Below are 287,410 nucleotides of genomic sequence, written 5' to 3'. Positions count from 1 at the left end.
GAGAGAAAATTCAACTTTAAAGCTTTTGGTGCATAAACCTTTCAAAGGGCGGTCATTCATTTATGCACTTTATATTCATACATTTAAAGATTATTGTCGCTCCTCTTAGGTTGCGATCGCCCTGTCTTGCTAATGTCGATTTCCTACCTATTATAATAAACAGCAAGATTATGAGCCATTGGCTTTATATTGCAGGACCTCCTTTTTTTATTTCTTCCCGGTCTATGGCTAATAAGGACTTGTTAGTGTCAAAGGATCGAGTTCCTCAATCTATCTCCTTCTGAACCTTACCGACCTGACCGAGGTATCTTTTTGCTTTTAGGTTTGTACAGAAAGGGTAAAAATGGAACCCTTTCCCACCCAAGCACCACTTTCTGTCGGTTTATCATCAGACTGTATGCCATGACCCGCGATAGAGTCTTGGAAATAATTCAGAAAATGCTTATAACGTTAAAAAAGTAACATTAGTACTCTGCCTGCATCGCATTCGAACCTGCATCTGAAGCATAGAAATCCATGCATAGAACCACAAGGCTACCAAGATTATATTGCCCCCAGCTGAAATATTAGCTCCCTTTGCTTACAAGGTGTAGTAGACATCATAAATCACACCGTTATTAACACCAATGATTGATTATGGAGCCAAACCCTCGATTCACTTCCGACTCAGTCGATAACAACTCCACTCAGGTGATTTAGTTAAGTGGAAGGTATTTGATTAGTTTTTGCATCGAATTAATAATATACTCAAACTAATTGCGTAATAGAATTGCTTAAATATACTTTTTGCAGAAAGGAAAGTTGCTTCGAATAGTTTTTGAAGTAACTGCTCAAATATTAAAAAAAAGTAGTAAATTTTTCTTTTTTTTTTCTATGTTTAGGACTAAAGCAAAGAAAACCATTTGTAGAAATTTATTGATCATCTTTTACAAAAATCAACAATTTTTAATTTTGCGATCACAGCATTTTTTTTTTAAGTAGTTGGGCAATTGCATTGAATGTGATGGCGCTGGGGTCACGAGTCGAACTGTTTGGTTTAACTCGCGACTCCGGTGCTCGTCACCCCGTCAATACATGATTAAGGTCCGAAACTAGTCAAACAATCCTGATTAATGAGCGTAAGTCAACCGGTATCAAATAATTAGGAATTCGAATAATGAATGTTGAATATCAATTGTTATTGTTAGCTATTCATACAACAATTCCAACTATACTTATTATTGGTGCAGAATTACATTAACAATATTTTCCAGAATTTTCTGTTTGACATGCAGACTGTCAGATATGTGTATTAATTCAGATACATATTCGAATTGAATAAAACGGTTCAGTGGGTGTAGTCATGGAATTTACGGTATAGGTATTAATTAACATTTTAATTTTTGTGATTTCATGACAACAGATCAACAGTATGTTTTATAAACAGTTTCAAGCTAAATATTGTGCATGTAAAAGTATTTTATGTAACCATTAATTTTAATTTAAAAGTCGTGTTTTTAGGGAAAATGTTTTCAGGAACAAATAAAAGTTGGGCAAGAAGTTTAGTTTGTAAGTATTTTTGCGAGATCGCCCGACTAGTTTCGTATTCAACCGGATACCTTAATCATGAGCTGATATTGCGCCTCGAAAAATACAATAAAAAGTACTATCGTCAATAAAAAAACTACACATCGTTGTCAACATGGAAACAGTTAGTAACTTGCTCGTATCGTAAAGAGAAACTTTTTATAGGATGATAGAGTTTAAAGAGGTGATTATCAGGCTCTGGCGCTGTGGCGGCAGACTGCCGATGGACCGACAAACAAGCGACAAACACGTGAGGAAGTGCTCAGACATAGCATATTCATATGGTCTGTATATTGTGTATGACCTTGTTGACTAAAGTAAGTATGTTCGTAAAGTGAGACTTTTTGTTTTAGCATTTATCACACTAGTTGTTAAACTAGCGTGACGTAATTCATGCTTATAAGATAAAATAGTTTATCACGCGTATCTATGTATAGCTATTTCCCGATTAGTTCCGGCCGTCGTTTTGAAACTAGTCAGGCAAACCCTGATAAATAAGCTTAAGTTAACCTTTTTATTTGTAAGTAATTTACTACAACGACCATCCAATTTGTTCAGTACCGTTAATTCGTTAACGAATTCAAACAACTCCCAATATCAGTCTCCCCCCTTGAATACCCACACGTTATTCGGTTTCCCAATTCCTCTTTTTCTAATATCCTGTTAATTAAGTTTTTAGAAGCTGATGGAATGGAAACATCTTCGTATTACATGCGGCAAGTGCTGTTTTCTTAACATACTTCGTTTAATTCAGTTGTGATATTCTCAGTATTTCTAATGAAGACTGAAAGAAAATGTGGTAATATTTTGTTAAGGTTGTGATGTTGTGAAGAACTAAATGTACTAGTATACTCTGGCCGCGACTTTGCTTGTGGGGTTGTGTATTATAGGAAATAGTATGTCTGTTTAAATCCTCCTTTGAAATTCAACGTAGGTACTCTCCGGATAACTTCTTAAGTTGTTTTGCGATTTTTTTTCAAGTATAAAGTACACGAGGAGCTATTTTTTTTGAATTAAATTTCAGTAAATCATTGTCGGTTTCCGTTCAATATATCCAAACTCCATGGTTCGAAATTAATTTTACAGATTTCGGTAAATCCCTTTTTGTTTTTCTTAAATATCCGGCAATAAACACAAAAACATATCTATATTGAGAACAGTATTTTTAAGCGATTTCATTTGTATTTATGACCGAACGAAAACACCGACTGGAATTTTCACTTATACCTTTGGCGATTAATGTTAAATTGTATTGCGATTAACCTTACAAACGATATTATATTATGAAAGTTAAAAAAAAAATCGTATGCAATGTACTACAAGCATTGATATATGGTCAATGGGGATAAGGGAAATATGTTTATTTTGCGTCTTCTAGTTTAATGCAAAGTAATTATTTTATTTATTTTTATTTGTTAAATATAAAATTACAATATGTAGTGCTCCACAAAACCACTTTATCGGTTTGTTTGTGGACGAGTCGCAATTTAGTTAAGTTTACACATATATACATAGGTATGTATTTACATACTATTTAATTTTTATTTAATGGATACGTATTTTTTATTTTGCCCTGTTTACATATTAAACGTCAAATGAATGAATGAAAATAACGCGTAACGTCACGTTTGTGTATTATTATTACGAAATCGTTACGTCACAAGCCCCCTCTCCTTTACTAGTTTATCTTCGTCAATTTGTGTTGTCCATGTAAAAATAGTTTCTAATATGTTTTCAATTATTTTTCTATGGGATTAAAGTGACTTTAACACAGTTACATCCCTGTTACAAAGGTGTATGTTTTGGTGTAATATTAGTGTTTGTGTATTAACTATCTAATAATCCCACTGTAATACTAACAACAGTCCCAAAGGTTATTACAAAAAAAAACCCTTTTATCCTGTTCTTTTTGGAAGGATTCCTGGCAAAGTTGTGTCACAATTTAGCCGCCCGTATGCTTCAGACGTGGCTTAAAATATCCTTGAATGATTCGCCACTGTGCCGGTTTTCTTACGATGTTTTCCATCGCCGTTTTCCGGTGAGTGACATTTACCTACTTTTGATACGCAATAAGTTCAAAGAAATTCTTGAATACCGGGACAATCTCGACAATCCGATGGTTGTTATTACTGTAAATGCTTAAGAAAACGACTATCACACAAAGCAATTAAATCGTTTCAAAAACATTCAAATCACATACACAAAGACACAAAACTCTGGATGAGCATTCCTGCCATCAAACTCCATCTTCATTTGTTTTTTTCGTTGTCATCTCGTGGCATCTTCAAAACTTTCTTACACCAGAATGTTCCAGATTGTTTTTGATACTCGATAGGAACGTACGTTTGTCAACACCGACTGTGATCCCACTGACCTACATCGAGATAAACCCGAAAGCTGATCAGTCATGTTTCCTGTTGATTCTGTAATTTCGTATTTTTCTTTCCTATCTCTCACTGTTATTCAATATCATCTGTATTTTTTATTCTGCCAACAAGTTATAGTATTGACTCATCTACAGAAAAATGTTGATCCTTTATCAGAAAATATGACGATGTTTTTGGTCTCAACATATCCCAAACTCCCAGTGTTACCGGTACAACTCCATGTTGCAAATTAACTTTACATTAGATGTTGAAGTAGTTTTGGGGCAAGGTTTTATATTATTCATATCCTTGCCAATTAACTTTAGTACCAAAAAGCCAGTAGTTGACCTTAACTCTCAAACTAAAATCTATATAGTAATCCACAAAATGCTAATCAAATCCTGCGGCCCGTTGTCAAGTATTAGCAAAAGCCACCTTAACTAGTATCCCTAGAACCCAACGGATTTAGGGACCCTTATGTAAAACCCAACCAGTGTATATATCATGAGCTCTTGAAACAAGTGTGTTGTCGTTGTGCAAGCGAAATGCCGCTATGTGTTTTGTAGAGCGCTCTCTCGCTTCCACACTGATGTCAATCCATATTATCGCGCTTAGTAACAGCGCAGACCCTTAAAAGTCTCGTAAGCTCTTATTGTAAGTTGGTCTCGTCAATATTATAATTATAACTAGAGGGTTTAATTCGTTTTTTATTGGCAATTTGGCTCATATATGTAAGGTATATCATTGGCCTAGCCTTTTCCCAACTATGTTGGGGTCGGCTACCAGTCCAACCGGTTTCAGCTAAGTACCAGTGTTTTACAAGGAGCGACTGCCTATCTGACCTCCTTAACCCAGTTACCTGGGCAACACGATACCCCTTGGTTAGACTGGCTGTCAGACTTTTTCAAGCTTCTGACTACCTGTAACGACTGTCAAAGATGTAGGAATAACAGCCGGGACCCACAATTTAACGTGCCTTCCGAAACACGAAGGAACTCGTTATGACAAAGATGGTCACCCATCTACAGACCAACCGCGTCAAGCATAGCTTAACCTGTGATCGTATCTTGCGGTTATGGCTTAGCCACGAGCTCCTCCTATATATGTAAGGTATATAATATGTAATATTTATAACAAATGGCTTATTAATTAGAACTAGTGGCAACTAAAACGTTGTCTAAATGGTGACTTCAAATAGCAGTATTAAAATAATAATACCGACATGACTAGCCAGTTGGTCTAGTCGTTACTGACCCTGACTGCTATACCTGAGGTTCGAATCCCACCTAGGACTTGTGTGATGAGCACAAGTTTATTCTGTATCTGGGTGTAATCTATTCATATTATGTATGTATTTAGAAATATATAAGTGTTTTAATCAGTTGTCTAGTACTCATAATACAAGCTATGCCTAGCTTGAAACTAGATGGCATCGTGTGAAAGTTGTGGAATATTATAATACCAGCTTATTAATGTCCCACAGTTGGCAACCAACCTCTTTTCATAACACAGAAGGTTTATTCATTAGAACCTCAAACATAAATACCAACAAAAAGTCATCATATCAAAAGCAATTTTAGTTGGAAAATGGTTCTGTTATGTCTAACCTGTTTATGAATAAAAGCGGTACTCAAACTTTAGGCCATCAACATCTAACTTTCATGAAGTTCGCCATGCACTGCCGCCGCTGTCAAATCAACTCACAATACAATATTAACGATGAAAAATGGACTTTATGTGTACCAACATTAGTTTGATATTATGATATATTAAACAATTTTGAAATTGCAGTCAGTAATTATAAAAGCTTAAAAATAATGATGGCTTAAAATATTTGCATGTTTATGTTATGGTGAAATGTGCCGAACCATTTATTAATATTACCGCAAATATTGTAAACCATGTTTCACGCAAATAAAGATTCTTATTCTTATTGGGAGTTTGACTGCGAAGTCAAATGTCGCAGATTCGAGTCCTAGCACGCACGAATGTCTTTTCTGGGTTGAAAACATTTTGGAAATTGAACAGTATTGTCCCACCTTTGTTAGTCCTTCGAATTTCTCCTTGAATCAACAACAAATAACTCCTGCCCAACCATGAATCCGTTAAACGTTTATTAATTACACAAACTGTTCAAGTTCTAAAGCTGCACTTCTAATCCTTCTCAATCGCTAGCTAGCGTAACTTGACTTAAACAAGTCAAGTTGCGCTAGCTAGCGAATTACGCAATACCATTGCTTTAAGTTGTACCAAGGAGGTTTAAGGACGGGTCCCTTGTTAATGCAGGTGCAGACTACAGCATCGCGAATATGGCATCTTAAAACTAAGAAATATAATTTGATTCGATGACTTTTCAATTTCAACGACCTTAAAAAAAGAGGAGGTTCTTTATTCGTTTGTTACCTCAGAAATTTGAAATGGATGAATGAGTTTTGTTGATTTCTATAATTATCTTAGCTATAATTTTCCCCCAAAAAATGCATACCCTGCAATAAGCAGTTTATGCCTTGTGCCGCGGGGGCTTCAGAAACATTCAAGTCAAATACACCCAGATTCAGAACAAGCGTTTGTAAATTACACAAGTAGTAGTCCTACGCGTTGTAGCGCCACACGATGGGCACAGTGAGTTTGACGAGGCCACTTTACCACTGGGTTATCCGAGCAATCATCAATTTCATTAAGACTGACATTTTGGCGTAGTTTTTAGTTTCCCAGATAAGACTGACTTTTGGGAGTAGTGTTTACTTTTTCCCAACTGCTAAACTAGAGGTCTTGCGTTTGACAGTTTCACTTTTTAGAAATTGTATTTATTAGTGGTCTGATCACCGTACTAAAGCCTGAAACGTATATATGAGTGTTAAAACCGGTAAAGTGCGATTCGGCGACAGTGAGGGTTACGTCAAATAGACTGAGATAAAACAAATCGTTTGGCTGATATATGAATGCGAGGTTGGTAAATTTATATGCCACCTATCAAATTATGATTATAACAATTGTAGTTTAACTTCGACCCTTTTCTATTATTTCCTGCTATTGAAATGCTTGTTATTAGAAATACATAATCAGTGGAACTTCATCTGTCTAGCTAACATGGTTCAGGATACCTCCTAGACCGTGTCAGCTCGGTGATGGACGGGTGGACGGACAGAAGAGTAGAGAGTAAGGTCTCACTTTTTATTAGTCTCGTTTTTACTCTTCCAGTGGTGCTTCTTGGAAGTTAGCTTATTGTGGTTTGCCTAATTAGTAGCTCGGCAATCCTAAATTAAAGGAGATTATAATGTATGTGGTCTTTCATAAGCGACGTCGTCGTGTCATATTTATCACGATCTTCGCTTGACGGTATGTTAATTGTTAATAATACAGAGTTCAAACGTGTTTGCGAATGATGGCACAAAATGATCTCGAGAAGGCAATAAACCTAAACAAGATAAATGAAGAACATTATTATTTTGTTTTTAAAACAAAAAAGTATGAAGATTAATGAATGCTGCCTTAACATAACTTTATTAAAGTTTATAGAAGGTTAAACTAATAAAGGCTTGACAGTTAACGTAACTGCAATAAAGAAAACAATATTGCGAATACATTAATTTTAATACTATGCTTTTGTTTAATTTTGAAAAGTTTTTTTTGTAGGTAAGCCATTTTAGAACGTAAAAGTAATGATTTTAGTTTGCAATTTTTTATGAAGCAATATTATTACCAGCAGAGTACTTTATGGACCGACACGCCTCGCCAAGCCATCACAGTCAATAAAAACACTCAAATGTATACGTATAACGGAACGTAACGTTGACGCTGATCTGAAGCAGAAGCTAAAAATCAAATTGGTCCTTAAAAAAGTGGCAAGTTCAACATCTCGTTCATCATCATCTCGTTCATCATTATCTCAGCCTATAGCTGTCCACTGGTGGACATAGGCCTCTCCACACGTTCTCCAGTGCGACCGGTTCATTGCCACCTGCATCCAACGAGACATCTAGTTCAGAAAAACTTTATTCTGTATGTTCAGATTATAACGCCCTTTACAAAAACAATATCACAAAGCCTTAATTGCATAAAAAGTATGTTCTAAACTCTTGTTAAATATTTTCAGTATGTTAATCTGTTTAAACCACTTTAACAGCCTGTAATACCTAACCCCTCTTACTGCCGCACGTCCGGGTCTATGCGGTTGTGGTCAGCTACAGCTGTTTAGGAGGCACAGAGGTTGTATATAAGATTTTAAGCTTATTCATGTTTTTTTTTTAGGTTATTTTATTCTGGAATAAAAAAATGTCTGTGAAAGGTAACTTTAATTGTGTTTATTATTGGTAATCCGATTATACGACTAAAACTAGTTTTTTTTTTCTTAAATACGGAGGATTTGAAATAGTTTTTATTAAGAATTCACTTTCCTCTGACCAGTTTGATGATAAACATCTTTTTGAAATTATCAGGTTTCTGTATCTACAAGCTACTCAATAATTTATTGCATTCCTGATGTTATAATGACGAGTAAAAAAACAAGTTAAAGACCAATTTAGGCACGCAAAAATTTAGAAAAGAAGAAGATTAGCAATTTCATTAAAACAATATTGTAAATCGATTCTCTGACCAAGAGCTTAACTGCATATCTTTTTAGTTTTTCTGTCTAGGCTTTGTGAACAACCCCTTAATAAATTTTCGTTTAGTTAAATACACAGCGTCAGTTACAGAGCTGAAATATTCTCTCTTAATTCTTGCATTACCTACGTTAAAAGCAAGCTTAACTAGATGCACTTTTCATTTTTCATAAACGCGCATTTTTAAAGTGATTAGCTGCGCTTAATCCTTTTTACAAACTTATTTTTCTGCGATATTAAAGCAGTTGGAAATATGCGAGAATATATCAAATTTATTTTAATTTTATACTAAGTAACATTTAGATTAATTATGAGATAAGCGAAGCTAGTCGCATGCAAAGATGAGTGTTTATAATTTTCACATACACATAAATGTTAAAAGATGTATATTTAACATATTCTTGTGAAAGAGGCGACAGAAATACCACATCTTAGAACATTACAACTGTTTAGCTATCATGAGATACAGCCTGGCGACAGACGGACAGACTACACACATCGCACAACAAACTTGAACTTTCATTACCATTCTCGCATAAACAACAATATATCTTTTTTTCCTGGAGTCGGTATCAAACCTCGTCCTTAAGCAAACCGCAGAAATAAACCAAAATTATTTTTAACATTGTAATAATTCTGCGAAATGTTCCTACATAAGGTATAAAGTGTCACTTCGTTTGGTTCCCAATTACGCAATCTCGTAACCTATTTTCCTTATTGACTGTACCCAGTTTACTGTCACCCTTTTCCCTTGAGGATAACTAAACCAAGCCAACCAAGTGTAATATATACTTGAACATAACCGCAGGCAGGAGGAAGCAATTTCATCTTTATCACAACGCATGGATTACTCGAAATTTTGCTTATGTTACGGTAGAAGTTGAAATATGATCAAATGAAAGATGAGCCATCAAAGTCACATCAAAATAACAATTCATTTGTTAAAAAAGTAAAGGTGGTTGAAGGTTAAGCAAATTAGCCGTCGGTATTTTGGTTCGTAAGACCATCACAGTGTTTTATCGCTTTCAAAAATCTAATTTACAAACATAAAACTGCGTGAAGAATTCATGTCGGTTACTTTGCCTAAATGCGGCCGGCTGAATTTAATTCGGTAAAAGTGACAGTGACACTAACCACTTCTTCCCTCGAGGACGTTCATGATTGTTCTTGGGCCAGAACAAAAAACAGTCTCTGTAAAATTTTATTTTTCACTTTATATTTCACATCAATCAATTCAACATATCCCGCTGCCGCTGGTTATAAGCTTTCCTCAAATTGTTTTACAATACTCGATCCGCATTCAGACCTTCCTTTTTTGGGATATCAATCAGTCTGTAAATCGAGCTATAGGTTGTCAGACCTATAGCTCGATATTTTCTCTCAAGAGCTCGTCTGCTCCAAGCAGCAAGCTCCTCGCCTGCTTCGGGTTTTCAACAGACATGATCAGCAAATTGCTACATCGGTTCAGACTGCCGTCTGATCTCCTCAAGCCAGTTCATTATACGTAATACAGCATCCTGTAGACCAACAAACCAACCAACTAAAGTAACGTTTATCATATGCATAAACTGTCAAAATGTAATACACAATTTTCAGCAAAGAAACCCAGCAGAGCAAATGACTTCGTTAATTTTTATGCTTATATTAAAAAGATTAAACAAAATGTTCTCGGATACTCGCGTCCCGTACTCTACAAAATGGCTGTAGATTCAACGTTGAGCTTTTTACGCGCCGAGTAAAAGGCTTTTTATTGCACATAAAATTATTTTCGTATGGAGCACCAGTTCCTGCGGCCCGTATAATGATAGACTTTAAAAAGTACGCGAGAGCGTTTTGCGACGAATTCGCTACACATGCTATCATCTTAAAGTATTTCATCTTGTAATATTAAATGATACAAAACTTGGATATTCAAAAATTAACACAAAAAATTATAAAAATATTCACAAATTTATTTTGGCCACTACGTAAGCACACGTACACTACGTAGTAGGTAATAAGTAAATCTTCTCAATATACTTACAAGAAAAAAATCATTACGCACAAAAACTTTTCCGAACGTTAGTGACAAAATAACGTTCTCTTTTTAACGTATGGAATCAGATCTTCGCATATAAAAAAGAATAAAACAAATAAAATATATTTATCAAGTATCGGTAGAATGCTCTGACAACCGTCATAAAGAAAGTTGAAAGTATATTGTGTTAGGTCCAAAAATGTAATCTTCTAAAGTGAGTTTTCAATTCTAGACTCTGATTACTTTAATCTAAAATCATATCAAAATACTAGCTGACTCGGTTCACTTCGTTGGCTGATATTTTTCGGGTTAATGAATCGATAACCTATGACATTCATAAATAACACAGCTTTCAATTGGTAAAAGAATTTCCAAAATTAGTTGAGTCAGTTGTTTCGATCACTGACAACCAGTCTAACCAAGGGGTATCGTGTTGCCCAGGTAACTGGGTTGAGGAGGTCAGATAGGCAGTCGCTCCTTGTAAAACACTGGTACTTAGCTGAAACCGGTTAGACTGGAAGCCGACCCCAACATAGTTGGAAAAAGGCTAGGCCAATGATGATGAGTTGTTTCGATCACCGCAATATCATAAGAAGCAATAGAACATATTTGCATAGGGAATAGAATAAAAAAATACCCTGAAATTGCAAATCGGTCTCGCGATACTGAAAGTTTTGTATAAATAGACTAAAGACAAACAAATTTACAACAAAAAATTGTTAACCATCAATAATTATGGCCGTTCCAACCGTAACTTGACCTTGATGTCTAATTTAATTTGTTAACAACATAAACATGTATATCATGTGCGATGATGTATACTGTCTAACTATCCCGGTTCATGAGATAAACCTTGGTGACAGATGGATAGACAAAGGAGCCTCGCTAAAAGGATTCCGTTTGCATCCTTTAGCTATAGGACTCTAAAAACACTGCTGGGTACTAACGTCGATGATACCTACCTATGTTTGACAAGAAAACAAATGAAGAATGGTGGTAGTATGTGAAGTTTCCTATAGCTTGTGCCGGTGTCAGTACGTCGCGATATTGAATTCTTTTCGCAAAACGTGCGTGTCGACGTCTGTCTTACTACGTGTACTACGTCGTCAGTAAACACTACCGGGTGAAGGTCATAGTGTAATTATTGATAAATCTTTGTAATAGATACAAAAGCATTTATTTTAATAAGAGTGCAAGGTAGCACTTTTCGAACTTCATTTTAAAATGGACAGTTGCCTGGTTCTAGGCGCCGCAGTAGTTTGTGTGTTAGTTTTTGTGTTGAAACAACAGAAATTATTAATCATGTGGAGCTGTCGACAATTAAACTCGCTGCTGGTAGCTCTTGCGAAAATACGACTGTGAACGCATTACATATATTAAATGAAAATAAATTCATCCCAGAGAAATTTTAAGAAAAATAAGCCAAATGATAATAAACTTCTTGCTGTCAAACGAACGATTATGAAAGTCTACTAATTTCAATTCGTTTCCATAACTCATGCCTTTATTTTAAGCTTTTTAAATTATTTAAACGCATATTCAAACAAGCATTACTACACCAGAAATTCTATTTATAAATAAATTTCAATTAATTTTCCTTTATAAATGTATGCCAAGTTTAGTTAAATAAGATTCAAATATTAAAACATAAGACTGAAGCCTTAAAGTATTAAGTTAGTAATTAGTATTTCCAAGATAATTTATTGTCGCCAGGTAAAATTGAATTCTTGTTTCTGCTTACAAAATGTTTCGTACCTACCTGTACTGAGAACTAAACACTGGGCGGTTGTGACAAAGATTATCGTGGTGCAGGGATTGTGAAGGTGAAACAGTGAACTATATTACGTATAGTGGTATCTCTCTTATACAATGGCCAGTCCAGCAGAGAAAACTTAGGTGTAATAGTTGAGTAGGATTGTTTCATCTCTCATAACAATAGCTGTCATCTGTAAAAATGGTATTTTTAACATTTTTTTTTCAAAATAGGACCTAATCGTTTTGATCAGATGCAATAAGTGATGAATTAAGAGTACCTATAAAATTAAAAAGATATAATTTTTGAAATATTGTTAAATTTAAAACTTTTCATAATCTAGTATTAGGATAGTAGTTTAATATTCAAGCCCTATTATTTGATACCCAATATACGAGGAGTTGTGAAGAAATTGAAATTCTTTTTAATATAAACTATCGCCCTCTGTAGCCACTTTATCGTACACACATAAAAGTCTTTTGTAAATCTGTCAAGCGGTTGAAGCATTTGGATACAAGATTAGTTAGTTCAAACCTTTACCACATTAACTATTAACGATTACCTAAGTACAAACAGAAGCGGTTTTATCGGAACTAAAAGCTTAACTCTAACAACAAACATTTAAATCCTCGACTAATTCAATAGCAAGTACAAATTAACGAACTATTGTACCTATCTCCAACTAAGAATTGACAACTATCGGTGCATTTGTGAAGCGAGACAGCGCTACATTTCGGATATCGGCGTCTCTTTTACACAACGGGGCTATGCCTTAAGCTTGTTGATTAGGTTCCAAGAAACCCAGCGATAGATAAACCACGGAGTATTGGTACAAGGCAATCGTTAACACCACGCTACATCTTGTAATTACCTCTCCGTCGATCGAGACGTGAAACAAAAGAGGGAAGCATTCAAACGTAATTAATTAGAACCAAGTTCGTGATAGCTGTTGATGTTATATCAATATATTGATTAAGATGCTTTTTTGTTTTTTGTGTATTTAGATATGTATATCGCTTTAATGTTGTGAAGGTGAAAGATTGTGTGTTATTTTGTGACTTCTTGAGGCGTAAAAGGCATGACCGATTTTAATGAAATTTGGTAGGGTGTTAGCTGATATTATAAATTTATTTATTGGCTATTTTAACTTGACCTGAAAAAAGCTTATGTATTTGAAGCTATAAGTGAGAAGAATGAGACTGTAGCCGCTGGAAAATGCTAGTATAAAATAAATTATTTAATTTTCATTGAAATGTAAAATAATGATCACAGTCTATATCTATATTTAGAAATTTGCAATCATCAAGTAAAATGAAATAGTTTTTTCTACACTTGATTCAAAGCTAAAATAGGATATAAAAGAAAATTGACAGTAAATTACCTTTAAAATACTCATAATTACATCAAGTTCAAAACTACTTAGACAGGCCAAAGTTAATTTAAAACGTATCCACTAAATCTAAACAATGGTATAACAACAGTGATATTAATTTGTCAGATAAATCTGAATCTCAAACTTTCGTCTAAGTTTTAATATGAATGAATCGCTTGCGTGTCACCAAGTTTAGAACAATAGTTAGTGACTCTACTCTTCGTTTTATAATAAAGGAAAATTCAGAAGTATAAGTTTCCAAACACTTCTTACCCATGTAGGTACTGTGGACTTACCTATGAACTGTCGGTTTTGAAAGAACCAACAAATTTTGTATTTTAATAATTATTCTACAGTGACATTTATTATCTACTTACATAAAAAAGTAATAATTAAGTAATACAACATCTTCAGAAAAGTCGGAAATTCCACTGTTTATGTAGGACGTCCTCAGGCACGGTGGAGTGATGATATGCGCAAGGTGGCTGGCAGAGCTGGATGCAAGCAGCCGAAGATAGATTTCGATGGCGTGCAAGTGGGTGGGCCTTTATCCAGCAATGGACAAATATGGGCTGATGATGATAAGTTCTGTTTTTCTACATTCTCGATCTTGGCCTTCTAGACTAGTTAACACAGTGGCTTCAATAACATTCTAGGGAGACAATTGAATTTCGCAACAGATAAACCTGTTTGGTGCATGTGAACAGCATCATTAAAGTTAGCCACAATAGTGCGACGCACTCGTTTCTCGACTAACTTCTACAATTACATTATCTCAGACTACTATGTTGTCAGTATTTCAGATAAACTGGTGCGTCAGACTGGTGATAGCTTCATTTGTTTTTCTTTTAATCTGGATGATGCCTATAAAAAAAAAAACTTTTTCAGTCTAGTCTGATTGACTGAAAAAGTTATTTTTTTGGATTAGTTTTACTAACGTGATCTTCAGAAGCTAATTAATATTTACCAAGTATCTTTCTATAATAGCTGGTTTTAAAATTGAAGACAATATAAGTCAAATACAAATAAAATTAATATCTATCCAATAAAAACAAAACTCTAATTGATCTTAACCTTGGAAATTCAACAGGGTAAAAAAAATGTAATAATACATCAATACTACAAACTATATTTATGTGTATGGCATCTACTGTGTACTATCACATCACATCAAAGCAGTCAAAATTCAAACAAATTTAGACTTTAATGAATCCTTGAAAACATGCAAAGACAAAGAGAATTAAAAGAAATAAAAATGAAAATGGCTCAGCAATAATGACTCCAGAATACGGCTTCGAAACATTTCCTTCGGCGAGGCAGAGCACGGAGTTTTTGCAATGCATAATGAAATTCTGTTTCAAAAAACAGAAGGCTTCATCTATTATTGTCTTGTACTCACTCAGAACTTTTATTTCAAAGTTCACAATGTGTATTGTTTGAAAAAAACTTCTAATGAAGTTACAGTTACAATTTAGGTTCCCATTTTTTTGACGGTTTGTAGAAGGAGTTTATTCAGTAACTTAACTATTTTTTATGCCTTCCAAGTCATTATCGTCAGATGTGTATACTGAAAAGATATTTTCTGGGTTTCGTTAACCTGAAGAATAACAGTGTTGTGTTGTGTACAAATGATAAAAACAACTGTATCTTAATACTTATGGATTTAACTCATATTAAAAGAGATGTTTAATTCTTTGTATTTTTATCAGATATGTCCAACAACTCTCATGCCTAATTCACCTTTAATACAAAACAAATTGAATAAAGAATCATTTTTTCTGGTTCATCAGTTATGATGCCACAGACAGACAGAGTGACAGACAGGCTGACAGACAAACTGACAGACAGACTGATAGACAGACTGACAGACTGACAGAAAGACACGTCAAACTAATAACACCCTTCCTTTTGCGATTTAATGAGGATGTAATGTAAAATTACTTCTATCAGTATTCAGTATTACCGTAGAATGCCTAACTTTATTTCACGCGCAAACAATTTTAATGCTTCCTTTAATTTCGATATTTTCTTTATACAAAAACATATTGCGCTCATAAATCTACTCGTAACATATGCCAGCGAAGTCGACTGTTTATTATAGTTTAGAATCTACAATATAAGCAGGAAGTTATGTTATTAATGTTATATTTTTATCTTTGATCCCGGCTATAAAACAGCTGTCAATAATGATTAACTGTTGTTACTGAAGGTACTTTAATCGGCGAAAACGTCAAAGAATTGGGTGCGTTTTGATTATCTTCGTAATGTGAAAAATAAGGAACTTGAATCCGACCGAATTTTGGTTTTAATCGTTCTCACTGGTTTGAAATATTACGTCCTTAAAACCGACAACAATATATTATGTTGCTTTATTTTTATTTTTTGAAATTTTTCGTCATCGGAATTCTTGTCATTTGTTAATTTGATTATTAATTTCTGGTTCAGTTATTGATTTCTGTTTCTCTGCCACCACTTCTTAAAATAACATTATTATATTGTAGTTATGAAAGCCAAGCTCTTTATGATGTTGACTGTTTAGCTTCCACAGTAATTGTTTTCGCAAAAGTTTCCATTATGTATCTTGTGACCTTGAAGTCTGTCGTCTCCATCCCGACACCTTTAGCCTTCCAGCTATCGGCTGGCACGTGGAAGCCATATAAAAAGTCAACACAAACAGTGTTATCGTGAAGTTGGGAAAGTTTTTTTGCTGTTAATGAAAAACAATTGAATCTTCGGAATATCTAAAAATATTAATTCCAATTTTCATTTGGGATCTGATTTTTCCAATATACAAACACACACCGCTATGCAAGTTTATTTCTTTTTTCTTCTATTTCTTAAAGCGTTTGCTTGGGATTCTATTAGCGTGGTTGTCAGCAAGAAAAACCCTTTTTCCTATTCAAGCTTATTCCAAATCGACTTTCACAACAGACAGACAGAAAGACTACTCTCGCTTCTTGCTATTATAATAAATGTAACAAATCATTATTTAATCATGCAGCGGTTTACTCACGCGTAATTATCAGAATTGCCCGACTAGTTTCGGACCATACTGGTGCCCTTACTCATGAGCGGTTCGACGGCGACTCAAAATGCGCTGCAGGTGGAATACTAATAATAAATCATTCTGATAATAGTGAAGTCATTGCCATTATGTTTATTTATGATTATTTAATGCTCAACTAAAAAGATTCTACCTGTCTTTCAAGTAGACATACAGCAGCCAAAGTGTGTCAGAGCTAACGCCGTAATAAACTCAATTTTCTTACCTTCAATAATATAATAACTCGGTTTGGTACATTTTTCCACACGCACCCTTCTTGGGCCTTATTGCGTGTTCATTCGATTTGATACTCTTGGCTTTCGCGCCCTCAAGGTCTAGGTAGGAAATAAACGTATCGGTAATTTGTTCCTTAAGTATATCTACTTGTGTGTATATACCTATTTATGTCTTATCTGTAGAATAGAACAGAATAGAATAGAATATTCTTTATTGTACACCGTGGAATTACAGCAGTGATTCTTAATACATACAATGTTAGGGTACAATGGCGGTCTTATCGCTAAAAGCGATATCTTCCAGACAACCTTTGGATGGACAGGAAAAGTATCAGTATGTACAGAGGTAGGTGGTGCACTATTGTACTGTAGGCACTGTATTATCTAACTTCACGGGTAGTCGAATTGTATAGTTCACTATGCCAAACCCACAGTGCGAGTCTTGTCGCGGGTTCGATTTACGAGTAGGACAAGTATTTGCGTGATGTCCTAATGCTTGTTCTAAGTTTAGGTGTATTGTGCTAGTGACTTGAATGTTATTAGAATCCCACGACACAATGATTTAATTTCTTATGGCAGGAGTCGTGATAAAAGTATTAGATTTGTGTTATGTAAATGTCTAACAAATAAAGACACTATTTCTTAAAAAAAATTGTGTGATAACGGGATTTTTTTTTTCGTATCACTCTTGGCAAAGTGATCGTAGCCATGGTGAAATATTCATATACTAAGTGAAGGCGGTAACAGCTCTAAATTTCAAATACTCCGACAATAATTAAGTACACTTTACTCCTAACTAACCTAGAGTTTATTCAAAAGTTCATAATAGAATTTCGTCAACAGTAATTCCAAAATACAACGAAATGACATCATAGTGACGTCAAAAGAGAACATTGAAAGAGATCCATAGCTATGAATATTAATGCCGGTTTGTCCATAAGATATTAGGTCGATAGATTGCCGGGATTATAGAGTTAACTCGACACGGCCCACGATCTAACCACATTAACGATACGCCACTAAAATGACGCTCTTCATTTTTTTTATTTTTACTTAATAATTTATTTTTCATTGTGAAGAATTTAATAAAATATCTTATTGGCAAATTTACGGTTTACTATAAACTATAATTTGACTTTAAACCTAGCTATTAATCTTGATCGACAAAGAAAGATAAAGAAAACGAAAAAATGCTTGCTTCACATCAAACAGCAGACAGTTTTTGTTAAAATGTTAAGTTCACGAAAATGATTAATCCAAGGAATTGCCCTAGAATTATACGAATTAATGGATCATTCATTAAAATATAATTCAATTTATTATGGTAATAAAATCATTCGATTCCCGCGAGTAATATTAATTGATGTCTGTTTGATTAATTAAATTGTTAAACCATGTTTCGACATTGTAAATACGAAGTGATCAAAGTGTCTCTGGGTCGTTGAATATTTGTCTATGGAACTTAAGACTGAGTCATTTGTTACAAGCAATTAATACCTTCGAGTTATACCCTCCAAATATTATATAAAAGCGATTTACGCTTCTGGGTAATGAATTTAGTAACACTTTTTTTTCAATCCATTTTTTTTAGTTAAATAAAGTGTCGCTCTTTGTATTAATTTCTGTAGATCTTAAAAATAGCACGCTTAACTACCTATCATATCATTAGTCTACTTGTTTTTCTCCTAAATACGTACAGGTTTAAAACTCCACATGTAAGCGTCATATTAGCGGCGCCAATTCACTTGACAGGCACGCATGCGTCTAAACAAATGCGATTAGTGAAGAAAACGCCTTTTGATCTCACCACCAAAACATCTCTGTAGCTGGGGACGCTTTTAAGGTCAACACGTACTTATAACATCAATTATGGCTGCCGGGGTACTAGGAAACAAGAACATACAAATCAAGAAAGTTAGCTGTAACTATTGGTTCTTCTTTTTATATGGGAATTGGAAAAAGTGAATATAAAACTGCCTGTTAGCAAGCAACGTGACTTAAAAACATTAAAAAAAAATGCGGTGATATAGAATAGTCTCATAGAATGTAATTAATGAGCTCATTTTTTTTATTGCGTGGTCGCTGCTAACCGCTAAGTTGATTTTAATGAATTTTTTTATGGGGATATTTTGTACACTGAGAACGGATTGTTTTAGACACTTTTTACTTTCTAAATTTTGAAAATCAGTTGAAACTGTCCACAAAATCTGCTTTACTGTATTATTTATCCTTTGAAATAAAGAACCTCTTAAACTGTCAAAGAAATGAAATATTCCTGTCTCTTCTCTCACCCCATACAATAGTTTAGTTTTACACATTTAAGTAAGCATTTAATACGAAGCCAAGAATTGTTAAAAGGAAATGCAACTTCGTATTAAATATGAAATATGTGCAGCTTGCATGCACCGGCGAAAACATTTATTTATTTACAGTCTGGCTTGAAGATAGAAATGCTTTACAAGTTAATTAAGTGCCAAATTATTCACAAGAATACACAAGCTGATAAATAAATAAAAAGCCTTTTTTCTAAAAAACAAATAGGTTTTAGTTTTTCTTTGGGAATCATATTATATTCGTTAGTACTAATGAAAGGAGCCAAATCTTTAGGGCTACTTTGACTAACTGCCAGCTCAAACTTCAGACCAGCTTCAGGACTATCTCTTAAATTAATAATGACACTACTCTGAATCGTATAAGGCTATTTTACACCGCGTCAGCTAGGCGAAAAAGACCAGGCGCATCATGCCCAGCTCTGCCGTAGACGGTGCTACGGTTGCTGTTGCCTCTGAATATAATAAGATCTGCATGTGGTAAAAGGAATAAATCTCGGAATGTTAAGGAAATTGATAACCAAATCACAAATTAATCTACAATTATTTTAAATAAAATAGTAAAAAAGGCAGAAAGTAACGTCTCAAATAATAACACCGATAAAAGCAATGGCAAAATCATGAAAAGGTAAACGGAGTCAATTCATTCAGACTTTTTCGGTAAATTTGGGTCGTAATTGGAGGAAAGAAAAAAATCATTTTAGTGGCAAATCAAACGCGAACCGGGAAACGAACCGGAATGTTTACCGGGTAACCTTTTAACTGAAGCCAAAGGTATGTTTAACGATTTTTACGGTCAATACATACCTGACAGAAATTTTCTTTTTGTTAGAAAGTGTGTCTGTGTATGTGTGTTGGTAGCTCTCAAATAGAGTAACCGATTTGAGAGTTACGTTTCAATACAAGATGACCACCGTCAGAAAAGAACGGTTAACATTTATTTTAACCCACTCATAAAATATGGGAATCAATTGAACGTACTTGACGAGTAGATTACTAAACACTTTGACTAATATCAAATCGAATGTGTTATACATTTTAATATAGACTTGCAATAAGCCTACTGATAATCACATGTGTATAATATACCATGCTTATTACCTGTATCTTGAGTCACAGACTCGCAGTGTGAACGAAGCATAACTGTGCTTAAGGACCGTTTGAATCAACCGGCGCTTAGGCATGGCAATCAGGAGAATAGTCCGCCAGACACCACGAACTAAAGCTAGTAGCTTAGTAACAGCTGAAATTGTGATCAATCAATGAATAAAAGAGTTCCAATTAAGTACTGTCAGTATAGTATTATACGAAAAAGTATTCAATTTCTATGATTTTTAAAAACATTTCTACTACCTACTCCGTCGAGTGTTTTAAAGATCGAATACTGATCACTCCGGATCTTTCTTGCGCTCCATCTGAGTGCAAATTCTGTTTTAGTATGCAGGATCCATCCTTGAGAAATTGGAAAAAATCATCTCCGGATCGCAAAGTTATGTAGATTTCTACTTCGGATACCCTTACTTAATATATTTTATCTACAAAATCCAGCTTCATTTAAGAATCTTTGATGGTACCTATTTGCCACACGTGGAAATGCATGCAAAGTTTGGATATAGGAGATAGTACCTTGTGCCGTTAAATAGTGCTTTGGATTTATACACATCGACACAAGGATTGATTGCCTTATTGTGTTGATCGCTTCTTAAACAAGGAAAAAACTATTCACTATAATGTAATACCGTATAATTGGTTCCACTTACTTCAAATTACATTGTATACTATACTTTTCTGCATTGCGGCAAGTGAAGGCTCTTTATGAATAAGTATGAACACGCGACTGTCTGACATAAAAGGAGTTTCCTTACCTTGCCCTTTTTACTTCAGCGTAATTTATGTCAAAGACAATTGTAGAAAAATGAATGGGGCTTTTTCTCTGATAATTTATTTATCAACTATTTACTTTAAAGGCTCAAATGCAACGAAATGGTTGGTGGTTTTGTTATTGTTTGGAATTAAAAATGTTTTCTTTATAAACGGGTAACGTGGGTAATTAATCAAATCGCGATACTTAATATACGTATCCTAATTTCGTTTGAAATTACGATACTTTTATTATTTAATTCGGAGACAGCAGAGCATAACAACTGCGGTTAAATATAAAAATGCATACCTCAGACAGGACTTGAATCTACAACTCTTGGCTAAACGCACCAGCCTTATCAACTAAGGAGATCACTCACCAAGAGTTTACTAAGCTATTTTTATAAGACAACAAGTAACAAGAAATCAATCAATAAATATCAAAAATATTTCACCTCAGAATAATAAAATTCATAAAATCAAGTTAGCGGAGACAACGAAATCTTAAGATAACCAGACAGCTTCTGAACAAATATTAATTGAGTTTGGAAACTTATTCTGAGGTAAATCCGGATTAATTCCGCCATTTTTGTTACTTGAACAAAGGAATGTTACACTGGAATGACTATGGGTAAATAGTAGGTAGAATGTTTGACGACCTCCGTGGTCGAGTGGCGTACGCGCCGGTTTCAAGGTGTCGCTAGCTCTGAGGTCCCGGGTTCGATCCCCGGTCGGGTCAATGTACAAATTCACATTTCTACATTGTCTCGGGTCTGGGTGTTTGTGGTACCTTCGTTGTATCTGAATCCCATAACACAAGTGCTTTAGCAACTTACTTTGGGTTCAGAACAATGTATGTGATGTTGTCTGCATTTTTTTTTTAATGTGATCTCAAGATCTGGTTACCCTCTTCCTAAGCTTTTTTGGAATTAGCTTCCAGACACTGTTGAGCTTATTTTTTGACTAGTATTTCTCAGTACCTCCCAGGGCCCCCATAACTCATAATTTCTTAGGTGTTACGTAAAATGACAAGTTTTCTGAGTTGTAATGATTGAAGGCTACATAAAGCTTGATTTATTAAAATGGACGTGCAAACCAGAACACAGTTTGTAATGAAAATGCAAGGAATCTGGCAGGAAAGATTGAGATTTTATATCTCTTTGTAACATTTTACATGTTCTTCTGTTATTTCGTGCTTGTTTGTTTTTCCTTGATGCATTATTGTTAACTGTTTCGTATCATAGTTTTGTAGATGATGTTTTTCCGAGCGTCTTTCCTTTAATTGGTCTAAAGTATTGATCTGACTAAGTCATATTCACGTCCCTTTGAGATCATTTTCATTCTGATTGATCTGAAGTGTCCTTTCTGGTCTTTGTCTCTTTTCGTTATTGATATAAAATCCGGATTTATAGTTCTTAAACCACCTTATGCCCTTGATGTGAAAAAATCTCTTCTGTAACCTTTCCCATCATGGGATAATTACTTTGTCATACCGATACCGGGATTCGAACATACGACATTTGATGTAGAAGTCTATTTTCATCCTTCTAGTTACGTAAGTTCTTTGGTTTAGAATGGCATCTGTTGAATTAAGTACAATAAAGAGGTAACAATAGTACTATTAAAGTGTTTGTGAAGTTATTTAGTTTTGCATTGACATTTAAATGAAGATGCGCTCGTTAGTAATCTGGCATTTACCTCAGCATTCGCCCACTTGACTTTTATTTGTAAATTTAATGTTAGCAACTAATGCGTGGGAAAACTATAGTTTAACTATATTCTGCTATTTATAACTACAAGTTTATTTATTTAATAACTGGAAGCTATTTTGAAACAGTATGATTTATAAATACATAATACGATCAAGTGCCCGTCGGACTAGCAAATGAAGGGTCCGTTTAAAGACGAACTAATTTGCAAACAAATATTGGTCATTAAATTTGTGACCGTACTTTCCGTTATTTAACCTCAATCTTTATTTGAATTATTTGCTGTTAAAGCGGTTACAGAAATGTATCATCCGCAAATATTTCAACTGTCTGGATATGAGTCTTGAAATACAGCCTCGTAACAGACGCACAAACAGCGAGGCCTTACTGTTCTGATTTTGCCCTTTGGGTACAAAACCCTAACATCAAATTCTTTATTTTTCCTCGGAAAACCCATGTCCCTAAATTTGTGATCCCTAAATTTGAAATATGTATGGTTGGGTTTTATTAAAATAGGTTGTAATAATCTCGTAAAAGGCCCATTTAACAATACGAACAAAATATATTTGCTCATAAATCTCACATTGATTAAAACTTATAACGAGTACACTTGAAGTGTTCCTTAGAAATGGAAGTTTCTTTGTAACGTGTAATTGGCACTTGACTTTTAAGTTAATTGTGATCGATCGGCTCTTATCGAATACGTTTCTTACTTTTAATTGGTTTTCAAGCGTCTATGTTAGCTTTAAGATTTCTTTGAAATCGGAACCTGTGCATAAATCAAGATAAATTCTCTTGCTCATTATTTTTTTTTTATTTATGAGCCTATTCATAAAATGGGATGGACAGCGGTGACGCAGTCGGCCTATCCAGTGGTGGCGGCTCCATCTTGACGCGGTATGCATTAAGATTGTGCCGCCGTTGACTGGTTCCAAGAAGACACGGATAGACCGTCATAGTAAGATTTGGAGGAGGCTTTTACCTATCAGTGGGATACAGGGCTAGAGAAAAACAAATGAATATTTGTAGCTCAGTAAATATAGTTAATAAAAGGTGCTCAAACAACGCAAGAGCCACTGTGTAAAGGGGATAGAGCTGATAACTGTAGGCACTGAAGTATTTTTTATTCTCTCTTTAACTATTATCGCTTCAACTTCTGATTTCAATGTCCAACACATATCGTTCCATTTGTACACCACCTCCGACAAAACGTGTTGAATTTAATTTTTCTTTAGTGTTTTCCAATTAACTATATATAACTATATGCGGACGACATCACATACATTGTTCTGAACCCAAAGTAAGTTGCTAAAGCACTTGTGTTATGGAATTCAGATACAACGAAGGTACCACAAACACCCAGACCCGAGACAATGTAGAAATGTGAATTTTTACATTGACTCAACCGGGGATCGAACCCGGGACCTCAGAGTTAGCGACACCTTGAAACCGGTGCGTATGCAACTCGACCACGGAGGTGGTCAAATTGATTGCATTAACTAATTATACAAGGTTTTTCGGCAAATTAATTTAGGTTGTCTTTAGGTTTTACTAAGTATGCGCAAGTTATAGCTTGAGGAAGAATCTATTTCAACTAGAATGATGGCCTCTAGTTGATCATACCAGCTTTTTCATTATTTTAACGATTGTAGTATTTTCCTTAAAAGCACTTTGCTACTTGTTCTATACATTCCCACACAATCTAAAAAGTATAACTATTCTGGTTCAAGAATTAAAAATAAGTTTACAGCTATTTGCAGCATATTTTTACTAGTAGGTAAATATGTCGGTACACACAAAATACACAGAAACAGTGTTCGGTTCATTAAATCAGTTTTGATCCGAAAATAATGACGTCAATCTTGCATAAGCCGTTCAAATCGGCTGTCGATAATTTTAGTTGAACCTGGTGTTATATAAACGCAGAGAAACTGGGGATATATACAGGGAACCAGCAGAAGCGTGTGAATGCAAAATTATATTACATCTACACCAAGTATTTATGCCATAGTTTGCGTACGCTCTACTTGCTCCTAAATTTTAGAAAATAAAAATGCCAGTCCAAGAGATGCTCTGCATTTGTTTATAGACTTATATTTTCATATCACAATAGTCTGGAAAAGTCTAGAAAAGTGAAGAAAAGAAAACAGAAAAATATTCGTGCATTTAAAACTTGTGTCTCTCTTTCGCAGTTCATGAGGTTACAGCCTGAAGACAGGCGGTCGGACAGACGGACAGACCTCGGCGCTTTAGTAACAAGTTACTGCGGAACTCGAAAAGCTCTACATAAACCGCTACATAGGTAGTATTATAAATAGGAAGTTAAACCTTTCAGCAGTCAAGACTAGAATTTAACCATAAATCCACTCTACATTGTTGTTTCTAGCTGACCATCGCTCTATCGATCGTAAAACTAAATAAGCAATAACAGCTTAATGGCTGATGACACGCGAACCGCTATTAAATTGCAATACTATAGGTATACTTAATACTGGTAACGTATCATAATTTTTTGATCTTTTGTTCGAAAGCGGATTGGCGGATCTAAATTGGTTTATGTCCATGCTTAATGATAATATTGGCTTATTGTTCAAACGATTATAATCATAGGTGATAATTTGAAAGAGATGTTCCTTTACAAGCAATCGTTGTCACAAAATTTGTTTTATTATAATAACATTTTGTGGCGTAATTATATTTTTTATATAGCCCTCTGCTGAGCAAAGACCTTCGCCCAGCAGTAGGGCACAGTGGCCACAAATCCTTCAACGGTTCTCTATCCTGGAATACTACAAGAATTACCATTGATAAAAATAAAAATTCTGATTCTGGAACTATAAGACCCATAAATATAGTTTTCATTACAAATAATGCCACTATCGTGCCCTTTTAAATGTTAAGGGGACTTGAGCCAGTAGGTACAATAGACGGAAGAACAATGGGGTCTTCGTGGCCGGGTAACAATGTGGAACTCTTGAAAACCACTCCAGCCATCGGGGCAAGTCTTGGCGAAGTTTAATTCACGATAAGTTTACTTGCTTAGTTCCTTTTTGATTCAAAAATGTTGATTACGTATGTGATTTGTGAGATCTGGTGACAGGTTCTGAGTACAGGATGTGTACAGAATAGGAGACTTAAAATAGAATAGAATATTCTTTATTGCACATTACATTATTAGAAGGTAGAAAAAAATATGGTAACACAGCCACAATAGGCGGTTTCGCTAAGCCTTATGTTTTTGCAAACAGTACGTAGATGAATATGACACATCGTTTATTAAATAATACATATAAATAATGTTAATGGAGTTTTGACAGAATAGTTGCAGGACCATAGGAATGCCAAATCAAAGCTCGATATTAAGGCACGCACTGACTTGTTTTGCGCATACGCTTGTGTGTGTTGACAAGTTTTTTGGAGCGGCCTAGTGCCTTGCCATACTAACTGCCGGAAATCGAACATGACTCTGTTATTTATTGAAAATGTCCAATATCTGTCTTTATGTCTACAGTTCCTATTTTAATATTATTCTTCCATATAGAATACCTAACCTAATTAGGGCAACACAAATGCCACGAAAATAATTAACAACTAATAAAAAGATAATTCATTTTCCCGGCTGAATATTTTCAGTACACGAACACCTCTGAAGCCGACATGCCGTTCTGAATAAACTATAAGTTGATAATTGGCTCGAGGGATATTAAAATTCATCGTTATTATAACTAAAACGCGATCAAACGCAATTCTATCGCCATTATAATGCAAGGCGCGTTCTCTCCGCCATCGACCGTCATTTTTAATATTAATTTATTCAATTAAGTAGAAGATACTGAACACGTTATTGGTTATTAAAGTTGGTTAAGTTTAGAAGTTTCTTGTTTACTAATGGGGTTGAGGTGATCACTTAGAGATACAGATTACATGCTTTCGATAACGCTTCACTCGTGTTTTTAGTCTTTTTGAATCAAAATCAAAAACCGTACCTTCAAATTAGGCTACTAAGTAGTACATTTCGGAGATCGATTGCGATATCGGACAAGTCCCAGTATGGAGTCAACCCACCTCGCCGCATCTTAAGCTTAAAAATCTGAAACAATAAATGTCCAAGCATATGTTCATATGTTTTCCATAGAAATTGTTTTTTTAACGAATCACCATTTTAACGCAAAATACAAACATAATTATCCATACATCCAAAATGTTTTCAACTCCTGACTTCTAACCAAACCACTCTTAATCAAGTGAAAGTCAAACCTCTCGTTGACTGGCATCAATCATTCAGAGCTGAAATCAACTAGCTCCAGAAAATATTACTTTTCACTTCTAACATTTGACTAATTACTTGATAAATGAGGTAATTTCACTACTCAGCTTTGTATAGTCAGCGACAAAAGTATAATTTTGGTTCGACTCGCGATCCCGCCGCGTCTGCTCATGATTAAGGACTCCGGTTGGGTCCGAAACTAGTCGGGCTACCCCGATAAATACGCGTGAGTAAACCGTTACATCATTTAATATTATAATATAATTCGATTATAGAACCAATTGCTATGCTGATAGAATTCAATATAACCGGTTTCTAAGTAAAATCCTCCTTATTCAATTGTAAACGCGAAAGTTTGTATATATGAATGTTTGGATGCTTGCTCCTTTTTCACGCAAAAATAACTGAACGAATTTATACAAAAGTTTTGTACACGCATATCCTATAACCTGGATTAACACAGGATATTTTTGACGTGACAACGTCTTAAATTAGGTTGCGGCTGGGAGTCACTTATGAAAAAGTGTAACGCCCGGTAACTTTACGATGAGTCACCGAACGAGAGAGGGGCCCGCCGAATGCCTTGCGTTTCTCTCCCACTCAACTATGATCGGTCTGCCGCGCGCGCAGCACTAGAGAATTAGGCGCATTGAATCGGCGCTTACATGTACAATGTTTTAGTAAACAAAATATATTTCTATAGTTAAAATTTGTGCCATTCTTATTTTCATTCAATTCCTTGTTCCTATTGTGCAATTTAATTATATTCATATCAATAAATATTCTACCGAGAAAAAGACTTTGTCACGTAAAATCTTCGCCCGTAAAACCGACTTTACAGGCAACCATTTTTTTTACCCCGTTTTTATGTTTCCGTGGGACCTTTTTCGATTTGTACCGGGCTGCAGCTAGTTATAACATACTCAGCAGATATTCCAACATGACACTGAACAAAAACTATCCTAACGTACATTTTGTAAATCGGATTGTGTTTACCGACTTCTGTTGCTGACTGTACGATACAACGGTATTTACAATATAAAATATGTGCGGTTTCTAGAGTAAGTACTATGAATGACGTTTTGATGAGAAAATATCGAATTTTACACGCTGATCAAATCGGTCAAAATTAACGGTAGTAACAGGTCTAAGTCACGTGGTTTGTCAAGAAATGTCATTTACAGACCGTTAATGTTGTTGAGCTTGTTACCGCTCGTAGTAATAGTATAAGAACACATGTATATAGAAGCTTGTATTTCATAACTGCTTATAAATATTTCACTGCCGGGCACAGGCCTCTTCCTACACCGGGAAGGTTCGGATTGAGCTTGACATACATATATTATAGGTATCTTCACATCTTTACCTTCACATTTATCAGTGACAAGCTGTTGCCCGCGACTTCGTCCACGTGGTTAGAATTTTCCCCGTTTTTTTTCACATTTTCCATTGTATCTTCGCTCCTATTAGTCGCAGCGTGATGGTTTATAGCCTAAAGCCTTCCTCGATGAATGGTCTATTCAACACAAAAATAATTTTTCAATTTGGACCAGTAGTTCCTGAGATTAGCGCGTTCAAACAAACAAACTCTTCAGCTTTATATATTAGTATAGGTATAGATATATAAGAATAATATATAACCAAGTACATATATAAACTTTAACACGCATATTGTTAGTTGTTCATCACATACGTTTTCAATATTTATATGGCCGATCATTCTAATAGCATTTACGGATAACCACCACAAGCATGCTACATAATTAACTAAATACTAACAGAAAAGCAAACAACATACAATGTACAACAAAACTTGTACAGAGTATGTTAGCCTTAGGGAAAATAAAACAAGCCCTACATATTGTTGGGCAAGCCGATGAAAACCCTTTTAAACCCTTTAAGGAGTTGACAAGTCTCGCATAATCCCAGACTTTCTTGATACAAACTTCGGTGTTCGGTTTGAGAATAGAGTATCGTATTATGTTTACAACGAAATGTTGTAAGAATAATGTTTCTTCGTAAGTCTTTTGAATGTCATAGATTTCTAATATTAGCACATCTGCCACTTGACTAAGCTTTGTGGAATTCTAGCAGTGGGCCTCGACCAAGTCTTAAAGTAATGTTAATGTGGGTATAGAGATGCAACATTGTGGGGGGGGGGGTTTAAAAAAAATCTCGATTTTTTTGGCTAAGGACTCATTATAAATTTTGCACTTCGCATTGTGTCTCGTTAATTTATGATCGATTCAAAAACCTACCATCTGGAAACTTTTTGTCCAAATGTATATAGTTTTACTCGACCCGATACACTACCAAATACCAATGAACACAAAATATCAACGAAGCCAGTTCTTCCTAAATGCTCAATTTATTACACATCAGAATTTCATTTGTGCGTAAGAAATGGGTGTTATCAGTTTCCAGACACAGATAAATCAAGTAAAGTGAATGGATTCGCTCTATTAAGCATAAAGGACGAATTTCCCTTTGCGGAGAATCTGAGAAAGGAATTCCGAATGTCAGTTGTCGAAAATATAACGTAGTTCAGATTGAGTTCGACAGAATTTTTGGAACAGCTTTTAGGATCGAGCGTATGCAAAAATATACTTGTGTACAGATGATCGTTCCATCGTGTTCCATGAAAATTATATCAAAATAAAAACATCATAGAGCTCTGAACATTTTTGTCGCAGAATACTATACTCGGTAGTCATAAAAGTATTCAACAATGGACGAAACATTCAAAAACGATAAAAAAATACACGATAGGAAATGAAAAAGCAAAATGTTTTTATATTTAAAAGGCAGAGCTTTGTACATTCCAAAAATAACAGTATTTTTCGTTGCAAACAGGTAACACGACCTCTTTTCAATCGATTTAATTCCATAACCGTGTTACGTCACACAATCGAGAAATCGAACAATGTATCGATGTTGTTTTGTTTAACAATACTTCATCGATACCTCACACGTAATATGTTGAATATTGTATCGAGAAATGGAAATCTCATTACCCAGTTCGTTACTGTTTTATGGTATGTTTTTTTTCTATTGATCTCTGCAGTAAATATCAATTATATGCCAGAACTCGACGAACTCGTTAAAGGTTTTGTGAAGCACTTTTTAGTATTTTATGTAGATTAAGCATTTACCAGTATTTTTATAGGTACGATCGTTAATGAATTCAGTTTAATAGTATCTAAGTTATGTGAACAACTTTTTTTTTTGAGTTGAGTTAAACCACCCAAACTTACAATATGAAGTAGGTATTTATATATAGGTAGATATACTATAACTCTTTGAATAATAGGGTTATTCTCGCTAATATCAGCAACTTGGCAAAACCGATCAGAATTTATGAATCGGAATTAATGTAACCGAACTGATAGCTACATTGTCATAAGGAAAACTTCCAAACTCACCCAGCCGTGTGCAAAACCCATTAATGTTAGAATGAAGTATCGTGTTTTGCTTTCAATATTTTAAACTTTGGCCCTGGGAAGATAAGAGCTGAAAGCTACATATTAGAGTACATAGGTATACATAATAGGCAAAGAAGTTAAGTCTGTTTATATTTTAAAGTGGTCGTTCGTACGACTTAACAAGTTTTCTTGATAGCCGTAGGCCGATCGTAGACAATTCGTAGCAATTGCTACGCCAAAGCTACGCCGTAGCACAAATCGATTAGTCTTTGCATTCGTTTTGAAATGCAATAATGTTCCGTTTTTGTTCATCGAATGATAATAAAATCAATTCCATTATTAAATATAAATTGGGAATTGCCTAATTTATACTAAACTACATTAAAATTTTGACGTTAAATTATTGTTCAATTTATCGATACAATAAGCAATAACGCAATTTGTTCTAAATGCAACTTTAATGAGCTGTCAGATACAATTGGCGGGTAAACTACACAATGGGTTAGCTGACAACAAAGGCTTACAATAGTTCGCGCGTTGACGACCTAAATGGCAAAGCGACGCAGTACTGGCTTCCTGTTACAATGCAGTTTCGTTTATACACTAGTGTGTGAATTATGTAACCTGTAATAGAGCAGAACAAGTCCTGAAATTAAACAAAGGAGGTTATACTGTCCTTGTTGACTGGATAATCTTTGGTAATGGTAAAGCTACATTTCTGTTAAATCTGTTTCGTAGAGATCTTTACCACTTGATTTTAGGAATATTTTGTAATAACTTCATAAAGGTTCGTTCGATCCAAATATTCACAAATTAATTATGATTGTGTTTGATTCACTTAGAAGAAGAGTATTAAATTAATTTATTTAACGTAGAGTGAATACTGAAAATATACAATTTTATTATTTACTAGCTGCTGCCCGCGACTTCGTCCCCGTGGGTAGAAGTTATGATTTATACCTGCCCTGTTTTTTTTCACATTTTCCATTGTATCTTCGCTCCTATTAGTCGCAGCGTGATGGTTTATAGCCTAAAGCCTTCCTCGATGAATGATCTATTCAACACAAAAATATTTTTTCTATTTGGATCTGTAGTTCTTGAGATTAGCGCGTTCAAACAAACAATCAAACAAACTCTTCAGCTTTATATATTAATATAGATAACTTCATAAATGTTCGTTCGATCCAAATATTCACAAATTAATTATGATTGTGTTTGATTCACTTAGAAATAGAGTTGCAAATTGATATATTAATATAATGTAGAATATTTACTGTAAATATACATTTTATATATTTTTTAATATACCAGGTTTAAACAAAATTACTACAATTCGGACGTCAGCGAACACTGCTTCGTCTGCCATTGGCAATTGACGCGGGGGTCGAACAATAGGTGTTATATGGCAACAATGGGAGCTGTCACGAGCAAGCCGTAGAGGGTGCTCGTACTGTGGCGCTGGAGCGCAGTAGAGCTGGATATATGCTCTAGTTGGTACCCGCGACTTCAGCCGGGGTTATAAATAAATAATAATAAATAAATGCGGACAACATCACATATGTACATTGTTCTGAACCCAAAGTAAGTTGCTAAAGCACTTGTGTTATGGAATTCAGAGAAAATTATTAATCTTCGAGGGCTTCCGTTCAAAAATTCCTAACTTAATCTTCTAACAACGCGGACAAAGTCGCGGGCAACCGCTAGTAACTGGTAATTGGTAATAAAATAACAATAATTTATTCACTTACACAACATATATTATTTGATAGTTTCTAATAAAGGAAGGTCTACTAAGTTTATAAGTATCCAGTTCCATTTGTCAAAACATTTCTACTTTTTTTAAATTCCGTAAGCACCCTTTGCTTACGGAATTTAAAAAAAAGTTAAAAAGTAAGGGTTCTTCTACGAATGATGTATTTCATATTGCTGCTAAACCAACAAATAACCGAGATTCGAGCAACGATTGTTTGAGTCATGAAATTAACAACCGCCTCCTTCGTCTCAGTTTTCTTAAGCGTATTTAAACGAAGAGACCGAAGACGACTGAGTGAAAAGTGGAAGAAGAGCCATAGCCCAGCAATGGGAAATTCCAGTCTTTTTAACAATAACAATGAAAACGAAACTTGATCAGTTTTTTTATATGCAATGCCCAACTTGCCCCATACAAAAATATTTACAGTTTAACGTACCATCAACGGTAACACCTTATAATAAAAAAATGACTAAAACCTTTTTCCGCGTTACTCTTTGCTGTCACTCCGTGTGCAACCCTCACGCTACATGCACTTGTGACTTATTTTTATTTCCCTCGTGGCATCCATGACACCTCACCGCATTCGCACTGCGGTTCTAATGAGATTTTTTTTAATTATGATTTACTTTTGTGTTCCCAAGGGTTGTATGATGCGTGCACCATCGTACACATTCATTTTATGACCGTGTCTATTCAGTAATTACGTAAATGTTGCCTACACGTATTACAACACTCAATCAGTAGGTTTTTTTAAATCCGAGAAAAAAAAATGTACGCACCAAGTATTTTTTCTAATTTATTTTCAGCCTAGTTAGTTCCATATTGAACAATAGGATATCTTTGGAATCTATGCTGCACTTGTAGCCACATTTATGTTTAAAATTAGAGTTTCAATGTAAATAACAACTTTTACATTTTTAACTTAGAAATATTATAACTGACTACCTTATTAAATAAATCCTTAATCTATTGATTAATTTCTGCGCACCATTTTATTACATCGTATCATAATTATACACGATAACACGTATCTGTTACATAGTATATTCTAATTAAGGTTGTAAAACATGTCTGTTTATTTTCAACATATAAATATCAAAGTTACGAACATAAAACGAGGTTTTTTGTTAACAAGAACAAGAATGATTACACTAAAACAACCATTTCGTAGGACAAATTAGTGAGACACAGTCAAATGGCTCGACTCAGCCTTAGTTATGTTTTATTGCTACCCCGCAGATGTATTACGTATTTAATAAATGCAAAACTTCAACACATGACAACGGAGATTGTGAGATAATTGCCGCCAAGTTCCTTTCATGCTTTCTGATAAGATACGTGTAACGTAATATTTGCCATATCCCACTAATTTTTATAGTATATTAAGAGCAAGATTTTGTAAGTAGTGCATAGGTCAAAGTAACAAACATTGAAACATCCACCCATGTTTGTTCACGCAAAAGCACTGAACGATATTTGGTTCTCTGATGGTTTATAGCCTGAATTAACACATAATAGTTTTTATTACAGTCTCAAATTACCGTGGGATCATCTTTTTATTTTTAGCGAGGGGTGCCGCTGACAACAGTTGGCATTAAAAACGTGTATTCTATTTACGGTACGCTATCTCTTTTGGTTTACGACTAAGTTGAAATTTTTGCACGTATATGTATTACGTGACAATATAGTAATATCTAGACAAGAAGCTGATGCTGGAGGTTGAAGACTGTCATAGAAACTCTGCTATAAAATGATACAGCGAGCATCCTACTTCATTGCATTCATTTGATTTATATTGACCAATACATAGTTGAAAAGAAAAACAGCAAGTTTAAAGTAACAACTTACTTTGTTAGCTTGTTGCTAAATACGTAATACCGTCCGCAGACGTTTAATAGGCGCCATAACTTCCTCGTTAAGATTCAAGCTAAAGACGTTAATGTGAAATAATTAACGCAGATTATTTTTTGTGAAAATAATTAGTGTTTTTAAAAAAAGGAAGAAAAAGCCTTTTGAAAGAGGTCAACAATTTGAATTAAAGTTGAAATATTTTTTAGGTTGTAATTATGATTGCCTGACTTGTTAATTAGTTACAATTTGTTAAGCTTACTTTGTGTAATACCGATTAAGGCTTTTGGAAAATTGTTTTTATGTGATTTAATTTTACTAACTGCTGCTCGTGGCTTCGCCCGCCTGATTAGTGTTGTAGGTTATAGCTGAAAACACATTGGTTTCGATAACGAAGTCGGACAAAAGTAGCCTATGCCTGAATTTAAGCTGTCTGCTACTTCCACACTTTTTTTTCTCTATTTCCCACTGCTGGGCAACGGGCTCCCCCAAATCCTTCCACGACTCTCTATTCTTCCACACTAAATTTTACAAAATTGAGTCCATCCTTTTGCGCGTGAAGAGGTAACAAAATTAAATTAACACATACATGTACTGTGATTTTTAAGCACTTGTCTGATTTGTATTGGTGATTTGACTAACGAGTATAGAGTTCATTAACATAATTATAAAAGCTTTTTAAATTTAATAAAAAGGCCATATTTAAAAAATGCTAATGTTTTTAATACATACTTTGCTTACAACAGCGTCAACCGGTCTTTATATTTACTTATTGAAACAATAATATCAAAGTAAAAACATGTCATTCTATGATTTATAATAAACATAACGCCTTTATTTAAAAACAAGATTAATATTAAAACGATTTCTTTGAACGAAGGAAATTAGAAGATATCGAATACGATATTTTTATAAAGGCATGTCCACACTTCTAGAGTAAAATATGCGAGGCTATATGCAAAGTGTATTTTGTAATTTGTTTTGCAAAGATTCGTAGCTTACTTTTTAAGATCCCGGTTTACCAGATAATCTGTAAAAATATCTATCACTCAAGTATCCGAATACTTATATAAGACAATAATTATAATACTCACACTTTATGTCACTAGTTCTGTAATTTAAAATGTCTCACCTGTTTTGGCCAACCAGGAATAAAATATTTTCGTACAAAAATATTCTATTTTGACGCGACAATCCTACTTCGAGAAAATTTGTCTTCTAAAAGCGTTGCCATTCCACTCGCTATGTAAACACACCTTTAGAACAACACTTGCAAATCATATTATTATTAAAAAATCCAGTCCTATTAAAATATTAGTTCTTATAAAAATATTGTTTTGTTATCTTTTTGTTTCTTTCGAGAATTCCGATATTTGTTTCATTTCAAATAATGTAAGACTTGTTTAGATATTTATAGTGTAATGGTTATGGTTATTCCACCGCGATTTAAAAAAAACCGGTCATTGTCCAAAAATGGGAAGCTTTTTTTATTTTTCCTTTAATTTTATGTGTAGCACGTAGAAATATAAAAATAATATGAAATATTAAATTTGTCTTCATCATCATCAGCCCATATTTGTCCACGGCTGGACATAGGCCTCCTCACGCCAACGAGCGCATCCAGCTCCTGCTAACCCTCTTGCGCAGATCATCAATATATCTTATATACTAAAAATAGTAAGAAATCCACAGTTGCTCATCTTGAATTCCCTTATCAAAAAAATGACATAGTTTGCTGCAAACATTGTACTAAAATAAATTAGACTGTATGTATGTAACATTGTAACTCCCAAATAGGCTAGGTCGGTGGAATGTAGAGCATTGCGTTCGGGCCCTAGCGATTACTGGACCAATAACAATCCACGGATAATTCGATTCGAATTCAAATTGCGTTTCCACATAAACAGATGGTATTATATTCCTGAATGTTGAATACCTTGGAGGGTTTACTATGTGTCGTCTAGTTGGGTTCTGATAACTGACTTGGATGTAACTAGTATTGTCACGTTGTGCTGTTGCTGGAATTAATGTAAATACAGTCAAGAGCGAGTCTAAATCGCTATACTGAGGGCTTCGAACACATCGGCTAAAGGAAAACAAATTTAATTATTTTTTGTGTAAATGGGTACAGCAATACATCAATTATAAAAATAATAGCCGTCAAGGTTTATGTGTCTTGGTAGTAGGCGGACAGCCTTAGTAGTAAATCCTAAAAAGGAGCAACACTTTAAAAAATATGTTTAATAAAAGGTAGGAATTCAAAATTCTTGTGAAATAACTAATAACTAATCACCACAATTTTATTTCATTTAAGAATAGATTACAATTACATTCCTACATCTTTGACAGTCGTTACAGGCAGTCAGAAGCTTGAAAAGTCTGACAACCAGTCTAACCAATTAGTATCGTGTTGCTCAGGTCACTGGGTTGAGGAGGTCAGATAGGCAGTCGCTCCTTGTAAAACACTTTTACTTAGCTGAATCTGGTTAGACTGGAAGCCGACCCGAACATAGTTGGAAAAAGGCTAGGCCGATGACGATGATTAAGAGTAAATTACAAAAGAGTATTGAAAAGTATATTAAAAATATCGTCAAGTAAAATGTAAAAAATAATAAAAAATAGTATAAAGAAGAAGATCCCAAAAAGTTGAAATATCAATAAATTGCTGTATTGTAAAAGTTTAAAACAAAATCGCCTCATTTATAAAAGTATTCACATATTTATGTTATCAACACTACTTTCGTAGATTGAATAATAAATAAGCCAGACATGTTGATACTTTCAGCAAAAACATGTAATAAATTAAATGTGAGTAATGAGTGTGATTGAAGACGAGGTTTTTGATAATATTTATATAGTTTTCACTTAGGTTTTACAAAAATATTTTTAAATAAATGAGTTCATTGGACATTTTTATATACAGGCTGGTGTCACACCTGTCATACTAATATCATGTTTTTTATATATATATTTTTTAAACGACTCCCGCACTAAGGAATTTCATCCTTTTTATCGTGACCTCAACCACTCGGCTATCCGTGCAATCTTGTGTGTTTATATTTTTTTACGCTCAAACGGCTGGACTGATTTCGGTGGAATTTGGTATGGAGATAGCTGGCACCTTGGATGAACAGAACGTTACTTACGTTTATACGAAGTGCAATGCGATAAAGTAAATGTTTCTGCAGCCATAACCGGGCATTCTACAAATCTCTTTATTGGTCATCAATCACAAATCTCAAGAACGTTGAACATTTATAAAAGCTTGTAGTAAACAACAATCTCTATGAAATCTAGCCCTGCATTCCATACGGGGATAATATATTATATCTTTGAACCTAGCTTTTCACGGGTGAAAGTATTTAGAGGAAGTGCAGCAAACAAAACATAGTATATATTCGCATTTATATTATTACTCAAAATATAATTTGAGTCGGGATAAGAAAAAATCATTTAAATCACTTATGTATGCATTTTACTGTTATTGCGCAGAAATATATATTTTGTGAAAACAACTGTTTAACCACCAGAATTTATGATAATATATTATCTGCCATAAATTAAAAAGATGGATTTTTAATATCAGACTTGAAATATATTTATGATTTCGATCTTTCGAAAAAGGCTACTAATCTTTTCGTCAGAATCTTATTAAAGGAAACGGAGATTAGACCCTTTTTCCTTTCATTTAGACACAAAATAACAATATCAAAAATGTAATTTATTTATGTATTACGTTACAAGAAAGATTACGATATTCTATTGTTATAGAACAAGGAGTTTCGTCGCGTTCTCGTCCGTTAAACTTAATTCGTTTAGGTGGGATCTGGCTTGGTTAATTCGTAAATTAAAATTTGTAGATAGGCTGGAATCCGTTATAAGAAATGAGATTGAACTACGGGATGTATCACATATTTTTAATGGTGAAGTGGTGCGTCTAGAGATCTATGTAAATGTTGATAACTTTAATTGTAGGTAATGGAACTATGCGGGATGCCTTAATATCAGCAAAAATCAAAGAAGCAAACTTTGTTGAATTTAATATTTTATTGACTGCTATCTCAAACTGGAATGAGCAAACGTAAATTCGTACAATTGAATTTGATTCCTGCCCGCAGTTTATTTCGTGAATACGCCTGAACTGCCACTCACCTGCATGTTAGATGACGTAATGCGTGCCAAGAATGCCGTCCTTGACTTGCCCACTTTTTGGTAGTCTATGATTGAAACAGAAAGAAAGTTTATTTTTACTTGAACTCCATTATTTTAATGGCGTATTTTAATACTAAGCATGTGTATACACAGTTCTTCAACCTACGTCCTCATATTTAGTCCAAACAAATGTTGACTTTCAGCTTTCAGGCAAAAAGCCCGCAGCAGAAGTTTGGTGAACATTCATCACACAACAGTATTAGGTATACACATCAACAAAGTTTGACAGTTCTCAAACATGAGGCAAATAAGCTGGACGGGTTCATTAAGTATCTATGAAAAGCCGCACGGCCGCAATTGACTGCGCACTTTCAAGATCTATTAATATAAACAACTTTTTAATTAGTCTAACAGCATGGCAATGCAAATACGAATTATCAGTGTAGGAGCAATCATTTCACAATTTTTGCTACGGCTTTGGCTTTGCAACGCGAGTATTACTACCATAGGATAAATTTGCACAGCAGACGTTCATACAATTTTTAATAAGGTTGTCACTCGACTGAAAGTTGGAAACGTTTATTTTAATTCTGTTTGAATAACTCGCTCTTAGAGTTCAGCTGATTTTAGTTTCTGGATAGCTATGTATTATATATAATCAATCCTTGCAAGCTGAATTGAAATTTGAGCATCAAATGTAAATTGCGTGACGATGTAATACAATGACATGAAATAATCAAGGTCGCCATAGAAATATGCTAAAAAAATTAAAATCCAATTTGTGCTAATTTTTTTTCAATAATTTGCAACTACGTCAGAATATTTTCGATAAAATAATTATTTTTTTATAAATTTAAGTGCAAATATACACATTAGCCATTTCAAAACAACGTTGCCCAATAAAGTAGGTAATTAGGGTCTAATTAGTAAACAGCGGCACGTTCATAAACAAAAGCTACTCAGACAAAGTAATCCCTGTATTTATTGACTTTTCGGCCTAATTAGGAAAAAGCTGGCTTAGACTAAGACTAGACTATTCTAGTTAGTTCTAGTTTGTATTTTCAGTAACTGGCTAAATACCGTTAAACGGACTTTCATCGGCCTAGCCTAAGGCCTAGCCTTTCCCAACTATGTTGGTGTCGGCTTAGTGCATCATCTACGCAGCTTAGTGCATTTATGAATCAAAGCATAAAATATGTTCAGGAGTTATTATAAATTTGAATATTTTTCAATGTCCGAATAGAATTGACCAAACCCAAAAAAAACTCCGTCTAGTTCAGATTCGTTTTAATCGTCTCTTCACGTACTTTGATTCCAAGAAGAAGCATTCTAAAAGCTTACTTTTTTAGATTGTCTTGTTTAACGTTTAAATCGTTAGTTTAAATAGCACTGAAAGAAGATAAACAACAATATTGTTTGTTTTATTTCTGAAAACAATCAGTTGAAACGAGAATAGCTGGGATTGCAGTTAAGTAAACAGAACATCGGTTTCAAATAGTTTGCCGTCGGATGGAGTTTTTGTAACGATTTAAATAAGCCTTTTCAAATACAAATCTTTTGTTTACGATAAACATTCAGGAATTATAAGAAGAGTTGTATAATTATTGTATAATGTTACATGTCATGCGCAGTTTTGTTATTGTATTCTATAACTAGCTGTTGCCCGCGACTTCGTCCGCGTGGGTATAAGTTATGATTCATACCTGCCCTGTTTTTTCCACATTTTCCATCGTATCTTCGCTCCTATTAGTCGCAGCGTGATGGTTTATAGCCTTTCAACCAAAAACCTTTCTCGATTAATGATCTATTGAACACAAAAACAATTTTTCGATTTGAACTAGTAGTTCCTGAGCTTCAGCTTTTATATTAGTATAGATAGATTCATTTTTATTTCAACCGACTTGAAAACGGAGGTCTTAAGTTATTTAGTATTGTTTTTCGTTCTTACCTCAGAACGTCGGGCTGGATGGACCGATATGGTTCTGTTTTTCATTTCATGTGAAATAGCTGTTAAATAAAGAACTAGCTTCCGATACATCTACATAATGTAGAAGTGTGCAACTGGTGATTTTTTAACTTTCATATTTTTTTAATAGTCTCTAAGTTTTAACGGCTTTCCCGCAAAAGTGGGATTGTTTGCCAAACGAAAACGAATAGCAATCAGTCAATTCCTAGTAGGTAGCATCAGAAGGTTTCACGCAGATAAGCAAATCGGTTTGGTGACAAATACATTTGTGGGAGCTGTCCCTCAAATTTTACCCCCACGAACAAATCGATGACCGTAACAATCGTTGCTTTACCTTGATCTATATTTAAATTCTCTAGCTGTCATGGTTCATAAGATACAGCCTGGTAACTTACGAACGGACAGACAGACAGACCGACCGTTTTTTACGGGTCGGTAAAAATATAAATCAATTTTAGCATTAATAATATTAATTTTGGGAATCATTAGCACAATGTTATCAAGACCATAAATTAATAAATAATCATGAATAAATCACCCAAGTGTTACTAAATATCAAATAATTAATTCAAAATTCAATAGAATTTAGTATCACTTAATATAATTAATCAATTCTAAGAAAGTCACTCTTAATTAATTATCTTTCTTGTGTCATTACAGTTAGTTAGACAAGTTATTAACGCTTTATTATTTAATTGTTAATTATTTAGTTTGAAACTAAGTGATTTAATATGATAAGGACACATATCGTCGAAGCTCTCATATATGAACGTTTGATATCTCCGATGAACAAATATTGATGTATTATGAAACTTTGATCTTAGTTTGATAGTATTAGTTTTGTGAAAACGAAACTAGCACTATGGCAGAAGTTGCCATATTTGTTTCTATAAATAATACTTTATCAATAAAGTTTACGTAGTAAGAATGATAGTCGTTCGATTGCTAGGTCAAAAGTTTGAAACCTTAACACCAGATTGTACGTCAACTGAGGAAAGAAAAAGCTAATAAATTAAAAGAATTTTAAATATCTGGCAACACCTGCTATCCACACCGATAATTTACTCCCTTTTTTTTAAACAGATGCTTTAAAAACTTCAAAATTTTTCTTGTTGCTATGTTATTTTTCACTAAACATGGCTGCCATTAGGTTAGATAAAAAAATACAAGTTTAGTTCTGTAATTTTTGTTTGGAGAAGATATTTTTACATTGCTTAAAGTTTTAAACATGGGGCTCAAGTAAAAGCCCCCATGATTTAAATTTATGTACTTAGTACATATTCCATTCTGTGTTAGTCGAGTGACAGCTACATGACTACTGAAATCACGATGACCCGTACAGGGTGCACAAATCGCTATAATAATCCACACAATATGACCTCATTGGAAAGGCCGTGACCGGCAGCTAGCCATCAGAGGTAAAATCGTGGTCTTTACACAATGACACATACCGATGGTCAACACTGTGTATTTGTTCACACGCCAGCAAACTGACACACTAATGGTCGCTCGCGTTTTGGGGTCACAGTAAACGCGATGAGCGTAAGCGGGAGCGGTTTCTTGCAAAGTGGTAACTGAAAATCGAAATAAAGTTGAGATTGAAAAAAAATACCAATAAGTGAATTAATGCTTTGTGTGTTTTTTGTCCAGTCTATTTACTTACATTTTAATAGTTACGTTGTTAGGTTCCAGTAACCGCGTTTATCATAAGTGCGAGCAATATTATTGCAAATTGCTATCTAGATGAAATAAATAAGTACCAATAATATAGGTAAAAGCTTAAAAAATGTTAACAATTGAAGTTAAAATCATACTAAACAGTTGAACACAAATTCCGCAAAGGCTAAAAAAATTGGCCGGATCACATTAGTTGAGTTAATTTTATTATAATTCATGTTACCTTAAAAAAAAAACGTTTCGGGAACAAAATTCAAAGAAAATTCTCAATAAATTACAATTTACATAATCGCCGGACAATTTTCATTTTCAGTAAACAAAGGAATGAAAAATACAATTTGGATAAAAATGAGTTCTATAGGGAAACGAATGAAACGTCGGGATAATGAGGTGTTTGATTGACGTAAAAAAATAATTTTAGTATAACCTTCAATGACCTTCATATTATTACAAATTTTACAAATTTTTGCGTGCCCTTGATATTCATCTTTGACTTGTTATAACATTTTCTACCATCTTTGTGACATATGGGATGCAATGAAAGTTTTTTTTTAAAACGACTCCCGCAGTAAGAAATTTAATCCTTGTGTCACGGGGGGTTTTACAAACATACATATCACGTGCACAGAGACACCCAGACTCAGAACAAGCGTTAGTGGATCACACAAATGCTTGTCCTACGCGGGGATTGAACCCGCGACACGTCGTGATCAGTCAATATAGACATTTAGACTATAACAACCTAAACGATATAGAACTTGACATATTTACGCGCCCTTTAAGTGAGCTTTCTATAGTTTTGTTGCATATTTTATTTCTTACAATTTTGTATTCATTGTTTTATTTTAAAATTACTTAATTTCGTCTAATATTCATTTAGCACTTATAATTAGATGTACTGATAATTTTACTCATACTCATAATTTTATTTGTATCTGTTTAATTTTCTTTCTTATAAGACCTCGAATACACCGACGTATATACCAGCAATGACACCGATAAGTGATGAATATAAAATATAACAAGTACAATCCCACCATACAACCTCCAAGTTATTTAACTGAACACATTTCTGAAGTACAAAGTAATACGTTCCGAAGCATTCTGAAGTATCTCATAAGTACTTTAAACTTGGAACGAAGTGTTGCAGTTCATAAAGCCGATTTAAACTCACGAAAATGTTACATAAACAGTATTATAATTTAAGATAATAATATTGTTAACAAACTTGTTTTATCTAAGACTAAAGTAATTTAGACGTGAGTAACGTAAGCGGCCAGTATCATTATAGAGTTTTACCATAAAGGGTCGTGTTGGTTTCAGATTTAATCGAATTCCTACAATTTGGTAACATACAGATTATATGAAATGAATTAAAATTATGAAACGAAATTCTGTAAGTAGAATAAAATATGTCGTGGCTAAGCTATAACCGCATAAGTGAATCAATCACAGGTTAAGCTACGCTTGACGCGGTTGGTCCGTAGATGGGTGAAAATCTTTGTCATAAGGAGTTCCTCCGTGTTATGGAAGGCACGTTAAATTGTGGGTCCCGGCTGTTATTCCTACATCTTTGACAGTCTTTACAGGTAGTCAGAAGCTTGAAAAGTCTGACAACCAGTTATAAATCCAATGACCTTCCCAGTTCTTATTGAATAAACGCTATTTTTTTATTGTTGCCTTCCTCTAAACTATAGAATAGCATTTTTTATAAGCTTTAAATTTAAAAAATATTTACAAAATTAACTTTTCTGGATAAAAGAATACTTTATTCTTGATGGCTATAACTTTAACACTATCTTTTTATAGGCAATCAATGATCGATCATTTGGAAGAAGGAATGTCTTTCAGTTTTTAAATTAAATTTCAAATGGCCACTTTTTTTCTTATTAATTGAGAAATAATTATTCAAAATACCCAGTCGAACAATATTACTAATTCAAATTCTAAACTACGATTGAAGTTTCTTTAAACTCAAGTCTTGAAACTATTTCTTCAATTACAAACTAATATAAAAAAAAAAAACAGAAAATAATTTTAATATTTTCGTGTAAAAAGAACACAAATAAAAATTAAACATTTCTCAACATTATTTTGGTGACGAAAAATATTTAATGTTCAAAACATTAAATATTATCATTCTGTCGCCGTCACCACAGTACAGTCGACGACACTCGAATGTTACAACTTTGCTATTCCCAGGACTCTTATTGAAAGGCAATAAGGCCTATTTTGTAATAACTTCGTGACAAAAGCTGCGGGGTTGACTGCACTTATAATTAGAGGTCCTTTTCGTAAAATGTGGTTATTACGCTTACGTCAACATTAATTACACCAAATATTGTAATATTATACATTTTGTTCAAAAACATACGATTTTGGTAATGTATGCGTGTTACAAATTTACAAAAGATAACAGAGTTTTGTTTTAAACTCTGAATATTTAAAAATAGGACTGTTTTTGTTGGTGACCCTTTCAAGGCTAATCATTAATATATTATGTTAATGGGTTAAACACATAGGGTAGGTGCTCCTTTAATTGCGAATTGCATTGGCAAAAGGAAAATATCATTGGTAATAAAAATAACTGTTTAATTATAAAGTATTATGAGATATAGTCTGGTGTCAGGCGGACAGACTGTGGTAACTAAGGAATGGGGTCCCGTACTTTTTTTTTGATGTCCCTTGGGTACGGAACCGTCACTATTAAATACCCTCAATTCCTTACGACGTAGTCATATTCCAAGTCACGTCACACCTCTTTTTAATTAACTCACGGCGTTTGATTACTTTCAGATTGCCTTTTTTCCATGACAAACAGCCAGCCTTGTGAATTTTAAATAATTTAATTTATTGTCCCAAGCCATCGTGAAAATTAATTGGCTTTAATATAGCCAGATGTTTGAGATTACAATGATAATTCAAAATGATTCGTGATTCGACTTTAATTTGTTTGAAAATTTGAAACCATTTGTTATAAAATTATTATTATTTTTCTTTGGTTCTTTGCGTTGTTGTCTTTTAAAATGATGTTTGATATTCACAAATAATTTATTTTGATTTATATAACGAGAGCAAAAATAAATTACATAAAATAATCAAAGCGTAAGATTTTTTTTAACGTTTCTCATTATTTATAATGATTGGAGTAAGTTAGTAAGCTGTGTAATGTCTGTCCCATCTGTCTTTTTCATTTGTAATATTGATATCTATACTCATTATTATAAAGTGGAAGAGTTTGTTTGTGTCTTTGCTCGCTCTATTCTCAGAAATAATAAAACCGATTTGAAAAATATATCAGGGTTATATGGGCCTATATTGAATGACATAGGATATTTATTATTACTTTAGTACATATAAAATAGAGGCACAGCAGTAATGCAATATATGTTAAAAAACCAGGAACAAGTTTCGTGCGCTCAAAATATTCATCCGATTTAAAACCCACTTACATATCTTCATATCTACGGACGAAATTACGCGTAAATGCTTAAAATAATTTAACATATAGACGTGCTGGAACCTGCTATTCCACAAGATATTTAATCCTATAATATTAACTAATAGGTACCTACACCGTGTTCATAGATAATAATTAATATAGGTGCTGAAATAACCAGTACACACATAATAACTAACTACGCCGTATTATTTAGCCGTCATTTAATTAATAATTAAACGTCAGACGGGTTATTTTCTAAACGCAATAGCATATTAATGATTAACATTCTGTTATAAACCGTTCGTTCGATATTGTCATTGTTAAAGGGTATTTGACTAAATATAATAACGAAATCTGTTTAATCCATCAGACAGATTCTCAAAAAATATTAAATACTGTTTTCGGTTTTATCACGTCATTAAAAAGTCATCATTGGCCTAGCCTTTTCCCAACTATGTTGGGGTCGGCTACCAGTCCAACCGGTTTCAGCTAAGTACCAGTGTTTTACAAGGAGCGACTGCCTATCTGACCTCCTTAACCCAGTTACCTGGGCCCCCCTTGGTTAGACTGGCTGTCAGACTTTTTCAAGCTTCTGACTACCTGTAACGACTGTCAAAGATGTAGGAATAACAGCCGGGACCCACAATTTAACGTGCCTTCCGAAACACGGAGGAACTCGTTATGACAAAGATGGTCACCCATCTACGGACTAACCGCGTCAAGCATAGCTTAACCTGTGATCGAATCACTTATGCGGTTATAGCTTATAGCACGTCATTAAAAAGTAAGGAAGATTAAAAGCACTTAAGAAAGTGAAATGTATGGTAGTGTGAGCTAAACACACACTTGCTTATAGAAAACGTACAGTGGACACAAATGCTTGTCCTACTCAATGATCGAACCCTCGACACGTCGCGCACAGTTGGCTTGCTGTGGTTACCTTAACCACTGGACTAAGAATGAGAAAAGAAAATGCCTCAAATGTGATAAAACATGGAATCGCAATTTGGACGAGCTAATGACGCCACTTTCCCTTAAAAAGTGTTATTTGCATGAGATTTCAACTTATTTTCATAATATTCATTTTTTATGTCAAAAGAAAAAGGGGTCCAACATTGTTGAACATTTATCTGAAGAATTAATTATATTTTCCTTCAGTCAAATATCCAATTACATTGAATCACGTGTTTTCCCTGAAGGAAGAAGAAAATGTGTATCTATTTGCTTACACACGTGTTTTTCCTCAAAAGCATATAATTACGTACTTTTAACAAACCCAGCTTTTCATGCATTATTGAATTTGTCGTTATTTCTAATTGACAAACAACACATGAGCATACACAAAAGAAAATTCCTGTTATTCCTTTTTCCGTTCTACCTTCCATGCATTGTTCACTTGACACATATCAAAATAAATTATCAGTATTAATAATGCCTATGTATCAAAAATAAACTTGAATAGACACAACAAATTGGACAGCAAAATAAGCAATAGTATCCACTTTTGTAAACAAAAATACTTCATGCCTCATGACAAGTCTAAGCTGTCTCAAATATAAATAAATCCTAAGATTGGTTTTGATATACGACCCTAAGTTTTACTATCGGGAGCCGAAGTCAAAACATAAAATTGTTTACTCGCAGCTATTCTAATCAAACAGTCTGATTGGTTCGCAGAAAACTATAGAGTTTCACTATCTCTGACTGCAATGTATCTGTATTGGGAACAAGGAATTTATTCACGTATTTCTGTAAGCTGAGATAAATAGGCAAGATGAAAGATCTTGAATTTGATTACAAGATAAATTTTTTAAACTATTTGTTAATATGATCTGAATATGAATTTGTTTTAATTTAACAACGTCCTGACTGATTTTTGGCCAGGACAGCCAGTGTCGTGAGACGTATTATAGTGTACGCGTGTTGACGCCAACAAATAATAAAGCAACAGTCTTACTATTATTTAATAAGTACATTTCTAGTAAGGCATCGGTGTTGCTTAATGCTTTAAATAAGCTACTATTTTTTCCCTGACATGAATAAAAATATCGATCATATACTTCTAGGAAAGGCACAAGTTTATTATGTTATAAACATGACATTACCGTGTGAAATTATACCTGTGACTTTTTATACCCGTCAAGCAGCATCAATTTCATAGAATGTTTTATGGTCATACCTATAGGTATAGTTTTAAAAGTTGTTTTTTTAACGACTCCCGCACTAAGGAATTTAATTCTTGTGTCGCAGGGGGTTTCACAAACATACAATTCACATACACAAAGGCACCCAGTAACACAAACGATAGTCCTACGCGGGTATCGAAACCGCGATACGTCGCGCACTGTGGGTTTGACGTGATGACTTCAACCACTCGGCTATCCGTGCAGTCATTGAATTCGCCTTCCCACCGCCAAACAATAAAAAAAGATAAACAGAAATTGTTTACGGTTTACTTTAAAATTCAAATTTGTACTTGAAGCCATAAAATATAAGTTTGAAGGAACGAGCAGCAAACATATTTAAGTAGTTGTTGCGACTTCCTTTAACTTGGCTACTTTGGACTTATATAATACTTTAAAACGAACTTTCCAGACACAAAGTTATGACGCAAAAAGCCCCACTTACTGCAATTGTTAGATTAAGGAAATTTTAAATGTCTCTTAGTTATAAATACAGTTTGAGTTAATTAAGTCGTAGTTTTATACAACATCGTGATCTTCGATTTTAACGTTGATAAGTTTTTCAACCTGAAAAGAGATCAGGCAAAGGGCATCATCATTAAGAAGGGAAAACATGTACTGGTATTTAGCACATACGTAACATGTGTTTAGCACATACTATTTTTACTTTCTTTTAAGTTTTCAGATCCTCATAACCCTCAGAATCCTCACACGGACAATTAAAAACTGCTGTGCCGTTGATATAAAACTGTCTTTTGTCTTGTTTATGTCCATACACTTATTTATTCTTTTTAATATCAAGAGGATGAATGATGAATTTAGGCATATTGAACATGCAATCAATATAGGACGCAGGTGCGTTCGCCGCGTCGAACTGACAAATATATTGTGGTATTACACTAATGCCCTCCGCCTACTCTCAAGTGGTATGTGTTGCTGTTATTGTTATCCATTTAGTTTAGTTCCTAGTATCTATTTTTATAGGAAAAAATATGTATACTAAAATCTTAGACTTTGATTAACAAAAAGTTTATTAATGACCGGCCAAGCACTGTGATTCGTTGTTAGTTCTTTTTACATTGCATCGTAGTCAAGTTTTGACAATAGGATAAAGTGATCATCCGGTAAGGTTAGGGTATAGTGAGAAAAAAATCAAAAATTCCGTGTTCAAAATGTATACTATCTTACAATACAAATACATAAACAGAAAGTTATTTTGAGTCTACAAATTGGTTCAAAATAATACCAATAATATATTAACTCGAATAGACGCCCACATTGATTCACTATTAAGTGTATTCTCCAGTAATCCATCATAAACAAACATTGTTTTCGCATGTATGAATCGGACATCAATTTACCAAAGTAATGGGAAATTGGCATCTCCGATTCACACCATCAGAGATCGGTTTAGCACTATTAACGGACACACGATGCCTTAGCCCAGCGGAGCGAAAGCGGGCGATCGACCGATTAATTCATTCGAGCATGTTTACCCAAGTTTTTGGGATATAGGTTTCTGGATATGATTTACTGAGAATTGTGGTTTTAGGGTTTTAGTATAAGAGTAGAAATCGTCGGATTTTGATTATTATTTTACTATGTTACATTTAGAGTTAGAATAAGTTTTACTAAATAACGGTTTAGTTAAGTAAATTTATCAGGATTGCCTGAGTAGTATAAAAAGGTTGATGATATGATAAAAAAAACATTATAGCCCGACAGATACATAATTCAAAATTGACAAAAATAAACTGTCCTAAAGATTAGGGGAGACGAAAATAACGCTTGTGCAAAGTTTATGTACAGAAGAGACGTCATACATTATTTCCATTTACTGTTATTTGATCAATTTATATATTAGATTACTCATTACAAAACGACGAACATATTATAACTAGCTGTTGCCCGCGACTTCGTCCGCGTGGTTAGAAGATATAAATTATGATTTATACCTGCCCTGTTTTTTCCACATTTTCCATTGTATCTTCGCTCCTATTAGTCGCAACGTGATAGTATATAGCCTATAACCTGCCACGATGAATGGTCTATTCAACACAAAAAGAATTTGGACTAGTAGTTCCTGAGATTAGCGCGTTCAAACAAACAAACATACAACTCTTCAGCTTTATATATTAGTATATAGATAGTATAGATAAGTAGCTACCTTCAAACAGTAAACAAGGAACTTAGCGTGTTTCCTTTTGCTTGCTATTTAACACTTAAGTAAAATATCTAATTGGAGCCACAACACATACGTTTATTGGAATTTGGAACATTTTCGTTTCTTAATATGTATTTATAAATTACAATTAAGGCCCTATCATAAGTCTATAAACTTTGACATTTCCACCGGGGTGTTCATTGCCTCCTATAATTAGATCCCGAGCGAGGTTTTAATAAGAAAAACGAAGATTTTCAACGCGCTCAAGCAGAAAGCATTTTCTAATGAAATGATTTATGAAAATCACTGATTTCTTTGAACATGATATTTACTTGACTAGCTCGACTTTTAATTTGATCTCTTTATGGTATACCTTATTTACTATTAAAGGCAAATAGTAAAAAATGAACTATTAGTAAGAGGCTCATGTAGAATTTAAAACTTTAATAAAGTTTGAAAGAAAAAAAAATGTATTCTTACCATTACAATACTTCATCAAATTTTGGAAAAACAGTAAAATTGTTGTGGGCGCCGACAATCACGTGGTAAACCAATTAAATTTCGATCAAACGGACAAATGAGGTCCAATATCGACTTACGCCAGAAGTGAATCGTTCATAATTATCTTTGTATTGTTTTGCAATTATTTCGTCAAGTGACCTAATTAATGGTAGAGCCAATAATAGTCTTTTCTCACAGTATTTTATGCTGAAATTCATTTTTTGTAACGTAACCCTAAATGTGTATGTTCTTAAGATGTTTGTATTTCTTATTATATTTTAATAAGGACGCCTCTAAGACTTCAATGACATATTGGTAGGCCGAAGATGAGGTAAGCAGAAGATAGGAAAAAGATTCAAAGGATTCAAAGGTCTCTTGGAGACAGACCAAAACTGTGGGATTGTCAAGGCTGATGATAATGATGTCTACCAATTCCGATATAAAACTATTTTAAACGCATTTTGTCGCGCTGTGAGATAAATTCATATAAAAGACAATAAAATCGCTTACTTAAATATTTCCTTTCAATATGTTCCTATCTTCTTCAGCGTATTACTATCATCTCAAGAACCTACCTCCACTCGTGCAAAAATAATGAAGCACCTTCTCCAACCCTTCTCATCACATACGATTATACGAGGAACCGTCTTCATTATCACTTCACTTTGTTAATTAAACATCTCCAATAAACATTTGATGAAACCCTTAAATAGAACGAAATAAATCAGTTTCTCACTTTTCCGTACCCTTCAGAATTAGCTTTTGTGAATTATTCAGGAGATAATTAAGTGAACGTTATAGCTTTTGAACTTTGATGGCGTTGCATGGAGATGGATCAATTGTTGTACATATCTGTGTAATACAGATGGTATTGTTGAGGCAGTAGCCAATTTAATCCATCAAACGCTGGCTTATGGGCAATGATTCATTGAAATCCCGTATTCCCGAGGGATGGTGATCTCGGGTAATGCTTTTCCCAGGGATGGTGTTTTCCGAAAAGAGTTTCCCAAAAGTAGAGTGTTTATAGGGGAATGGAGATGCTGCTCATAGTATCCAGAGGAAGAGTTGTAAGAATATGCAGGATATAATAAAAAAATGAGGTCTAATGTTAACAATATATTGTACCCAAATGCTACAAAAGAATTAAAGTTTCTAGATTATTCACATTCATGACTGTTGTTTGAATGTTTGATAAACATTGAACTTCATACATTATTCAATTGACCGAATTATGTAAATATTTAATTCAAATAGAACTAATTAGGTCACAACTAATTCGTAGTTTATTCATGATGTTTGTTTTGTGATCGATGTGTTATTTTTTCATGTTTATTTAACTTTAAAATAACGATGAACTTAATGTGCAAATGTAACAGAAACTTAAAACAAATATGTGTGAAAGTAAACGCTGACAAGTGTTGTTTACCTCTACGAGAGAAAAACGACTACGAAGTTGCTACGAAGTACATTTTATTGCTACGTCAGCTGCGACGTTTTAGCAGAAAACTATTTCTTGATTTGTTTCTTTTGAAATATTTCAAGCTTTTAAATAGATTTAAGCTTATAAATTATTTGAATCGTAGACCGTATTTTAATTCATTTGGTCTGGATCTTTTCTTTCTTTTCTTTTATTGAGACACCATCTTAGAAGCCTTATACAAGATATACTAGATTTTTTGGCAACTTGTAAGAAGCAACTTACCATGCATTTTCTTACATTCTTTCTAGTATTTTACCTCTAAATTAAAAAAAACAAATCAATAACAGCCAAGAATAATACAGTAAGAAAAAGCTCTTACCGCATATTTACTTGGAAAAGGTTGCTTCTAACCTCTTTTTATAAAACAAGCTTAAACGGAGAGTGCTATACGGTGCTGTCAATAACAGGAGAAACTAAGTACAGTAAACAAAACACTACGAGGATCATAGTTAGCTAAACTGTAGAAAGTTGCACGGACGGGAAAAAGTTGAACGTACATTGTTCGTTGTCCAGCCAATATTTTGAAACTCGATTCGAAATTGCTACCGTTAAAAACGGTTGGATTTCTCTCAGTTTAAAAGTTTAGAATTGGAAGCTGTTTTTCTCGTTTTTTTTTTAAGTTAGTTAAGTTTTGCTTGTTTCGTGGGTGATATATTTTTGTGTATGACATAGATATTTTGAATATCCTGAATTTCTGCGGTATGGAAACCTGCTACAAATTAATGTTCGGTTTTTGAGATTTTTTTATCTAAGTAGGCTTAAAAACGAGTCAGATTGCTTTTTTTATTTTATTTTTTAATATACAAGTAAATTGTTATTGTAGCTATTGTCGCAAACAAATTGTGAAACAGTTTTACAACAGCTAATGACTTAGACTATAAATTCCATTAAATTGGACATCTGAGATTCATTTGCTGTGTAATTAAAATACAAACAATTACTAAATTATCTTTGAAATGAATTATGTTTTAGCAGAAAAGGCACGTAGGAATTATTTAAGTGTAGATAAGTGCTAATATTTTGTTACATATGACAACACCCGAAGGCAGTACTGCGATGTTCAAATGTTTGCGTCCGGTACCCATTTGTAAATGTACAGTTACATTACATATCTGCTTTACAATGCTTTGCACGCTGTACTGTCAGTACCAAAAGTTATTTCAAACAATTTTTTTTTTTAAACTGATACAGTATAATGGTATAAGTTGTTGGTACTAGGGTGAAAATATTGTTAGTGATATATTAGAAGTGAAGTGAAAACTTGGTATGCGAATGCACTATATTGAGAATTTCTGGCGATGAACACATCGTTTAGAATAGAAGTAGAAGAGTAGAAGTAGAAGGGTGGAAGTAGAAGGGTAGAAGTAGAAGGGTAGAAGTAGAAGAGTAGAAGTAGAAGAGTAGAAGTAGAAGAGTAGAAGTAGAAGAGTAGAAGTAAAAGAGTAGAAGTAGAAGAGTAGAAGTAGAAGAGTAGAAGTAGAAGAGTAGAAGTAGAAGAGTAGAAGTAAAAGAGTAGAAGTAGAAGAGTAGAAGTAGAAGAGTAGAAGAGTAGTAGTAGAAGACAGTTGCAGTTCTAGAAGCGAAACAGAGCATAACATGATGTAGAGCAGCCTCTCTTTTCCTCAATTGCCACAGTGTGCCTTTTAAAGCCAGTAACACTATGTGATCAGTTACCACAGACGTACCTATACGGTAGAAATTTTCAAAGATGTTTTTCTCTTGCCAATATAACAAAAGCCCAAACAATAAAAATCAAGGTTTGCCATGGTCGTTAATTTGTTGATGAGTGACAATTTGAGGGAACACCTACAAAATTCTTTTTTTGTGCCCTCAGTGCGGCGAGTACGACTAGCTCTTGTTTTTTGTGGACTTTAGCTGCTGACTGTACCTTTAATGAATCGCGTTTGTATGTATTCCGAGCGTGTCGAGGATATAAGTCGAGTTCATTATGATTTATAGCTCATATTTGTATGGCGATGAATTTTGGTACGTAACGTTTGATGGCATCGGTAGCAATGTGATGTGAGAGTGGAGTGCTTGCGGAAATAGAATATTCTATTTATATTAGGAGAATTGTAGGAAGTACTGTCGTCTTAATGATTGCAATTATTTGAGGACGGTGCCCTGCACAGTTTGCTTTCGTACTTTTCGTTTTCTTCTCATTTCTCACAAATTCTATGCATTTTTAACATTACTGTAACATTCGGATACAAAATTTAAAATAAAGATCCATCCAGATTAAGAATCTTCTTCTTTTGGAAGTCGGTTAAAAAAGTGTAATGTCAAAAATGTGTCCATACGTGCAATACGTAGAGAAATATTTTACAGAGAAAGACCAAGTGTCGAATTATGCTTTAAATTTTACATTATTAAAATAATTAACTAGTTTATTCAAATTTGTATGCAATCTCTCTTTGAAGCCACACATAAAATCCCTACAACCACCGTTTTTATTTTAAACACGTTTTTTTAATGTTCAAAGTTTACTGACACGTGAATAACAAAAAATCCGGAGCTCGAAGCACAGACAGTTAATACTGTTGGACCATCGTAAATCCGCGTCTGGGGTCCAGTGGAGGCAGTCGTAAAACTGCTATGAGAACTCCTGCTGAACCGAAGCTGGTTCTTTACAACCGCGTAACTTCTGAAGGGACATCATTACTTATTGCTGTTCGATTGAAAATAATGATGGGGTTTGTTTTAACTTCTTTAGCTGGAGATTTACTATTATTTCGTGGTGTCTCGTGACGCCTTAGAAACACATCTGGATAATTTTATATACATAAAACTTAGTGGACATGTATGGATGTCACTTTTTCACTTTTACAACCTGCTGGAGTGATGAAATTTGGCACAGATAATTTAAAGTGCTACCTGTATACTTATATTTTAAACTACGGAAATAATATTATATAATTCCTTCTTTTAACATCGTAATAATCTTAACTAAAGTTAGATTATTTTATTAACACGTTTTTTTTTTATTTTGTCACACCAATAACGCACGATCATTTCTAAAACCAACACACGTCTGAACTAAAACCTCTTTACTCAATTGAAATGAAACTACTTTTACGGATTTTATCGCGGTTTAATTTTAGATTTTAGTTCCCGACGTTTCGAAACCTTTGCAGGTATCATGGTCACGGGCAGACTGAGATGGCGTTCGTCTTGACAGAAGATGTTGCTCGTTCTACCTTCATATTTTAATTAATTATTTGTGGTCCGACCTACGCAGTATGAGCTCACTGTGTCTTGATGTCTTGCAGCGCTGCTCTTGGGTTTGGCCTTGAGTTTATTTATTATTGGATCCCAAGTAGGTGATATCTTCCAGCCATCTTCTCTATTGAAATTAGGGTGTTTTTTAATCTCAATAGCCTCGCGAAACATCCTAGGTAGGAATTTGGATTCTTTAGCGAGGATCTGTGGTTGGTCAAATCTAATATAATGGCTGGAACCTTCAGCATGTTCGGCGACTGCAGACTTCGTTGAGCGGCGGTGTTTGACGTCAGCTATGTGTTCTTTAACGCGGGTCCCTATGCTTCGTTTGGTTTGACCGATGTAAGAGAGGCCGAAACGTCGGGAACTAAAATCTAAAATTAAACCGCGATAAAATCGCGTAAAAGTAGTTTCATTTCAATGTCTAACATTCGCGTAAACCTAAGAAACCACTCTTTACTCAAGTCTATTATTTTCAAATAAAGCTTGTTATACCCTCACGTCCTACAGATGTAATGCCACTAATATACTGGTCTGGGCAACCGCTTCTGGATCCTTACGTTCAAAAACAGTGATTTCGTTGTGAAAAGGAGATGCCACTCTACTTTTTGTAGCGCGCTGTCTTGCTCGCACGCCTGCAGCAGTCTTATATTTTAAAGATAGTAAAGGACTCCTGTTCCGACAAATTTAGCTCAAAATGTAATTTAATTGCGTTCTGCTCGACGAAACCTAACTATGAGTACAGTATGACCAAGGGAAACTGTACCGGTAGAGCTGCCTCAGTAATTGCACTGCGCAGAGTGCATTTACTGAGGGTGCTGTTTTTAATAAACTATACGAGTAATTACAGTGCAAAATTTTCATTATTAAATGATGTAACGGTTTACTCACGTATTTATTGGGATTGGTTGTCTATTAAGACAGCTCGTCTCATGACCTCGTATCAGCTCATTATTAAGGATTCCGAAAGTAACTATAAAACTAAACGATTTATGTAAGACATTCCATAATCATTAACCTCGTTAATTCTTATGTTTGCTTGTATGTATCGTTCAAATTTAGCATCATTGGATTCAATTTCGTACGTAATAGCCTGCCGTGTATTTTTTTGCTATTTATAAATAGCTAACGTAAAATATTTTCTTTGCAGCTCCTAGTCAGGATTTCTTGAAAAAAATCTTACCTAAGCAATCTGGTATAACCGCAAATACTTCAACCTCATTATCGGCAAGCGTTCTCAAAGAAAATGAACTATTGATTTTATACGACAGGATTTTCTAGGAATAAATAAGGTAAACGCTCCTAATACGGCGGTAGTCAAAATCGCTTCCTATTACGGTGGTATTTCTATTTTCGCGTTTTATTCCCGTTTTATCCAGTGTAGGTAGACCAAAACCGGAACTATTTATTCTAAATCTTTTACTTTATGACTTAACTGACATTTGCAATTATAGCACATAGACAACACAACAAAATCAATCAGTCTCTGTAACGTAATCGACGTGAGAGGTGTTTCCATACAAACACGGAACAACAAAAGTAAGTACACAAATATTTAGAAACTAAGTTTTTCGTATTAAGATGCCGTTCGAGTTTGTTCTTTTGTTATTTATAGCATTTTCTTATTATTACACTCATTATTTAAATAGCTTATTTTATATTTGTAAGTCATTTTTTACCAAAAAAATTATAAATAAAATACCGCCGTAATACGATACATATTTTGAAAATTAATCCTAATACGGTGGTATGACTCCGAAATAGGAAAAGTACTGGTCATGTTTAATTGTTTATAACTTTCAATTGATTAGCTTATTCAATTAGTTTCAAGTTTAGTTGAAATACTTATTAATCACATAACTTAGAAACCATATTCTGTGGTATGTGTTCTTAATTGGAAATCTAGTTAAATATGAAAACTGTCGAGCAAAAAATGTTAGTTTCTTAGAAGAGGAAAAATGGGCAGGTGTATTTTGATTTATCACAAAACATTTATTTTGTATAAATTTTGACTTGAGTTTTACAAATCTGAGCCAAAAAACTGTTAATGTTTGATTAGGCATTTTTACTCTTTTGTTTATCGAAATATTTATGGGTCAGAATTAGGATTATCGAAAACATGAGTAGTTTTCCTATTACGGCGGTAATTATTTCCAGGTAACTCCGTGTAGGGTTCTAAGATCTCCTATTACGGTTCTATTCATTTATCTATAAATTTAATAAATCTGTAGAAGGGTCAATTCTGTACACTGAAAATATTGAAAAAATAAACAGCAGCGAGTGACCAAACCCAAATATGTGATTAAAATTTATTTTGTCGGTCTGTATGTTCAGGCATCACGAGAAAAATAACTGTTCGATTTCGATGAAACTTGGTATAATTATACCTTATTTTTCAGTTTTATCCATAGACGTTGTTTTGTAGAACTGCGGGTGCCGGGGAAAGTGATTTAATCCCTCGAATACTATTGATTCTCAACAATTTTCCATTTGAATTTAAGGGAATACAGTTTACTGTAGCTTTATGTTACGCCATGACAATAAGCCGTTAGGCCTAACCGTATTTGGGTCCCATACATATTAGATGTCATTGTCAGAGTTACTCAAAATGGAAAAAAAACATTCACTATTAATTTGATTACGCAATTTAAGAAAATCAATTTTCAATAAAGGAAAAACTTTTACTAACACTATTATTAAATAAATATTATTTGTACGGAACTTTAATGAATATAAGTTCTGACCCTCCGTATTAGGAGCCGTCTACCGCAGTAATAGGATCAGAGCAAAATTTTACCTCCGTATTAGGGAAAATCGACCAGACTATTTAAATATTTTTTTAAAATAAGAAATATCATCAACAGAATCATAGGCTCAACCGCAATACAAAATATAAATTCCACTTTTAACGATAGATTTTTTTTCCACCTTTAGAAATACCTACAAATGCTTATTTTTGTTTCTTACTTTCAAATGTTGCGAAATACCTCCGTAATAGGTGCTTTTACCTTATGTATACGGAGGTGGCATAATCTTGTTAATTTTCAGTTTTCTTAACTTATAGACGATACCTGACCTTAGTATATTGGTGAAGTTCAGATAATTATGTAAAAGGGGCAAGTTCAAATGAGGTGAACATATTATAGAAAAAAAACTGACTTCAATGCATCAATTTAATCATTTTTTATTACTTTAGTTAGACTACCCTGAACTCGCGGTAAGAGTTTAAAATGCTTCTAGAGATATCACAGTTATAAATAGTAAGGTTCTTAAATTTTTTCTGTCTCCATTTTTCGTAACAAAAAGTAATAGAAATAAACTGAAGTCTTGAGACTGAACCACCAAATCCCTAGAAATCTTGTAATACATATTTATACAATCTTACAACTTGATAAAGCAGACCATATCTTTTACTAAAATCCTTTCAATCCAACCCTAAAGCGCCACTCGACTCTCGCTCCGCAGATAATGTAAAGGCAACGTTCACTGGCAACAACACAATGGCAAGGCAGTTTTGTAACTGTCTCGAAACTTTAACGAAATTGTTTTCTCTGCTACGACGTAGAAGTGATCTGCTACGTCGTAGGGATGGAATGCTACGCCGTAGGTGTGATCTGCTACGTTGACACTTTTATTGAACGCCAAGTAGCAGCAATTTCGTTTTAGTTTGCAACTGTTTTGTTGCCAGTGTATGCTCGTTCTAAGCCGTTCAATTGCTCACAATATTTCATGTTGTCAACCCGAGTCAACCGTAATATACTTCTCTAAAATATGGTGACATTTTAACAAATTTATGCGAAACTAAATACTGGGGACCGCATTGCAGTCCCCGACTCCAAAGTTAGTTATAAACTGAATGTTTAACTATTTCTTAAGATAACACTTTTGAATGAAGTTTACTAAGACATTTTTGTATAATACTAAACAGTGTCTATTCAGAAATATTTTAGGTTTCTAATAGGTACTTTTCATTTCCTGCACTAATGTATGGGCTTTATTTATTACTAAACATAATACACAATTACAGTAAATTTTGAGTCACATAACCTCTAATCTACCCGTTCTCTTAAAGTCTATCAATAAATTATGCAGCAATTTGTATTTAAATGTAATGCAACCTCGAGTTAGTTGTGCTGTGGTACTTTAAGTACCGCTAGCACACTCGTACGTATTCCAACTTCTTGCATATGCCGCGTGACATATTGCCTTAAAGCCACGGACTTAGGGCTGTCCATGTTTCTCTTTAGGTATAATTACCATTAAGAAATTATAAATTAAATACTGAACTCCAGACAACAATCTTTAAACTTTATGAAAATAAATTAAACAAACGAGATAAGTAGACATTGAAATGAAACTACTTTTATGGATTTTATCGCGGTTTAATTTTAGATTTTAGTTCCCGACGTTTCGTTACCTTTGCAGGTATCATGGTCACGGGCAAACTGAGATGGCGTTCGTCTTAACAGTATATGTTGCGTTAAAGTAGTTTCATTTCAATGTCTAGCATTCGCGTAAACCTAAGAAACCAATAAGTAGTCATGTTCCAGGTATCGCTTGAACGTAACAACGGAACCCTATTACAAAAGCTCCGCTGTCCGTTTTTCTGTCACCGAGACACCGAGACTTTCTGTATCTCATGAACTGCTATAGCTAATGTAATAGATGTAAGGTTGTCACTGTCACCTATTCATGCACACACGACGGCACCTAAAAGAACCTAAAATTATAAAATATATAAATTGTTATATAATTTTCATAATCAGTGACAACCCTAACTTTATGCAGATCGATTAACCAATTAATGGGAATCCAATAAATGCGGGTAGTTAACTTGGTATACCAGTGAATAGCCAGCTAATGTACCAATATGTTATGCTTTGTTAGACACAAAGTTACCAGAAGTACCACTAATACTCTAAACCTGTGTGTTTTCCTATGTCAATAATAATATGTCGATTTTTTATTGGAATATTGACAATGCTTAATCTTTTATCAGTGATTAAATTCTCTATAAAAAAAACTGAAATGTGGGGTTCCCATTCACAAATTTTCAGAAAATGCTTGGTCTCTCATCGTATTGTTGACTTTGACAACCGCAGCTGAGCCTTTTACTTTATTATCATCAAATATGTTGAAGAAATCTCGCACAAAATTCACCTTTAATACAATAAAAATTACTCAATCTGTTCGGGAGGTATGATGCCTGAGACAACACGACAAACTTAACACCTTTCTCCTTGCGTCGAGGGTGTAAGAATAAGCTGTTATAAAAGTGAGAGAAGAAAAAAACTCTATGATCGAAGTTCTATCCAGATTATAAATTTTATTTTTAAGTTTTTTTTTCTACTTTTCTTATATGTCTGTTTTGTGGTTTTAGTGCCAGCATTACACGCTGCCGTGTCACGCCTCATTCGATTAAGTCAAGTGATTTTAATGTTCCGATTATGTTTAAACGGTGTTAGTGGAAAACCAATAATGGTTTCTATGAACCATATTATTAATACACCAATGTACAGAATATACCAATATTTAGACTGTACTGTTGGTCTCGTGGAGTGTTTACCTGATTGGTATTTGTGTAATGGGTACGATCATTTTTTTTGTGCCTGGGTGCAAATTATCTATAAGATGCATACATCTTTTATCTAAACACATATATTTAGATATACACGGTGATTTTTTAGTCGTCTTACAAAAGCAGCCCAGCCCAAAACCCGCCCGCGCCCCTCACCATTGTAACAAGGCTCGGACCGCGCTCGCAACAGAGCTGTGTTTCTAAAAAACTACGAATTGCATCATAATATTGAAAAAAATTGCATTTTTTTTTTTCAAATCTCATAAATACCTATTTTTTTATCATGAACGTGTTCTAGTCATTGGATACATGAACTGGGCTGCTTTTGTAAAACGACTAAAAAATCACGGTATATAATAGGTATTTTTAATAGTTATCTTGTACTCATAAAAAAAGTTTTGCTTAGTTGTGTAACTCTATAAGTCTTTTTTGCGTTAAATATTAGTCTCATACATTACATTTAAAGTGAAGACCATTAGTATCAAAACAAGAGATTTTATCCCTTCGATATTTTCACGACTGTATTCCTTTTCGTATTTATATTTGACACTGCTAGTTAGTCTACAAGCATATGTCGACATGCATAATTAAAGCAGAGAATACTTTTAGTAGACATGTGACACTAAATGTAGAGCACGAAAGTTTCAAGAATTAATGGGGCTGTTAAATAATTAGCACGTTTGGTAACTTTGCTCTTCGCCCGTCACTTGTTTTTGTTTTAATGCCCCTAAAGGATGATTCCGAAAGGCATTAGAGAGTGTGACAGTAGAGTAACAATATCTGAGTGCCGAGTTGTGGAAATTCCAATAAGTTTGTGATATTAAGAAAGAAATATGAAAAATATGCTTTGCGTAGAATACGGTACTTAGCTGAAACCGGTTGGACTGGTAGCCGACCCCAACATAGTTGGGAAAAGGCTAGGCCAATGATGATACTTTGCATAGAATGATAAAGCCAATAAAAAAAACCTGTTTTAGATCCTACTCCTGGGCAAAGGCTTCCTCCTTTCTCTTCCAAACTTCTTTTCCTTTGTGATTTCCGGCCACCGTGCTCCCCGCGTAATTGACTAGATCATCACACTAAAGATTAATACAGCAATCTCTTTTGACTCGAATTATAATCTTTTGTTTTTGGTCGCTTCTCCGTCAGAGTACATCGCGGTATAAATTTGAGGTTTTTGTTTATTTTAAGCATATTTCAGCCGAAGCTTCTGTATTGCGAGTCCGAATTGCACCTAACCGGGTATTTTTTTTATACTATCCGTTAGAACTTTGACTTGACTGCACGGATAATAATGGCTCAAGCCACCACTCCAAACTCATTAAATCTTTTAAATAAAAATAAAATAAAAAAAATAAAATAAAATAAAAATAAAATAAAAATAAAATAAAAATAAAATAAAAATAAAATAAAAATAAAATAAAAATAAAATAAAAATAAAATAAAAATAAAATAAAATAAAATAAAAATAAAATAAAAATAAAATAAAAATAAAATAAAAATAAAATAAAAATAAAATAAAAATAAAATAAAAATAAAATAAAAATAAAATAAAAATAAAATACATTTATTTCAGGCAATCATAACCCATATTGCTCCATTGTTTTTGTTGCTGTACATATTATTTAAATTGACACAAATACTAATGAAATTTTAACAAAACAAAATTATCAATTGAAATTATCAATAAAAATGTAAAATGCAGGTCATAAAAATTAGGGTAATAAAATAATGCTAAAATCAAATAAAATAAAAAAAATAAAGGAACCAAAAACAATGCATCACAATGCAATTTTTGGAAGTCAATTAAAAGCAAACAGTATACTTGAGCAAGCTACATAATTACGTCGGTGCACTACACTCGTTAAAACTTTAAGTGCAAAAGCTCAGTAACGAAGCGACAGTGACTTTGTTATATTAACGATGCATTTTGTTGCTAACTGTTTAAAAGGAGTTCAGCAGAGTTGGTTACAGGAGCCTTTATGTAAGCAAATTGTAAGTTTCAGTTGTTACTGTCATCATTTTAGGATGTTGTTATCGCTTTCAATATTCGTCCATCCCACTATTAGGTAAAAGTCTCGCCAAGAGCTTGTCATCATCATCATCCCAGCCTATACCCAACTATGTTGAGGTTGGCTTCCCGTCTAACTGGATGCAGCGACTACCTATCTCCTCAACCCAGATTAGTTGTCTGACTTTCTAGCTTCAGTAATTACTGCCGAAACCCACAATTTAAGACTCATTAAGCATAGCTTTACCTGTGCAGCAACTTGTGCAGTTAAGAATGAAATTTAAAGAGAGCCAAAGCCAACGTTACTTTTTCAAATTATACATAATTTACAATGCCTTGCATACGCACATTTACAGAAAAAAGCTTTGTTAGCTAAACTTACAATCATCATATTACCAACAAATAACTTTGTTCAATTAAAAAGCCCCAACTGCATAAAACACATCTCTTCCTGAAAAAGAGGCTCGTGTAACGAGGTATCATTATGTAAACCTAATAAGGGGCCTACAGATCATGAATAACTAATGACGCGGAGGTTTCCGGTAACTCAACGTAGTTTCACTAACTACGCAATCATGTAAGCACGCGTAACTTCATGCCTGTACTATGAGGTTTTAATCTGTACTGTAGCCAATGTGTAAGAGCGACAGCGCTCTACATTACATATCGGCGTCTTGCTCACACAACGCCATTAGTCCCGTTATTGAAGTTCGAGATACAGTGATGCCAAGCTACCCCTTTTAAGAGATTACTTTTAAAAACACACAACTTTTATGAGTTTTAGTTAGTTTTTATGTGCGTGCTTTGAAGATTGATAAGTGCAAAAGTTTTGTGATTTGAAACAACTTTTAGGGTATAAATATTTCAGTGCTGATGGTGGACCTTTCCTTTTAAAAGCTTTTATTTAGATTCACCTGTCCCGTTATCTGTCTGTCTGTATTCAATACTTGCCAGATGAATTTTAACCACTTCCTGGTTTCCGATTGAGCTGAAATTTTGACAGCATATTGTGAGACAAGGAGATCCGCTTATGAACATAATAGAGTTAAGACTTGTTTTTAATACGAAGACAAGTAATAATATAAATTAAAGCTTATTTATACAACTTTATTGATACACAATTTGTGTATTTATAGTTCCATTCGATGTTGTGTGTGTTGCACAGACAATGATTTGCACAATCAATCGGAGACATAAGTCAATAATATTGAATAACATTCACAGATATACATAGTTTAATATTAGAAAATAAGAACAAAAACTCAAAAAAAAACTGGTTTGAAATTCAAGTATTTTCATTCACAGCGTCCCAACATTACAGTTGTCCTTTCCATGCAGATTATATCTCCCCTCCCTCCTCTTCAGGTCATGATATAAGTGAGTGACGAATGAAAATAAATATGCTAACGCTTACTCACTGCATAGTGTGATTGATGAGGGTGGACTGGGGCTGAGTGGCTCAGGTTTGTGAACTGACAACCGAGAGGTGTTATGATGCGTTTGTGACAGTTGGAGATTAGATAGTGGTCAAAATAAATCTGATAGCATATTTGACTCTTTTTTTATTATTATTATTCTAGGTTTTGTGTTGGAATTCCCTGCTAGGATATGTTATGACTCCGCCGCGAAACATAAGCCTTTAAGAAGTACGTACGCCTGTCATTTTGGCATTTGAAAGTGTTCAAACCGTGACAAATTGACAATCAGTTTGGATTGCTCTGTTAATAATTAAGGTTATCTTACTACTATATTAAGCATTGGTTTTAGATTGGCTCAAGATTTAATGAGTACATAGTTTAACAAGAGCGCTTTTTCTGAGTCTAGGTGTATTTGTTCATGTAACTTGCTCGATACTGGCAATAAATGTTAAAACATTTGCAATATTTATAAACATAAAGATATCAACTATCAAAAATCTAGTCCCGACATAATCAAATTCCTTTTCTCGAAAAACAAGATAGTTATATCACTCGATATACTCATTCTTACTGACTTACAAAAAACGTTTTTACGAGTCTTCATTCGATCGGATCGAGAAAAAATCTCATATCGTTTTCTGTAGACGTAATGTGACACTAGAGTATATTTCCAGCCAGTATTTCTTATCAGTGTCACAAATTGTTATTTCTTCTATATTTTTTTATTGTAGCGAATGTATATTGGTGATTACCGCACATTTATTGTAGAAGTTGTGTCGATAACCGTCATCTTAACTTCGAAATATGACATTAATTGCATTTATGGACAATTTAGGAATACGTTTAGTAAATAATGGAGTTACAAAGCAAGTTTTCGCAAAACGATCGTTCTGTATTCGATAATTTTAGTAACAAACGAATAACGACATTTCATCTAACAGAGACTTAATTAATTGAACACTAAAATATTCTGGTCAACAAACAAAGTCTCTATGGCCACATGGAACCAATCCGCGCGGTCCATACATTTATGATAAAATAGCTTTTCGCCCGCGTCGAGGTCGGCTATATGGCGTTTCCAAAAGAACTCTTCAAAAGTCCGGGATAAAAACTATCCTATGTTCTTTCTCAAGGTCAACTCTATCTCCGTACCAAATTTCATTAAAATCGGTTTAGTGGTTTAGACGTAAAAGCGTAACAGACAGAGTTACTTTCGCATTTATAATATTAATATATTATATAGTAGGGATTAAGAACATATTCATACTTAGTACGAGTTGTCAAATGTAAAAGTCTTAATAACAAACACAAATTACATAACATACAAACAATTATCGATATCGCTGTCTTATCATATAAAGTCAAAGTTCAAACCCAATGATCCAAATCAAAACACTTTACATAACATTCATAGACCGTCTTCTGTTTTAGTGTGAACGTAAGCGCGAACCATGAAGGTCGTGGTCACTGGAGCCGCTGGCTTTCTCGGGTCAAGATTAGCAGACGAACTTTTACTAAATGGTTTAGAAAAGACCAAAGTAACGGAACTTATCCTTACTGATGTTCAAACGCCACCAGCGAGACAAGACCCCCGCGTCACTGCCTTAGCCCTCAATCTCACTGAACCAACCGCCGCAGATAAACTTATAGATGAAAAATGTGGTGTTGTGTTTCATCTTGCAGCTGTTGTCAGCGGACAAGCAGAAGCCGACTTCGAATTCGGAATGAAAGCCAACTTGGACGCAACACGATCGCTACTCGAAGCCGTTCGTCATAAAGCACCGACAGCCAAATTCGTTTTCGCCAGCTCAGTGGCTGTATTCGGAGGTGACTTTCCTCCAGTCATTGATGACTTAACCTGCGTTATGCCGCAGACGTCCTACGGAACAGCGAAAGCCATGTGTGAGTTACTGGTGAACGACTACTCGCGTCGTGGGTTTGCAGATGGGCGAGCTGTCAGACTGCCGACTGTGAGTGTTCGAGCGGGTGTCGCTAATGCGGCAGTGACGTCATTTGCTAGTGGAATCATTCGGGAGCCTTTGAACGGAAAGGAATCCATATGTCCAGTGAAGAAAGAACAAGAACTGTGGCTTACGAGTCCAGAGACGGTAGTGAAGAACATTATCCATGCGGCTGTAGTTGATGCGAGTGCATTAGGCAAGTGGCGAGCCATCAACCTGCCAGGGCTATGTGCTTCCGTAGGTGACATGGTATCAGCATTACGTTCAGAAGCCGGTGATGATGTAGTGTCTCTAATCCGCTTCAAATATGATGAATTTATTGCAAAGATAGTCACTTCTTTGCCAATCAGGATTGATAACAGTCGTGCGCTTAAACTAGGCTTTTCGGTAGATCCAAACTTTTCTGCTATCGTACGTTCTTATATGAAGTACGATTTAAAGAAATAAAATGATAATAAAACTAATCTTTGTATAATAATAGTAATAAGGTAACGTCTTTTGTTTTACACACAACACAAGAACACCTATTGACCCAAATGTTTGTCTGGGTCCTTTTTAGCTCAGGGCAAAAGATTGTCTTACAATCTCCCAAGACAATATGCTATTTTCTAAGAACGAAATAAAGACGACTTTCGTTAGACTTTTGTTTGCATTATACTCATTTCCTTTAGGTAGCCATATCTTGAAGAATCGAATGCCTTATCAAATATTTAGGTTAGTGTTACAACTGAAACAAACTTATTCTTGTAAGAAAAGATAACATTGGAGTTCTCTATAAGAAAATCGTTTGTTTTTTTGGACAGCGATATCTTTGCTACAATAACTAATAAAAATAAGTACAACTAGAAGATTGAAAGTGGTTAGGTATAATATAAGTAAGGTAATTGACTTATGTTTCTTCCTAAAGGTCAGGATAGAATCTATGATAAATATCAGTCTGGTTTCACCTGTAATATACGATAGAAAAATATAATTTTGTTGTGGAAATAACCTGGATATTCTGTATTATACTGTGTCCCGCCTATTTTGTTTTCATAAGTTTCCTCATTTATCATCATTTTTAACATCATAAAAATAAAAATAAATTTTCGATTTATCAATGAAGGATAACTTGAGCATTGACAAATTAATAAATACTAAAACCTATACTGATTATATAAGCTGAAGAGTTTGTTTGTTTGACCAAGAGAATCTAGAAACTTACGAGTCCGATTTGAAAAATACTTACCTACTTATGTGCTTGATAGCAGATTTATAATAAATAATAAATAAATAAATGCGGACAACATACATTGTTCTGAACCCAAAGTAAGTTGCTAAGGCACTTGTGTTATGGAATTCAGATACAACGAAGGTACGACAAACACCCAGACCCGAGAAATGTAGAAATGTGAATCTTTACATTGACCCGACCGGGGATCGAACTCGGGACCTCAGAGCTAGCGACACCTTGTAACCGGTGCATACGCCACTCGACCACGGAGGTCGTCGTTTTATTGGGAAATCTGTAGGATACATATCACACTATAATTAATAGGAGCAGAGCGAAGGTGAAATATGAAAAAAATCGTGAACACTAAAACAAATAATTCGGTTTAATCCCAAATTTTAAATAAAAACAATATTTTAATAGCTACGAGGACGAAGTCGCAAACAAGTGGTAGTTTAGAATGAAACAGTACCTACCATTAAATCTAAACAGATGTTTTCCAATAACTTTAACCAACATCCATCCTTCCAACTTTGCGAAACTAAAAAGAAATAGATTTCCCTTTACTGCAACAGGCAAGGCAGGTATAAAACTGATATATCCAGATGAAAAATGGCGGCTGTATAACACGAGTTCTATGATAAATGTAAGATGATGTTCAAGGCACGTAACACGAACTCGAAAAGCTAGACTAAAGTCGTTGTGGAAAAGGGACGGCGCTCTACAAACTGTAGCGCGCTATCTCGCTCGCACCTATCTAGGGTCCTATTTTAGGTGTTCATAGTAGAGACACTGAATACTCTGCTACAATATACACCTCCCGGATTTACTGTTTGTCCCCTATTTGATGAATGATCGGATCAAAGGCTCATGCGTTCGCTACGTAGATGGGCTCTTTGCACGTGGCTCTCGCGATCTTCGTTTGTTTTAAAAGATTTCTGTGCAATGCCATTTTTAATATGGATTTATCAAGAGACTTATTTCTGTTCAGTCTGTTAAAAATATTTTTAGGTTATTCTTCGCTGTTCGTCTTCGTCGTGGACCGCGATTGCTTTACAGATATTGTTGTTGCAGCAATGACAAAAAAAGGAATACTTGAGGTTAAGCATCGTCTGGTACGGTCATAAGTTTGACGGATGAACGATTTGTTATTCATTTGCCTATTTGTTACAGAAAACTTAGTTAGGAGTTCGACTCGCGCTTGACCAGTTTTTTTTTTTTTTAATCTTTATTTTAATTTGGGGTTTTGGTCCCATCAGGACATGTCAACCCAACGAACCAACCAACGAACCAGTTTTTAGTTTTGACTTTTATGAAATACATACTTGTATGCAAGGAAACATAGTAGACCATTGGCCTAAAACATCACAAGGTCCTCTTTTATATCATAATTTATTTACTTCCAAATAGTACCTGAGAGTAAAAAACATTTCTTACTATATTTAAAAGATGCTTCAGTTTTCCTTGTCCTAATAATTTATTTATATTCTTATACAAAGGATGAACATCTTAATCTATTAAGGCTAGTACGACAGTCGGGACAAAGTTCTCTCGTTAAAGAACATAATAGTTTGTGGAGGAAATGTTTTATGGCTTTATGTAATTGCTTTATACTTAGCCTTAGCAAGAAAAAGTATAATTAATGGGCTATAGGAAACTGAATGAAGTGGAAAGTAAACGATTAACTACTTACAATAAGAGGAGTCAGAGAAGAAACAAATAATAAATTGTTATACATATATTTCATTTTTGCCTTTGTAGAACGAAGAGACTTTTAAATAAAATTAGCTTATAGTGTATAACTGCTAATTGAAAATTATCCGGCGGTATCATAACTTGAAATAAAAATCTAGATTTTCTTATGTGTTAATCCAGGTAAACGGTCTGTGTATCAAATTTTGTATAATTTTGTCCAGTAGCAGTTGGGTAAAAGAGTATCAAAAATGTATTCAAACTTTCACGCTTAAAAATCCCCTTATTTTTTTTATATTACAGTAGTTTTCACCCCGTTTTATAGTTACAAAATATATCTACGGCAGTACGGTACCTTTATTATTTTCATCATCGGCCTAGCCTTTTCCTAACTATGTTGGGGTCCTTAATCATGAGCAGACGCGGCTGGATCGATCCCCCGAAACTAGTCGGGCTACCCCAATAAATACGCGTGAGTAAACCGTTACATCATTTAATAATGAATCAGGCTCACGATAGTTATTATAAAAATACGCGGAAAACATTTTTCATAGAAGCAGAACAAATGATTTCTCAGTTATTAGTGAATTCCCCTGAGTCTATGAATACAGTCAGTTTAGACAATCAGAATTATTTGGAAACAGTTTATTAAAATACATAATCTGTAAAATTTTCTGCGGGCTAGCTATAACTGTTAATGAGTTACGGATTGGCAACCAACAAACGGCCAGAATATGCAATATAATATTATGGAATTCAGTTTTTATTGTTTGCGTACGGAATCCTAAAAATGACATGGTAAGCAATTTGGAAACCAGATTCGTAGTCACATGCAGAGTGCAGGCTCGAATCTAGAGAGAGCCTATATTTTAGTCATTTGCGAATTCTCTGTTTCAAATACTACTGCGTCAAAGGATAGTCCATCGCAAAAAAGTATCTGATTTTTCTGTCGCTTCTGATTAGACATTTTTATCAATGCCAATCAATTCCTTCACTGTATGTCTTTTTGAGGAGAGCCTTAATCACGCTCTACAAAAAAAACAACGTATGAATTACAACCGGGTACAAAAAGTAGAAACCTTTTCAATGTAGGAAGGAATGCATTGAAAAAAAAATTCGTCATCCCTACGAGTAAGAGTATCCTATCAAATTTATACCTTATTCCATCGCAATAAATGTCAACCGTTACAGAAAACCTCATAAAAACAAACCAACGCATTTTGTTAAGTTGAGAAAATATTGTTAAAGCTTTGCAACATAAGGAAAATCTGTAATCGAGTGACAATGGCGCAGCGATCGCTCGGCTACGACAAAACAAGCCTCTTTCCTGGAAAATAAGGCAAGCTCTCAGAGATACACGCCAGGGACTATAAACACAAGATTGTATGCATATTTTCTATCATAACAGTTTATGTCCTCAGGGAATGTAGTGGAAAACATGAAAGTGTTTTTTTGAAAATTTCTGCCTCGTTTCACTGCCTGGTTTTTGTAAAATGAATTCGTTTTTTTTTTGTAACGTGTGTTTAAACAGTTTTACATACACGTAGCAACAGTTTCTTAAGTATCTAAATTTCTAGTAGGCAGCAGAAATATATCATCTTTGAAAAACCCATCTCTACATCTTCAGTATCTTTGAATTGTCCAGTTACCACGATTCAAGAGATACAGGCTAGTGACGGACGGACAGACAGACAAACGGAAAGACGAGCAAACAGCTTTAGTAATAGAGTTCCATTTCTATCCTTTTGGTTACGGAAACAATTAGAAAGAAGCAATTTTTTTCTACCTAGGCGCTACAAAAGAAGAGAGACTTTAAGATGTCGGTAACGTTTCGAAACGTCTGAAAAATGACTACACGAAATACGAACTTTTTTAAATTAAAAGTATCTGGACTTATACTAATGTTATTACGCCATAAAGTACACTAACAGACAAGTGTTTCGCCTTTTCAGACATACATTTGTCATTTTCAATTCCGACAGCCGTTTAGAAGACTCAAACTTCATCTCGCAATCTTCTATAGAATGTCATAAGAATAAGTGTGAAAGCAATATTGTTACAACAAAGCAACGAATATGATTTCTCTGAAAATTTACGACACAAGAGTTGTAATTATTGTACGTAACGTGGAGTGAAATATTAATCTTGAGCAATTAAGTAAGAACTTAATTGTTTGGCGTATTGCAAGAAATATTCATATTACAATACATTGTGAGTAAGTAGGTTGTGTATTGTAATGACAGAATCAAGTACACTTTGTGAATGAACGAGACACTTGTCTGTTAGTCTACTTTATGGCGTAATAACATTAGTATAAGTCCAGATACTTTTGATTGAAAATAGAAGCGTAATTTATAGTGCCCAATAATAACCCGTCAGGTGTGAGTCAGAATCGCAATGGGTTCCTTAAAAATAGACTTAAAAAAACTATTTTTGAAAATAAAATGGTCACCTATAGATTAAAAAGATGTACTAACCGTGGCTTATGCGTTGCCTCTATTTTGATGTTTTGCTGTTGTAGAGGAAACAGATATATTAAACGTTATCTGTGAAAATTTTAACCGTCTAGGTATATCGGTTTTTGAGATACAGCCTGGTGACAGATGAACGGTGAGAAAGCGGAGCTTTAGTCATATCGTGAAAATTTTCTGTAAAAACAATATTGAAGAATAGAATAAAATATATGAACCCGCCGCGCTGTGATGTCTGATAATATTGCCAAATGAAAATTATGTTAAAATGCAATTACGATTCAATTATATTATTTATTGAAGGATTTAAATAAACATTTTAGTTTTCCCTAATCTAAATAATTATTTAAAGACTTTTTAATGTGTCATCTTTTGTCACACCAAATATTTTATGGAAAAACAGTTGTGACTTCCAAAGGGAGTTGTAGCAGAAGAATTACCGCAACGTCATATAGCCATGTTATTCTTCATTTGAGAGTCTTTGGATAGAAATGAAACTACTTTTACGGATGCCATGACCATGATACCTGCAAAGGTTTCGAAACGTCGGGAACTAAAATCTAAAATTAAACCGCGATAAAATCCGTAAAAGTAGTTTCATTTCAATGTCTAACATTCGCGTAAACCTAAGAAACCACAGTCTTTGGATAGGTAAATAGCCAACAGAAGAAAATTGGCAAAACGGGATAAGGCTTCTGAATTATAACAATTGCAAACAATTTTGCAACGAAAAATAATGAATTGTTTGTTTTACTGGTGTTAACAATATTTTTTGTAAGAATAATTTTTACATACTAATTATACAATAATAATGAATAGCCCAGTGATTATTTATAAAACCCCCGAAAAGAGAATTTGGAATTCTGAACCTTCTCACAGTTTTGGTAGTTTCACATAGTTTTCTCAGAGTGAAATGGGTTTTGGAATTCCGATAGGCAATATGCAGTCGCTCCATGTAAATAATCGTTTTCAGCTGAATCTGGTTAAAATATAATCCTAAAAAGCCAGGCTTGGGAAAAAATAGGAACGCGAAATAAACTCGACACAAAGGGATACTAAATTTATTTTTATGTTACTTGTAGTGTGCGTAAAATAAATTCTTTATTTATTTTTTACAATATAAATTATTAAGTACTGCTATAAATAATTACAGAAAAAAAACTATTTTTGAACAGTGCAATAAAAACTTTTAACAAGCAAGACCAATATATTTTCTCCTTTTCTGTAGTCTGCATATAAAATAATTCATCTTTTTCTAGACAGAAATACTTTTTTAGGTATAATTTTATGTGCCTTATGTAGACATTACAATTACAAATATTCATTTACTGCTTATAATTATAAGGAATGCTTTGATGAAATATTATACATCAGAAATTTGCAATAAATTGTTCTTGCTTGATCAGACTAAAACAACTTAACCTATGGAACAAGAAATACAATTCTTCAACATATCGCCGAATACCCAAACCCAACTTAAGTCACTTTTACACATCATGCTATCTCTGTCATATTAAGGTGTAAAATAAAGACAGAGATATTGAAGAGTCTTGAAGTTGCGTTTGAGTTAATCGTTAAAAGTCGTGCATCAGTATATATTCTATCAGGAATTGTTCGAAGAAGCTTATAATTTAATTCTCTCTCTTTTTATGTATTTACTGAGATTACCACGCCCTCTTAAAGCAGACTTTTGACGAGTAAAACAGAAGACTGCAAAAAGAGGAGACTGACTGCTCGGCATTTGATGTTTTCTTAATGCACTCTCTTTTCCACGACAGCTACTCAAGTCCTACTTCAAGAGTTCGTGGTAACTGGTAGAGGAAAATATCAAGATTGAAGATAATATGTAATTTAGGAACTTTAGGAATGACTGTTTAATTATAAGGCGATTGATATAGTGTTCTCGTTGTAAAAGGTTTTATTTCAGTTTATTTTAGACTTTATTTTAATTTAACAAACAATTCTACGTTTTAATAAGCATTATTTTTTTTAGGTTTTATACTAATTTATTTCCATATCACATTCATTGTATTTCTAAATTGAATTTCGAAAGTACAGTCAATTAATGAACAACTGAATAAAATATATTTTTTAAATAAATATATTTCTGTCGATAATAAATTCTGCTTTCATTTTTTTCTATAATTTAGCAACATTAAACAAATGAACACTGGTTTAACTAAAATTACAATAAAAAAAATATACTTTACAATAAATGCAAAAAAAAATACTGATTATTATTTCAATCTTTTCCTATTTATCTTTACATTGTACAACTTTTAAAATATATTATAAAGTAGATATGCTTAATAATGCAACGTAAGATATTTTTATTTTATACGTGATATTTTTCGATTTCTATAAATATTATCATCTAATAATTTAAAAATATATTTTATAGTAAAGTAATTCAGAGGTAGGATATTTTTAATTGCAATTCCATTAAAATATAGAATTTATTATAGTTTCATATTTTTGTTTATAAATTACCGGTATTTTAATTGTGCTTTGCAAGACATTTAATATTTAGTTTCTAACAATTATTATTCTCTCAATAAAATACTATTACACATTTTTCATAATATTGATGATAATTAGTGGTTATTTCGTCTAATAGTATTTATTAAGTTATCTACCTATTATTAAGTAAGACATATTGCTTAACATTGACTCACATTAATATTTGACACTAAAATCTCTTTGCACATACATTTTTATCAACAAATTACTATAATTGAATTACATTTGAACGAAAACTTTAAGTTATTGGTTATACTGAACTTGGCTCTGCTGTTCTGTAGCAGTTGTGAAAGCGGGTCACTGATATTCGCCGATTTACGTGGCGCGATCTTGTGAGAACAATGACAAGAGTCTTGTTAGACGCTCATAGTACGTGCAAAGTTCGTGGAGGAGCTCGAGGCTGTGCTATAACCGCATAAGTGATTCGATCACCGGCGGGTCCCGGCTGTTATCCCAACATCTTTGACAATCGTTAATCGTTAATCGTTGAAAAGTCTGACAGGAAGTCTAACCAAGGGGTGTCGTGTTGCCCAGGTAACTGGGTTGAGGAGGTCAGATAGGCAGTCGCTCCTTTTAAAACATTGGTACTCAGCTGAAACCGGTTGGACTGGTAGCCGACCCTAACATAGTTGGGAAAAGGCTAGGCCGATGATGAGTACGTGCAAAGTTATTGTGTGTCCGCGCGTCACCAGGCTGTCTGTCATGAATGATAGTGATACCTAAACTGATTTTCTGCTGCCACTATCGCAACAGTTGCTTCGGTCTATCTGAAATTTGTCGATTTGGTGGGCCTTAAACCTATTTGTACGCAAGCCTCAGTTCAAGGGTCCGACTCGCATTTACCGGTTTTGTAGGTTTGTGGTTTACTAAAATTACTTTATTTTACCTTTTTGATGTAACCAATACTTATATTAATTTGTTGATAACTATGTAATTGTCACGTTTACAATACGACACTTCTATAAAAAGTTTTTATTTTGCAATAAATGTCAGATTCAGGCAGTCGTATTGCAACACTGAACTCAGTTCTAAAAAGGCTGATCAAGTCAAATAGAAGTTTGTCTGAGTCAAGCGTTACCAATAGCGCGGTATGTACACAACACTGTGTCGTAGTGTAAACGATATCTAATACCCATTCATATCTTTATACAATCTACATCAATCAAATTCTAGTCTAAAGATAAAACTGTCTTTGATAACATAAATCTGTAGGCAACTGTGCATTTTTACAATAAAATTCAAAAGTATAAATCCTCCTACAAAAATAGGATGGCGGTTCAAGAGGCAATTTTTAAATGCAGTTTGAATTAATTTTCTTATCTTATGTTTTCTCTTACATTTAAAATCTATCAATAAGTTGTGTATTGATATCACGAGGACGTATTATAAGGTTGTTGGAATTGTACGTAGAGGAGACCGAATAAAACCTCTTTATAAAGACTGTTGCTGAGGAAAAGAGATAGCAAACTATACTCCATAGAGCATTATCTCTCTCCCACAATGACGGTATAGTTTTGAGAGGTGGCAATAGATCCTTAGATCATTAATAATATAATATGCTCTAAACCAATCAAAATTGTGTGCATTATTTTACAAAAATGTGACATGTCCCTGCTTTCATCATTGACTTTAATTATTTACATTTTCATATATTTTATTCTTATAATATCTATAAATAAATTTATTAAAAAAAATGCAACAATGAAATTAGAAATCCTTTTTTTATTAGTACATGTTAAAACAAATTTCAATATTTAATTAATATTAAAAAAAATCATCTTTCATTCATAATTCTAATTTGATTTCCATAAAATAAATATAGTTTAATTTCATAGTCTAAATTGCTTTATTTTGCGATCTATTCTAGCCAGCTTTAGCTTTAAGCCAATACTTAATTGTTAAATCTAATCTAAATATAGGTATCTGCTCTTCAGTTCCAAAATTTCACATTTACTCACTAATACCATAGACATTAAGAAAATTCATAAGATCAACATTCAATAACTCACACAGTTTTCACATCGACTTCAATTTACAAGTTATGCCTCATTTAGACGCTGTACTTAAACGAGTAAGTAAACTTTGTTCGAGTGCACTCGTTTCTAGCCGCAAAATTGTACCAAAACGAGTTCCATGCGGCAACTAACATTGGTGCAATAACTATCCTCCGAATAGTTTGGCGGTCTAAACGAGGCATTAGAATTAAATACTGCAGACTCAAGGACTCATTGGGATTCAAAACTTGTGCCGTTAGGAACAACAAATAAAACCTCTTTATACCTAGATCTTAGGACTGGGGCTCGAACTTACTAACAATAAGGCTACGAGTCTAATTATATTACAATTCTTATTCTAAGCAGATTCTAGGGACATTGGGCAGTACAAAGGCCTTTGGGTACAAAACGAAACTGCGAAACCAACAAACTCGATTTCGCAATTCCGTCTACTTTCATGGTCGAATAATTGATTTAACGTAAATACAATGTTTTATTAATCTAAAGGTTTAGTAAATCGATAAGCGTAATTCAGTAGTCGATTGTGCAATAGTAAAGACATTTTATGTAAAAAATAAATTCACTCCAAAAATATCGGGTACTCTTACACCTATATATATTTTCTCACAGTTCATATTTGGGAACGCTTCCATTGGCGTACCTGTGGAAGAGAAAACAATACAATAAGTCAGCTGAATTAACCATAAACTGTTTACAGAAAAATACTTGATCGATGGGAAAAAGAACATTTTTAGTTTTAAGAACAAACAGGAAAATTTTAAAAAGCTGAGACAATATGACAAAATATTTGCGACAATCTCATAAAGTCAGAGGCTCGTGCTAGATTAGCATAAAGTCAAAACATTGTCACATTTAACCTTGCTGCTATTTACTGGAAACGTAAACAACGACAACCGCGTCAGAATAGACAATAAAAAGACAATTTTATAACAAAAAGGTTCGTTCGATTCCAGAGCACGATTTGTTTTTGCTGACACTACTGTTTTTAAATTAAAAAAGCTTACCCGGGACATCAACTGTTAGAATTGACTTTGGGACGGCGTCCCGTCGAACGACTCCTCGTTGATGAGTCGCAGCTTCACAGACTCCCGTCGCAGGTTGTAACTCGTGGATATGTGACAATGTTTCACGTCAACGGTCAGTAAATCCTCGTTAAGTTCCACTCCGCTTTTTTCGACATCCGCAGCAGCACTCGGCTTCCTTTTATGCCGGAATGACGTCCCTCTCTGGGAACTGGAGCCCAGGTAACTATCAGTCGTGGTATTACCATTAAATGTCTTCTCAGATGGACCCACTCCCATCTGATCTAAAGGAATGTTTCCCCTTATGTTCGCTGACGAATCAATACATGGAATCAGCTGCTTAAACTCTTTGCGGAAATTCTCATTCATCCAAGCGTAAATGAACGGATTGTAGCATGTCGAGGACATGGCTATTACGTGTCCTATGAAAAACACTAAATAGTAATATTTCAAGTGTATTGCGTACATGTAGTAGTCGTTGCATAGGTTTATTATATTCAAAGGTAACCACGACAGTCCGAATATAGTAACCATAGCTATCAGCATCTGGTTTGTTCGTCGCTTTCTGTTTTTGTCGAGTTCCTCTTTTCGTGAATTTTTGCTAGCGGCTTTAGCTTTGGCTCTGTCATTCAATTTAAAACTGACACACGTGTAACAGAAGGCAATCACAACAAAGGGCAATACGAATTGTAACACAGATGTCACCGAGCCGAACACTCGCCGCAACCTCTCTGACGGCCACGTCTCCTCACAAAACCTGCCTATATCTAGGTCATAGTACGTCATGAAAATAGCGTAAGGCATCGTCACTGTTATAGCAAAAGTCCAAATCATAACGATGACTATCAAACACGTTTCAATCTTCATTCTCGGTCGGAACGGGTAGATGATTACGAAGAACCTATCGATAGCTATAGACATAAGCGTCAACGTGGATATGTATACACTGCATCCCTGTGCGAAAGGCATAATGTGGCATAAGAGGGAGCCCCAGCTCCAGGCACCGCGGAACGTGTAGAGCGGAGTGAAGGGGACGGCGAATACGCAAAGTAATATGTCAGAGAGGGCGAGGTTGCTAATAAAGAGGTTGGTGACGGTCTGCATGGCCTTGTTCCTGATGACGACGAAGCATACTAGGATGTTGCCGAGTAATCCTAGTACGAATATCACGGTGTAGATGATGCAGAAAATGGATTGGATCCATTTGTTGTCGATGACGTTCTCATAGCCGCTGTGTGCCGGCGGGAGAGTGTCTGGCGTCGTCTGGTTGGACTTCTCCTTTATGTATATTTCTGTGTAATTGAAAGTGGTCTCGTTCATCGTACCGTGTTACCCTCCGTTGTAAAGTGCAGATTCCAATTTGTTTTGGCTTTAAAACTCAAGTTTATGGCAACGACGTCCTGAACTTTATTAGCGTCGAACCTGAAACAATATAAAAAGTTTGTTAAACTCCGTCCCAATAAGCCGGGATTTCTCTTAACAGTTTCAAAATTACGATTACTACAAACTTGCTTACTTCTATTGAATTGAAGTAAATGACATACAATATTATTTTGAGGATCATCATAAAGATTTCAATCAGCAATATCAATCGCCCTCACAAAAAATATCTACGAAATATAATCTACTAAAGAAAAAAAAAATTGAAAGTCTTTCATTACAATAGAAACGTAAAATCCATTACGTACGTTCTATATGAAGTAGAAGTTATTAAATTGCAAACAGTGTTTTAATTACAATATTGAAAAACAAATTAAAATGCATCTCATTTAAAAGCCAAAAGAAGTTACTCGTCTGACCCTTTTTTGTGACACCATTCATCATAACCGTTGCTTCGTCGATCTTTATTCTAAAGGGGCATCAGAAATCTATCAGAATTTTAACTGTCTAGCTATCACCGTACTCGAGATTCAATTGGTGAGATCGCGGGGTCTCAGTAATTAAATCTTTCCGAACCCAAAGAGTAAAAATAACGAAAACGAAACTTCATCTTAAAAAACTACAATTTTAATTTAAAATAAGAGATTGAAAAAGAAGCCCCATTGCTTCACAACGGAACAGAGTTTCATCTAGGTATATATTGTTAAAATTTACAAGTTTACCGCTAAAGCCTTCTAACTTGAGCTACTTTTAAACACGGCAAGTATTTTGTTCTTGATTCTCGAGAAAATTTCGTAATGAGTCTGTGTAGTTAATTAAAATGTTTCTCCGTTGTAAATTGTTTTGTCGAAAACTAAATTTTGTGAAGCATTCGGTAATGCTACTCGCTTTTGTTTTCTCCGTGGTCGCTGGATTAGACTGCTGAACTAATTGTGAGAATTGTTTCATTTACTTTATTTCGTTCTTAGAAACTCCAAGCCGCTCAGCACCTCTTCCGTGATTCCCTGAACTGAGTTTAAGTTTCTAGTTTTAAGTGAAAATCGTGTTTTTACTCTGTATGTTTTTCTTTATTTCTCTTCGCGGATTACTCTGTTGTTTATGAAGTGATTTTGCTTTAGGTCATCTTTACGTGATATCAAAGGCATATCTTAAAGGAGATCTATGTTCAGTGGTGGACAGCTGGTGAATAAGCTGAGGTGATTGATATAAAGGAATAATAAATAAACACTCTACGTACGCTATTGTCGCATTACTACATTGTTGTTCTATTAAAGAACATAAAATCTAACTTTAGCGCCATCTGTTTGCTAATAAAGCAAACTGTTTATGTCAATTCCAAGTCCGAATACATATATAATTACTAGCTGTTGCCCACGACTTTGTCTGCGTGATTCTCAAGATGTGAAAAACTATGAAGTTTAATAATAACGATCATAGTAAAAATCTAATGCAATATTGAAAATGAAACACTTTTTTTTATATTTTAAGCTTGCTTTTTTATTTCTAAATTATAATGAATCTTGAGCGGCCCAAAAACTATCAAATGTTTGAATCAAACACATTTCATCGTTTACGATACTATCCTGGTGTCAAATATTTCACAGCTGTTTTAATGACTTTTTCTTATTACACGCTTTTTATTAGCTTTACCTGTATGTTTGTTTGTAACCAACTTCTTTACGCGCGATTTTGACCCACTTTATTTAATCCTAAAAAGAGGGGCTTATAACTTTGACATATATCTGCCTGTCTGTCTGTCTGTGACATCATAGCTTCTGAACGAACTGAACTATTTTAATTTAAACGTGAATTATGTGCGAGTATTCGTTTAGACATGTTTTACAAATCGAGCCGTTCAAAAATGGGGGGGGGGGTGCAAGTAGGAAAAAATAACAGAAGTGCTAAGACTGAGTTATACACTCAGTCTTAGCACTTCTGCATAAATGTTTTACTTTCGAGGGTTTTCCATTTTCTAATTGGGTGGGTTATGATTTTCGAGCACGTCTGTTCTTGGGCCGGCCTACATCTGAAATTGCTAGACGGATTATGACAGTGATTATGAGATATCATAAAATTATTATTGTACTGTAACCAAAGAGGTAAACCAGAACCATATTACTGAGGCCCCGGTGTCCGTTTGTCTGTCTGTCATCTGGCTGTTTCTCAGGAACAGTGATAGCCAGGCAGTTGTTATTTTCACACACGATGTTTTCTGATCATATAAGGAAGATGTCAAATTATTTTTGTGGACGGAGCTGGTGAAGTGAGATTCGGGCTCGGTAACTGTGGATTTTACATAGTGTTATAAGATATAAGATTTTGCAAAATTGCGCCCTGATAAACGGTTTCCTGAAACACGTTTGATTGTCCTCTTAATATTAAAACTGATCTTCCTTACAAACATTTGGAATATTTCCAAAATAAAAAGTTGGTAAACGTGTTATCTTGGCCCCCTGGTGTTTTGATCATGATTTGCCTTTAAATTGCTGATAAATAAATAGCGTGATAATAAAACTATCAGACACCCCTTTTTTTAAATAAACATAAAAGTGACTTCATGTGCATGAGTTCTATTTACCGTACCAATTTACAAATTTGAAAAATTACGTATTTTATTCGTTAACATACCTGACGATCATTGAAGTAAAATACCTACCGTCATCTCTACTGCATAAATGGAACTTAAATAAAGTCTACATGAGGTTGGTTATGAGGTTACGCTGTCGATACCGACAGCCAAAATGAATTTTCCACACATTGTATGACGGATGTAAGTGCTGATAGCTACACGCTATTATCAGCCTTATTGTGGAAATTTCCAAAAATATGTACCTAATCCTCGTCGGCTTAGGGATCTCAGAGACTTATTCAGTCTCGTTCCTTCCCCTGTTTTTACCAGGCTACGAAATAAGAAAATTTTAAATAAGTAGAGAATACAATAAATTGTAAAAGGAATTTTTGGGAGGACCACGTGTGCGGTGTCTGTAATGGCGGATGTAGACCGATCAAATCGTTAAAATATTGAAAAATCCCAGGTATCAGTAGACATTATTCTATCAATAGATACATAATGTATATTCATTGATAGCTTTGGTCTTATAGATCTTTCACATTGCATACCTATTATGCAGTTTTTATGCAAGTTTTCTGGGCTTTTTTTATCCGAAATACTTTTAGCCTATGTAATGTTGCAAATTTAAGAAAAAAAAATTGTTGCTAGTTGTTACAGATGAACCAAGGTAATAATTAACTGTGTCGTTCAGTAATTTTTTGTTGTGCATAATTATAGATGAGATCAATGTGAACTACATGCAACTTTGGGTTGAGTGTCACTACGAATGTTTTGATCTTGAAGTAGCATCGCCAACATTACCGAGCTAAAAACTTAGGTATATACTCCTATCGTAAATAAATACAAAATCATATTACGGCATTCCACATTTGAACTTGAGTACATCAATAAAAATAAAAATAATTTAATTTCTTTTCTTTTGCATATTGATTCAATTGCATAAAAAAAACGTATTAGTTTATGTTTCTTTTATTTTACTTGTGAAATAGTCGCGGTAGGCCTTCTATATCAGACTTGAAAGAGAATAAAATGACAAATTTTGTGAAAATGATTTATTTTCGAAAAATCCTATTATTGCTCTGCCAAAAGTCTTAAGATAAATAGCGTGATGTTTTTTTTGTGTAAATTGATAACCGTGCTGCCTACTACTCAATGGGGTGAAAATACGCCTCTTAATTGTATTACACGATGTTACGGGTGAGTCCAAAAATTTAAAACTTTACTGGTCATGCCCGCTGCATAGTAGCGTTATGGTTTTTGTATATTTGTTGTATCATGTGTTATATAATATTCATGCTATGCATGCTATCGATAAGGTTCATGCAAAATTTGAACGAAATATATTCAGTAGTTTATGAGATAATTTGATATTTGTTTATAGATATAAAAGGCTCCTGCTCACCCCCTGTAACGAAAAGCGGGATAATAAGTAAAAAGTATGTTGACCGGACCTCTTGTTGATATTCTCTGAAAATTTGAATCAAATCTATCCAGTACTTTCCGAGATCTTTCCGGACATACATACAGACAAACAGACAAACAGACAAAAATTCTAAAAATCATATTTTCGGCATCGGAATCGTTCGTAGACCACGCTGCAATTATTCTTTTTTTTAAATATTCAATGTACAGTTTTCACTTTTCTACAATTTTATTATATGTATAGATTCATTGTACGTCATCTCTTCTGTGCAAATAAGCACGTTGTTTTATTAAAGACCTTATTAAATATACCTACAAAATTGCAAAGGCTCAACTCAATTCAAATAAATATATAGTCTAGATATCAAACCAGCTACCCAAAAACGAATATAGGTACAGGCACAATTAAAAAAAAGAAAAGCTTTTAAACCATAAGATAATTCAATACCCTCTTATCCCATTAAACCTAATAACTTAATGTTTATAACCGAATTGAATGGCTAACGATATAATAATCCACGTTAAGTTATTTACCAATTAACTTCATCAAAGAGGTATTTGAGACGTTCAATTTAAATTAAATTCCTTGTGCCGACCGTCATCCGATATTCCCATTACACTGGACAGAAGGAAGGTTTTGTTAGAATAATGTTATTTTAAGCTTCGTGAGGCGGAGACATAATTATATTAGTACGGTTTACTCATGCGTATTTATAGCGATGGTCCGGATCTAACTCTTCACAATCAATGTTCGAACCTTTAAGGTACTAACGGCATGGTTAAAACTAATTTCAATCAAAAAGCTATGTCCTAAATGAGATTGAGAAAAACCGGTCAAATGCGAACCTGACTCGGAAAATCAAACCGAAATTGATTCGATTTTTAATTTTTTGCTGTTTTAGCGACAACTAAAATACAGTATTTGTAAAAAAATCAATTGTCTAGCTATTCTAAGTTCATGAGATGCAGCTTGTCGATAGACGTAACCAAACACACAGCCAGTACTTAGTCATTACTAAGGCCTTCGGTGAAAACGACGTCATGTTGGGTACGATGAGATCTTTTAAAAATATTATGAAACGAATGATTGATAAACTTCGACAACCCTACGAAGTAATTCGATTAGAACGAATTATGTATATTAGACACACTGTACGGTTAATTTGTCAAACGGTTCTTGAGAAAACACGATTACAATTTGTCAGATCAATCAATCATGAGTAATTTATTGGTTTAACATCGTAACTGTTTTTAAACCGACGTAAATAATAATTGTTTTAGTCTAAGGTGACGAATTTAAATTCATATTAGATGGAAATGAAAATAGTGAAAACATCACGCTAATAGTAAAAGAAAAACGAAAATAAATGTTTATAATCTACTTTGCTCTTAAACGTATAGAATATTTTTATAAAAATTCTCATGGGCCTACCTAGCATATGAATCACTATTTATGCCGAAAAAATGCAGTGTCTTTGTTGAAAGTGCAACACCCAGTATTTACACCCAGTATTTGCAACACCCAGTATTTTTTTTTTGCAACCTACTAAAGCAACAAAAACAAAACCTAATATAATATCAAGAAAACAAAAGCCTGTATATAATATCTCAAAAGAAAAAGAAACAAATAAGAAAGAAAACGTATAGTCTAAAACTCAACCTAACACTAAAACTACACAAGTTAAACATATTGCTGGCTTAAAATAAAATCAACAAAAAGAAAAAAAATAACCTAACAATGACTTAGAATACAATAAAGGGAGCAAGATAATCTCAATAGTTTACGATGGTCTAATCCGGCTGGCACAAATTGGCGGGTTGCCAGTACGCTCTCCTTACTGGCAACCTAATAAACAAGCATTTGTTGGTCTTCGGCCATCTTTGATTAATTCTAGTGCTTATTTGTAAGCATGGCGTATGACGTCTGTCTTCTTAATTTGAAAGTTAGAGTTTTGTTTTTTTTTTTTTCTATCAATAAATAGCGGGAATAATATGGAAGAAGAATAGGGTCGCTTTTGTTAAGCAGTGAAACAGAATATGTTGAGAATAAAAACACGTCCTTGGCTTTCCAGTATTTATGAATAAATAATTAATCGACGTTTTTTTTTTATAAATGAATTCTTTAGTTGGATATCGTTTTAAAAGTATGATAACCTCAATAGTTAACGTTCTTGTAAAATAAAACTTAAAATATTATAACTTAAGTGGGTACACGAATTAATTTAATTTAATTTCCTTAACAATAACTATTTAAAATCAGAATTTTTATAGATACAAAGCACAATATAAATTGTATTGTTCATGATTTTCAAACTATGGATATTAACACAAACTTATAACAAGTTTGGCAAGAATGTAAAAGCAATAGACAATAATTTCTTTATTAATAATATTATTCTGAATATATAAATAACTTTGTTGTTTATCATGGATACATTAATGAAAAAAAGGTCAACTACCTAAACTTTCAGCAAAAATGAACAATATTTAAGTAAAAGCTCGTGGCTAAGCTATAACCGCATAAGTGATTCGATCACAGGTTAAGCTATGCTTGACGCGGTTGGTCCGTAGATGGGTGACCATCTTTGTCATAGCGAGTTCCTCCGTGTTTCGGAAGGCTGTTATTCCTACATCTTTGACAGTCGTTACAGGTAGTCAGAAGCTTGAAAAAGTCTGACAGCCAGTCTAACCAAGGGGTATCGTGTTGCCCAGGTAACTGGGTTGAGGAGGTCAGATAGGCAGTCGCTCCTTGTAAAACACTGGTACTTAGCTGAAACCGGTTGGACTGGTAGCCGACCCCAACATAGTTGGGAAAAGGCTAGGCCAATGATGATTTAAGTAAAATTAAAATAGCATATCTGACTCATTTTATGTTTTTTAATAATAATTATCCACCATTATTTAACGAATACAATTCTAGTAACTTAGGTTTCGGCCGGCACACACTGGTGGTACAGGATTTCTTGATTTTAATACGAATATTACCTAAATACGTAACTTATGCTAATATACACTGTGATTTTTTAGTCGTCTTACAAAAGCAGCCCAGTTCATGTATCCGACGTAAAATACCCCTAGGCGCGATTATTTTTTTTTTATCATCAACTAAGATAATAAGTACGAAGAAAATTAAACTAGAGAAATCTGAAATATGCCCCTCACCAATGTTACAAGGCTCGGACCGCGCTCGCAACAGAGCTGTGTTTCTGAAAAACTACGAATTGCATCATAATATGGAATAAAAATTGCATTTAATTTTTTTTTCAAATCTCATAAATACCTATTTTTTTTATCATGAACGTGTTCTAGTCATTGGATACATGAACTGTGCCGCTTTTGTAAGACGACTAAAAAATCACGGTGTATATAGAGCAAAAAAATAAAATGCAAAATTTACGAACACAATTACTTATACCTCGCCTGGCATCCCTGATTTGTCAAAACAAGCCAATCAGATGATTGAAAAACTTACTTCGAAATTCAGACCTCAAGAATAATTGAGTCATTTCAAAGGAAACTTAGTTAAGTAACCGAAATAACTAGTTAAAGTTATCAATTAGTGCTTGTCTTTGTAAACTACCGCATTATGCTACGCGGAGCTGATATAGCCCCGTTTCAATTAGATTTTACGTTTATTCTCTAAGTACTGAGTACTCTATACAATATTAGGTATATTATCTACCGTCTTATTATATTGTGTTTATTTAAAATTAGAAAGAAGTAAAACATAAAAGTTGGTTAATTTTTCGTTTCTCTAATACCACTTAATTGTATTTTAGGGTTTTATACCGCAAGGGTTAAAGTGGAAAGATATTACTGAGGCAACGCTGTTTGTCTGCCTGATAGTTTTAAACTTTCAACGACGATGTGTTGCCGTTATAACAACAGATGCTTAAAATAAAGATCGAGGTTAAGCAGCGGTCGTTAAGCAATTTGTTTTGCTTTTCTTAAGCCTATTTGACCAGTTATTCTATCTTCCACCTTTGTAGGAATTCATTTCTTCCAAATAAAATTATCATAGGTATAGTCGCTTAACAAAAACGTTACAACATGTTAATAGAAGCGCATATTTCAGAGAAGAAGGTGCCTAAATGCAAAAAGAAAACGCAGCAGATACAAGAGATAATTCAGCTTTGAGCTTCAAACGAACGAATAAACTCAAAAGAAAAGCTTCGGAAAATCTCGCTTCGAATTCAGAACTAAAAATGTTTTTCTCTTTTCGTTATCTTTCAGTCGAACTAGTGTTTTGACCAGTTTTAGCGACAAAACTGATTGCAACTGGATACTAGCTTATACAATCACAGCTGCATCGCAAAGAGCAAGCGTATCCGTAAAAGTAGTATTCAGGAATCTGGAATTCAAATGTCGCGCACAAAGGGATTTAATTTTTATATTACAAAGGTATCAAAAAAAGAGCAGAAAGAGAGAGAGAAAAAGCATTCAAGTCACATGTACAAGACACCTAGATTCTGAACAAGCATTCCCGGATCACACCAATGCTTGTCCTACGCACGAAACAAACTCACGAGGCTTTGTACATACATAGTAGGATTGGCGTTGTGACCTATACCACTGGCTATCCGTGTAATCATAAAACTTAAGCACAACAAAGAAAATTTTAAATATGATATCATAATTTTGCGTTTAAACACAACTTGTATTCTAATTATTTTGCTAAAGCATAGTCAATTAAAGAAACAAACAATTATTGTACATGCTCTTCAAATCACAAGTGTTATATCTAATTAACAAATGACATGACCAGAAACGGCAATGATAGATACGTGGACTATAATTTGTTGTACAAGGCATGATAAATAGTTACACGATGCCACACAAGGCCTTATCTCCGAAGCGATCTTTTACAAACCACGTTTGGACATACTTCATACAGAAGAAGCAACACTACGTGCAACAAATTGTCTTCACCTACTGCCTTTTTTCCTACGATATTTGTTATATTGTTCTGTGTAATCTATATGCACAGTGACGTTCTCCACAATTTATTTTTTATGTCTCGTCACTTTCGTCTCTCTTTCTGATTTTTACCCACGCTATGGAACATCGACTAGTCCAGTATTCCTTTATATATTCAACCTACCTTCATGTATAGGATAGTTCCATGCCTTTTTGTGTGCCCAACTGGCAGTAAATGGGGTGGGCCGATGACCTAAAAAATGGCTAACAAAGTAACGGCTGCAGAGATTACCCTTTCAGATTTTGAAAAGGTTTAGTTTGGTCAGGGTAATGAAAGCGAATGGCGTTGAAGACTTGGACTTGGTAAACAGAGGATAGGCAGATCATACAAAAATATGGATGAGCAAGACATAGAGAAGAAAGGCATAATCAAACAGCTTATGGTTCGTTAATCGTAAAGTCTGATTATGTTCTGATTTCAACACCAAGATATGAACGATACTGAATCTAGTTATAAGTAGGTACGTATAATACCCGACAAAAACTGCTGAAGTATCGGTCAGTAACGCGTAAGAAATGTATTGTAACCCCATTTGGTACCAAATGGTTTTACTATTGATATTATTGCCTCTTTTCGATATTATGTAGATGACATCCATTGGAAATGCATCAGCAGTGATAGTGTTTCAGTAATGGACAATCTATGAAGGACATGAGAAAATATATCGTCAGACTGTGATACGTTTTTAACTATGTATTATAGTGGAATATTTTGTGACTTCCACAGATAGCTAGATGTATAGGTCCTAACTGGCAGACCACCTCAGTGGTGGGGGAAGACGAAGGGGAAGCGATTGTTAAATCTCCGAGCGCTTATTCTACGTCTGGGTGAGGTGCATTTTTGATATTTAATGCGACACAAGGTTTAGAATCCTTAGTGGTGTCGTTCTAAAAGAGGGAATATGATATACTTAGGTGTCATAAAAAAACACTTTTAAGATTTATTTATTTATTAAGTTTTTCCTGAACACTTTGCATCGGAAAGTATCAAACCGAACATTTCCCGAAATAAAAATATTATTTTTAGTTAATTAAACAAAATTTTAACGTAAATAAATCGAATTTAGAACGAATCGTACCTTTTAAAACTTTTGATTCGAGGTTTTAACTAAATAGATGTGAAGTTGATATCCAGATTCACATACATTCATAGCATCATAAACAACAACTCACCCCGATATGAAAAAGGTAATAAGCCATAAAAATGTTTTAATAAACTCCTTCTACGATACCAGATATACATACACACATATAAATAACACATAGATATAGCTAACGATCTGAACCCATTCGAGTGACGTCAAACGAAACAGGTTGTAGAGACGGCGTTGCCGGAAAACTGATCTTTATATTTAGAACTCATATTAAATTAATATAGAAGAACATATTCGCAGTAAATTTACAGTAGCTCAGTTAATCAGAGAAGATCTGCGTTCACGATAACTGTTAGGACGTTTAACTGTTCCCTGCTCCTATTGATTATAGCGTGATGCTATATAGCCTAAAGTAGACCTCGATAAATGGACTGTCGAACGTATAAGTATTTTATCAAATCGGAACTGCCATTTCTTATAGTGACGGGCTTACAAACAAACGAAAACTAGCTTATTTTAATGTTAATTAAAGTTTACATACATATAAGCGATTTTTTTTTTAAAGTGTAACAGTAAAAAATGTTTTACCTAATAGGTGCCAACTTACATATGCTAAGTTAACCCAAAATTATGATACATTGTATGTTGATCGGTAATCCATCCGTTTTTAAATAAATAATTATAAATCTGCCTCACAAAAGTTACTTCAATAAGATCCACGTTATGTTTAATAATAACAAGATTAAGCCTAAATGGTGTGTCCATTATAAAGCCCTAAATTCCCCCAACATTTTACGTAGTTACCATGAAGCTACGTAAAATGTTGGAACCATTTTCAATTCCTAGTATCACTTGCAGTTTATTAGTTGAGGGTGCTAGTAACGCTAAATTGACAGAACTGGTTCAAGGATGTCTTTATTATCTTGCGCTAAAGCTTTCATCATAAAATGGTGCATCAATATTAAATATGTTTAGCCTTAATTGTAAAGTGAGGTTGTAGAAGGCTTACATACTTAAGGTACTAAAATTATTTTCAATGCTGTTTCTACTTTTACTAAAAAGTCGGTTTTCGGTTATTCCGTATACGCCTAAAGAACCCTTTGGACAATGGCCAATCAAAACTTACTTACGCATACAGATTTTGGTATCAGCCAAATATGTAGATAATAGGTAAATTAGCCGCAAACCACCCTTTTTAAAACTCAATAAAAATAAATTCATAAAAACGGTGATCAACAAAAAGTTTGAATTTAAATGACACACATTAAACCTACAATGTTTTACCCTTGGGAATACAATATGAGACAGGTTGTTATACTTAATAAATTAATTGTGTACTAATGACGTCATAAGGGCGATATTAACGATCGTGTTAACATTCCTATATGTATGTAAACAGTTTTAACGAGAGCGTTTTCGATCCGTGTTCATAGCAATTACATCGAAAACACGAAAAACTCTTTTAAATATATCTTAATCTTAAACCACTGTTAAGTTTATTTCACTTCATGGTCTGAAGTAGTAGCGAATATGATTAATTTAAGTATTAGTTGGTCTTCATTTGGAAGGTGTAGTAGAGAACATTTTACACGATATACGACGACTACGCGTAAACAGCTGATGAGACCTCATTATAGCAGGACATTTGTTTTGCAACATCATCCTATAAGTTTTTTAAATGTATCAAAATATTTTGAGATATTTCGGTGCCATCTTTGTATGTAAATAATGTCACTATTTATTTACATTGTAAAGGTCGATTGTTTATTTATGTTACAATATTCTGGGGTTGGTGAGATAAAATAAGCTTAGACTGACCTCTATCTATTTTTAAGACGAATGTCAAGTCTTTGTTCACTTGAATAAATTTAGATTCGCGATGACACGTGCAACACTTTCGTGGTAACAAAAACATACAGTTACATATACAAACTGAAAAGGAATCAACGGAATGTACAAAATATAACTAATAAAAAGCTTTTCACGCTCTATAGGATCAAATTAGTGTAACGAAATCAATTAGGAGTGACAGCAACCAAAAAAATTTTGAGGTTATTCGTGGCACAGAAAGGTCGACTTGGGGTGTTGTTACTTACGAAAATCGAAGCAAACTCCCGCACAAAAGCACAGACAAGCTAGATTTCAATACAAAAGAATAAAAAGAACTTGTATGTTTTAATTTTTGAAAAAAGAACACTAGGAAAGCATTTGTTTTTGGCCGAATTGAGAGCTTACACTTCACATGATGCCATGCGCGGGTCTGGTTCGCGCATGCGCGGTGCAGCCCCACAGATAGTACGACGGGCGAAGCAATTATTTCAGTGAAATTTCCGTTCCACCCCGTATCGGAAATTTTTAAGGCTTGCCGTGTCGGTCTCGACAATGCGAAGTTTTGACAGGTAATCGTCACTGCCATATTTTTGTGGTGGAAAAATGGTTTGTTTTCAATGTTCTTGTTGAGCTGACTTTACATGATGTGTCCAGCCAGTAAATATTATTACGAGAACCTTTTTACTTAAGTCGATCGTTTTTCGCTTCATGATTATAGCTAACTACATCCGTAGGTGGTATAATTTAAGCTGTAGTTCCGAAACTGGCTTATCAAGGATAGTGTTATGTTTAACCGTTTCGAGTATGCTAATGAATTTCCTTTGACGATAAACTACTACGAGGTAATATATCTTCACTCAAGACGGTTCCGAACTCTACAGTAATGCCTTAAGATGCACTTAATAACTATTGAAGGAACTAGTTAGTAGAAAATGAGGTTGTATGTAAAATTAAGACTCGTATTATTGATCGCCATCTAAGTAAACTTTCAAAATTATCTTAGAGTAGGCTTCCATTCAGTTTTTAGCTAAGTAAGTTCTTATTTATTTAAAAACACTGTTACTAAAAAAAAATCAATAGAAAACAACACTGAAAAAAACACAAGCATTCCAAATTCAAATACAGCACCGTTCAATTCAAACTAATAGAACTAAATTCAAATCAAATTCTAAATTCTAATTGACTTTCACCAACAACTTTTGCTATCGAGTTCGACTAGTGTTGCGACACTAGGCACAGGCGTGACGCCGACAGCCTATTGTACAACTTGTCCTGAGTTCCGCTCTAGACGGATATAGCGACAAACTGTTTCCTCGCAGATTGCAAAATGGATTGTGTGAATTCTATTGTAATGTATGTATGTATTTTCTGGAAGTGACATTTCAAGAAATTTTGTTGACAGCTGCTAAGAGGTTATTGAATACGCTGAGTGACAAAGTTTATGTAGAGTTTAGCAGTTCATCGTCAATGTTTTTTTTTTATTAGGTTTAGAACTTTATTTTAAAATCTTTGACGGAATTAAAATAAAACAAATAATTTGAAGTACATATTTTTATTACGAATACTCACGTGCTCTTGAGAGTTACCTATAGAGGTGTTAAAGTGAACTTTTAATCATTATTATAACATAGAAACAACATATAAAGTATAAACAAAATTAGATAAGTATACAGATCAGTCAAAAATTTTTAGAACTGCGTATTAAATGTGTATTCATTGCTCAGACACAAGAAAATTTGATACCACGAATAATACCTATATCCATTGTAAATATAAAATACTTGATACACGTATATTCTTAACGTCAAGTACAATCAATAACACAATATAGAAGCCTCTGTAAGCCAATCTCATAAAATATTATATCTACACAAGATTGCTTCCGCGAAATTTCGTGAGAAGAAAAACATCTGACGGCGTAAGTTTTTTTTTTTGTTATTCGGCTCTATAGGAAAATATGTTTACTTGTGATTTATTCTTTAAGAACTTGAGACACGCAGGATAGATTTAGTTCTAGTAGTATCTCTTAGTTTGTGAGCTGAAAACAAATGAATGTCAAAAGGAGACCGATTTTGGGACAAAAAAATTAAAATTAGTTCAATAACATGATGTAATGACGCCATCAGTTACTCCCAATTCTAAAGCGGATTTCACTTGTTCAGTTCAGCACACATGTGAACTGCCACGTTGTCTAGCACAACTAGCCGTTTTGAAGAGTTGGGTCATCTAAAGACTAAACAGAGTCCTCAAGAAAGAAGATTCATGTACTAATCATTGATAGCGTTAATAACATGACAATAATTCTTCATCCTGAAAATTACCCTGTCACAACAACGCCCATATTATGAAGGCATGATTCTTATCACACTTTTTCAAATTAATGACTAATCTTTGTTTTCAGAACTACTTGCATATTTGAATTTTGTTACATTACTATCCAGAAAATCTTAGCATTTGTGAAAATTAATTTCTAAAAACTAAGTATTTTTTTTTAGAACTTCGGAATTTGGAATAACAAAGAACTTGCATTATATCAACACCGCCACAACAATATTTTTATGTTACAAGATAATTGCAAAAATAATTCGCGTCATAAGACTTGAAGCTAGAACAACAATTTCAAGAAATACAGATGTATTTCTAGATGAGACAAATTGCTGACATTCTTTTCATTTTTCAAATAGAACCCTTTTGTAGAGTTTCCAGTTAACTGCACAACGCTCTACATGTGCAACGGACTATTAAGTGATCAAGGTAGCATTTACTATAGAGTCAGTTATATTATGACTTACCTGAACAATCCTAAGAATGTGAAAGCACGTCTGTCAACCTGTGTGTGTCTTTTGTTCTTTCGGGGACTAAAGCAATTTACCAATTTTGATGGTTTTGGTATTGGATATTTTGAAATCCAAGCTAGGACATAGCCTACTTTGTTAAGATTGATTAATGTGGTGTTTTCAGAAAACCGCAGGCAAAAGGAAGAACCGGATCTCTATTCATGGAATTCTACTGTCTCTACCTCTGTAATCACGCTGTTACTCATGAAATGTTACTGCTAGACAATTTAATTTTTCACAAATAATGTATATGTATTGGTTGCCGATATAGGAATAAATAATAAAACAAAAATAGGTTAAGCAATGGTTAATAAGGTTTTATTTAAAATGGTAGCTTAAACAATAAGCAAAAAATACATTTTCACAACGCAATATTTGATGCTAGAGATGCGTTTGCGTTTGCATATAAAAAGCCTAATAATTTCGTCAGATTATTCATAAACTTTCCAAACCTTGAAGTCATCAGCCGAAGACGCACGAGTTTAGCCGAAAATACACGAAGTACCAACATGTGAACAAACACTAAATAGTTATTGTAGACTTTGCTAAGCAAACAATTAGTTTTTAAACTTATCAATTATTATTTCAGGTCATTAATCTCGATTTTAGTTTAAAGTTAGTTTCGTTTTTGTAACGAACTTAAGATAACAAACATCTACTGAAAGTATTTTCAGGGCAGAGCTTAAAAGTAAAGGTCTTTGAACTTATTGATTGTGGTAAGTTTCAACCTTAAAATATTTTAAATATTGGAGTCATTTCAGTACATTTGTCAATGTACTGAAATGACTCCAATATTTCTGTAACTATATAATATATAATATATTTATTTATTTTCTCTTCACAAAAGGTAGGTTAAACAATATACATTTCAATGTTAGTGGCTTGGACCTAACTTTGTGAGAGACTGGTGCCTGTGGTAGATTTTGTCAAAAATCTGTATTACAGGTCACCAGTGCCCTCCCTCGGCTAGAGTTTTTAGACAGCTAAAACAAGAACTTAGAAACATAGTTATTTAAACGCAGTCTATTTAAGAAGTAACAATAATACACTTTATAAACTATTAAAATGTTAAACTATTTGCGGAAAAAACCAGGTGTGTGTCATTTTGTAAAGTGTGTAGGGTGTAAAGTGGAAGAGTTGGGTATGAGATTAAACAGTTTATGTTAAGTGTATGAAGGTGAGATCAGGTGGAGTGTAGAGTGGAGGTGAGCGAGTTGTATAAGGACTAAGGGACACGATATTGCCTTGGTAACACAGTATTCCGATTATTTATTTTATGACGGTTATGAGATTTTCGGTATCTTGGTAGGTTAGGGTTTTTAGATAATTTGTCACTGTTTTTTTGCATTTAGAATTCAGTGTAGGGTATATATTTAGGGTACTATTTAATTTATTGTAAAGGTATGGTCCGAGGAAACAGAAGGAGTTGTTTGAGGAGGCGGAATTAAAGCGCTGAGTATCACAAACCTTGCCCTTCCGGCGCTTGCCCTTGAGTAAGTTTGGGTCGTAGGGCAGTGCGGAGTGTTGTTTCATAATGGTGCGCAATATGAACAGTTGTCTGACAGTGAGAACGTCCCATTCTTTGTACAGCTCTTCTGTTGGATGACGGAATGACAGTCCTAAAGCCACCTTGAGAATGGCGCGTTGTGCTCTTTCCACCTCAATGAGGTGGGACTTCGCTGCTCCACCCCACGATGTGATGCAATAGTCTATCAGGGACTGGCACAGAGCGAAGTAAATTGTTTTAAGAACAGTTCGGTCAGCTGAGTTTCTCAACGACTTAAATATATATATTAACTTCCGTAGCCGTGGGACCAGAGCTCTTATATGAGATTTGAAGGATAACGATTGGTCGATAATGATTCCAAGGTATTTGGTGTCCTCTGTCCTAAGGAGCGATAGGCATGAGCATGTGGTTTGCTGGTCGCATAAGTGTGCAGTGATGGTGAGGGATACTCCTGGCAGTGAGCTTTTCCTGTAGGCAAAGGTTATACAGCACTATAGCAACAATAATAAAACAATTGAGTACGAATCTTTGTCTTAGAAACTTTCTTTATTTGGTTGTCAAGTGAGTTTACAAAAAAGCATTAAAATGTTTCAGATTTATAAAAAAACCCGGACCAAAATTGAAAAATGTCCAAAGTACAAGTATTTTTTTGATACCTTTACACAATATTAATTGTATGACCCCGAAAACGAACCGAAGGTTACTATCAAACCAAAATTCAAAATATCGAACAGTGAGCTAGTATGTTAATCAATGTTCAAACCTCGTTATACAAGAATAAGATATACACGATACGTGACAGTTATGGAAGAAACCGCGACACCTGAGTTTGTTTTGACATTTCTCTCTTCTTTTTCTCTCTTCAGAGTAGTCTGATAGGAAATCGACTTTTATCTATCGAGTCGACTTTAGCTTTCTCTAAACACAAATACAAAAACTTAACTTCATTTCATTAGGCTGGTATTTTAATCTATACTAATATATAAAGCTGAAGTTTGTTTGTTTACTTGAATGCGCTAATCTCATTAACTACTGGTCCAAATTGAAAAATTGTTTTTGTGTTGAACAGACCATTCACTGAGGAAGGTTTTAGGCTATATACCATCACGCTGCGAAGCGAGCAAAGTTACAATGGAAAATGTAGAACAAACATTGCAGGTATAAATCATAACTTATATCTTCTAACCACGTCTAAGTCGCGGGCAACAGCTAGTATATGTATATACATTATATTTATAACCTAAACAACACAAGAAAGCAGCAAGCTAAGTGAACAAGGAATAGAAATACCGCTGGGAGTCAACCGCCATTGCTAATACGAATAATAAGCACACGAAATACATTTCCATTTTGATTCGAGTATAAAATGAATGTGTATTTTATGATAGCTACGAATGTGTGAATGTTATTTCCTTACCGGATTATTTATTATGTCATCTCAGTGATTTGAATAAAAAATAATCAATAAGCAAAATAGGGATGAGGACAATTTTTTTTTGCAGTGTCCGTCTTGTAGTTTTTTATATAATACGTATTTTTTAATTTGTCCCGCAAACATAAATTTTCCAAATTACAGTGAATGAAACTTACACGTGACGTCACGATGGCGTATAAATTTTACCATATCGTTACGTCACAAGCCCCCTCTACTAAACTTTAAAGCATCTTTGTCAATTCTAGTTTTTCAGAAAAAGGAAAAAATACGTGTCTCATACTTTTCAATTATCTAACTGAGGGACTAATGAGATTTTATCCTTCTATACCCAGTCATCATCCCTATTATTAAAGTAGTATTATTAAAATTGTTATGAGTGGCTACGGAGTCATCGTCCTGAAAGCGTATTTATTATGTCCTAACTATTTGGAACAATTTGAAATGCACTTCTTGCAATATCGGTTTTGAATTTCAAATTCAATATTATACCTATATAACATGATTCGCCCTTAAGGTCGCACTAATAAAATTTGGATGGACGTGTATTAATTAAGGTTTTTTAGGAGGAACTATGCCGTTTGCCGTACAGCAGAAAGTGACCGTTTCAAACTAAAAACTAAAACGTTCTATAAGTGTTTTAATTATTTCGAAAACATCCCCAGGAATTTACTTAACTATAAATTTGTGAGAACGAATATGTGCAAAAGCGTTTGGTACGAAAAATGAGATTACAGTGCAGTAATAGTAACGTCAACAAATAAACAAAAGATAGCGTTATTTACTGACAATAGCTAGAATTTTAAGTTACGTAAAAAAATCCGTTCAAAAAGCAATTCTTATTTCTATTTTGCAACTGAATTTTAATTTACACTATTAGAATTTACAAGACGAAAACCTCATCCATTTCACGAATCCCTTAACCTCTTAAAACGTACATACAACTAAAAAAAGAGCTCTAAAAATCGTTTTAAAAACATAACATTGGGCCGCGTTCCCATTTAAAAGTTAATGAGAAAAATCTGCATACTAAGATCTGAATTTACATAGCTTATGTGAATTTCCTTTATTGTAGTCCAACTTCAAGTCACCTTATGAATCGTACTGGCTGGCTGAATTTTTGGTAATTGTAAACTACATTTAAAATCATCGTTCTAATGTATTGACGTTAATTTGAAAATAGAATATATTAGCACGGTAAAAAAAACTAATTCTATGTGGCGTTTAACTAATTTAAAAACTTGTTTAAATCTCTTGGTTGAGTTGCGATTAGTTTATATTCGAGTAGACAACCACCACAACCAGACAATTTGCTTTCAAGAATCGTGATTTACTTTTCAAAATGACGAATTACAGCCCAAGGCCAATTTTTTTTTAACTTAAACTAGTTTTTCATCTAAATAAATCTGTAACTCGGAAGTTTAGCTAATTGAAATAATAAATCATATGGCCGGAGAAATCACCGTCGTATATTACTACGTCAAAGGCTTCGGGCCAGCGACCCTCGTCTCTCGCGACATCTGATAACCCAATGTCGGGCTGGACAGCGTAATTACAGATGAGCGGCCGCCATCTTGGCAAAGTGTCAACAACAATTAAATTGTCGTGATGTTTGTAACTTTACCTAAAGTTGTCTTGTCTTAAACGTAGTTTTAGCAAAAGGTACCTACCGGTTATGATTTGATATTTTTTCCTCAATTTGTGGACTTTGTATAACTCTATGGAAGTTTTACTCTTAAATAAATTTAAATAAGAGACCTGCATCGTTCTTCTCATTGTATGAAATCTACAAAACAAGGTTTTTGCTTAACTTAACTAAATTTTATACAATACACCTTAACTTTACGTATTTAAAATAACACCCTGCCGCGGTCTTAGACCGCAGGATTTCTTACTCCAACCCATCGCCGTCAGCCATTTTTGAAAGCCTATCTCAATACCAACAAAACGAGAACAATAATTAAATTGCGTCGGTAATACTAATGCTCTACATTTGCGGAAAACATTTAATCCAACGATCAATCATTTAATTCAGCATTATCATCGTCATAAATCTTTGTCATTCGAACCTTCCGAATATTGTTTCCTCGCCTTGTTCGATTCAACTGATAACTATACAAATTGTTGGCAATGTAAGTTAGCTCTGAAAAAAACGAAAAAAAAAACCTCCAACTGTCAGACTGCAAGGCAAAGGTATCTTTACAAACAGATATATAAAAAGTAAGATCATATCTCCAAATAAGATGTATCTTTAGAGCATTTATTATTGGTGAACAATTACTGCCTGTACAAAACAAACAAACACATGAGCATTGAAATATATTACCGAGGCCTAACATTAATGCCTCTCACACGAAGAAAGAGGAAGCAATCTATCAGTGACTGCGTCATTTGTCTCACAGTTTCAGACAAACCACCCTACCATCGTAACTTGAAGCAATATTGTTGTGTGGGAAAGAGATGCCGCTATATATCGTGTAGCGTGCTGTCTCGCTTTCACAATTGCAAACAGTCTTTCTTTAGCTGAATGAATAAGGCGGTTTACCCATGAATATTTTTATATAGAGTCAGAACTTAAAATAGAGTTTCCATAATTCGTCGTAGTCAATTTCAAAAGGGTATAGAGAGTTCATAGTGTCTAAAGCATCTTCGTGTAGATACTATTGTCTTTTTTGAAAATAATGTTCCATCATAGGTCAAAGCGAGCTTTCATTTCATCAAAAAAACAAGCGTTTAGATTGCTTTTTTGCTTTGGCACCAAAGTTCTAGAAAATACTGTTTTTTAGCCACATTCCAGCTTTAGCATTGCCTCTCGAAATATATGTACTGCTCAATATGAATCTGGAAAAAGGATTAGACAGACAGACAGAACTTAAATATTTCCCAGATAAGCAAGAGTACCGAAAAAAAGAGATTTTATTAGATCCTCGATAAAAATAAAATATATGTATTACGTTTCGTGTATCGGAAACCATCCTATGTCCAGATTACTCGAAAAAAATTGAATACGGTACAATAGTAATGTCCATATCACAGATTAGATCAAAAGAAATCTATTACAGAGAATATTTTTCCTTCATATAAAGTCGTATTGGAAAAAAGTAAACAATTTTCAACTCTATCTTGTAGAGACTAAAATTCATTTCAGGTTACAGTTACTGCGGCAAACATTACAGTTGGGACGTGCGTGAGACTTTTATAGATGTTTACGAGTTACGTTTAAGACATGAACATACTAAATTAGTTTAATCACGTCTTTAAGATTAAAATGACTTAATTAATTTGAGAAACGTAGTTCTATTAAAAGTATGCATAAAAAGTTACATTTAATATACGAACAGTATGTTCGCTTCAGGAAAAATGGTCTAAAAATAGTTGTAAGTAAAAATTAGAGAGCCTACAAACGAATCTTAAAATAATATTTCTTGCCGGTTGTTGACACGTGACAGCGTGTATAGAGACGTATATATACATATCTACTACAAGTGCAAAATCGAAATGTAAAACCATTTGTTAAGATTATGCTACTAACGCTCATTTATGATGAAAAACACCCATACTCACCCATCCTCCACCGCTTCCTAAGTACTCTTGCTACAGGAGAAACGCAACAAACTCGCCAGCAGCTTGCTATCTTATTAATAATATATATTTTGATATTTTATATGTTCGAATAATGTTTTAACCCAAAGAAGGTCGATATCTTACAATCGAGCTAAAAGTGTCACATAACCAAACCTCAGCGCTTAATAAACTTTCAAAGGTATATTGACATTGTGGAAAAGAGAACGGCTACGTGAAGTGTATACTGCCAACTCACTTCTACATTGTCGCCAGAACTTTTTAATGAACTTGCAGTACCGGGACTGTTCCCTTTGTAGTTCGTATTAAGTTTCATGCTACTTTCCCCCTTTCAAAATTAAACCATGATAGATCAACAGAATATTCAAACCCCATTATAATATTTGATCTGTGAGTGAAACAAGGGGTGTGTCAAAAGCAATGTAATTGTGGTTTAACATATCACAGCACAGACAAGCCATATTAATTAATGTACATGGCATATGTGTTCTTAAACACCGGAGTGTTACCGCCACTCATTTCATTCTGGCTGACGTGAAGTATCTTAAGACAACACCCTGTATAACTCACTGATTAATTACACCAGTAATATACGAGTGTAATATAATGTAGAGTTCAAATATTTGAAGTTATTTTTACAAGATGTCTTTTTGAAGGCACGTTGAATTGTGACTGTTATATACATATATTTGACAGTCGTTACGGGTAGTCAGAAGTCTGACAAGCAGCAGCAGGGCTATCGTGTTTCCCAGGTAGCTGGATTGAAGTGGTCAGATAGGCAGTATTGTAAAACTGAGCTGTATCCATTTAGACTAGAAGCCAACCCCGATAAAGTTGGGAAAAGACAAAGATGTGCGCTACGAATACTTTTTAAACATTGTGTTTGTTTAAGGTTATTTTATGCCCTAATATTGGCACCTTTCAAAGTATGACGGTTGCAGTTGAAAAGGCTCTGTGAGCGTATTTCTTTATAAAAGGCCGGCCAGGTACTTGTGTCTCCTCAGGTATTGCAGGTGTCCATAGATGGCGGTAATCGGTTAACATCAATCGATTCATTCTTCTCTTTTTTCCCCTATCTCATAAAAAGCTGATGAGGTTAAAATAAAATACCTAAGAGGTTTTGCACACCGAACAGGTATTTAGGTACTAAAATATGAAACAGGTATCTTAAAAAATGTACCAATCTTGAGTGCGGATGTACCAAAGACTGCTTTGGCAGTGATCGATCACCCTTCGATAAAATGAATGTTCTGTAGCTTTCCAGATTTGAATTTAAAAATTCAACGTTCTAAATTTTTAAATTCTGCGAACAGTTTTCTGTCCTAAAGTTAGAGAGTTTTATTTACGGAATCCCGCTTCAAATGGGTCGATTTGGGACTTTAAATCATTAATTGTTTATAACGTCTTTCCAATTTCGTCCGATCCAAAATAAATATTGGGCTTCTATTTTTCTTTTTTCCGGGTTCTTTTGGCAACAGCATAAAAAATACAATATTCTGATGGGCTTCTCTATTTTTGTCTCCTCATACTAAAGACCATAAGTAGGTAAATGTCTAAATACAAAGACCAAATTCAAACTCTTGGTGCACCTCAGTAGCTTAGTATTTAAGCGACTGAGAAAAGCTAGGAGTCGCTTTTTCGAATCTTGTCTGGAGTTTGACTATATTCATTGAACAGCCAGCATAGGTAAATAACTTTTGCATTTATACTGCCATACATTCCTATAGGCAGACAACTGCAAAACAAAACCTACTATACACAGTCATGTCTAGAACAAAAAAACACCACAAAGTCCCTTGCACGAAATCTGCGACAAAAAAGTCGCACAGCCAACGAAAGCCATTTTCTGTCGTTTGTTTACGCCGTTTCTTTGGGTAGAGTCGTGCCGTTGACAAATAACTCTCAAACATTCACCCCTCAGCAACGACAGTCAATATTTCACACGTCGTGAACTAAATGCACAAGAAATTGTTTGGATGAAAAGTGATATAATTTCGACGTCGTCCAACTCCATGACTTGAATATTGTTGATAATAAATCGTCGACATTATTAAGTCAGTTCGTTTAAAGGTAGCTCTAGAAAAATGTATGTCGGAGATGAACATGAGAATCGGTTGGTAAATAAATAGGATGCAATCTCTTTCGTGAAACCTTCATAGTAAATTTTCTTGTGAGTACTGGCGTGTTGTTAATATTGTTATCCGAGATGTTTGATAAGAAGGAAGAAAGTTTGTATGTAATGATTAGGACGTGATGCGAACGCTGAGGAGTTTCTAATTATATAAATAATAATTATATAAGAAATAATTTCCTGTTTACGTTCTAGACTAAAAAAATATTTGTACGCTTAAAACAGGCAAATATTATGGACGTTATTTTATGTAGCACCTATCGCAACAATATTCTTAGAAAAGATTTTTTTTACATATCAGATTATTTCGAAAAATCATTAATTTCATTACGCTTTTTGAGTAACACCTATAATCACTATCAGTACGAAAAAATAGTCAAATCACCGTTCTTTAGACAAGTAACATAATCTCCGAGCGCTAACGGTATTGAATCCATCCAAAACAGATGCCATCCCTCGCTCAAAGTCACGTCACTTGTCGAAAACAAATGTCATTCCTCCATATTTGCAGTTTGATATTCGTTCTCTATTCAAATACGAAGTAATGCTGTCTAGGTTTTCCTTTGCTCGGAATAACTGCAAAAATAACGAACCATAAAGAATGTTCTAAATTTAAAGTCAAATTATAAAAATATTGTTTTTTTTTATTATTACAGAATATAAAGCACAGGTAAATTAAGGAAGAAGCATACTTTGAAAACAGAATGCATAAAAGCCATATATCAGGTAAAGCATGACTAAACTACCAGTTTCAAAAAGCCGCACTCGGGAGCGGAAACTGTGGTTTAATTAAAAGTCCGAAGTTGCTATGCGGCTGATTAATTTTATTATCAGACCTTTATTTATTTTTTGTTTGCACTTTTTGGTTATATAATTAGTTTCCGGCCTTAGTAATAAAGCGAACCTGAATTTTATTTACATTAAATACCTACTTTTGAATAATTAGTTAACTTTCAAATAAAGTTATATATACAAATCGAATTTATAATTATTGTAATGAGGAAAAAACTTGGAATAACTTTTTGTAATATTTCTAAAAGTAAACGGCAAAGTTTCCTCACAAAATAACAACATATTTCTTTAAAACATAACAAAGAAATAGAACAAAGCAACACTAAGTTTGTATTCTTTAAACAGTCGCTCGAGAACAAATCATACAAGATCCATAACACTGTCTTGAACAAACGAAGAAAAATACGTTAAACAACGGACCACCGATAAAACAGGTGTCTTGGAAACCCATCTGTTACCTTCACCACTACAAAAGTCTCATAGATAATAAAACCTAACAAAATACACAGACCACAGACAAAATCTACGAGTTTTCTACAAAAGAGTTTGTGAAACATCTTTAAATCTTTATGGCCAGTAGGTGCATTTGTTACTTTAGAACCTCTTTGGAAGCGATCCAAAGTGCTGTCGATTCTGTGTTTTTAGGAGAAATAAGCTTTGAATCAAAGATAGTTCTGATTGAAGTTGAATTTGCTTTAGAAGTGAGGTTTAAAGAGTCTTATATAATTTACAGACGGACTGTAGACATTAGAAATTGTGGCTGTTTCATTTGTTGTTGTTTGAGTAAGCCATTTGAGGAATTTGTTAACATTGAAACCATACTTTGACTTTTTCGTATTTGACTTCTATACCCATGGAAATATTCTAAGCGTGTAAACAGATATCGGTCGGTATTCTTCGTCTTTTTTCAAAAGACACAAAATGGAATAATAAAATGGCTATCAATTCTTCATGTGCTGTATTACGGCTATAAGATATAAGGGACAGGACGACCAAAAGAATGATGGATGGATTGTGTAAAAGATGAGACCTATGGGAGCACAGTCTTACTTGTGTGATGACGTCAGATATAAAGGTATAAAAGAAGACATACTGAACCGAAACCAAACAAAATCGATGTGATAAGGGCATGATTATGATGAAGACAAGAGTTCATAAATTGATACTCAAACACTTAAAATGTAGCTAATAATCACATGATATCTTTCTCTACTTGCTTATGACGTCATACAGTAAGTAACTCGAAGTTACGTGATATTCATGTAGATATGACACAGCATACAGTTGTCGAGACTTGGCGACAGTTATTGGCGCTCACTCTAAGATATTACACTATTACGTGTAAAATTTATATTATTTATGATGCAGAACAAACAAATGAGTTTCCGGATTTTGTTCTTAATGTAAATAGTTTGCAAATTAATCGACTGTTCTTGATATTTTATGGCAATCATGGACATGTAGGTAGTACCTACATGGTTATGTACCTACAACTAAAGAAGATATAGAAATATTAGTTTAATTCAATAAATACATTACTGTGTATATTTATTTGAAGGATAAAGTATTACATGATTTTTTATTATTTTAAATACAAAATTACATTAATTTTGAAAAAAGTATACTTAAATATTTTTCATGCTCAATTTATAACATATTTATGTATAAGAAAACTATTAAATAAAGAATATCAGTGGTGTCTATATCTAAAAGTATAAGAACTTTTCTCTTTAGTAGACAAAAGTTGTAAAAATTCTATGAAGGGATACGACATAACAAGAATCCCGAAGACAAGAAATCAAAGTTCCTACACTAATACAAAAAAAACCATAAGTCAGCAATTCCTTTAAAAACTCTTTGTGTACACGTAATACGATCACATAGAGTTCGCAATCCGCATCCAGGATATTGGATATTGTTAGAGAACTCCGCGCCAATAAGTATTTATGGTGGACAATGTTACACCGTACAGACAGCAACTGAATTTGTTCAACTAAGGGAGGATTTTTCAGTTGCCAGATAACTTTTATCTGACGAATAAGTTTTACGTTTTGACAGCTTTTGTATAGAGAAAATGTCAAACGGCCATATTTATTCCTCAGATAAAAGTTATCTGGTGATTGAAAAATCGGCCCTTAATCAGACTTGTAAGTCAACTATTCATTATCTAATCCAATGAGTTTCTTTTGTGCTATTAGGTGATAAAACCGGCTTAACTCCTTATTTAGTTGAAACATACTAAACGCACATACCTTTACACTGAAAATACCATCCCTACTAATATTATAAATGAGAAAGTAACTGTCTGTCTGTCTGTTACGCTTTCACGTCTAAACCACTGAACTAATTTTAATGAAATTTGGTACAGAGATAGAGTTGATCTTGAGAAAGAACATATGATAGTTTTTATCTCGGACTTTTGAAGAGTTCTCTTGGAAACGGGATATAACCGACCTCGACGCGGGCGAAAAGCTAGTTTCTTTATACATGGGATAGTGTTATGGACTGTTGCCGTCTGTACTTGTTAGCGGTTTGTTAGCCCAATGTGCTGGCATTGCGCAACTTCTTACATTCGATGTTTGCAAGTTACAATCAAAGTTTAGATATCTTACTGGTAAGGTTGATGAAGACAGTTCTAATTTAGTCTAACAATGCTTTGTGATTCCGTCTCTTAGTTTGGGGTAAGTTTTCGTATCTTTAGTTCATCTGAAACAGGCAAAGAATCTCTCATCAGATAAGGGATCACCATCTTATAACCCTACGTCGCGTATGTGCAGTTTTCTTCTTCACACTCCCACATATAACAATCATTATTTAAGAGCTGAAAATAGGATCTCTTTTTCGCGTTAAAGCGCCTTGCATTCAAGCCTTCCAATTTTAAATGGTTCACGTGTTTAACCGGCGGCGGTATACGTATGTATAACTATCACACTTTGATTTTTTTACAAGACATGTGTTAAAAAATTTACGATTATAGAGAAAAAAATAAATTCATATCGAGTTTTACACAAATAAATAGTGTATTAAACCTTTTTTTCTCAAAATACAATATCCACATTTTTCGAGCGAAATAATCAAGGAGCAGCTGAAGCAATAACACTGGAAACAGAAACAATACCAGCCTTTATTAGCAATTTTCTCTATTATTTTAAAAACAAAAGAAACTCGAAGATACTACTGATTGAAATCCAGGGGGTCTACCACTGCCTCTTGCAAGACTGTTGCAGTTTTGGAAGAGAGACGTCGCTCTATACCGCGTATATTTCTGTCCTGCTTCCACAAAAATTAACACTAAGTGGAAGTAGTCACCAGCTGAATTCGAACAGAATTTTCACAGATTAAGAAAAATATAATGTGGCGTCATCTTTTACGGTTAAGTGATTATTTATTATCTTTCTAAAGAGGTTCGCTCCGTGAGGGACCACAAAGGATTGGAGATTAACGATAATATCATTGTGACTGGCAAGAAATGTATTAGATCTCGGATATTCGAATATAAATACAATTATTGTATTTTTTATAAGAAGTATACTCGAGCCACTTGTCACCGTGACCGCGCATAATAAAGAAAACAATTGAAAAATAACTTTAGCCAACTGTCACAATGTAAGCATTGAATAGGCAGTTTTTCTTATCTGTATCAGAAATGGTGTAAGCATCTATGACAAGCATAGGCACAGTTGGGATTATTTAATTGATCATTTATTACAGAAAATATTATTTAAAGAGTGCTATAAAAAACGTGTTCAATCTAGTATACCTTTATAACGACGAAAAATGAAATATCAATTTAACTGTATTAATATAGTATAACTGACCAAGCAAACGTCGCTTTGCATTATAAAGTATTTCTAGTTGTATGTATTTTCAAATGCCACATTATATATTTTTTTATGCGGACATCATCACATACATTGTTCTAAACCCAAAGTAAGTTGCCAAAGCACTTGAGTTACCACAAACACCCAGACCCAAGACAATGTAGAAATGAAACAAACATTGACCCGAACGGGGATCGAACCCGGGACCTAAGAGTTGGCGACACCTTGAAACCGGTGCGTATGCCACTCGACCACGAAGGACGTCGTTATAAAAAAAAAACAAAAAAAATCGTCAAAAAAATAATTTTATTGTGAGCAACCCTTATCACTTAGGGGTATGAAAAATAGATTTTGTTCTATTCTCAAACCTACCCAATATGTATACAGTATTTCATAAAAATCGCTCGAACCGTTTCGGAGGAGTACGGTAACTAACATCGTGACACGGGAATTTTATATATTAGATTTAAACTAAGTGTCACTATACTTAATTAAAAGTTTAGGTATCTACTATATTCTAAATTGCATAAAAAAGGCATACTTACAACTAGCGACAATACACACTTATACGAAATACTGAATCTACAGGTCATTTAACAGCTTCATATACAAACAAACAAGCAAACATCCAGGTGTTTATTCCAATCTAATAATTAACGCAGAAGTACTAGGCTCGCATAAATCAGTGCTATCTCACGCCACTGCACGCGAGAGACGCGGGAATAGCATTCGCAGTTCGCATTCATGTAAAGCTCTTGTTTATTTTACGCGATTAACTTAACGTTGTATATTAATTACATGTCTTTGTTTTTAATACATGAGCTGGTTATGTTATAAGATAAGGGTTGTGACTTGGAGTTTTTGCTGCTCATGATTAGTACAAATGTGTTTACACATTAGGAGTATTTTGATAAAGTTTAGCAGGAAATTATGTTTTCTGAATAATGCTTTATAGACTACTAGCTGTTGCCCGCGACTTCGCCCCGTGCGTGGGTAGAAGATATAAGTTATGATTCATACCTGCCCTGTTTTTTTTTTACATTTTTCATTGTATCTTCGCTCCTATTAGTCGCAGCGTGATGGTTTATAGCCTAAAGCCTTCCTTGATGAATGGTCTATTCAACACAAAAAGAATTTTTCAATTTGGACCAGTAGTTCCTGAGATTAGCGCGTTCAAACAAACAAACAAACAAACTCTTCAGCTTTATATATTAGTATAGATTAGTATAGATTGTTTAATGAATAGGTTCTAATAACGGTTATTTATAAAGTACACGGTTCTGGTTCTGACGTTAGTTCTTTGTTGCAGTTGCATTAATAGTATAAGTGACTCTATATTTTTGATATGAACCAAATAACTTGGGTTTCTGACAGAATAAAGAACATTTCGAACGTGATAGGGATATTTTTGATATTTGTATTTGAATCAAGATTTAATGATACTATCTTAGCATATTCGTTTAATCCCACCATATAACAAATGTAGAGTTCGGCGACATCGAAAACGTGTTTAAAAACATTATATAAGTAGAAATCTAACAAGTGCCAGTTAGACTTGCGATACTGAAGGTTTCTAACAAAGAGGATAAATTTGTAAAAAAAATGCAGATATCAGAAATAATTCATCTCTAAAAAAGTCAACTTTCCCGATATCACGTATCATTAGAAACAATCTGGTGACATACGAACGGTTTTCGAAATAGGGTTTTGTTTTTACCATATCTATACTTACTAATATTATAAAGCTGAAGAGTTTATTCGCGCTAATCTCAGGAACTACTGGTAAGAATTGAAAAATTCTTTTTGTGTTGAATATACCATCAAGGAAGGCTATAACCTATATAACATCACGCTGCAATTAATAGGAGCGAGATAGAGTGGTACATGTGGGAAAAAAACGGGGATAAATATTCATCTTTGAGGGCTTCCGTTGCGTGCGCTGCGAAAACGGTTCAAGACCTTCTAACCACGTGGACGAAGTCGCGGGCAACAGCTAGTTGGTGTATAACTCTGAAAAAAATACTTCTCATGAAACAGAGACTAAAGTTCTATCTCGTAATATAAGTACCCTACTCTTTCTAATAATGTGGCAGGTGTATACTTACAAACGTTACAATCTAGAAATGAACGAATATTTTATATTCTAGCTTTAAATAAACGGTTGTTGTTAAAATTCAACTCAAAACGTGTGCAATTCTCTAATTCAGTTTGGCTAGACAATATAAAATAATAAATTAGCTGCTATCTAACACCTGGGGCGGTGCACGCGACTTGCTAATGTCACACACCTCTTAGTCTAACTTTATTTTTCGGATTTGTTTTATGCGATCATATGGACTTTAAATCGTGAATTTATTTCATGCTAAAAACTAAAACCAACCTCTTATTTAATATAAAGTAGCTAATCGCTAACTCAGTCTCTAAAATATGTGCATCAAATTTCATTTAAATCTGTTCAGTCTTTTTTGGTGAAAACGTAATAGACCGATAGTAAGAGTGTATTTCAATCTTTAGTAATAATGTATTTATCAAGGTGTGAGCTATTGCTAGCGGTTTTATATATATGGTCGTCGGTTATTCGTATATATACCAGTAATCTCCTAAAATTCCAACATATGTTATTTATATCCAGTATATAAAAATCGTCTCAAAGAATTCGTCCGCGTCACTGTCGGCTAGGAGTCTGCCACATCAGATGGGCATCTTAATCCTCTGCGCAAAATCAATGACGCAGCATTCCGTTGAGTGTTTCGTATGAGAAAGAATAACAGACTTAAAAAAGTCGTCGTACTTGAAGCAACAAAAAAACTTCTTCTCGCTACTTACATTATGCTTTCGGTTATCAATGGATTTTAAAAAGAGGAGTTTTTTATGTTAGTTTATTTTTTCACTGCTTTTTATGTTTGAACTTCGCACTAGTTAGAAGAACCAATTTTGTTTATTACTTTTTCATTTAACGTGAAATAGCTGTTGTTTAGTCCCACCAATTTCATCACGTTTGGCTTATTAATTCTTTTATCTGAAGTTGGTGGTAAATTGTGGAATTGAAAACAATGTCCCATGCCGGATATGACTAAGACATTCTCTTCCAATCAACCATAGAGTGATCTAGAGTTAATACTTTATACGTCTCTATTCTTACAAACTACAAATATAAAAGAAAACGAATTCTTATTCTCGCTGCACTATTCTTTCTCGACTTGAATTTAAAATGGCGGATACGTTCCGAAAGTCGTAAATATAAATTAAGGATGTCATGTATCAAATATATACGGATACTTATGAAATACGGAAAGTTTATGGTCCGTAGTTTATTGATACGTTACGTGCTATAAACTTTAAGAAGTTTGTAGGTATATACAATAAGTAGTGAAGCGTAAATACGAGGTTTGTAGATTGAATTTATCTTGGAACTAGCTGTTACCCGCGACTTCATCCGCGTGGTTAGGAAATACGATATTTTCTCGTAATAAATCGTAGCTTATGTGTTAATCCAGGGTATCAGCCTACTCCATACAAAATTTTATTAAAATCGGTTCAGCCGTTTTGACGTGAAGAAGTAACAAACATACACACTCACAAACTTTCGCCTTTATAATATTAGTAGGATTTTGAATGCTTCCATTTAAAATATTAAAATTATGATTTTGTCTTTTCTGAGTTAAGAAATAGTCCAAGTATAGACAGAAATGCAAGATAGGGCCATAGCTAGCTTATTCAAACTCGGCGCAAAACTCGGCGGTTACATACATAGTTATGGTCAGTGAAGGTCAGGACGAACATATTTTGTTTGTTTGTTTCATCGAAATATCTTCGTAGTTTATCACTATTTTAAATAATAGCATGATAAACTATTCTCATCAGGATGAGTTTCTTGTGACATGTCAAATTGGTTAACAAGCGTCTGCCTCGTGGAACAATAACCTCAATTTAAGATCTCACGCAAAAACTTAATAGTACATAACCTAGTGGTTTCTTAGGTTTACGCGAATGTTAGACATTGTAATGAAATTACTTTTACAGATTTATCGCGGTTTCAGATGGCAGATGTATCCCGTGACCATGATACATGCAAAGGTGTCGAAACGTCGGGAACTAAAATCTAAAATGAAACCGCGACAAAATTCGTAAAAGTAGTTTCAGTACCTTAACCATAACCCATAACCTCCTTAAAAATGATAAAACCTAAAATACTGAACATATAAGAGATACATTCAGTCGACTTCGCTTAAGAGAAGATGATTATGTTAATACGCAGCCTTCGGGAGGATGTTATGTAAATATATAGTACTTGGAAACATTCGAGATTGTTATGTTTGTCTTAACATGCTGTTAGGTCACGCAGAGACTGTTAGTACGTCTGTTATGTAGATTTATAGAAATGGTAATTGTCTGAATTAAATGTAACTTGAGTAAGGTATAATAGAAATTATTACTGGTTATGAATAGTAAAAATCTAGTAGTGAGTCCCTTAATTTGAAAATTAAAAATATTTGTCTCGTATTTTTGCCTTTTCCTGAACAACAAAAAATTGATAAACACACTTTTTTAAATTTTAGGAGAGGTGTTTAGGCAAATTACCTTATGACGTAACGATTTTGTAAAATTTAAGTAATTTGTTCAGTTAATGTAATTCATTGTTATGTATAAACTACATAAAATATGTCGTCATCCTCATTATTAGTGCAATTTTATAACAAGTGTCTATATTTCTAGATATATTTTTTTCGGATAAGATTTGTTTCTAAACAGGTATTAGAACTTCAAATAAATATGCTGTTAAATACAACTTTCGGTATTGTTCAGTTACCCATCATTAATATTATTACCAGAATGAAAATGTATTTTTAATATACGAGCTTACAGAACTAGCAGTGCCTAAGTAATACATGTTTAGAGAAGTGAAAACCGCACTCGAATCGAAACCGTAACTCAGAAGTAAACTAACCGTATTTTCGTGAACCGATTATTATCGTTATTCACGTAGATACGTGATTCCTGACCGCGTCACGTCTCTACATAAATCCGAACCAAATATTTCTTTGGGACCGACTCGTCCGTCCAATATTTTTGTTTTCGACACACGTGTTAAATTCGTTTTCGTATATTTGTAAATGGAAACGAAAAATTTCTTAAAAGAGTTATCGACAAGTTATATTATAACGTATTGTAAGATACATGGGGTGTAATTTATGTTGTAACAGCGAGCTATAATACATAGCTGGTATATCAAGTTATTTAAAAAAAAAAGAAAGTCTCTATTACTTTGTTACAAAATAATAAGAAGATTTAATAGATAAAGACATCTTTTGATAGACAGAATTTGTCGAAAATAATTTAATAGACTGTTTTTTACTTATGTATATATATGTATGTATGATATGATTTCTGATAAATTCTCTCAGAAAACTCTTTATTTTACTACATTATGGTACATTTTCGAGTCGGTGTATCCCCCTGTTTGTCCTGCTTAGCCTCTCACGTCATCTGACGGCTATCGTCCGAGTCGTGTTGTTTTAGGCTTCCATTAAGCTGTTGTTTCAGTCCATGTCTCAAGGCCCATTACCTGATATAATCGCACTTTATTTTTATGACTAGACCATTACAACAGTAACGCGAGAATTATGTCAGAGATGAAGACTTATTTGTTGGTAGAGTCTATAACGTGTTTAAGTAAGACTCATGGCAGGTGAGGAAGCGTGATGGCAATATATACTTTGTAGAGCAGTATCTCCTTTCTACAGCTGAAACAATACCTTCGTTTTTAAGATGTGGTGTGGGTAATATAACACCATAATGTTTTTAAGGGGTCTCTGTTTTTCTGCCGGGAAAATGCTTTTCATCCGTCGCTTTTCTTATAGGAGATTTATTTTAGGATTTAGTTCATGATGACAATTTCTTTGCTCGCTTTCGTCTAGAAAAAAACGATCAACATACATGAAACCCAAAATATCTGAATAAAACTGGATTTAATTATACATATACATTTTCATTGCTAGTTAGGTAGTTTTATTACAAGCCAGGAATATTCCACTAAAGGACAAAGGCTTACTATCCTTGCACTTATCTTTCTCATGGGTACATAATTTAATTTATGATATTGGATTGGATATTGGATAGGTCGTTTTTCTATTGTCCCACAAAACAATATTATTTTTTTGATGAAAAAAGTAAAAAAAAAAACAGAACATGTGGGAAAAATTTAGATAGATAGATTTGTAATCTATTTTTTTGGTTCTTGTTATCAAAGCTACCAATCGCCGTACCTATTTTCAAGATCTCCATCGTTGGATATATATCGTGCCTACAGTCAAAACAAAAAATGAATTTTGTATTCTTGCTTTTTACGTCAATGCCTAACATTTCACACAAAGCTTCACTTACTTTAAAAAAAATACAATCGTCCCACGAGTCCATTAAAAAATTTAAATCCAAAGAACATTTTAAAAGAAAAACCATCTTTCTCAATTTATATCCCCGTAGTCTTTTAAATCCTTTTCAATGTTACAGGATTAGGATTCAACTCTTTCGTTCGCGAGTAATCCTTTGGGCCTTTACCGATATTTTCGTCTTACTTTCAAAATGAGATGTATTAGACTTACATTACGAAGATTTACCTGGATAATGACTAAAGCCTTGCAAATGCTACTCATTTCATTGACATTATCAGGAGGCCTATAAAGATCTTATGAAAACTGGCAAAAGAATATATTCCTAAGTTGTCTAAAAAATTGGTGCTACGATACAAACCCTTTTTCAATAGAGTACGTGCGAAGGAGTCTGAATTCAAGTTGACCACACGTTCGGTTTTGTACTAAAATTCACAGAAAGTTTTTACAAAGAATTTTTCGTTCTACGGTTCGTCGAACCTTCCATTTTCCGATGAATTGAAGCTCGATTACAGCCAGACTCATGAAATTTTCACAAGGGCTAACTTTCTATCACAAACATAACTGCACAGATAGCCGAATGGTTAAATCACCACCACCGCCAGCGACGTGAAACGGGTTCGATCCCCGCGTTGAACAAGCATACGTGTGATCCGTTATGATTGTCCTTAGTCTAGGTGCCTTTGTGCACTGTTGATTTAAAATTTTGTAGAAATCCCGCGTCACAAATTTGGACTGCAATCCTTAAAGTGGGAGTCGTTATAAAATAGCAGAAACGTATGTTTTCCATATGTTTCTTTTCTATAAGTCACATGACAGTGACAGAAACTGTTACTACCTGACAGAAACTATCAGCTGTATCATCACTTTTAGACTGTCTCTAGCGAAAAATGTAAAGAGAACCTTATAATGCAAGCTCACTTCAAAAGCAAAGTACAGATGTTAGACAATTTTCAGCTTTGCCAACAGACATTATTACTCTTAATCGACAAAGGACGACTTACATCCCAACAATACCTATTCACTCGCCATCATAGCGCGTTTTTACTTTTTTGATGTTTTATTAATAGCTTCTTAAAGCTAAGTCCCTAATAAAGCACGCTCTTGAGCCGAGAGAAACGCAATATCATTTTATTTAAGAAGATTAGTGGTTAGGCTCTGTTAAAATTGACGGAATCTTCACTGGAATTATTCACTTATTTTCTTCACAAGGGGATTTTGATTCGGTACTTGGTACCAAGAATTTGGGACGAGGCGTGATATAATTAATTGTTGGTCAATATACATAATACTTAATAAGATTCTTGGATGAATGCGGCCTCGCCTGGTATAATGGTTAGATTTAGCTATAAATACGTTGCCCTCTTTCTATGCAATTGGTTGTAACATACGCTTTTGTGTAAACTACTTCCATACTAACATACAATTTCATCAAAATCTGTCCAGCCCTTTCAGTGTGAAGAGGTAACAAAAATACACACATACAGTTACAGAGTATACACACATTTTCATGATAGTTACTATATTACATAGAACGTTCGTTTCTTAATAAATAACATGTAACAAACCTCCTTGCATGTAGCCTGATATTTGCGATCCACACGTGCTTGGCTAAGAAGCTTTACGCCATGGAAACTTACAGGAGTTAGAGTGTAAGCAATATTATTGATGGACATCTTAAATTACATGAGCACGTGGTGACTGGATGCGTTAGTTATTCTCGGACCTTCTTTGTATCTTGCAGACTATAAATTCTGCTGGAAAATGTGAAAAAAGTCTAAATCTTCACTTACATGTTTTTTTTTAATACCGAAACTGGCAGCCCGCAGCACGTAAATAAAAAAAATACAACAAATACATTTTCTTACGAAAGGATGGAATTCAAAACAAAACAGCGAACTGTACTAACAAGATGTCCGTCTTAAATAGAGAAAAATACTTTATTCAGTGTTGCCATTGCATTTTTTCGTCATAAATTATTCATGTCATTCATATTTAACGGGAAATCTGTATAATCTTGAGCGCGCTCGGAATTGCAAATTATCTGTTACACTACTTTTAATATGCATTTTTTAAATTACGGTATGAAACCATCACTTAGAGATGACAGTATTCAAATTAGTTTATGGAAAATTTTATAATTATTTTGCATTAATTTATTATCTAGTTAGTTATTGTCTCATTTGAATAAGACTTTTTTTAAACTTGCTTATGCAGTATTTTGTATTCTAAATGTATTTATATACCTATGTTTTCACTACACCATAATTGAATCATTTATTTAAATATCACTAATACCAATCAACGTCAGGTAATCTTTTTAATTTTTTATCAATAAAAGCTTATGTCCGTAAGCCGCTCAATAAAAATAGCTTTTTAATCCGAGTAGGCTTAAGCCTACGTGTGGGTAGATAGGTAAGCACTGAAAAGTATTTATTGCGCTACAGAGCTCTTCTTTTAATTAAGTAATCGCTTAATACGTTTTAGGGATTTGTATTTTTGTGGTACATATTTTTCGATCGGGTGTAATCAATATCATTTAGCAGCATAGACCATAGTAAGTGTTTTTTTTTAATAAAGTTAATTCCAATATAACCCTCATTATACTTTAAATTAACTCTGATGCGGAACACTGACTAAATACTAAAAAACAAGAATGTCTAGTTCATGCGTCCATTCCATTAATTCTTAACCTCGTTTTGTTTTGCAAACACCGTCAACACCAAGCTTTAGCAAACATTAAAACGTGTTAAAAGCCTCTACCAAGTTTCTATGCCAGGCATGCTACAAAAGAAAAGCAATTTACAAATGCATGAGAAAAAAAAGCATTTAAAAAAATGGAACGACATTACTATCTTAAAAAAAAACTGATAGGTAAAACCTCTTTGCACCTGTGCAGTAATGGCGTCGCTTCGCTTAAAGGAATCATTCGATGTAATTCTCATTTCACCGGCGCACACGATAGGCTATTGATTACAAATGTCTTATCGGAAAGCTATAAAGATTAATGATTGTTTCCGTTGATGTCATTAATCACCGAATTTCAACGTATAATGAGCAAAATGTTCTAGTTTGTTTGGGAATCAGGTAGATATTAGGTACCTGAACGTAGACAGACATTTGAAACCATTATTTTTAGTTGATAAAGGTTACCTAGACGGTTTATTATGAAAATAAATGTTTTCGGCAAAGGCTGTTTTAAACGTTAATATGATGTGGCACCACAGAAAATGTTGAATACTTAGTATCTCTAGCTAATCTTTAAGTAGGTCAACATTTCAGAATCTTAAACTCGAGCGTCCACCACTAATCAACAGATACAATCCAACGCTTATATTAAAAAAGCACATCTTAAAAAAACTTGAAATTAATGAATCTGCAGTAAAAGTGACCTAAATACTATTGCCAACAAAACCCCTCATTTTTCCAAGAATTCAAACCTAGCCGAGATGAAATGATAAATATTAATTACGCACAAAATAATATACAACAGTTTTTCTCGCATCGTCCAACGAACATTGTATTGCTACACAACGCTAAGAATTTGTAAATAGTTTAAAAATTTAAGGCTTCCTACTCGTTAAATAAAGATGTACCTTATCACAATTGAAATAAAGATGAAATTAGACTGTCGGATGTTAAATATATCATGTTGCTCGTATCTTATCGGGAGCATTGAATGGTAGTCTCGTGTCTTATTCGTCCGTTCAAAGATCGAACACAATGCAATCAAACGGTAGGAACAGCCATTTGTAATCCCGTTCATAGAGATACGGGCGATTAAGATGCTCTATGGTCTAATCTTATTTATTTCTTCCTAGCCTCATTTATGGCATGGAATAATTGGAAGTTTTAGAAATAATTATTAGTGTCCTTAGTTTTTGAACTTATAATGTTTAATACATACCTAGTTAACATTGAGCGATGAAAATACAATTCTTCTTGCAAGGCGTCGTTTTTTAAAAGCGCTGAAGTGTGAATATTAAAAAAAAACATCAATTTTTTCGGCTAACGGCTATTTATTTGGTAAAGCAAAATTGGTTGGGCTGTTGTGGTCTTTTATAAAATTTATTTTACCTACATTCTATCTGCTTCTAATAGTCGAAGGTAAACAGCAAGTTTTATATTATTAGATCCTGTACGTATGCAAATTCCAAGGAATTTAATACCAGACCACGGTTTTCCTAGGTGGTAGGTACAATTTATTTTATAGAACCAAAACTAGTTTTAGTTTGCTATTGCATTTAGAATGGCGTGCACTTCTGTAGCATTCTTGGTAATGTCCTCTTGTAAAATAATAATACAACCTAAACATTACAGTCCCCTGCAATGAAACCAGTATTTTTTGCCGCATAGCGCAAATTGTTTGAGGCAAAGTACAACTTTTCTGTAAGAAATATTTTATAAGCATGACAGTAATTTTGTGGTCTGTGGTAATTTGGTGTCCGTGTATTATTTTTATACGAGACTGGCCTGGTGGTCTAGTGGTTAGTGCCCCTGACTGCTATACCGCAGGTCGTGGGGTCGATTCCCCATCCCACCCAGGACAAAGGTTTGTGTGATGATGAGCCCAATCATTTTTTCTGTGTCTGGGTGTGATTTATCTATATTATGTATGCATTTAAAAAATATACAAGTATGTTTATCAGTTTTCTAGCACTCATAATACAAGCTCTGCTTAGTTTGAGAGTTTTGAAACGAGATGGCGTTGTGTGAAAATTGTGGAATATTTATTTTAATAAATGAAACTTAGAAGACTACTACTATTTGTTAATTTCCGAAAACAGACATATGAAATTAAAATTCATGATAAGTCTTAAATACCTACCCTGTGCATGCTTTTCTTAACTTTTTTACTTACTTACCATTCAGATTACAAGTCAAAATGGCAATAAAATAAAATTGCAATAAAAATTTAAAATTTGTGGGACAGTGGGTCATCTTAGGGGCGGGTGCTAATTTTATCGCAGAAAATATTTTGGGACACTTTGACGTTCCATCTTACACGTCGTTTTTACCCGTACATGACCCCATTTTGACTCTCTATACTTGCGACCGTTGTCGTGCCATTCAAGTACCAAAGCAAACGAGGAGGAAAGCACAATTGTCATCATGAATATTACGTAGCAGCTCAATGTTCAGTCGACCGCCGAGCGTCGTACCAACGTAATTGAATTTTCAAAGGTATACAGATACAGGCACAGGTAATCTCAAAGGAGCCAGCCGAAACAACAAAACGTACAACGGAACGTAAATGATTTGAACCGTCTGTTTTGGAGATACAAATTTATTTATTTAAATAAAACTTGGATACACCTAAGGGTCAACACTGGGTCTCTTTTTAGGGTTCCGTAACCGATATGTAAAACAAAACGATATAACTGTCTGTCCGTCCATTTTTCATCAGGCTGAATGAATAAACGTCAAACTGTCTGAATAAACAACAACAATCTGTTAATGAACTTTATTAATTTGATCGTTAATATTTTGACAGACACGTCCAGAATTTTGCTGTGAGACCAATGTTCATTTACTTATCAACTTTTTTTGTTTTTCGTATTAATTATTTCATTATATATGCCAGTGTACGGAACCTTAACTCGACTTGACCAGTGACCAGACCTTTATTTCATTTATGCACCTCAAATACAAGACGAGAATTCAGATAATAAAGTTATCTTTTAGTTATTAATATTATATATTCTTTTAGTCATTATTTATTTGCTGTTTTATGCCTTTTGTGACGTTTTTCCCCAATCTATGCAGGAGTCTAAAATTATGAATGTACTATTTTGCTTAAACCCGTCATCGGCGCTGTTATTTTTGCTCACTTTCGGTAATTTTCCCTTGATGTATCCGGCATTGTCAATCACCTCGAAAAATACCCTCCCCACAAAATCCAATCACTGCCCTATCCACAAAGGACCAATATCGTTTCCGGTCGAAACCTTCACAAAGCGATAACATTTCCGGCTGATTATGTGAGAAAATTGATGTCAGGAATCACCAGTTTTCTCCATCGTTTATTATTCGACTTATCGTTTAACGCTAGTTTAACACAATTTCTGCGAGATTTAAATTGAAGATATAAAAAATAAGCGTCAGTCATGAACCATACACGCACAATACATTTTAGGCATACATTATAAGACGCGTAATAAAAAATAAAGTTGCTTTAATGTTTTTCATAAACTAAACGCACGTTTAACGGAACGTTTTCTCTACACCTCGTTACACGCACGGTTTATTTCCACTTACGGGCAATGTTTGATTTTTCGGACAGGTTTAAAAACAAAAATTAATATCATACCTTGAATAGTGTAAAACATAAACTGTTGTAGTTAAAAGTCTTAAATTAAAAGTAACAACAGTAAATTAAAAAAGATAAATGTAACCGGCTTACTTATGACTGCGCGGTAACGGAACGTTACTGCTTTCAAAAAGTTCTATGAAACGGTTTTGATGGGAGTTTGTTTTGTTTTCTTGTAACGAAATAAAAGTAATGACAAGTTTTTTTTAATAAATGTGTTGTGTAAACGTAGTTTTAATTAACTCTTAGCTTGAATGTTTTTAATAGGGTAAATTAAGTCGTGGTAAGTGTACGGTTTTGTAATATTCTAATTGATAGAACCTAGTCAGGAGTCACCAAACTTATTCGCAATGTTCTTTAAATCTACCATATTTACACTTCGATGTAGCGAATTTTTAATGTATTATCATATAAATACAAACAAACTAATTAGAATTGAGTTTTTGATTATTTACCATAAAATTGACACTTGCTTCTACAACGACAACTCCGTCAATAACTTGTAACCAAGTCAGTAAAATCTCCTTCTAACTTGTGAATTAGCCATTAAAAGGTAATTAATTCCTGAGATATGAATTTCAGGTGATAAAAAGTTGAAGAAATGCCGAAGTTAAGAGTAACATCACCGGCGCGGTCGCAAGGCGACATAGCTACTCCTAAACGCAAGAAGTCTCGTGGGAGCCGGAGTTTATGTTCCCCAGCCTTATCTACAGCTTCTGGAAGGCTCACGTCACTTGTAGACCAGTTTAGAGACAAGAATATGGAGTCTTTCGCTTTATCGCCATTGAATGGCAGATCAGTGTTGACCGATGATACTGATATACAGGAACCAAGACGTAAGTGACGTTCATTTTGGTACTTGTTCATAATATTATTAAGAATCTTATCATTACTTCTAAAAAGTTATGAATTATTTGGATTAGTATTGCCATTTAAGGTGGCAATGCTGCCAGCCTTTTGGGCACATTCCCAGGTGGCAGCGATGCAGATGAATTTATTGACGCTTTATTTTAATTTTAGATTGTTTTTCTAAGTCTTATTTTAATGGTATATATAATTAGGTTGTAAATAAAATATAATGTGCATTCTTTAGTCAGTCATTTAATTTATCATGAGCAAAGGTCTGCTACTAAGTTTACCAATCGTGCTGTTAACAATTGAAAATATTTGATTTTGTGGTTAGTTAATGTGCACGTTTTTATCCTTTAGACTTAAGCATTGCGAGTGACAGAATAATTACACTAAGAGTTTTACACTAAGTTTAATTTTTTTCAGGTAAAAGTTGGTGGAAAAAGTTAAATGAAAACTCTCAAGATGTTATGGAAGTGTTGGAAGATAATAAAGTGATGGAAGCAAATGATATAATTGAGGAGTTCATTGATATTGAAGTTTTAAGGTATGTTTAACTACCCATCCCAATACTACACTAATTCTTATTGACAGGAATATAGTACGAAAATATGGCTATAAACCACACAGTGTAGAAAAACATTGAAAGGAAGCCTGGGTCTCAAAATATTGGAATCTAAAATTGCAAACTTACAGTTAGCTAGTGTGGTGATCAAGGTTCAAACCATACCTATATGAAAGAAGGTTGTTGCTAAGCTTTGTAACCTGTATAGGTTATTGACTGTTTTATGGCTATACAGCTAGTAGTGACTGTAATTATTAAAAAAAGTCTAGTCTTGTAATATTCTTGTTTCACAGTGGCTTACTAACTTACTAAATTCTTTCATCTTTCAGCCAAGAAAAAAAGAATTACACACTAGATTTACCAGAAAGCAGTGACAATGAGTCAATCAACAGCATTGTACTGCCACAGCGAAAGCTCTTCACTCAAAAAGACTCACAGCCTGAGAAAAAGTTTGGCCAACTCGGTGGCAATAGGGAAACATTGGCCAAGTTACACAAGACCAACACCACCAACATTGACAAAACTGTGAATGTTGGTACTAGAGAGCTTTTTCAAAACAAAAGATCTAAACCAGTATTCCCTGCGGCGCTTCTCAGCATGTCTCCAAATAGAACAGCAGCTGATAAAACAAAAGATAATCTCCTGGCTGAACCCAAACCACAAGTCAGAAGTATTTTTGGTAACCGACCCGCTAACAAACGTAAGAACATGTTTGCGGACTTCATTGTGTCTGAAAGTGAGGATGAAATCCCTGAGATACAGCCAAAAGTGTTTGGCTTTCAAAAGAAGCTTGAACAAAGACGGGTTAGTTCAGTTTCCAAAGGCAGAGAACATTCTCCAACATCTAGCATTACTACTGACATTGAAATGGATGATTGGAACATGTTACCATCTTCCACGATGGTTGACAATCAATTAGAAGAAATGGTGGCAGGTCATACACCAGTTAAACGAGCTAGACTCAGTAAACTGTCTGAAGCTAAGGAATCTGAATTAGGAACAAATACAATACAATCAAACTTAACTGCAGATAAAACTAAACAATCAAACAAATCTATCTCCTCCAAAAATAAGTCAAAAATTTCACCGTCTAAAGAACTTGAAACTTCTAGGACTACAAGAAGTATGACAAAGAATACATCCGTAAACGAAGAAATAAATACTTCAACGAAGTCATCTAAAGCCAATAAGTCTAAAAACAAAACTGCAAACAAGGATAAATTGGATGTTTCTAATGCCGAAAAATCTCAAAGACAAAATAAAAGTAAGACAAGAAACAGTTCAAAAATCGTGGATAATGACGTCATAACAGATGAAATGGATGCTCCAAATGTTATAAATAACGCAACACGGGTAATCAACAAATCAACCTCTAAAAAGCTCTCAAATAGTCAAGTTTCCAACAAAAGTCTAAAACAATTGCGTAAAGAGGATGACTATGAGGAAATTGTCAAAGATGTATCAAATGAGGATGATGATGAAAATAACATCACCTTGGAATATGAAGGTGATGAAATGGAAGAAGTAGTAGTACAAAAACAACAAATGACTAACACAGAAAATGTAGACGAAATAATAAATAAATCAAATAAAAATACTACTAAAACTGACATAAATAAATGTAAGAGCCAGGTAGTTAACGAAAGTAACGAAACTCTTAAACAAAAACAGAAAGCATCTAAAGTAATTGAAGAGTCTGTAGATTCTCAACAATCAATGCAGGATAATGTTGATGGTAATTTAGAACAACAAGACAGTGAACAAAATGGCAATAAAGAAAGCATTGGTGAAGTAAATGAAGACTTAAGTAGCAAAGCAAATGTAAGCGGAAAAGAAAGTGATGTATCTCATGAGAATCAAGAAAATGATCAAGAAGGTGATGGCAGCCATTATGATGACGATCAAGTCGAAAATGACGAACAAAATGATGAGGAAGAAAATGAAAGCCACGAAATTGAAGACGAAAATAATGTAAGCAATGAATCCGACCAAGAGATCGACAATGATGCCAACGAGAGCCATGAAGTTGAGGCTGATGAAAGTCAAGTTGTTGAAGAAGAAAATGATCAAGAGGATGAGGATAAAGCTAATGAGAGCCGAGAACAAGAAGTTGAACAAGATGAAAGTCACGTTGAAGAACATCAGGAAAGTGATGAAGGGGAACAAGAAGCTAATGAAAGCCAAGAAGTTGATCAAAGTCAAGTTGTTGAAGAAGAGAATGAGAGCAATGATGAGGCCAATCAAACAGTGGAAGCTGTAGAAAGTGAAGAGGAAGTCGAAAATGAAGAGGCAGCAGTAAGTGAGGAAGAGGCTGAAGAAAGTGCAGAAGAGGCTGCAGAAATTGAAGAAGAGCCCGTAGAAAGTGAAGAAGAGGCGGCAGAAAGCGAGGAAGAACCAGAAGAAGCCGAAGCAAGTGCAGTTGAAGCAGAAGAAAGTGCTGCCGAAGAAGCAGACGAAAGCATCCAAGCTGACAATAATGATAGTGAAGTTGAAGAAGAGAATCAAAGTCAAGAAGTGAATGAAAGCCAAGAAATGGACGCAGAAGACAATGAAGCGGAGAGTGATACTAATGATCAACAAGTGGATGGCGATGAATCTGATGAAGCTGCCAGTGATCCGGAAATGGCCGAAGATAGTGACCAACGCGAGATGGAAGTTGATGAAAACGACCAAGCTTCCAACGAAGCTGTAGCAGCAAGCGAACAAAACGAAAGCGAACCACTCGAAGAAAATACAGGACAAAGTACAGAAGAAATTGAAGAATCTCCAAATGTTACCCATGATACCACAGGCAGACATAGACATAAACAGGTCAAATCACCCGAAGCAATCCTACACGATAAGACCAACCAAATGGATTCCTTCACTGTCAGGGGCCGAAACACAAGCGTCCGTAAAACGAAAAGCATGATCAAAAACCTTGATATAAGACCTAGTTTAGCACCAAGAGATAGCATTGGCTCTGAGGGTACCAGAAACTCAAGTGCCGAAGGTTCTGGCTGGGACTCCCACCGGACAACTAGAAAAACATTACGACAGACTTTTGGCAAAGATTTTACTCCTAGAAAATCTCTTCGAGCGATGGTTATGGAGAAATCAGCGAAACGACAAACTGAACTTCTGGATACGCATTCTGTGACTGCAAAATTCCCCCAAGCTAATTCTACTGAGTTTGCAGAAGATTCTAACAGGGATGTTGCAGATTTTGAGTTGTCTGACCATGAGATATCTAAGAGAACGAGACAGACTACGCTAGAGCTGTACCTACAGAAGATGAAGCAGCAAAATATTGAAAAGAAACTTAAAATGGTAAGTTTGGCTTATTTATTAAAACTGGTGTCATTCTTGTTTAAAACAACTTGTTTTTGAAACTACTAACACCACCACACTACAATGTACATTGTGTTCGTAATAGAAGCGAGTTTTGTTTTATTATGTTTCGAAAACTTCAGCTAATAAAAAATAATGAGAACGTTTATAACGAAACTAAAAATGTCCACCAATAGTATTGATACATAGTAGATAAAAAACAAACAGTATCAGTAAGTAATACGATGTTGATCACACCATAACCAAGTATCGACATTTTAAATAATCGATTTAGCTAAGATTCAAAATAACTTGAACCCAATCAAGTCTTGATTGCGTAAAAACCATGCGCTTTATCAATAACTGGTACTCATAAAAATGTTTACGATGTTTCAGGAAGAAGCAGTAAGAAATTCCCTTAAAGCTCCAGTTAGAGACACACTCAGTCTTTTTAAAGTCCCATCCAAGCCCGCGCCGCGCCGCCCGAAGCCGACCCAGAGCAAACCAAAGAAACAGATCAAGTCTGTGATAGCATTCGACGAGTTACCCACAGAGGTTATTGAGGATATGAAGTATAAGCCGCCGAAGAGATTCCAGCCGACCAACGCATCTTGGATCACCAAGAGATTGTACAAGTTCTTGGAGAATAAGCTGGAACCAAAGTGAGTATTCGATTTATAGAAAACAAAAGCTCATTTCACGATGCAAAAAGATCATGCGGGTTGTAATAAATTGAAACCGCGAGTCGCGATGAAAAGTATGAAACACATCACAAACGTATGAAAGTGTTTCTTTCTTAAAATTAGTCCTTTTACAATTGGTGATAATCAGCATTATTTTTTTAGAAATTAATAACGCAATCAAACATTACAACATTATTAGTATGACATCACTCTTTTAGCCAACTTCCTAAGCTTTAACACTGAACGTTACCAAAAATATATAAACTTAAACGTTTCTAGCTATGACTACAAAGCCCGGGTTCGAGCCGAGAAACTCGTAGAGACGATATACCACTTCGCGAAGGACCTCCGCCGACATGACGTGGCTCCCTCCGACGCGGTCGACGTGCTGAAGCATGAGTTGGCGCGACTTGAAGTCGTCAATACGCACTTCGAGTTCTACGAGTTCTTCCATGAGTTTATGCCCAGAGAAGTTAGAGTTAAGGTAGGAATTGAATATTTCTATTATTATTAAGAAACAGGAAAAGGCATTGTGCGACGTGACGGGTTTCAGTGATCAACTGTTCTATTTAAAAAAAAAAGAAACAACTGTAGCTTTTGGTAATATCAGCTCATGTGCAATAGATTCTTACCTAGACTTCGAGGTCCAAATCATTGCCTGTTAGGATATAAACAGGAACCAAGTCTGTTATTTTTCTATACTTCTATTTCATTTACATGATTGTGCATTCTGAAAAAAAAATAGTCAATTAAATCGAAATACCTTGACCTTAATTCCTTTTCTTGTTTCCAGGTTGTTCCAGACATTGTCAACAAAATCCCGCTACCTCGTCACGGAGTATTCTCCGCCATCTTACGTGGCAACACTGTGCAAGGATAACAGTATTTTCGTTCACCATTTCTGATTTAAGTTTTATGAATTAGTTTGTTGAATATGAATTGATATTAATAAAATAATTATTAGTTTGATACTTCTTGTTTTCTTTTGGTTGTTGGGCCTCCCTTAAACTCCCTTTGTTCATGGTTTCCTATATACGCAAGTAGACGCATACAGCTTTACGTCGTTCACCTCGTTACGTATAATAAAAATGCATGCTATAGCTCGCCGTGTCAGAAAGGTCACTGCGGTATTCAACACAACATCTTGACTGTAGTATGTTTTCAGCGTGATGATTCTACAAAGCGAATACAAAGCTAAATAATTATTTCCTGGGAAATAAATACACAGGTTAAGAAATAAAAACATTATTCCGGAATCTAGGACTTGTTTATTTCGAAAATATTAGGATACAAATGTAAACCTATGTTACAAATTACAATACATTGGAGCACCATACACATAAAAATTATATTGCAATAATATAGGTACAATAGAGAACATATTTATCAACGTAATACGAAAAATACATCTCACTTACATGACTTACGTTATATTTATGTATAGAAGAAGTAAAGGCGAAGCTTAGTCTTAGATAATCATCTATTTGGGGCACATTGACTTTAACATTCCTTAAAAATACATAGTATGTTGAAGGCTGGATTCAGAGCGAAAACACTAACACAATAGTGCTATACAATAACTAGAAGGCTTACTATTTCACTGCAAATGCCTGTTCAATAGTCACCGGAGATATTGAAAAATAAATACGTTGTGTAATTACATACATTTCTAGGAAGTCCTTGAGACAAACGAAACTGATTAAAATAGGACCATCAACAGGCTTACACAGTAAAATAAAACAAAAATCGTGATAAAGACAAACTTAATATGGAGTGCTAAAAACTATTTGAGACTATAGGGGATAAATGTTCTTTAGATAATGTAGTATTTATATTCATCTTTAAAATATACTATTTGATGATGATTCAGGCCGTATGATGACGTAATCGTATACCTTTAAAAACAAACAAGTATATAGGTTTACAGATCTTATGATACACAGTTCACAAAGTAACTATAATGGGTGGTGCGTGATAAATAACATGCGTTGCATTATCATTATCACACACACCGACGAAACACGGTAGACGTTTCACGGCAGTTCGGGTTTAGTCAGTAAAATTCTCACACTACCTACATCCTTTTCAGGAGGTAGTGTCCGTGGGAATTCCTCTGCCTTACCAAAAAATGACAAGTTTTAAAAGACATACGGCCTGTAAATACACGTAAATTAAAGCACATGCTAACAATAAACATCTGTACATTTAAAACACTGATTCTATATTCCAGTAATATTGCCTAAGGTAAGCTAAGCAAAAGTATGCCTCGTAACAAAACTTAATACTTTAAAAATAGTTTAAATCTGCAACTAATTAACTACAAACACTAAATCTGTATTCCAATATATTTGTGTGTCTCTTTGTGACATAGTACAGTATTTTGTGTGTTAATTTTGGCACTACATAATATTATACATTTAGTTCGAATAGTTGGGAGGTAAAAGGATAATAATGATGTAATTTTATAATTACTTATGACTCATTGCAGAAAAAATATTACTATTTTTACATTTTTGTTCAATTGTTCCTTCCGGTTTTCATTTACATGTCATTGATTCATTTCAAATAGGCTTCCGTTATTTTTTGACTGTTTATACTTCACGTTACTTCCAAATATATACAAAACGACATGTAAACAAACATGTAAACAAACATTAACACCAATATAATTCAATTTTTTTGTCAAATCATGAAAATAGAAATAAAATACATGAATTTTACTAGCAGGCTGATGAGCCTTAACGTAATATAAGTACAGCTAAAGCTTTATATAATCAGTAAATAAAGCACTGTAATTAAATTCAAGCTAGATTACTAGCACATAAAATGGAATAGGTACTCTATTTTACTTCCATTTTCTCTACATCAAAATATTTAATTTTCGCTTTGGCCGAATGTTGGCGACTCCGTAAATTTTGCCAATAAAATTAGTCCCTAAATGCTTTAAAAATAAGAAATGCAGAAGTCTTTAATAATATAAATGCTTAAAATATTATTTTTTTTTTTTCATAAATAAATGGCAGTCTAAATAACTCGTGTCGAGTTTAAATGAACTTCTTAAATGACTAAACTTAAAAAAAATACTAATGTAGTTTATTAAGCTCTTAAAACATTATTAACTTAAAAAAAATCGAGCGATAGCTTCATAATTTTCAAATTAACGATATAAATCGATATTAAAGCAGCAGTATTTTTCAACAAATCACGTTCCCTCTTTTATATAGAGAAGATATCTTGAATTTTCTTTCATTACATTTTGGAATCAAGATGAAGTTTATTATTAATCAAATAAGCGGCTGTTAGGCCTTGTCTTTTATTTCTTATTATTTTTTATATTTATTTAATTTATACTAAACCAAGAGATTGCATTAATAACTGTATTCCAAGTTAAGTATTGCAGCCACTACTGCTATATCAAAATTCATTAGTTGAAGAGTTCAAGTGTATTTCGACATCACTATTTAACTATTTGGGCCAGCACTGCCTAGTCTAAAAGTAGGTATAAAAAAATCTAAATCTATAAAGTTCATTCGATCAAAAATTTGAAAATCCCAAAGTTGACTAAAAATTCTTTCGCATCACAGTCTAAATTGCTTCCAACTCTACTGTAAGTGTTGCCAACATACAGGTATCTTGTATTACTAGTAAGAAAATTGAATATTTACCTAAAACTATGAAGAATCTTGAAAATGTTGAAAATTATTTAGATTTTGAGTAGAAACACTATAAACTTGTATTGTAAACTATTTAGTAGACATGATAAGAATTAAAAAATATTTTTACTTTTGACCTTTGACCTACTCAGACTAGTATATTCGGCCGATGAACATTAACGCTATCAATGTTTTTACCCCGACCCTGGCATCTTATAAATAGAGAAGAAATACTTATTTAAGACTTTTACATGAGACTTTGTCGATAATTTATTAGCATTATGGGTAAATACTATTTAAATATTACCAAAATGCTCGACTGTTTTCGTTTTAATTTTCAATACCATCTTCATCAGCTGTACTCAACCTGTGGCGATGGGCCTTTGTTGGTTGCCCACCTCTAGCGCCCGTTTTAATTAAGACCCCCTAAATAGTGTTGAGTACAGCTGACCTAAGCTCCAAGCAATCAAATTATTTATTGATAAATCACGTGACTAGACTTATCTTCCATACATTTGAGCGTTGTGATCAGCGATAACACTCGCACAAGTCACACAGGGTTACATTTAAGTTTAGTAGCTTCGTGAGTTACACTTTTATTAGAAAAAGCGTGTATAGGGCCGGGTTTCATGCTTCTGTTAACCATATAACATGGGTATTGCATCAGTCCTCATTATCTTTATACTAATAACAATCTCTCGCATTTTATAACGCTTACTAGAATAATCTTATTTATATTTTAATAATGTGGAGCGAATATTGGGTATTTTTTTCGAATGTTCAGGGAATCCTACGAAGTTTCATGCATTGCAAATTACGTAGAACAATGTATGTGCTTGACGTCACATAATTATTATGCTATACATGTTTGTACCGGCATCGATTCGTATAAAACAGCCATTTTCGAAGAACGGTAACTTTATAATTTGATGAAGATAAAAACAAAATATTGAGTTTAAAATCGAAATCGAACGAACTTATTGAAAAAAATTATGTGCGTACAGACTTAAAAGTCAAACAACGTGACAGTCACGTGACAAATAAAATGCGCTATGACAAGTATAGATTGTAACGCATCGTCCAAAAACTGTAAGAAGTAAGACATATGGGCACAGAATATGAAATTAAATTAATTCGGATTCCTAGGGACCTTAATATTAACATAAGCAAGCTAAATATATATCTTTTATATTTTTTTAATGCTGTGCATAGTCGTATGAAGGAAAAACAATATTCGATCCCATCTATTTACACACATAGATTATTCATATTATTACAAGTTCATTAGATTTGTTACTGTCTAAAACTCAAGCAAAGTCAAGATTAAATATTAAGTTCCCCAGTACAAAATTAAACAGTTAACACAATTAAAACATATAAGTCGCAAACGGATTTTTGAGTTATATGACTTACAATACACTAGTCCAAAGCACCCGTAGACAAATAATATTTTTACAAGTGAAAGCGTTGATCGAATCGTTGGATTCAGTTACGGTTATGGTTACGACAAAAAAATGGATTACTCGACCGTTTCGGAATTGCAGAAGAGAAATGATAAACTCAAGAGACGAACCCTGTTGTGTGACATTTCGTTCGACAATAACCTTTTAAAAAGTCTTCACCCGTATCCGAAACTTATGGAACTGAGGTATGGATACGAACAGTTCTTAATTTCGGATATAAGAAATTTTAGGTTTATATAACTCCATAACATCTCTGTTATGTATTCATGATGTTCTACTTTCTATTAGATCAGCGATCACACTCGTAAAAATATAACTTATCTAGGGGCACAGGCATCACTGTTACATCCTTGTTGTTCGGCCTAGGTTGTAGATATTCTAGGTAGTCTAGCGCGGCTGGCAGGGCAGTAGCTCGACGTAGTTGGCGGGGAACAGGCCGAACACGCCGTGAGGGCCGAGCCCCTGCCACCAGCCCGCGTCGATCTGCTCGATGTGAGTTATTATGTCGCCAGGGTCGAATGTGATCTCGGATTCATCCGCTGGAATGTTAAGATATTTATGATTCGATGTTTTTATCATTCTTGATACTTTAAGTGTACGAAGCATTCATCGAATTATTATTTGGTAAATAAGGTAGCTCCCCACTAAGTTTATGTTACTACAACTATGTTGATTATCACAAATGTTAACTTTACAAAATATAAGGGTGTACTTTTGTCCCATCCTCATAAAAAGTTTCCTCAAAACTCAAAATATTTTTAAGTAAACACGAAATCAGCTACCATGTAGAATGTAGATAATCACTTAGAACAAAAACCGTCGTAATGTCATATTATTCATGATTGTTATGTAAAATCACTATTTATATCACAATATGGCTTAATACAGCAACGTAAAATACTAATTTTTTTTTATTGTTTTGTCGATGTTTTTTTTAAATTTATGTTTTTTAAGTGAATAACTCACCGGCCTGATAGTCATATAAAGCTCTCGCGGTGAGACCGGGGTCATCGTCCAAATCTTCATATATCGCGCCTTCATCCTCCATGCCCTCGGGTGACACATCTGTGAAAAATGTTTCATTAGATACATTTTTATACAAATGAAATTATAGATATTAACGATTAACTTATGGGGACAGAAATTGGGCTGCGCCAGTCATTTTTACTTAGTTTATTAATTAGTGAAAAAAAACATAACAGATTAAACGTACAAGGCTGCCTGAGTTCTTACTTACTGTAAAACGGGGTGATAAAATTAGATTAAGCAAATCTAAAATCCAACCTATTTAAGCTTAAAAGCTTATGTATACCAATTGTGTACATTAGCATCTCTTTCTACTATTATCGGCTGACTGATCCAATAGTAACAAAAATATAACTTACCCTCAAGCGTAGTCCCATTCAAATCTTTCTTGAAATTAACATTCTCTATAACAGTATTCTGTCGACTGAGCTCGGAGCGCTCTCGTTCATCCGCGACATTATTCTTACTGTATGGCGACCGCTTAATAGTACTGAACTTATTATCACTGTCATCATCATCATTCTCATTAGAACTAGAGTACGATGCATCAAACATATCATTTTCGAGAATGTTCTGTTTAATCATCGGTTCACTTTGCTTTAGCGGCTCGATATCTCGGTACGAATTCTCTTGGTTGTATTCCGTGTACGCAACAGCGCTGAACGATGTTGGTTCGTTCTCAGTACTCGGACTTAGATCTGCTGGGTCTATGATTGGCTCGTATTGTATCTGGGAGGGAGTTTCGAGACTCATTTTGATCTTATCGATGTTTTTAAGCGGACTCGTTGATGTTTGTTCTTCGGCCTCTGGGAGTGATTTGGCTGGCGGTTCTAGTTTGGTTGGGGATTTGATCGGTGACACCGGCTGCGGTGATTGAGCTTGAGTAAATGTGTTTATACGTTGTGCTATCACTGAACTCCGGACTGGTTTCTCTGGCGTTACTGAGTTTGATCTGTAAACAGAAAAAATATTGTATATTTTGTATTTTTAAGGCTTAAGTAACGATAAACTTGCATGCCAGCTGTCTAATTTAATATATAAGTCAGTTAAAATTAAATGGCGATGGTATTTTTTTATCTCGAAAATTTTCGTGCGGTGGCCATTCATTTTTGAAGTTATCAGATATTACTGAGAGACCAAAGCCAAACAATGCTTAATGTTTCTTAAGAGGTTATTGGTAGACAGACCTTTTGATCGCTCCAATCGGGGGTCTATCTATAACTTGCATTATACACCGTGATTTTTTAGTCGTCTTACAAAAGCAGCCCAGTTCATGTATCCAATGACTAGAACACGTTCATGATAAAAAAATAGGTATTTATGAGATTTGAAAAAAATATATGCAATTTTTATTCAATATTATGATGCAATTCGTAGTTTTTTAGAAACACAGCTCTGTTGCGAGCGCGGTCCGAGCCTTGTAACAATAGTGAGGGGCGGCAATTTTATCATTTTTAAGAGTATATTTCAGATTTCTCTTGTTTAATTTTCTTCGTACTTATTATATTAGTAGATGATAAAAAAAAAATCGCGCCTAGGGGTATTTTACGTCGGATACATGAACTGGGCTGCTTTTGTAAGACAACAAAAAAATCACCGTGTATAAAATAATATGACTTTCTAAATGACTTAATAAGGCTATGCCAAATATCTTTATCAGCAACATGGCAATATTTTAAGAAAGTTTGGTGTTGTACACTCTCCAAACAAGCATAACGAGAATGCTCTAGGTTGCTGACAGCTGGTGAAGAGGACTACATAACTAGGTTAAAAGTGTGTTGTGTGACCTGTGCGTGTGTATCTGTCCCTGCGCCAGGTTCTGCTGGAACATGGCGCGGGCGGCGGCGGTGGAGGCCCCGATGAGCTGGCGCGCCTCGGCGGAGCGCTGCCGCCGCACCGCCTCGGCCGCGCCGCCCGCGCCCGCCCCCGCCGCGCCGCCCGCCGCCCCGCCCGCAGCCCCGCCCGCAGGGGACGGCGGCGACCTACACGGATAGATCGGTTAAACTTAATATTTCACTACCACGGAGGTATCGCCTTGCTACCCACATCTTTTCTTTTTTATCTAACCCACTAGGGACAAAGGCCTCCCCCAATTTCTTTCACCGTTCTCTATATTGTAGAAAAACCGTAAAAAAATTGATGAAAGAAGAGGTCGAGAGGTTTTCAAACAAGTAGGATAAAGAACTTTGACACATACTTCAAAAATCAAGAGAGATATGGGGATAAGGGTCAATCAGTAGGAATCGAACATTTTATTCATACATACACGTAAGTCATGACTTCGACGAAGCGAAAAAAAGCCTTTATGAAAACAGAAATCTTCTCGTTCTCACATCTTTTATCTTATTCATCTCATAATTTAGAGCAACAGAACAGCTTTTACCAATAAAGGCAGAGAATTAACATTACATCCAATTACAAAACCCATCTCCATATAAATAATCACAATGGTCATACCTCCCGCATTCTTCACACAGACATCATTGAACCACGAAATCTGATAGGTATATAAATAGGAAACAAGTCACCGCGCATATATGCATTGTTTGTTGTTCTTGTTTTCGCGACAACCTTTTCATTTTGTTTTCAATGCAGTCGTGTGACGAGCAACAACGCGGCAGTTTATAAAACAATAACATTGCTGTTCCTATAGGTGTTAAGTGTGATTGTGTCACTCAAATACCTAGAAAAACAATGGGTTCGATAGGAATTTTTGTTACGTTTTTTTTTTTAATTGTTGAAGTTTATACTTGTTATGTAAAAAATGCATAACCAATAAACTTATCTTCTACTTGGTGATCTATAACTTTTTATAAAAAATCCGTACTTTGGAATTTAACATTTCTGGCTCGGAGCGTGTCACAAATATTCAAGTCACATGCACAAACACCCATTTGAATAAGCGGCGTGGAGAATCGAGTGATAGGAGTTGCTCGAACTATGATGATGTTTTTTTTGTTATAAATTACGTGACAACGACTTGTTCCTTAGGTAAATTTCAGTGATTAGAAAAATTTTGTCGTTTGTACATAGTGCTTGTCTACAAGGGTGAGTGATTTATTATAATTAGGCGTATTATGGATATGTAATTTCGGATCCGGCTAATTATAACATTGGGTTCGGCTGCGGTAACACAAAATATCAGTTGCTCTGTTTTTTTCGAATAATTTCTAAGGAATCGTAGATGTGACATAATTAATTCAAGGGGCGAAACTTTCTTATGACATTTCGTCCGACAATCACTTATTATAAAGTGTTCTATTTATATTTAGTCTTCGCCTCTAACGGTTCTAACGGTTTCAGTTACGGTTACGGATAGTTTTCAATTTCAGATATCCGATAGTTTCGTTTACGGAACAGAGCTCAATAACATCTCTGTAGCCGGACAACGGATGATGGAGCCGACTCATCATCGCCCTAGCCTTTTCCCAACTATGTTGGGTTCGGCTCCCAGTCTAACCGGTTTCAGCTGAGTACCAGTGTTTTACAAGGATGATGATGATGGAGCCGAATACTGACAATATTACTCTGTTTGTACTCACCTCTCTTGCTCTGCCTTGGCTCTTCTTTCTGCCTCCAGTTCATCTCTTTTTCTGGCAGCCTCTTCTGCTTTTCTTTTTTCCTGTAATAAATTAGCATATTTTATAATTCGTTTTCACTGTATGTAAATATTGAATCTAATGGTAATGGAAACAAAATGGAGAAAATCTTAAAATTGATAAATAATTAATTAAATGCAGTTTTATAATTGCCTTAATTATTCTTTCATAATGGTTCCTTTAGGGTAAATAGCACGGAATATTCCGCTTACTTTGCGCTAACGCTATATATAACATATCATACTATCTATTTAAATCAAGAATGGAAAACTGACCTCATCTCTCCTTTTCCTCTCAGCTTCCACTCTTTTCTTCTCTTCTTGTTCTTCTTTCAGCCAGAACTGGTCCCTTTCTTTAGAATTTATTTCTTGCACTGAAACAAACAATTAATATACTTACTAAAATTTTATTTTTAAAACTTTTGAATCAATATTACATAATATATGGCGTAATGATTCCAAAATGTATAGACTAAAACAATTTTATCTTAATAATTTTCGTATAAATTAACTACAGTTTAACACAACACAAAATAACACTCATAAAAAAAAATTCGATTTGACGTCAGTAACAATTATTTTAGGGAAGCACTAACATACCAGACTTCTACTTCGATTTAACTTTTAATCAGTAACACAGGCACAACAAAGTCACTTAAATTATAAATAAAACAGAAAAAAACAGGCACCTCTCCTCAAACTATTCTTCCGCCTCTTAATTTCATCAGCGACTTTCCGCGTCGTAATAACATCGCAGCAGCGTGCCATAACAGCAGCTGTCATTTTCACAACCCGACCAGTTTCACAATACTATAAAAATTATAACACAGACCCGCACAGGCTTGCAACAGAGTAACAAATGCAAATACCGTTTTGTTTATGTTTACGATTTATAACTGATTCAGAATGGTAAATAGGTCTTTGTCAGGCTGTGTTGTTGTTGAGCTATTGTAAACACGAGTTCCTATATGATGTTAAGTGGACTCATTTAAACTCGAGGTTAACGTTTATTTGTTATACTTGAAGATGTGAAGTAACGGTGGTTCATTCTTGTTAGAGCTTTGATGCAGACGGTTTGCCTGCATATTTGTTATTGGAGGATTTATTAACATGTTCATGGTGATAGTCGAATTGGATGCATACCGAAAAAAATGGATAGCAGAGTGAAACAAGCGAAGGTAGGTTTTTGCCCTGCAGTGAGACAGGAAAGGCTTAACAAGAAAAAAAGCCTGATATGAAATACGGATATCTGTCAGGCAATGCTTTAGGGAAGGGAAAATACTGGGCCCATTTCTAACAGATTAGTCTGGACGAAAACACTTTTGTAAAATAGCGTATCTTACTATAATTGTACTTTTTTTTAAACACGGTTAAATTCTTGTGAACTTTCTTCGCCATGGAAAAGTGGAGATCTATTACCAAACTTTCAGACTTCCTTCGTCCCCGAGACGTGCCGGACTCCTACCGGCTAAAACCACCAGTGATTCACTCTTCATTTGTACTCACCAGAACCCACGGGAACGAGATGCAAACCACCGCGATCCCAGATAGGGACGCTATTAGATAGCCGAAACATTAAAGTTTTATTTGATTTCGCCAATTGAGAGGCACGCGGAAGCACCGCGGGTGCCATCTTTGATCCCTTACTCTCTCTTCACCACTCTCACCACTGTTATACCACCTAAGAATACATGTGGAATGCAATAAAAGTATTGAGTACCTGGGTTAACCTTCTGATAGGCAGTCCCAACAGGTCCACTGGGCGGCATCTCCTCGGGCCGACTGGACTTGAAGTTGAAGGCTGAGCCAGCCTTCGCCACCTTGTCCTGGATGAGCTTCTCGTCGAGGTCGTCCTCCGTGCGGGCATGCATGGTGAGGTGGAAGCCGGTGAAGAAGCTCGCCACTTGCTTCACGTGGTTCGCGCATGTTCCCTTGCGGACTGTCGGCGCGCCCTCACCCTGGAGTTGACATTTTACATTGCAATTAGAACTATAAAAACAAATCAATTTAAAATAGTTGATAAACCTGTAATGATAGTTTAAGTTTACAGTAGACAAATAAATTAAAAGGAACACTATGATTAGACATTTTACATTGTTATAAAGGTATATTGCAGTATTCTTTTTTACCTTTACATTTATATTATTAATATGTGTAAGAGCGTATTCGTAAACTGAACAGCTTCCCAGAAGCAAAAAGTTTACGAAATAGACTAGAATTATAATTACGACTGCTATATCGTTTCAGTTAACACAAATAAAAACGGGTTTTCGTTTCCGGAACATAAAAAGATATATTTAGATACTTATATTCCATTTCATTTCATATTATCACAAATTTTAACAAGATTGGATTTAATTTCGACAATTTTATCCAGAAAATACTTTTAGGCCAACTATTTCAGGGAGGAAAGTTACTGGCATTTACAAATCTATTTTTATCTAAATTATACTGACATAATATGAGTGATATCACACACCATTACGAATATATCGTTTTCACAATAATGTCATTTAATTTATTTATTGATTTGTTATTTATGAATTTATCATATGGAACGGAACTGTCGATACCAGTGCAGGGGCATTGACTTACTATAAGTAGAAAATGATATCTTGCTGTGATTAACTTATCTCGAACGTGTCATAGGATTTTATTTATTCAAAATATTGATTGCAATTTTTAAATAGTAACTCATAATTAAATGATTTACTATTTTACTCAGGTGTATTTAACGGGATTGCCCGAATAATTTTGGATCTGACCGGAATCCTTAATCATGAGGCAACGCGGCTACGTGATCGCGAAACGAATTTGCAGCTGTTCGAATCGCGACCCCGGGACCGAAATTGAAATATTATATCATTGAAATTTACTTGTATGTATAAAAAAGTTTATAAAATATTATACTATGAGCTACACATAGCGATATTAAACGCATTAAATTGCATCAAAAGAGGACGTGCCGTTTGGGCGTTATGAAGTAACAAACATACGCACAATCTCAAGCTTTAATAATATCAGCATCAAATCGATTTGTACAATAACAAAAAATACACTGTTAACAAATCCGCGGGAAATAGCTAGTATCCAAGCTGCTAGAAACGACTGGATTAATATCATTGCAAATATGCGAGGCTATGTTGCATGATTTATTTCATGATAAGTTCGAAACAAAGTAATAACGGCTATTCTGGTTCATTGCATAATACCGATCGCTGTTATTTCTAGGAAATAGCTAGAAACTAGTTGTTAACGCCTATAATAGTTAAGACTAGGAATTAAAGATTTGGTTTTAACAAAAAGCTTTTAAGGAATTGTAATCGATCAATTTTGGACAAATTAAACTGGTTTTGAGCTGAAAGTTGCTTAGTTAAGGAGAGTTCTTATTATTTTTATTTATTTGTTTTGAATGCTAGCTTCAGGCCCGGGGTTTGGCTGCTTTTCAATTATTACATTACCTAAAAAATTACCATTCTGTTGTTATCGAGTAAAAATTATACCCCCTTTTATAGATTTTAAGCTAACTTCAGGCCAAGTTTAATTGAAAATCGGTAAGTCAGTCGTAACTTGTAACAATATCTACGTTAAATATTCATTTTAATTGTTATATTATATATTGCGCTAAACAACACACATCGAAAAACAAAAATGTACGATGTACGATAAATAATTAACTATAGGAAGTCTGCATATAATTATGTCCAACAAAAGTCTTTTCGCAGCAGATAAATCATCGTATTAATAAATGAAAGCCATATTAATAATGTATCAAGTAGTGTGATTAACGAGCTACAAGACCATATTAAATGTTACGCTTGAAAGAGCCCGTCAAGCAACAAATTACGCAGCGTCAGATAAAAAGTCTACATACACTTTGATTTACCTAAGTCTTGGGTTTTATAAATAGGTATCAATATTTCTTTAATACCTTTCTTTTATGCACGCCGCGTCAGCTCAATATTTCAATGCCTAAGGCCCTAATAGTTTGGGTCTCGTGGCATTTCTACACTAAAACATTTTATCATTTCTCCATGAATTTGAGCGCTTTTTATAGACGTTAAGGAGTCTAAAAATGGCACTTGGCTAGAAGTTCTATTGGTTCCAGAACTGGTTGGACGAGTCCGAGAAATACGGATGAATAACCAGGTTTGGTCAAAGCTAAATAGCGTGAAATGAAACTTACTACTTACTTAGCTATTGTCATTTGCAGTTATTCTACTTATTATAATACACATCAATTAAATAATTATTCAGATAATTAATGTATATTGCCCTATCTTGTAAAAATAGTCTACATTACTGATTTACATGCTGAAAGCTATATTTCATATTAGCCCAGCTAACATCAACATTTAAAAACATTAATAACATTGCATAATAACATAAATAACTAATAATTGTCCTTCCTTGAAAACACAATTATGGTAAATAATTATAAACACAATGCAACCACAAAGTTTAGTAAAGAGGTAAACCAAAAAGTTATTACATCAATCACAGGCTGAATATGTCAACACCATAATTATCAATTATGGAAAAGGAAATTAAAACTGAAACCTTGATAAGTACTAATACATTTGAATGTAGATAAACTATTCAGATAAAACATGCGTTACTAGAAACTACATGTTTTATCTTTTTAAGAACAAAACAATATTATCTTTCTTATCTGTACTTACTTGCCAGTTGATAAGTACATATTTAGATATACTTCCATTGGGCTGGTCCACTTTAAGGAAGGCATATTGGATTTTGCCGCTGTTGAACTCATCAATGAGTTCGTCTAGACCTCCATCGCCTTTGCTGATGAACTTCAAGTCATTTGATGGGCCATCATAGCCAAATAAGGCCCTGAAAAAAAAGTATTTGATTAGATTTTTTTTATAAGTACGGAATCTTTAGCAAAGGGAGGAATGGAGGAGGCCTTTGTCATGTAATGGAATGCTAATGATTGATAAAAATAATAAGGAAAACTATTCACTGTCACTTTCAAATACTGTTCATGATTGTATTAAATCATTGTGTGAACTTATGTTGCATAAACTTCACCATATTATATCAAAATACTTCAAAAGGTGTTTAACACATGGTTTTAAAATTAAGCTATAGCATATGGCAACATAATCACCTTTAATTATATAACTTAACAAGTGTTCTTGACTACTAGGGCTGCAGAGTCCTATTGGAGTCTCCAGAATACAACAGCATAAGTTAAATGGCATATTGCAGGTGGATTCAAAGTTTCATAATAATATGATGGATTAGTCGGAGATAATGTTTTACAACAAGACAGCAATCTCAATTGTTCTAAAATTTGTTTTGATTGTGTGTCATAACTGATCTTATTGGTGACTCATAGACTTTATGTCATGATTAGATAATTTTTTATAGGATTACTTAGAAGTTTTGATTTGATTTGAAATATGTATTTTTTTAAAGAAAAATGTTAGTTTTGTACCAAAGTTTGTCTGGTTTGTTAAGAGCTACTTCTATAAATTGATATATTCTTTGGTATAGTCTCAGCTAATAAAGTTAAATAAAATAAATGGGTATGATATCAATAGTGTTTGACTTTTAGAGAGTTAACATTTATATCAGTTTGAATTAAGTTACAATTAATTACTTATTCATACATTATTTCCGAAATAAATTGACCGAAGTCTCAACTTCAGTTAGTTGAATTATCAAACGGTATATCGTTTATAATGATTTAGATCAAACAGTATTACACATTAAGGAGTGGTGCTTACTCATCGTAGGGTAACATGTTAAGTGAAAACAATCAGGGCAAGCACCAAACAAACAAGTTTTTCAACCCGATCGTTTTCACAATTATCGTATTTCCTTACGACCGCTTTTGGTTAATGGAATGTAATTAAAATTACAAGTGAATGCACCGACTATTACTTCAATCCATTGTTACCACTTATAAGGACCACTGTAACCGCCACGCTAATCAATTCAATTCATTATTTTAATCAACGGCGACTGTTTATTTAATTTCCCTAGCAAGTAGGTCGGAGTACGAAGATTTAGACTTACCAGTTGGTTTCACTTTTCTCGTCTAACACATCTTTCCACCCAGCGACTAACGCCTGTTTGTGTTTATCTAAATTTATGGCCATTTTACATTATTTGTACTAACTCCTACGTGAAATAAAGAAGCCGAATTACAGGAAAAAAGCAAAATAAAACGCCGATAAATCGCCTGACTCACAACAATTTTTGCCACAGATAAAAAATCAGTAAAGGTTTTTGAACTTCGTGTGACATTAGACTATAGTGTTACCACTTTAAAAAATATATTTAAACTTTTATCTGCAGACTATATTTAAGCAAAAAAGTCGTTTGAATGTTTAAAACGTCCGTATAAAATACATCAAGGTTCTTAAATATATATGGCAAGCTTTTATCATTTATGTTAAGGTTTTTATGAGTCTTTTTGCTTTACTCGCGTCGAAGCGCCTGAAAAGAATAAATCCACTTTACTATTCGCTTGAAAACAATATATCTTGCTCATCTTATATTCACAGGCGCACTTAAGCTCCCCTCTCGTATGTTACAGAATGATATATTGGACATAATGGTTGACGCCACACCATCACATAATCTTACACTTGGATTTCCCCCTTGCGCGCGCATTCTATAATATAAACAGGCCCTTAGCATAGTAGGTATCGTGGAAACTTTCATTCAAAACACGCGGGACTCGGTAGTCACGACAGAGATCGCTTCGCGGACAAACGCCGCGATTATTAAGGCATGATTTTTTTTCGTGTAACATAAATAAAGTAAATAAAAATGTGGGTAGACGTAACTGCGCGGGAAAAACAAAATTATACTACACAAACTAATGGATCATTTATACCCGGGTAAGTGTAGATTTTCTTAAACTATGTTTTTGTTTGTTAGGGAAAATTGGAGGGAAAGCAAGCGTCGCTGACTCTTAGTCAAAGATCAAAAACATAATCATGCGTAATAAAAAGTATGCAGATGTGAACGAAGAAGAAGTGAATTGTTTCTTTTTACGATCATAATTGATTAATCATATTTTTTTACATAAGGCATTGTAATAATGTGACTTTATGAACTATGTAGTTTATAAACAGTTTTAGTATGTTTTTTTTAACATTGATTAATTTTAAATTAATGCGCATTACGAATATAAGTGTTTTCTATTACATGTTTTTTACAAAAATGTTCAAAACGTAAAATTAAGTGTGCCACAAAAGTGAAAGAATGCGGCAAAAATGTTTCGTATATACAGTTTAATTGCTATCACGTGTCTACCACAACAGTAACGCGATAAATACTCTCGTTAGATGAAATATACGATGTTTTAGAGAACTGTAATAGATACGTGAGGAAATCTCTAATATCGTCATAATGAACATGCCACTTATTCTAAAGTCTAATTTTCGGTAATTATTCATTAAAAAATCACAAAAAACAACCTGGCTGTCTTCCCTTATTTTTTTTAATTTGGTTGTTTTTTTTTCATGTGTAAGAATATAACAATCATAATATCGTAAAGTTTTGTGGTATTTAAACTGAGTTTGTAAAAAGCTTGTGTTTTAACTCAGGTAAGTAATTTTGATACTTTTTGATGATTTGAATTATCATTTTATTTTAAATAGTGAAAGTGCGTTGATAGTGCAGTAGCGCGGGTCACTACGCCAATCAATTCAGTGTAAGAGGTGGTGCGGGTTCAAACCCTGAATGAAACATATAAAATATTTTAGTAATAATCAAATTTATATCAAAAAACTAATTACGTAAACCTAACTGTAACATTTAAATACAGAAGTAATGTTGTCGATGTATGTTTATTTTTTTTTGCTATGAAGATAGCGAACTTCTTGAATGAATTCATTGGCTACGTCCCAAAGTGCGGTGTACCCATGGGATTAGGCACAGTGTGCCTGATAAATGATGGGTACCCAAAAGGGCGGTGCAATGTTTTAAATAAATGATTATATCACATAAGTACGGCGTAGTTACTTGTTCGATAATAACTTTAGAGACGCGGATCCATTCATTTCATATTTAAGGACTCTGTTTAAGGTCAGAAACTAGTCGTACTCTCGAGATAAAGAGCGTCAGCTAACCTTCATTCCTTCAATAACTGACTAAACATTATACTATTCATGGGTTTACTACACTTGTAAACAAAATTCTAGATAATCTCTTGATAAAAATGAACAGTTACGATATTAAACCGTAATTGTTTTTAACATTTATGACATCACAGAATTTAGTGCTAATAAAGCTCAAAGCAAACTGTCGTAATATTAATTCATTTTTCTATTAAATATGTTTAGATTATCTCTCGAGGCATTCAATGCTGCGCTGGCTGCGCAAGCTTTCTTTCGGTGCTTACTTGCGCTGATTTTATCATTCAAGTCTTTTATAACATCGGCATCTTTTGCTTATTTAAAATAATTATCGATCGAACCGTGATTATACCGAGACAGGACCATTTATACCAAATAACATAAAGATAAAAATATGAAAAGAGGATTTTTGTAACACAGTTTTGTCAATGGCAATGGCACTAAATATAGCTTAGTCCCAGGGTCCTGACGCCCCGCCTACTTTCAGGCGCGCAAATGCCAACAATGTTTAATTTATAAGCATTAATAAAACATCCCTTTAGCATACAAACGAAACTGTAATTTTTCTTTGAGCATTATGTAAAGTCTGTTGCGTGCCTAGAATTCCTATTTAAAAAAAACCACAGAATTCTTTAAAGCTTTCCTTTGTTTGTTCGCCACATGTTTCATGGAAAAAAGGATCGATACATTGTTTGCGAACCTTAAATATCTTATAAGTAAATTGTATGCGTATTTTAAGAGTTTATCAGGGAGTTTTTTTTTTCGAAAAGTTGTATTATCTCATCTGCCTTAAATATAGACGAAAATGCAGAGAAAAAATGTTAACCTCCGTCTGAAAAAATTACTTTAAAGCCTGCATTTATGAACCAGTCTTCCTAATGCATCTAAGGCGGTCTCAAACATGCTCTTCATAATTCTTTCTTCTCGGCAAAGAAAGCCAATTAATAGCTACATAACATGAAACCAACACCGTTTATTTTATAACTCTATTGTATTTTAATATTTGTTACTTTCGACATATTTAACCTGTTATAAGTACACATAAACATTATCACATAAGAACTAAGGAAATGGGTATAAATAGCCTTTTAATGCAATGGAAGGAAAGAAAAAGGTCACGATTGCCATTACTATGTTTTGTTACGAAAATATAAATGACATGACAGCCATGACAGGTACGTTCGTCCGCAAATCAATGTTCAACATAAAACGATAAACAACCTTATGCAGTCGCGATAAAGGTGATAATGTTATATAGGTATCATTGGTAGGGTGACTTTCAGTTTGGAGGTTTGTATCAAGGTCCTGGTTATGATCAAACATCACTGTAAGTTATATAACCGTAGAATGATTTATGTTTCGGGTTTAGCTAGTTATTTGTGACTTTTTGGGCACAAACTGTGACTTTATCTATCAGGATTGTACTTGAGACTAGGTACCTATTGATATGACCTAACCGATTTTAGCGGCTAGTCCCCTAAGACACCAGCCAGCTTCGCGGGATGCGTGGCGTCAAGACAGGTGCACTCTCCGTTCTCTTGGAACGGCAAATTAACATCACCGGACAGAAATCTGTCAATCTCTCTCTCTGTCAATTTTCGAAACACGGAAGCTGTGATATTTATTTCTACCGCACGCCACATTTGAATAGTCGCTGCGTGTTTTGGGATCGAATGCGAGCCCTTTAACTTAGCAGTCCAGTGGTCATCAAGGTTATCACAGCTTCATGTTATATGCCGCTGACAGTTAGGTTTCTTTAAGGAATTTGTAGGTACGTAGGTATACATACTTACTAAGTGATACTCATTGGTGTAGGTACCTATAAAGTGTATAATATGTCAGCAACAATGCCATCCTACGTTAATATTTATTTTCCCGCGTACTTGTGAATGGATAGTTATTGATCAAAAGAATTTCCCACCCCATATTGTATCATAACATCGGCTTTATTGATACAAGTTGAACGATATAATCGTAGTAAGTATTTGTTTGATCATAACTTATAACCTGCGTCATTGTAGAACGTGGTTACTGTTTTACACACTTTAATTAGAAGCCTGAACTTATTAAAATGACCTATATTAATTTAACTGAGAACCTCTTTTTAAGGTCTCTGAATATGATGTTTATTTCCATGGAACACATGAAATTGTGTTTATTTTTCAATCGTTATTTTGGTACACCTCTTCTAAATTTGATTGTGAATTCGAGAATGAACGGCATTCATCAATATTAAAACTTGAGAACTCGCAATAATTCAACGACGGGTTCAGAGACCGACTAAAGGACAAAAGTCCTTCTAAAGGAAAGGTTCTTCCTTCTTCATTTTACAAATGAATCCTCAAGTGACTTTTGCCAAAAAGAGAATATTTAGGTACTACTGAAGTGAGTACATCTTTCCCTGCTAAATCAGGCTTTGCGTTGCTTCATGATTTTAATGAAAATCCATGCAATTTAAACTTCATGTTATTGATGAGGAAATGTTTTCTCATTGGAGAAAGTGCATGTATTTGTATATACGTCACGGTGTTTACCAAGGCAATGCCAATGCGACGAGCAGGCCTAATCATGGTAATTCGAATTCTTTGTACACTTGTTGAATATTTAACTTTGAATACTGAATAAATTGAAGGCAATGACGATTTTTTATCAGTTCTTGTTTATCTTGATTTTCCCCTTTTCGAAAGTGGAGAAAGTCCTTGAGATGACGTTTATATTGTATGTTGTGACTAAGGAATTTGTATTTACTTGCTAACACGTATTTCCGGAAAAGGATGAACAAATACATTACATACATAGGTCCATAAGTAGTGGAGTCACGTAAAACATACGTAAATCTACTAAGACTAGTGCTCCCCAAGACTTACTATCCAAATTAAAACTTTTAACCTGTTAACATTTTTTAGGACGAAAAATCAACACTATACAAAACAAACAAAGATAGTTCGGTCTATATTACTTGGCAATTTTTTTAGTAACAATTTGGAACTAATTTTTCATCATCAATTCAGGCGCAATCTGTATGCCTTCCCAGTTGGGTCGAATGGATACAAGCATTAAAAAGACACACAGAAACAAAAATAATGCACCCTGAAACTATCCTATTTAGGTATTCGCGTACCTTATACACAAACACCTAAAACATGTAAGGCCATTTAAATATTTATATACAGCCAACAAATAATGAAGATGTTTAGTAGTTACGTATCTACTGAATAATTCCGGCGCAGCTTTAAACTAAATACAACTGTATTAAGGTTAAATTTACATGAAAATTCATGGCATTCTTGATATACTCGTATCTAAAGGCCTACCAGCACCACTTAAAGTAAGCCTGTTGGAATCGTGGAAAAGAGATGCCGCTTTAAGCGATGTAGCGCGCTGTCCTTCTTCCACTCCAGCAATATTTATTTTCCTGCGTTCTTGGTAGCGCCCCAGCTCTAGGCAAAAGACGTGAATATGGTAACTTATGATGGCTATCTAAACGATTTCGTTCGCGACTTGACAACGCTGATAGCATGGCATTAACATAAGTAGACTTAGCAAGAAGTAAAGGGTACCTTGAAATGTTGTAACAACTAAATTATGTATGTAGTTCCGCATGTCAGTATGGATACTACGTATTCTGTACTTAGCATTTACTTTAATACTTATTAGGCACTTAGATTATTTAGAGCTATTCAATGGTTTTACAATAGCTCAATTACAATATTTTGCGACATTTGGTTATATCTAGTGTTAAAATCTTTTTCGGAACTAACAGTCGAAATAATCTAAGGTGAAACTTATGTCGAGAAGCTTAACGAATAAGACTGACTTTCAATATTTAGCAGATTCAGCTATACCAAGTATATCAAAAAATGTTTGAAATATAACACATACAGTCATTTTGAAGTGTAAAATATCCTCAAAATATAGAGACTATTTAAAGCCTTAACGTGTTAAAACCTGCGTGCCAATCACAATACAACAGTTCCAAATAAAATAATTTCGAACTCGAAACTTAGCATATTTAGTAATAAATTATAAAACCTTACAAACTTAGCCCGTTGGAAAGTCTAGGCAATTACCATAAACAACACTTAAAACAATCTGAAACTATCAAAAGATAATGTTCTTGTCTATGATTGATAGAGTTCGCTAAGTAATTATGGACGAAAACAAGACGTTAAAGTTGAAACACTAGGTTAGAGGGAGATAACGTTCTATACAGTGTAGAGCGCTGTCTCGTTCCCACAACTGAATTTTACTTTAAGTGTTCCGCTTCCGACAATTTCCGGGACCTTGCTTAGTAAGCGGAAAATGGATATGTCCGATACGAAAATATGATAGTGTTATCGATTTCCGCCTTATTTCCACTCGTTTTCATGCCAATCTTACTGAGGAATAAAATTTGCGTTTACTACTCCGTCATGTTCGTTTGAAATGGTTATGGCGAGATATGAGAAAATTTGGGCATAGTAACGGACGGACGCTATAAAAGCGTGAAATATCGCAACGCGAGATGGTATGCACCCGTATATCTGGTGACTCCTTTCGCTTTGGGTTGAGCGGAAAGGAGTGTCAGACTCCAACTTCCTTCCTTTGCCTTTCGTGGACCGAGCCACGGTAACCCATTCGGACAATCCCGCTGCACCGGCAGGATGCACCCGTTCCTGTAGTCTCTAGTAAATGGGTAAGAAGAACCTAAAATGTAAAGAGTCCGTGAAGATCTTCCCGGGAATTTAAAGAAGGAAAAATCACCATGCACTTACGGCTTCAAATTTTCACGGAAATTTGATAGAAATAAGCAAAAAGCCTGGCTATAACAACAAAAATAATAAACTGTGGTAGGTAACCCTGAAAATTCAAGTGCTCAAAAACTCTTGATGGGTGTTTCGACAAAAACGTTGTTTTTTGTACCTAGGTTATTTACAAGAGCCTCTAAGTGGTTAGCATGGATAAAAGTCTTGAAGCCTCTATCTGTGACGCTTTGATTAAACGTCCAACCTTAGCTTGGCTGGAGGCAAAATATTTGGACATTATATTTGTTGTCAACGACATGTAGATTGATATATGTGTTTGTATAGTACCGATATGAGAAAAAAGAGGCAACCTAGTTTAATATATTTTTTTATTCGTTATTCGTACGATTTGGATTTACATACGAGTTGGTAAACAGATATCGCACACAGCGTTGATTTATTTTTTCATGAGAGGATTTCAAAACCGGTAGCTAGTGGCTAAGCTATAACCGCATAAGTGAATCGATCACAGGTTAAGCCAGGCTTGACGCGGTTGGTCCCTAGATGGGTGACCATCTTTGTCATAACGATTTCCTCCGTGTTTCGGAAGGCGCGTTAAATTGTGGGTCCCTGCTGTTATTCCTACATCTTTGACAGTCGTTACAGGTAGTCAGAAACTTGAAAGTCTGACAATCAGTCTAACCAAGGGGTATCGTGTTGCCCAGGTAACTACTGAGTTGAGGAGGTCAGATAGGCAGTCGCTCCTTGTAAAACATTGGTACTCAGTTGAATCTGGTTAGACTGGAAGCCGACCCCAACATAGTTTGAAAAAGGCCGATGATGTGAGGATTTCAAGATAATACCAAGTTGTTTTAGCTTGTAGAATTACCCGTTTCTGAGAAAATAATTACCTCGTAATCGTAGGGGAGAGCGGGGCTGAAAGTGCCGATTTTGACAAATTCTTTTAAGATTCGGATAAAACAAGTACTATGTCTGAAATTAGTGGTTCATCCTAAGCCAAATTTAATCTATTTTTCGAATTTAACTTCAGATTTTGCACATTTTTAATAGTTTTTATGAAAATGCGATTTTTTTATACAGAGGCGGCAAGGCACTACCAACCCCAATCTGGGGCAAGTTGTGCCGTAGCTGAGGTCGGTTGTGCCGTTGATAAATCTGGGGGTTTTATATGAATTAAAATTAATTAGGAAATTAAAACACATCAGTTTTATAATAATATATTTATTCGTTATATTTTTTAATATAAATCAACAGTTTTTAAAGTTTAATTGTATAATACTAAGTATTATAATAAAAAAAAAACAAGGAACCTTCTTATGTAATTATTCAAACATAAAAACGTATTTTTAATCAATAGTTGGTACTTATTTTTATGCAAATGAGATCAATTATTAAAAATATCAGTCTATATGGACTAGTAAACTACCTGCTATAAACAGTAAAGGTTGCTCTTTCATTACTATGTTCCAAAATGATTAACTTTTTAATCAGTCTCGAGTCTTTTTAAGAAATAAAAAATATACCAAAACTAGTTACTCTCCAGGTAATTGATCAGAATAACAATTAGGACATACAAATGCTTGGTTTTCTTCATCTTCAATACATTGCAAATGGGCTAAATTCTTCTCTGCATTCAATCCATTGTTCTCCAGGGGCAGAGTTAGAATGGGCATCACAACAAATGATACAGAACCATTCTTGTTCGTCATCTTGCAATACTCTTCTCTTAGCGGGGTTTTTAGTCGGCTTTTTTGTTTGTTTACCCTTTCCCTAGCATCTTCCCGTCCCTTTTCCCTTAACCTTCTTTTCTTTTGCTAAAGCATTCTTCTCTGGAGTGTCCGTAAGAATAGCTGTCTTTCTTTTACGTGCTTTAGTATGTCCAATTAGTCGGGGAGGTGCTTTAGTCAGTGGTCTTATTAGCTCTGGTGAGAAAACTGCTGCATTTTTATCTCCTGTGTTATTATCAACTGATTGAGGAGGCTGGAAACTGCAGCAAGGGATAGGTTCCGGAGAGCACTGACGAGTCTCTTGCTCTTGATTACCTGATGGTGCTCTAGTACACTCAACGCTGCAGTCGCTTGGCCCAGGACAACAATACTGAAACAATATAGGTTGGTTAGGGGTTGGTTGTCCGCGGCACAAGCAGCCCCACATGAACGGCACATTTTACCCCGTTTATGATAGTGTGATATTTTGTCTCACATATAAAAATCACTGTACACGAAGCATTAAAATTACACTGCATAACAAACTAGGATAAATAACAAACATTTTACAAAAACTCGCATATTAAAAGCTCGAAAAATGCTAGCTTGAGACCAAAAAGTATTGAAACGAAAATATTTACTTACCTGGCGCTGGAGGACCCTCACATGCAGTGCGACTCGGTCTGCGTGGCTGACGAAACTAAAATGGCAGCCGCGTGTGCGCAACTGTTAGGCCTTACGCGACACAATACGATCGTATATCTATCTGTTTCCGTTTTTGAGATATTCGCGTCGGCACAATTTACCCCCGGCACTTTCAGCCCCGCTCTCCCCTATATTCTCTTTTAGAATATACGATTACGAGGTATTTTAACGTAGCTTTGTTCTATCATAACAGATTTATAAGGCTAATCGGATTCTTAGAAATAAACGTACTTCAATTGTCACGGGTTTTGCTATAAGGGTCAACATGAAAAAAAGGCATGTTGCCCTTATCTATTATTTTTATTTAAAACTAGCTTTTCATCCGCGGCTTCGCCCGCGTCGAAGTCGGTTAAATCGCGTTTCCAAGAGAAATCTTCCAAAGTCCGACATAAAAACTATCCTATGTTCTTTCTCAAGGTCAACTCTATCTCTATACCAAATTTCATTAAAATCAGATCAGTGGTTTAGTCGTGAAAGCGTAACAGACAGACAGAGTTACTTTCGCATTTATAATATTAAGGAGGGATAGTAGGGATTTCTACATGTCATTGAGAAATAGTCACATTGTAAATCCGTTCGTGTTACCCGACTTTTATTACTGACTTTACAATACAAACACATTATATTATAGGTACTAACTTATGTTAAATTTGAGAACTTCTAAAATTGAGATTGTTACAAAAATTCTGCCAATACACAAAGGAATGAAATGAATGGAATTGTAAAAGAGAATTTCATTTAGCGTACTAAAGTCAGTGGAACTTGTAAAAAGGTAATATTTTTTTATTATTCAACATTACGTTATTTGTTAAAGCTAATTAAAGGCATTCAAACATAAAAAGTAGTTAATATATTTAAGTCTTTAGAAAGAGGCGAATTTCATTTGTACAATTCGTGCATTTATGTAAGAAAAACATTTGTACAACAAGATAGATATTTATATAATTAGCACTCTCAAACGCAATCTGGAATTGCAATTAATAAAGAAAGTGATGTCGAACGAGCAAATGATGATCAATAGTTTTTATCTCACTCAATACTCACCTTAAAATGTTAATTGATTGGGTCCATGCAGCGGCATTACACGAAAATACACTCTAAAACTAACGCTGAAGAGATGTTAATTATGACAAAATATATTTTCACAGCCCGACACTGTTTTTTAAATGTTATGTAACTTTATAGTTTATACATTGGCTTTAAGGTTTATTTTCGTTTGTCATAAAACTCGTCTTCGCTACACTCGCCGTCTTGTAAGAAAATGCTATCAATCATATCGGACGAAAAATCCGTAGTAGCGTGTCACGGCTACGGTGTAGCACTATTGACTTCGAGCAATTATCAATCTTATTGTTTGGTGTCAAGGTTGATTTGAGGTTGGTAGTTTTAAATAGCAATTATTGAACGCTTAATTACACGGCAGCCAATTTATTATTGGACCTAGGTTACGACAAGAACTACTTCTATGAAAGGTCTTTAATTAGGCTCTGGAACTATTATTTGTTTTTTTATGAATCCTAGTATTTTTTTCTTAGGATATGCATTTTTAATTTGGAGATAGTAAAGCAAAATAATGTAAAGCTTGTAAAACCGTAAATTGACAAGCTTACTCCAACTAGGTACCTATCGTAAGTTGGCGGCATTTCCAAAACTAAAGGTTTAGCTCAACACCCGACCGTACGTGTCTAGACTAAGTTTGGTCAATCCAATGACTTCGTTACTATGATTTCAAGCGAAATCTATTTTAGACGAATAACACGTCAGTTTGCCGAGTACACCTCCGGAATTTATTATTTTCTTAGCTTCTTTTGTAGTTGTCTGCCCTTAGAGTTTGACCTTCAAGAAAGGCCCTCTTTCTAGCTCTCTATTTCCAGAGGAAGATTCTTAGTCTTAAAAGGAGTTTCTGTCTCCAAGAAAAATGTTTTATTAGACGTTCAACAAATTTAATCCTTGTTTCTCACAGTGATTTAAAGTATTCAAGTCAGATGTACAAAGACACCCATCACACAAGCACTAGTACTACACGGGGATCGAACCCGCAACACGTCGCGCGCATTGGGTTTGGTGTGGTGACTTCAACCACTCGGCTATCCGTGCAATCTCTCAAATCTTTCGAGCCTGTGACCACAGAAACGCAATACAAACGTTTGCGATCCCAAGCAGTAAAGCCCCTTTTCAAGGAGACACAATTTTGATAGAAAGATATTCTTGCACCTCCTTCCCTAAAACAGATAGTACTCGTTTGTTTTTTAAACAGCATTACAATATTATTTAAAAAACAAACAATTTGACAAGTGGAAAAAAAAGTTTTGTTTGTGGTAAATATTGTTTTACACGAGGCGCTCACGTAATGTTATGTGCCAAGGTTAAACATGTAAAGTGGTGTCATAATACCGTTTGTTTTCATGCTTTCCTCCGTTTTCCGACGATTAGGATCTAAATCGCATTACCGATGTTGTAACGGATTCGGCGTTGTTTTTATAACGCCTATATACTATACTTAAATGATGTCTAGCCAACTGTAACTTATAATACGGCTAATTTTCAACTAATATAGGTTGTTTTCATGAAAGTAATAGAGCCTCCCAAAGTTGGGATTGGAGCAAATACTCTTATTAGCTCCATTTTGTGTTTATTAGTTACTAGCTGTTGCCCGCGACTTCGTCTGCGTGGTTAGAAGATATAAGTTATGACTTTTTCTTCGCTCCTATTGGTCGCAGCGTGATGATATATAGCCTAAAACCTCTCTCGATGAATGGTCTATTCAACACAAAAATATTTTTTCAATTTGAACCAGTAGTTCCTGAGATTAGCGCGTTCAAACAAACAAACAAACAAACAAACTCTTCAGCTTTATATATTAGTATAAGTATATTAGTATATAGATGCCAACGATATCTTCGCTACGTTTCATCGATTTTTAATTTCTCGCGCGGAGATTTTAATATTACGATAACTCATTACCTATTCACTTTTTTGGTGTAGTGTAAAAGGCAATTTTGTTCTATATTACATGTATAATATATCTAACTTATTTATTTGGATAAGGATTAATACTGTATTGTTAAAAATAGGTTCGTAAATAACCCATAATTTTACTGTATTAAGAAAACACATAAAAATGGTTATTGTGGGTTATCCTTGGAAGATAGACATATACCACCGCGGACTTTTTTGTAGATTTATTAAAGAGGTACAAAACCGCCATACATAGTTTTGTTGTAACTCAAAAGGTTTTGGCAGCGTTCTCGAGGAAAGCTCTCGAATGGCTTAATTTTTCCGACATGTTTAACTAATATCGTTGTAATATTGTCAGTTTACACAAAACCAAAACTTATTATACACTAAAACCTTCCTCAAGAATTGCTCTATCTATTGTTGAAAATCGCATCAAAATCCGTTGCGTAGTTTTAAAGATTTAAGCGTTCATAGGGACATACAACATGATGACAGAAAAAGCGACTTTGTTTTATACTATGTAGTGATTACAACAATCACTCTTTAATTTGATCAAGCGTTTGGATTATTTTAGTGGAAAAAAGTAGAGATGTTTAAAAAGACCTGGTGACCATATTATTATTTCATCATTGTATTTTAAGAAACTTGTAACATAGTAAAAGATAAAGCTAAGAAGATAAAATAAAAGTAAGGCCCCAGTTTGAAGGTGTTAATTATAACAAATCGTAAACACATGCCGTGATGTTTGACCACAAAAAGCAAGCTTTCATAATCTATTACATGGTGGAATTGGGTCATGGGCACTAACCCAACCCGACCTAGGTCTGACCTGACCAACCCTGCACCATAGACTAGAGGACTCATTACATACCATAACCACAACAAACCTTTTTGGAGATTGAAACTATTTGGATGAAAGAAAGCGTTCGAAATTTGAATACTAGTAATAGTACCTCATTTAATCGTTTTACCCTTGAAAAATTATTCAAACCAGGAAATCGATTAACCTCGATTATAACCTTCAGTTATAAGTGTTATGCTGTGTATGTAAATTATGAAGATTATTATTTATAAGATTTATAATTTCATTTGGAGTTTCGACGCACGCAATTGGAAAACTCGTGAAGAAAATACTTTGCTTTGTGTCGAACAGGCAACGGTGTGCACTGGCTGGAATGGCGCAGAAAAATAATTTTACATTCTATTTTCAAATGTAAGACTCACTTGTTATCTGTAATATTATTATGTTATGTGCATTCACGTGACGTTGGATGCAAAATGTCGTGAGTTAGTTTAAGAAATGTTTTATTTTCTCGTTCAAGACCACTTTACAATATGTTTATGTACTTTTTCCCCTTCTTTTATTTTTAAGCTACTATTGTTTGACTTCAATTGTCTCTTTTCATCTTTAGTTAACAAAAATAACTTTTACTTCAAACCGTGAATAGTTACTATTTCGGATCTAATTCTTTATAAGCATTATTATTCGTAAATTGATTTCACCAATCTGAAATATCTTCGAGGGGAACAAAAAAAATCCGACTCCAAGACAAAAAAAAACTGTTTATGTTCGCGATAAATTGTTTACTAAGCAATCTCTTAAACTACTTTCTAAATGAGTAAGAAAACCTCATATGGGAGAACCTCTACTAATCAATGTATATGGCAAACAGCCATGCAACTTTCCGCACAAGGTAAATCACATACCTACGATACTGGCTGAAAATCAATGTCTTTCTTTATTCAGGCACAGACAAGACAATTATAGACAATCGGAATCACGTATCAGTTTACAAAGAAACCTTTAATGTGCCTTTAATGAAACAGGTAGTACATTACACTTATCTGTTCGGCGCAGGAAGGCCGCACGCCGAGTTTTCTCGTACCAGGCACTGTGATATCTACCTACACAGCAGCTATACTATACATACCACCTACTCACCTATATTTCATCGCGTTAAACGGGTCATAGTTCCGTGACCAAAGCTCGTTTGTTAGGATTCGCTAACAGCTGTTTTCCTTTGATACTTATTGAGAAAGTTTTAATAAACACTACTAGAGCTTCAACAATTACACTCTGATCGACTTCATTGGTACTTGTTTTTAATTACTTCACTAGAATAATTTGTTGAGAAAAAGGAAAAACAATAGACAACTAGCAGGCCGTTTAAAAAAGTTTGCGTGTTAAAGAAGACATTGTTTTGAAATCATTTGATTTTCGAACGACCTTCCCAGGGCCATTGAGTTAACAGTCGCAATAAACGGAACTGGAAAATTAAAAATAAACAATCAAGTTTCTATCGGAGTTGTATTGACTATGGTTCTGTACGCTTAATGGGCCGAGTCGAAATTAAAACTATTTTTGAAACCAATGGATTGAGAATTAACTTCTCACATAGTCGTTTAACAAAAAGACATTGATTAATTTTAAACAATTCTTGTGGCACGTGCCTGTCTTCTACGGACGACTAAGTTTTCCCATATTCGATAAGACGTTCTTTTGTTTGGGGGCCAAGTTTGTTACAATATTCGGCGAAAGTTCATCCAACATGCGCAACCCTCGTCTGACCGACTTTCATTAGAGTTGAGCAGACATTTAACATCTCTCATTATTGTTGCTCATTAACTTATAAAGGGGAGAATTAGGTGCATTAGTTGATGAAGGATACTTTTTTTTCGGATGGGAAGTATCAAATGACTCTTCCGCTTTGGGTTGAGCGGATGGGAGTGTCAGACTTCTACTGACTAAAACCCACCCATGAACCTTTCTTTGCTCTTTGTGTACCGGGGCCACGGTAACACTTTTGGACAAACCCTTCCTTCCCCGGCAGGATAATGGCTACCTAAAAACGTATTGGAGAAGGAACTATACAACATATGTATGTATACGTATACAGTGAGACAAGAGAAATAATTAGGAATTGAGTTATTACTTGCTTTACTTGGTATGTACTAATGTAAATGAAAAAAGATGCTTACAGGCCTTGATGGTAGGAATTCCTTTCATTACGCGTAGAGCGGAAAAAATCTTATAATGTTCTCACGAAACAGATAAATCAGCTCTGTCCGACAAATCACCCTATTTTTCCTTGGCCTATCCGGAAAAGAGTTCCCAAAGGGGCAATTAATGTTCGGGACCATTTCCTTAATCAAGAAGAAGTATCTTTATCTAAAACGGATCAGAAAGGGTTCTTTGCGACACTTACGTAGGTAACTCCAAAAACTGCATAACACCGTGGGAGTTAGGCCATTCACTTACAATTTGATTACATGACTAACACACTGTATGAATGGACGAAACATAACTTTTTGGCCTATATTTTGTAAACAGTATCGTAAACGTTGATACTCTTTGCTTAAAACCTACTTAACGATAAAGTGGCCGGCGTGCGAACGTCTTGCTAGTTGAGATTCACAACGGTATTATGTTAAGAAAACAATGGATTTCTCGGTAGTTATTTTACTTTCGTTGAGCTATATCGTGCACGGCTTTGAATATCAGAAAAGATGTATTTTATACAGAAAGCATTGTAAGTTATTTTGAGTTAATAGTGGCTTAATACTCTTGTAATTTCTGGTTAGCGGGTAACTTATTCGACTGGCCTGTTGGTCTAAGGGTTAGTAGTATGGGACAAATGTAGCACGAAAGTAGATAGCGTTGTGTGAAATTTGTGTTTTTTTCGGCTTGGTTGCATTTTGGGTAGGTCTGAAGTACGGACATCTATTTTTCATTCTTTGAAATTTTTTTTTTTATTAATATATATTTTTTTGCAAAACAACGTTTTCTGGTACACAGATACAGAACAAATGATAGTGCTCATCACACAAACGTTTGTCCTGGGTGGGAATCGAATCCACGACCTCTGGTATAGCAGTAACAGCCACGAACCACTGGACCAACAGGCCAGTCCCATAAAGAATAGTTAATGACCAAATTAACTGTGATATTTCAGGTGTAGACCATTGCCCGCGAAGGATGCATCCCTACCACACGCGATGTGACGGTCAAACAATGTCGCAGAGAACTTGTGCTGAACCACACACTTTCGTCCTAGGTATCTAGAACCTTTAGATGTACTAACTATCCCTCCAAATTACTTAAGACATTTCGGTGAGGTCAGTTAATCCATACTTATATTATTAATGCAAAAGTATCTCAGTGTGTGTCTGTTTCGCTTTCACACCAAAACTACTGAGCCGATTGTAATGAAATTTGATATAGATTTCAGATAGTTTAGAGCCTGAGAAAAGACATCATTTTAACTGGAGAAAAAAGGTTGTTGAGAAAAAGTTCATATGAAACTACTTTGATGGTGTTGGCTACGGTTTTTTATTTTGGTTTAAACATTTTTGCATGAGGTCTAGGCTAGGAGAAGTGGGTGAAGTACTTCAGACAGAGTATTGCTTACGTAATGTGTTTGCCAATTGGATGATTGTGATACACCCACATCCCAATTGTTACTTCATGGTCCAATTAATACTTCTGACAGGGTTATTTATTGTCGCAGATGCGTTTAGTGCCATATTCTATTTACCACTATGTAAAATACTGTACATCTACTACAAAACAAAGTATTTGAGTAGACCCCGATCATATTCTATTATAACGTTATATGTTTACTTTTTTGAAGAAAGCTTAGTAATGGCACAAAAAATGGGTTTATGGGTCTGTCCGTTTGTTACCAGGCTGTATCTCATAAACCATGATGATTGACATGAATTGGAGATAGCTAGTGAATTGTCTTTTTTAAAATCTGTTTTCGCTATAACGATAAAACTCGGTACTAACTAAATAAGTTAATCGGAGTTAAGCAACGAATCATGAACTTAACGGGTGACCAATTTTGCATTTCAATTTTGGTTATTCGTGCCCCCCTCACCCCTCAGTGTTAGACTCGCCTTTTTTCACACCATTGACCCCGTAATAAACTTCCAGGGTACACGTGTGGTTGGTCTCGCTGCGACTGTAACGGAGATCTCGTTTTAGACGAGAATACAGGGGACTGTGTCCAATACCACGGATGTACAATGCCGTTGAGTAAAAGGGAGAAAAACCGAAAGCGTGGAAAAAAGAAGGACTGGAAACTGTCGAAGCGGCTCCGGCTAAGGAACTATGAAGATCCCATGGATAAATACATAAGAGGCCCTACCCCTTAATAAGTACGAAAGTGAGGGGAAAAAGCAATAGTTTTTTTTAATAAATAAATTTTTAATTTTTTTTAATGTTTTTTTTTCTTGATGGCAACTACAACACGTGTCATAATTTCTCGTAGATTCGATCCATTGACAACTGAAGCACTGTATGATCTTCTATCTGCGGTACCAGTGCATAAGATAGGGTTTAATCAAATTACAATTCTAATACATAAATGTAGAAGAACTTATTAGTACAAACAATAGATTTTCATCCAGGTTATACACACGGATATTTAATTTCCGAACGCTCTACATGTATAGGTTCCTTTAGCACGGATCCCGAATTCAAACCCCGGAATATAGTAGTTTCGATAGATATACTGAAACCATAGAGTTCAGATATTATAGATATTTAAGTTTCAATTTTCAGTAGTTTGAAAGTCATAAAGTCGCCTTTGTCTTGTCAGAATTCCCTTTACAATGAGGTTGTTATTCACTAAAGTTTTACAAATGTAACTAGCTCGTGGAACAAACATTCGTATTTTGCAAATGACGAAAAGTCATTTACTTTGAGAAAAATATTTGAGAATCATGCGTGACTTATCGATAGCACATAAGGCTTAAGAGGATTGTATTAAGCGTTTTCCTGCAAAGGATATTATATTCATAAACACCGGCACTTTTCTATACAATTTACTAAAAGGAGGATTAGCTTATCTGATATTTTGAAGAGGTCTACAGATGCGACACTATTTTTGTACATTTATCGACTACAATCACTTCTAGTTCGGGGGTTTAAACTACTTTAAACACCTCGCGCCACCCTTGCCATTTTCGTACAAGGTACAAACAGTACAATTCATCTTTGCGATTTTTTCAACCTTTGTTGATATACAGTGACGTCGTGTGATACAGCTTTCACTGTCACACAAATTAAAGATTCGATAGCAAGCATTCCCTTTTTTATACGCACTCATAGCGCCGCGCGCACAAATGAGTTGAACTATGTGTACTAAGATCTATAGGTGGTAGACGCATCTAAAGTCAAGTCCATACCGACAGAAAAACAATGGAATGGCCCCGCGTAAACAAAATTAAGTTTGCGCATTTTGAGTTTACACCTTTCAAGCCAAACACCCATTCAAAATGAGGATGAATGACAGCAGTTTTGAAATAAACAATTCTGCGACAAAACCGTTATTTTCCGCGAAGATTTGAAGTGGTGAAGACGCCATGCAGCAAGTGTTGGTGATCTTGTGTTTCATACATGTTATAGAAACAGTCTACTATGGCAGAGTTGGGAAGGCTGGATGTCTCATGTATAACGGAACTTGTGAGTCAAGTTCATTTATTTATCGTCTTTATTCATCCTTATTTATGTGTCATGTTTCATATGGTACTTACTTCCGTAAAGAAAGTTTCTGGAAACCAGGCGCAAAAGTTGTAGGTAAATAAGAAATCTTGGGCTTCGTATTTCCGCAACAACTAATAAATGTGAATCCCGTATTGAGTAGATATGACGTTCAGAGTTGAATTGATTCTTGCTGATCATCGGCCTAGCCTTTTCCCAACTATGTTGGAATTGGCTTCCAGTCTAACCGGATGCAGCTTACTTAATAGCAGTGACACCAGGTTATATGAGGAAATAATTAGTCAGAAAGTCAAATTATTTAACTATTCGATACTTTTCGATATCCTTCTAATGATTGCTTATACTTTTTATCAACCTAATAATCTGATTTGTAGATCCTATATCTACAGACAAAACATTGTCAATCCGATGAAAATTCAATCCAATTTAATTTTTTTTTAATTAAATTTTACTGTCGGGATTAGCTACTTTGATAATCAAACTTTGTTTTTATTTCCATTTTCTAATTGGGTTACTCAATCAATCAACAGTCATCCATTCATTCGCTTGTTACTTCTCTTAGTCGCGCTTCGATACCAGATCCAACGCCTTCCACATCCATTTAAGTCATTGTGGTTTTATTTCTATTTTAATTATTTTTTCACACGTTTATTTCAGGTGTAGACGAATGCCCAGAATACATGCACCGAGTGAACAGCGAATGTCGTCCGACCCCGTCGCAGCGCACGTGCGACGAACCTGTCGCACTACCTATGGGCGTGATCTGCGATTGGTCGCGTTGCGATTGCGATTTTCCCTTAGTATTACATCTCCTGTCTGGTTATTGCTTCTTATACGAAGATTGTCCGTGATTCGATCGACAAGCAGCCAAATGGAAGATTAGAATTTAAGTCCCCGAGAATTGATTTGTTATAAGAAATAAATTGTTATTTTATGTTATGATTGCTTTTTATTTGCCTTGCCCAGAATCCTCATATCTATACTAATATATAAAGCTGAAGACTTTGTTTGTTTGTTTTAACGCGCTAATCTCAGGAACTACTGGTCCAAATTGAAAAATTATTTTTGTGTTGAATAGACCATTCATAGAGGAAGGCTTTAGGCTATAAACCATCACGCTGCGACTAATAGGAGCGAAGATACAATTGAAAATGTGAAAAAAACAGGAAACATAAATCATAACTGATATCTTCTACCCACGGGGACGAAGTCGCGATCAACATCTAGTTTATTATAAACGGACTAGATGCTAGGTTTAGGGCTGCTTTCAAATTGAGCTGAGAAACAGAAATTTTGTCTTGAGTAGCGCGGGATGGCCAATTAAAACCGATATGCTCTAATCTTTGTCGAATGTTGTGTTTCGTACATTCAGACTACCCAAGACTTCTTTGATTATTGTATTTAGTCCAAATTCGAATAAAGTAAAAATATTTGGGTAACCCATTCTAGTAAAAAAAAACCGTAGACGAAATAATATTCGATCCGCTATCAAGTAGGTACTATCTTTATTTATTTTTCACAAGTATAAATTATTTTGTTACAGGTACACAGGGCACTGTCCCATGCTGAAGTTTCGCTTCGGCAAATGCTACGGAGACAACACACGCCAGATTCTCAGAGAGATCCGATCCAAAGGACTTTTCAAGTAAGATGTGTTAAAAATAATAATTTGCTTGCGTCGACAGAGACTCTCAGAAATATACAATTTAAAATATTAATTACGAAATTTTACGTTGGTGCTTGGGTTATTATGTAAGTATGTACGTGTTAGATTAAAATCAAACCGAGTTAATTTTCGAATACATTAACTTTAACCAAAATTTCTCTTAAAATGTCAAAATGATATTTGATCTAATAACAGTAAGAATTTAATAAAGAACAGGACTATACATTCCTATAAATCTAATTCTGTTTGAGAGAAGTTTCAAACATCTCGAAGTATTTTTCCATTTTTAAAGAACAAGATATTCTAGGTAAACCTCGACGCTGCGTGGGACGCAGATTGAAAAGGATTGCGTGGGCAGCGCACCTCAACACAGATAAAGCTTTCTATTGCGCTTTACTAGTTATTCTATTTCACCCCTAACAATACAATACCAGCCTTTAAAACGTAATTCCTCCCACAATGCGCTATTGATAGGGTAACAATATCCAATAACATGATGACCTGATTAAAGATACCTGAGTATACAACGTCCCGAGATGGATATTTTTCAAAGAATAGCACTCTATCAATCAGTTATGGGTATTAGATAATGGCCTTATATTTCCTTCCTTTTTTCGGTTGAATTCCTCAAAGTAGACCACTCAGTCAGCATGTTTGACTTCGGTTTACACTAAAAATTTCAATGAACAATAGTTGAATAGTTTACATCACATGTATCCTCATGAACTTTTGACATCTCATACAAATGAACCAAATATTATTTTATTATTTATTTTGTATATTTCAGTAAGCCACTAGAATACCGTCCACGGGACAACTACGAGTTGGATCACCCTCGCAACAATGCACCACAGCGAGACGTTTACGACGGCCTGAGAAACAGACCCACAGCACACATGACCGGTTACACGGGATATGTACCAGGGATGAACTTTAGGTATGTTCTTAAATACGTTTAAAAACGACTCCCGCATTATAATAATAATAATAATAATAAGCCCCCCAAAATCCTTTCCTAACGTCCGAGCTGAACATCGAGCTCACGTGGGGGGCGGACACGCGTACAGTACTCATGTACTAAAAACTTACGCGGCTAAACAGGAAAGGTAACCCTATATGGAGATGAGTAGTAAAAGAGTTTATGATTTGCGGTCGCTTCCCGGGGGTCGCCGGGGCACATCTGGAGCCGATGCTGGATGTCACAGCATGCGGACCATCGGCGGTGAGGGGCTGAGCAGGCGGGCTTCTCCCGACAAAAATATTACAGCCGGTCGTCGTGTTCTGAGCAAGCGGGCTCACGACGTAGAAGTTACAGCTGACCTTTCAGGTGATGATACGCGTTCTCTGTTTTCTTCCGTTCCTTCAACTCGCCCTTCATATATGACGAGAAGCCTATCTTCTTCGAGCGTACTTGATAGTGTTGCGCAAGAGGTCACTTTTGACCACGACCTTGCACCCATTACAAGTGTTTCTACAAAGCGCAGACGATGGACGTCCGAAATGAACGAGTTCATATTGCGCACCTACCTTTATTTAACTTTATTAGATACAGACAAAAGAACTTATCTTGAACCTCTTCACCTTAAATTCATTGAAAAATTTCCTAGTATGCAGGTTAGTAAACAAAGAGTTGGAGATCAACGTAGAGCCATTACAAGAAACAAACTTTTGCCGCAACACATTATTGATAGAATATACGATGATGTTAAACAAGAACTTCAACAAACACAGAGTAATATCATTGCCTCAGCTACACATACACCACCCCATGAACACTTAACACGGATTTCAGAGATGAGTAGTACACAAAACACAGCACAGAGTCGTATGAGATGGACTAATGAGTATAATGAGGCTATCATGCGGGCGTACTATAGAGTAACAGCACTTGGCACTAATGAAACCGCATATCGTAAACCCATGCACCATGATTTTATTAATAGGTACCCCGCTCTAGCACATTTAAGTGAACAACGGATAGCAGATCAGAGGAGAGCTATATTAAATAATAAATATATTAGTGATATTAGATTAAATGTGTTGAAGTTAGAAGTATCTGCAGAATTAGGAATAAATAATAATGGCACAAGTAATTCTGTTGAAACTATTAACCCACCCAATTATTTTGACAGTAATTCTCAGTTAGCTCACTATACTGTAGCAGAACTTCCATTAGCACCAGATTTATCTCAGTCCAGTCCAACTCAGACGGAATCTATCACACAAGCACTGCAGGAAAGTCGTAACCTAGAAATAGATGAGACATTTCAACAGGCTATTCTTTTTTATAAAAATACTGATCCCACTAAAAGAGTATACATCCCCAAACAAAAACCATCTAAAAACTTAGCACGTATTACTGGTTACCTCAATCACATAATTATACCTGAACATGTTGGAGTAGATACAGATTTTTTTACACTACAGACTGTGATATACAGTGCAGCATGGACTGCAGCTAAAGTTAACGGAAGCAAAATAGCGCTTGAACCATCAGAAAATCTTAGTGGTAGTAGAAAAGAACATAAGCCTAAATGGCAAAAACGCATGGAACGTAAAATTAATAACCTACGATCTAAGATAGGACGAGTCACTCAATTTGTAAACGGAAATAGAAGTAGAAAAATAGTCACACATTTCAATAATATTATTAAGCATTATAAAACACACACTATTCATGAAGAGCCTAATACACAAGCAGCACACGTTTTAGATACGTTAAAGCAAAAACTTTCCGTTGTATCAGGCCGACTTCAGAGGTATACAGCATGTACGCTAAGAAAGCAGCAGAACCTTCAGTTCACCAATAATGAAAAAAGTTTTTACCGTAATGTAAGAAAAACAACATCTAACTTCCAGCAAAACACAGTAAGTAACAACCCGGATCTAGAGTCTTTACAAAATTTTTGGTCAAAAATCTGGGAGAACCCAGCTGTTCATAATGACCAAGCTAATTGGATTCAGACGGAAGCAGCAAATACCAATAAAAACACCCCAGATATGGTATTTGAAAATATAAGACCAGAAATATTTCATAAAGTGCTTACCCGTCTACATAATTGGAAAGCCCCTGGGTCCGATTATATCCATAGTTACTGGTATAAAAAATTTACGTCAGTCCATTGTTATTTATGCAATTTTATAAATAGGTTTATTCAGGATCCCAGCCTCATACCAAGTTACATGACAGCAGGCACTACTTACATGTTACCGAAAGACAGTAGTGACCTAACTAACCCAGCGAAATATAGACCCATCACTTGCCTACAGACCTTGTATAAAATAGTGACATCCTGCCTGGCTGAAGTTATATATGACCACGTTGATGCAAATAATATCCTAGCAGAACAGCAGAAAGGGTGTCGCAAGTTTAGCCAAGGCTGTAAGGAACAATTAATCATAGATTCTATAGTATTAAATAAAGTCCATAAAACTAAATCTGATCTGTATAGTATGTATATTGACTATAAGAAAGCTTACGATTCCGTACCTCATTCGTGGCTGGTCAAAGTCTTACAATTATATAAAATCCATCCCAAAATTATAGTTTTTCTTGAAAACTTAATGTCCAATTGGACTACGGTTGTTAGGCTTACTACAGCAACCGGAACAATAGTAACTAACCCTATTAAAATACAGCGAGGCATCTTTCAAGGGGATGCCCTAAGTCCATTGTGGTTTTGTCTTGCTTTAAATCCTCTATCTAACTTATTAAACTCGACTGGATTCGGAATACCTCTCACTCACACTGAAGCTACGCAGACAGTAAAAATTGAATTAAATCATTTGTTATATATGGACGACATTAAGCTATATGCTAAAAGTGAAAGTGAACTAGAGGAATTAGCTAAACTAACAGAACAGTTCACAAGTGATATTAAAATGGAATTTGGTATAGATAAGTGTAAAATTAATTCAATTAAAGCAGGGCAAAACTATCAACATCATTACACTTTAGCAAATTTAGAACTAATAGAACCATTGGAAGCACATGATACATACAAATATTTAGGATATAGTCAGGCATCTCAGATAAAATACAAAGAAACTAAATGTAAGCTAAAGCAACAGTTTCAACATAGACTAAACGTTATTTTACGGACAAATCTTAACTCCCGAAATACAATTAAAGCTATTAACACCTTCGCTATCCCCGTATTAACTTATTCTTTTGGAGTAATAAATTGGACCAAATCGGATCTTAAAGAACTACAACGAAAAATAAATACGAGCTTAACTAAATTCCGTAAAAACCACCCTAGATCCTGTTTGCAAAGACTCACACTGCCACGAAAAGAAGGCGGTAGAGGTCTAATTGATATTTTAAATTTACATAGTAGACAGATTACAACACTCAGACAGTATTTCTTTGCAAAAGCCGAGTCTTCTATGCTCCACAAATTAATTGTTTGTAATGATAAACAGCTAACACCGTTAAACTTAAAGGACCCCTTAGAGCAGAAAAATGAGAAGCAACTAGATAACAAAACTAAGATTCTAGAATGGAACCAGAAGTCCCTACACGGAAGACATCGCCAAGACCTTTGCCAAGTTAATGTCGACAAAGAGGCGTCGAACGCGTGGCTGAGTCGAGGCGAACTCTTCCCGGAGACTGAAGGATTCATAATAGCAATCCAAGATCAGGTTATAGAAACTAGGAATTACAGGAGATACATAATAAAGAATTTAGTTAATGACAGATGTAGAAAATGCAATAGTGCGTCGGAAACGATCCAACATATAACAGGTGCATGTAAGTCAATAGCCCAGACCGATTATAAACACAGACATGACCAAGTGGCCAATGTCATTCACCAAAAGTTAGCTTACCAGTATAAATTTGTTGATTCCATAGTTCCTTATTACAAATATAACCCGGAGACGGTATTAGAAAACTCCACGACAAAACTTTATTTTGATCGAGCCATTCTCACCGATAGGACTATTCACTTTAATAGACCAGATATTACGCTTATTAATAAAGCAAATAAAACAGGGTATCTTATAGATATTGCAGTGCCAAACACTCATAATCTGCAGTCCACCATAGCAGACAAATTGGCTAAGTATACCGAACTTAGAGATGAAATAACGCGAATTTGGCACCTGCAAAAAGTTACGATAGTTCCTATAGTATTGTCCACAACAGGAGTGATACCCTGCCAACTACACCAGTCCCTCAAAACTTTAAATTTAGTTCCGAACACATACCATCTATTGCAAAAAGCAGTCATATTAAATACATGTAGACTAGTCCGTAAATTCCTGCAGTGTGAGTCTGATAGCTCACAACACAACACTAACACACAATCAGCTATTCACTAATGTATTTTCTTAAATTTAATTTATACTGATGGTGACTTGGCTTAGGCCCGTACCATCAGGTCTTCCGGCGGTTATCGCCGAGAAATGTAAACATTTAACGATAATAATAATCCTTTATTTGCTCAAATGTGGTACATGATGCAGGTGTTACATTACATACATTACAATTGTTCAGCACATTTACCATTAGCGGCATGCAAATGAATTACAAGATTAATCTTGACTTTTACAAATTAAATAAACGCTAGTAATATAGTTTCTAATAATTACAACACAGTTATTGACACTACTTAAGTTTAATTTTATAACCGAAAGATTTACATTTATTTTTTTCTAAAAACTCATCTACCGAATAATAATTTTCTTTTATCAACCATTTTTTTAAAACCATACAGAATTTTTTATAAGGAAGTTCAGTTATAGACTTAGGTAGAGTATTATAAATTAGGGGAGCCATATAAACACAACTCCGTCTAACTAATTCTAATCTTGGTATAGGCACTTCAAAAGGCTGAAACGTTGCTTTTCTCTTGTTTCTATTGTCCTTAACTTTAAAAAGCGAAAGGTTAGATCTCAAGAATTTTGCGATCTCATAAATATAAATGGACGGAACAGTTAACAAATCATTGGACTGAAACACAGGTCTACAGGATTCAGACCATTCTAAATTAAATATTGCGCGAATGCATTTTTTTTGCGCTATCAAAACTCTTGAAACATCTGTGGAATTTCCCCAAACAATTATTCCGTAACGAATTATTGAACAAACATATGCATGGTAAACAAGAATAGCCGTCTGGGTTGAGGTAATATCTTTGACCCTTCTTAAAGCAAATACGAACTTATTTATCTTATTACATACATTATCTATATGGTTTTTCCATGCAAGGTGTTCATCGAGAATAACTCCAAGAAATCTCGCACTATAAACTTGCTCAATCGATTGACCATTGTATGCGACATTTAAATGTATGGGTTTGCTTCTACATGTTCCAAATTTTAATACATTTGTTTTGGATATATTTATTTTTAGTTTGTTAATACTTAGCCACTTAGTAATGTCATCTAATGTTTCGTTTACAATGGTGTCAAGGTTTTGCGGGTTTTTACAATCTATAATTACCGTGGTGTCATCCGCGAATAGAACACACTGATGTTTGATTATATTTGGCAAATCATTTACATAGATTAAAAATAATAATGGTCCCAGAATACTCCCTTGCGGTACGCCACAGTGATTTATGAGTGGCATAGAATCAAAATTTTCTAGTGTATTATTTATATCATTAAGTTTTGTTACTCTGGTTATCTGTTTTCTATTACTTAAATATGATTCGAACCATTTTTGAGCAGAACCTCTGATGCCATATTTCTCCATTTTACCAATTAATATTGAATGGTCTACAAGATCAAAAGCCTTGCTCAGGTCTAAAAATAAGGCACAAGAAGATGTATTACAATTAATATTATTCATTACTGCTTTAATCAAAGTGTATATAGCTAATGTTGTAGATTTGTTTTGTTGGAATCCATATTGTTCTTTTGCAAGAATATTAAACTTATTTAAATATTTTAGCACCCTTTTATACATAATTCTCTCAAATATTTTCGATAAAATTGGAGTTAAGGCTATGGGTCTATAATTATTAACATCGGATTTAGAACCTTTTTTGTGCAATGGTTTTACTAATGACACTTTCAGCCTGTTTGGGAAACAACCATGGTAAAGAGATAGGTTGATAATATGCGCCAGAGGCGGTGCTATATGCTGAGATATACATTTTATGATATCTGTTGAAATGTTATCATAACCACAGGAGTTTGTGTTTTTTAAATTCATTATGATCTGACAGACTTCAACATCATCAGTGGGTTCTATAAAAATACTTTTATCATGTGACACTATACTATTAATATTTACTTTACTATAATCATTATTATTTAAATCATTATTTTTAGCAACGTCTACGAAGAATTTGTTAAATTTATTTGCAATATCCGAACCAGAAGAAATTGTTGTGTTGTTATCTTTAATGATATTGATACTCTCTCTATTTTTAGCATTACCCATATTCCGCTTTACAACGTTCCAAGTAGCTTTAACTTTATTATGAGAATGGGCTATGTGTCTTTGATTACACATAGCTTGAAGATTATACATACATTTTCTTAATATTTTGGAATAATTTTTATACCTATTTTTATTTTCACTATTCTTGTTTAGATAGTAGACATACCGTAATGACCTTTTATTTTTACTACTAGTTCTAATCCCTCTGGTTATCCATTTAGGTTTGTTAATATCATATTTTTTCTTTACTCTTATACTCGGGAAACATAGTTTATAAAATAATATCAATGTATCATGAAATCTCTCAAATGCCTCATTACCATCTGAAATCTCATAAATTTCATTAAAACTTAAGCAACTAATATAATTTATAAACTTAAGTACGTTTTCCCTACTGAGATCGTCATGATTTACAAAATAATAGTTTTTTACATTACTGGCTTGCTCTTTTACAGTAACAGTTTGAGCTGTGTTGTGATCCGAAAGGTACAGATTATAAATTTCACCAACACCATTATCAACATTACCAATGATATTATCTATACATTTCTTTTGCCTGGTTGGCTCATTTATGTAGTGTTCTATGCCGTAATTAAGCATCAATTCTTTAAAATTAGTGCTATTCTTATCTGATAGTAATAAATCTATATTAAAATCTCCACAAATTATTATGTTTTGTTTTTTATATTGAAGTCTTATAAGAATTTTTTCAAGATTATTAAAGAATTTGTTTACATCGGAGTCCGGAGTTCTATATATACAAAGTACTATAAGTTTGAGTTTTTTTATTATTATTCCACATATTTCAAAGTGTTTTTCTACTGCAAACTCCCTTGTTATATCAAGTTTAGAACTTTCATATGAATTTTTACATAGTATACAAGTACCTCCGCGGCGTTGGTTATCACGAGAAAATATATCCGCCAGGTAAAACCCGCTTAAATTGAGATACTGTTCCTCGTGATTTTTTATAAAATGTTCACTTAAACACACTACTGCAATATTTTTCTTTAAGTCGTAAAGTTCTAGTAGGGCTACTTCCAGGTCCTGTATCTTATTTAAGACACCCGCAATATTTTGGTGAAATATAGTGTAGGAAGACTTATTTACGAAAAAAATTATTTAATTCAGGTTGTGATATTTTTGTTATAATAGGAGAATTTACTGAATTTACTTTTGATACATTCGTCGACATTTTTTTTATAATAGGAAAATAGAAAGGTATTGTACCTTTTTTTATTTCTACATTACGATCCAATTTTTGTGGTACATGAGGCTTTCTAGAGTTTCTTGCTAATATAATTTGCGAGCCAGTAAACCTTTTAGGTGTGCGACCGTTATAAGATAAGAATGACCCACTGTATACTTTTACATTGATGTGAAAGATAATTTGTTTCACAACGTTGTGAGTTCTTGTCTCAACAAATGTACAGTTTTTATAATTTCGAGTTAATAACTTCAACTTCTCATTTAATTTACATACATTGAGATAATTGTTGTGGAAAACATTAACAACATACACATTGCAATTTTTAAGATAGTGTAACGCTATAGACATTTCAGACATAAATTCAACTGGGTTCGAGTCATTACTCCCAGTCATTATAATGACGTGATCTTTCTGTGAAATTATGTCAGTGTAATTATTACAGCCTGCTAATACATGTTTTGTTTTAGCATTTGGTTTTGTGATAGATTGCATTTTGTAATCATGAATAATAAACTTATGCTTATGATTTACTAGTGTTTGTACAATACCCTGTCCTTGATTATCCGAGAAAAGAAATATTTTGCCAGATTCTTCATAGGGTTTTCCACGATTGGGTTGACCAATATCCACTTGAGAGTTAACATTCTTCTTTGAATCGGAACTTTTTGGAATGAATGCCTCCACATCAATTAGCATGTCGGGAGTAGTTTGACTAATGGTAGTTTCTGAATTATCCTTAACTTTATCAATTTCCGTGGTGGTTTCTGGATTATCCTTCTTATTAGCAAGTTCCGTGGTAGGCATTTCCGTGGTAGTTTCTGGATTATCCTTACTTTTAGTAAATTCCGCAGAAGAATAGAGGCGAGAACACTTGGGTGTAAGAAAGTCCAAGTCAAGGTTTAGTTTCCTTGATGGCAGTTCTGGTCTCATTGCCTGACTTTTTTTTAATTTTAATGAAATTGACGACTCTGTCTTCTTGTGACTAAATGTAACACATATCATTTTAAGGTGCTCAGACTTTTTTATTTCATTTTGGAGTTGTAGCTTTATTTCAGAATTTTCCAGGGTTAATTTTTCTATTTCGGTGTGGGCGCTTAATAATTCTTCTCTTAATACTTGTATTGAATTTTGTAATTGTGTTATTTCATCAGGGTTGATGTGGGTAGAAAAATCCATCATACTCTTTACGCTTAAATTAGAAGAAGAAGAATCAAGTGATTCGAGAGAGGTATTTGAAAGGCATCTCCTGATGCATCTGTCTCTCATAGTGATATTATTAAATTCCATGCCTGCGTTTGTGTTACAATTTGTATTAATTTATTTTCAAATACTGGAACGCTCCTTCAATACTATTTTTGAGGGGGCAACACTCCTTTTACTATGGCAACATTATCGGCGCGGGTGAATTTGAATTTAAAATTAGGTCAATGCCCGCTAAGCGTTTTCGAAAAATAATTATTTTTGTTTACACACTGAAATGTTTATAATTTATATTGTTACACATTTATAAGGGTTAATTTTACACTGTTTACACTGTAAAGTTTGTTTTAAGATCAGCACTGTTCAATTGTGAATAATTTCGGTTTTCAAAAACTGCAAACACTATAAAGTTTTGTTGGGTTTTATATACACTTTTAATGGTTTTTAAAGAGAGATAACATTTTCACTATTTATTCTCACTATGTATTTGACAAATAATTACATTTTATTCTATTTACTGTTCTTAAACTATTTATAACTATTTAAAATACGCGGACTTAATGTTATCCGTGGCACACAGCGCCACCTACATTGTGGACTTTAATCCTTGTGTCAGAAGGAGTTTCAAAAATTTCAATTCAAGTCGCATTCACAAAGACACCCACTCAAAATAAGACACATTTGTGCTACGAAGGGGTAGAACCCATGACAATTTATGAACAATGGTTTTGTCGTGGTGACCTATTCCACTCTTCTATCCGTGAAGTACTGGGAGGATAGTTGATAATTGTTTTCGTAGTTACCATAAGGCTGAGCAATAGGACTCTAGCAATAGCAAAAGTCAGAGGATGCATAGTATGCTTACCCAACTCCTAGCGGGTTCTCGCTCTCACAACGAATTAACAGCCACATTCAAGAACGGTACTTGTGACGATTATCGAGACAAGAAGGCATTTGGGGCGTCACATGATTAAGTGCAGTTCTTAAATACGGACAGTAGCCCTGATTGTATCGACTATTTTAAGGCCCCTGTTAAAGAATTTCAATTCCAAAATGCACGATTTCTAATTGCAAGTAGCAAGTAATCAGGATTGTTATTTACCTACAAAAAAAATATAACCTGCATTATAAGAGCTGAAAGTTTTCCATGGTTCGCGATTTTCCTAGAATTAATGCTAAGTTAGAAATTATGTTCTTATATAAAAATGCGAACATAAACCTATTTTAATAACATCATTAATTACTTAATTATTCCAAGCACTTTGACATGAAACTACTATAAGCCCGTAATTTTCTCCGAGTAATTAAACCTTGCATTTAAAACCCCAACTCTGAAACAGCTGTAACCTACATTTACCTTCACATAATCGTTTGCAACGAAATGCCAAGGATAATTTTGCATTTAAGATTTACGATGGCCATAAAGAGTACGAATTTGGAATCAAGTTCAAAAAGCTAGCATGATAACGGAACATTAACAAGATAATTGCCCTGTACTTTGATATTGCTTGAGAACATCGGAAAATGTACACGATACTTTGAAAGAGTGGATTTTAGATTTGAAATAAAACCTTTTTCTAGAATTCGTTACAGAGATCTACCTAGAAATCTAAAAATAATACCATTGCACAACTTCTATTTCACAACTGAAATAACACTACTTTAAGAGTTAGTATTAGGCTTTTAAATGTTATACCGTTAAATTGGGAATCGAGATTCTCATAACTTACACGTTGCTAATTTAAGATTTAATAAAAATTCTAAAAATCTTTCTGGTTCTAGTTACGGAAAGTCATATGGACGGACAGCAGACGACTGCATGGCAAACTTCACGGACAGACAACGCGATCTCAGACGAAAAGCGGATTTAAATAGAAGCTACGTGCGATCAAGAAGCGCGCCTAAAATGGAAACAGTACACTCGCGAGACGAAATCCGGCGCGATCTGAACAGATTTAGAGAAATCAATAAGTATAAAGGTAAGTGGACTTTGCATAAGCATTTGATAGTGTTACCATAGTAAAAGTAACACAAGAAGAGTATATTTAATGGTTTTTTTTTTAAATCAATTCTTTGATTTATCTCTGGATATACATAATGTTATTTTAAATATTTCCAAAGTTTCATCATACTTTGAACGTGAGTGTTCTTTAGGGGTAAAGCTTAGGTCCTGTACTATTATTATTGTTACAGAAAACACAATATCCCCGGAATTCCCACCAATAGCGGGCTACACAGGCCACATACCGCGTATCAAAGGTTCCGAAGCATCTCTTAGCCAACGATACCATTGTGCAGCGAAACGAGGACTAGAGCTCATCAAAATTGAGCGAGAAAAGCGAAAGGAAATCCACAACGCCGACACCAATATCAGAGCTATCTTGAAAGATAACGGCAAAAAGTATTCATATTGGAACTGGGGATAGCATACAGGCAGAAGGATGTTCTTCACCAAGAGACGGTGAACATTCTTCTATAAAACGGAACGAACAGTATTTTCTTAGGTAGACGGAGAGGAATCAGTCAGTATACTAGATTTGTATTTTCATGTCAGTCATATTCATCGGCCTATTTATGAGCGCGAGTTTAAATATATATTTTGTTAGTCCGTTTGTTTGTTAGTGAATAGGTATTGAATGTTAAATTTCGCTGTACTTTGTTGTGTGAGAATTCCTGAGAAAATGTGATATGTTTTAGATTCAACATTTCGAACTCATAGTCGACGGAATAATCGTTTCTTCAACCGCATACCATTCATGCACAAATAGAAAAAAAATGCATTCAAAGAGTATTTTAATTATACTTCAAATTTGATAATGCATAAAGTACAAACACTTAAATAGATGTATTAAGTCTACTGTAAAATTAAAAAAATAAACTACATAGTAATTTAGTAACATTTTGTTTTATTAATATCATAGTTTATAGTGTAAACGAATCTTAGTCTAACCTAGATCCATTTTTATCGAGATATAAAAATAGCTTGTCATAAAAATAGTTACTTTTTGTTATTTGGCTTTAGTACAACTGGCCGAAAACATGCCATATTATTTTTCTATATTTGTATAAATGTTATTAAAAATATTGCCACGTCCTACATGACTAAGAAATAACTTAAATTATTTTTAAATCTAAGAATGTTTGTGGTTTATTTCAGTTGTTCTTGGAAAAGAAAATATCTTGCCGATAAAATTAAAGATTTTGAAGTTATTAAAAATCCTTTGTAAATAGAATCTTTAGCTGGTCTACCCTCTTCTAATATTTATCAATCCTCTAGAATAACTAAATAAACCATAAACAAAGGTACATTAACATAAGGCACATAGTTAAAAATAAGGTACAATATGTTTTTTTTTTATATCAGATTTACCAATACTCATTATTTAGCAGGCCTTAGGTCATTAAGCTTGTAAAGTTCTTAAATTATTAGGATAATAATTAGCAGCCTAATCCAACATTCGTTGCCATAATGACAAGTTAAAATTCTTCTTAAAATATTTTTTAGCAACTCTTTCAACATAAAATATAATTTAATAAATCTAAGTTTAAAATAGATTTATACATAAAATATAAGATACTTATAATAAGACGACATAATATATTAAATACAATAAATACAGTCTTGAGAGTATATTAATAATATTTAAATGCACTATTGTTAAACTATCGTTGTTTTCTCCATTTGTGCGTGATTTAAAGTTATCATCATTTTCAACATCATCTGTTTCGAGTTCCTTCTAAATGACTTTAGTATTTTCCTTACGTTGTGCAGTTTTAGATTTAAATGCGTGAAATACAGACTAACTTTGAGGAACAATTTCAACAATCTTACCAGTCCTTTCGTCCACACCATCTACTACCACTGGCTTTTCATCTTCTATTGGAGGTAGAACTTCATTTATTTCTTTTTTCTTATCAGTAGCGAGTTCTAACATTAACGTTTCTAGTTTCTGAGCTTTTCTCGTCTCGTTGTGTGTTATTAGTGCACACAGATGCTCTGTTAATAGTTCTTTCTTCTCTTTTTCTTTTTGTAAATGGATTTTTGCTTGGAGGAATTCTTTCTCGACTCTTAAGTAGTGTTTTCTGAAAAGGAATGTTTAACTTATTAGTTTGGTCTAACCAATACAAATTGTAAAAATCGATTGCGATTTTGCTTTCGATTAGCCGCAGAAGGAATGCCGTGACAAAGCAGCGCGTGTATAAGTGCATCGAACACCAACGCCTTAACAAAACGTCAAGAATAATATTGTCAGCTCCTAACAAATAACTTAAGCTAAGTTTCCTTTGCTAGAAAAACTTGCAAGTCTACAAAAAGTACCAAAACTTTGATTTTATTTCTAGAAGCCTCTTAAGTGAGTTTCCGATACTACGGCGATAAGGCACGTACCGTTAACCTATGTTAAATTCGTTTCGCTTCTACGTTAAATAAGCGTTTCGAATTTAAATTAAGATTACTATAAAAAGCGTTAATTAAAATAAGGATTTTTATTTAAGAAATAAAACCATCGTAACTAATCGACTAGCTTAGTATATTTTGATGCCGTATTAGTAACTTATAATGAAAGTAGGAAACATATTTCGAAAGATGAATCCTAATTCCTTTAGTCACAAAATGTAAGTAAACCAGCATGCATGAAAACATGGCTAGAATGAAAAAAAAAATACTAATATGTAGTATCTTTTTTACAGACAATAAAAAGCAACTTTACACCTTTCCGATAAGGTTCGAATTGCAATCTAGTCGTTTAATATAGGTCAACTCACTCGGCATCCGCGTAGCTCAAGCACGCCTGGTCGATCTTGCCTCTCAACACAGCGACGTCTTGCGAGAACTGACTGTCTAGCACCTGAAGTTCCTTCTTGATCTTCTCTAGTCTTAGCACTTCTTCTGAGGTCTGTTTTGTCCTGAAATTATGGATTATCTGTTTGTAATTATGGTCAACGTTAACTTTATCATCTTCAGTCGGTATTAAGTCTACTGCTGGATATAGGGTTTTCCCTATTATTATATTATTTATCAACAGTGCTAATGAAAATGCTCTTAGAGCGATTTTTAGCGACTAAATGCTAAAATTTATTGCATTATGGCTTGAAAGTACTTTTTATTGACGTCTCTGCTATAGTTTCAGAATGCATTCCTATCACTGGATGAAATAAATCACATAAAAGTAGTAAAAAGCGATACTACTCACATAAGAAAACTACAAACAAAACAAAAACACACTACGAAACAAACACTTAACAACTGACCATATAGTTTTCGAGACGAGACTATAGAACTTTGTCATATTAACCATTGTTTAAATATTTATTCGCAAACCATTTACAGATACGGATCATTTGAACTGAATACACTGTATGACTGAATGATTGCGAGAGATAAACTCGAACGATTGACCAAGATAGTATTGATAACGTAAGATATAACCGTTGAGCATCGCCAGTTTCCTATACCTACCTGTAATGGGCATTGTATGGACTTTAAAAAACTAGATTTGATGTGATTTTGAGTTGAGTTGTGAAGCTAGAGTTGCGGATAAGTCGCTCGCTGAGGTTTGGTACAACCTGAAGTTAAAAAAATGTATTGTGTCAAGTATTGCAGGTCTTGCAACAATACTTGATAATAATTAAAGAAAGGGAGAAGAAAATACATAAATTATTCGTATCGAAAAATAACAAATGCATAAAAAAAATCATTACGCGATATTGGTCAATGGTCACTTATTGGTTTGAGAAAACTGTTTACCTGCAAGTGACGTTATTATCCCCCTTCCAAACGTGTTATCATCTTTGACGTGTTTTATTGACGTAATAAAAAAACCTAACCAATATTGTTTTAAAATATTCCTGGCGGATATTTTTAGTTAAATACTCTACTAGTCTCAATTACGTCTAAAGAAAGAAGAACTGCATAAGAAGATAAAAAGACACCGCGAAACGAACGAGGCGGACACGAAAAAGGATTGTACCTATTTAGATCTCAATATCAATGTCTTTTCTACAAAGCAGTATAAGAGGTACAATACCACGATATCATAATAATAAAACGTGTAGTACTATTTGCGCTATAGAGGCAATGACAATTAAAATCGTACCACTGGAACACGCAGTTTAAACAGCTGTTGACATCGTTTTGAATGAGAATAGCTATTTATCCCACGCTTTTTACATCCGTGTTGCCAAAGAATTGATGCTAAAACTGGTGCAGTGGTGAAGGGATGGATTTATGTAATGCCTCTATGATATTAAATTAGATACTACTTTTATGTTAAACCATTTAAAAGATGTAGAAGAAGCGATGTTCTGATTTGTATTACGAACGTAAGACCGTGTTTTGAAGTTAGTGAAATCTAATTAGAATAGGCAGAATTGCCAAGAGAAGACAAATATTTTCATAACCAAATTCTACTATGGAAAGGCGTTACCGTTACCAGCGTTATCATGGAATTACCCACTGCAAGGTACAGGCCTCTCTGCCGTGGCAGCGGGATTGTCCAAAAGGGTCACCGAGGCCGCGGTATGCGAAGAACAAAGGCAGGAACATGGGCGGGGGGTTTAGTCAGTAGGAGTCTGACAATCTCTTCCGCTCAATCCAACGCGCAAGGAGGCATTTTGATGACTTCACATCCGAAAAAAAAGCGTAGATGCCTCTGTTGTGATGTAAGGATAAAATCTCTTACCTATCAGCCAGAGCTTTAGCAAGCATCTCCTTCCTTTTCTTATTCTGCTCTTCCATAATCTTCTGCCTCAACTGCAGTTCTTCCAACTTCACTTTATGATTAGCCATTTCATCTTCTGAATAATTCTCTACACCTCTCACTATATCAGGTGCTACCATACTGTTTTTCCTTTCGATTGATGCGTAATCAGCACCATTGGTCTCTGTGCCTTCATTTGTTTTATTATTTATTTCACTTGTTTCTTTACTAGTCTCTTCAGTGGCATTGTCATTATTATCAACATTCTCTTTATTATTTTCTTCCGCCACCGTCATATCGCGTGCTGGCGTAGTCGGTGATCTTAAACTAAGTTTACACTTATCAAACTCCATACTATCTATAGCATCATCTGAGTTGTGTTTCTGTAATATTGGCAGTTTATATTGGCTGGTTGGTCGTTTTTGTTTGTATCCTATTCTGTCGAGTTTCTTTACGTTGGCTGCGTTTATTTTTGGACCTGTAATAGGGGTATTAAGTCTTTAAGTGAAAAAAAAACATTTTTAAGGATATTAAGGCCAATGAATCTCATAAGAAGATCTTACAACATATTGTATCATAAGGGGCTAGTTGCATGCTACAAATACTTTGAACATTATAATACCTTGTGTAGACAACAATATTGTGCATATTTTTCATATTAAAATAAAGATGCACTGACATTTATTCAATTACCCCAGAAAATGGTGCTCTTAAGATCACCAAATTTCATATAGAGTTTAAATATTAGAATTACAAAGCTTTATTTGGGCAATGAGAATATATATTTTTACATTGAATTATTATGTTTCAATGATTATCAGTTTTCAGCATCAAAAATATTGATCAACATATCAATACATTTTTAAAATAAACTGCAGACTTTGGGTATATTTCAAACTGTAGGATGCCATCAATTTAAAGAATAATTAGAAACAATATTATTATGCACATAATAAACTAATTTAAATTGAAAATAAAATCTATGAAGCTAAAAGATATTCAAAGCAGCACAATAAATGAGGTTAATATTTTGTGCTTGGGGCTAGGTTGGTAAAACCGACTGAGAAGCAGTACACAAGACCACAACATTCAGATTTTGTCATCAGTTCACTTTCCATCAGACTGGGAATCTCCCATTTGGACCAACAACTATGAAAACCCATTCCTGTGTCTGGGAATTTTTCACAGACTTGTTTTTGAATTATTACTTGATAAATGCGGAAAGAATATACAATACATATTATATTTTGGTATAGAAAGCAGTGTTACAATAAATTACTAACCAACTTTTTTCTTTTAATGTACAGCACAAAAACACGGCACCACTAGGGTAAGTTAAAACATTTTCTATGTTAGATAAATAATACTACAACTATACTTATATACATGAGATTGTATCACTTAATAGCCTTGCTGATTATGCTCTATGATTCACATTTGATTTTAATGAGGATACTGCCTGTGTACAATAAATCCTTGAATAAAACCTTATTTATGCTGAAAGCTTTGTTCTATTCTCTAAAAATGTTTTTATAATTACATCACTATGAGATCATCTATGCAGGTAATTATTATTAGGCAGAATTATGAAAACAATACAAAATCTAGCAGTAGTACTAATAATCTGTAATTTTATATGCACTCTCTCACTTTTATTAGGTTTTACTACTGTTCTTATAATATAGGCAAACGATTTTTTTATAGAGAATTATATGATTTTTACTACACGGACTATTTTATTGTTCAAAATAAGATCACATCTTGTTTACTTTTTCTAAAAATGCAACGAAGTTGATTCAAACAAGATTTTAGTATGCAGACACCTGTACATGCAAGTAAGAAATAACGTGTTTAAACTATAAGACAAAATTAGACACAGTATAGATGTATTTACCGCTGTTAACTGTATTTTCGTTCGATTTTATGCGTTTCAGTTCCTCTTCACTGAAACCGGAGAATGTAGACATACTGCAAGTATATATAGAGCTTTCTTCTAAAGCTTAAGTCTTTTAATTAATACAATAAAAACAAAATATCGCTTTTCGCAATACATTGAAATGAAATTCACCAGAATCGCTACCTGTCTGATATGGGAACTGACGTATCCAGTAGTGACGTAAATGACATTTTTTTGACGTTGACAAGTGGACCGGCTCCATATGCGTTTCGTTAATCATATTTTCACAAAACAACGATTTTCTATGAAAATTAAAAGAATTTGTTCACAAAGATTAAAACATTCGATACAAGACAGACAGAGAGTTTATGATAAAACAAACTACCTGACAATAAAAGGATTTTAATCTTATCTCGACCAGTTCATGATAAAAGTAACATTCTCCAGTCAAATTCAAGTTATTTGGTAAACTCAAGTCACTGCACAGTAAGTAGATCTATTATACACTCTTGCGTTATATTATATCCTACAGGAATATTTTAAAAATGAGGGAGAGTTTAAGTAGAAACGACTCGTTCGATGAGCTACGATAAGTTAATATGAAGTCTGACATTTAGTGCAAAAGCGTCATTTAATTGACGTAAAAATAAAGTTATTCAAAACCCCTCTTGTTTATTTTTTACAATATACAAGTTGATACATCTATTTTATAAATATGTTTTGTAACGTTGCAATTTTATCCATCATATCAATAAATCAATCAAAGCACAATGGTGTGCTACTTTTTATGCGTAAACTTAACCATTGAGAAATTTGACGGGCAAAAATGAAATGCATCAAACATTAACTCTAGTCTCTTGTTTAGTCTATGATTTCGGCGACTTGCTTTGGCGGCGCTTTGTTTAGGTTATATTTTTCAATTTCTAGGTAAAAGAAGGTAATTTAGTGCTTGATTTAAGTTCAAAAATACTAATATATTGATTTCATTGCGTTATCTATCATTTTTATGTTCAATTTGCAGTAAACAGCAAAAATGGCGGCGGCTATGCCAATCAACCCTAAACCCTTCCTGAACAGTCTTACTGGCAAATCAGTACTTGTAAAACTAAAATGGGGCCACGAATACAAAGGATTACTAGTGTCGGCCGATGGATACATGAACTTGCAACTAGCAAACACTGAGGAAATCGTCGACGGCTCATGTACAGGTTAGTTTGGTTGTAAACAAACTTGTGATGATTGAATGTATTTTTAAGTTATTAATATAACAAGCCATTTATCATGAAAGAGTTCTTGTCCTATCTACATTTTAACTACTGGCATTTCGATGTAAAATTAATAAAAACTTTGCTAAACAACTTTTTAGTTACTTTACAATCTTTGGTAAATCTAAGTAATACTGATTATCCTGGTAAACCAAATGAATCAGGGATCCTCAAAGGAATTAATTTATGATTCCTGCAGTAAAGTACTGAGAAAAGGAGCTGCAACATGATGACAATACAATTTCTTTCAGGTAATCTTGGAGAAGTTCTTATTAGGTGTAATAATGTTCTCTATGTAAGAGGCGCCGAGGAAGAAGATGAAGAAGGAGAAATGAAAGAATAACAAATGCATTAATCTTTATAATTATACCATAAGATTAGGATAAGCTTTCCATATTTGTAAGTTCTGTGAATTTAATACAGAAATGGTATTTCTGTAAAAGATTGTTTTATTCTCATTCTCACCCCAAATCTAAAGGACTGATGAAGGTAATCAAAAACCAGGATTGTTGGTGCTCTCCAGGAAAATGTGGAAAGAGTGCTCTTTATACATCAGCCTCTAAAATACGAAACTAAGGTGTTGGCTCTACCAGTATTATATACTGCCACATACTGACCATAGATTTAAAGTTTGGTAAGTAAGAGTCTCTATCAACTTCCTACAAAGATTCCACTCACCAAAAAGTCGCCTTTTCCTGATCTGATAAGATGATGGTGAATATCAAAAATTGGTTATCATTACCTCTTTATTATTTAACAAATATTTACAGAGATCACAACATTTATCCAATCACACAATGTACTAGAAGTTTTATTATTTGTGCCAAAATGCAATTTGTATACATATTGAACAATTAATATGATTGTAATTTATAATTATTATAGAAGTATAGATAATTATAATCTTTTGAGATCTATGTAGTGCTTCAACTTATTAGTACCTAATTAACATATAAATTCAAATAATGTAAAAGGTAATAAAAATAACAACTCCAGATAAAAAGATAAAACATGGTGTATTACTCCAATAGCATAAATAAATATTGATGGTTCTTTGTTACTCAGATTATCTCTCAGCATAACAAAACAGGTTAAACATGACAATATGAGCATGTTTGCTCATATTATCATCCCGTTATTGATTTATATGCTAAAACTAGGTATGTAATTATCATTGAAACACTGTAAGACACATACATTTTATTAAAAGACAAATCTACTTACTTCTCAAGCTAATAGGTTTAAAAAAATCCCATTTGAAAAACTATTTGGTGTGGTACGTCTACCAGTAATATAACATTGAATTTTTGTAGTTGATAGTTATCAAAAGCATTTCCTACATACACTTTCAATAAACGGTTTGTTATCATATAGGTTTGAAAATAATGATCTATAGGTACTAATTCTCTAATTGGTTACAATGGTAAGCTGTTATGAGCTATCTATTTCGCTATGTAAATTGTCCTACCAAAAAATATATAATTATTTCACAGAAACAAGGATTTTCACTGATATATTATTATTGACATGAAACATTGGTTATATTGCTTTCACTATGATTATAGCATAATGAATTGTGTAGGTAATAGATAAATAGTTTAAGAAAGGAGTGTAAAGTTATTTCTTTTCAGTTTGTTGCTATGCTGTGTAAAAAAAGTAAATATACAAAACCTAGTATATATTTAGTTTAAAATAAACATTGTACATATGAACATTTTCATGAACGAGGTGGCTCACCAAAACGAAAGTTATAGGAAAAATATTAACTTATTATAAATGCCCAAATCTTGTTTACGTTACAATATTTATTTTTATTTAAAGATATATTTGTATTTCTGTCACTATACTGTATAACTTTATTGCATAAATAACATTTTCACGTAACCTAAAGATTGCTTATATTAATAGCACATGACATGCCAAGATAAACACTTTGTATTAATTGATATACATTAAAAATATTGACCTTTTAAATAGTCAAACCAGACCTACCTCTAGATCAGTTTCCCCACATTCGGCAGTGACAATACGATTTTTAGAATCATACGCAATAACTATAATAAGTAAAGAATATTTTTTTTAAGAACATGTTTTTCAAATTGTGTGTATTACGTTACGTCGATATATACACCGTTATATTTCAGCCGCTCTAATCCTTTTGATCAATAGCTTAACCTTATCAAATACGTTTCATGAAAGAATTCCTCATCAAAGTTTCGCAAAAAAAAAAATATTGTAATGTTTGCATCATCATCAACATTGAATAACCCACTACTGGGCATACCTAATTGTTAGTGTTTACCTACGTTGTGCCTACAAACACCGCGTTTCTTGCTGCCTATAACCACTCGATTTACTACGGTAATTGATTCCATATTTGCCTTCATACTTATACGGGCTTAGGACCGTCATAATTTATGGCGTATTTAGAAATGTAGAATCAATATACCTACAAATCGAGGTTCATGGGCTGGAACTACTCCTCACGGGATTTAGACGATCAAAATGTAACGGTGTAAGATGTAACTACCAGTTTGAATCAGCAGGATAACTTAACTAATAAACAAAGCATTTTCGTGAGCAAGCTTACGCTTTAAACGATACAAGTATTACTTAAAATATCGCAATAGAATATACACTAATGCACAGACATTACATTTTCTATATTCGGCCTTTGTCACACTGATATTTATATAACATTATAATTCACTGATTAGTACTGCTATACGTGACAAAGACAATTAAACAAATGGAGTGTAAGTTCACGCATTTGTTTTCAAACTATGAACTTTACAGACATTCCTTTATAATATACTATAGCTTTAATTTTCTTAATAACACGTGACTTATAAACCACAGGGTTGATGATAAAAATAACAATATTTTACTAAGCCGTGACGCACTGTCATCCCATTCATAAACATCAAAAAAACTTTACTATAAAGTTATAGAGTCATTCATTCTAATCTTATAATCACTCCGTCTGTTTATTAATCTGTGCCAACCTTTATAATACTTTCTTAAAATAGTCACAGCTATTGTAATTATTTGTCACATTTGATTGAATTGATTAGTAAAAGTATGCCGTTATAGCTACGAATCTCCTGTCGAGGAAACTCTGTTCCACTTCCACGGAACCACCGACGTCTCTTGCGAGCGTTAATATCTGAAATAGAAGGGAAAATGGCATTTAGCAATAATATAAATGGAAATGCAATCCATGCAAGGGAGAGCATCTGAGATAAAAAAAAACAACATAATTATATGGTACAGAATCGTACTAGCCGTTTATCGTTTTCACCGTGTTTTTTCACATCACGCGAACTATTTAGAGTTATAATATCCAGATCATATTTATCATATCAAGTAGTCTAACAAGTAACATATGTATATACATTTATAACCTTCCTGAAAGGTGTCACATAATTCTTTAAAAAAAACGACTCCCGCAGTAAGCAATTTGATCCTTGTGTCACAGGGGTTTTACAAACATACAATTCACATGCACAAAGACACCCAGATTAATGTTAAATTTTCTAAATCTAAAATAATATCTCTAAAGTATATTTTAGAAACTTTACTTCTGAGAGTAATTTATAAAAAATATTTTAAATCTATGACTGTTTACCTGGTCCGGCCTGGAGTTCCTAGGTAGGTAAAGTGATATGGTAGGTGTTATGGATCGAGCCACTCTCATCAGTTCAGACGCTGGCCGCGGTTCCAACATCGTCTCCAAATCATACTCGTGATTCTGTACAAAGGTAAATCAATTTCAGTTCAGTATTTAAGCTACAGTGCTTATAGTTTAAAGTGTTTCCGGATGAGAAATTATCAAATGACGTCTTCCGCTTTGGGTTGAACAGATAGTAGTGTAAGATCTACTACTGATTTAAGCACAGATATTCCTTCCTTTGCCTTTCGTGTACCGATGCACCGTTAACCCTTTCGGACAATCCCGCTGCCCCGGTATCAACCCTAATGGCCTCATCTTCCACAGAGGTTATTTGGAACCATGAACTTGAATAGACAGTTGGTACATTTCAATTGAGGTTATACGTTTAACGAAGAAGCTCAGGAAAACCCTATCCATCGATTTCAAAAAGAATGATTAAAAAAGTATTCAAATGGTTCTTGCATGTACTCACATCGGAATACCCCGGCCCTCCCCAAGGCGGGCTCAGGAACACCATATCGGCCTTCAGCTGCGGCGCCAGTTCGAAGAAGTCTCCCACCAAGAACTCTATCCTATCGGCCACTCCGTACACCGCAGCGTTGTGCTTCGCCATCTCGATTTTTTTTGGATCTATGTCTATTGCTATCACTATGGACAAAAAGAGTTGCTTTTATTTCAAAATGTAACCTATTATCTAAGTGTGATCCAATCTAAGTGTGAAAACTTAATGCATGAGTTGTGATCAATGTTTTCTTATAAATTAAATGAAAACTATTTCTATGCCAAAGTAAATAAGGTTCATCACTTACAAGTTCTTAACAGAATGCACAACACAAACAAAAGTTGACTCTAATTTTATTGTGATACAGTCTATAATAGACTGATATATCTGTCTTACAACCATACTACAAAAATAGACTCTAATATAACTAAAATACAGACTACAATTCAAGGTACCTTTCTTGCAGGTTTGCGCGAACTGTATAGTGTTACCGCCCGCGCCGCAGAAGGCGTCCAACACGACGTCGTACACGTACTTGTTGGCGATGTGCCACGCCACGTTCTCGGGAGTCACGCTGAACCAACTCTCGCGGTCCAACTTTATACCTTCATCGAATCTGGAAAGAAACAAGTTTATAATAATTAAGATATTATTGCGTACATTTTTTGGATCGTCTGATTATATAATGGGCTCCTCAATAGGAAGACGATCGCTGGCGCGGTGGTGGCGAAAAGATGATGATGATAATTAAGCGAAACTTTCACTACTGGACACATAGTTGTCACTTTTGTCTAATTTTTCAGAATCATTGAATTTGAGAGAAATAGTGAAATGTTATTTTTGTACAATATGTATTTCGAATCTTAACGTTAAACAATAATCCATCAATAAGCGTTAGGTTGTCTGTATAAGCTAGTATATGGAAATTACACTCTATATAACGCAGAACTAAAACACGTCAAAGTAACAAGTTACCTGTGAAAGAGGGAGTGCCTCTTTTTCCAGTACTTATACATCTTAGGGTCGTCTCTCAGCTCGGCGGGCATGCTCGAAACATCGAAATCCTCTTCAAATCTAGAATATCTTTTGGGCCTTTTCCTACGCCGTGTCGACTCCACTTGTTGTGTAACTGGAATAATAATTTCCGTTAAGTCAAATAGTAACTAAATTGATCTCTAAGTTTTACCCTATATAATATTGTAGTTATGTATAGGGTAAGTGTCCTAACCCTTAAACGTATATTCTACGAAACACGAGCTTATTGTTTTTTTAGTTTATTAGTATTTTATTAGACCCTATTCTGAGACCTACCCTACACGCACACAAAATTTCATGAGAATCGGTTAAGCCTTTTCGGAGATCAATTTCGTACACTTTTATATAATAGAAAATTGTGTGTTCGAAGGTAACTCATGTTAACATACCACTATTCTCCGCTGACTCATCAAGTTTTTTCTCATCATCATTAGAATCTTCTGCATCACACGGGAGCGGTACAGCCGCGGCCTCAGCGAGCTTGCTACTATCCTCGTCCAAACTCGCCTCCTTTGACAAACTTGTTCTAGTATTGTCTATGGGTATATCCGCCTTCTCAGTATCCGATTTGACTTCAGTACAATCTTCATCTGTCTGCATGTCTTTGTCTTCTTGAGAATCTTTTGTCTGTTGATACAGCAAGTTCGAATTAGGTTGTATTATCATTTTTTTAAGTTTTCTGTGCATTTAGTACAACAGGTGACTGGTAGATTACAATAATGAGTTGAAAATAAGTACAGATGTACTAAGTAATTTAAATCTTCTAGAGGTTGTTAGAACCATTAACAATCAACATAAAAAAAAACATATTTTCACTATGAAAGAAATTTGCAAACTGGAAGAATTTTGCTCTTCAGGCTTTTAGAACTAAAAGATTACGACTATTATTAAGCGGAAAATTCAATCGGAGGCAGATGTTCCAGTATCGTAGAAAGTCTAAACGACAGAGTTTCTTTAGAGTTCATATTGATTTATTACCTATAGTAAAATATTTAGACTAAAGGCTCTATTTATAAATGTACACGTAACTTATTGAATGCTCATACCTTGGAAAGTGATTGCAACAAAAACAGTGTAACGACATTTCACCGGATACTTTCAAAATCTACGTTATCATTATACAACTTACAGTTCAGCTAAAGAACTCAAAACAGAAACATTTTTGCGAAAGTTGGTCTCTCTATATTTGTTTTATTGAACTCTGTATCAATTTTTACCGTGTAACCTTTTATGTCTAATTTGACCCTACCAAAATAAATTACAGGTGTTTATGAAAGCTATGTGTACTCAGACTGGAAACTCAAATAACACCGAAAATAAAAGTTAAGAAGAACAATTTTTCTAATGTTTAAGGACCCAGATGACTTTATGTCAAGGTTGAAATAAAAAAATAATAATAGCACAATAATTTGATTAACAAAAATATTTTAGACTTGTTTACTTTTATTACTTTTCTGAGTCACAATACCATAAATGGATGTGTAAGACAACTCCTCTTGGTTTAGAAGTTAATAAGAATAACAAAAAAAAAAAACAAAAGATGCAACTTCATACCTGATCCATAGTATAAGGATTTCCATCTTCGTCGAAATAAGTCTTTCGTCCGGACGCGAATCTCTTGTACCTCGGCGGGCGAAGTTTCGCCGAACGCTTCCTGTAGATCAACTCGCCTTTCGGCAGCTTCTCAGGGTGAACACAGAATCCCATCATTTGGAATGTATTTTTTATCTTAGTGTAGGATAAATCTTCGTCTTCGTCGAGTTCGTGGCTGTAAGATAAAGATATAATATATTTAGAGTTATATTGGTATTAACTTTTCAAAAGTTCACAGGAGTCAGTCTTGGGACCTAGGAGCCCCGTGCCAACATACATATATTATGTAAGTGAGACCTTCAGACAAAGGATGTAAACGTTTTTTTAATAATTTAATCTTTTTAGACACTGATGTCGAAAGATATGCCACTCCGCGACAAACAAGTTACAAACTCTATTTTGGTCCGAGATGGTATTTTTGATAAAAAACGATTATATTCAATGTATCTTTTTAGCAAAACACAGATAAAGAAACATATCCAGTTTAAGATAAGACAGTTAGTTAAATACTGTCCCACCTGTGAATATCAAATCTTTTTGTGTTAAAAACTTTAAAATAATACCTTGCTTTTTAAGCAAATATCTCTTTTGTTTTTTTGTGAAATAAGGTTATTTATATGAAACATGAACAAAATTTATGAATCTAGACATTCAGAATGTACGGTAACGTTTTATTTACTTTGGCGACGTCAACCAATCCTCGAATTGTGTTTTAACAGAGACAAGAACTATTTTTAGGGACTACCAATTGCATATTATTGTGCAATAAAGGTTATTGACTGAGGGGATTACCATACCATAAACAATTTCATTCTATCATGAATTGACAGAAAACCATAGATTATAATTTTCAAAACTAATTTGTCAATGGCGCTAGTAGTAATTGTTATATATATGCCATAGTTTTAATAAGATCAAATCTATATTCCTAAGAAATGTGTGTTGGCTAACAAAGATTGACATTATTTAGCTACCATCTTTTTTAAAATAACCTGCTTTTAAGATTATGACTTTTAACTAATAATTTAATGAATAAATAGTCTTTCTTACCTTCTTTTCATAGTAACAGCAATCTCCTCAGGCGGATCATTATCACCATCATCACAGTATGAATTCAAATGACTTCTATGCATATTTTGCTGTACATTTGAGGTGTTTACTGTAACATCCATTGCATCTACAGCTGGTTTTTCAGTAGAACCAGATTTGTTCCCACTATCTCCTGTGTCTGTTGGCTCAAACATGGTTTTAGCATGTTCTTCCCTTAACAAATTCTGTAAAAGCACTCCAACAGATGTTATATATTTTTCACTTGTTTTTTTCTTATTTCTTCTCCTAGATTTAGTTTTATCTTCTAATGTTATTTGATCTACTTGATTCTGTATTTCGATGACAGTTGGTGTTTCTTGTGAATTGCCTTCACTATTTTCACATTCAATTTCTAAGGTCATTTTATTTTCATCAGGTTTTTTAGGTCCTATTACTGGTTCTATAGTTATTTCTGGCAGTTTCTTATCAGAGATGTTGTGATGTTCAGTGTAGTTGGCAAAATGTAAGGCATATTGTTGCCCAAAATGCTTTTTCCACAAGAACTGCCAGTATTGTTCTGAGTCGACTTCTGATGGGATAGGTTCATTTAGGCTATTATCATACTTATCATCTATATTAGCTATCCTCGTCTGGTCATTTGACGGGTCGTCAGAGGATGATGACGACACACTGTAATCAGTGTCAGTGGGGGTCGATTCTGATGTCACGTGACTTGACGTGACGTCGTAACTGGAGAGGGTGAGTTTTGTAACATTTGTCATTGAGTCCGTACCAGCTACGGTTCTTGGACTTAGTATTCTATCATGTTCGGAACAAGACCGACGCCTAGCGATGGGTAACCATACATCCTCTTTGTTATGTTCATTGTTCCTACCACCTTTCTCTATGTGATTTTGATTGGCATTGGTTTTCTTGTAAGGGTTAACTTTGGAGTCATATGAGAATTTCCTTTCTCTCATATCCTCTATAACTGGTTTCTGGCTTACATCTAGCTGCTTTTTATAAATTTGATCTACGGAATGCTGTTTGGGTATATTGTTTTCATCCATTAATAGATCATTGTTTTCATCTAGATAGGATGGGTTTATGTAATCACTGTATCTTTTAATCCAGGAGGCCCATATGATTCTTTCTCCATTAACAGCCCAGAATTTTTCCCAAGTGTCTTCTGACATGTAGTTTTCATTGATTTCTCCAAGGTCTTGGTCCATGCGTTCCAATTTGTCATGTGTTTCGGAGTGGTAGTCTTGGTATGTGAGATCAGCACCGCTATCACTGGGTTGTAAGGCATGGGATATGGTACCGTGGGTGTGGACAGCATCATGCTCATCAGTGGAACAGCAGTTGTCTGTGTGTGATGCACTGCAGTAGCAGCTAGCACCTTCATCTCTCTGCAAATGGTATTATAAACATTAAGGAGGAGCAATAAGCAGACATAAGGATATGGACTGTGATAACTACTTCATATAAAAAAAATACAGTATATGAAATAATAACATACCTACTAATTAAATATTTGCCTTCTATGCTACAAGCAGGTCAGTCAGAATGCTCAAACATATGTGATATATAAGCGTGAAATATTGTTTGTTTAATCAAAACAATAAAGTAACCTAAAAATATAGGTTTTTAATGTCACAAAAAAATTATTATTTAGTTTCAATACTATTTATTTAAAAGATAAGTGCTTCAATCACTAGATTTAAACTAGTGAGAAAAAAAAGGTTTCTTACCTCACACTTAACCTTATAAGAAGTGTCCAAAGAAAAGTGTACATGAGAGTGATCCTCACAGTCCTGAGATTGAGAGTCACGAAGTACTTCTACATCACTCTCACTGACATATTCTTTATCAATGTAATATGTTTTTACTCCATCCCTGGAAAACAATAAATCATATTATTTCATGTAAAAAGGTGTAGGGACATAATACATATATTATTATCACATTAAGCATACAATATTTTTGGAACACTAATATCTGATAACAAAAAGAGCAATACAAGTCATATGAAGAGTAAATTGCATAGAGTATTGTTTATTTTATTCATTGTATCTCCCTCCATTTCCATAACAAAGTATGACTTTCCAAAGTTATAGATAAATTTGAAGCAATACCTTATGAAAACTCTACTACAGAAGCAGTAGATGTAATTGTCGTCATCGTCTATTTCTTCCTCATTATCATCACCGAAGTAGAAATTAAATTCAGCAAGTGTCTCACAACGATGATAATGCTCATTATAATCCGACATCGCGAAGGTGCCGGGATTACACTGTACTCACAGTTGCCTAATATATTTTATCAAGTAAACGAGTCATAAAATGTATTAAACATCATTCATAAATAGGGCACATTTTAGTTTAGACAATTTTACATCGTAACCTTCCCAGAAAATCGAAGTGTCGCTCGCTTTTAAGAACGTTCCAATGCACGGTTTACACAATACATTTACACCATAGGTTTGAATCGGTTTGATAGATAGCTCATATTATCAATTCTATTCAGTAAAACGAAAAATATGCTTATAAAGGTTTGAAACTATTAATACGTTCCATAAGAAATAGGGAACGAGTTACTCCATGTGTTTTTATTTTCATTTCATTTCATACTTTTACAGTAAAAAAATTAAAGTAAGGTACTTATAAAAATCACACTGCACGCATAGCCGAGTACCTATATCAGGTAAATAGGTCACAACAAAACGCGCCCACTGTGCGTAACGTGTCGCGGGTTCGATCCTCGCGCAGTACAAGCATCCTTGATCCACATCCGCTGTGCGGATTTGAATATGCAGGAGGAGATTTTCTTAACCAAAAAAAATATACTTCATCAGTTCATTATTTTTGTTTTTAAAATACTCTTTAATCAGAAAAATTGCAGGCCAATGCAAGCTCATAAGAAAAAAAATGCGAAAAATTTGTGAGAATTATCAGTAGTTTACGTCATAGATGTTTACTATTGCAATAGACAGCCAATTGAAGAATTATTGACTCTATAAGATTTTGGCCAAATCCACGTAAAATCAATAATTTTTCTCTTCTGTGTCAATTGAAAACGTGTTTTCGTTTTTAATCTGTTACCATGTGTTTTTACTCTTGTCAGAATGACATGTTGAGTTCGGTAGATCAGCACGTGAAAAAGCTATTTGCCTAGAAAAATACATTTACAACTTTATTGATTTTCAACAATAACTTTAAAAATGGGGAAGAAGAACAAGGAATCTTTAGGACGTGCGCTTATTAAGGATAGATTTGCAAAGAATCGTCATCGTAAACATGTTGAAGACAACACCATGGTGAGTATTTGTTTACTTTTTTAACTGAATAATATTGAGCAATATTATAATAGGGGCTTATCTATCTTGAATATCTTGTTCCTATGTGCATAGTTTTTAATACTTATGCTCTAAGGCTTGGAGCCGATTTGGTTTAAATAACGTTTTGGTTTGGATAAAAGATAAGTGGGTAATAATATAAAATATAGAGCAACTTATTTTATTTTTTATTTAAGCAAAGAAGCTGAATAAGATTATAATTAAAATATGATCGATAATCCTATTAGTTTCTAATTGAATCAGTAACCTTGAAATTAGTTTTACTCATAACATATGGAATCCCTTATAAATCTAGAGGGCCGCAGAAGATAAGGCAGAACATAGCATAGCTCGCTAAAGCAATTTCAGTACATACCTATACATTTTTTTAAAATTTATCTTTAATTTTTTTTTCTCTAGTTACACACAACGGAAGTCAATGATGGCTTTGACTGGGGCCGTCTTAATCTCCAATCTGTAACTGCTGAGTCCTCTCTCCAAGAGTTCCTCTCTACCGCTGAACTGGCACAGAGAGAGTTTACCGCAGAGAAGCTTAACTTGAAATATGTTAAGTCTGTACCCAGTGAAGTTGAGGTTGCTACATCACAGCCCAATTTTGATGAACCTTTAACAGTGCCACGGAGGTAACAAGATGGTTTTTATTTATATCCACTCTTAAATAATTAAGATAAATTATGCGCAAAGGCAAGATTCTAGTATTTGCATGAAATCAAATTGAAATGCTTTCATGGGCATAACCATAAGCAATAGATTTTATGTATTGACATCAAATTATATTTTTCGTTTAGTCTGTTGGTCTAGTGGTGACTGCTATATAAAAGCTATGCTAAGGTTAAGATGTCTGTTAAAGTAAAAGTTTAAAATGTAAAACTTTTATTTCAAGGAAGCTGCTTTTCACTAACTTTTAAATCATTAAAACACTGATACTGGGTACACAGTGCTAAAATTTCATTTCTAAGAATGAAAACGGACAAAAACCTCTAAGTAACTCTTTTGAAAATAAAGTTTAACTATAACTATCAGTGCCAGTCCAAGTAACAAAGTTTGCTTACTTGATACATCTTTTGTAGTATCTGAATCGAATATGGAGAATAATTAAATACTTGTTTTCAGGCCCACATGGTCACCAGGTATAACAGCTGAAGAACAAATTACTCGCGAACGTGAGTCCTTCTTAGACTGGCGTCGCCATCTCAACGAGTTGCAAGCCAAGCTCGGAGCGGCGGTCACACCATATGAACGAAACATTGAACTGTGGAAGCAGCTGTGGAGGACACTTGAGAAGTCCGATGTGGTTCTGCTTCTGTTAGATGCAAGGAATCCATTGTTGTTCAGGTATGAATTCTCATTTCTCTCTCTTTATTTAGCAAAACATCTCCCGCACTATGGAACTTAATCCTTGTGTCGGGGTCACAAACATACAAATCGCGTGTGCAAAGACACCCAGAACAAGCATTGGTAGATCTCACAAATGGTTGTCCTACGCGAAGTTTAATACATGACACGACGCGCGCAGTGCGTTTGGCGGGGTGACCTCCACCACTGTGGGCATGTAGGCATGTAGTCTATTTAAACAGTTAATGGTTTACTTATGTTCACTTTTGGGAGATATCGTCTAGTTTTTCGACATGCGGCTCCATCGGCGCAGTGCCACTTTATGTTTTTCTAATATCTAACTTTCGTAGCAAAAGCCGTGTGAAATTATATATATTATATTGTTCATTTTCTCAAATCTGTAAAAGTGTCTTCTGTTTTTTGTCACTGTGTCCTTTTTATTTCAGTAGTAGAATGTGTATAATTGTCTATTTTTGATTTTACCTATAAATATTTACAGATGTGCTGATTTAGAGAAATATGCGCAAGATCAGAAATGCAAATGTATATTGCTGTTGAACAAAGCCGATTTGACCACCGAATATGAAAGGAAATGCTGGGCGGAATACTTCACAAAGGAGGTAACATCCTGACTAAGGAGTTCCATTTTGATACTGAGCAGTGAGCAGTGTCTTCCTAACAGCTATGTTGTGTGATTTGTCGCGCATTTAAGTGAATTGCGGCTTAAAGGTACATTATACATATACTAAATTCCGTCCCCTTTTGTTCCAGAACGTTGCTATAATATTCTTCTCGGCAGCTAAACCAACAAATGAGCGTAAAATATCAGAAGCCAGTGAAGGTTCTGCCACCAAAGAGGAAATAGATTCGGAAACCGATTCGGCAATCTCCGACCACGATCCGGAATCCGAAGATGACGTCATAGACCCGAACGACCTAAATTGTACAGAAAAAGATATAGAAATGTTCAAACAGCAATTAGGAGATTTGGACAAAGCTGTGTGCAACACTGCAAACAAAATTGACAAGATTCAAGAAGTACTGGAAAGGGTTGTCGAAAATTTAAGACTGGGTAAACCTGTTGAAGATTACCCTCCATCAGAAATTCAGGAAGAAGTCAAAGAAGAGCAAGTACAGAATTCACATGAGATATTTGACAGGGAGAAACTTCTAGAAGTGTTGAAGAGGCAGAATGTTGAGGAGAAAAAGAATCCCCCACGATTGAGCGTTGGTATGATTGGTTACCCCAATGTCGGGAAGTCTAGTACTGTCAATGTTTTGATGCAGACTAAGAAAGTAAGTATCGACGGTTAAGTTCAAGCATATCTTTGTGATACAATTCTTATTAAAAAAGAGTTTTTGTCAATATACTAGTATGGACTGACATATTCAGTATCTCAAAAAAAAGGAAATTATATTTAAATTCGATACATTTTAAAGAACTAAATAAGCAAACCAATAAAAGAATTTAGCTAAGTCCCAAAAATTTATTTTCCAAATGATTACTTCCAGTTTGATTGTCTTAGATAGGCACAAGCCTTTGTAGTCTTTAATCGTCTGGTTGGGAACTACTCATTGTTAATCAATAAGTCCTTCTATAAGTAACGTTTTAGGTTTATATTCAATAAAGAAATCTGTTAAATTTTAGGTAAGTGTGAGCTCAATGCCCGGTCACACACGACACATTCAGTCACTGATCTTAGATGATGACATCGAGCTGCTCGACTGCCCTGGTCTGGTATTGCCAGCTTACGCCGTCGCCCCGGACTTGCTCTTGACGGCTGTGTTGCCAATTGATCAGGTAAGTTACTAACATAGCAATCTCTAGTAACATTGCAAGCTTTTTGGTTTTCCGGCTTAAGAATTATGAATACTACAGCTGACTCACTACTGTGCAAAGTCCTCCTTCCGAAAGAAGAAATAACCATATACTTGCTCACTTGCTAGTTGAAGATACTAGATTTTAATATGACAGAGTAATAATGCTGATGTCGATAGCCGAGTGGCTGAGGCTACCATGCTAAATCCACTGGGCGCGACGAGTCGAGACGAGACTTGATCCACGAGTTCTTGTCCTAAGTTTGGATTTCGTTAAAAAAAATACACAATTCAGCGGCCTTATGTTGACTACATTAACAGTATGGAACTATGGATTGAGATTATGAGTAACATGACAGATATGAGTTAAGAGATAATCTTCAGCTTTTTTTATTAGAGAACAGGGTTTTAACCTAAACAATCTATTCTTATAAAACTATCTTCAATTTATATACCTCTATATTCTACGTATATAAAAGTATATTGCTGTTTACATAGATGCGTGCCCACGACGCGGCCATGGCTCGCCTGTGCCAGTTGGTCCCCAAACACACGTTCGTCGAGAAGTACGGGCTGCTGCTTCCTGATGACGGGTCCAAAGAGCCTGATTACAAGCAGATACTTACTGCTCATGCTTGTAAGTTTTATGACTGCATCATTCTGTTATTATCATTGGGAGAAATACTTATTTAGAAGAGGAAGAGAGTTTTTCATAACTGAGCAGCTTAAATTTATTAACATTTGTTTATATTATGATAACCAGATTAGCTTTTAAGCTGAATTTGTTACAAGTAAAATATTTTGTCTACGTCACACGTCAACGTACGTTGTACGTGCGAGTACGTGTACGCACGTTGTCTACGTACGGGTAAATTTAGTTTGATGCGAAAACAAATTCCACAATAATCTAAATTTAAATGATCTTAAGTACTTATTGTCTTCGTTATGGTTCGATTGATTGTGGAACTTTAAGTGTAAAAAGTTCTCTTTGGTGATTCATTCCTTCATTCTAAAACAGTACCAAGCACGCAAATATTTAAACATAACTTTGATTTCCTTTATTTAAAATAAAAATATATGCATAAAATTACAATATTAATTGCTTCCATGTTTTTAAATTCTGTGTAGTTAGGTAATATTTGTAATGTTATAATAATATTTATTTATTATTGGATCTCCAATAAAGAATACACAAAATCATGAAATAGTGTACATTTGAGTTGTGCTCCCTCAATTACAGGCTCTCTTAATTATAACATTTATTAACAATTCTCTAACACTCCCAGACAACAGAGGCTTCATGACGGCAGCGGGGCAGCCGGACCAGTCCCGCTCAGCCCGGATCATGCTGAAGGAGGCCGCCAGCGGCCGTCTGCGCTGGGCGCAGCTCCCGCCGCACTGCGCGCCGCAACCGGTGGACGACATGCTGCGGGACAGGAGGAACGAGAAGAGGAAGCCCACGCCCATGGAAGCCAGGATGGTTGAGGTGAGGACGAAGGAACGGAAACTGGGAATCGGATGTAGTAGGAGTTTGAGGTTTCTTTTTGGTTTTCCGAATAACGAGACCTGCGATTGTATGCGGATATTTAGTCCTTGTGTTGCGAGGAGTTTCACATTAACTTACTCTTTCACATTATGCTTACTTAGAATAAGCATTTTTAGATCGTGCAAATACTTGTCCAATGAGGGGATTACACTAGAACCACTGCACAATCGCTAATAGCTATAGCTGTAGTGGATTACGGGCGTATACCGCTAAAATAAGTTTGAAGTTAGTTAAATGTTTATGCTGTAAATTATGCGGCATACAATGGCAGTCTTGCCAGAAGAGATATCTTAAATCTGCTGTATTTATAAGAGCCAGTATTTCTGTGAATGAAATTGTTGAAATGCTTTGTATGCAAGAATGTTGCATGATTTTTTGGATTGAATGTATCGCGATAAAGGCACAATGGGCTTTATACTTAGTATTTGTGGGTCTAAGTCATAAAAGATCATTTAAAAATAGGTTCTACAATGGCGTTATGTTTAAGTTAGACTTTGGTAGAAAACAAACTACAGAACATACTAAAAATATATTGTGTAAGCTATTACTTGGCCAGAACATTTCCTTCTTCCTTAGTAATATAATATATCAAGAAAATCCCCTGTAACACAGACATTTTACTAAACACATAACCATCAAAATCCAGGGCAAACCCATTCACTTATACTTCTCTTCACTTTTGAAACATTAACAGTTAATGCAGTGTCCTAGAAAATCAATCTCCCATCCCGAACAGTTAACCCAAATACAAGTTTATTATAAGTAGCGGAGTAAACAGCCCATTTACCCTGTCAGTAGCTAATACTGACATGCTGAGCTTGTCTGAGTGTTCACCATTTGTTATCTTCATGTTTCTAATAATAATAGCAAGAGTTTCCATTTCTTTTCTTCTCCTAATTAGTTGTTTGTATTTTTTCTGGTATTCCTCTCATATATTCCTTGATTTATGAACCTGTTTTTGTGTTATTCTTTGACAATGTACCTATGTGTGACGTTTATAAAATTAGTTAAAGACAGTCTGGAATATAAAAAAAAATGCCAAATTAATATTCATAATCAGTATCCCATCTAGTCTCGCCTAAATTTCAATCTCCATTTCATGATAGTGTCACTTTTTTGTACTCTATCGCTATCTGCGACCTCTGGTGAATCACTGCGGGTATTACTTTGATACCCGTGGCCCTCAACTGTACTAATATGAACTAAACATTCCTAAAGACAAGGGACAATGACCGTGAATAAATTCAAATCTATCAGTGCCTAAATTACGCATAGGGGTATTTCGCATACACGATAAAAACGGTATTGCTCAGGGCCGGATCTAGCGGCCCCGGGCCTAGAGGCCCCGGGCAACAGAGGAGGGGAGGCCCCCTTTTATTGGGAGTGCCCCCTAGTCATAGTGGGCCCCTAGGCACTGGCCTAAAGTGCCTTATGGATAATACGTAACTGGTCCTGCTTTAAAGCTGGCGTGCTCTTAGTCATGTGCTAAAAGATTTCACTTTTTACAGGGATGGAAAAACAAATCATCGGAAATCGACAAGGCGTTCTTCGCGATGCAGAAGAGTGGGGCACACGTTAAAGGCAAACCTATAACCGGGTAAGACTTTCTATATAAACATCCTTAGCTGCCGACAACACCTGAGAAAAATCCAGAATCCTGCCTTACAACGGTACGATTATTATAATATCAATATCAATGCTTTAATGTATTGTGATGTATTAAAACTATAGTTAAGAGAGAATTGGACCTGAGTTATGAATTAAGCAGTAGTTCCACAGTAGTAATAGAAAGGGATGAAGCTATATAGACAGATAGCGCCATCTCTTTTACTCAATCGGATACTGTCGTCGCTAATGTCTGCATAAGACTTCATAATGAACATTTAGTTGTCCAAGGAAAATTAAAAAGTAAACAATATCATTTCAGAATTAAGAAAACCTCTCGCTTAATGAAATTATAGTTTTAATACTTCATAATACCTCTGCAGATGAATATTTGATGTAAATTTAATGTTTAGAAACAGATATGTCTTAGACTGTCTATACTGTGCTTTTGCATGTTTACATGTGTAGGCAAATTTGAACGATCGATGTTCTATTTATATGTATTAAGAATTATATTTACTTAAACGGCGCTAATCGAAAGCGTTTCTAAGTTCGTCGTTGATATTTTTTGTTTTTCTCTTTTATTTGGCCTTGAAGTTCGATACTTCTTGATATATCTGCGTGATAATCTCATTAAAAATATACCAACTTTAACTCCATTTTATCTGAAACTTTTGAATATATGTAGGTAATTTGACTTATTAGCATATGAAATTCTAAAAGTGATGCAGTTACGCTTTCGTTTTAAAATTAAAAAGTATTTTCTTTATTTTTCGCTGAAATAAAATTATTTTTGTGAACTTTCTCATCTCGAAAAGTTTTAAAACGTTTTAATTCGACTTTGCTACTCAATTAATAAAGTATATCACGTCGCCGTAAAGAGCGAAATGGTCCTATCCGTATATAAAAAATAAATCATATTGGTTCTCATCTAAAAGCCAATAGGAAAAAGCCTTTGCCCAGTCGTGGGGTCATAAATAATATAATGTAGTAAATATGATTTTGAGATCAAGTCTTGATCACTATCAAGAATTTTCTTTGTAATTATGGTTTTCAAAATATATGCGGTTTAATTAGCTTAACCATTTACTACATTGGATAATAGTCCACGTACAAAAAAATTACGGCGATACAGCTATTTTAATTACTCGTATTATTTTCACAAGTTACTTACCAACCTCTAGCACTCAGGTGCAGTGTAAAAATACTCCAGTTATAGTTAGACAAGATGAAAGATATCTCGACGTTATTATCAATTAGAGCTAAGGGAAACCTAAATAAACTTCGTGAAGGCGAAATGGCCACCCTGGATACAAGCCAAGTGTTAATTCATAAAGTTTGAGCATCTTTATGAGCAGCGCTAACACTCGCGAAAATTGGCCTAACCTCGTAAGACCCGGTGCCTTTTCGAAACGAAATAAAACGTGTACCGTCGCTCACAAAACTAAAAAGATCATCTGAACAAGCGTTACTTTGAACTAGCCAGACGGCTTAATTAACTCGACATTATTTATGGTAGCCGTCTACCGTATGCATTTAGCTGAGAAGATTTTCTTTATTTTTTTTGCACTTTTGTATACGACTATACTTAGAGAAATTTATAATAATCCATAAACTTCTCACAGCGTGGAATGCGCGTGGGCCTAAAAATGTAGCTGTTTTGAAAACCTAATGATGATTTATTTATTCACTGAAATATACTCTGAAATGTATAAAAATATAATACTACACGTCATCATAAATCATTTGATACGCCAATGTAAAATAAGACTTATGCCCTAAGAAATAAGGTGTACTTTATTGCAGTATCGTGGGAGTGCAGTCTGCTGAGCAACAGCTCAGTAAGCCCTGGAAACAAGAAAGAAACACGCGAATAAGAATAAGAGAGAAAAGCTAAGGCGAAAGTATTCGCATTTGGACGAACATTGATGTTAGAAAGGGACGAATGTTTGTGGTACTTGTGTGTATGAAAAGGATGGATGAAGTTTTATACGAATGTTACGGACGAAGTTAGTACGAATTAGGTGCAATATCAACAAAAATCAAACCTAGTTTTTTCGTTATATGTACACTTACCACCTAAGTCTATTAGCTTTTTCCGTAATATTCTGATACTTTTATAATTACTATTGTTGCAATTCAGGTTCCAAAATAAACAATAAATGCATTTAATGTACCGACCGTGTTTTCTTTATAACCTCGTTCGTTTGACATTAAGAGTAATTTTTCCGCGTTTGACAAAAATAAATTACTTTTTTGTTCACATCCCACGTATAAATAAATGAACATTTTAGTAGTATGTATTGCCAGAAAATTCAATTTCCTTCGTTATTTAGTCTCACATTGTATTAATTTGTAGGACTTTGTGCTTGCTTGGCGCCAGATAAATTTATTGATGTACACTGGACTTAATTTTATTGCACATAAAATTGTTGATACTTCTGATTGCATGTGTAGCTAAATTATCAAGCTTTTGTACTTGCATGTTGCCACGTAAAGAATCACTGAATATTTTTAATACGTGTTACGTGTTGTATCAGTATAGTATGAAGTCTTTCAAGAAACTCGTTAATCAAAATTCGTCTGCATTAAATCAAGATTCGATTCTCATTGACATTTTAATCGAGTTAATATTAGATTACTTGCTTTAGATATTGGCATCTGGCATTACCGTCATAATTTTAGGTGAATTCGAGTAATAGTCCCGGCAATTATATGACGTTTGCCAACGTAGCTCATAATGAGTTTACACATTACTAGTTATAATAAACATGTTCACAAATATGTGTGGTATTCTCATGGCGTAACGCTGGCCCAAATCCCTTGATTTACTGCGCGCAAGCTAATTTAAGACAAGTGCTCGATTTTGCGTTAGAGTAACATGACGACATTAATCAGCGCTCCCAGGCCACGTGCGCTTCCTTCCTGTGAGCCCTGTGACAGATCGTAGGTAATACAATAAATTGTTTTGGAAACTGTTGGACGAGTGAATATTAGTCATATGTTTTCGTTACAAATTTAGGTTTTATGTGTCTTGAAGTATGCGTTGGGTTTGTGTTCTTAGTAGCAATAAAATATTTTGGTGCCGTCTCTGATGTATTGCTTTATCCAGTCGACTGTCTTAGTGTTTGAGCTATCGCAGCAGTATCTGTTATAAATTATCGAGTCATATTAGAACTTATCGTCTTGATTTTCAGTCTCGTAAAAGAGCTGTTCCCCCTTGACTTCAATGCTCAGCTCTCATACCTATATGATCTCATTCCTGCATTTCTGTCAGTACAAAAAGACCTGAAGATTTCTTAGAATAGTTTATATACCAACCGTGTATAAATCTACTCTGACTTGGACGTTTTGGCCACTAGACTGGATATGCGCTCAAACTGATGTAGTCTCCCTATAAATCAAGTTCTTCTCAGAATTTCAAGATCTCTTGCATTTTAAATGATCATGAAGCGATGGAATGAAACTAATTATGAAGGAAGTATTAAACTGCAACCATACAGCGTTTGACCTCTTTCTTTGTGCCCTACTTGCTCGTGCCAATGTAAACTGACCTTATCTGGCATTTAGATCATCATTGCGGACTTGCACGCTACCTCTACCTAATCTCAAGGTACTACGGACATAGCAAATTGAAATCTAGATAGAAATCTACCGTACATACAAACACGTAATCATATTTTGAAATACAGTGTCTTCTGTTTGTATTCAACTTGTTCTGCATACTGAACATACTTTATAAGGATTGTATGTACCTAAGAGTTATTTTTGAATAATATTTTTTTGAAGTAGTGTTATTTATTTAATTTGTGATATATGATCACGCATATTCATTTGGTATATATCTACTTTATTCTAAAAAGTAGTTTTACAAGTAACATAAGAGAATTTCCTGGAAAGAAAATTAAACAAATTAATTTATCCAAGAAACATGAGCTTAACATAATAATTGTTCACATTAATTCTAAATTTTCACTTTAATCTTCATGTTGTATTCCGCATTCTTTGCTTTACGATGTCTAGTCACAAGTCAGTAAATTTTAATTAGTTTACGCACACTCATAAAATAAAATACTCTGAAATATAAGTGGAGTATGAGATCTTAATTCAGAGTACTACGTCTAAAAGTAATACCTTTGTATAATGGAAAATAGAATGGATGTGGAAGAGTGACAGAGCAATATACGGTGTAGAGCGCCATCTCTCTTCTACACCCGTAATGTTTCAGACAGTCTTCGTATATAAGCATTTTTTACAAGAAAATAATTGGAAATTCATTGTCTTGGCAAAATGCTTAGGAGAACCTACAAATAATGTCATTTTCCCACATTTTTATTCACTCACTTTTCTTATTTGCACATTCCGATAAGCTAGCAAGCTGCAATTTTCAGAGTAGCTTCAAACCCGATTACAATGTAATTCACAACTATAAAACGGCTGGACCGATTTTGATCAAATTTTAATAGAGTGACATTTAAAAACGTGTTTTCTTAGATGTTTATTAATAAGTTATTAATGCTATTTCCTTTCATTTATCGCCCATTGTAAATAGCAGAATTGGAGCTCTGGATCATCTCTCTTCCACTTCTCCCGATCGGTATGCCGTAAGTGCGCTAGTACATTATAATAGCAGGTGCTTCACGTTTGTGCTGAAATCTTAGATAATAAATCCCAAACCTATGTTCGTGCATGCGCTTGCAGGCAGTCAGTGCGGCTCCTGTGCAGTTACAAACATTTTTTACATTGTGTTACACCCTCACATTTTAATTTAAAATTATTGTAGTTCTGGAAGCGTGACAGGACAATACATCTGCAATTCTAGTACGTGGATGTGAGGACGTGGCGGTAGGCCACGGATCTGAAAATATTCTTACGATACACATACTTTTTCAATACAGGATATATCTCTACAGTAACTCGTGAGGATGATTCACGGGTTATTTTAATTGCAGTATTTTATTAAATGATGCAACGGTTTACTCACTCTTATTTATCGGGATTGCTCGACTAGTTTCAGACCCAACCGAAGTCCTTAACTATGAGCTTAACTAAACTAGTCGGGCAATCCCCATACATACGCGCAAGTAAAGCGATGCATCATTTAATAAGGATATATTTCTGTAGGTAATAATAAAATACTGCAGATAAAGTAAATCTTCAAAAATCATAGTTAGACTGAAGTTAAAATGGCACTGTATAGCTTACGTATATATATATTTATATTTACTTACTATATATATATTTACTATTTCTCGTATACTATAGTTTACGAGAAATATAATTACGATTTATTTTTACAATGGTAACACAAACTAACTTTATAACCTTATTTTAAACATAATTCTAGTTTTTTCAGCAGTTACAATGTGACTATCGTAATTCATCTCTTCCACAAGTAGATCCTTAGACATATTTTTATAACACTCGATGTTGCATGTTACAATGTTTTTAAACATAGCATTAATTTACTACAGAGGGCCCCGATTCTGCTATTTTACAATGGCGGATGAATGATTGGCAATTGGATTAATTTTGAAATTATTCCTATTCTCTTAAGCATTTTGCCAATACAATAATTGAAAGTTAATCGTATTGACATTGAGTTTAGCGTCCCGTGCTGAATTTACAATTATTGTGTAGAAAAATTCTTAAGAAAATACGAAAATTGTCATTTTAAGCCAAATTTCATTCATTCATCGGCCGTTGTAAATAGCAGAATTGGGGCCCAGGTCTTGTAGTTCATAAGTGTTGTTACAGAATGACAAAATAAATGAATGTGCTTATAATTGTTTCATTTCTTCCAAAGTCAATGTTCTTCTTTTAATATTCTTCATGTGTGCCCCTAATGCTCGTTGCCACGGAGGAAGTTCTCATAAAGGAGACCTTTTCTCTTTGCTGTTGACATAATCATAATTATCAGCAGCAAAGCGGAAAAAGACAAATTTATGGAGAACTTTCGCTTCTATCTTCTGTATTATATTCTGCTTCTCTTGATGTTTCTGCTGCCTTGATACTAAGGGAATGAAAAAGGTTTGTATGTTAAATGTCGTAATATTGTTGTGTTTTGCTTACTTAACGAAGTATCTGATTCTTAACTCACCTGTGATGCCTATGTAGTTAGGTGCAAACGTTTTAACTTTAACTTCGTTTAAAATGATATGTTCTATTGTTGGTAGGCTCAATGTGTCGCTTTTTTTTAATTCAGTCTTTGTCAGGTCACCTTGTCTGGCCTTTCGGAACATGTATTACACATAACTATGAAACTAGTAGTATTTATTCTAAAAGAAAGTCATTCTTTTTCTTATTCTTATAGATCCTTGATTGGACTCAAAGAAAACTTTACAAAAAGTTTGCGCAATTCATTTACTTGTTCTTTTGATGTATGTTTACTTCTACGGGATTATTAAACTAAACCGAAAATGTTGCCCTAAAGATACTTGGATATTTTTATACAAGTTTGGGTAAACAACCAGCCAATAAATTACCTGTAATTTTAGGAACCTACCTTCAAAATAATGGTTGCAACACGTATTCTCCAGCCGACAGACTCTCAAATAAAACGGAATGTTTTATTATTACCGAGAAAATAGCTCTTGGCGAACGTACGAATGTACCCTATTTATAGTCTGTTGTATATCATTGCTCGGAAAATGTAAACAAAATTACTGTTTGTGTAAATATATGCGAGTACCGAGTAGAGAATACGAAGGCCGGTTATTGCGAATTTGAATTTAGAACTCGACGCTTTAAGGTAAGTTGCTTTTTTAATTTCTACGATTTTGATGAAGCAAAAGCTCTGTTTTTTTTGTTACAATATTATTATACTGAAACTTATAATAATTTATTCCTCAACAGGATTATTAAGGTAAGCAAACTATGTGTAGGTGGTCTATTATATCGGTTCGAAATAAATCCTTGTAAGATGACTTTCTTTGGGTTCTGGTATTGGGACGCAGTGGGAATAAAGTTTTACCATAATATTACATACATATTCGGTGAATATTGCAACTCTCTTTCTTTGAAACATTTTCCTGCTATTACATTCACTGTTTTGCATTCGCGCCTATCGCATTAGGTATGCGAAAAAAATAATCTTGGAAATGTCTCACTAAACATCAAAATTCTGTTTCGTTCTGCATACGTACAACGATAAATTATACATTTAGGCGAATCTGGCTATCTAATAATGGCTGCATATCCAAATGAGAATCGCTTTTAGGCCGTAAAATACATTTATTCACGACATAACGCATAAAGCCATAAACTGAAAATTTTCAACCAAATAATCTTGAAGATGGAAATAAAAAATATTATTTATTATACTTGAGCGAATTTTATAACGCTTTTTAAATAGGCATAATAAAATTTAAATAAATCCAAAAAGGTTTAATCAATTAGGTCATCATTTAAATTGTCAGCCAGTGTCATCGATTCAACACGATTTAAAAAAAGTAAACGTTTAATGGCGGCAGTGAATAAAGCTGTTTATTTCATTGTTTATTAGATTAAAACGTGAAAACATGCGATTAGTCTTGTTGTGCCATTACAGGAGACACTTTTACGATGGGATAAAGACTAAAATTCGATATTTTATATTGGTCCTGTATACTTAATAAGAATAATGTAATTAGTTCACGACAATAGATTATTCAGTAAGTTCTGTTACGCGTCGATTACTAAAACGTTTCTTAAGTTGTATCTTTTTCAGTAAAGTCGGTAAGTGGAAATTGTCATAATCATGCTTTTTAAATGTTTTGCTATGCGATGCTCTATAATTTTTGCTTCAGATGTCAGCGAAGGCGTCAGGCTGGGTGAGTTATACGCTTTTTTTTTAATTGATGGCTACACGGATAATTATTATGTTCTCATTTATACATTGATTTTGTTAGTTGTATTCTTATCTTATTACTATAGTGAACGGTTTTTTTTTCGATTGTTTAAAAATATCGAATTACTTCGCAAAGGAAATGAAATCGGATTTATCGAATTTAAATACTTGAAAGAAAGTTGGGTCGTAAGGTACGAGAAATGTCAAGCATAATATCATCATACGTTGCATCATCTATAATAATGGTAAATGGATACTTTTACGAGTTTTAATTTAATAACAATAATCTATTACAATGCGTAAGAGTCTATACAATGTTATAAATTCCGCGTTACTTCTTTATCAAACTGGCGAATATCCAACACAGGTCCAGGTGTTCCGAATTTGACCGTTTTATTTCTACATTTTATATTTCGTATGTATAAAAATATATTTGTACAGTCTGGCTTGATCGAAGATTGAAATAGTACAAGGTTGATCTCTAAATAATCAAAAGATTCGAAGGAAAGCGTAGGTATCGCGAACAGACGGATTTGTAATCTGTAAAGACTGCAACATGTTTTAATAACTAGCTTTGCCCGGCTTTTTTTATTGGCCGCCAATTTAATTTACTTCTTTATAAAGCTCACCTTAGATCGGGGTCTTAGTCGAAGTTGCCCTTAACAACCTTATGATAATAATTGCAAGTGATTAGCAAAAATACTCATTGTATTAAATAAAATGACTTTGTTCAAAATATTCCAACTAATTTTCTATCAATGTAAAACCAAACAATCAAGTTATCAACAGAATTGTTTAATGAACAGAAATCTCCCTCGAGAGCTTCTCATCCGGTACAAGAATAGTCCGTAAAGGATTCCTTTAACTTACTGACAGCTGAGGTATGCTAATAATTTGAACCGCTCTATTATTAGCCGGTTAGGCAATCACAATGTCCACAGTTCGAAGTTGTAGTTCAGTTTAATATGCAATAATAATATTTTTAGCCGATACCCCACTAACTTGTGTAAAAAAAACAATTTTATGCCTTTTTCTACCGACAGGAGAAGGTCTTTATTATTTTAAACAACGTTCATCAAACTACAGGTCCCGTTATGATAGATACTACTTATCACAAACCTCCTTTACTCAACCAAGAGGCAGCTGCAACCAGCTCAAAAAGCAACATGCTGCTGTGGAAACATGACAGCCAAATTTATTTTTCTCACCTCCTACCGTTACTAGGAAGACACTAGCACTTTAGGCACCTAGATACAAATACAGATTTATCTTGTCCCTCCTAAAAACAAAAACATTCAAGTATCTCGCTGCTCGGCTCTAACAAAACATCGTTTAAAACAACAACATATAATTTTGTAGCGATCATAATTCAAACTTATAACTGGACGTAGAAAAATGGGTTATGAAAATGTTGTCAGAATAACGAATGAATTTTGTCTATGCTTAGAACGAATCATTCTTGCAATAAATCTGTTTAATTCTTGTTCTAAAAACAGAATTCAGTGTATTGCTAGAAATTAGAATTAAATAGAGTTTTTACCCGTTTGTAGATACTTAATTATAATAATTAGATTAGTTTTTGTCAAAGTAGATGACTTTTTTAATGAAAGCTCTGGAATTAGACTAGTGGGTGGGATAGTTAGATTCCTGAAAAGGTAGATCCTATACAATGATGCAATAAAAAATAGAACTTTGCTAAGCCACTAGGTACCTACCGCATAGTGCTTTCTTTCAATCACCGATTCAACACACAATCTGTACTTCAACGCCTGTCCAAAGCTCCCAGTGTTTGAAAGAACGCGATTTCAGTAAAGAAATATAAATCGTACTTGACGTAAGGCATTAAATCGTGGAGCGCACTTAACTTGTCATTGTTTACACGAATTCTTCACGGCATAAATATTTCCGAACGTTTTCGATGTGGGTTATTCGGTCTATTACTTAGGTGATGCGCATCGGCGCAGGCGTCAAAATGTGCGCGCGCGCAGCCCGCCTCCCACAGATATACTAATATATTTTTCTTTTGGAATTCATGGAGTCATTGAACGATGAATTTTGTGTTTTACGGGAAACGTCGTCCTACACGTGTATGAGAACAATAGAATCATATGTTAGTGGGTGCCTCGGGCTAATTTAGATTTTGCTGTTTTTAGCTGTTTTACAGTTAGCAACAGCTGTATTCCCTCTTTTTATGAATTTATTCTGCATAAATTGAGATACAAATTATAAGATTGATCAAACGACAACGAAAAAAATCTTTTTTTGTGCTCAATTATTTTTATAACATTTTTGTACGTGTCTGTACATTACAATCTTAAGCTCTACCGACTGGTTATAAAATACTTCTCTCAAATGTTTACGTATATCTGAATAATCAATGGAATTTTACGCGAAGCTAAAGCTTCTTTACTGAGAAAATACATACATTACAGTCTACATTCCGTTGCGTTTTTCTAGATTCTATTTTATAGCTTTCATCGGCCAATAGGAAAGCTAGTTGGGAACATTCAAGAATCACTGAGTTTTATCGATTATAATATCGAATAGAAGTATAAATTGCTGAGGAAAACGCTATTCTCTCTACTTTCCGTTCTTTCAAAATTTGTCTAGGTACGAGACACCTTATACTCTTTGGGGGATATTCTATTAGTCTAAGCTCGTTTTTAACCTTTGATCTGTGTCATTAGTAGTATAAACATTTGATTGTTTAAGAGCCAAGATTTCAGAGCATTCTTTGAAAAAGTAATTCTAACTGATGAGCCATGGAGATGTTCAATTTCTTGGTGTAAGTTCTTCTAAAGCGAACAGGAGAATTTTCCCTTCGAAGGTTCGAGCATGTAAAACTTCGCCATCCTTCATACCTATTGCTGTTTTACAACTGTAGCTGTGTAGTACCACGAATAAATTTACCGAGACAGGAATACCATTTCCAAAATAAAATAACGTGCAAGATGTGTCACTGAGTCGAAAAATAAACGTGTTTGACGTCATTCGTGAACTCTCGAACTTAGTAAATGTAAGGAGTTTTCAGCATATCAGGCAGATTTTTGCAGACGAAATTATATTGTTTATGTGGGTTAAGGGTGTAAGATGTGCTCTCCTTTGTCAATTGTTATTAAAATACATCGTGTCTTTGATATGCTATTTTTGGACGCTCTTGCGTGCATTTTAAAGGCTTATCACTAAAAATAAACACTGTAAATGTTTTGTTGGTAGTCGGTATGTTGTGTGTCGGAAATGTCAGTTTCTTTTTTACATTACAAACATCGATTTCATTTTCTTATTTTCGACATGTCGGTTGTTTAAATGCTAGCATTTTAGTTACCTATTTACTTTATAATAGTTACCCCAAGGGTTCTTATACGAATTCAATAAAATTATCTTAATAAACTACACATTTCCATTTCCCATTATCAAGTAAGTATCCAGATCTTTCGTTGTTTGTTCTAATCAAAATATGCTTGCTTAAAAACTACATGCAAACTCATTTGTTTTTCACAAAACTGACAATTATAAATTAAACATCGTAATTAATTAATCGATACAAATCAGTAAATCCGCATCGCTTCCGCCTCTTTCCTTAAAGTTTTGGCATCTTTGCAACGGAAGCACAAATGACGCAAACCGTGGTTCTGCCCGTTATTAATAGAACACGATATTTTAGTGATTTTGTGTAGATTCTGGAGTGGCTATCGGACTATCGGAAACGTCATCGATCTCATAGATTGATTTTGATAATTAGGATGTTATTCTTAAACCATGCTATAATAAGGAAATCCGGATAGTTACGGACTATTCTGAAATAGTTTTGTTAGAGACGTCACTACTGTTCAGCGTTAACAGTTTTGTAAGAGCTGAATAATGAATAACGTGTTACGAGCTTGACGCGTCTCGGAAGAAACCGATTCATAGCTTACGTCGCCTGCACATTTAAACTTCCGTGCCTATACAAGACCGCTATATATTAGCCACGTTTAAGATTAGCCGCGGCTCTGCAGTGAAATGCTAGGTGCTAAACTAGGATTCATTACTGTGCAGTAGTTTCCGAAGGAGAATTCTACATTTCGAACAAGACTAAAACTAAGTTGCTAGTTTATTTCTTGTAGACAAAAACATATTTCAACATAATTTCGTTTACACAAACGTGCTCCCGAAATACAGACGCGTCAGGTTAAAAGATCATTTAGCAGGCTAGTCAAATTAGATATGACGTACGGTGGACAATCAGATCGCTTTGACACATGTACCCTCTGAAGAAACTTGATGTAAGTAGACAGCTGTCAGTGGAAGGGAGAGCCCACAGTCGCACACGCCGCAACTCATTCATCCAAATTCGTAAATAGTTATGTCTGCATTCAGAAAAATGATTTTTCTAATCTGTGTCACCTATTTCGAATGCGACAGTTTGATTTGATAGGTGGCCACGAGAGCTTGTAAAGCAGATAATATTCTGTGTTTTATTATTATTGATGCTGCGGCTTTTTCTAACAGTTTTATGCTTTCCGACGGAGCTGAGGGAAAATTCTTTTTACTGACTTTTATTTGTATTAGAAGTTGGACGTAAAAGTCGTTATTATTTATGTGGTGGGACCGTAGTAAATCGAGTGAGCTCATCAAAGGAATCGCCTGAATAACTGTCCGAATGAAGCTATTAAATAGAAACAAACATTTAAACATTTCCGAGAAAAGTAGAGTTTGGTTTATAGAAATAGAGAAACGTTTAAATGTAATTTATTAACATTATACTTTTCCTCATATTATTAGTGTTGACAGCGAAAAGTGCCGAGTCCAAAGTCTTATCGAGATTTTAAAAAAGAACTAGGATGTCACAAAACCTCTGAAGACCTAATTAAAATCGTTTAGTCTGCCCCGATTGACCTGAATGTCAAGAAAACAATATAAAAGCTAAAACGTTTAACAATCATTAATCTACGTATGCGTAAACAATGTTATGATAAACTGCTTTTGTCTGAACACGTACATTATTGCATTTAAAATAAGACATTAATCGCCGACAGACGCCCCCGATCACCCCTGTCCAAAAATATTGTTCACGTCACACGAAATATACTGGTATACCGGAGCCAAGTTTAATATTTTTACAATGTTGGCCATATTGTCCGTATATCTAACGTTGCATATCTAAATGCTATTATGTTCATGTTCAGTGCATTTTCTGTCTATATTTTGGCACACTGCCTTTAATCTTTTGTCTGGGGCTAGTCTAGTAACCGCCGTATCATTTTACTTTCAACATCACCTGTCATTGCACTACACTACCCATCAACTTGTCAAATATTAAAAAAACCAAAGCAAATGTTTTAATTTTGAATTGCGAACGACAATTGACATTCTGTTGTCTTTGAAAATCATGCCAATGGATTTTTCATAGCGATTTAGCATATAATTTCGTTATGAAAAGTTTTTTTCGTTAACGGCTGACGAAAATGAGTCATTGCAATAAATTACATCTATTTACTTTGTCGGTGCTATTAACAAATGAATATGTATCCGTTAGTTGTTTTAAGCGTGTTGTAAAATTTAAGATAAGATTTTAACCCGCCTAGGTTTTCAAAACTCGTAATTTACAAGTTCTGTCGAAAATAAGAGTATCTAACACTATGCAAATTGCTTTTTCAGATAGTATACTAAACATGAAATTGATTGTTAGATGATGATGGCGAACAGAATGAACCTTTCTTGTATGAAATGTATTGTGTTCATTGGCATTGGTATTCCAGCTTCCTAGTCAAAGTTTACTCCGCTCAATTTTCAAAAACAAGATATTTACGTGGGTCTAATTATTTACAACTTATTTCTTTTGCATTTAATTACTACCACATTCCATAAAATAACTGAGTAAGTCCATAAATTGCATTAAATGTCATAATGATTAAGAATCCCGCGAAATCTTTAAATATTTCTTGTGCTCATTCCATTTGCATCTATTTGGATTCCACATTCCTAACTGGATGATCACTGTACACTCTCTCAGCTAATTTTACGTGGCACTTGATTCAACGTCAAAACTTTGTAACTAAGTCTGTGTTTGTAACAATGTGTGAGATGGATTCTGCTCTTTCCAATGTCTAAAAATTTAAACCAATAATATGATTAGCAAACTTTACATACACTTGATATCATTTTGTGTATGAAACCTGAGAATAATAATAAACCATTATTATTGTTCTGGTTATCTTACTTGATTTTGGTACTCTACTTAAAGGGCAACTGTTTTTTTTGTACTCTTACTCTGTTTCCTTTATTTTTTTTGTACGCTGATCTAGCCATATATATGCTTTTGCAGGGACATATATTATGCAAATAATCGCACCATTAGACTATTCAATTGTCAGATTCTTTCCCATTTGGAAACGCAAACCACTGTTGGTGCATTAACTTCACATTTAATTCTCTCGTAGCAACATTGAACAGTTGAGTATTGTCATTCATTCACCCACTTACCCAAAAGTTATACGACTTGAGCATGTGAACGATATTATGAATGAACTCATGTAGCGCATGTGCACTCTCAAAATACACGTCTAATGAGTCGGACACAATTTATGTGTTAATGTCCCCGACATGATGTTCATTCACTAACTGCGTTTAGTTTTGGATCATAGCTGAGTTCTAATATGTTGGGCAGCAACCAGCATTATGAAATGGCAGAGTTATGATTTTGTTTGTTACTGACTCGCTAATAAACTGCGTTAGTGACTGTCGTCTCGTCATTTTTGTTTTAAGGGTTGATCTTTAGAACTGCTATCACAATGACATTTTGTTTCCTTTCTTTTTTCAGTCTCTCCGTCTTGTAGTTAAATCTATATCTATACTAATATATAAAGCTGAAGAGTTTGTTTGAACGCGCTAATCTCAGGAACTACTGGTCCAAATTGAAAAATTCTTTTTGTGTTGAATAGACCATTAATCGAGGAAGGCTTTAGGCTATAAACCATCACGCTGCGAATAATAGGAGCGAAGGTACAAAGGAAAATGTGAAATAAAAATAGGGCAGGTATAAATCATAACTTATATCTTCTACCCACGGGGACGAAGTCGCGGGCAACAGCTAGTTCATAATAAATGGATACGTATTTATACTTTTGTCCCGCAAACACGAATTAATCAAATTACGCGTGACGTCACGATTGTGATTACATTTTAAGAAACGAGCTCTCCCTCATTTTTTTTACTTTTTATAACTTAAATTTGAAAAAATAATGCTCAAAATATCATCTACATTAGCAGTTCGGGTATAAAAAAGACCTCAACTACAGGCATTTTTATTCTTAAATGGAGACTCCTCGATATGTAATGTAAAACCCAAAATTGTACGAAATAAACTTATTTCATTTTGATTCAGTTGTGATACAAACTTTTTGCTGTCCTGCACCTTTGTTTTCTTTTCCAAGCAGTCTAAAATCTATTTTATTCATACAAGCTGTCTTGTCCTCACTATCATGGTCCAAATGGGATACGATACACATCGCTTTGAACTGATCGCGTCGTATCGTCTTACAAATCAGTAGGGTGCTACACAAAAATAAAACGTTCAACGTATCTAAAATTACTGGAGATTTTTTTCGAGATTCGATTTTAGAAAATCATCAGACTTCGAATACTGTACAGGATTTGTTACCACTATAGTTGGTTATCAGAATCTAGCTTAAGCAGATTTTAAACCTGGTTTAAAATTGCTTAAGCTGTTTTAAATCTATTTGCACACATTCTGCCGATAGATATTTTGTCGATGAAGGAAGGCAATGAATTTTCATTAAGAGTTTGGGTCGAGACTGCTTTTGTTATTAACAAATCTACAATACAGAGCATCCTCACATCAAACAACACAGTAAACAATATTGTTAGAGGTCGATCTGTGCGTCACATTGTCCAATAAATGGATAAAGAAACTAGGTATATTGGCTACGTGCGTACTCACACGACCTTCTAAGAGCCACGCTGAATCATACAAACGAAAATACCACAGTTTATAGAAGCAGAAGTATACAAATTAATATTTAAACTCCTGATACACTTTATCCTACAGATATTTTGCTTACAAGACTAGTTAAGGTCCTATTTTTAGCCGAAATATGTAGATCATCTAGTGAACTAACACGAGAACTGTTTGTCTACATTAAATTATCGCGGCGTCGAAAGAAACTAAAGATTCCATATCAAAGCATTTCATCGCGTTCTAATAAACGTTCGATACAATAAATAAACGTTTCAGGAAACACATTGTGCTATTTGAAGCGAGCGTTCTCGCCTGTTAGCCCAAGTTTATTTCCGATGAGGGAGTAACGCCCTTAATTTAAAACTTTGCTTCTTAGAATTATGCCCAGTTTTATTTTTGGTTGACGTTATACGAAGGCCAAACAACGATTTTTTTCCGACTGCTTAAGGGATTAAAAAGATCAAACTATGTAAGAGAATATCAGAGGTGTATTTTAGTTCACCAGAGAGTCCTATAAGAGAGTACAGATGTAGAAAACAATTCCAAAAATTTAGCCTTACTGAAATATCGTCCGTAGGAATCCAGGAAATTTATTAAAATGGATGACATCCTAAGGTGAAAAGGTCAACCAGAACCACACACGAAGTCACATCATATCATAAATCTTAACTGAAATGCTCTTCCGTAATGACGAATTGCTTTATTCATCTCTGAGATAAACGATTTGATAGTTGCAGTAGATAGATATTAAAACTTTTTTTAGAAAGAAAGGACGTAGATTTATATTTTCTTGACGTATTTTTTTATTCTACATAACTAATACGCCTCACGAACTAAGGAATTTAATTCGTAGTAGGGAATTGAAGTGTTGTCTCACGAGAGTTTAACAAACATTCAAGTTACATGACAAAACAAAGACACCGATTTGAAACATTCGTGGATCACACAAATGCTTGACCTACACGGGGAGCGTGCAAAGGTTGGTGTGGCAATATTTATCACTCGTTACTTATTTCTTAATTTAGAACTTTACCGGGAAGTCCAAGTTTTTCACATTAGATAAAGGAGCTTTTAAATATTGACTGCTAGAATATATGTATGGATAATGATTCAATTTTGCGATATTTTTCACCCAAATTCATGTTCACAATGTTAGACGACACTAAAATGTAATTTAGGGCATTTAAACAAATAAAGTTGTTGCTGGTCTTGGTTGGCAGACAGAATATTTGGGAAATTGGTCACGGTTGTAAAACTGGTCCGCTTATATCATGTTGGTACCTATCTACTCGTGTGTTCAGCAGACATTCGGATGATTTCAATGATGTTTCTGTATCTTGTGTTTTGATTTACTGCCTCCTTTTACTGATCAAACGAGGCCAAGGTGAATTGAAATATATTATCGACTAGCACTTTTTGTTATGTATTGAGGAGTCATGCAATTTTTATAAATTAAGGTGATCATTTAATTTTCGTTCTCATAAAATAACTAATAGTTTACTTCAATTTCATTCCATTAAGTATCTGAAATTCCTTCCAAATCCGATACCTCTTTTCGACGACGCTCTATCTTGCAAACTACCTACCTACTTACTTTCGTGCTGCAGAAAATAACCGTTGCTGAAATAAGTTACAATGTTAGCTAGTTTGTGTGTTCCGAACCCTATATAGCCATTATCATACACATGGAAGCTTCAACACGCCGTCATGTATATCCAAACATTCCAGTAAACATTTGACCATATGCCAAGCTTTACCGAACCTTTATTTAGACAGGTTCGTTGATAGCTCTCGGCGACGATTGACGAATAGGATTCGCAGACTTTCGTACATCGTGAGATATACTGCGGTTCTGAAGCATTTACAATAAACAAGTAGGTTGTTAAAACCCCGTAATTAAATTTGCGTTTACATTTGTTGAAGAATCCAAATGATCGGCTTTAAATCCCGCGATATTGCCCGCTTCAGCAGACGCGCTGAAATAAAAGTTTATGGCTAGAAATACTTGGAAGGAGGTTTCTTAAGAGTTGTGAATGAAACAACAAAACAAACCGTGCCTCATTTGTTTGAGAATGAAAGTTGTAAAATCTAATTCTTTTAGTTTTAATTATCGCAGATGTTGGTTCATTTTAGTTTAATAGATTTGATCTAATTAATTTAAAACTGTCTGGAGAGTTTGCCGCGATTCTGATTTACACATTAAATCAGAATCGCGGAAAGAACGAGAAAGTTGCTCTTAGCAATTTAGTCTTCAATCATGAAGATCTTTATCAGATCACGATATAATTTAATCAAAAAGAATTCCTATCATCGAATAACAAAACTATGAATCACTTCAGTTAAATAAAAGTTTATTCACAAATTCGTGTTACCAGCTTTTGATCGTCGAGCATTTTTGTCGAGTCTCTTGTTGAATGATTTTTTTACTATTATCCGTTTTGGTGACATTAATGAACTATCAACGGGCTGATGGCGTTTTAATATGTTTCGTGTGGACAGGCAATCGGAGAAATATGCAGTAACCGACTTTTTACAGGGATATAAATCGTCGTCTTTCAGCTGGAGTGTGATTGGCAACGACACGGTGTTAAAATTCGTGAATTCTTTGGTTGTGTAGTGATGAAATCAAGAAGGTATTCGGTGAACCATTCTTACATATTGTGCTTTTATTTAAACGTTTTATTTAATGGGCCACACGCCTTCATATGATGCTTTTCAGATCCCTTAGAATTTAATTTCAATTGTTCCCGAACTGTTGAAATCGTAATTCCACTACAATTTAACTTGCTAAATGACGCTAAAGCAATACAAATTCTGTTTTGAAAATCGTGTTTCTTTGGGAAGCTTGTGTTCAGTAAAAAAGGTGTTGGGCAGTAGATAATTCCATACAATTTATTGATAACTAGCTCTTGCCCGCGACTTCGTCCGCATGTTTGGAAGATATAAGTTTTGATTTATATCTACCCTGTTTTTTCTACATTTTCCATTGTATCTTCACTCCTATTAGTCACAGCGTGATGGTTTATAGCCTAAAACCTTCCTCAATGAATGGTCTATTCAACACAAAAATATTTTTTCAATTTGTATCAGTAGTTCCTGAGATTAGCGCGTTCAAACAAACAAACAAACAAAAAATCTCTTCAGCTTTATTTATGAGTATAGATAAATCACCATGACATTCTAGATTTTCAGAAAAAAATGTCTGTGTCGCAGTGTTTTTACGTGAAAATGATGAGTTTAAATGTCGGTCAGCCAGGTACCTAGATACATTGACAGACATAGCTCCAGAAAAAAATCAAGCTCTTATAAAAATATACTCGAATATTTATAACGAAATATTAATGTTATGATTTTAACCGAGATATTTACTAAACATAATAAATAGGGTTTCTGGTCTATTATAAATTGCGTCTACAAGGAAGCGTTATTTTAAATTATAAAGTTAAAATAGCAGTCGTAACCGATCCGAGCCGTTAATTTGGTAGGATTTACGTTAGGCAACACATCCCTAGGGCGTTGCTATATATAATCGAGAGTTATGACGTAATTGTCCATGTTACGACTACCTGAGTACACAAGCGCGGCCATTTTGGCGCAGGAAATCGACAATTAGACATTTTAGTAAAATCTATTGTTATACAGTTACGTATACCACGCCCACGCATCGGTTATTTGTATTTTAAAATGTCTAGAAGTAATTGAAAACTTGAAATACGTGAACTGCAAATAGACAATCTATTTGTATTTTTCTAGTTCTGTAAAATATGTCAGAGGAACTATAATTTAACGTTGAAAAGTGACAGTTCAATTTAAAGCGACCTTGCCTAATGTCTAATCAAGTAGTTTTGAACATTCGTTAGGTAATCTATGTGATAGGAGAGTTATGCGCCAAAGATTTAGATATTGGCGCCAAATTATTAGGCCATTTGTTAAAAGTAAGGAAATTATATTTAAAAGTGTCTACTGAGAGAAGACTATAGTCGGCCTAACGATAACATTCGTCCTTCTCGTCTTTTGGCACGAAAAAAATATTATAATCACTCTTGTGATGCGGATTCCTAATTATGTATTTATCGTGATAGTCTGTCTAGTTTCCGACCCAAGCGGAGTATTTAACCATGAGCTAACACAGCAAGACTGGGTAGGGCGATCCCTATAAAAACAACTAAAAAAATCTCTTTGGTCCTTGGAAAAAGATGGAACAAAATATGTAGGGAGGTAAAGGTCTTAATCAAGACAGAATCGACAGATTTAACAACCCTACACCTAAACTTTTCAGTATATCTGCAATATTTATGGCTCATTAATAATTATACCACATGGCCAATGTGTTTTATTAAATATTATAATGAGGTTAATAGGAAAATTCTGTTTTAAAAGGCGTCGAAATAGTTCGGTTAATGGGGAATATGCATGATTTTTTTTTTATTTTTTATATGTTTCTACTAGTTATTACATTACCAAACAAACAAATATCACGTCCAAAATATAAACTATTATGCAAAAAATTAAATATTAAAATCGCGATCAATTTAAACGCGGCCATTTTGGCGCGCTTGCTCGTGACGTCACCATTACACGAGTTCGATGTCAACAGCAAAGTGATTGGTTTACAAAATTACCAAAAAATAAATAAAGTGAGTGAATATCGACTTAATTACCATGGATACAATACAATAACAATTATTCCTCCAAAAAGAAACCATACAAATAGCTTGTTGACAGCAGACGTCTCGTGTAAAACTGACGTCACGTTTTGTTCCACCAATAGTGTTGCGTTTCAAAAATTTGCGCGGTAATTTCAAAACAGCCACTTTTTGATGATTAAATTTCATTATTAAATTAAAATAAATTCTAAAAATAATTGTATAGTGTGTTTTCAGTAGCAATAAATATTACAAAAAAAAATATTTTGTCCATATTTAAGTCACGTGCATATTCCCCATTGTACGCAGAGCTTCATAATGAGCCGACTCGAAAGAACCAGAACATTAAAATGTCTAATTAATTTACGTTATGATAGGTCAGTCACGTGTAATCAAAGATAACTACGATTCGTCCAGTTTTCGAAAAGTATAGTCAATATATATAGTATATATATCAGTCAACTGCTTTGAACCGTCATTGCGGATCCTGTTGCCATGGCCACATGCTGCATAAGGACTTAAAAAAATTAAGAAAATCTCCCAAAAAGAACACACTGAACACTGGTTAACGGAACCTAGTGTAAGAAAACGGCAAATAATCTCCTAAGTTTCGCATATATTATTGTGCAAAAGAACCATAAGCTTAGCGATGTTTACCATCCGTGGCGCCCCACATTACTAAAATATACGCCAAGAAAACTGCCTGAAAAATGGGCTGTTGAAGCTCCGTCTGCAAGCCGCGCAGACGAGTGTTTACGTATCAAGAGAAATATGTAAATTGCGTTACACTTCTATGTACAGTACAGGCTATGTCCATGCCCTAGTTTATCCTCTTTATAGCTTAAAAAAGCACTTTTAGTACGCGATGAAATGTAATTTCGTTGTTTATTTAGTTTTTTCGCGTCTGGCTTTGGTTTGCTTTCGTTGGTTTATGGGGCCCGAGTTGAAACATTTTGTATGGTAAGAATGTGGTTAAAATAAATAATGGAAACGTTAGATTAATATAGCAGCACGTACCGAGAATTGTTTGTATTAAACGTATATTAGCAACTCGCGTCTATCGATACTTTATGTGGGTGTTGCTAGGGAGGTTTAGATACTTTCATTACAACTATAGAACTGATTTTGCACCTTAGTATCGAGGTACAGAACTATATCTATTACTATTTGGCTCGTATATTTTGTGAAACGAAAATACCATTTATGTAGCCTCGTGCAAAGAATTCAAAGTTGAAAATTCTGTTGTAAGTATCTGTTGGCCAGAAAATTAACTGTTAAGTCATAATCCCAGAAAATATATTGCAGTAGAATAGTTAAAAACTAACCGTAACCAGTTAAACAACGGGCACTCAAAACTACCGAATTCTGATCACTCTAAAATGTAACACGTAGCTTGACAAGTTAAGCTAATATTGTGTTGAAACCAGTTGTCAATGAGCTGAGCTTACCACTAAATACATGAAATTTAATGCATGCCTAGGCGAATACCAGCGTAAAACAATTCACTCAATTTAAAATAGGAAGGCCTTACTACCACTACTTTGAAGTCCTACTTTGTTTCCTAATTGTACTGTTAAATAACTTATTTTCATAACCATTGCGTCAAGGAAACGTGTTAAATAAATACCTTGTTCAAATACATTTACAATTGTTGCAAATGTCTTAATTTCGCGGTCCATTTGGGTAACCCATATCGTTTTAACGATTTCCATCTCTTCTGATGTTATATTACAATAGTTTTCTCTTTGAAGTTCAGACAAGTTAACGTACCCCAATCGAGTAATCGGGTTTACAACTATCCGCTGTAAATGTGAACATCAAATATTTTTTATGATTATTAATCCGTTTGATAATAAATACCGAATTACTGTTTCACATGGCTCTTTGTGGTTTCAGTGAATTATGTTAAAAGCAGTGTGGATAAGTGTAGGGAATTAGCTGATTCATTAGTCTGGTAATAAACTAAAATGTTAGAACAGGGAGTTAGAGATTCTGTAAAACGCTCTTTTTTGGGTTCAATTTAGATTTTTGTATTGGGATTAACTACACACCTTTATTTTTGATATACTTACATACAATACCATTTAAGTTAACTACTTATACTCAAAACTAAAAGTCGTTAAAAATGTCATTGTAAATAATTCGTTGGCTCATTACTGCGTTTACTTGTCTTGTTCTCATTTTTCGAGTTGCTTGTTTGCAAACTGACACGTCTAAAGCATTAAATCTAGATTCTTTTCTGACAATGAATAACGTATTTAACGTATTCGTGCAACATTGAGTTTTGAAGTCTAAATCATTGTGTTGAATGTAACTACTACGGTGTTGCCAAGACAACGCGAACGAACGACGAAGAAATTTTCCATTATTATTTTTATTGTAGTGTAAGGGCGAGCGCATATTTGAGAAAACAATTTTGTGTTTTCTACTTTCGCAAATTATGTGAAGATGTTTAAACTACATAGAATCGATTAAACTACCTTCAACTACAAAACACTTTGTCTCACACAGACTCAACTGTTTCCTTTTAATGAGTGATTGCGCTAATTATTATGCCTAAGTATTCTTTCTGAAATAATAAGTGTGAAACAAGTTACAGGCTTATGATTGAGTACAAGCTCTGCGAATGGTGGTATAAGGGGAGTAAAACGTTTGTCAGCTAACTGATCCTTCCGTGCAAAGCAAGTTGCATAGTGGGCATAGCATAACCAGCTAAAAAAACGTAAAACATGAGAATGAATGACAACTTTTTCTGAATTTATATTCATTTATTCAGCCAACTTGTCTCTAGATCAGAGACGAGTTGAAGTGCAACCATTGAAATACTTCTATACGTCTATTGGACCCTTCATTTTCACAAACTCTTAGTAAAACATTACATTAAACAACCAGTTATTATAATATCATCCATTTGTTTACGTTACAATCGCGGCTCTAACAGAAATCCTCCAACACAATTGCTGTGTGAATACTTGGTTATTCAAAGTCAAGAATCGTAAGCGACGTTAGCAAACCTAGATAGATCAGTGGGTTTATTTTATAGACATTTTAACGTAATACTAGTTAGGTATGTGAAATAGAAACTCAATTTGTAAGTGTCAAACTCGCTCCGTCAAAAATATAATACAGATGAAGCGGACTATACTTTATTCCATGATCAATGATAGCAAACGCATATTTTGTTGTTAATTCTGCTAATTTTACCGAACATGCAGATTTTTATACTTACCTAATTTTTATCTTCATAAATCGCAATATAACCGTGTCGACGACGAAGATCTATAAGTGAATTGAGCTTGCCATATAAATAAAAAAACCGTTTGTCCTCCTACTTTCACATTAAAAAGTTAACAATAGAATTTTATTAACAGTAAAACGTCCACATGTAGGCTACACATTTTCTTCCGTAGTTAAAAAAGATGAAAGAAGATTTACGCTTGTCCAAGATTATTAAAACAACACTGGCCAAAGCAACCATGCAAGGGGATATGAAAATGATCGTAAATTTAAAAAATCTGTAGAGATACATTAGGCGTTTAGTGAGATCATATCGTAATAAAAGTTTACGGCCGTACATGCCACTGAAAGTGCTGAAACTGACAAAAATAACCGTATCGGAGCCATATTTCTGTTGGATTATGGTGGTGAATGATTTATGGTGTTCCACAGCAATTTAAAAATGTTTGACTTTTTATTTTTCTTAGGAAAAATGTTAAGTTTTAATTATGATATTACAATTTCGATTCTTTACGACAATTTTGTATAGTTTAAACAGCCAGTAATGCTTCAAATAATGTTAAAGACAACCATGCGCCGTAAAACACAATACAGCACGTATTTCACTCTGAAAATTATTTTCGAACCCAAACAATTATGAAACAGAGTCGCAACACAAAATCCACAACATTAACTACTTACTGGAATCCCCGAACACACACATTATCCTTTTCACAGCAAACCGCCCTTGCGCAAACGCACGTCACAGCGGCGCCAAACTCTACCCTGTTATATTTTTAATATAAAAATCTCTAGCCGCGTATCGAATCATAAAAATATAAATATTTTAGGATCGACCGCGCGCGCAACACCAACCACGTCCCGACTGCCCATTGACGCATTCGTTTCGAACTAATTTCGGTGCAACGACTATTCCGCGATTCTGTAAACACCGCAGCGGCGGTAAAACTTGGCCAGAATGTGTTGGCCCTCATCCTACATGGTGACTTCTTCACTGCCGTCTTATAATCGTGTAAATGAGGGAGGTGCGACGGCTCATGATAGATTGGGATCACTAGAGTGTTGCAAACATATACCTGCAATTACATTCGCCTTATCCCGTTGAAGTGAGGTACATTTTGGCGTGGCATGAATGTCTATGCTATGTTGTAAGTAATAAGTTCTGTTTTGGGCACACCGTGAGTCAACCGGGATGAGGAAATGCGTGCAAGTTATAATTTCGGAGCGACCGACATTGTTGAATGATTTTATAAATCATTGCAAGATGCGCCGCTGGAAAAATAATTGTGGGTGGCAACATTTATCTTTTGATATAATAAACCACAAAGAAAAAACAAAACTAATCACGAGGAACTTTAATTTCAAGAAATTGACGATTCTATTCGGGGAATGGGTATAAGAAGCGGTTTCATTGTTTTGCAGATATTTTCTTTCTATTAAGACGCTTAAATAATTATAAAATATTATTTAATGTTCATTATAAAGCTAGGGGATTGAAATTATATGTAGTGCAGGGGTACAATAGCGATATCTTCCAGACATATCTCGGAACGTACGACAAAATTCGACAAATATTCTAAATATTATAGTTGGTATTTTCTTTATTAAGGTAAGAGGTATGTAATTTAAAACTGCATAAAATAGCATAATAGGGTTTTCTCAGGGTTTTCTAAAAATAAAAACCAAAACTACACATAATTAAACTTTAATCGTCTTTTCCTACAACTATGTTTAAATGTATGTCATTTAACATTCTTCAACGCTTCGCACGCCTCAGTCATCTTCAAGCCTTCCATGATATAAAGTAAGTTCTCCACAGACGCGTCCTCGTCATCATCAAACCACAATTGCAGCATATTCTTTGCTCTAGTCGCGTCTGTCGCGTTCTCTGTCTCAAAGAACTGTATTTCGTCGGCCTTGTATCCAAGTTTAGTGGCTAGTTTCTTCCAATCAGTAAGTTTTGATGATAAGGCGTCGAGCTGTGTGGTAGATATCATGGTTACTCTCGAACGCGTTTGCGAAGTTTTATCGTAATCTTCCTCCCCGGCATGAGTCGAGTCGGGCACCTGTGGAGCGATAACATTATATTATAGTGACGGTAGTTAGAGAAAGAATTTAAAATTGTTTTGTTTTCTTTCGTATTAACTAATTTGATTTAAGATAAAGGAAATGGATTTAGTTACTTGATGTGAAGCTAAAGTGTTACTTTATATGACTTGGTTGACGGTTGGGTGGACTACTATTTTATTATCTGTTTTACTAATTATGAGGGTTCATAAAAGTTATAGGTTAGTAAATCCTGAGAAATTATTTCTAGAGATCTTATAAACACGAAATACATTTTGAAAGGAGGTTAAAACTAAAAAAATAATATCACTAGACGGTTCAAAGTTACGACACGATTTACTTAAATTGTAACTAGTGTTACAATAAACTAAACAACAATTACAGATAATAAAGCAAACATCGAAAAAAAAAATACTCTGAAGAGAAAGTTTATTTAAGAACAGGACAATAAACGGAATTTACGTCCAAATCTGTTTACTTAGCTTTATTACCGTTAGTTAAGAGTTAAGTAGTGACAAAGGTTTCCTAAAACTAAAATCTAACCTTACTAATATCGTGCTACCATATTGTTAAATGTTGTTAAACAATATTTTTACCGTTGTCCGTTCTTAAATAGACTTATTTCACACACCTACTAATATATTTCTAGTCTACCCTACATGACACACAGATAAAACCAGTCATGCAATACCTGTATCAATACTCTTATAAATCGAAGTACTTTCACCGCCCCTTGTTGCCTTGATCTCCAAAACCTAAATACTCAATAAATACCTGTTCTATATCATTGGCATCTCCCTCCTTTATGAGATCAGCTTCCATTTGTTCCTCAGTAATCTCTTCTTCGGTGTTTTCCTGCAATTTGTAATGCTAAACGTCTTATAACAACTAACATGAAACATTTAGTACAGACAATCGCGTTATGGTAATGTTAGGCCGCCAGCTACTACACGTGATTCCGAAGGCCATTGTACATTTTCAAAGCGATAACCAAGTATTAAATTTGAATTCTATTTTTATGTAAATAAAGGTTGAAATAAATAAATAAGGAAAACATTAAGTAGTCCAGGTTTTAACTTTTTGTGTAATTTAACGTCGATATTTTGCTTCGACAATTTGTTGAGGGTTTAGACTATAGAATATTTAGTTGGTTAGAATGATTATTTTAAGTATAATATAAAAGCTTGAATTTTTCACAACTTTGATTCTGTTTTGTCTTACTTATAGTCGATCTAGTTTCCGAAGAGGTATATCTTACATAGAATTTGTAATATTTTAAATGCATTTTGCACTTGTGGTCTTGATAAATGAGTAAAAAGTATGGCACTCGGAATCATTGCTACAATTTGCTGTCGTGCATTACCGCGTCCGTCAAAACGTTATTACTGCAGAACAAAGAACTGTTCTCAAAAGAAAAAAAAACATAAAATTTCGCTTAGTGATCATATGACTAAGTGGTAATTATGCTTGCTTTACATGTATCCTATGCCTACAACATGCAAGCTACATAAAACAAATAATTACGCGTATTTCGCCATGCACGATATCAATAATAAACAAAAACGAACTAAAAACAATAATACGACGCGTCCGTCCGAACTAACTAAACATCAAATAATGAAAATAAATATTAAATAATAATTAACACATAAAATGTAAAGGTTAAGTACATTACAGTGTTCCAGGTAACAGTGGCCTGAAAGTTAAAAATAATCATATGCCACTTTGACCAAGACGTTTCGAACACTTTCTAACGATTAATATTCCATGTAGATGTATTAAGCTTGATTCCTACGATCCGAGATAAAGTGGACGCCCCCGTACCAATGAACACGTACCAACGTTCTCATTCCAAAGCTGGATGTCCGCGATGGTGTCATCTTGTGTCGCGGAAGACTGTAGGTCGTGAACGACCTTCGTCCCACGGTGCGTGATCATCAGCAATGCGGGATTGTTCGCGATATTTCGGATTGTCAAAACCAGGCTTTAGTCTACACGAGAATATTATCGCCTTCGTGGTTGAAACGTCGAGAAAAACTCAGCACGTAAACAATAAATTCACTGTAATTTAAGGAAAGAGATTTCTGAAACTTCCAGTTCATGGCAAGTTTGTTACTTTAGTCGATTGACATTATATTTATTCGAAATCGCCTAGTAATTGAGTATTGATGATTAAGGCTGTGCAAACTTGCTTAAACAAAAATATTGATCTAGAAGCTATATTAGCATTGAGCGTTGACCCTAGCGGAGCTCTTTTTGATTGTGAATTAGGAAATGTGATCTCTAAATTCTAATTCAAACTATGATGGGGTATGGTCATGAATATATTTTGATTTCAATTCTAATACTAAGATGCTGTCCTATTGACTTATGACGTATTACAACACGGAGGAAAATATTGTTATTGTTTGCATTTTTATATGTGCTATATGTTATTCTTACCTGTTTGGTTGGTTTATCGTCATTATTAGTTTTAGATTGTTCACCGTTCGCGATCGCCGCAGCGTTGGCGGCCACTTCGCGGGTGACACGCTCCACCTGAGAAGATAAAAACATATTTAATATTTACTTACTCTGCAGTACCTACATGATAATAAAATCATCTTAGTTTCTACATGTCAATATTCTATGCTTTAAACATCTGGTCCGAAAAAAATTGTAAACCAGAATAAGGTTAATTAAATGACCAGTTTTACCTAGCCTACCGACTATTTATTGTAATCTAGAGCCGGTATGTAATTTCTCAAAAATAATTATCGTTAACGCCTCGATTTATTTTTCATAAACCCGCTATGCGGTTCCAACTTGTCTTTGAAATTGACTTGCCTTCTATAATCAGGGTAGTTAAATAGGGAAAATAGCAGATCAGGTATATAAGAAGAATATGGTAACTGACCATGGAGGTGAGGTAGTCGGGTAGGCGTCCGATGGGATTGTTGGTGTGCACGAAGAAGTGCGGCGAGCGTCGCGCCAGCAGCCGCAGCGCGCGCCAGCCCCAGCCGCCGCCGCGCGCCGGGGCCGCGCCCGCCCCGCCCGCCGCGCCCGCCGCGCCCGGCGACACCACCAGGTACGACTCTAGCGTACACAACATGGAATGACTGATATAAATTTGATGGACAACAAATAAAAATAACAAGCTGTTTTTGAGAGTAAGAAAAATAACAAGATTTTTTTTGTTCAAAACCGTTTTCTTGTTTTTCAATTCTTTTTTTACCTTGTGTTCATGTCAGTATCATACAAAATCTTAAAATAATTGTCTTCTAGCTTTGATATATCATATACTTTGAGTCTTAGTCCCTATTATCAGAATTGAATAACTTAATCCGTATAAAATTTCAGTTGATCGTACAGTACTTCGCATTAACTACATGGGAACGCCATCATTTTTGACACATGGTCGGTACGAGGTTGATGCAACATGCTGCGCCAGTGTAGTTCCTGAATGTCCGCCAATGCAGCTATACGACGCCTTTATGCTCAACAACGCCAAGCAGTCATTGTTTGATTGATTATCTCACATGCAAGTTTATTCGAGTAGCGACAATTACTCCGTTTAACTTCGAGGTTAGGCGATACTGAAGAAATACGCGTGAGTAGTTTCTATAAGTACAAATTCTGAATAATGTTTTCTAGGTGGGATTGTTTGAATGTTTGGTATAATAAAATGAAATCGACTCTAATAAATAAATAAAATCTATAAGCTACAAAAACCTGCAGTGCTATTATAGTACTAACAAAAACAATGCGGCACTGGTATTTGAATAAACAGAATGTAACGTTATATGGTTGTCGTGTTAGTTTTGTAAGTAAGATATTGGCTCTGTTGGTACACAGTCAGGTTTAATAAACTCATGCCGTAAGAGCATATTTAGATTAAGTGGGGTAAGAAAGCGCTGAGGTGGCGCCACTGGTCTCTCATCATTTCTCTTCTATTTTTTTTAATTTAGTTACCTATACCTGTATTTCTAAATGTCATACAATAAAGATTTTTCTTTATTTAATCAAACATTTCTTTCAGCGTAGCTTACTATTTTAGGTAAATAAATATCATTGAAAAGATGACAGTACACATTGGGTTTAAGAGTCTCTATGAATAAGTATAGTATTGTCTATTATTCCTACAATAAAACAATAATAAGTAATCGCAACACGATTCATAATTATTGCCATTTGAAGTGGAGATAATAATAATAATAATATGTACTGACCTAGTGACGGCATGAAGTCTCTTTCTTTGGTGCGACACGCCGCAAGATTGTCTGGACACAAGTTCCACAATTTGGTGAGTTCATTGCTGGAAAATACATACGAAAAATGTAGTTTATGTTAAACAACAAAATCGCTTACTTACAATAACTTGTATGTTATATAGTAATAGTAGGAATAAAAGCCAGGATTTTAGGGTATACTTGTATTTATCTATGGGTATAACTGGATTATATTTGAGATTTACTGACAAGTACACGCTATTTACACAATCATAGAAATCAAAGTTTATAAATAGAAAACTAAACTAAACTAAAAAACTAAATACGAACGATCTACGACTTTTTAGTAAATTTCTAGAGGCTGAGAATCAAAAGTTAAACTGTAATCAAAGCCTTTACAAGTCTAAGTTGTTATTTTTAAATATAAAGGCGACCGACTCGTTTTGTCTGATAGCATGATGTATAAAAACCGCAAAAATAATAACTTACATAGAAATAATATGTTATTAATAAACACTTACTTGCCCATGTATGATTTGCTTTGGCCTTCATATTCTTTAATAATATCGCCGACGGGACGACGACGTTTCCGTGACTTTTTAACATCATCAGATGACTCAGTTTGCACTGGTGGTTTTGGCTTCTGAAATTCTGTAGGAAATATATATTAAAATTTGTAATAACTAAAACCTACTTTTCCACAAGCGTCAAAACTTAATAGCCACAATAACAATTGACATTTGTTACAAAAAGGATAAATGAAAGATTTATCAAAGTTGATTAAATAGCATTAGAAATATTTCTTTACACTTAAACATAAAAGGAAACACAGTGGATCAGTATCAAAAATCTAAAAAGGTCAGTTTAAAACTCTTTAGTCTATGATCACATACCTGGGCAGCCATCATTCTTCCAACTGTTCCAATGCTCTTCTCTCTTCAGTATATGTTTGACACACTCTGCAAACTGCTTGCCATGTGGGGGAGTTTCTCCCAGTAATTTATATACCAGGGCTGTTGTCTCCTTCACCCAATCTGTTTGATCTGACTTTAGTTCTTGAAGCTCCCTAAAATGTATGTGTGTTGGAATTTGTATTTAAAATATAGGGATTAAATTTATACAAGATAGATGTTTATACTCTTGCCTTTAGATAATTGATTTTTAAATGTGTTAAAATAGGCAAGTTTAAAAAATAAAGATCTCTGTACTGGCAGGAATATATATAGACCAATTGATTAATTTAATGATATGCAGCACAATGATATCATTAGGCCCATGATTTAATAGGGTACTGGTTTAGAATTAAAGATACTTAAAGTTAGTTGAATTCCTGTGCCATCAGTAACATTAATATTCTGATTTAAGTGTAGAACATTCAATACAAATTTACAAATAAAATAAATACTATACCATACATTTTAAACTTGACAGTGGAAGTTAAATACTGGAACAGTATCAGGAATTGTACAAGGACACATCTCCTAAAGTTAGAGTCTGATAACTGTAGCTCCAATAACTTCTGGTTTGTTAAGAATTTGGCAAAGTAATGTGGTTCATTAGCTTCTGAGTCTTTCATCTCCACATCAGATGTGACAGCGGTCACTGATTTCAGTAGGTTTAACTTTGATTTCTGTAGCTCAATAGACTCTAATTTGTATGACGAGAATGCTGATAGCACACTCCCTGAATGCTAAAAGTAAAAGAATAGAAGTGTAAGATATTTTAACACCACCTGCTACATAAAAAATATATGAGTATTGATTAAATCAAAAAGGTAGTCTTTACCAATTAAATAAGAATAAATAAATTGGAACTGACACACATTTTAAATTTAAGATCTTAGCATCTCTAGCTTGTACTTACAGCAACAAATGTTTTCCACTGTATCTTATTATAACAATTATTTGGATTCCTGAAGAAATCCTGTAGACTCCAAAATCTGCAGTACAAGTTATAATCAATGTTCAGTTTGTTCTTATCATTGTTGTCAACAACCATTTCTTCATCAAGTGCATCTTTTAAAGTACTAGAATTGTCACCTCCGAACTCAGTTACATTTTCGAGATTAAATTCAGACACGATGTTTAGACCCGATCTTTCAGAAAATGGAAAGAATTTAGCTAAAAATAGTAAAATTCTCCCACAGAATACTGTGTTCTGAGACCTTGATAGTCTTCTGAGTAGATCGTTACACATTCTGAGCAAGTTATTCTTGCAGGCGACGAAAAACAATTCTTCTTTCCATATGTTTACACCATTCTCTACATACGAAAACAATTTCTCACATTTGTTGAGGGTGAGTGCGTCGAATATGTCTCCGAGAAGCACCACCGGCATGGTTGGCGTAACCATCTGCCGTCTGCATGACTCAATGCAAAAAGAAACAAAGTTTTCTAGTGTATCCGGGTCTTCAATCAGTAGTTCCAACAGTTTGTCTCGGAAAGCTTGGTCCATTGCCGCTTTCCTGTCAGCCTCATTTGTGTTCTTTGTGAAAGAATCAAGCAACTCGATGTTGTTTGTAGTAAAGGCTTTAGACAAAACATCCTGAAATAGTACGCATTACCATCAGTTAAATCCATATTTACATAGTTTGTTAAACATATAATATAAGAGGTTATAAACTTACTTTATACTTGTTCCGTAGGTCTTCAAATCCGAGTTTGTCTGTCATTTTTATGTTCTTATAATCTGCACGTAAAACTATATAACCGTCCACTCAAAATAGCATACTACCATTTGTTATTCTAATTTAATTAATGCTAAAATTATTTTAAAAACAAAAGTTTACAATCGTCGTGAAGCTGTAGCAATCAGTATTGCTCTATAAATAAAATCCGACGAAATAAACATAACCACAGAGTAAATAAAATTCGCAGTCCGTATTAAGTCAATGGTGAAGCTGGCAACAATTCTGTATCGACTAAAAGCGACGGTAGATATTAGTTTAGTTTGGTTGCAGTGGTCGCAAGGAACTTAAAAATCAAATATCAATAGATATTTTGCAATTCCTAATTGCAATGTGCATAGCTTGAACAAAAGTCATTATTATTTTCGTCTATAATGGCGTGAATGAAATAATTGACAATAATAATAATGGCCTTGGCCAAAAAAAAACTCCGTTGGAGGACCGTCTCGTAGTTCAAAGGGCAAATAATAAGAGAACAAAACGGTACTTTTACAGAAAATTTCTTAAAACTTTACATGCTTATAAAGTTTATAAATGCATACCAGTTGGCTATAAAAAGCAAAATCGATATATCTTATCTTGTCAATCGCTGTGAACTATATTTACATCTCTCGTCTTTTTCCCGCCTTATTGGGTCTTATATTTTTGCGCATTCAAAATATTTCGTTACTATTGGTCAAAATTTGTCTGGCACAACCAATAGCCAATCGTAGATCGAGTTCAACGTACGGAAGTGCAGCTGATACCTATTATTTTTGACAGATGTGTGTCGTCGTGTTGTGTGGCGTCCTGTCTATTTATCTTTAGAATTTTATTATTATTTACAGATTTTTTACTCGATCCTTTGTTTAGAAATGTGTTAAAGTGTAACATAAGCGTAGCGTAGTTATATTTAGTAATTATTGTTAGGAGATTCTTAAAGGAGAAAGCAGTGTTTGGAAATATGGATCGTAATAATATGAGGTAAGAAGAATCCCCTTTCGCTTGCAACCGTGCTTACTTTCTCGTACGTCTAATGCTTCTTGTGAATCGTAAACATGAATAGGCGATTTATGATCCTATGCCATTAGATTTGGGTTTATTTGAGATAAAATAGCTGGTGCATATGGAGGTAACCATGTTTGAAATTGGCTTTGTTTGTAAAAAGATACGATTGCGTGCGAAATCAGGGTATAAACGTGTGATCGTGAGTGCTTAACGAGCACTCGTGATTATACAAGTATCGTACACATTGTAACAAAGAGCAGTATGTTGCATGTTTACATGTTATGTGTGTGTGGGTGTTATTTATATTATTATCATGCCACGCGTTTCTTATCGCATGGCTTGCGAACAGTTATGTTCATATTAAATCAACAACGCGTAAAGTTTTCTATGTTTTTTTATCAGCTATCAGTTCATAGAGTTATGTTTTTATTACACTTAGGTTAAAAACCCTGAGATAACTGTGTTATGTAGATGTTATTAACAACATTATCCAAACAGAAACACTTGTTTAAACTGTTGAATTGTAGTTTAACAAACAATATAAAAATAACCACTTTTAAAAAATATTGTCATTTTTTTATATTTCAATAATAGTTCTCAACCATGAGAAAAAGACAACACTTGTTAATAAACTCAATAAAATATATCTGAGATCACTGTTGGTTATTTGCACTGGAAATACAATGATTACCACAGAGCATGTTATTTTTTGCTGTATTAATATTAGATGCTGTTGAAAGTAACATGCAAACTATGCCATTAACATCAAACAATATTTGTCTGAAAGACCATTGCCATTTGATGACGCCTGTATGTTCAATATTAAATGTATTATTTTCTTTAAGTTTACCTTTTCTATTCATAATTTTCTAGTGCCACAAGTAAACAATAACATAATGTTTCTGTAAAACCTTACAGCTGTTAGTATATTAAAAGATGCTTTGCTGAAAATACAGTCTATTAAATTAATTATTGACTATTAGTTATTTGCTGTTTCCTATGGATTTGTGTTTAGATTTATTTCGGAAGAATTGTCTGAAAAAATATGTAGTTATCATATTACCACAAATCTATGCTCTTTCAGCAAAAATGAGTTAAATTATCTATAAAAACCTAAATTTTGAAATTTCTTGGACTGTTCATTTCATTTTTCTTTATTAAACATTCTCATCAACAAAAGTTTAAACTTATATAAGGGCTTACAATTCCAGATCGAGCTACGTGAGCAGCGGCCCCCGCTCGCTGCCGCACATGGGCGGCGGCAAGCGGCACAACGGCAACGGCCACTCCGCGCGCCTCAGCCCGCCCGCGCAGGCGCCGCCGCCGCACTCCAACACCAACCAGCATGATGATCTCATCAACTATATCTATGATTCCTGGAATACGGTAGGTCTCTAAATTAATAATAATAATGAAGACTACAGCCTCTAAGGCTGTACAACCATTAGTAGTCTTGTTCATCCCTAGTGTCTTTAATAAATTTGCCATAATAACAAAAACACGGCATTACTGTTGGCGGGGCAAATTAAAAAAAAAGGTGGGCCAGGGTAGATCTGAAGTAAGAGAAAGCTTTGTTTTGGACTAACAAAATAATGAGCCGTTGTTTGATACACCAGAAGAAGTGTGTGTTTAATTGGAAGAAGTATTTAAACTTTGAGGCTAACAGCATAGATTTGTATAAAAGTCTTTCTTTTTAATATTTCTTTGTCAGTCATTTGAACAATCTTCAACTACTCATAGTAAAAAGTAGTGACTTTACAACCTTTACATGTAAACCTGTAGTAAATCTGTACTACAGCCAAGAGTGTGTAAGGCAGATTTAATATGAAATTGGTCCCTAGTCAGATCCGTTTCCGATCACATTTAATTCTAAAACAGTCGCAACATAAACTACATCTGTTTGCACTTGTACCATCCTTAATGTATTCCAGTTAGTCTCCTTTGATATTGGTCGCCCTGACCGAAATTCTGTGAAGACATTATTATTCACATGGACCACACTTTGTGAATACGTGACAATATTACGAAGTATGTGGGTCAGCATACGTCCACTAGTATGGTTGCCATCTTTACAATTCAGCAACTAGGGCAGGACGCGTGTAAACCCCGAATTTCCATTGAATTTGAGTGCCCAGAATTATTGTCAACAACAGTTTTTCAAACGTACAATGCGTTTGGCGTGGGTGCCTCAAGACTATTTTTTTTATATACAGACTACAAGTCAAGGCACCTCGAATACACCCTAATGCCCCGACGGTGGCAACCCGATCTGTACGCGCGTATCTGTGTTGTAAACTGTACAGTATGTAGAAATTGGTTTGTAACATAATACAGAATGCTGTATAGATGATGCTGACTATCGAAATGAAGAGACTGACATTCGTAGTATTTATTGGTATATGGTGGTGTTAATGTGGATGTAAAAGATTAATTTAATGCACTAATAATTTTAATTTAGGTAGAAATGTATTGCAGAAACCTTAGTAGCTGCTGTATCTCGAATGGTAGGCTAAGAATTCTGTCACCTTTACAATTCTCAGTGCAGAGTAAAATAGACTTTATTGATAATTACGATTAGTTGAGGAATCATGCATATGTATATTAAATAGCTCGACGTGACCAAAGCCGCTAATGTTTTAGTGGCTATCACGTGCAGTTGAATAAATAAGCACGCGTAAAACATTCTATCACATAATAATAAATATATTATGTCGTTTAACTTAATTTCGTAAAATCTTTCTTTTAATTCTTCACTTTATCGTAACTTCATATTTTTTTAATATACGACCTCCTTAGTTTGTTCGTGTTGTGGAATATTAAAAATAGTATCTGCAATACAGTTGAGCAGTCGGTATCTGCATCTACCCTCTGATGTGAAGCATTCGCTTGACTGACTTCCATCAATATGCTGTCTCTAATGAAACAAAAATAATTCGATTATAACGTCATATTTATATCTCGATGCCCTGTAAACTGTATTTATTTTCTGGATTGATTGCTGTGGCATTGACTTGTAATTGGACTATCGTGAATATAGCATTTATTATGAAGATGTTAAAGATTTTTCACGAACTCAGATAAAAATATATATTATGTACTTAACTTTCTTTCAGCCCGTATTTTCTTAAGTTACATACATTGAACCTTACTTTTGGGTACTATATTCCTTTTTTCAACCTAAAAATATTTCGTTTTATTAACCTTGAAACTTTATTTTTCAGGTGACCCGTGAGCTAGAACGCGGCAGCGACGAAGCCAAATACTATCAAGAAGTGATCACACCCCGCCAGCTCGCGAACTTCAGACCATTCAACCTTGAAGAGTGGTGGGCGCGCCGCCTGCTCCAGATCATAAACCGCAACAAGCACCGGTCTTAGTTCCACAAACACGTTCGTGAACGACTTGACCACTGTGCCCATTGAACGAGGTTTAATTTTAAATTGAAATTCGTTTGTAGTTTGTTTTTAAGGCCGTTTTGAATATTACCAGCCTGTTATGTATAAGCTACAGGGCAAAGGCCTTTTACGAAGTGTTTAAGCCATTACAGTTCTGTTGTAAAAGAGATCTTATCTGTTATTTGAACAATATTCGATTTTTTTTATTTGACTTTGGAACAATTTGAATGGACATCACCTTATTATGTCCTTGTTCCATTACTTGATAATCAGATATAATAAATAGGACCCGATAGATCAGGGGTTGTAAGTTTTTAGCACTGATATACATATATCCAGCATTTAGTTGGCATTTAAGTGCATTTGTACAATCGAAAATTAAGTTAGGATATGTAAGGTGTGAATTGAGAGTAGTCGGCAATAATCATGTTTTAATAATCTCTAGAATTTCATCTACTCAGTCAAGTCTATGAAAAAATTTAAAATTACTTCTCTTAAAAGTAAGTAGAGTCTTTTTATAAGAAGAGTGCAGTTATTGAAAGCAGTGGGTATAGTAGCAAGTCATTCATAAACAATGTAGTGTCTCATTGTATATTTTACATTCGACTCGTTTAAAGAGTTCAGAAGTATATTGAAAACAGATTGTTATGTTAACAACTACTAAACATTTGGACTGAATGTGGAATACCTTTGCTTATCTGATCACAACAGTCAATAGGCTATGGAAAAAAAACAATTGATAGTCACTATGACATATTGTAGTCTATACTATAGTCTGTGGTCTGTGGCCATTGGTTTAATTTAGTCAGTCCAATTGTCTTAATTTCACATCACATAGATTTGACTTCTTATTCAGAGTATTAGAATCAGTTAGAAAACATAATTAATATTAGAAGATAGAGCACAGAGCTATAATTATCTTGTGCGTAGAATGAAAAAAAAAAGTTTTTGAAGATAATAATCAGATTTTTGTTATAGTTAGAAGTTGAAATTAATTTTGCCGTGTCAAAGCTAAGTCTTTACACATTATTCGATCTATAAAAATATCTGACGTAGGATTTAGCTTTTCAGGACTAAACATAGCGGACATATGAATATTAGATTTTCAAATTATTACATTCTCTGTCAATGGATCTTACTATGTATGGCGCGGGGGGCCTATGTCCATCTCTTAAAGAGTGTCGCTATTAGTTATTATGAAAGTGAGAAGCCACAATTTGCTTGAAGTGATGGTGTTAGTCCCTCTTAATTAGAGTTCTATCCTGATTTTAGACTAGAGTATCAACTCGAATTTTAGACTGTCTTAAAAAATAATTGCGTGAGACATTACTACCCAGAGATTATACTTACAATTGTTGGTTTCCCTTCATTATGTTAACTTTCTTCTACAACCGCACGGGTAGCTATTCATATTCTATGGCAGTTAACATTGAAGTCTTTAATAATGTATTTAATATAGACCTTTCTGTTTAATCATTCAACATAACATTAAACTATGAGTGAGTATGTCGGATTAACGAACGAATGGAAACCAATTTTATAAACAAATAACATTTTACATAAAGAAGTACATTTTAATCGCGTTTGTTATAAATTGTGATATAAATTATTTGTATAACTTCGTAAAAGCAATAATTAAAGTTGACATGAAGGCGGGAAACGTTTTTAAGATGTTTTTCAGACGTAGTTATCATAGGTAATGTAAATAAGTTAGTATGAATTTCTATTTTTATTTAATAATTGTAAGTAAATGTGTCATTGCGAATTAGAATTGGCTAGTTATTGTGTTTAATTCATGACCTGTTGATTTGGTTCGTAGGTACTGATGTGAGCTAGTTATAGACCCTTTTTTGTATACAAGGCAATGCAAACCTTCTATATCCCATGACTATTCTCCAAATGACTATGGACTATCTACATATATATTGAAAGAGGTTTTGTGAAATTCGTCTGGGAGTACAGCCGTTGGGTATTTCGTAAGCTTAGCCTCATGTACAAAAAGTTTATAGGACATATTCAATATTTATGAGTTTATATAATACTCAAACTCGCATCAGTTCTACCGGACCCTAGCTTTTAGTTTGACCTGTATATTTGTGTACACGTACAATCATAGTTTTTCTGTTGATAATACCATGGAGCTGCCTACAGCTATCCATTATGTACAATCGTTGTTTTATGACGTCATCATACAGTATAAAGTTAGATTACCCTCAGATACAGTTGGTTCGTTAATTCTGTTTGTAACCTGCGGCCATGACTCTGATGCAGTAAATACATTCCATTCACGCCTGTACTTAGCGTTCGAAACTATTGTAAATACGTTTTAAGTGACGCAGTGCTGACAGAATTATGGATTTGAATAAATTTTTTTTAATATAAATTTTCGTGTTTTATTTTTTGTGGCTGTGTTTTTGAGTGACATTGCATTTCTAAGTTCTAAGAGGAAATTAACTTTTATTAAGTAAAAATTCGTAAGTGATTAAAACAAATACCAAATATTACTATTGAGTAATTCATCGCCGCGAGTGGCAGTGGAGTTGCATGGTAATATCATTAGCGTGAGCTACGAAAAGCAGGTTTAGTTCCAGGCTGTTTTTCGTATTATTAGTCATCGATTTGTAGATAATAGTCATATCATAATGTATTTACTTCTATCGTTGTACGAGTTCTAGTAATTTTATACCGACATGGTCATGGTAACCTCGGCTGTAACCCGCTATAGCGAGCGAGAACTGCGATGCCAGTGATCACAATCAATCCAATCCAACCTATTTTCCTTAAAATTAGATTGACTGTCCCAAATTTCGTTAAAATGACCGGTCATCTAGTACCAGTGACCCAACTCAGCTTTCTTTATAACCACGCATTTTGCCGTCTGTTCCTCTAGATAATCAAAAGCTCATTATTTTATACAATACTTAGACTGGACCTTCCAATAGTAAGATTACACAAATAGCGAAAATCGGAAAATATAAAAGCCGTGTAAAACTGCTCTCTGTTCCACCAATTCTTTTATTCGACATAGATTAGATCTCATACTTGTGCCAACTCAAACATCTGAATAGCATACGTATTCCAAAATTTCAAGAGACGAGCCAAAATAAACAATCTAATAAATTAGTAGCGTGAACCCGAAAATCTTACATCTCATTAATTACTCAGAAACCGAGTTGCCATTTAGCTAAATATTTAAGGGCCAACTCTGCAAAGTCGACCACAATCTCGTCGTTGCAAAGTATAAGAACTTAATTTAGCTGTGTTTATAAGTACACTAGCTGTTGCCCGCGACTTCATCCACGTGGTTAGATCTTGAACCGTTTTCGCAGCGCACGCAACGGAAACCCTCAAAGATGAATAATTTTCCCCTTTTTTCCACATTTTCCATTGTTTCATCGCTCCTATTAGTCGCAGCGTGATATTATATATAGCCTATAGCCTTCCTCGATGAATGGTCTATTTAACACAAAAAGATATTATCAATTTGAACCAGTAGTTCCTGAGATTAGCGCGTTCAAACAAACAAACAAACAAACTCTTCAGCTTTATATATTAGTATAGAAGTATAGATATGTATGGTATTCATAAAGCGTGTATGGTCGTTCGTCAAACACTCGGAACGTATTTATGTAGGCGACCGCGACTCCGCGTCTACTCGCAACTAATGAGTTTCGAAGTCTCATCCGACAAAGAGATTACATGACAACTTTTTTGTTGTTTGTCCTCTGGAAGATGCTTTGCGATCTAAAATCTAGACTAGGCATGAACTGTACAAGTTTAAAGTCAATTGTGTAGATTTTTTATATTTTCCGCAGTCTGGTGTTAAACTTAACTTTAACGTACGTGATGGGGATTTGAAAGAGAAGTTTGAAGACAAACAAAACAGTTCTGCCTCAAATAGTATAGAAGGAAAATATATTTTCGCATTTTCTTGGATACAACCACATGAACTTATAGAAAGCTATCTAAGTTTACCTTACTTAGACTAAAGTTTGACAAATAAAGGCTATATAGGTATTTACAATATCACAATATGTAAATAATTTGTCCGTATAAAACAATAAAAGCCTAGTGGCGAACCAAAACTACACACCATTCTGTTACTAGGCTTCGTATTGAAAACACCATGTTCTTTACACTTTGTTTTTTTTTCACACCACGTTATCTGAATACCTAGTGCTTACATTACGCACCCACCCCTAAAAATCGAAGCGTACCTCCCTAGGGGATGTCGCAACCCTTCCCTGTCGCCCCGTAATTACAATTTAGCTAACATGCCTCAAATTCCTTTTCCCGTTAAAAATTCTCCGGCCGTCTACATAAAATTATTGGCATTTTATCGTAAACAAAGGTTGAATATCAAAATATAATCAACTCTTTAAGTATTTAGGATAAAAAGTATGATGATGACGCGAGATTGATTCCCGCTATGTGGCTATCGTTAGTAAGCCATTTAGGGAATCGATTTTGGAAATCGACTTACAAATGTTGCGGTGATTTTCGTTAATCGATTTGAAATATCGGTTTGGAATTGTAGCCGTTCTTTTGTATTCCGGCATCATTTGATTGAATTGATAATCTATTTTATTCCTACGTAGGTAACTTTGATACACTTACCTACTTTGTTATATCTACTTATTAAACATAATATAATATACTGATTAGAAAGTGTACTGCACTTGTACTAGCTTTCCGCCCGCGGCTTCGCCCGTGTCGTTGTCAGTTATATCGCGTTTTCAAGAGAACTCTTCAAAAGTCCGGGATAAAAACTATCCTATGTTCTTTCTCAAGGTCAACTCTATCTCCGTACCAAATTTCATTAAAATCACTTCAGTGGTTTAAACGTGAAAGCGTAACAGACAGACAGACAGACAGACAGACAGACAGATAGACAGACAGAGTTACTTTCGCATTTATAATATTAGTAGGGAAGTAGGGATTGTGTGATAGTTATTCTTAGGAAGAAACAGTAGATATCTAGGTCTCGGAGAAATCTTTATTCTCTTCGATTCCAAATTCTGTATTGCAACGAAAAATAGTTTTAACTTACGTGCATGAACTCGGACTATTCGATTTCATTATCAGATTTTCATTATCGTACATCCCACAGGACTTTTTTCCAGCGTGTCCTACTAAATAAAGTACTTTGGGTGAATGTTAATAATGTAGGCACATTTGGCAGTAGGCGAGAAGTTTAATGGAACGTAATATTCCCTCCGAAATCAAATAAATCCGCGTTGTTGGATCCGTTTTGTGCTACTTGTGTTTGGCTGAATACCAATAGGATATCATAGTTTTTATTCCGTGATTATTGTTTAGAGTGTTTTATGATGTGCCCTTACTTTGTGAGGGGTGGAAAAAGATTTCGTTTGAATTAAAGACTAAGTTTTGCACAGTCGGATTGAAAATGCAGTCTAAAGGGATCTACTTTCTCTAAATAAATGTTTGAGGACTTCAAAGTCACTTTTTACGTGGTTAGGTACGATTCGTTGGTTACGCGGCTACAGATTCAATCAAAAATCTTTAACAAAACATCTATAAGGATATTATCTTACTCAACCATTGCTAACTTCCTCTCCTTCCTTCCATCCTTTTTCGTATAAACGAAACCAAAATGGAACCGTTAATTCGAAACGAAATTTAATTAATCGTGATCGTGCGAACACAGTGAGGTGCCTGCCCCGCGACCCCCGCGTGATGAATTGAACTCCACGATAGCACCAGCTGTGCAGGTCACTTTATAGATTGCTAGCCTTACAACAAGATTTATATTGATAACTTATAAGAAATATCGATACATTTTTTCTCTAAGAATACAATTTTGACTGTGATGAAAAGTAAATAACTATTTTTTGCCGTTATTTAGGTATTTCAATCCTTCTACGTATTAGAATAGGGTTATCCCAATAGTGGTATGTTTATAAGCTTGTATTAAAGTCCGATGAAACAGTCATAGCCTGCGTTCTGGCTATCCATATAAATCTCTTCAAAAACAGCTCTTATCACTATTTCATTAATATGGATTATTTCCTATTTTAGAAATTCCGATTTTCGGTTCTCTTAAAGCTAGTATCAGTACTATCCCGTTTAAAATTCTGTGGTTACTTAGATACTTCTTTAAGACATCTTAAAGGTAATTTTACTTACGCGCTTATCTTTAATACTTACATTTACTTAGCGAAATTGCCGTTTCTAATGTAGATACTCCCTTAGGTATATTCTACGTAACTACTAGCTATATCCTCCTTAATATTCTTAGAAGTTGAGATTTAAAAATTAACTATTTATATTTGTGAATGAATAAGAAAGTTTTCTCAGTCTAGACAAGTGTTCGTTAGAGATCTCCATCGTAAACAAGTTAATCAACCTGGGTGATACCTACAGACTATGACTGCAGAAATAATAGAAATATGTCTTATGTTCATAACACTTCTAATGGTTTCAAATATATAAAAATATTAAACACGTAACTGGTTGTTGCCGATTGTTCCGTCTGTGTCTAAAAGTATTTACCTACCCTATATCCTATCCTAGTTTTAAGCCATTCTCTATAACGTGTTTTGCAAAACATACCGACAGAATTCCTTTCTGAATTTCCTTTTACTTACTTATTATTTTAAAACGTCGAAATGAGTCAAAATGTTAATCTGAATCCAAGTTCTTTCGGTTCTTGTCTAAAAACACAAAAACAAATCATCTCCTCAATTAATCAAGTATTTATAGTTAAATAGGCTTTTTATTTAAAGTAAGAATCTATTCTAATCCTTTGCTATTCAATACTTAGGTACAATTATAAATTTCAAAGTGTCCTAGAAATGTTATAGTAATTCGAAGTTCTTTATAACTTTATCAAAGAAACAAATTAATTGTTTCCAATTAAAACCATTTGTAGGTAAGTTATAGCGAGTTCTAAATGTTTCTCGCTACGTCAACTTTAATGAACAAGCAACATGGTCACAAACTTCGTAGTTTCGTACCTTAGGTACATGTAAGCCGATTTCAAAGTCAGAAGCACGATTCTGGCTTCTCATGTCATGAGTGTTAGGTAACTATTGAGAATTTTGACGTCAACATCATTTCATGCGAAAAAAACATATTTTAAGTTTTATATTAGTACGGTAATAAAAATAAATATACTTTTTTTTTTTTTTTTTTATATAGCCTGCTTTAGATCCCACTGCTGGGCAAAGGCCTCCCCCTCTCTCTTCCACACCTCTCTATTTTAATATACAACTCTCTATTTTAATTAAAATAAATATACAATATAAAAAAATCTACATGATCAAATTGACCTCCTTTTCTAGAAGACGGTTAAAATAATTTTAAACTCGAAATTGTAACTGTTATTGTATTATATGGTTTTTAAAACCATGATCCGAAACGACTGATCGAACTACTTTAAAAAATCAGATTCAACGCTGCATTATGAAATTTATTATAGGCACGTTGTCGTGAAACAGAAAAGAAAGCAAAACTATACATAGGCATTGACATTTATACACATACACATAATATATTCATCACAATACCATGTTCAAGGATGAAGGAGCGAAAGAATCGTATTAGAGAGAGGGTAACCATAAAAATAGCTATCTTTGACGTCACAGTTCATTAGTGCGGACTCCGAGCCCCCGATAAAGGGCTTGAAGTAAGCTGCTTTACTTTATTATACTTTATTTTACTTTATTTTAGTCATTTTATGTAGTTATGAATACTTTTTAGTACATTTCGTGGTTTATTCAAGAACCCTTTTGAGATTAATGAGGGAAGGTAAAATGATTTTTTTTGTATATTTTTAGAAACGGTTTGATATTGTAAGTGCCTTTTCAAATTAGGTTGTCCGTCATGTTACAAGATTCTATAGGCTTTCAAGATTTATTTTTGGTATTTATTATTGTTTAGTACTTCAGATTTTTGCTAGTTAAACTTGAGAGCTGAGTTGGTTTGTTCGATGGAAATATATGACCTACTTGTATTAAAAAATCTTCTTTTTTATAAGCACTAGTTTATAAATAACACAAATTGTCAAACTTTGTTTTACATTATTAAAAAATAAGAAAAAAAAAGAAAAATTCCAAATTCAAACATGACATTACAAAAAATAAACCACGTCATTTCATACCGTCGTTATCGAGTGTTTAAACACTCAATGATCGCTGAGGCCGCCATTATTCACGGATTGGCCTTAATACAAAGGAAAATATACTTTATAACAAAATAAAAACAAACTCATCAGCTCAGTATTATAACTTTATTTGCTCATTAACAAAATAAGCGCGGTCGTCGGGATCTGTCCGGTGTTTTTTGTACTTTTATTATGCTTCGTTAAAAAAATATTATTCTTTACTCGGTTACCATAGACTTGCTAGAGTCGTTGTTAGAAGAGTCACAACACTAGTACAATGAGAATGAAAAGATCGAGAATATTTGTAGTTTACCTTAAAGTAAAGTAACATACAGGTTAAAGCGTAAAATAGTAAGCTTTGTTAACTTATAGTAAGCTTAAGTTAAGCAATACAGTAAAGCATATTTAAAAATACACAGTACAATATGTAACGCATTTAACTCATTCCTAACACAAGTCTTAACATTCTTCAGGACGCAAGAAAGGAAGGTATTTGTCAGTAGAAGTTTAAAATCATATTTTATTCTGATTTCAAAATAACTTTTAAGAAGTAATTCGGATAACAATAGTGTGAGCAATATTCAAATTTCCAACCGTCAAAACTGTCAGTTCGAACAAACGTTTAAACTTAGAACATCTCAACGTTTCAAAACTAGAATTGTTTTATTAAAGTTGTTAAAACACGTCAGTCGTTTAGAAACGTTTATAAATAACGTTGTCAGGGCTTGTAATTCTTAGCTTTGAACGTTTATTTTAAGAGAAACGTTCTTTAAGGCGAAATATTAATGATACTTGACAGGAATTGTAAACTTACTTGCTATTCTTAAATTATTAATGTATAAAAACTTTTTGATCATCTTATTTTTGAGGAAGGTTGGATAACATTGTATATTTCGGTACAACCAAAATACTTAGCACATTCTGTACACTTCTTCGGAAAAAACTGAGATAAGAATGAAAGAAAAATGCATAACTGAATATCTCTTCAACTATTGAAATTACAAAACATCGCTCAACCAAATGACACACAGAAAAGTAAGCTCCAAATACGAACAACAGAAGACATTCAAGAAACTTCTATGTAAGTACCTACATATACCAACATTGTTCTATGACGTTCTAGAAATAATTGTTCCTATTGTATAACGATACTCTCATTGTTCTAGTGTGGTCGAATATTCTGGAAAGGTCTAAGCTTCAGCGGCGGGCTGCGCGTTTGACTGAGCAGTGGCCACGCTGGTCGTGGTGGAGACGGTGTCAGGATCCTGCTCGCGGACACCCATCCATGGCAGACGCTTCTGCAGTTCCGCCCTGTAAGGAAATTTGGACTGTATTGCCTATAGTTAAGGCTTAATTCTCTATTCTCGAGTTTATCTCATTTCAACTATGAGTTATGTTTTAAGAACACATGGCTCGAAGTTAAAATGAGTTTCAATATAGTTATACATATGTTTAGTAGGTAACAGCATTAGTCTCTTATTTATTTAGACATTGCTACGATGTGCTACGTCGTATCATAGATAACTGCTACGAGACTTCGTGCTACGGAGTTTTCAGTAAAAGCTACAGTGCTACGTAACAATTTTATGGTAATGACAGTTGATATTATAAGATTAAATTAGAGTACTAGACTGTACATACCTGTATCTGGGATGATTAATGGCGTAAACCCATGGATCTATGCATGATACAGATTTACAGCAGACAGCAGGGATCATGGTCGCAATTGGCGTCAGGAGATTCCTACAAAAATAAATATTTAAGCAAATTTAACAACATTGTAATTAATTAAGAAATCGTCAGGATGTGAAAATATCCAAATTTTTTTGGATACATCCAAAAGTCGAACAAAAAGTGCAACTCATGTGCCACATGAATAATTTCCACTCGAGTAGAAATCAAAAGGTGTTATAAAATTAATTCACTACATGACATTACAAGACTTATTGACAACTGAATTCCTCAAGACTAAAAAAATATCTACGTAAATCTTGCTTACCTGTCACCAAACGCACCGGTCATCGTAACGAAGGCATAAGGTGTCCACCCACAGACGAACAGGAAGAATATAGTGAAGGCTACTTTAGCTATCCGTATCTCGACGGAGCGGCCCGCGTCCTCCTTGTTGGCGGCTAGCGACTTGACGTTCATCTTCTTGGCTTGTTCTTGTAACATGCGCTCATGGAGACGTACCTGAGGAACAAGGTCAAGTTATAGTTACAGGCTAAGTGGGTCATCCACCTTCCTCTCATATTTAGACGATAGACGCCGACTCGGCTTAGATTGTAGTCAACAGCTTGGCAAATCAAAGCCGATAAGAATAGAGGTCGTATCGGTATTACTCCAAGGTGATTTTTGGTATTCATTTAAAGGGGTTAAAACATTTTGGACAACTTAAAAATCATGGGCATTAGAAAAGGAGAGAGGTCAAAAAGAAGACAATTTTAAGAAATTTTTTAGCTATAAAATAAGGTTTATTTAAAGTTGAATCTATTACACGGTTACTGACGTAAAAAGGCTAAAGGAATAGTATAAAATAGGTAAACCATGCCCAATCCCTTTGAATGATTTCAATCACAATTCGTCACTGCATACCTACATTATGTGATAAGGTTTTCTTTACAAGGCTCAACGCTATTTTTCCTTTCCTTTCAGCATGTCAGCGGGAAAAGGAAACGCTCTGTCGACCCTCAATACACTTTGATGTTCGAAATGAATTAATTCGAAAAACCTTCGCCATTTTTAAAGGATAAAAAACGATTTTAAAAGACCAATTGGATGCTCATTAAAATGTTCGCTTCTAGACTTCTGTTGAGTTTGCACTTTGAACGTTGAATGAGGTAAAGTAGAAAGGTAGTCTACTTTACCTCATTCAATAGTTTTTCTTTTTATAACGTATATTTGGTATGCGGAGATGGTTGTTTGTTTTTCCACAGGAAAATACTGGCACCTCACAAATCTTAGCTGATACGCACGGATGGATATCGTGAATTGTATTCTGAGTTACGGCCTCGATTTTACCAAAAAACATGTTTATTTATTGCCTTAACTATATTCAAATTTAAAGAACCTTTAAGTATATCTGTTTTATTGGATAAACGTGATAACTATTCCGGATTTGAGATACTTTTCATTCACCCTTAGTTTTAGACATAATTTGCGGTTCCTATCCAATTACTCAGTAACCGCTGCAATACATTTGAACACTTGTGATTCGGAAATGATTTTAGGAATCAAAGGGCCGATAACCCTATAGGGAGGAGCTAAGCTCGTTGAAATTCAAATCTGTAATCGATGGTTTCTGGCAAGGAAAGGGCCAATCCCTCTCTTTACGTGACTGTCGTAAGAAGCAATTAAGATATTCTGATAGGAGACCGGTCTTTCTAAGTGTGTTTACGTAGACCATCATGCTTGCGTCCTATAAGGAGGATATGTTGAAGGAACTATTCAGTTTCCAACAAAAATATAGTCAAATTTTCTTGTTAAGATCTTATCGTAACATTTCAATTTTAGACTTTAAACTATTTAATTATCTTTTAGAGTTTCAATTTGATGTTTCTTTTCCTAGAAGGGAGGTGAGGTTAAGAATTGTCAATTTGTGCCATTCATGTGCTATTGACTATCTTAAAACCGTGTAATAAATTCCTTTACGTGAAATCTTTTCAAGTAATTGTTTACCCCATTGTGCTCAACAGTTTACCGACAAGCGTTAACCAATACAAACAACGAACGTTTCCTTCTTTTATAACATTCCTTGGCCATTCCGCGCCAGATCGGGAATTTGTGCATTCAAACACAAATAATGCTTCTTTCGGACTACTACAAAGAGAACTTTCAGATTTGCCGCTAAAATTGTTACACGAAGAATTCTAGGAACGTATCTTTGTGAAATAATTTTCAATACTGCATTCGAAGTTTTCGTTTTAATGGCATTTTGGAGATTCGACGGTGATTTTCAGGTTCAGAGAATGACATCGCAGAAAACTTTTTTATATAGCCTATGTCAGATCCCATTTGTGGGCAAAGGCCTATGTCTAGATTAATATTTGACGAATACTGAATTAATAAATTTTTCTTTACTTATTTACCGAGCTCTTCTTGTTTATAAACTACAAAAACTAAAATGAATGAAACAAAACAAATAAGGACCGGTTCAGCAGATCCCGAATTTTTCAATTTTGGCGAACGAAGCTTCTATCCAATTTTCCTTAAGGGAAAACGAAAAAAAACTGAGCAATCAGACTTTTAATTATCAGCCTTGTTAAATCGCGATTTTAGAGCGTCGACGATTTTAGACTTAAAACACGATGAAATAAATCTTTGTTCCATTTCTATAGACTTAATTATATGTCACGATGACGGTCCAGATTGTGTTTGTGATTCTGTTGTTAAATAAATTAATATTATTTCAATTATCTCCACATGATCGCGTTCCATAAAACCATTAATTTACTTGCGATATAAAGTGTATCTGAACGAGTTTGTTCATTAAGAGTCTATTACCTAGAACGAGCACTAACGTCTTAATAACCTATTTATCAGAAAGGCGAGGCAAGCTAAATCTAGCTCCCGGCTACCCAACTAATCTAGAAAAACGTTTATCAACAACTTAACCCACTTCCCGCTTGTACGTTAATTTAATAAAGCTGCAGAACAACTTGCGCCGTGTAAAATTAATAATTACGACAAGTATCGTACCCTCGTCGCAGTCGCACCACGTTCATAAAAACTTAAGTTACCCGCGTATTTTTGTAACAACCTGAATCCATTACTCGATTTACAAAGTCATCAATTACGTAACTCGTTTCGAAACCGCAATGGAACTCAAATTGGAAGTGCGAATTTAATTTCGTCGTTTCCCAGTAGTGTTGGAAACTTGGTCGGTAGTTTATCTCGAAACAATTCGAGGTGACGAACTTAGCAAACAATTTTCTCTCCGCGGTACAACTGGAGTGATTCGACATTTTTTGTGGGAGTGTTTACGAGCGCTCCGAGGTTAAGAACAAATTAATTTTATTTTCCAGTAAAGCGTTTAAATCGTATTAAAGATGAATGAGACGCCAGATTGGCCCAGTTCTCAAGTGATTAAGTTTCTCCGGTTCTAACTTATAGTACACTTTTTGAGTGATTGGGATAAATTAGCTTCTAGTACTTGACTAAATCTCTAGCTACTAAGAGATTGTCTTACGTATCAACTATCTTCCTAAATCATCTTGATAAAGGTTCCAAAAAGTTACGATATACATATCAAATACATAATTTTTTCATACATAGCAGAAATACGATCAGCTTTATGATATTCATTGCTATGTTTGGCAGAGATTACCTCCCAAGATAATCTTATTACGCGTAGTACATCGTAAGCCGATTCCGAACCAGGCCGACTTTAGGTGCCTACATGGACGATATTAAATAGATTTAAGATTTCAGCAAATATTTTAGCAGTTGAAGTTTGTAGGTATGATATAGTAAGAGATAGGAGGGCTTAGGAAATGTTTGAAAGGAAAAAGTTCTATTTTCGAAGAGCTGTAATCGACAGCACTTACAAGTATATAAAGAGGAAATGTTGGGTTTTATATTTTGACCATATTCATAGTCAAAATTCAAAGATTCGATGGATGGATATTAAAGACGATATGCTGCAAAGAGTGTTTCTTGTGAGATGACGTTAGATTTAAAGGTATGGAAGAAGACATGTTGCGTCGACCCCAAATAATTGAGATAAGGGCACACAATGAGTCCTTCAGCAAAATAATTAATTTGAGGAGCATTTATAATTATTTATTTCGTAACGGGATAGATCGACTCGCGATCCTACCGGGGCGTCAGCTCATGATTAAGGACTGCCGTTCGGTCCGAAAACTAGTCAGGATATCCCAATACATACTATGAGTAAGTAAACCGTCATTAAATAACTAAACAATGAATTTTCTTCACGAAACTTATTATAATTATGAGAAGTATTTAGTAAGCAATCGTCTTTCCTGCTTTACAACCGCAGTCACCCAAAGTCTGATCCACTGCACCAATTTTAGTCGCACGATAAAGGTCATCAATCTAAAACCCAATCCCTCTCAAACTACTCGTAGCTGCGGTCTGTTACCGACGATTGCTTCATATCGTGGGGTTATATTTCGGCAGTGCATCGATTGTGAGACTCATATTTGAAGGTTCTCTGAGGTGAAATTTGTTAGTTTGTGAGATGTTTTCTCGGGATAAAATTTTGCTTTTTTTGATAGCTTAAAGCTTCAATTGATAAATTGAATCCTTTTAAACCAACTTAAAAAGAGGAAAATTATTTTTACATAATTTGTTGTTTATGTTTTCTCAAGATGTCTGATCTGATTTACAATTTTGACGATTTACGCGATTCTCTTTTTGTTCGTTGCGAAAAAAACTACCATTTGCCGAATTGATTTGAGTTTGGTCCAGTAGTTTTTATTTTAAGAATATTTTTATTTACCTAACCGTCGATTCGTTTGCTGAAAACAATAAGTTGCAGTTTAGTTTCTTTTGCGCCAAAAATAGCATCGATTTTTATTTATCGATTAGCCAAACTAAAATAATTTGAAAATTCGGTATATATCCCTAAATATAAATAGCTTAATTGAATCGAAATGTATCAGTGGGTAATAATCACAGCCGGGTATTAGGGTCGGCCCGAATTAAATAGGTCGGAAGATCCTTTCAGCGTTTTGTTGCCCAAAATCGTCTCTGGTTCGCGGCTTCTCTACTTTTACTATGAGACTGTTAAAAAATAACTGTTCCTACCGTTGAAGCGAAATAGCAATACACTATGCGTAGCTTTGTCCCACTTCCACAACGGGAAGTCTAGTTTTATGCGATCATAGTAGAGGAATGGACAAAGTTTTGAACGAATCATTTGAGGGTTTTGTTACAATTTCTATTTGTGTTTCAAATGGCTGTTTTGAAGTTTGCGATGTTTAGGTGTTTGTAGATGCTGATTTGATTTGTATTGGTCCTACAAATTCTTTGATCTGGATGTGTCTTTATTTGTTCGATTTGTGTTTTAATATTTAATTAATCAGGACAAAGAAGTTGAATAAATATGAGTGAATTTTAGTCTCTTTCAAAAATTAAGGGATTTCCTAAAACAAATTATCTAGAATCTTTAATCATTCGTCAATAGTTCTGACGCGAACTTCATTCTTTTCATTACATTTATATCTTTATAAATTACTTTCGCTCTTGACTTTACTAAGTCTTGTACTTTCAATCGATTTTATTTAAAACCCCACTCAGAAACTACTCGAAACTACTAAAGAAAAAGTGCTATAATTTTATTCATGCACTTGATATTACCTGAAATATTAGATTTCTCTTTCAATTTTCTACTTCAGTTCGCTGAAACATTTTCAGGTCTACTTAAGACTTCAAGAACTAATCCGCTGGGATTATTTCGTTTACATCGAAATATAACTTAGCTGGCGAATAACATAATCTTGTTAAGCTTGAATAAAAAATGGATTTCTTTTTACTCGTTATGTTTGACTTTCGGAATTAAATAAAATCTTGAGTCATAAATATTTTATAATGAAATTGAGAGAATTTTTTTTAAAGAAACTCCAGCGAAAAAAAAATGACCGCGATCAGCACATTTTTAAGTAAATTAAGGAAACCTTTGATGCGTGGAGGTTTTATAAATATTTCAATAACTAGCGATCACAATTTGATTGACCATCGCAATGTGATTCTTGTTTTAATACTACCATTTCAAGTCGAAATCAAGAAACGAAACACTATCAAAAAGAGAATCAAATCACTTTTGGGAGATTATTATCATGTAAAGTTTTGCATCCCAGTCCGATAGACCCCAGTTTTTCACTTGACATTAAACTTGTCGAATAGGGGCACATTACGCAAAGCTCAGCGCAGAGGGCGCCACAAGCACATACAGTAAACAAACCGCCATATTCCACAATCTCCGAGTTTTTTAAATATAACAACTGGGTATTCAGAATTCTGTGAAGATATATCACAATTTTCATTATCTTTTGTGTTAAACTATATACTATGGCATCGTACGGCCATTTAAAAGTTGTTGACTGTCTATGCTACTGCTGCCATCTGGTGGCCGAATGTTGCAGTATTATCCCCTATTAGGATGTCCCAACCTTGAAACGCACTCGAGCTGTCAACATTCCCTCACTCTGAGACCGGGTCATTAACATAATTAGGTGAATATATGCTAAAACTTTAACGCAATCTGTTTCCCTCGACTGTATTTAATTTATCAAGTTGAAACTTTTGAGTTGGAGTGTTTTATGTTGTGTTGGGAGAATGAATATATGTATTTTGGGACAGAATAATAAATATAGCTTCAGGACTGTTAAGAGGCGAAGGTTAATTTCATGAAATCGTCATCATCGAATTCAATTTATTTCAAATGGTATTTCCCATCGTTTTTAATAAACAAATTTTGCTGTGAGTTGGCCATTATTATAAAAAGTCTAAACCCAAATTTTCAGACACTTTTTATCAACTTACATTTTGGGATGCCCTTGCCTTGTAAGATAAGCATTATAACGTTTTTCTCTTTAAGTACAATACTGGTTTGACGTTTTGCCTTTGTAATATGTACGAGTGTAAATACTTACAGCACCAAACAGCTGTGAGTAGAAGTAGCAGATGAGCGCCATCGGGATGCAGTAACTCCACACGAAGATACACGCGACGAACACCTTCGTGTCCTGGTCATCGGTGAAGTAGTCGAAGGAACAGGTCGTCAGGAAACCCTCTGAAATGAACAAACTGGTTTCAAGACTGAAGGGATTTGGTAGAAGGCTATTATTATGCCAATGGTTTTTTAGGAAGGTATTCATTTCAAAGACAGTATGTATTGGAAGTAATTGATGTTCATATTTAAGTAAAGAACACCTTACGCTTGAGTAAGCAAACTCTAAACTAGTCCAAGATTAGGTGTCCTTTTTACAAGGGATATTTGGATAATAATTTCATATTTAACTTAGATAAATTATTATCTACTCTTTTCGCATTGTAAACCTAACTGCAGAGCTTAGGTATATGTTATATTATGTAGTAGTAGTCTAGTAATATTATGCAATAGAAAGACAAAAGAGGAACAAAGCATCCAAATAAATGTATTCGGCCAAATAATTGGAGGGCACGAAATTCACCCTTTTAAAAACTTTCAAGACACTAAGCAAAAAGTTTCGCTTTCGCCAAGTGACAGTTCTCAAGAATGACAATCTCCCCTAATGTAAAGTTTAAAGTCGATTACTCATCAAATAACGATTGTCATACACACAGACAATGGGCATAATCTCCTGTTTTCAACGGATGCGTGCAATTTGTCGCACAATTGATGCAGTTAATCAGTTGGTTAGCTCGAATTATGCGAGGCGTCCGTGCGAAATGCATTGTTCAACATAATTGGATTTAGGTGCTAGTATTTCGAATGACCACTTTCTTTCTGGACACACGATAGATATATGGTAGATGAAACTTGAAAAAATTCCAGGTGTTTAACAAAATAGCCCAAGTTTATGGATATAACCTTTATTTTTGATGGGTTCATGTACCTACACACTTTTGGGTTTGAGCGATTTGGTCAGCAGTAAATTCAGTCTTTCACTAGAAATTGAAATTCCTTGTTTTTTTTTTCATGCGAATTATAATGAACATTTTAATATTTGCGACTCCGATTATTTTTAATGTCTAATTTATTCGAGAATTCATAATGAACGTCTTTTGATAGCGATATTTCTTTCAATTGAATATTAAAGGGGTAATTAATATGCAGTAGTGTTCTTTACGAAGTATTAGTGGGAATTTCTATTGTGATAGATGGCTAGACTGCGTTACGTGTTCTATGTTGAATATTGATTGGAAATTGTCTACTTTAAGTAATTATATTTAGTATTATTTAGTGAGACTTTTAAATATATGAGAAATCTAGAAGTGGCACATTCACTTAAGTATAGATTTATTAGAGATTTGGACCATTAGATGTTATTTTCTTAATATGAAAATATCATTTAAGAACAATTAATTTCTCGGCTAAGGGTAAAATATATTTCAATATTTTCTTAACAATTAGAACAATTTTTGTCAATATACCAATAAATTAAAACATAAACATACTTACCAGGTACAAATCGTCCCCAGATCTTGAGAGCGGGCAGGATCGTGAAGGGTAGCGCCCAGAACCAAGTGAAGGCTATCAGTATGGCTGCTTGGACCTTGTTGATCCTACCGTCCAGCGGGCAGGAGATAGTTCTATAGAATAGGGAGAATTTTTAGAAGCATTTTGAGAAGAAAAATCAATGAAAAGTTAGAATAGAAAGTAGTGTCTTGAGACTAGTAGAGAATAGACATTGTTTTGGCTGAATAACCTTCCTTCCTTTGCCCTTCGTGTATCGGGGCTAAGGATAATATAAGTATGGTCAGCATGTCTTTATAAACATAGATATCTTGCTTTGGTTAATGAAGAAAATGCTCTTAAACGGATTATTTATTTGGTTTCAATAAGTCTTTTTCTTATTAGTTTTTCTTTTCGAGAACTATTTTTAAATTAAGCTTTCCAGAAAAGTTTTCCACTTACTTGTATCGATCAAACGCAATAACAGCATTTGTGATGGCTCCGCCGATGCCGGACAAGGATCCCAGTACAGCATACACGTCACAACCCAACTGGTAGCCGACCAGCCGCTGGTAGAAGGAGTTGGTGATGAGGAGCGGCATCTCCAGCATCATCATCAAGTCGAACACCGCGAGGTTTATCACGAACATGTTGCTTGGACTGCGCAGGGATTTTGATCTGGAAGAGAGATTGTTGAGAGTCATCGGATCCACTACCACAGTCTAACACGTTGTGGTAGAGAGAAGCCAGGACATGATTGGTTTTGGAGGTGTAATAGTTATTGATATTGAGGTAGTTTGTTTCAGAAAGGCGTCTGCGAGATATCGGTTACCATTGTGATTTTTTAGAAAAGTATGGTTCCTTTTAAAAAATGGTTCTTGCCGGTTATTTTTCATGGTCTTCCAAAGGACATTTTGGATTTGCACGACAATTTTTACTTCTAATTAGACAGTCTTTATGCCGTTTTCATGTCTCATTGATAATATCAATCTTGTCTTTTTAATATCATTAGAACAGTAAAAACTAAAACTAAAGCTAATTTTCGATTGACTGTAACAAAAAGAACTTAAAAAAACACAAGAATACAAAAAAAGAAAACACTTAAAATCGTCAAATCCATTTGAATTCCAATCGATCTCGTAAACACATGTACCGTGAATACCTGTAACGACAATCCACAATCTACGCGGACTACATAATAGCTATTTGCCCGTTCAAATCCTATCGTGAATTACGTTAATTACAGCCGATTTACTAGATTGTTTTCCTGATTCCAGCCGCGTCCGGTATCAATTAGTCGATTGATATAAAGTTACGTTTATTGTTGCCAGTAGGTACCGATTAATAGGTTGGATTAAACTCCTTTCTGAAACTACTTGGAATTAAGTTTTTTTTTGTTAAAAGAGTGTTAGGTTTTTTTTGCTTTTGACCGCTGAATTTTGACGTTTTGAAGTGGACACAAGTGGAATTTCTACAATTGAATGGATATGACAAGTCAAAGTCACGTAACATATAAAACTGAAATATCAATTCCATACTTTAATTTAGCTTTATTTATTAACTTAAAATATTGTAGAAATGTTACTTTACTAGAGTGCTCGTTGGCGAGGAGAGACTTAAACACATGTCTGAGTTTTGGATATTGCATGTTTTGCTTCAAATATCGTGTTACAATAAACAAAGGCTACACTATCCTAAAAGCAAAAGCAAATTGTAACTATCATCTGACAGTTTTACTTATCAATCAAAAACATTCAATAGAATTCGTTGCTTAGTAAAATCCTACAGCGCAAGTAATCAAAACTTCACATGTAAAGAAATAAGTTCTCGCTTACGTTAAACCCGATAACGAGTGTATGTAAATTTATTCGTGCACTTTCTGAAGTCACAATCAATGCAGAAATACTAAGATGTTTGAAACTTGAAGTTGGCAGAGTTTTACAAGTTTTGTGGAGCGGTTTGTACTTGTTCGTAGATATTGAAGATATGTGAGCTTGCTAAGAATGATGGAAACTTTAATATTGAAGGTTTTAGTTGAATGTGGCCTGGTTTCGACTTAGCGTGAGTTTGTTAACTGTTGTTCGTGAATGTATTTTGAAATATCGAAGACATTTATTACAGAAGACTGTACTGAAAATACACCGTCTCAGATTAGGTATCGCGTTTTAAGCTGAGGTGAAATTAAATAAGTTATTTGGCTGTAAAATCTCTTCTGATCGCCTGTCTCCAAATGCTCCTAATTTCTAGCCACTCCAACTTTTATTAATCTCAACAAAAGGTGTTCATTATGTTTTGCATCAAGGCTTTTATACTTAAATGAACAGAATATTTAAATAATCTACAAAAATCCTTCATAAGTTCTTTAAAGGAATAAGGAAGTAACATAGAATTGGGTAACATAAATCATTTGCACCCTAAGGAAAAATATTTCGTCGTTTAATTAAACTGTGAGAGTGAAGTTAGTTGCTACAGAGTAACGCCTGGTCTTTTGGTACGGGCGAGTTCTAAAAGGACCAGTTGTTACTGTACTTGAGTTGATTACAGAATGATACAGCCGTAAGAATGCTCTACGCGATGTCCTGTTAATGAGATGCCTAATGAGGCAGAGATGTGGATTTAAATTAGATGTTTGGCACACAAGTTTGGTATCTAAAATGAACTAAGTTTTAACAAAAATCTATTAACACTTTTCTATCCTTTTATGAATGAGGCATAACTAATGTTAATACATTTCAGATCATTTCAATTATGTTAAATCGTTATTGAGGTATTTTGCTGACACAATTATACTTTTGTATTGTTTTTACTATCCAAAAGTATGCGGACCTTAGGGAGGAAGCGGTCTAATGTTAAAAAGCTTGATACACGGGTTGTCGGATTTTAATACCCTTAAGACCCACAAACATTCGATTCATCTTGTGACATGTATAGCCAATGTTATCTCTAAAACCGTCACTCCATAACATAATCTACTTAAAAAGAACAAGGAATTTTCATTCAAAAACATTTAAATGCTCAGCCGTCAATAAAACCAATCAGTTCGCCGAAAACGATTCGTCTTTTCAAACCGTACTGAGTAGGTCTAACGAATAAACATTTGCAAAACATAAAATGTATATAAAAACATCGTTACTGCCTAAAATCTCGCCGCCCGGCGCCCAGTGACACAGATAGCGAATAAAACGACTAAGATAAATATGTACTGGACTTACACTGGCAGCTAAGCTATGAAAAATTCTTTATGATTTAGAAAAAGAAAAAATAATACACCACCTTTAAATTTCATTTTTTATACAGAGAATTTTGCTGCTTTGTCGCAGATTTGATGCTTGTTCTGTCTTTGAAAAAATTAGACATTTAAACGACTTTCATGAACAGTTATCCTTAAAATGAAGAGTTTATAGTTTCATCTGTAGCTAATAACGTGTAAGACTAGCCTCTTTTTGGTCTAGGAGTAAGCCTATAAGAAATTTAACATGGAGAGTATTTTGGAAGTGAATGCATAACACAAAGTTAGTTTGACTGAGTTACTTTCCTATTTATAATACAAAATTAAAGAGGCCTACCGTTGATATTTACCTACTACAGCAAAAATAATTGCGGTATTTAAGAAATGCTCGATTTATCCGAGACAAGTATATCTTTTGATGGAAGCAAAACTCATAACAAAAAAACGTTAGTCGGCGAACATCGGAAACGTTTTCCGAACTGGTGTAGAGAGCGGTTTAGAACTTTGCTCCTGACACGAGATAACTGCCGAACGGATCGCGACGGATCTCAACAGATCTGTACGGATCTGTTTATCGTGGTTATTCAGTTATGTCAGTTTTGTTTTGGATTTATTGTTTAAGCAACGTACCATGGGGAAAAGGTTTTTTTTTTTAAGATATTGCCTTTTACTTTCGTGCCGTTACAATTGTTTTACACATAGAGCAATATACCAATGTAATATAACAGTTATAAGTTAGAAATGAATAATATTTGAATTTGTACTCGAAACATAAGTTTTCCCCTGTGTCAAGTCGTCCTAATATCATGTTTACGATGTGCAAAGACAAATGGAATATTAAATTGGAAACTGGCAATCCGAGCGTCATTTTTTCTCTTCTACATTGATATTTATGACTGAAGCGTTAAAAAACGAAACAAAAATGTTTAAGTAAGGAGGTGTGTGTAAAAACCAACCGAACTACGATACAATATTTTTTTAAGTCATTTAAAAATGGAACAAGTTGATTTGATCATTTTCATAGTTTGAGATGTCTAGTCAATTAAATTCTTTTTAATCTACGACCAAGGTTATTAAAAATATAGTTTACGTTGTGTTAGTATTAATTAACTTAATAGTTTTTTTTATTCAAAAACGAACTTAAGGAAAATAAACTTAACTACCTATCCAATATTTCGAACGTACAAATTTTACTTACTTCATACACAAATATTATTGTACTTACAAGTATTATATTGTATACTTTCATAATAACATTGTTGTTCCAAGCTTATCTCTCTTCTTTTGTTTTCCGAACAAATAAGAGGCAAAGAATTGTTTTGAAGATACAATATTGTAATAGGTAAGTATTTATCATTGAATGTTTGCTCTATTAAGTAATAAGAATGTTTTTTTTAATGTTTTTATTGTTTTAATGTTTGAATTGAAAGCGAAGAGAAAATGACTGCTAAATTAAATTGAGAACAAAGACTATCTAGTTTTTGTTAATTCATTTTTTAAATTGCCCATTGTTCAGATTTTCATATTAAAATTACGTTGCTGTGTTATCTGTCATTCGCACAATGAATGTTTCTCACTAAAGAAACAAACACAAGACCGAATTAACGAAGCATTATCCTATAATAACAAAAAGACTTCACTGCAAAATTTTTAACACAGAGAAATATAATTATTCACTAAACTATTTAGTAACAGTTTACTCGCGTGTATTTATGGGGACAGCCCGAATAATTTTGGACCTTACCGGAGTCTTTAATCATGAGCTGATGAGGTCCAATTGGTTTATAAAATGTAAAATTACTCACGTTCCAAAAATCCATATGACGATGCCGTTACCGATGAGCGAGCAGACCATGAGCATGGTGTATATTAGGGCGAGGCAGTAGTGCCAGTATTTACTGACGGCGGGGAAGTTCCTCCAGTGCTCATGAACCAGGTCCTGGTGCTCTTCAGGAATGTTCCAACCCATCATATGCTCAACCACCTCCTTGGATACCCTGTGGAAAAAATTGTATTAGTTTGTTTTTTTTTGGCTGTTTGGATGATTCCTAAGCTATGGAAGATTTTTTTGTTTGCAGTTTGAATACAGAAATCAAAAGACATTGTATAAAAAAGTTTAGTGGAGTTATTTTTTGGCTTTAACGTCGCCCAAAAAAACATCGATATATTACTTTAAAAGTAAATAACGATCTCTAATAAAGCAGAGGAGTATTTACAAAGGACAAGTCAAACGTGAGTTAATGTTTGTTTAACAGTACAGAGAGTCCAATTACAGATATAAAACTATTTTACTTTGAATGTTCTTTAAATAAACAGTAATGAACAAGCACTGGACATTGGATGTCTTTTGTTTAAAGAAAACATTTATGTTAAAATCTTCATTGGTTTTATCAAACACTTGGACATTTTTAAGAGAAAACGAATTTCGACGAATAAAATTCGAGGAAAAGTATCGGGCTCGAAAAGATTAATCAAGCACCACTCGGTGTTTAATTAAAGTAATTGAGAGCACTTCGATTTTAATTTTAAAAAGGGAGCTATTTAAAAAATTGATTGTTAGCAAAATTGTGCAAATTAACGAAAACGATACTGACATTTTTAGCGGGTACGCCATGGGGCCGATGCCGTCCGTGAAATTCATCGCCATCTTGTGCGCGTTTAAAACAAAATGGCGGAATATATTAACGATCGAACTATTGTTTCATGGATTTATTGTTGTAAAGTGGGATTTATTTATAAAATAAAATTTACTATGACGAAGTGAGTAGTCCGACATGCAGTCGCTTCTCACTTGTGATTTGTTGCCGTTGGAGCACAGTTTTATATCGTTCCAAATAGTGCGTGACAGTTAATTCCTTAATTCAATAAAATAGTAAAGCTTCTTAGTATTTGGTCAAGCGTGAAACATGTCGTTCCATTAGTTCTCAATCTGTTTCGATTGTCCTGATTTATTATTGTGATTTTCTTTTCTACATTTACGAATCTAGAAAGTTTCTTACAAAAAATTGCTGTTGTTTCTAACTTATGCTTTCCAATGGACTTCAAATAAGAGGATGTTTTGAATTCGTCTGCATTCTTTATGTGTTACCACCGACTTTCAGACTGGATGATTTGAATTCACTGATTTTTATTTAACGTGAATAGCTGTCATTTGTTCCCATAACAATTTCATCAAGTTTGGTTCAGTAGTTGTTTATTAGGAGTCGATTGTACGTTTTAGTAGTTAAAACAATATTTTATACCCTAAATAACACTACCTATACAATATCTTAAAGATTTTGCAATAGTATTAAGGCCGTCAGTATCGCTATTATTGTGTAAAACATCAAACAAATGATATTTCGTTCGATGTTATGGTTGTTTTGACTTTCCTACCCCATGACTACTTATGCGCTCTTCTGATCTCTGTACCGCGAGCGTAACGCCTCCAAGTAACTTTGTTTAGGACACTTTGTGTTGACGTTGCGAGTATTTGAGAGTTCTGTACAACCCGTTGGGAAAACTGGAGTGGAAATTAGCATAAACACGAACGTGTTAGTACATTCTTCTAAAGTGATTTAGGAGTAGGATGATAGCTGATAGCTGTTGGAACTTTGATTGGAGCGTTGACTTTGGTCTGAATGTCAAAAAAGTCAGACTAGAAACAATTGAGGTAATCGAATAAAATCGAAATGTATGGCTACAATTTTACCTCACCAACCAACACATTATTGAGTGTAGTAACCATTGCTTAACCTCTATTTGGTCCTATCTTTACGTCTGTCTGACACTTCGTCTTTCAGCAGCCTGTATCTCATGGACCGTGATAACTAAAAAGCTACATTATCATGGACAATGTATTTCTGTTGCCCTTATAACAAAAAAAGTTCGTCATAAACTTGAACCGTGACCGTCTTTTTGGAAATTTATTTTTCTTTATCTGACTGTCACTCTAGAATTCTACAGAGGTGTGTGCGGGCTTAAACTGACCTTACTATACACATTATCCAACTTCGATAACCATTTTCTCTGTAGTTCTGTCATTACCACATCAAAATCGCCTGAAAAGAAAATACACAAACGGTTTAGGTAAAGTCAACATAAATATTTGACAGTATTATTTAACAAAGAGCTTTACATTCAAACTTCTACTACAATATATTCAGAATAGTCTTAAGTTAGAAATCGTCTCGTCATCGAAGGACAACGTGTCCGGAATCCAAGGCATTATGAGTAACCCGAAGTTAATCGCTCGGAACGCCAGCTATGTCAGAAATTAACTCGAACGTTCGAAATTAGTATTGAAGGCGTGTTTAATGCTAAAACGAGATATTTCTGTTTTGTCTGCGACCTTTGTGCCCGCTAAGAGTTTATTGATTCTAGAATTAATATTCTGTTACATGTTATTGCAATCAGGGATGGAAAGTCCCGAAGGTGTGATTGCTAGAATAACGAGTTCCAGAAAAAAAAACTTTTGCTTCTTATTTCTTAAAAAAAATATCCTACATTGTTAAAACGTATCACACTCATATCTTAATTGTTTTCGCTATATACCCTGTGTATCAAAGCGAAAACTGGCCGTATGTATTCGCCCCTAAAACAAAATATATTTTTTATTTAAGAGGTTATAGTAAGTAATTAGTACTATTTATTTATACTTGTAATTAGTTATTATGTATAGAACAACACACACAATAATAAAACAAAAAACAATTTCAATAAGTATGAATTCCCCCTCCTTTAACTGTGAGATATCACATTCTGCAATCACATATGAACAGAAAACTGTTTAATTTACAAACTTGAGGGATAGTAACTAGAGCCTGTTCTATTACGACAAAGTTACAATAAAAGAATCGTGAAAGAAACTTTCTGCCAAATAAAGTACTTACACTCAAATGTAGATACATTTTCATTCTGCGAACAGATTGTCTATAACAAAAGGTATCACATGTTATTCGGAATCCTCTTTACATTATCCCCCATTCGTGATTTACAAAATACGGTAAAAGAGGGGACGTCTATTGTTCATTGAGATCCACATGCCACTTCCCACGCCGTATGTCCATAACAATGCAATCCGTACCTACCCTACTTAATGGTTTTAAAATCAAATACAAAAGAATGGTCAATATAAAGAAATATTTGTCAGCGTAATATACTTGAGGTATGGTAAACTAATTATGGAATGTAAATAAATATGGTGGAAGGAATTGGAACCAATATTTCATTTATAAATACTTCTTATAGTTAACTATGAACAATGGCTGACTTAATGCCTGAGGTATTGTCTACCAGACAACCTAAGGGGACGTCATGCTATAGGCATTTTTTTTTAAGTAAAACTACTCAAGGCCTAAACATATCATCGCATTTTAGAAGTCAAGAATATACTTCAAATGTACAAGAATGATTATCGTCTTTGAATAGTGACGTGCTCTAACTTAGTCAGTTTAAATATATTTGATTAGTTCAACTATAATAATTTGTCATCAAGTCCAGTTTTAATAAGTTTTCATACCAATTCATAATCATCCACAGCCCTTGTCTTCCTACTGCTAAGGCATAGGCCTTCCTTTTTTCGTCCCACTTTCTACGGTCTGGAGCCAGCCTCTTCCAAACTCAACACGAAACTTACTATATCGACGTCACATCTCACTTCCGACAGACGCAAATATTCAAAGAGCAAATACAAAAAAAAACCCGCCAAATATTATCCGAAACTCTTTTACCAACTTCGCCCGGACGAGTTGTATCATGTTCTGTTAAAATGAACAATGAGTTCACATAATAAGATTTCGGTCATAACATTCTCGTTTATTGACGGTTTCTTTAATTCTCTTTTTAAAGGGAAATTGGGGTAAGTCCGTCACTAATGAGGTTACTCGTTATACGTTGGGACAAATATTTTTCTTTTTGCGCCGTCGAGTGTTTATGTTTGAGATAATTAAGGACGAGAAATGAAAGCCAATTAGTGTAAGAAAGGTTATTACGAAGCTTTTTTGATATACGTACCTACTTACCTAGATTTAAGCTGTGAAGGTCAACAATTTTGGATGTATTCGGCTGGACTTTTACGATGTTTCGGATTTAGTTATTACGATATTATGTTGCCTTTGACTTATTATAATTTATTAAATCATCTGCTTCAAATGTTTTCTAGTTATAATGTATTTTAAATTTTAATATTTGGATGCGTAAAGATTTGCTTTGTAGTAGAAACCGGTTTTGAACTGAAAGTGGAAGAAGAAGTCATATGACATGAGAAATGTCTATACATATGATTTAACAATTTTAATTTTTTTTATGTTGCTGAAAATAGCACAAAGCTATTAACAACATAAAAGGCAAGTTTCATAATTTTTGCTATATCTTTATGAACACAGCAAAATGTTTACAAAGAAGAAGCAATAAAACGTAAAGCCTATTCAGGCTTAGATGTTGTTATCAGTAAAAGAATAAACTTCAACAAACTGCACTTTATACGCAAATAAGACCCAACTTCGAACCGCTCCCAACTTTAAAACATAAGAAAAAAATATTATAAAAGTAAAATTTAAGTTAATACAACTCCGTAATAAGGTGACTGGGGTCTATCTACAACACAATTTCAACTTTTATTTTTCATAATTACGTATTTCGTTGCTCTTAGGCGGACTTCGGACTTTTCTTTTTAGTTCAAGTCCAGTTGGGCATACACTAAATACATCGGGCTTTTCTTTGGGTAAAAATCCAGTTTGATATCTCAGATTAAATAATTTTTCGTTGAATTTAAAGACTTTAAGACTCGCTGATTTAGAAACTTGTGTTTTTAAATATATTAGGGTTTCGACAATGTTACACGGCATTAGGAAACTTCAGATGTGTGAGAATGATTTTTCTTTTTGACAAGTCATGTGACTAACTTGTCAGTTTATTACATTTGAGCGATTCAACCAGCGTTAGCGCTTGAAGAAATATATATTTAAATTTACTTTATCTTCACTTATCTACACAATAGGGTATTTGACAGTTTAGTCCGTCAGACAGATTTCTAAAAATATTGAACATGTATTTTTAATTTTATCACATAACTAAACAGTAAATAAATTTAAAAGCACTTAAGATGCTGAAATATATGGGGGCTGGAAACATCACTTGCTAGTAAAAATCATGCTGGTAAGTGACGTCACACGAGATTTGAAATCACTGTATCCCCTTCATTTTTTGTTTACGACATAAAAGTAAAATAACTATCCAATATTTTTTTGGAAATCGACGAACTATAGAGTTTCTTTTTGTCAAATACCCAGTTGTTGAGATGTATCTACATATAATGGTAATGTATGTATGTTAATATACTTACTGTAGAATGTTGTGTGTGGCAATCTGTTGTCATCGGAGCATGAAACACGTTCACAATTTATGACTATTGTGCGGTTTTCTCTGTTATTATTCAGTGGATTGTGGTATTAACTATACCGTATACTCATATGTATTTGTATAAATCTTGTACTTTATCATAAGGCTTTCGATTCTAAACTCTATTCAAAGTATACCTACTTTTTAACGACATGTCTGTTGCAGTTTTTAAAAATGTTTCTTCCGTTACAGATTATTTTATTCCACGTTTTTATACACTCACTTTAAAAACGGCTAGACCGATTTAGATAAAATTTTAATGGACATATAAAATCGTGGGTTTATAGATTTTTTAATCTGTTAATTTTTTTTACTTAGATATTATTTCGACAAACTTCTTTTTAACTTTGCGACTTCACTATAAATACTAAAATATAGTATTTTGTAACATATTTAATAGTATCAACAACGTCTTTTTCAAACACCAAGTCTTCAGTTCTTATTTGCGCTTGGCGTACATTTTTCAAGAGACGCGATCTGCAGCTTCTTTTATTCATACTTTTTGGCGGTTATCACATAAGGACGCGCGTCGCTTTCCCGCCCGTTGACGCGGCTTTCGCGACTAAGAATACATATTTTATGCGGTGACCGCGAGGATCTTGCGAGCTTGTGACTAGGCTTCCGTTAATATAGTCAAATGGAAGGATATGTTGTGGTCTTTCGAGTTGGTAATATGAGTAGCATACATGGCAAAAATATATTGTTCAAATAGAAATTAATTTAATGAATGATAGATCCCATTCTTCGTAGTCTTTTCATCACAAATGTGATGCAATTTAGCAGTAACAAATGATAATACTTAAAAAATTGGGAAAACACGTCATGTCGCCGTACCAGTTCAAAGCGGCGAAGGCTCAGCATTTATGTTAGAAGTTAAAGGACAGCTGGTGATGACGTCATCGAAGACTTTGGTCACACATCGTCTCAAATCGTTCTTCGTTATTATATTATCCAAACAGAAGTTTGTACTCCCACTTCAAACTTCTTGGCTTCTGATAAAGACTTCTCTCAAAGCGCGGTTTCGCAACGACTTTTCGAAGGAAAATTTTGCCCGAAGTAAAAACCTAAAGCAAACAGTATTTTAGATTCGAGTGGAGCTTAGATTCATCTCTGGGGAGCCGGCATGCCATCTAAGACACAGTTTCAGAACTTTTCTAATAGACTTTTGTTGCAGGCGAACTAAGCGCCAACTGTTATAATATGGAGCAGTTGTTATAAATCTTTAGACAGCGTTGGTACGAATATCATGAACGTTTGTGGCGTTTCTATTTGTTGTTTGATTTATAATTTCATATATTACTAACATTTGTTTAAAGTGCTACTGCTGTGTCTAGGAATTTCGCTATTTGCCAACCTGGAATTGTGAACCGTCCTTACCTCTTTATCATATATATTTTGTTGTATACGGATTTAACTGTTCAATAATGGTGTGTTTATGGTCCGTATCCTATGAACCGCGATAATTGATATTTTATACATGATATTTTATGTTGCGACTGTAATAATAACAAATAATAAAAATATTGAGCCATATAAGCTTGATTTAAAATATTTACTCTACTAAGTTCGGTCAAATTTGTCTTACAAATTCAGGGAAATAATAAAGTTTTGAAGCTAAGTCTCCACAGACCATAATCATACGGAAAAATTCTCATCAAATGATTACCAAAAACGAATTTAAAACATTCACGTAGCAATGTTTCATCCCGATTCGTCTCTCATTACGAATGCTGTAAGGATATTTTGGAGGTCCTGTAGCTGGTTAACGTGAAAATAGGATTGTATTTTAGTTCAATCGATATGTGTTGTCTGCACTAGTCTGCAACTTCGTGGCTATCACCCGAGTGCGAATTTGCTACTCGTAGCAGGATCATTTTCTATTGAAAATGTAGAATTGTATGAAAAAGATTTTGTATTTTTTTGGAGGCGTTTTCATAAATAAGACATTTGCAATGACAATTTTTCACTGGACTTTAAGGACGACTTCTTTAATTGGATAATAATATTGAATAAAACTTGAATATTTTATGAAAGTTTCTACATAAGTAGTTTTTTCTTTTACATTCCAAATACGTCTACTTATATAATTTTCTACGAATAGTTGGTAATTATTTCAAATTTAGAGATGGAACCATGTGCTTTTCACGCAATATTTTATTTGGGTGTATTAAAAATTACTAGGAACTCATTTTACATCATAAATACAAGGTAGAACGTGGTCAAGTGGTAATTAATTACAATAATACCAAACAAATAATAATACATTTAATATTTGCGGTCGATTCCAAACAATGAAACAAATTAATGGCTTTTTCAAATACGTGGCGCTCAAATTGCCAGCTACGTATTAAGCGTAGTAAAATGGCTTTTCGATATGCCTATATTATTTTAACGCAGGGTTAGCCGAGTGTGTGAGCGAGTGAGCCTACCGTATTTGTGTCATCTACGAATGCTTGTTCTGAGTCTATGTCTTTGTGCATGGGACTCGAATGTTTGTTCCCCGCGACACAAGTATTGAAGTCCATATTAAGAGACCGATTGACAAAAAAAACAGCCTATATACTGCCCCACTTCTGGGCTTAGGCCTCTTCCCATGTCTTGAAAGTATTGAGCATTGACCACGACGCTAACTCACTGCGGATTGTCAATTTCAGATTCCAATAGCTGCCCATTTCTATCTTTTCATTGCTGGTCTATACGAGGCCATATAATATATAATATATAATATTAAGTCTTATCGACTCTTGTTACCCCAAAACGAACAAACATGTTTGAGTCAAACAGTCAGTATTTGGTTTGATCAAACATGATTTTTGTCGTTTACGCAGCTGGTTTTAATGGTTTATCAAATATTCACTTCATTGAAGCTTGTTTGGTTCAGTTTTTTATATTTTTGTGTCTTATTTTGTCAATATTTAATTACGTAATATTTGAGACGAATACAGTTGATCATTACGGTGGGCTTTCGAACAAGAATATAAAAAAAAAACAAAAGAAAATGGCGATCTATCGACTCTATTGTATTGATACTGGCCGGTAAGGCACCTGTCTACAAGATTAAACACCGCTTTTCTGCCAACCGGAGTGCAATCTCCGTTATTATGACACGACTTTTCAGTATTAATAGCTACACACTGCTTTAGTAACAAAACTAAACGTTAGAAAAATACAAATCAAGATCCATTTTTATTATTTGATACGCAAAAACGTTGCAATAATGAAAACTTTAAGCGTCCATAAAAGTGACTCGGTACAATGGACAAATTTGAACTTTCGGTCATTGACCTCGGCAGCCTTGGTTGTAACACGACTGGTGTGTTGAAACAAGAGATGCAAATTTGGGTACCTACTGTCGAAATTTTAATTTTCTATTATACTTATTTGTTAAAGCGAGACCGATTATTATTTATGTGTACCTCTCATATGCAAGAAAAAAAAACTTTATGAAAGTCTATTCAACTAATTAACTTAATGTGATCGCATATAATATGCCGTCTGATATTAAGTTCATACGTCAATTTTTTTTACAGGGAGGACTGCTTCCAAAAATCTACATCTTCATGTACAGGAGCGGCATTTGAAATATGCCCATGCATAGTATAAACACCTTTTATATACATACAGATACTGGTCGCAAAATGTGGACGTTTTCGTGCAGCAACACACAAATACTCCAATAGTCTCCTTTGTTCTCTTGTAGTCGTCCCTGTCCTATTGCTCAGATGTTTTAAGGATTCTTTTTTAAAATCCTTGTTAATCTGTGCATAAATCTTGGCGCTGTACCGTGATGACAGTTTGCGTGTTTGCCTTTTCGCGCACTTTTGTTTAATTGTGTATTATTTCGAATGGTTTTTAATTTCATTTAATGGCTTTTAAATGTTTTTGAAATTAATGAAGGAACCTAATTGTTTTTTTTTAAATGTGAATATTGTGATATTGGTGAGATTGAAGAGCGAAAATAAAATTAAATAGACATTTGACAGGACTAATCTTCTTTCACTTTTAATTTAAAAACATATTGAAGTATTCAATATAAAACATAATTATATTACTTTACTAACGACATAATAACTAAAACTAGTTAAATGTGTTACAAAATTCCCTTCAAGGTTTGTACACTGTGTAGCCTAAGAGAAAGATTTGCTTTACTTATTTTACTTATAAGTAAGTCTGAACGACTTTAACTGCAGAAAACAGGTCACCGAGGCGTGACGTTTGCATCTTATTCAGGCTAGGAAATAAACTGTAATGTTGTTGTTTTGTATTTGTTGTAGGTTGTTAAACAGGAACACGATTTTGAAGTAATACAAACTGTATTTTTATGTTATAAAAGTAATGCTGACTTATAGGAAAAGATTCTAATTTGATTTTTATGTTTAATGATTTATGATTTGTAATAGTTTTAATTGTCTATTGCCGACCCCAACATAGTTGGGGAAAGGCTAGGCCGATGAATAGTTTTCATTGATAAAAATTGACATTTGTTTTTGGAGTTTTCGTGAGCTCTTTAACCGTCATTCATCTACATGACTGTGTGTGTTAAAAAATCAGTGAACAGGTTTGTTCCTCCGAACGTTAAACCTAAGATGACTTGAACCTAAGTACGAAATATTTTTTCTTGACAATAGATGATTTTTACCATACTCACGCTTATAAAAACGTCCCTTGCCTGCAGGCTACGGAGGCTAAAACTGTAGGTACAATTGCTCTCAAAATAATTAACATTTGAATGAAGATACCTACTGGTGTTATTTCGAGGTCGTCAGTTCTACTATTTAATTTACATGTACACGGCATTTTGAGACCCTCTTAAGGTTATTAAGCTCTCGCTTTTTAACGGCTTTTTCAGCCAGTATGAAAGACCTAGACAAAATACATTAGCATAAAACTCTTTTAGGCCCGCCTTTTAGCAGTAGCGGGTAAGATAAGATTCTCTAAAGGTTTTTACGGCTGCATTGTCATCTGGGAAAGTCGAAGCTTTTGCAGCATGATCTCACTATAGAGTTTTATATTAAAAAGCTTAGTGACAATTTTTTTCTAGACACATTAACTGCATAAGTAATGTAAAGTAATAACAATTGGAATGTGCTTACTTTTTGCAATAACTTTCGTGGCGAAGTCTGTCCTTCAATCCGCGTAGCGTCTGTTCATCTGTCTGTCACCGGGCTGTATCGCATGAACCGTGATAGCTAGACATTTGGATTTTTTACTGATAAGCTTTTACAAATATGCAAATATAAACATCGATATTAATTAAGCAACGATTCTTATGATCATAAATTTGTTTTTCTTCCTTTAGTCTATTTGTATCTTTAATGTCGCGAGTCCAACTAGCACTTGACCGGTTATTATTAAAACACAAAGCTATCCAATCCGAAATATTCTCACACAAATTAATTCCACCAAGACTAGCTCCACCCATCACCGACCACACTTAACGCCTAAGATATCTCACACGAGTCCATACATTGCTCCATATGCTCCGAGAGCGAAGTCCGAAACCAATTATGTACACAACTTGGCACGCGATGTATGAGAGACATGAATTTATGAATCTCCCGCACGCTGGCAAATTTATGGGGACCCTATGTGGTGCGTTTAATATGTTCCATCATAGATAGGCCAACTAATAATACCGACCAGATTGGATGTTTGTTTTGTCTTGAAGGATTACGTCGGAAGATTTCTGATGGAATTATTAGGTATGATTATTTTTCGTTTTTGGTATATGTTTTTGGTATTGAGCTTTTTTGTTTTGTATGTAAAAGGGCTTTGTTCTTGTTTTGAAAGAAGAATTTATCATTTTCTGGAGTTAGTTTGATCTTTTTAACCAAGGTAATAGAGAGGTTTACTGGCTAAATCCACTTTAGTGCTTTATATTTCCTATATTATCGACCACGGGAATGCGATGCGAATTTGTTTAGATTATTTGAAAAAAAGCATTTTATTGAGGACAAAATCGTTCTTCTTTAGTTTCTCTGGCGTTTTCTGTAATCACTTCAGTAGTGCACACTGTTTTCTTCTCACCTTTTTATAAAATTGAAACAAGGCGCTACACTTTTACGATTTCCAAGTCAGCATTGTAATTTTCTCAAAATCCAGTTTCAAAACTTCCAAAGAATCCTAATTGAGGTTTTAAACAAACAGAAGAATCAAAACTAAAACAAAGCCAAGCAAAATTTCAAATTGAATCACCGCAAACTCATTATTCAAATAAAACGTAATAGCTCAATTAAAATAAATGTGGTTCATACTGGACAGAGCGCAGCTAGCGAACCAACAATTACTTACCACAGCTGTTGGTGCTGAATTGATATTTGTACTTACACCAAGTCTGAATAGGTTTGAGGGAGTAAACTGACAATTTATCACGTAATAAACAGCTGCTTGAGTGGAAATAGCTTTAACACTTCTGTTGAACAACTCAATGTTGAAATGGTTGTGAATCTTTAGTAGACATACGAAAATGTTAAAACAAAAGGAGGCCATGTCAAAGAAGAATTATCGATGTATAGAATTGACAAGTCTAAACGCGTCATTATCAGATATTACTCGGATAAAACAAAAGTTTATCATTGTTTTTTTACTAAGTAATCTCGCTGCAAAGAATATAATGCTTGTGTTGTTGTGTCAAAACAAGAGTTCGTGGATCATACGGTTGCTTGTCCTGTGCGGGGATAGAAACTACATGGCGTACAGGGAGTTTGATATAGCGACCTATACCGAACGGTGACCAGTTGATCATCCATGCAGACAAAGTCTTCCTGTTATGCTTATAAAGAAGACATTTATGAACGTTTTTAAGGAAAAATAATTTAGTGTTGTGTCGTGAAGTTTTGCACGAAACATACATAACATACATTTCAGCGTTTTCTATCATCGTTATCGCAAAATGTCACTTGTGTTCATTCAACCCCTCTTTTCAAGTCATTTCGACTCGTCAAATCCATACATTTGAACATTCTCTTTTGACGTTAAAGACAGTTAATGTCATTTGTCTACACAAGGCTAAGTATGACGTCACACCTTATGTTTAATTCGACAATTACACTTACCACTGTGTTAATTCCAAATTGATAGTGGTGTAGGAGTGTGTGTCTGTATTTAGTATAAAGGTAAACAGACAATTTACCGGGTAATAAAATGTCGGCGCGAGGTCGAACCCGTTTTAAAAGCCTCAAATAGCATAATTTGCGATGTTTGCAGTGATAATGTTTTTAGCTGTAATTTTTGGATTCTGTAGTACCTACTTTCTTATATGTTCTTGGATATTCTAAAGCTGCGAATTTTACGTAGGAATTTTATAGAAGGGACTATTATAGGGGAGTATCAAAAATATTTTTTCCGTTGGTGTCGCAAGTGCAGCATTTCTTAATTTAATCTTCAGGATTTCAGTCCCGTTTAGAAAACGGTTTAATATAATTCCACAATCTAACCAAATGTTCTATTTAAGCCATGTTCTTTCGAATGAAACGTAATAAACTAACAGCAACCAATCACAAACATGACTCCACTAAACATAGCTTACTTAGTTCTCTTAAGACAAGTCTTAAAAATGTATGAAAAGATCCTTTTACTCCGTAAATAAAACAGCTATTTATCCCTCGAACAAAACACTCAAAGTCCACAAAACAGGTACTTAGTGTACGGCGAACACGCGTCGCCACGGGAGGTAAATCATTCCTCTTAGAACGTTCCATTTACAAATTGCCCGACTCGATGAGGGCCAGAAATCGCGGGCTGTATAAATTTGAATAAATGGCGGTTCGACGCTGCAACTGTGTTACACGGACATTCTGCATTTTTCCTCAAACATTTTTGTGTAAAAGGGTATAAGAATAGAATATTTTTGTGTGAGAGAGGCTTGTTTTGATGATTCAACGGTTTTAAGATTTGAAAGCTCTCGAATTTTCTGACTTTGATAAATGAATATTTTAATTATAATATCTCGACTTAATACCAAGAACATCTTTATTTCGAATAAGCGATGCCATTTAAAAAAAATCTAGTATTAAAAAGTTTTATACTAAATAGGTCCACAATACATTTGTGAGGTTTAAAATATTTCTTGCGTTTTGTATTGTGTCGCAGTACTTTTGTTGTGTTGATTAAAAATCCCTCACTGGTTGCGCGTAAGACCATAACAATAAAAAGGCCCCTTTTCGGAAACTCATAAGGTCTGTTGGGTCGAGCTTTGTGAGTAAAAATTTCTCTGAGTGCATTTTATACTATTCACGCTCTCATAAATTCGCTGTGCGTACATTTGCGACGGTATGGGAATAAAACTTTTTCGTAAGAATGATTTCCAGTTTGTGATTTGCGAGCTATGAAATTATGTTCCTTCCTCTATATTAGCGAGCTTTTATCAGGATCGTTAAGTGAGTGCTAACTTGGAACGGACGTTGGGATTTTAGGGTTTAAAAACCTGCTGAAACATGTTGACAATTTATTCAATGTTCCCTTTGTGTTTTATGTGGGTGCGCGAGGTACATGACCTCTAATTCCATCAGCCAAGTAATCAAAGAGTAGACAAGACTTCGTAATTTTACTCCATTTAATGTCTTCGCTACACGCCGCCGAATAATTCTCCGAAAACCAAATGAAGACGTAATTGAATTCGGTTCAACGTAAATCGAAATTTATTACCTTGTTAACACGTATTTAACTCGGAAAATAAATATTTATCCACAAACAGGCCATTAAACTATATAGCAAGAAACTATTTGGAGTTTTAATAAATAACGTTAACAAGAAAACCGTTAGAGCTGACGACAGCCAGGAATTCCGTGCTCCACTCAAACTTATAATGACATTTAGATATCCTTGTCACCAGGCGAGCGGGGGGCGGGGGGGGGCAGCACGCGGCTGAGACGAGGGCCATCGTCGAGGAAATTATCGAGGAATATTTCTGGATTCCCGACCATTTGACATGTAATTTACTCGGCTTCGGCACCAATGATTCAAGGGTGTTATTGTCTGACGATTTAATGTTATTAGAACTTCCTCCCCAGAGTAGATTGAAAGCGAATGTCATTACAGACGGTATTTAATTTGAATGTTTCTCAGATAAGAGTATTCCGTATTTGGGATCCCGAGATTTCCACTCTGTAAATTGTTTTTAAATCTTGACAAATGTGAGTTATGTGGCGGGTGTTAAGTACGTTTTAAATGAAATGTGGGGCTTATGTAGCGAGTGTAGCGTCGCTTACGAGGGAATGCCGAGTGTTTGCTTGGAGTCTTGAAGTAAATAGCAGCTTCTAAACGCTTAGTCATTTCAAGGCGACAGCTGAGCGACTTTACGATATACGAGTATCTCGCTGTGATGCAAATACGTAATGCATACGAAGGTGTGTAAATATTACCTACATACAAATATAAAGCGGAATTCTATATCTCTTTGGTTGATCGCAAAAATCGGTGGAACGAATGCTTTCAAAAAAAACCTGTCAAGCGTGATTTTTATTATTATATATTAGATATTATAAATATATATTAAAGTGAAATTAAGCAATAGGGTAGTAATTTTAGCCTTGGGGTTAAAAACTATAAAAATGTTAAATTTTAGGTAAATTGTTTATTTATAAAGAGAGACTATAAAACATAACGTCACTACCTACAAATTCGGGAGGGAAACTTAATTAAAAAAAAACAAATCAAAAATACATTTAATTAAACGTATCACATTATATGCGTATCATATTATAACGTGTTCCTTATTACATAACAAAACCAGAACTCAGATACGAGTTGTATGACCTTTACGTGTAAAAATGTGTGTAAATCTTTGTAAAAACAAATAAGGAAGACATATTGTTTTTTACACTGCTATCGATTTAAAATTGAACAGAACAGTAATGGCCGTCGTGTAAGCAATTTCTCGACCGTCTTTCCAGGTCAGGCGATTTGTTTATGGTTGGCATTTGTTTTTTTTTATTACTGAGAAATTGTTCGCACTGCTTTTTGCTAGTAGCTGTTACTACTTTAGAATTGTTTATTATGAGTACGTTATCGAATTCGTTTTTATAGTTATAGTGAATAGTTTTAGTTTCTATATTTTTGGCAGTTAGAACAACCTCATACCTTTTCGCGACACTTAGAATTCCGAAGAAATGGGCTGAAGAAAAATAACTTAAAAATAAATTGTCACCCATCACATTTATGGCCTTAAATACTGTGCAAGTGTGCTATGCTTTACCGCAATTTTATGTCTTTTCTTATACGGATCGTGAGATACAGCCTGATGACAGAAGGACAGACAGCGCAGCTTTGGTTTTACAGATCAACTTAAAAAAAAAACATTGCTCACACCGCAGATTTAACCGTCTTTAATAGAGCGTCTCTAAACGATTTTATAGGTTGGTTGGCCGGGATGGTTGGCGCTCTTTGGGGGAGGCCTACGTTCAGCAGTGGACGGCGATAGGCTGAGATGATGAAACGATTTTATAGCATCAGGTAAGGCTTTTACAATACCCATTCTAAATACATTTACTTTCTCATATATCGTAACAAGTAAGCACATAAAACAAAAGCATAATAAGTAACTCAAGTCCGTATTAAGTTGGTTCATCACTATTGTTATAATCTTATATTGCGCCGTCAATGTTAACACCGAGACGCTCCTTAAAAGCCTCCCCGCCCGCCTCGGGACATCCTGTTTTGTCATACAGTTTGCGACATGACGTATCACCCTGTATACTTAGGGTTGGGACTACAACAAAGATTACTCGGATTTGTAACGTTTATGTCCACAAATATGTTTGAATATAGTCAAGTTTATTTCTACATGAACACATAATAGAGTTGTTTTTTTTTCGGCTGTATGTTGACTTTCCTGTGCCTTTATAAAAGTGATTTGTCTGACCTTTAAAGTTAATACCTTTGCTTTAATACTGAAGAAAGTTTAAGCACAACATTATCGTGTCTTTATTAGTTCGGCTGAATACTTATCTGCCTTTGCCTTCACTTTGTTTTAAGAGACTGTATGTGATGATTGCCTTAGTTTTGAAGACTCTTAAGGTTTTATAAAATCTGTTATATAAATGAACAGTTTATTTAAAAGATTGTTCAGAATAGAAATCTTGTACCACTCAAACTTGTTCAAACCATTTAGCTATTAGCGGTTTTCTTATTTTAGTTTTGATATAAACGGTCTGAATGAACGGTTTACTTTAAACTTAGATTCAACTGATCTGAGGTGGCTTAGAAATGGTGCACTTGAGGTAGACTTTTAAATGTGAAGAGCGATTTCGTTTTGAAAATCAAGTTAATATATCTATTTTGGTTCTTCCACAGCTATAATTCGTGGTTTTTATTAAAAAAATATATACAGATTTTTTGGTTCATCAAACTTCCAGTTCCTTGTAAAACCTCTCATAGTTTTATTCTATCGATTTTGTTTTTGATTTAAATATAAAACTTATTTTTTAATCTTATTTCGAACATACTGTATGCATTCTTTTTTTTCTCTTTTCTTACTGACCAGCCGGCCTTACTTTTTGACACTAAAAAGGACGTTCAAAAAGTATTTAAAACTTCTGACGCAACTAAGCACACGTGCTAAAAGTTCTGTTATATTTAGGTTAAGTATCAATATCTAAGTAACACGATAACCTAAGTTCCCAACTAATTACGCGTTATACAGTCATATCACCAATAGTGATGAGTTGACGTCACACAGTTTAAATTGTCATTTAGCTAAATGAGGTGAGTGACGTTAATATGCAGTAATGGCGCCATTGCTTTTTTATGGACCCCTTTTATTAGTCATTATAAAAAGCAGAAAATACTTTTTTTCTCATACATAATAATAAATATATTGTAAGTCAAGCAAAAGTGGTGTAAAGCTAGAATATTAAAATTAAAACACTTAAAAACGAAGAAGAATTAATTAATTTGCTGCAAAACAAAACCTTTTCAGAATTTCTCATAAAAAGGAGTCTGTAACAAATAACAAAAAAAAAAACTAGCGAGCGAGCGCTAAAAACAAAAGAATAAACGTTACAGCCCTATTTGAAGCGAGCCACTGAATTTTACACTTAGGTATATCGCTCGGTTTGTTTTCCAGAAAGTAGGAACGGCTTAAATGACTCACGAGTCAAATTTAGACCTCTTTCGGTAAGTCTGCAAACGTGTTTAGAGTTCTAAACTTGTCATTCGATTCGGATGTGATTCGAAACAGATGGAGCTATCTATTTGCTAGTCTAAAGTAGAGGGCGGTGTGTCATGAAGTATTTTTGGTAATACGTTATTATTGGCAAAGCATTTCGCTCTTGAACGTGTTACTGCTGAATCTTGCTTAGGTCTTAATCCGTTATTCATTTCATTACACACATAATTTGTTACTGGTTATCACATATATGTACATGACATTTAACGTCAGTAAGAAATCTTTATTAATAGACAAAAATGACAAAAAAGAAAGTCAAGCGTCAATCAACACCAAGTGTTTTTAATCATTAAAAAAAAATAACTTGAACTTTAGAATTCGAACATTCGAAAAGTCGAGATCACTTTTTGTTCTACAACTTAAAACTCGAATTCGTACTTTAAAACTATACTCGTACATCATTACCTTACTTAGCATTCAAATAACGCTACAAATATAGTACACATAGCAACCAACTTATCCAACCCTGATTAGACATAGAGACGGCTATATACGCTCATGTTTTAACTCTGGTCTATCCTCAGCTCAATCGATTACATTACCATACCAAAATGGGCAGAATTTTCATTAAAAAAGCCTTTGATGGTGGGTTATTGTTGAGGAAAACGTTCGAGGAAGTGAAAAACGACGATCGAATGAAATATAATGGCAGAACGATTGCAGTTGTTTGTGTTCGCTGTCGTTCTCAGATCGCTGTGAGATTGTTAATGATCGAAACACGGATAGAAATGCATTATGCTTTTGTTGTAAAAGAAATATAAATATAAATAATTTTATGCTTGTATTTTGTTTCGAGAATCCAGTCTTCATATGCCCCTGTTGTAAAGGTGTGTTTCTATAGGGAACACAGTCGTCTCGATGTGTATTGTCATTATGCCGTTAGATCAGTTGTGGAAGAAAACGCGAATCCTCCCCGCCAAAACGTGTAGTAAGCTGTTACGGTTCCACTTCTGGAATATAATTAGTACTTTAAGACGTAGTGGACAAATTGACTGTTTATCTCAGTCGGAATATTACCATAGCTATTGTGTTATTATTAAGGTGTTAAACAGAGACAGAACTTTCGCCATGTAGAGCACCATCTCGCTTTAACACTCACATGGCAGGTAGTTTTTTCTCATTTTACAGCTAAATGAAACATTAATTGTCCTTGATCAAAAGCGGTACTTCTAAAAATGAGTAAATATACAAATAGCAATTAAAACGATGAATTCAAAACATACCATAAGCGAAAACCCCGTAGCATTGTTTTGCAATATCTAAAAGTGATACTTTTAGGTCAATGCAAAGCGACAGAGCGCCGTTTTCACTAACCCAGAAAGCGGTGCGTTCGTTTCTCATTTCCAGTCCTTTCATCGTACAATAAAAGAATAAATAGACCGTGTGTTTTTGTATTAAACGTCAAACGCAACGGTACAATACCCAGGGATAAATATAGAATCATTCACAATGTTTTGTTGGTCAACGCTGGATAGTACGCTGGAAAAAAAATCAAGCAATTGTTTTTTTTAAACTGACGTGATACAAAAATCAAGTTGCTGGGCAGACCTCTTCAAATATTTTGTCAATTCTCTTCTTAGTTAATAAAGAAAGGTAGCTAAACCTAAACTTGTGAAAGTGAATTCACAGTGTGAAGTGGGAACTTTACTGTGACCGCCACAATATATTTTGTATAGGTGTGACGGCATGGGAATTCTTAAGTCAAGGTATAATTGTAAATAATAGATAAAATTAAAAGAAAATATAACATTTTATTAGGTAAAGATAATAATTCTCCTATGTTCACAAGTTATTCGAATCGATCGTCTTCCACACAAAAAGATACTGGTTAATTTTATTATTCAATACTAAGTTAAGCATTTATGAGTATTTATGTTCAATTGTTTCAGTAAAACAATCGATTCTCAGAAAATGATAAATCACAACCCATTTGATTGACAACAGTAGATAAGTAATTACTGTTTTATGTTCATTCCAAGGACCCTAGTTGTACGCTAAATTGAATATTCTATTTAGTATTTCGTTTGAATTACATACTTTACTCAAAGAACACATAATGTTGACACGAGAATACAATATTAGGGTTAAGGCTTGACTGTCATTAACAATTCAACAAACAAGGGTCATAAGCTCTGAAGATTTCGTTCTAAAATCATTGATTTAAGTTCACAAAGTGAAAATCAGGTGAAGTTTCGTTCACCGGCTGTTAAATGCTGAAATAAAACTAGTTACCTACATTTTACTCTAGACATAAGTTGAGTACTTAAGATAAACGTCAAGGCTGTCGTATGAGCAACGCCATTTTATAAATGGGCCGCGACGCTCTTAGACTTCGTAGCAGATATGAACGTCGTGTGCTTATTTAAATAAGCTACCTATAGAGTAGAGGGTATAGACTACTTTTCCGTTACACGCCAGAGACAATTTCATAGAGTGCTTGCGCTAATTAAGTTGCCTGCGCGCAGATTGATATTATAAGTGACCGACCAAGTTTGGTCTGGGACACTTAGTTGATAGCATAATTTTCCGTTGCTATGTAGGTTACGATACAATGAAGCTGAGAAACAAGCAAATGTTTTCGTAATTTAGTTAAAGACTGCTTTTATTATTTTGTGCCAATTTCGCCCAGCGAAAAACTGTACGTTAAAAACCATTTTTATTAACAACAATTTATTATTTCCTGCACACCGCACATGACACTCAAAAATGCTTTTATGTTCCAAACGAATTCTCGCAGAAAGTGGGTCAACATTCAGCCTATATACGTTTTAAAAACCTTCGCCGTTTACAAAGCTCGTTCCACTAGTAGTTACGCTAAAAGCTACAGAATACTCGGCTAAACGCATCTGCATTGTTCCATCACACTCGTCCCGTGAATCAATTCCGGAGCACGTTGCGTTCGGCCTCGCCGAATGACAGCGACGTAAATGCGGTTCCTGTAAATGTTCGCATTTGGCGGGAAATGTGAAAAGCGCGGGTCCAACCGGCAGCTGATGTCACGCCGCCATTTTTGTTTCCTCTGCGGTTTGGCCCGGGCATTTTTGACGCGTCTGTTTAAATGGAACGTGGACGGGCATGCTATTGAGTTAATTTATTTTTGTTAAACTATATAAACGTGTCTCCTATTTTCCGTGTCACGTTCATGAAATGTATTACTATGGAATAAATATCCCTCAATAAAATATCTTCTTAATGCTTTGCTCTGTCGTTTTTCCTACTTAGGTACATTTTCAAGCATGTGTAACTTATCAGTCAGGTTTTAAAATATCTCAAAAACTTAACAAGTATATTTATAAACAGCAAATAAACTAATACAGCAATAACTGTCGCTCTTACTGTACCTAAATGACATAACGTCGTATAAATTTGAGTGAGCATACAAACATTTGTTGACGTGAGAGACGTTTGGGTCACGCCAGGCACTCTTAACATAACGTCAGAGTTACACAACGAAGGTGGGATATCCGAGAACCTATTTAGACGGCTATCCATCACGGAGGCTGGAATCTTCGCTCGAGGCAGATTTTCTGCGCAAATCACGGTCCAGAACAAATTTGATTTCCATCTGCTCGTTCCAATAGAGCTATTTCGTTGCCAGTCTATTTTATTGGATTTCAGTGTTCGAATTTTTGATCTAGATCGTTTAGCAAGACGTAAAATGAAGATAGAGTTATTTACTTACTCTTTATTCGAATGGTCTGTTGTACTAGTGGTTAGTGGCCGTGACTGCTATACTGGACTTCGTAGGTTCGATCCCCACCCAGAGGAAACGCGTGTTGTTACCGCGATTATTTGATTGACGACTGGGTCTAATTTATCTTAAATATGTTTATTAGTATTAATAATGCAAGCCTTGCTTCGTTTGAGACTAAATGGAGTTGGGTGAAAAAAAATACTATATATTTATTATCCAATGCTATCGTCGTATAACCTCGGCAATAATTTCTTAAGCTACGCTACGCTTTAAAAGTTATTGTCGATTGTACACCACAAACGAAATGAATAAAATCATTCGTAAAAGTTTGGTATTCACTGTCCTACAATCAACAGATTTATTTAAATCGTATTTGTGTTAAGTGGTTTATTTAACAGCTAATTGGTATCTCATGGATTAGCCGGTTAGTCCGCAAAGCTGCTCCTATCATCGTATAAATTACGTTTCAATATATTCAGTTGTTAGTGTGATTCGTATTGTGTCACTTCAGTTGTGTATTTCTGTAAATAGGCCAATTTGGAAGGAACTGGGCTAATTGGAGTTCAGTGAGGAATGTCTTTTGATAGTCCTACTGTTCTTGAGAAGTTTGTTGAAAGTAAGTTTTCAATTCATATTTCGTTTAGTGTTTTAATTAAAAGTTGCAAGATTATTGTGTTATTTTTTATTAATTGATTATTTTTTAAGGCTTTTTTCAGTGTCAATCGGTTTGTGAGACTACGAGGCCTCTTGTTCCCTGGAAGTTGGATAATTTCTCACCATGTTTAGCATATATGAGTAGAGTTACAATGGAAAGCGGAATATACATTAGGTAACAAGTTTATAATTTGATAAATATGTTTCTGATTAGGAGGGTAACGGTTTCAGCACATACGTACAAGTAGATAAGGAACGATTTAGGAAGTGTTTAAAATTCGCAAGTCATAAAACTATAAAACAGATTTTGATTGATTTTTAAAACTTTAGCAAACTTCTAAAATAATTTTGTTATGACTAATCGACTTTTGTTTCAGAAACAAAAATCTGAGTAGGTTTACCTTGTTTTCATCTTTCTACCTCGATAACTTCAAGTATATCTCTACTTGATACAGAAACATCAACACAACAAACAAATCCTTCAGGTTGCACGTTTTATTTCCACAGCTAAAGAGCTAGGTATTTTAAAATGAAAACCTCTCGCATTGCCAGTACTTAACGTGTCGGGGAACAGAAACCTCCGTTTGTATTTCCTGCAAAGAATAGGCTACAATTTACATAATAGCTCAATTTGTTCCCACACTAATGTGTACAACACCCATGTTTGAACCTAACGTTATAACCAGCTTAATGGTTCATAAAATTATCTGTACCTATTCAGTTAGCGTTTAATGCATGTTACGGTAATTTAAATTGTTTGAAACACATCATTCTTGAAGCGCGAATGAATATTAAGTCGGATGTGATTTTCATTTTCTTTGTTGGAGGAGAAAACTGATTTCTCTTTTAAAATGTGTCGCTGACTATAGGTTAAGGGAAGGGTCTTTCTTCCACAATCCACAACTAACTACCGAACTACATTTAAAGATATAGGGAGAACAGAACGACATTCTAGAATACTTAAAAAAAGAAACGATGTCGCAACGAGAAGGAAAATTGTAGAGTTATTTCACCAATTTCACTTTTACGAATGCCTCCAACTACCTGCAACTAAAAAGGTAAAATAATGAAATCAAGCACAACGGTTCCGGTTTTCCTCATTCCCACAAGCACAGAAATCATTCATACAGAAGATTGCTTTAGCAATCGAGATTCAATGCTCATTCCGTCACGTGTGAAAGGCCTTTGCCCTGTTCAGACAGACAGCATATACATTATGCCTATACCAAGAAGGGTTTTATCAAGTTGTGTGACCTCGTTATTAATTAATAAGAAGTCTAGTGTAATTTTGTTAGGCACTTCAGGGAGCCAGATGATTGGTTGAACTCTTCCAAATTGTCCTAGATAATTACGAAGTAAACTTTTTGTTATTTTCGTCGTCTAGATTAATGATAATATCAGACACGTTTTGTTTCACTGCGAATTTACGGTACTGAGTTTACATTTTGTTACAAACCGATACCCATTTTTACTGACAAGTGTCACCAGCTAGTGATTTGAGATGAGTTCTTACAACCTGTTAAGTAGTTTCTTAACTATGTCGTTTCGACGTCACCATCTTTTTGGGTACCCAGCGGTGACGAACGAATTTTTTGATGCATTGTTTTAATTTTTGTTTTTATGCATTTTATTCTATATCTGGATTGGTTTGCTGATATTACAGCTGCGTCTTCTTAATTTAATAAAATACGATATACCCAAAAAAAAATCCGTTGATATTCTGTATAATTTATCTGATGGACTACTTACATTTATTTTTACTACAATCCTTCTTGTTGACGTAATTATCTTTCTCCGAGTAGCAGGATTTGACTGCGAGGCACCACGCCACATCTGCTGTGCGCGAAGTGTCACGGGTTCGATTCCGGCGTAGGAGAATGAAACACAAATGCTTGTCCTGAGACTTCAGTGTAAAGGATTCAGTTTCTTTCTTAGAACAGTTTAAATTTCGGAATACTTCACCAGTAATGAAATATACCTTTTAAAAAGCTCTTTAGACCTTTACCAATCACCTTTACCTTAGATGCTAGCTACAGGTATCTACTCACTAAAGTTAAATTATAATATATTGACAAAACCTTAGCATATCAAGTACCAAGATGTCTGAGAGTAAAATCGATTAGCGTGAACCGTAGCCCCGACTGCCGGCGACGTATCTTAATAAGGGTTCTTTCAAGTTTTTCATCAAGCGATCCTATCGGCTGTTCTCCTAATTACTTGATTTTTTCTTGTATTTTTCTCAGACCTTGGGAACCTGACATGGGAATGAAGTAATGGCAAAAACTCAGCCTTCAGTTAAAGTTTCAGTTGTTTTGCTGATAATTAGTCCCGTTTTTTTGTTATTGCCATAACACCTGATATTAATTTATTTCCAAGTTGTTGCTATCGTCTCTATTAAGAATAAGCAAGTAAAGATTTGTAACACACGTATTACTGTGAAACAAAGACACTTTAAATAACATTCTTACTCTGGAATGCATTAATTTATATAAATAATTGGCATACAAATTATTAATGAAGACAAGTCACGCCATAACCACACTAATAGCTAAACGTGTAGTTCAAACCTAATAAATTAAAAAAGTGTTATGAAAACATGACGTTTGAAAGTACAATACACAGGCACGTACGATCGTGTAATGAAACAACGAATAACAATTACGTTCAGCGACAATCTAACGACAAAACATTTAATATTGAACGAAATATATCTATAGCAATGCAATTTAACCCACACAATTTATTTTACAATATAAATGGTTATCCACATATCACGCTCCATTTGTCGCGTTCGCTTGTTGCACATAAAGCATTGAGCACACGGAGTTATCTATGAAAACATTTTATACTCTATTTACATCACTCCAGTCTATGGCGTCACTGGTGCTCTGAATTTGAAATAGTTTGAAAATAGATGTCAATTTGCGAATGCAAAATGGCATCTCATTGTCATTATACAACATCTTATGGACAAGCATAAATAATTTATTCCGCATTCGAACTTCGAACCCTGTTTTGCAATGAAGGATGATAGGTAATTTAATATTTCATACCAGTCATCTTTTAAATATGCATAGACACATTCCAAATTTAAATAGCCCGCGCTAATGACCAGTCTCCCGTCAAAATAATTGCGACGTCCAGCTACGAATGCATAGTAAAGTTCGTGACATTGCAAAGTGCAGGCAATATTGGTAGAAGGGGCTTCGAATGCAATTATGAAGCAGTGTGTTGTACCGCCGCGCCCGAGGGACAATTGCGACGATCCTTGTATGTTCTATACCTTCCCATATGCAACCTGCATGTAATAAAATGTTATGGAACACGTCACGTCATGCGTTCCAGCTTTATACGGTTAGTTTTAAATTTTCAATATTGGAACATGCATGTTTAGAAAGAAGACGCAAAGAGGTTTGTAAATACACTACTATTTGTTTTTACTTCTAAGATTATAATCACACATTTCTCTGTATTAATGAAATTTGGAATATTAAAATAAAACTATATTAGAAAAAAATAGTTTTACTACTACTACGAAGCAAAAAAATAAAGACGCAATCTTTCATAACTTAGAAATCCGCCGACGAAGCGCTATAAAAATGAATCAAAACTCTTTCTCACAAGTCAACAACCCTGTCCCCCTAGGAACTGAACCCTAAACCTCTATTTCCGCAGCCTCTTAGCCGGCAGACGGTAACTAGACAGATATTTCCCATGGGACTCATAAACACAATAGCCATGTTAGTACGCACTCCACATGTTAGGATTGCAGTCGAGTCATAACCGACGACCGTAGACAATATAGAGTGCGCATAACTAACGTCTATAAAAAAAGTACGCACCCATAGATGACTGTGGACGTCTTTAATTGATGACATCTAACAAATGACGCAATTATTGTTACAATATATGATGTAATCAGTAATAAAGATACCGGTATCACAGTAGTAAATAACAATATATGTTCTTATTTCTTCATAAGACTTAACATTTTGTCTTTAGATTCAAAAATAAAATGAGTTCTCCCGTATTTATTAAAAAAAACCTGTCTAGGTACCAAGTTCTTCTTCAGTTAGTTCACATTTTAAATGAAATTTATTTTAAGAGCTTAACTCAAAATGAAGTTCGTCCGACAAACCTTTGAGGCTTTGAGCGATGGAGTAAAGAAAAAGTATATTAAAAGCAAAATTGTGTCGCTCGAGTTAATAGGGCGGAATGGTTACACTTACTCCTGGAAAATATTAGACGTGTCACATGACCACCTCTGTTTAGAAAGGTGAGGAAATTGGACCAAAAAAAAATTAGTAATAGGTACCTATGTCATACACGTCTTTTTGCCTGTCACTATCTGCTGGATGTCCAAAACTAAATCGTATGCAGGAAAGAAGTTTCTAGGAATAGGTTGATTAGTTTAACAGAAAGACAGTACGATGTATTTCAAATAGCTAAACACATAAATTAAAATCAGTCAAACATAAAATCATTAGTGTACAAATATACGTGCTACCGACTGATTTAAGCTACAATAAGCACTATAATACTGCAAAATCCGAAAAACCGCAAAGTTGTATAGCAAAATGTCGCTTGAAAATATAATGCGTCATGCCGAAGCGAATAAAGCGATATGAGACGGCTTATATGGCGAATAGGGGAATATTTGTCCCACTAGCCAGGGGCCTACCACCGCTTCTTAAAGCAAGACTTTTGTGATTATGGAAGAGAGATACCCTATGTGCAATGCAGCACATTGTCTCATTTCAACAAATCCAATAGAACTTAGGACGTTTTTAAAACAATAGTAGCAGTTATGAAAGAGATGCCGCTCTACGAAGTTTAGCCATTTGTCACGCTTCCACAAAAATACTAATATCGCCTAAACGATCGTGGTAGACCTCCTGTACCATATGCCCATTATTGGCTGAAAACATTGAATTAAAGACCTCTTTACTGACATACAGAACACTTACGTGTTATTTCGACGAAGGAGGTTTTAAATAAATGTCTTAATAAAAATATATTTGAATCACGTCGTTGATCAGAAACGCGTGAAGCTTAGAATCTACTTTTTGGAATTGGTTTCAAACTTTACGGATGGTTCATATGCCGCATAAAGTTGGTTATTTTAGAACATAGGTAGATAAGTGGATGCTTAGATCAATCAACCTTCTATCAATAAATTGATATATTTATAAACACTTATTTTTCTTCTCTTTTAAAAATAGACAGTTATAAGGATAACAAATTGGTATATAAGGATTTTTAGTGCATTTGATTAGTAATTTAAAAATATTAGACACGTAGGTATTGTTGCCTTCATTTGAACATCAAAAATTGTCAAGATAAAGTACTTTAAAGTTTCAGAATACTTATCACGCATAATTTGATGCATCGAAAAAAAAGAATTCCGCCATCCCAATTGGACTACATATTCTTCTCATACGGAGAAAAAACGAAAATTGATCACCACGTATTACTTTTTACGACTTTAATTAAGCTTTCATCATAATGTTTTAGCTAAATACCTTAGAATAAATGGAATCAAGGGTTTTGTTGGCGTGCATCTTTACTCTTGAAACCTTGAGATGTTTTAACAGTTAGACAGACTTTGTTTTGAGTCCGGCGTGATCAAGTTAGGTAGGTATACCAATTATTACGAATAATATAAATAAAAATAGCAAATTGTCTGGACGTCTAATCTGATTAGAAATACAAGTTTGAACTTAGGGACCTTCTAAAATATAAAATGTTATAAATAATAAACGTTTTTACATGTGTATTTTGGTACCTGAGGAGATTAATACTTTACTTTTTTCGTTAGTTCTTTTTTTTAAGTTTCAAAACACGAAAAGATGCTAAGTTTCGTAAATTTATCAATCAGGATGATTCTAAAAAAATTACTACGTAGGTAGTAATCATAGTTTTCATTGTAGTTCTACGACTACTACAGTACTACAGCAGTGCTACGAGAAAATACCACAGTCTACTAAATAATAGCTCGTTTCACGCAGTATCTTCACAGTTCACAGAGGCCGTTGACTACAATATCATCCATCCCTTTCTAACAAGCATCTATACTCTTCCGTAAATCGAAATCAAAGCTCGTCGGGATTGGAGCGCGATGAAGTTCGAGCGGTTGCTGCAAGAGAGTGAAGTGAAATGCGAATCGACGTGCGTTCGGAAGATGGCAGGCTATCTATTTCATTAACCATTTCCAACACATAGAAACGTTGAATCTTAAAGAAAATATACTCATTTCCAAGTAATTGATCTTAAATCATACATTTAAACGTAAAAAAGAGCTTAGGAACTACAAACATACTCAAAAAAATGGCAGTAATCAAATATTTTTAACCTACAAATCGTTCCAAATCGTTGACATTTCACAAACGTTTTGAACAAGCCGGCCGAAATTTTTACGCTCTCGTATGTGCGGAACGTACCTGCATATGGCGGACGCTCAGTTTGTGTTTATGTCAATAAGAAACTGATTTTTAACATTTGCGCGGGTGTGGATTAAACAATATATTAATAATAATGTGCTAGTGGAACCTGTGTATTGTGTGTTTTTTTCGTGATAATGGTTTTCGTGGTTGGACACTTGGATAACTCGATATCTTCGTTGTACTTATAAGGGTATGTATTTATTTTATGTTTCTTTCTATATTTGAGGATTTATTGAGATTTACGAGGTTTCGTGAATATGGTTTAACCGGGAATATTGAGAGTTTTTATGATTTCATATAAATTGTTTATGCCTTAGATATTTGCATTTGATGTGTCTATTTCAATTGATTCGTCTCTCATAGGTTATCGCCAGATGATAACTTTTGGCGAATTATTACGAAGCTCCCTGCAAGTTTGATGCAATAAAATTGCATATAAACATTGCGATACGGTAGGAAGCTATTATAGTTCAGATAACGCCTGGAAATGTAATTTTAGAGAGGTATTTGGTTTATTTCATAAGTATACCTAACTAAAACGAAAATTAGTGAATAACTTGCCCTGCAACTGCATTCGATGTCCATTTTCTTACTACTTTAGTTACAAAACTATTGTAGTTTTTCAATGTTGTAGTAACATTTCTTAACTGAATTACTAGTAAATTTGTGCATAATTTATCCAGATTTCACAAAAAAACTTGATGTCACAAAAATTAAAACAAAATTGACTAAACATTTACTGATTCCAATCACCAAGCCTTGTTTAAAAAATGTGGTAGCCACAAAAAATAAACATACAGAAGAGTTTTATTTATGAAATGGTATGTCAGTATGCATGGTGGGCACATTGTGTTTATAATTTGGGCACACATGTTTTGATATCTCTATCCCATGATTCATAAGACATCTGTCCCACTGATTTATGTTCTGATATTGATATTCACACATTCCTTATTAACATGTTGAT

General features: G+C 34.4%; 14 protein-coding genes across 19 annotated transcripts in view; 8 read left to right on the top strand and 6 right to left on the bottom strand.

The window, feature by feature from the left end:
* The first annotated feature begins 65,145 nt into the window (after positions 1-65,145).
* On the top strand, positions 65,146-66,920 carry LOC113497648 (D-erythronate dehydrogenase-like). The gene has a single exon (XM_026877273.1). It carries the CDS (start codon positions 65,389-65,391, stop codon positions 66,343-66,345), a length of 957 nt encoding a protein of 318 aa, XP_026733074.1. The 5' UTR covers positions 65,146-65,388; the 3' UTR covers positions 66,346-66,920.
* An 8,957-nt stretch (positions 66,921-75,877) lies between these two features.
* LOC113497640 (prolactin-releasing peptide receptor-like) lies at positions 75,878-90,716 on the bottom strand. Of its 2 annotated transcripts, none has more exons than XM_026877256.1 (2): positions 90,370-90,716; positions 75,878-78,250 (listed from the first exon to the last, which is right to left on the bottom strand). In XM_026877256.1, the coding sequence occupies exon 2, from the start codon at positions 78,146-78,148 to the stop codon at positions 76,826-76,828; it is 1,323 nt and encodes a 440-aa protein (XP_026733057.1). In that variant the 5' UTR covers positions 78,149-78,250; positions 90,370-90,716; the 3' UTR covers positions 75,878-76,825. The 2 variants fall into 2 exon arrangements, with proteins under 2 accessions (XP_026733057.1, XP_026733049.1); XM_026877248.1 differs by lacking the exon at positions 90,370-90,716 and having other exon boundaries at positions 75,878-76,446; positions 76,811-78,416.
* Positions 90,717-119,040: 28,324 nt separating this feature from the next.
* On the top strand, positions 119,041-125,281 carry LOC113497557 (interaptin-like). The gene is made up of 7 exons (XM_026877149.1): positions 119,041-119,187; positions 119,487-119,740; positions 120,180-120,300; positions 120,648-123,627; positions 124,024-124,289; positions 124,590-124,794; positions 125,104-125,281. Exons 2-7 carry the CDS (start codon positions 119,506-119,508, stop codon positions 125,188-125,190), a joined length of 3,894 nt encoding a protein of 1,297 aa, XP_026732950.1. The 5' UTR covers positions 119,041-119,187; positions 119,487-119,505; the 3' UTR covers positions 125,191-125,281.
* Positions 125,282-125,558: 277 nt separating this feature from the next.
* Positions 125,559-140,274, bottom strand: LOC113497588 (drebrin-like protein). The gene is made up of 9 exons (XM_026877181.1): positions 140,096-140,274; positions 138,733-138,904; positions 135,771-136,008; positions 134,327-134,424; positions 133,995-134,074; positions 132,240-132,434; positions 130,812-131,404; positions 130,393-130,491; positions 125,559-129,965 (listed from the first exon to the last, which is right to left on the bottom strand). Exons 1-9 carry the CDS (start codon positions 140,176-140,178, stop codon positions 129,814-129,816), a joined length of 1,710 nt encoding a protein of 569 aa, XP_026732982.1. The 5' UTR covers positions 140,179-140,274; the 3' UTR covers positions 125,559-129,813.
* An 80-nt stretch (positions 140,275-140,354) lies between these two features.
* LOC113497607 (protein FAM166B-like) lies at positions 140,355-173,034 on the top strand. The gene is made up of 5 exons (XM_026877206.1): positions 140,355-140,925; positions 160,333-160,434; positions 161,243-161,392; positions 172,044-172,240; positions 172,455-173,034. The coding sequence occupies exons 1-5, from the start codon at positions 140,855-140,857 to the stop codon at positions 172,685-172,687; spliced, it is 753 nt and encodes a 250-aa protein (XP_026733007.1). The 5' UTR covers positions 140,355-140,854; the 3' UTR covers positions 172,688-173,034.
* On the top strand, positions 155,033-159,051 carry LOC113497617. The gene is made up of 3 exons (XM_026877217.1): positions 155,033-155,811; positions 156,235-156,336; positions 157,218-159,051. The coding sequence occupies exons 1-3, from the start codon at positions 155,721-155,723 to the stop codon at positions 157,436-157,438; spliced, it is 414 nt and encodes a 137-aa protein (XP_026733018.1). The 5' UTR covers positions 155,033-155,720; the 3' UTR covers positions 157,439-159,051.
* A 113-nt stretch (positions 173,035-173,147) lies between the features above and the next one.
* LOC113497599 (RAB6-interacting golgin) lies at positions 173,148-179,199 on the bottom strand. The gene is made up of 4 exons (XM_026877194.1): positions 178,854-179,199; positions 176,942-177,437; positions 175,026-175,166; positions 173,148-174,344 (listed from the first exon to the last, which is right to left on the bottom strand). Exons 1-4 carry the CDS (start codon positions 178,924-178,926, stop codon positions 174,062-174,064), a joined length of 993 nt encoding a protein of 330 aa, XP_026732995.1. The 5' UTR covers positions 178,927-179,199; the 3' UTR covers positions 173,148-174,061.
* Positions 179,200-179,288: 89 nt separating this feature from the next.
* Positions 179,289-180,563, top strand: LOC113497627 (small nuclear ribonucleoprotein F). 2 transcript variants are annotated; one of them, XM_026877237.1, is made up of 3 exons: positions 179,289-179,342; positions 179,878-180,064; positions 180,373-180,563. In XM_026877237.1, exons 2-3 carry the CDS (start codon positions 179,890-179,892, stop codon positions 180,462-180,464), a joined length of 267 nt encoding a protein of 88 aa, XP_026733038.1. In that variant the 5' UTR covers positions 179,289-179,342; positions 179,878-179,889; the 3' UTR covers positions 180,465-180,563. The 2 variants fall into 2 exon arrangements, with proteins under 2 accessions (XP_026733038.1, XP_026733031.1); XM_026877230.1 differs by lacking the exon at positions 179,289-179,342 and adding an exon at positions 179,687-179,793.
* Positions 180,564-180,849: 286 nt separating this feature from the next.
* Positions 180,850-190,442, bottom strand: LOC113497567 (trimethylguanosine synthase). Its single transcript, XM_026877160.1, has 10 exons — positions 190,092-190,442; positions 189,708-189,852; positions 187,975-189,365; positions 186,886-187,099; positions 185,721-185,958; positions 185,272-185,425; positions 184,752-184,912; positions 184,267-184,442; positions 183,750-183,872; positions 180,850-183,287 (listed from the first exon to the last, which is right to left on the bottom strand). Exons 1-10 carry the CDS (start codon positions 190,226-190,228, stop codon positions 183,192-183,194), a joined length of 2,835 nt encoding a protein of 944 aa, XP_026732961.1. The 5' UTR covers positions 190,229-190,442; the 3' UTR covers positions 180,850-183,191.
* A 625-nt stretch (positions 190,443-191,067) lies between these two features.
* LOC113497577 (large subunit GTPase 1 homolog) lies at positions 191,068-199,792 on the top strand. Its single transcript, XM_026877170.1, has 10 exons — positions 191,068-191,272; positions 191,711-191,934; positions 192,425-192,646; positions 193,146-193,266; positions 193,418-193,942; positions 194,295-194,447; positions 194,963-195,101; positions 195,751-195,950; positions 197,519-197,607; positions 199,422-199,792. The coding sequence occupies exons 1-10, from the start codon at positions 191,177-191,179 to the stop codon at positions 199,510-199,512; spliced, it is 1,860 nt and encodes a 619-aa protein (XP_026732971.1). The 5' UTR covers positions 191,068-191,176; the 3' UTR covers positions 199,513-199,792.
* A 23,183-nt stretch (positions 199,793-222,975) lies between these two features.
* On the bottom strand, positions 222,976-230,390 carry LOC113497534 (THO complex subunit 1). The gene is made up of 10 exons (XM_026877120.1): positions 230,188-230,390; positions 229,425-230,105; positions 228,977-229,251; positions 228,455-228,627; positions 228,083-228,212; positions 227,562-227,647; positions 226,250-226,428; positions 225,796-225,891; positions 224,128-224,208; positions 222,976-223,352 (listed from the first exon to the last, which is right to left on the bottom strand). Exons 1-10 carry the CDS (start codon positions 230,230-230,232, stop codon positions 223,029-223,031), a joined length of 2,070 nt encoding a protein of 689 aa, XP_026732921.1. The 5' UTR covers positions 230,233-230,390; the 3' UTR covers positions 222,976-223,028.
* Positions 230,391-230,988: 598 nt separating this feature from the next.
* Positions 230,989-237,012, top strand: LOC113497541. Of its 2 annotated transcripts, none has more exons than XM_026877130.1 (3): positions 230,989-231,210; positions 232,431-232,620; positions 234,456-237,012. In XM_026877130.1, the coding sequence occupies exons 1-3, from the start codon at positions 231,191-231,193 to the stop codon at positions 234,609-234,611; spliced, it is 366 nt and encodes a 121-aa protein (XP_026732931.1). In that variant the 5' UTR covers positions 230,989-231,190; the 3' UTR covers positions 234,612-237,012. The 2 variants fall into 2 exon arrangements, with proteins under 2 accessions (XP_026732931.1, XP_026732939.1); XM_026877138.1 differs by having other exon boundaries at positions 230,990-231,210; positions 232,446-232,620.
* A 5,852-nt stretch (positions 237,013-242,864) lies between these two features.
* LOC113497527 (opsin-3-like) lies at positions 242,865-260,222 on the bottom strand. Its single transcript, XM_026877106.1, has 8 exons — positions 260,076-260,222; positions 257,912-258,103; positions 253,340-253,555; positions 252,884-253,014; positions 251,373-251,512; positions 244,754-244,947; positions 244,396-244,497; positions 242,865-244,065 (listed from the first exon to the last, which is right to left on the bottom strand). Exons 1-8 carry the CDS (start codon positions 260,087-260,089, stop codon positions 243,945-243,947), a joined length of 1,110 nt encoding a protein of 369 aa, XP_026732907.1. The 5' UTR covers positions 260,090-260,222; the 3' UTR covers positions 242,865-243,944.
* A 25,726-nt stretch (positions 260,223-285,948) lies between these two features.
* Positions 285,949-287,410, top strand: part of LOC113497499 (tyrosine-protein phosphatase Lar) — a 369,958-nt gene continuing 368,496 nt past the window's right edge. For all 3 annotated transcript variants that reach the window (XM_026877088.1, XM_026877081.1, XM_026877072.1), the window contains exon 1: positions 285,949-286,633. The gene's annotated coding sequence lies outside the window, so the exon portion shown is untranslated. The remainder of the gene's footprint in view (positions 286,634-287,410) is intronic.

This window comes from Trichoplusia ni, chromosome 1 (assembly GCF_003590095.1).
Source record: "Trichoplusia ni isolate ovarian cell line Hi5 chromosome 1, tn1, whole genome shotgun sequence".
Classification (NCBI taxonomy): Eukaryota; Metazoa; Arthropoda; class Insecta; order Lepidoptera; family Noctuidae; genus Trichoplusia; species Trichoplusia ni.
This window is presented reverse-complemented; position numbering and strand designations above follow the sequence as displayed.

What these genes read in the sequence shown, in the direction of transcription:
- LOC113497640 (XM_026877256.1), bottom strand. Translation starts at nt 78,148, where the DNA reads ATGAACGAGACCACTTTCAATTACACAGAAATATACATAAAGGAGAAG.
- LOC113497534 (XM_026877120.1), bottom strand. Translation starts at nt 230,232, where the DNA reads ATGACAGACAAACTCGGATTTGAAGACCTACGGAACAAGTATAAA. An exon ending in ACGATAAACCAACCAAACAG is followed by an intron (nt 224,209 to 225,795) that starts GTAAGAATAACA and finishes TACAAATTGCAG; the next exon opens with GAAAACACCGAAGAAGAGAT. An exon ending in ATGCCAATGATATAGAACAG is followed by an intron (nt 223,353 to 224,127) that starts GTATTTATTGAG and finishes ATCGCTCCACAG; the next exon opens with GTGCCCGACTCGACTCATGC.
- LOC113497627 (XM_026877237.1), top strand. Translation starts at nt 179,890, where the DNA reads ATGGCGGCGGCTATGCCAATCAACCCTAAACCCTTCCTGAACAGTCTT. An exon ending in CGTCGACGGCTCATGTACAG is followed by an intron (nt 180,065 to 180,372) that starts GTTAGTTTGGTT and finishes AATTTCTTTCAG; the next exon opens with GTAATCTTGGAGAAGTTCTT.
- LOC113497607 (XM_026877206.1), top strand. Translation starts at nt 140,855, where the DNA reads ATGTGGGTAGACGTAACTGCGCGGGAAAAACAAAATTATACTACACAA. An exon ending in CGATCCAAAGGACTTTTCAA is followed by an intron (nt 160,435 to 161,242) that starts GTAAGATGTGTT and finishes TGTATATTTCAG; the next exon opens with TAAGCCACTAGAATACCGTC. An exon ending in AGAAATCAATAAGTATAAAG is followed by an intron (nt 172,241 to 172,454) that starts GTAAGTGGACTT and finishes TTATTGTTACAG; the next exon opens with AAAACACAATATCCCCGGAA.
- LOC113497577 (XM_026877170.1), top strand. Translation starts at nt 191,177, where the DNA reads ATGGGGAAGAAGAACAAGGAATCTTTAGGACGTGCGCTTATTAAGGAT. An exon ending in TGGAAGCCAGGATGGTTGAG is followed by an intron (nt 195,951 to 197,518) that starts GTGAGGACGAAG and finishes CACTTTTTACAG; the next exon opens with GGATGGAAAAACAAATCATC. An exon ending in AAAGGCAAACCTATAACCGG is followed by an intron (nt 197,608 to 199,421) that starts GTAAGACTTTCT and finishes ACTTTATTGCAG; the next exon opens with TATCGTGGGAGTGCAGTCTG.
- LOC113497541 (XM_026877130.1), top strand. Translation starts at nt 231,191, where the DNA reads ATGGATCGTAATAATATGAG. An exon ending in ATGGATCGTAATAATATGAG is followed by an intron (nt 231,211 to 232,430) that starts GTAAGAAGAATC and finishes AACTTATATAAG; the next exon opens with GGCTTACAATTCCAGATCGA. An exon ending in TCTATGATTCCTGGAATACG is followed by an intron (nt 232,621 to 234,455) that starts GTAGGTCTCTAA and finishes TTTATTTTTCAG; the next exon opens with GTGACCCGTGAGCTAGAACG.
- LOC113497617 (XM_026877217.1), top strand. Translation starts at nt 155,721, where the DNA reads ATGGATTTCTCGGTAGTTATTTTACTTTCGTTGAGCTATATCGTGCAC. An exon ending in TATTTTATACAGAAAGCATT is followed by an intron (nt 155,812 to 156,234) that starts GTAAGTTATTTT and finishes GTGATATTTCAG; the next exon opens with GTGTAGACCATTGCCCGCGA. An exon ending in ACCACACACTTTCGTCCTAG is followed by an intron (nt 156,337 to 157,217) that starts GTATCTAGAACC and finishes ATAAACTTCCAG; the next exon opens with GGTACACGTGTGGTTGGTCT.
- LOC113497599 (XM_026877194.1), bottom strand. Translation starts at nt 178,926, where the DNA reads ATGTCTACATTCTCCGGTTTCAGTGAAGAGGAACTGAAACGCATAAAA. An exon ending in GCTAAAGCTCTGGCTGATAG is followed by an intron (nt 175,167 to 176,941) that starts GTAAGAGATTTT and finishes CCATAATTTCAG; the next exon opens with GACAAAACAGACCTCAGAAG. An exon ending in TTGAGCTACGCGGATGCCGA is followed by an intron (nt 174,345 to 175,025) that starts GTGAGTTGACCT and finishes ATTCCTTTTCAG; the next exon opens with AAAACACTACTTAAGAGTCG.
- LOC113497527 (XM_026877106.1), bottom strand. An exon ending in GTCATATGGATTTTTGGAAC is followed by an intron (nt 253,556 to 257,911) that starts GTGAGTAATTTT and finishes TCTCTCTTCCAG; the next exon opens with ATCAAAATCCCTGCGCAGTC. An exon ending in CTGGGGACGATTTGTACCTG is followed by an intron (nt 251,513 to 252,883) that starts GTAAGTATGTTT and finishes TGTTCATTTCAG; the next exon opens with AGGGTTTCCTGACGACCTGT.
- LOC113497588 (XM_026877181.1), bottom strand. Translation starts at nt 140,178, where the DNA reads ATGGCCATAAATTTAGATAAACACAAACAGGCGTTAGTCGCTGGGTGG. An exon ending in CTATCAGAAGGTTAACCCAG is followed by an intron (nt 134,425 to 135,770) that starts GTACTCAATACT and finishes TGTTTGTTTCAG; the next exon opens with TGCAAGAAATAAATTCTAAA. An exon ending in GGACAGATACACACGCACAG is followed by an intron (nt 131,405 to 132,239) that starts GTCACACAACAC and finishes TTCTGTTTACAG; the next exon opens with ATCAAACTCAGTAACGCCAG.
- LOC113497648 (XM_026877273.1), top strand. Translation starts at nt 65,389, where the DNA reads ATGAAGGTCGTGGTCACTGGAGCCGCTGGCTTTCTCGGGTCAAGATTA.
- LOC113497557 (XM_026877149.1), top strand. Translation starts at nt 119,506, where the DNA reads ATGCCGAAGTTAAGAGTAACATCACCGGCGCGGTCGCAAGGCGACATA. An exon ending in TGATATACAGGAACCAAGAC is followed by an intron (nt 119,741 to 120,179) that starts GTAAGTGACGTT and finishes AATTTTTTTCAG; the next exon opens with GTAAAAGTTGGTGGAAAAAG. An exon ending in CCAGAGAAGTTAGAGTTAAG is followed by an intron (nt 124,795 to 125,103) that starts GTAGGAATTGAA and finishes TCTTGTTTCCAG; the next exon opens with GTTGTTCCAGACATTGTCAA.
- LOC113497567 (XM_026877160.1), bottom strand. Translation starts at nt 190,228, where the DNA reads ATGTCGGATTATAATGAGCATTATCATCGTTGTGAGACACTTGCTGAA. An exon ending in GCTGTTACTATGAAAAGAAG is followed by an intron (nt 187,100 to 187,974) that starts GTAAGAAAGACT and finishes TTTATCTTACAG; the next exon opens with CCACGAACTCGACGAAGACG. An exon ending in ATCCTTATACTATGGATCAG is followed by an intron (nt 185,959 to 186,885) that starts GTATGAAGTTGC and finishes CTGTATCAACAG; the next exon opens with ACAAAAGATTCTCAAGAAGA.